Here is a 272,169-nt window from a genome sequence, read left to right on the forward strand (position 1 = left end):
AGCAGATACTGTGCATTAAAAACAAAAACATCGTCAGGGCACCTGAGTGGCTCTGTCGGTTGAGCTCAAACTCTTGATTTCTGCTGAGGTCATGATCACAGGGTGGTGAGATCGAGCCCCAAGTGGGGCTCCATGCTCAGCGGGGAGTCTGCTTGGGATCCTCTCTCTTCCTTTTCCTCTGCCTCCCACACTTGCTCTCTAAATAAACAAACATAACATCTTTAAGAAAAACGAAAAACATCGTCAAGGACACCTTCCTCCACCCCAGCCTCCCATTTCCCAGCTTGTAGCTTGAACCGTGCCACCATCAGAGGCTTCACCATCTCCAGAAATCTCCAATGCAGTCACTACCTCTCTTTTACCATAATCTTCAAATCTTAACAACCCATTTGCTCAAAAGACCCCCATCCCAGCACAATGCTTAACTTCATTATGATATCCAGTCCCTCATTCTTAAACCGTTTGCTCACAATCCCTTTCTAACTTCATCAGAGAGTTCATGGTCCCATCTTTGTAACAATGTTTTAGAAATTCCTTCTGTCCGTGCCTCAGTTTCCTCATCCATGAAATGGGATAATCATACCCACTTCCTACAGTTTTCCTAATAATTATAAAAGTTAATGCCTGTGAAAGAACTTAGAGATGTGCCTGCCCCATAGTAAATTCTCAATATGTTTTAGTTATTTTATTATTAGGCAAAGGTTTTCCAGAAGTGATATTTCATCTTAGGCCTGAAAGAGGAAAAGAATTTAGTCAAGGCGTAGGACAGTGGGGGAAGATTTTGCTTGGCAAAGGGAACAACTTGTGCAAACCCCAGGAAAGGGGGAAGAAAGAGCATGACAATCAGCTGGTTGTTAAGTAGATCATTATAGTTGGTGCAAAAATTTGGAGTGAAGAAGCTAAAAAGAAGAAGGTGGAAAAGAGGCCATATTATAAGCCACATTGGGCACTTCTAGTTTTTCCTCAGAAGTGGATTCACCTCAATAGGAAGTTAGGGTGACTTCCAACAGGGGGCACAATTCACATTCACATGAATGATGCTCCCCACCTGTCTCGCACTATTTATGCAACACAGAAGGAAGCCCTTGGAGTTGTAGAACAAGCCTAAATTCCTGAAAAGCTCCAGATTTTAAGTTTAAAAGGAAGATGTATCCATTTTTTATTGAAGTTAGATGATATTTGTTAGTTTGGAATGTGTACGTTACTGAAGTTCAGTTCTATCATTTTTTGTTTGTTTTGACATTCATTTCTTTCTCTCTTTTCCACCAAAGAATTGGATTTATTGTGTAACCTCAGTGCTATGCTTCACCGTCTATAATGATATTCAGGTGGGTTCCATTATCAAATCATGGTGTGCTGGTGTAGTTCATTATCAATGCTGCCAAATATAGACACAAAATATACAAAAATAATTCCAGCAAAAATATACACAAAATCCAGAGGATAATGCAAAACACTTTTCCTATGGGTAGTCCATATCCAGTTAACCTTGATGGGTACTCTCCAGTCCCTTATTGCCAAATTTTCCTCCTTCATCCAGATACAGTACCCTCTACTAGTGTCTAGCATGAGGGTGTTAGACCTCAGGCCTTAGAGATGTCAGAGAAGAAACCTTTCTCTAGGTAATTAGAATATTAACTGCATCTCTTTGCATGCTAAAAGAACGTCCCTCCCCAAAGCAAGAGTGAGACTAGGAAAGGAGCGAGGGTACCTCGTTCATTCCACACTAATTTGTCTTTAATTCAAAATATGAAGAAGTTGTTTCTCTTCTGTTGCATTTACAATACAAATATTAGCCATGGTAGAGTGGCTTAGCTGTCCCTCAGTTCTTTCCTAATGATAACAAAGTTATTTTGTTTGTTTAAACTTGCCTTGTTTTGAAACCCAGTTTAATGATTTTGCAAATTTGCTTTAGAGGAGAATCAGACTAGCTGGTCAGGCAGGGATGAAGCTTCTGCTACTGCCATTTCTTTCTGTGTCTTTAAAAGTTAACTAAATTACAGATGTCTTTTAACATAAATGCTATTATGTGCCAGGTTTGTGGGGGTGCAGTGGTGAATGAATAGACACAGTTTTTACCCTGAAAGAGTTTGCAATCTAGTGGGAAATACAGAAAAATAAGACACTCTGATAATGGAATAGAATTAGAGACTCGGTGGTGTTCCATGTGAATCCATGTATGGGTTGGGTCCAGATGGGAAGGACCTACAATATCCAGTGATTTATAACAACCCTATCCAGGTGAACCTTGGGCTGTTTCCAGTGCCAATGTTTGAAATGACACCAAGACTTGAAGAATTTGAGGCCTGCCCTGTGAGTTCAGATCTCAAGGCCAGGACAGGCCTTTTGTGCTCAGGCAAACCTTGAACCCCTCTGTCTCTGAACCATACCACCTGAATCGAGACTGTTAGTTATCTTTCACCTCTTTAGGGTTGGAGTGCCTCTCCCATGTGACCAGAGAATATGTAAGACCAGTCAGTACAGCCTCCAAATGCTATTGGCTTGTATCTAGCTTTGAAATATTTCAAGCTCTAAATTCCTGTAAGTTCCTTCCTAATTTTAAATATTTTGTAAGTTAATATTTTGAATTTCTACAAAAGGGAAACCCTTTCTTTCAGAAGCATTCCAGCTAATAAATACAGATGAAATGCCCAAGCTAGGAAATTGCCATTTTGCAACCCGTAACATATTTGATTCAGACACAGATCATCAAGAGATGTTGAAACCATTACATGAAATGGAGTTGGGGAATAAGATATTCACTTGGTCTCAAAATATCACCCTACAGATATCATCAAAAGGGAATAAATTCAGGATAACATCAGAAAGGGAAGTGAACTAGCGACAAATTTCTAGAAGAATGAAAATACCATTATTTATATTGACCGGTGAATCAGAGATGAGGAAGATTGACAGTCCGTATAAAACTTTACCAGATTCTTGGGGCACCTGGATGGCTCAGTTGTTAAGCATCTGCCTTCGACTCAGGTCATGATCCCAGAGTCCTGGAATCAGGCCTGTATCGGGCTCCCTGCTCCACGGGAAGCCTGCTTCTCCCTCCCCCACTGCCCCTGCTTGTTTTCCCTCTCTCGCTCTCTGTCAAATAAATAAATAAAATCTTAAAAAAAAGAAAAAAAAACTTTACTAGATTCTTTTTGACAGATTTATGGAATGTAAGAACTAGAGAGAATTTCAGGGTTTAGTCATATCATCTAGTTTACCTCCTTCAATTTACATTTAACATTATCATCATCTTTCAGTCTTAAAAGATAAAGTTATTTTCTTACATAGAAATGGCCAGGCTCTAGTGTTAAGTCATTGGCTCAGGGCTGCCTGGGAAGGGCACAGCCTCAGCTTGAAAGCTAATGTGGGTCTTGAAAGCATTAACAACTGGAAGCTATTAACTAATACACTCCTTGCAGCTGGATGGCAAGTTCTTTCTATAAGTGAAATCCAAGCAGCCCACTCTGTTGCCAAAGTGCAAAAGGTATGTGCTGAGGGTGTTGGTGTCTGATATTAAGGGTGCTTTGTATTGAGGGAGGAGTCTCCTGAACCAGAAGGTCCTGGCCTCTCGTCATTCTTTCTTTTTTTAAGATTTTATTTATTTATTTGAGAGAAAGAGAATGAGAGAGAGAGAGCACAAGAGGGGGAGGGTCAGAGGGAGAAACAGACTCCCCGCTCAGCAGGGAGCCCAAGGCGGACTCGATCCCGGGACTCCAGGATCATGACCTGAGCCGAAGGCAGTCACTTAACCAACTGAGCCACCCAGGCACCCTCTTTCTTTTCCTTTTATGTCCTGTCCAGATATAATTAACTCTTTGTTATTATTATTAATGCTAATCACCACTATAACCAATCAAAACCATACTACTGAGTTCTTGTCTTTTCAATGCCCCATGGAGACTTAAGCATTTTTAGCCATCCCGTTATTGGGGTTTCCTGGAGGCTCAAGCATAGCCTATTGAGGCTGAACCCAAGAAAAGTCAGAATGGCAATGTCTATTGTCAGAATTATCTTCCCATCTCCATGTAGCTTGATGCAGGAACTTGAACTCCTCTTAACTACCTCTTGTAATAATTTCTGAGGACCTCCCTAGTAATTATGCCTTAGGTGGCCTTCATTTGGGTAATGCTTAGGTTCCAGCTGGTACTCTAAAAAGGTGAAAGAAAAGAGATCAAACTGATCCTAGGAGATAGTGACATAGAAGAGAATCTACTTCTAGTACAGTGGTTTAGCCTTGGTTGTATATTTAATTATGAGAGGGGCTTAAAAAGACTCATGCCTGCCCACTCCACCCCATTCACACCTTGATTTAATCAGTCCAAAGCATGGCCTAGGACTCAAGATTTTTAAAAGTTCCCCAGATAACTTTAATGTGCAGACAAGACTCAGAACCACTACTCTAGTTGGTGGTGGAAACTAAAGAAAGAAGCATCATTTGACAAAATCAGCACGTGAGTTCTTTGATTTGTTCAGTTCCGTTGTTCAGTAAGTACAGCAAATTTGCCTCAGCCCTGCCTACCAGACATGACTACATTTCATTTCTGGAATCCAGACAAGTAGAATATAAAAAGAGATTGGTGGAATTGTATAGGAAGTATAAGTATTCAGTAAGAATAGGGTCTTCAAGGCACACACAGAAGGAGGCATTATTCTCTTCAGAGTCGATCAAGGAAGATACCTTATAAAAAAGCATTTGTAGGCTGAGACCTGAAGACAACCAATGGAAATTACTCACATGAGGAAGGTGGGAAGAGCATCTAAGGCAAAGGGAATAGGTAGCCTGTCAAACACCAAAGATACTTGAGAGAGCAACTTCAGGAAACCAGAAATTCATCAGCAGGGCTAGAGTACAGTTGGAACAATAAAAACCATAAATTAGGTGCCACAGCTGAAGGAGCTAGATGGTGTTAAATCTGTAGATCAGTTTGGGGCATATTGCAATATTAACAATATTAAGTCTTCTGACTCATAAACATGGGATGTCTTTCTATTTAAGTTTTCTTTAATTTCTTTCTACATGTTTTGTAGTTTTCAAAATACAACTTTTATACTTCGAGTTTTTTCCAAAGTACTTTATTTTCTTTGATGCTATTATAAATGGAAGTGTTTTCTTAATTTCATTTCAGTTTAATCATTGCTGCTGTATGGAAATACAATTGACTTTTGTATATAGATCCAGTATCCTGCAACCTGGCTGAACTTATTTCTTAAATTTAATTTTTTTAGTGGATTACTTTGGATTTTCTATATACCAGATCATGTCATTTGCAAATAGAGAGAGTGTCACTTCTTCCTTTCCTTCCTTTTATTTATTTTTCTCACCTAACTGTCCTGGTTAGAACTTCCAGTATAATGTTGAATGGAAGTGGGAAGAGTAGGCATCCTTGTTTTTTTTTTTTCTGATCTTGGAAGAAAGCATTCAATCTAAATGTATGATGTTGACTGTGGATTTTTCTTAGGTGCTGTTATCAGGTTGGAGAAGTTCTCTTCTACTTCTAGCATGTTGAGTGTTTGTTGTTTTGTTTTGTTTTAAATCATAAAAGAATCTTGAATTTTGTAAAATGCTTTTTCTGCAACTATTTAGATGACCATGTGGGTTTTGTTCTTCATTCTGTTGTTATGGTGTTTTACATTAATTAATTTTGGGATGTTAAACCAACCTTACATTCCCTGGATAAATCCCACTTCCTTGTGGTGTATAATCTTTTTATATGCTGGATTTGTTTTGCTATATTTTTGCAAATATAGAATTTTTGCATATATTCATAAGTGATATCGGTTTCTAATTTTCTTATGATGTCTTTGGTTTGGGTATCAGGGTAATACTGGTCTGATAGAATGAATTGGGAAGTGTTCCCTCCTCTTCTATTTTTTGAGAAGAATTGGCATTAATTCTTTATATGCTTGATTGAAATGCACTAGTGAAGCCTTTGGACTTGGGCTTCTTTTTGTGGGTAGTTTTTAAATTGCTAATTGAATTTCTTTACTCATTTGAGGTCTTTTCTGATTGTCTATCTCTTCTTCGGTCAATTTTAGTAGTTTATGTATTTCTAGGAACTTTTCTATTTCATCTGTTTTTTTAATTTCATCCGTTGGCATACAGTTGTTCATAGCATTCCCTTATAGTCCTTTCGAATATTGAGAATAATGTCTTCTCTTTCATTCCTTATTTTAGAAATTTGAGTCTTTTTTCTTAGAGAGCTTAGCTAAAGATTTGCTAATTTTGTCGATCTTTTTAAAGAAACAACTTTTGGTTAAGTTGATTTTCTCTATTGTTTCTCTATTCTCTAATTCCCACTCTAATCCTTATTATTTCCTTTCTTCTACTTGCTTTGCATTTAGTTTCCTCTTCTCTTCCTACTGTCTTAAGGTGGAGGTTAGGTTGTGATTTGAGATCTTTTTTTTTTTTTAAGACTTATTTGAGAGAGAGAGACAGTGCCTTCACAAGCAGGGGGAAGGGCAGAGGGAGAAGCAGGTTCCCTGCTGAGCAGGGAGCCTTACACGGTACTAGATCACAGAACCCTGGGATCATGACCTGAGCCCAAGGTAGACGCTTAACCGACCGAGCCAGGCGCCCCAAGATCTTTCTTCTTTTTTAATGTAGGTGTTTATAGCTACAGAATTTCCTCTAAGCACTGCTTTCATTGCATCCTATATATTTTGGTATGTTGTGTCTTCATTTTTATTGATCTCAAAGTATTTTCCAATTTCCTTTGTGATTTTTTTTTTCTTTGACCCATTGGTTATGTATTAAGTTTAAGATGCCAATTAGATATCCAAGTGGAAATATGAGTAAGGCAATTAGATATACAACTCTAGGGCTTAGAAAAGTGGTCCACCTGATGGGTGGACCATGGGACTGAGTACAAAACAAGTAACACAGATTGTTCTTTTGTGGTCTAAATATTGAAGCCCATGTGAAAAGAAGACATATGTTAAATATACCCTTGAAATAAAGTGTTGGGTTTTTTTTGTTTTTTGGATGGCTTCAGTTACTGAGACAGTTGGCCAAAAATAGAAACAGAGCTAAAATCATTCTCATCTCTGATGAGAGTGTTTCTAACACTGTTGGTCTGAAAATGTTCTGGACTGGATCAATGCAGCTGCAACCTTAAGGTCCTTTTACATTAAATCATTCTTTTCAGTACATTGTTGCTTCCTAATTTTCCTATCATTGCTCCTCCTTGACATGGTTCAAAATTCAGTCAATGGTTTAAATATTAGCTTACAGGTGACTGTTCAGAAGAATATGTTGCAATAGCACATATGTCAGCAACATTACTTCCATGAGAATGTTAACTACTCACACAAGTCCATCAGTCCCAACAGAATTATAAAGTTAAACATTGCCATTATAAAGTTCCTGCTTGACACACTATCAAAATCTAAAGCTTTTGTGGTATATCAGTTTTTAAAGTTGCTGTTGTGAATGAATGTTTGACATTTCAGGATTTCATGAATTTCTGCTTGCATTTTACCTGAGAGAACAATTTCTCTAATGCTTTGCATAAAGTGAACTACCTATCTATTCTTTTCACAGAACAAAGAACATTAGTAGGTCATAAAGAGATGGCCAACATCCCCAGGGTCAGAGCAGCAAGGTCAAAATATCCTTGTTTGTTTCCCATTGCATACAAAATGAAGTCCAGACTCAATAACATGGCATTCGGGGCCATATACAATCTGCCCTCAACTTACCTTTCAATATTATTTGTTAGACCCACTACCTGTCCTCATGGAACTTATAGCCTAGACAGAAGAACAGTCAAGTGAAGAGGCAATTACAAAACCCAATTACCTAACCCCTAGCCATCCCAACTATACCTAGAGACTTGCAGTTCAGGATAGGACCATGCATGCAACTGAATGCAGATTTGAGAAAGCCTAAGTTAACAACAGCTTCATAGCTCCCTTGGCCATGGCCTAGTCATCGACACTGATGGATCATTTCTAGCCCTAGAGTTCCTGGGAACGTAGCATTTGGGAAGCTGCCTTGGGATTTCAGGCCTGCTCTAAAGTGGATCAGTACAGGCCTCATGGGCCCCAGTTCAAACCAGACCCATTCCAGGGAAGCTTCAGAACCACTTCCATATCTGAGACATTCTACATGAGGTCGAGGATGATAGTCCTTTCCCATGCTCCGTAAATTTAGAACATAGAGCCTGAGACAGGGAGGCAGTCTCATGCAAGTAGGTTTATTGCAAGACTTCTCTAGAAAGAAACCTGTAATCTGTGAGGGAAACTGCATGGGGCAAGGCAGGATCTAAGCAAAGACGTGGTGTCAACTGAGGTCTAGCTTTAGCTTGATCCCAGGGCGGGGGGGCTCTCTAGCGTGCATGGTACCACAAAGTTGTCCCACCTTTAAGCAAGGGAGCTAGGCAGTTGTGCCCCCAGAATCAGTTATTGACTGTGGACCAATCCTAGAGAGAGGACGTAACTTCCCAAGCATTTCTGGGTAAGCTGTCTGACATGGCTGAGGCAAATTACCTGGAGAAGGGGGAAACTTTAGCAGCCAACACTCACAGTATCTATAGTGTGGGTGCACCAAGCCCAGGAAAGAGGATCTTGTCACGGCATCAACTGCATCTACTACACCCAGAAAATGTGCCAGAGCAGCTTCCAAGTGTTTGTCTGTGTCCAGGTTTGAAACACTCCCATTTGGGTGTCTTTTCTGCTTTATTCAATCAAAATCTGCTTTATACTTCAAATTCCAAAATTACCTATGCACATTAAAACGTTGTGATTTAGATTCTTAGGTTTCCTTCTTAGTGATCCCACTATCTAATGTTAATGATTAACCTGAAGACTAATTTAACCAAATTCTTCAAGCTGAGTTTACAAAAAGGAGGTCAGTTTCAAGAAAGTTTCTGTCAACTGTTTAATGCTACCCCAGCCGTGAACATTTTTAGTCTATATTTGTTTCTACTTGGGAAAAAGTTGGGTACAGGAGCAAACGTAAGTGAAAGATCCCATTTTCATTTGCAATGTATTTTGGTTATAATTTTATAGAAAACAGAGCTCAATCACTGCCACATGACATTTTCTACTTCTGAAAACTGAAATTTAATTTTCTTCTTTTATCTATTATGCTACGCGTTTACTGTTTTCTACACGAGTACTTTGTGAGCAATGTATGACCTGTATTCTCAAACTTTGTGTTTTTCCCAAGCTGTTACCCTTGCCCCAGGGAAGAGTAACTTACTGATTGATATTTTGGTTAAAAATGGATTCTTTGAAAGACTGACGCATAATCCCTATTTGCATTTCTTATGGAGGTCTCTATTAAACATACCCAGGCTGCAACTGATCAAAACCACCTCCATGTGCCCCCTTGAAAATCTCATCCTTGGGATGGTTTGAGGAAGCTATCCTGGCTTTATCACAGATAATAAAATTTTGAGAAATAAAAAATATGTTGTTAGGTGTAAGAAACAGTGCTGATTTCAATTGATTCTCCTAAGTGAAAAATGTTTTAAAATATGTTTTATTAACAGATTGACTATATTTTATTGTTTCAACAGGTATGTTGTCTCAGCTCCTATTGTATTCCATGTTTGGAACCTCTGAAAATGTAGTAATTCAAGTTCGTGGATACACAGACTCATTTGTTGTGACCACTGCTATTAAAAGTTATCCTGATAATAGTTTTACATATTCTTTTGGCCAAGGTAATTTATCTCCAGAAAATAAACTCCAAAGTTCTGCAAACTTAACTATATGTATTCTTATAATAGTTTCTTTTATATGCCAAATGTTTCTTTATAAAACACACATTGATCATTTTTACATATGTGGGTGTAAAAATGTGTTACATCATACTATTAAGTGAATCTACTAGTTAATAAGAAATAAATGCCGTATGTTTATAAAGGTAAGTAAGTGGGAAATGTTAAATAGAGAATCCACTTTTGATTTGGGGGCAATGTCAAGAAATGTATGAAGCAGATAAAGGTTCTTAAGGTGAAAAGATCTGATGACATGAGTTGAAAGTGAAGTCAACCAACACATAGACCTGTTTAAAAATTGCAAGATGAATACAGTAGTCTCTTCTTATCAGCTATTTCACTTTCCATGGTTTCAGTTAACCGTGGTCAACTGTGGTCCAGAAGCAGATGATCCTCCTCCTGATGTGTCATCAGAAGGTCAATCATAGCCTCACACTACGTCCCATGCCTGTATCATTCACCTCACTTCCTCTCATCACACAGGCATTTTACCATCTCACATCATCACAAGAAGAGTAAATACAGTTAAAGTAAGATATTTTGAGAGAGAAAAATAGACCACATGCACCTAACTTTTATTATGGCATATTGTTATAATTGTTCTATTTTATTATTAGTTACTGTTAATCTCTTGCTGTGCCTAATTTATAAATTAAACTTTATCATAGATATTATGTATAGAAAAAAACCTGTATTTATATATAGGGTTAGGTACTATCCACGGTTTCAGGCATCCACTGGGGGTCTTGGAATGTATCCCTCATGGATAAAGGGGGACTACTGTACTAGAAAGAGATAATTTATATACTTAAATTTTATATATTCAGAGGAAAAACAGAGGAAGAGAAAGACATAGACATAGGTTTGGTTTTTTGTAAAGATTTTATTTATTTATTTGACAGAGAGAGACACAGCGAGAGAGGGAACGCAAGCAGGGGGAGTGGGAGAGGGAGAAGCAGGCTTCCTGCACAGCAGGGAGCCCGATGCGGGGCTCGATACCAGGACGCTGGGATCATGACCTGAGCCGAAGGCAGATGCTTAACAACTGAGCCACCCAGGTGCCCCTAGACAGAGCTTTGACTTTGTTGATCTAAAAAATTCAAAGAGGTAAATGGAGAAAATTTTGAACATTTGTTTTCCTAAATTATGTACAACATTCTAACCTCTTTGTTTTCTACAAAAATTAGTTTTTTCCTAAAGTATGTACCTTTTATAGGCTTTTAGTACTTTCTCTTTGGACTTGAATCAAACAAATTTTCCTTCAAACGAATTTGTGAACAATATTCAAGGAAAATCAGAGACGTGTCTGCAATTACTATAAAACTTACTGACCATACGCAAAACATTTGAAGAGGGCTACATACTAAATATATAATGAACAATGGACATGAAAAACATTAGCAAAAGAAAGGTTTCAAAGTATAAGTCCATATAGAACTATAAATATAAGAGATATTTGTTCATTTATACTACCATGTGGTAAGTCATTTAATCCCCCCCAATCTCCCACCCCTCCATTGCTGATAAATTTTTGATCTTTTTAATGACTTGGTTATTTTGTCTATTAAAAATTGAATTTTTTCAGTGATTGTCATTTTTAATAGACATTAAATCCAGATCAGTTTTTTGAAGTAATTATTTCAAACTAAATTTGATAAGAAACCAAAATCTAGAGGTGTTCCTGGAAAGATATATTTACTGTTTTACTTTACAAACTTTTCATGTTTGTTGCATATAAACAATTCAAGTCACTTTCATAGCTAACTTAAAGACAATGCTTTTGCTATTTTAAGATTATTATATAATATTTCCTCCATTAACTTTTTTTTTAACAGATACAACCAAAAGATTTATCTGGAACACCAAATGCAGTTTCATACGTATATTTAGAAGTTGTATCTGATCATTTTTCAAAAGCAACAAAAATTCCACCATGCTATGACAATGGATTTCTCTTCATTCAGACAGACAGATGTGTTTACAATTCAGGTATAATGAAAACGGAATTTTAATTTCTGGAAAAAAAGTAGGATGACCGATTAATGGTATTGAAACCAGTGGCTTATCTTTGAGGGGAAAAATGATACTATTAAGTGAATCGACTAGTTAATAAGAAATAAATGCCATATGTTTATAAAGGTAAGTAAGTGGGAAATGTTAAATAGAGAATTCTCAGCTTTATACCATACACAAAAATAAAAGAGTTGACAAACTAAAGGTTAAATTGTACATTATAAAAACAAAGAATCAGCAAAATATGAGCATAATTTGGAGGTAGGAGGGAACTTTCTTAGAATGATGCCAAGTCTCCTTTCAAAATGTTCTTTAAAAAAAGTGAGGTGAGCTGAAAGTTAATACAAGAAAATGAATTTTAACTTGAAAAAAAATCTCATGTTTATTCTCAATGTCATCTTTTACAAATAATATTTCAATTTAATATTAACATAGAAAATTGTGAACCAGACTGCAAAATTCACCTAGCAATGTTTGTCTCCCTTGTTTCCATTGGGAATGGTTTCAGTCTTCTTCTAGTAAATTTCCTCTTACAAATTATCTCAAGGGAGGGAAGGCAGGTCAGGCTAATGGGTATACTGAATGCAGCAGCACTTTATGAATTGCCATTAAAGATGAGGGCAATGGTGATGATGCTAATCAGGTGACCAAAGATAGAGGTCACCTCCATAATTTTAGCAACAGGACAAACTCCCTGCCAGTATACATTAGCTGCTCCTTAGACACTCAGAACTCTTTGTGGATGCCTGATCAGAAAATCACTAGGTATCTAAGGAGAGATGTCCTGCCTGTGAGACTCTCACCCTTCTATGCACTCAAGTACTTAATATTTTGAGATATACAGATTCTTGCCTGCATCTTATGTGTTAGAGAATGCTTCATTGGGTCTGTTGACACAATGTACTGCTTACATTCCTCTCACTCTACTCTATAATAATTTCAGGTACCAGGGAGCTGCAGTCTTTCTTATCTATCAGTGGTTTGAAAATATAAAAGGTTTACTGGAGTTGAATCATATTTTAAATGCATAAAGGGAAATATTTAAAAGAACCCATTCAGGAAATTTTTGGTGAAAAGAACATTTTTTTCACTTTAATATAAAGTTCACATCTAATATTCTAATTCACCTTCTCCTTTTTTTTTTTTTTTTTTCTTTTTTAAAAGTAAGCTTTACTAGGGGATGGCCTGGGTGGCTCAGTAGGTTAAGTGGCTGCCTTTGGCTCAGGTCATGATCCCAGTGTCTGGGATCGAGCCCCACGTTGGGCTCCTTCCTCAACAGGGAGCCTGCTTCTCCCTCTTCCTCTGCCTGCCACTGCACCTGCTTGTGCTCCCCCTCTCTCTATCTCTATCAAATGAATAAATAAAATCTTAAAAAAAAAAGGTAAGCTTTACTATATTCAATGTGGGGCTTGAACTCATGAGCGTGCGATCAAGAGCCACATGTTCTAACAACTGAGCGAGCCAGGAGCCCCTAATTCATCTTTTCCTTTAAACTTGGATTTTATGTTTGGACTTTTAAATTTTTACTTTAAATTTCATGACCCTCATGTTATAGGGTTATTAATAATATTGTCAGATCATTTAGAGTTGAACAGAGTTTCTAATAATGACAATTTTTTTTCTTATAGTAAAAGTTAGAATTTATTCATTGGATGAAGACCTAAAACCATCACAAAGGGAAGTTACCTAAACTTTTATAGTGAGTATGCCTTTAATTTAAATCAAAATTTAACCTTGCATTTTCATTATATGAATAGTTTTCATCAATATAGCACAAGTCAAATGTGGCATTAATTTATTCAATATTAAATAGCAGCAGACATTTTTTGAGCACTTATTGTGGGAACAACCTGGTAATTTTATACTTCTTTTATCCCAATTGATAATTTTTGTGTGTAAATTAAATGTTAGTTGAAATACATTTTATATCGCTCCATTAAAGAACACCCTTTATTTTTTTAAATCAATATAAATCATTTATTTTTTATCAGTAATTATTTTTTTATTATTAACATATAATGTATTATTTGTTTCAGGGATACAGGTCTGTGATTCATCAGTCTTACACAATACACAGTGCTCCCCACAACACATACCCTCCCCAATGTCCATCACCCAGCCATCCCATCCCCCCACCTCGCTCCCCTCCAGCAATTTTTGTTTGTTTGTTTCCTGAGATTAAGAGTCTCTTATAGTTTGTCTCCCTCTCTGGTTTCATCTTGTTTCATTTTTTCCTCTCTTCCCCTATGATCCTCTGCCTTGTTTTTCAAATTCCACATATCAGTGAGATCATATGATAATTGTCTTTCTCTGATTGACTTATTTCACTTAGCATAATACCCTCTAGTTCCATTCATGTTGTTGCAAATGGCAAGATTTCATTTTTTGATGGCTGCATAAATATTCCATTGTATATATATACCACATCTTCTTTATCCATTCATCTGTCGATGGACATCTGGGCTCTTTCCATAGTTTGGCTATTATAGACATTGCTGCTATAAACTCTGTGATGTAGGTGCCCCTTCAGATCACTACATTTGTATCTTTGGGGTAAATACCCAGTAGTGCAATTGCTAGGTGGTAGGGTAGCTCTATTTCCAACTTTTAGAGGAACTTCCATACTGTTTTCCAGAGTGGCTGCCCCAGCTTACATTCCCACCAAGAGTGTAGGAGGGTTCCCCTTTCTCCACATCCTCACCAACATCTGTCGTTTCCTGACTTGTTAATTTTAGCCATTCTGACTGGTGTGAGGTGGTATCTCATTTTGGTTTTAAGTTGTATTTCCCTGATGCCGAGTGATGTTGAGCACCTTTTCATGTGTCTGTTGGCCATTTGGATGTCTTCTTTGCAGAAACGTCTGTTCATATCTTCTGCCCATTTCTTGATTGGATTATTTCCTTGGGTGTTGAATTTAATAAGTTCTTTATAGATCTTGAATACTAGCCCTTTATCTGATATGTCATTTGCAAATATCTTCTCCCATTCTGTCGGTTGTCTTTTGGGTTTGTTTACTGTTTCCTTTGCTGTGCAAAAGCTTTTTATCTTGATGAAGTCCCAATAGTTCAGTTTTGCCCTTGCTTCCTTGCCTTTGGCAAAGTGTCTAGGAAGAATTTGCTGTGGCTGAGGTCGAAGAGGTTGCTGCTTGTGTTCTCCTCAAGGATTTTGATGGATTCCTGTCTCACATTTAGGTCTTTCGTCCATTTTGAGTCTATTTTTGTGTATGGTATAAGGAAATGGTCCAGTTTTATTCTTCTGCATGTGGCTGTCCCATTTTCCCAACACCATTTGTTGAAGAGACTGTCTTTTATCCATTGGATATTCTTTCCTGCTTTGTCAAAGATTAGTTGATCATAGAGTTGAGAATCCATTTCAGAGTTCTCTATTCTGTTCTATTGATCTATATGTCTGTTTTTGTGCCAGTACCATACTGTCTTGATGATTACAGCTTTGTAATAGAGCTTGACGTCCGGAATTGTGATGCCACCAGCTTTGCTTTGCTTTTTCAACATTCCTCTGGCTATTCAGGGTCTTTTCCAGTTCCATACAAATTTTAGGATGATTTGTTCCATTTCTTTGAAAAAAAAGTGGATGGTATTTTGATAGGGATTGCATTGAATGTGTAGATTGCTCGAGGTAGCATAGACATTTTCACAATATTTGTTCTTCCAATCTGTGAGCATGGAACATTTGTCCATTTCTTTGTGTCTTCCTCAGTTTCTTTCATGAGTATTCTATAGTTTTCTGAGTACAGATCCTTTGCCTCTTTGGTTAGATTTATTCCTAGGTATCATGGTTTTGGGTGCAATTGTAAATGGGATTGACTCCTTAATTTCCCTTTCGTTGTTGGGGTATAGAAATGCAACTGATTTCTGTGCATTGATTTTATATCCTGCCACTTGACTGAATTCCTATATGAGTTCTAGCAGTTTTGGGGTGGAATCTTTTGGGTTTTCCACATAAAGTATCATATCATCTGCAAAGAGTGAGAGTTTGACTTCTTCTTTGCCAATTTGGATGCCTTTTATTTCTTCTTATTGTCTGATTGCTGAAGCTAGGACTTCTAGTACTATGTTGAACTGCAGTGGTGATAGTGGACATCCCTGCCATGTTCCTGACCTTTGGGGGAAAGCTCTCAGTTTTTCCCCATTGAGGATGATATTCGCTGTGGGTTTTTCATAGATGGCTTTTATGATACTGAGGTATGTACCCTCTATGCCTATACTCTGAAGAGTTTTGATCAAGAAAGGATGCTGTACTTTGTCAAATGTATTTTCTGCATCTATATTGAGAGGATCATATGGTTCTTGTTCTTTCTTTTATTAATGTATTGTATCACATTGCTTGATTTGCAGATGTTGAACCAATCTTGCAGCCCAGGAATAAATCCCACTTGGTCATGGTGAATAATCCTTTTAATCTACAGTTGCATCCTTTTGGCTAGTATTTTGGTGAGAATTTTGCATCCATGTTCATCATGGCTATTGGTCTGTAATTGTCCTTTTTGGTGGGGTCTTTGTCTGGTTTTGGGATCAAGGTAATGCTGGCCTCATAAAATGAGTTTGGAAGTTTTCCTTCCATTTCTATTTTTTGGAACAGTTTCAGAAGAATAGGTATTAATTCTTCTTTAAATGTTTGGTAGAATTCCTCTGGGAAGCCATCTGGCCCTGGGCTCTTGTTTGTTGGGAGATTTTTGATTACTGCTTCTATTTCCTTACTGGTAATGGGTCTGTTCAGGTTTTCTATTTCTTCCTGGTTTAGTTTTGGTAGTTGATACATCTCTAGGAATGCATCCATTTCTTCCAGATTGTCTAATTTGTTGGCATATAGTTGCTCATAATATGTTCTTATAATTGTTTGTATTTCTTTGGTGTTGGTTGTAATCTCTCCTCGTTCATTCATGACTTTATTTATTTGGGCCCTTTCTCTTTTCTTTTTGATAAGTCTGGCCAGGGGTTTATCAATCTTATTAATCCTTTCAAAGAACCAGCTCCTAGTTTTGTTGATCTGTTCTACTGTTCTTTTGGTTTCTATTTCATTGGTTTCTGCTCTGATCTTTATTATTTCTCTTCTCCTGCTCGATTTAGGCTTTATTTGCTGTTCTTTCTCCAGCTCCTTTAGTGTAGGGTTAGGTTGTGTATTTATGACTTTTCTTGTTTCTTGAGAAAGGCTTGTATTGCTATATACTTCCCTCTTAGGACCCTCTTTGCTGCATCCCAAAGATTTTGACAGTTGTGTTTTCATTTTTATTTGTTTCCATGAATTTTTTTAATTCTTCTTTAATTTCCTCATTGACCCATTCATTCTTTTTTTTAATTTAATTTAATTTTATTATGTTAGTCACCATACATCATTAGTTTTTGATGTAGTGATCCACGATTCATTGTTTTCATATAACACCTAGTGCTCCATGCAGTACATGCCCTCCTTAATACCCATCACCGGGCTAACCCATCCCCCCACTCTGCTCCCCTCTAAAACCCTCGGTTTATTTCTCAGAGTCCATAGTCTCTCATGGTTCATCTCTCCCTCCAATTTTTCCCTTCCTTCTCCTAATGTCCTCCCTGCTATTCCTTATGTTCCACAAATAAGTGAAACCATATGATAATTGACTTTCTCTGCTTGACTTATTTCACTTAGCATCATCTCCTCCAGTCCCATCCATGTTGATGTAAAAGTTGGGTATTCATCCTTTTTGCTGGCTGAGTAATATTCCATTGTATATATGGACCACATCTTCTCTATTCTATTCATTCTTTAGTAGGATGTTCTTTAGCTTCCATGTATTTGAGTTCTTTCCAACTTTCCTCTTGTGACTGAGTTTGAGTTTCAAAGCATTGTGGTCCAAAAATATGCAGGGAATAAACCTGATCTTTTGGTAACAGCTAAGACCTGATTTGTGACCCAGGATGTGATCTATTCTGGAGAATGTTCCATGGGCACTAGAGAAGAATGTGTATTCTGTAGCTTTGGTATGGAATGCTCTGAATACATCTGTGAAGTCCATCTGTCCAGTGTGTCATTTAAAGCCCTTATTTCCTTGTTGATCTTTTGCTTAGATGATCTGTCCATTTCAGTGAGGGGGGTGTTAAAGTCCCTTACTATTATTGTATTGTTGTAGATGTGTTTCTTTGCTTTGGTTATTAATTGGCTTGTATAATTGGCCGCTCCCATGTTAGGGTCATAAATATTTACAATTGTTAGGTCTTCTTATTGGATAGACCCTTTACGTAGGATATAGTGTCCTTCCTCATCTCTTATTATGGTCTTTGGTTTAAAATCTGATTTGTCTGATATAAGAATTGCCACCCCAGCTTTCTTTTGATGTCCATTAGCATGATAAATGGTTTTCCAACCCCTCACTTTAAATCTGGATGTGTTTTCATGTCTAAAATGTGTCTCTTGCAGACAGCATATCAACAGGTCTTTTTTTTTTCCAGGTCTTGTTTTTTATCCAATCTGATACCCTGTGTCTTCTGATTGGGGCATTTAGCCCATTTACATTCAGGGTAACTATTGAAAGGTATGAATTTAGTGCCATTGTATTTCCTGTAAAGTGACTATTACTGTATATTATCTTTGTTCCTTTCTGGTCTATGTTAGTTTTAGGCTCTCTCTTTGCTTAGAAGACCCCTTTCAATATTTTTTGTAGGGCTGATTTGGTGATCACAAATACTTTTAGTTTCTGTTTGTTCTGGAAGCTTTTTATCACTCCTTCTATTTTTAATGACAGCCTAGCTGGATAAAGTATTCTTGGCTGCATATTGACCCTGCATTTTACCCTTGAGAAGAGATCTTGTTTACTCTCCTAAGTCCTTTTCCCTGTCACTCTCTTAAGAAGTGACATTATTCACCACCATATCCATTCACAACCAGTATCTCTTATTAGCTTTTAAGAATTATTGCCACATCCCTCCCCACATTTTTCCTCTCCCCAAATTCCTAGTTCCTGCCAACCTGTAGCAGAAGGAAATGAATCAATAAGTTGGCATGTCATTTAAGAAAGAAAGCCAACATTTGATCCAAGATCTTTTCTTTTCTTTGACTTCACTGGACTCTTCTATAGTAGCCTAGATTTTTATAGTTAACTTTATTATTTTTTAAACTAATAGGCTTTCTGTTGTCACTTGATAATATCGCTTACCATGATGTTAAGGCAGTAGAATACTAATTTGCCTTTTCATAAGATGTCGTGAAGCTTGAGAGATGTATAAGGTAAATGGATACATTCACACATGTCAAACACTAGAGGCCAGACCTGGCACTAAGTGGGTACTAGAAAGGTGTTAACATTTACCAGCATCACCATTATCATCATTGTTGCAGGGTTAAGCATCAGTGTTTTACATTTTTTGACACTATCTTTTCTAGGTCAGAACTGATGACTCAGAACTTCCAAAAGAATATCAGGCCAGCAGTGGTGGCCTACTCATCACATAGCCAAAGTTTCCTTTCCCTTAGCTGGGCAGGCAGTTACAAGAGTTTGCTTGTGGGAGAACATCTGAGCATAACTGTTACTCCTCAAAGACCATACATTGACAAGATTATACCCTACAATTACTTGGTAAGCTCAATAATATCTTACTTGCATCTAGACCCTGCTTGCAACATTTTCTTTACTTATGCAAATAATCCTTCAAATTATTCCTTATGTGACACAAAGTGGTGCTCAATTGATATTTAGTGAATGAATGGATGAATTTACAAAGCACTTTATAATCTGTAAAGTACATTCACAAACATCCTCATAAGAGAGCCTCACAACACCTCTTTGAGCTCCACAGACAATGGAACCAGTTAGAGAGGTTGAATAACCTGCCATGTTCACACAGTTAGTGGTAGGTTTATTATTTTGTTTAAGGTATTCTGAATCTTACACTGATATTCTTTCCACAGCATGATGGCAAGTGTTGGGTCAGAGCCTTCATTCAGTTCCCAGACTAGTCAGTGACCTCAGCAACATTCCTTGGCCAATCAGAGCACTACCATGTTTTAGACCGCTAGTCCTTGCTAACAGTCCTTAAGCTGATGCCTTATTTACAAAGGGAAGAATTTAAGTCCTGTGCTCCAGAATAGATACAATGATTCCAGGCACTGTTCATTGCTGTTTAAAATACAAACTAGCTAGGAGGGCAGCATGATATATTAGAAAAGACATGGGTTTTGAGTCAGGAAGATCAGGGTTCACTTCCTGGATAAATCCATGTTCAAAACAAACCTTTGGATGCTAACAATTCCAATCTTCCTTTCAGCTGATAACATCATCTTGTTTACTAAGGTTTTGTTGGAATAAGCAATAACTTTATCAGTTCTGAGAGCGGAACCTTTTAAGCTAATGGTACAGTTTACATCTATAAGCTTCAATTTCTACAACTAAATGGACTTAAAACCACAATATACAATTGTAAGGATTGAATATGTTCATCTATATATGCCTAATGCATAGTAGATGCCCAGTGGATATTAATTCTCTTTTTCTTTATCACGGCCTAATTATTCCACTCCCAAGCTGGCTTTGGAGATCTGACCTTTCAATGTAGAAAAGATGAAGTATAAACTCTTGCAATTTGACTTGAAAAAAACAGAGTGGGCAGTGGTGCTAATACTAACTTGGATACCACTAGTCCCACTAAGCAGCTTCTCACTAACTCACTGTGTAGCACCTGCAGGTCATTATTTACCCTCCAGGAGCTAGTTTGTGAAATGAAAATATTTGACTGAATGATTCTATGATATTCATTTTGTGCATACGTCATTGACCACACATGATACCTAAGATCCTGCATAAAGATAAGAGTATACTTTGAAGAATCAAAATATCATTTTTGATTCTGCCACAAAGATAGTCAACAAGAAATACTAGAAGTAGAAGGAATCCCAATAAGCTCATACAGAAAAGAATTTCCTTTAGTTCAGTTTCACATGGTTTCATGGAAAATACTGATGAGTACAATTTGTTAAAATTTTGTTTAATTTTACTGACCTACTTTTCAACCTATTTTCCTTGGTTTCATCTAAATTCTACTTAACTACATTATTATGGAGATATGCAAGTTAAGGCAGAGAATAATTAAGAAAAATATTGCAGTGTTAGTTTAATCTGGTACTTTAAAAAGTCAGTAACTTTTAAATTTTATTGTTTAAAAAAATCTTGAGGCACCTGCGTGGCTAAGATAGTTAAGCCTCTGCCTTGGGCTCAGGTCATGATCTCTGGGTCCTGGGATGGAGCCCTGCAGGGAGTCTGCTTCTCCCCCTCCCCCTCGTCCTCCCCCACCCTCTGCCCATGCTCTCTCTCTCTCTCAAATGAATAAATAAAATCTTTTTAAAAAATCTTTTATTTTTAGTTTTTTTCCAGTTTTATTAAGACTTACGGGCATATAACATTGTGTAAGTTTAAGGTGTACAACATAATAACTTGAATTATGTATATATTGTGAAATGATTACCACAGTAAGTTTAGTTAACATCTATTACCTCTCATAGTTAGTTTTTTTCCTTGTTAAATAACTTTTTTTAAAAAGGATTTAATAACTTCCTTGTGCCTTTCCATGAACCTATAAAAGTATACAAACAAGCTCTGAAAAATATTTTAAAATATAAAACTTACCTTACATCTTCAATAATAGTGATATTGTTGGGAAATCCTCCTAAACTTATAAATGCATATGATGTATATATTTTCATTATTTAAAAAATATGAAAGTAATATAACCTACAGGCTTAAAAAAAAGCCAAAGAATAAAATTTAGAGGAAAATCAATAAAAAAAATTTAAGAATAACCGTTTAAAAACCTCGGGGTTTTTAACCAGAGATCATGACCTGAGCCCAGGGTTAGTTTCCTTACACTTCCGTGGCCCTTTAGTGTTAACTACTATGAACAGATTTCTGTATAAATAGGGTCATGCTACATAAATGGATCACATATTTCTACCATGCTTTTTAAAAATGTTAGCAAAATACCATAATATTATTTCCACATCAGTACAGAGAAAGCTGACTCATTCTTTTTTATTCTGCCTCATTCTTTTTAGTGATTATACAGTATTTGATAATACTGATATGCCTTAATTTATTTAAGTACTCACACATTAAAGAGTATATTAGTTTCTTAGGGCTGCTTGTAACAAATTGCCATGAACTTGGTAGCTTAAAACAACAAAAATTTATTCTCTCACAGTTCTGGAGGTCAGAATTCCTGAATCAAGGTGTCAGCAGGCCATGATCCCTCCATAGGCTTTAGGGAAGAATACTTCCTTGCTTCTTTGAACTTCTCTCAGCCCCTGGTGTTCCTTGGCGTTCCTTAGCTTATTATAGGTGAATCACTCCAATCTCTGCCTCTGTCTACACATAGCTGTCTCTCCTGTGCCTTTTTTTTTTTAAGATTTTATTTATTTATTTATTTATTTATTTATTTATTTAATTTATTTGAGAGAGTGAGAGCACAAGCCCAAGTGGGGGCGAAGCAGAGGGAGAGAAAGAAACAGGCTCCCCACTGAGCAGGGAGCCCTATGCGGGGCTGGATTCCAGGATGCTGAGATCATGACCTGAGATAGAGGCAGACTCTTAACCGACTGAGCCACCCAAGCGCCCCTCTTCTGTGCTTCTGTGTCTTCTACTTCTCTTTTGCTTGTAGGGACACCATATACCTTACATGTAATGAGGACACATTATAGGGATTTAGGGCTCACCCTAATCTAGGATGATCTCATTTCTTGATCCTTAATTGCATCTGCAAAGATCCTATTCCCAAAATAAGGTCATATTCACAGGTACCAAGAGCTATGGTTGTGTGGGCATATCTTTTTGGGGCCCCTATTCAACCAATTACAGAGGGTATCTAAATTGTTCTTGGATTTTCAGTCTTAGAAACAACCATGCAAAGGAAAACATCATTTTGCATCTCTCTTTGTGCATATGCATATTTTTTTCCTGTAAGATAGATGTCATTATTATAGACAGGATTGCTGAATCAAAGAATAGGCATATCTACAATTTGACATCTATTTAAAAATTGCCTTCTGAAAAGATAGTACTGATTTGCACTCCCACCAACTGTGTTAAAGACTACTGTTCAACCCCTTTGCCAAGATGGGTTATTATCCATCTATAATTTTTGCCAATCTGTTGAGTTGAAAGTGTTATTTTATTTAGCAAGTTGATTCCATGTAAAGTAACAGTTATTACATGTGCTTACGTATGTTTGTTGGCCAGTAATAATTCTTCCTATGATTAACCTTTTATACCTTTGTCAATTTTTGCATTGGCTTCTGTCTTTTGCTTATCATTTTATAGACATTGTTATACATCATAGAAACCAATTCTTGTCTATTACATGTAAGTTGCAAAAAAAAAGTATATGTTATATATACATACACATACACACACAAATAAAATATGATAAATACGCTGCAGCTAATTTTGCCTAATCCATTGGTCTTGTAACCTTTGTTTGTGGCATCAGGAGTATTTAATATTGAGGAGGTTAAAACTGCCTAGAGTTTCTGGGGTTGGTATTTTGATTGGAAAAGCTTTCCTCACTCCAAGGGTTACAGAAGTATTTCTCTCTATATATATTTTTTCTCTTTAAAACATTATTAATTGCCTATAATATAGCATAAATAAATATATAAGTATTTCTAATAATAGATATTATTATTAATATTTTAATTATGGTGGAAAAAATTAATTTTCTCACTATATATTGTATACATTGAGGGCAGAATCATTCTTTTTGTTTTAATTTGAGTATTAGTTAACATACAATGTTACATTAGTTTCCAGTGCACAACTTACTGATTTGACAAGTTTGTATATTCCGATATGTTCATCACAAATGTAGCTACCGTCTGTCCTGTTACATCGCTATTATAATATCCTTGACTGTATTCCTTATGCTCTGCCTTTTATTCCTGTGAATTATTAATTCCACATCTGCAGGCCCGTACCTGTCTCTCCCCTTCACCCATTTTCCCCAGCTTCCTACCTTCATCCCTCCGGCAACCATCAGTTTGTTCTCTCTATTTATAGGTCTGATTCTGCTTTTTGTTTATTCTTTTTTTTTTAAGATTCCATTTGAGTGGTATCATATGGAATTTTCTTTCTCAGCCTAACTTATTTTTTCTTTTTTTTAAATTTTTTATTGTTATGTTAATCACCATATATTACATCATTTGTTTTGGTGTACTGTTCCATGATTCATTGTTTGTTCATAACACCCAGTGCTCCACGCAGAATGTGCCCTCTTTAATACCCATCACCAGGCTAACCCATCCCCCTACCCCCCTCCCCTCTAGAACCCTCAGTTTGTTTTTCAGAGTCCATCATCTCTCCTGGTTCGTCTCCCCCTCTGACTTACTCCCCTTCATTCTTCCTCTCCTGCTATCTTCTTCTTTTTCTTTTTTCTTAAAATATGTTGCGTTATTTGTTTCAGAAGTACAGATCGGTGATTCAACAGTCTTGCACAATTCACAGCGCTCACCGTAGCACATACCCTCCCCAATGTCTATCACCCAGCCACCCCATCCCTCCCACCCCCAACCACTCCAGTAACACTCAGTTTGTTCCTGAGATTAAGAATTCCTCATATCAGTGAGGTCATATGATACATGTCTTTCTCTGATTGACTTATTTCACTCAGCATAACACCCTCCAGTTCCATCCGCGTCATTGCAAATGGCAAGATCTCATTCCTTTTGATGTCAGCCTAACTTATTTTGCTTAACATAATACCTTCCATGGTGTTAATTCGTGTCCTCTTTTCTTCTTGTTTAGATTTGCCAGAGCTTACTCTATTATATTGGTCTTTTCAAAAAAACGACTTTTAGTTTTGTTGATTACATCTATAATTGTTTTGTTTTATTGCTTTCTCCCTATATAGTCCATTAATCTCCTCCTTTAAATTTCTTTGTTTTATTGTTCTTTTTCTAGCTTTTTTAAGTTAATTACATTTCTTTTCAATATAAATTAAGATTTCTCCTTGTATTTCTTACAGTTTTGCTATATTTCAAAGCTATGTTCTTAAATACATAAAGGTTATGACTGTTTCTTCTTTTCGTAAACTTTATCCACATAAAATATTCCTTTTTACCCCATTTAAATGTTTTGAATTCTATTTTATCAGAAGTTATTATTTAACTACTAGCTTATCTTTTGTCAGTATTTGACTGGTATATGATTTTCCATTCCTTTAATTTCAACTTTTCTATCTCAGTGCTGGAGTATAACTTTTAAATCTATCTCTAGATAAGTTTTTTTGGTTCTTTACCTGTTTTGAGAATGTCTAACTTTTAATGAGATATTTTAAACCCATTCAAGTTTATTGAGTTTATACTTACTCATGTTCTCTTATATTTTCTATTGAATATACTTTCTTATTGTTTCTTTATAGCCTTTCTTGCCTTTTGCTGATTTGCTTTGGTACATCTTTCTTTACCCTTTTATTAAAGATTCACACTAGTTTTCATAATAAAAATAATACTGTATGGAAGAATGTGAAGTACAAGGTAAAGGAGGGCACGTGTGGTGATGAGCACTGGGTGTTATATGCAACTAATGAATCGTTGAACACTGCATCAAAAACTAATGATGTACTATATCCTGGCTAATTGAACATAATAATAAAGAAATTATTTATTTTTAAAAAGATTTTTATCTATTTATTTGACAAAGAGAGACACAGGGAGAGAGGGAACACAAGCAGAGGGAGTGGGAGAGGGAGAAGCAGGCTTCCCCCTGAGCAGGGAGTTCAATGCGGGGCTCAATCCCAGAACCCTGGGATCATGACCTCAGCCAAAGGCAGATGCTTAACGACTGAGCCACCCAGGCCCCCCAAGAAATTATTTAAAAAAATAAAATGTGGACAAGACATTAATAAAAAAAAATTCCTGACCCCACTACCTACCTGCTTTCTAAGACATTGCCATTGTTTATAATTTTTTATATACTTCCATAAATTTTCTCTACCTATATAAACATTTGTATCTACATCTGTATCTGTATCTCTATATATTTTGTTTTATACCTGTGGGATATTACTATTCTGTACTGTACTTTTTGCATATAATACATATTAGACACCGTAAATCAAGGATTTTATTTTCCTATTTTGATATCACAAATATTAAATGTTTGATCAAATTCCTTAAAATATTTAAAGGTTAACCATCATGATTTAACATGTAACTCTATTGTATGTATGCTACGTTTACCCTGTGTTTTTATATTTTTAATGTAGGTGTATTGAACATGAACACAATAGAAGTTGTAAGAAGCATTTATGGTTATGGAAATTATATTATGTTCCTAAAAGGTATTCTAAAATTTTATTTTTCTTTTCCTTAGGAGTTTTTAAGAATATCCAGATATGATAAATAAGTGGTCTGTCACTCTTCCAAGGGTTTCTTTGATAATTAAAGATAGCACTGACATTTGATGAAGGTTAATTTTGTTGGTTGTTGGGTTGGTTTTTCCCTCAGTGGCAGGATTAACTGCAGCACTGATGATCTTTGTAGAAGAACACCATTTCACTTACCTTGGACTTATAATGAGCGTGTAGTTTGGGGTGATATCTGGGCTTTATGCTTCTATATAATTATTTCAGTCTTTCTAAATAACTGCTTTGTAACAAACACACCAATGATGTACATCATCCATGTACGTATGTATTTCCAATGCTATTTATCTATATGACAAAAGTTGGCAATATTTTCTTCATATAATAAACACACAGTGCAAATAACTGATTATCCATAAGGTTTGAGAAATGATCAGTTTTTGTTCCATTATCATGACCTGCCTGATGCCCAACAGCCTCCTTTATTCTCCCTGACCCCAGCCTTATCCACTTCTCTAATTCACTCTCCAAGCTCAGCTGCTCATATGATTATGTTAAAATCCAAATCTGATCATGCTACTTCACCACCTAAAACCACTTCTCTATGACCTATCAGGCAAAATCTATGTAGATTAAGACACTCTCATCCACTGCTCTTGCTAACAGCTCCAGCTCATCTCCCAGCAACCCTCACCACTACCCATTATTGTGTCCCCTTGGCTCCAGCACTACCTGTTCTTTGCAGTTTTCTTTACCTTTTCCTGGAAATGCTCTTCTTTGAAATTTTTTTATTTGAATTCAATTTAGTCAACATATACTGTATTATTAGTTTCAGAGGTAGAATTTAGTGATTCATCAGTTGCATACAACACTCAGTGCTCACTACATCAAGTGCCTTCCTTAATGCTCATCACCCTTTCTTAACTCCCCACTCCTGACAAAAGGCATTTCACATTTGGCAACCCAACTCGGACCTTGGATTCTTCAAAAAGTGGTCTCCAAAGAATTAAATATTTACTTCTTTGCATTCTTACTGTAGTTTGTACATGCTTTTATTGAAGCACTTATTACCTTCTGTGATCATGTATTTATTTACATATTTCTCTCCTCTTCTAGAATGAATTCTTTGAAGGCAGACAATTTGTTATTTATCCCCATCTTTATTCTAGGACTGTGCGATGCACATGATAGACACTTAGGAAATAGACTGTTTGGACTCATGATCTTTAGTATTCTGAAAATTCCTTTTGTTTGAACTGTTTTTGATTACATAGTAGAGTTCACTGAGCATAATTTAATTTTAATTTGACAACTTATAACAGCCCTTTCAGTTTATGAAAGTAGGGCAATGAAAACAAAACATGGGAGTGTATATTAGATTGAACCATGTCCTAGTCTGTTCAGGCTGCTAAAACCGAATACCACAGACTGGGTGGCTCATAAACAACAGACATTTATTTCCCACAGTTCTGGAGGCTGAGAAGTCCAAGATCAAGGCACTGGCAGATTTAGTGTTTGGTGAGAGCTCATTTTCTGGTTCACAGATAGCTCTTTTACTGTAATCCCTCATGGCAGAAGGGATGAGGGAATTCCCTGGGGCCTCTTTGGTAAGGACACTAATTCCATTCATGAGGGCTTCACCCTATGACCTAAGCACCTCCCAAAGATCTCACCTCTAAATGCCATCGCATTGGGGATTAGATTTCAATGTATGAATTGTGGCAGGGGGGAGGGACACAAACATTCAATCTATAACAAACCGTACGGATATGCCTATATCCAAATATTCTTGACCTACACAAACAGCTATTTCATATTGTTCAACTTTATCGATGTTTAGCCAATTGTTCTGAGAATGTAGGAGTCCCTTGTTATCCTTTGCTCTTTTCTTAACCTTCTTCCCACCCAAGGCCACTGATTTAATTTTGTTTTCTTGCAATTTGCTTCAAGAGCGTATATGGGAAAACCATAAACACTTCTGATTAATAGATCATGTTAAATTGGTTCCAGGTTAATTAAGGCTCACCTGTGTGTGATAGCTATGAAATATTTTATTTTATTTTCCAGGTATCAGCTGGAGTTGATGCTAACTAAGTAACTACCTGGGAAATTCAAGGTGTTGGCATTTCAAATAAAGGTAAACAGCTAGTATGATACACTGAATTAGGGAACAGTTTGTTCATTGTAATATGTTTATCATTTTATTGACAGTTTACCCAGAACTTTGGCAATAGCGTATTTTAGACTCGAATTGCAACCTAGTATAAAAAAGAAACATCTATATCTTTGAACATATTTTGTTCACTTAATGTTTTTATAAGCCATCATTTTGTGAGGAACAATTTCATGTTCCTACTTTCCTAAAACCTTTCTGATTTGCTCGGAGGTTGAAGTGGGGGATAAAAACAGGATTCCTTACTGAGTTTTCCCTCAAATTATGGGTAACAGTGCAAATCAGTACCATTTGTAAATTATTTTTAAGACTATTTGATTTTTTACAGCTCAACATTTCATCCATTAAGTGGTTTCCATGATTAATGACCTTTCAGCTATACTGAAAAATAAGAGGGAGACAGACTGCTAAAAAAAATCTATGCAACGTTGTAACCAGAGCACTAACAACAGCAAGGAAAGAACAACAATCCGATGAAGTTACAAAGAGAGTAAGTTCTAACAAAAACCATCATAGTACACATAATACTTTATCTTAAAAATAACAACTTTGGGAGCGCCTGGGTGGCTCAGTTGGTTAAGCAACTGCCTTGCGCTCAGGTCATGATCCTAGAGTCCCAGGATCGAGTCCCTCATCGGGTTCCCTGCTCGGCGGGGAGTCTGCTTCTCCCTCTGACCCTCCCCGCTCTCATGTGCTCTCACTCTTTGAGAGAGAGACAGAGAGCACGAGAGGGAAGAGGGTCAGAGGGAGAAGCAGACTCCCCACCGAGCAGGGAGCCCGATGTGGGACTCGATCCCGGGACTCCAGGATCATGACCCGAGCCGAAGGCAGTCGCTTAACCAACTGAGCCACCCAGGCGCCCAATTAATAAAAATCTTTAAAAAAAAATAACAACTTTGGCAGAAAGTCGTGTGAGGGAGGGCTGTGGCAGCTGAGTTATGGAGACAGTGAAATGTGTAGACATCTGGGGAGGCTGATGGCCACATGGAGCCAAGATGTAAATAAGTGGGGTGAATGGACATTATGTCATAGTATTCTGTTTCTCATTTGCTGGCTACATTCAGCTGAGTAATGTACTTTGTGTTCAGCTCTTATTACATGGTGGCAAAAAATATTAAAGTGCTAGGGGAAAAAGAAGTATATATGAATCAATGGGATGTGTTGCTATTGTTCCCTTACTTAATAGTTATTATGAGTTAAGGGGCACCTGGGTGGCTCAGTCAGTTAAGCGGCTGACTTTGGCTCAGGTCATGATCCCAGGGTCCTGGGATCGAGCCCCGCATTGGGCTCCCTGCTCAGTGGGAAGCCTGCTTCTCCCTCTCCCACTCCCCCTGCTTGTGTTCCCTCTCTCACTGTCTCTCTCTCTGTCAAATAAATAAATAAAATCTTTAAAAAATAGTTATTATGAGCTAAGTAACATGCAGGCCTATAACTGTAGCAGAACAGGCGATAGCTAAAAAAAAGTTGTGTGTATGTCCTTAATACTTTTACCCAGTGCCCTAAATGGAATGATTCCAGGGCTAATGGAAGTTATTGATGTTTTGTGGTGGTGGTGGGGGTGGTGGTGGTGGTTGAAGTTCATGAATTGCTGGCAGTAATGTGAACACTGACTGGATAGTTGATGATGTTTATAAATTACTGTTTTTGAGGGTGAGGTTTAAAAAAAGGAAGTTACTGTCTTTGGGAGATACATACTGAAATGTTTACAGATAAAATAAAGATGCTGGGATTCGCATCAAAATATTCCAGGGAGTGCAGGAGAGATGGGCACAGAGGAAACAGACCTGGCCAGAAGCAGACCCTTCCCACTGCAGTAAGCCGATGGTGGACCTACAACTAGGACCTTGGCTTTTTGATTTCTAGGCCTGTGTTCTTTTCATTCTAGAAAAAACTGGTTCCATGTGTTTCAGATCAATAAAATTGGTCTTACGTAAATTGTGCTAAGAGTTGCAGTCCATTAAAAATGAGTATGTAATCCAGGAATTAAAACCCCAAATCCCAGTCTAGAGTGCCCAGATAGCTAATACCATTTTATCTTTTGGAGTTCTGGTTAGAGCAATTTTCTTGAGGAAACTTCCATTAGCCCCAAGCCCAAGCTCTGATAGAACTGTTACTTTCCTTTCTATTATTTACCTCAAGTCTATCGTTACACACTCATAAGCATGCTTATGTAGTTAATGTCTGTCTCTCCTACTAAAAATATCTAACATTTACTGAGGACTTACTCAAGGTCAAATTCTGTTCTAAGCTTTTTACAAGAATCAATGTGCCTAATTCTCACCACAACCCTACTGAAGTATGTATTTTACTTGTTCTCCTTTTACAAATAGGGAAACTGAGGTACTGAGCGATTAAGTAATATGCATAAGGTCCAACAGTGAGGAGCAGAGGCAGGACCCAAGCCCAGCAGTCTGATTCATGAGTCCACACACTGAAGCTCCCTGAGAGCAGCGACTGTCTCTGTTTGCGTCCTCAGTACTCATCTGCCAAGAGTGTGTGCACACTAAATAACTGTGAAATAAATGCACCATCTGAATGCCAGCTCAGGAATGGCTCATACTTGGCTGTGCAGCCCTGAGCATGTTACTTGACCTCTTTGAATTCAACATTTACCCTCACCGCCATGCTTAGAGTTGTAAAACCCAAACGAGATCATGGAGGTGAAAACCACTTGGACAAGCATGAATGGTTAAACAAATATACAAGTAAGAGATGACATAGTAAGGATGCTTCATAATTTGTTTTCTTCTAAGTACTTTAATTATATGAGAGAATCGTGGATTTGGATTCAGTTTTGATCAAAAAGCATTTTAAGGAAAGTTAAGACAGTTAGAGGTCTTTTTCCACGGCGCCTCAGTGGGGCACATTATTTGGTAACCATTCTCACTGGCTTGAGGAACTTGCCAGTGAGGATAGCTAGCTGCTTTTAGAGGCTTCACATAGATCTTAAATTCTTCCTTAATCTTTTAGAATATGCTCTAATTCATTTCCTTCAGGGTGCAGCTTTCACAAGATTTATGTATATTATTTATGCTTTTAATTAAGGCCTCAAGTAGAATAGAAGCACACTTAACATTACTTGGGAATTGATTTCCATTTTAAAAACAGTAGAGGGGTCACTCACTTTTGATTGGCTGTCCTAATTATAAACCCATTAAATAAATGGTTACCTAAAAAAAGAGTTTATGAAACAATCAGAAACAGTGAATTGCTCTTACTTCTGGTGCCCACGTGCTTTCATTAGAAGAGGGCCCTGGAGTAGATAGAGGTCCAGTCCTAGGCATCAGCCCCAAATTCTGCCATCGTAGCCAAACTTTCAGGTTTTTAATAAGCTCCTTGACTCCTCTGAAATACTACAGCAACTTGAAGTTATAGATTCCAAGTCATTCTATATTAAAAGCAAGTAAAAAGAGGAAATCTTTGAGAGACAAGTTCAATGGGGATGTTCGCTCTACCCACATTTATCAGCATTGACTCAGGTGACAGGCACTGAGATGGGGATATTCAGAAGTGACTCCTGAGGCATAAAAGCTACAGAAGAATTCCCAAACACCCTTTAACATTGTTATCAATATATAAATTTCCTTTTTGCTACAACTGGGATCATTTTGTAATAGCAAGATCTCTTGACCAAACTTGGCCTGATGCCCTGATTTGTGTTGGCTGGCTCCTGGTCCTTGCTCTTTTCTTGACTATCTTCATGGTGGTCTGTTCAGTCCTGGCTACTGATGGCCAGAGAGAAGTTCTCCTTAGTTGAACACATGGTGGCAGAAAAATTCACCTTTCCCCCCTCTAAGATCAAAGTCTTAAAATGAAATATTTAAATATATTTCCTTATGAATTCTGCTTTCTATTACAAGAGAATACTCTGTATTGCCAAAAACAATAATCTTTGGTAGTTCTACTAGAATTCAACATCATGTTTCAGTATTCATGAATATGGAACGCAAAAGATGAAACACTTGTGTCAGAGACTGCTAACTAACCCAGAATTAGTTCTTTCTTTCCTCTTTATTATCAAAACCTGAATTTTAGCTGGTCACATTGCTGCTCAATTTCCCTTGAAGTTGGGTACAGCCTATTCCCAAGTCTCCTGATGAAATGTACTTATGGGGCTTCGAGGAAGGCTGCTCAAAGAAAGTTGATTCAATAGGGAGGGGTCTCTTTTCTGCCTTCCTTTTTAAAAAATTTTTTATTGTTATGTTAATCACCATACATTACATCATTAGTTTTTGATGTAGTGTTCCATGATTCATTGTTTGTGCATAACACCCAGTGCTCCATGCAGAACGTGCCCTCTTTAATACCCATCACCAGGCTAACCCAACCTCCCGGCCCCCTCCCCTCTAGAACCCTCAGTTTGTTTTTCAGAGTCCATCATCTCTCATGGTTCGTCTCCCCCTCCGATTTCCCCCCCTTCATTCTTCCCCTCCTGTTATCTTCTTTTTTTTTCTTAATATATATTGCATTATTTGTTTCAGAGGTACAGATCTGTGATTCAACAGTCTTGCACAATTCACAGCGCTCACCATAGCACATACCCTCCCCAGTGTCTATCACCCAGCCACCCCATCCCTCCCACCCCCGACCACTCCAGCAACCCTCAGTTTGTTTCCTGAGATTAGGAATTCCTCATATCAGTGAGGTCATATGATACATGTCTTTCCCTGATTGACTTATTTCACTCATCTGCCTTCTTTTGGTAGCCCTCAACTCAGAAACAATGGTTGGAGCTCCAGCAGCCATCTCGGACCATAAGGTAACACTAAAGATGAAAGCTGGATGATAGCATGGTGGAACAAAAAGATAATGGCCCTTGCCTCTCATGACATTTAGAAATGCCATCGCAGCCTTGGACTTCTTTTATGCGAGAAAGAAATAAACATCTATCTCATTTAGCCAACAGTGATTTTGGTTGTCTGCTATATGCAGCCAGAACATAAGTCTAATTATTGTAAACTCATTTTGTTTCCCTGGCCCTATGTAGTTCCCCCAACATAATGCTCATCACAGTTTGGTTTAACTGTTTGTTTGGTAGTCTGTTTTCAACACTAGACCCCAAGCTCCTTGAGCATCCTGTCTAGTTCCCTGTTGCTGCCCCAGCCACTAGCTCAGTGTCTGGCACATTTTAGATGCCCAGTAAACATTTGTTGAATGAATGACTGCAGGTACACCTAAATCTCAATTCTCTCTCCTCTTTTCCTCTTCTCTATCCTTTATATATTATCCCAACTGTCCAACTTCTCCATCTGATTGCCATCCTTCATGTCTCTCCATCACTAATGACAACCCGGCCATCTCTCTATCTCATCCCAGCACCTCACACCCCCTCCCTCATCATTCCCAGCTCTCTCTACCACATCCTTCATTCCCAAGTCAGGGATGCCTGGGATGCACACCACCAATTTCACAAGGGTCAGGACCTGAGTCTTAAAAGGGGGAGCTAGGTTGCTAATATCGGCCTTCTCTCCAAGTTCACTTGAAGCTGGATCCCATGTGGCACCTGGGTCTGGGGTTCCAAGGACTCTGAGGGAATTCTGAGAGGCAATTCCAAACCGAAACCACGGTCTTAACAGTTCTCAAGGTTTCCCTTCGCCATGGCCTGGACCAGGGCTTGGTGCAAGCCTCCCCCCTTATGCGACAGAATTAGCGCTCCCCCTTTCCCAAATCCCTGTGGTCTCAGGCCCAGGTTCTGTCCCCAAGACCTGGTACAGTAGCTGCTCAGATGAGGAAACCTGCCCATGCAAGTGAAAGGCTGCCAGGGATGTCCCCATGGAGCTGCTTTGTTCACTCCCCTGACAGAGGAGGAGAAAAGCCTTTAAGAGACCCCACCCTCAGCCCAGCCAGATTGAATCCATCATCCCCCAAGATTTTATTTTCCTAAGGGAAAAATGCAGAACTCCCAGAAGTGATTCTATGTGGTCTAGAGGCAGTATGTTATTAAGATGCTAGGTACATGTGGTATGGGATTTAGCATCTATTTCTTCCTAATATCATATATGCCTTACTTCTAATCTTTGAATCTCTGCCTCCTCCCTAGTCCGGTAAACCTAATACCTAGTCTATTTCTTTCTTTCTTTTTTCTTTACAGCTTTAAAAAGATTATAGTAAGATATATGTAACATAATGTTTATTATTTTAACCATTCATAAGTGTACAACTCAGTGGCATTAAATACATTCCCAATGTCATGTAACCATCAACATCATTTATAGCCAAAACCTTTTCATCATCTGCAACAAAAACTCTGTACCCATTAAATGATGACTGCCCCTCCTGGTCTGTTTCTTGATCAGGGACCCTGCCTCCATCTCGGCCATCCCCTGGCCTCAGCCATATAGTTAGGTAGGTATTACCCTTTTGCCAACAATCCTCCTTAATGTGATATTCTGCCTGGCCTCTTGAGGAATACACCAGGATGACCTACTTGTTATGACATCTCTTTGCTGGACCGTGATACTGGCTGTCTCTCTGATCTTGTCCCATTTTGAAAGTGCCCTATAGTTGCTGGTTGCCAAAATGAATGCTCTCTAAGCATCTACAGGCTAAGACGCAGTCTGTCCCACCGTTGAGAACTGGCTTACTTTTAGGTCATAACTCCTAATTCATGCCAGTCTGTAAGTCTGCTGAAAGTAACTGGGCTGTTGTGTCCTTCTGACAACCGTCTCCTTCCGAAGCACTTCAACCTCCTTGTCATTCTCCTCCCAGACTGCAATCCCTTTGCCACTTCTCATTTTCCTAGTCCTCAGTCCTTCTATAGCTTCAGTAACTTCTGGAAGTATCCCAGAGCCAAGGCCAGCAATTTGATGTTGTCTATTATAGTCTCTTACAAGTTTCTCAACTCCTTGACATTCTTTGATCACTCTGCCAATGTCTTGCACTGAGTTATTTGAAGAGACTCCATGAGATGTGTTAAGAGACTTATCTTTGGAGTGAGACGTGGGTCCACTCCTGGCTTAGCTACTCCAGAGCTGGCTTCATGGGTGTGCAACTTGTGCAGTCACATGGGGCCCAGCACTCAGAAGGGCCCTACTTGCTTTTGAAATTATTATTTTTTAAAAGATTTTATTTATTCATTTGAGACACAGAGATACAGAGAGAGAGAGAGCTTGAATAGGGAGAGAGGCAGAGGGAGAGGGAGAACCAGGCTCCCCGCTGAGCCAGGAGCCCGATGTGGGGCTCGATCCGAGGACCCTGGGATCACGACCTGAGCCGAAGGCAAACACTTAACCATCTGAGCCACCCAGCCACCCCTGCTTTTGAAATTATTAATAACTTTATCTTTGAACTTGTGTCTTGTATGTCTGACAGGGAAATGGAGCAGGCATGTGAACAGAGGACATAGGTATGATACATGTGCCCAACATTCCTTGCTGCCCCATTCACACCAAGCATTCACGATACCCCACGAACACAGAATTCCAGTGGACCCACAGTGTGCAGAAGTTTAGTGAGACTCAAAGTGAGTACAAAATACGCATGTCACGTCTATGACTGAGCAAGCAGGGGTGCTGAAAGCCCCTGGAGGCCACATATTCCTTTGGGACCAGAACTTGGTTTGAATGCAGAAAAAAAGCAGTGGCATTCTGAGAAACACGAATGATGGGAACCTCATCCTATTCTTTCTTGTTCATGTTAATAGCCAACAACTTACCCTAAATAGATGACACAGAAGGAAGGAGAAGGACAGTGTAACCCATAGCTCCTTTTCCTTTCAGGCCTTCCCTAGTCTTCAATAAGCAAAGGTAGAGTGTGTTGGTAGAATACACACATGTAAAAAAATAAAACAACAGTTGAGTTTGTTTTGTGCTACATTTCCAATGTTGTGGTAAGAGGAAAGGATATATGCATGTATGAGCTATGAAAAACAAACTCTAATTTTGATGATTCTACATATGAATTAAGTGCATTTTAAGCTGGCATTGCACAAAATAAATATGAATGGTAAAATTCATGCCATTAATTTAAACCTCTAATTTTCCTTGACTTAGAATAAAATCAAATAGCAAATAAAAAAAAAAACGCCATGGCAACTTGAGGGAGAGACCACAGAAGAAAGGAAAAGACTTTTTATGTTTTAATACCTTTAACAGCACTTTTTCTTACTTTTTGAACAAGCAGGTTCACATTTTCATCTTGCAGTGGGACCCTCACATTGTACAGGTGGCCTTGACTACCTCTTTCTATGTGATTCTGGGCTTCCTTCCTTCCTTCCTTTAAGCCCTTTCTGATCATCAGTTTCTTTGTCTATAAAATGGGAATGATGCCAAATCATGCCAACCAACATCAAGCGGTCTCTGCTTCTAGGCAATCACTTTATTCATTTCCTATTTTTTTTTTCTATCTAACTTCCATGAAGATATCTATGAGGCATTCTGGTGAGGGGGAATTTATGGATAAATGGAGGAAAAGAAAATTATATAAAAGAGGGGGCAGACTAAGCCTTTAAGAGGGTTAGCAGTGATTTTTAGAGAAAAATCCATTGAAGGGGTCTGTGATACTCGGCTTCCCCCCCCCCCCCAGTTAATGGAGACTTTTGCATGTTTGCAGGCAGAAAGAAAGGAATTGATAAAGCAGGAGACATAAGATGCTTAAAAAATAATCGTAAGAACTCCTTACATGTTTATATGATGTTCAGTGCTCAGAGATTTCACATTTCAGCATTCTTATAAGAAGGCAAGGGAGGCATTGCCCTCTCCAAGAACTGAAGAAGCTAGTTCTCAGAAGAGACATGAAATGAGAAGCCAGGGTCTACCCTGGAAAGGCATTATGTGTTAGCACTGGCTGTCAATCTGAATTATTCCAGCCAGCTTTGGGATGCCGTTAAGTTACTACCAGCAGGCGGCGCTTTCGCGTAGGCCTCTGAGCCTGTTCTTAAGAACTTAAAGTACACGTGTAAAATTAAAGTATTGGCGATTGGTAGGCAAGTGCCCATTAGCGGTGGTACTGAGTGCAAGGAGCTTTCACCAGCGTTGCATCTTTAGAAAAACAGCTATTCTAGTGTACAAATTCAGTATTGCTAGGTAATAATTTACCTCCAAACTACGTGGCTTAATATAACAACAAACATGAACTGTCTTCAGTTTTTATGGGTGGGGGATTCAGGAATGGCTTAGCGGTGTCATTTTTGGCTTGGGTTCTCTCAAGGACCTAAATACAAGTTCATCCACTGTTGGATTTGAATCACCATATTCCCTAGGATGTGGGAGTTATTCTCTGGCCGGTTATTCTCTGGCTCTTGCCACCTGTAGCCTTGTCAGGTAATCTTCCGAATCTACCATCTGCCTGGTAGTCTCATTAGCTAGTCTTACCTCAGGTACCCCCTGAGGAAGGGGGAGCTGGACATAAGTCAGACTAGTCCTTCACTTAATGTCATACTTATTCCCATGGTGTACTTTTGAGCCTTTGCCTAGAATATACCATGGCATCTAAATAAGAATAAAAATGTATAGATTGGGCTCTATAAAGTATTATAGAGCTTATAACAAATAGCTGGAGAAGGTGTCAAAGAGAAGATAAGACCTCAGCCTGGTTTGGTATGTCTCTTTTGTTTTTCCTACTGGCCCCAACACAATCAAATCCCCATCTCTGCAAGTTATTAGATGTGTTCCCTGAAGCCTCAGTTTCTTCATCGGTAATCTGAGGGTTATAGCACTCTTCAGAGTGGTTGCTCATATTAGAGACAATTTATTTAAGTTCATCATTACAATAATTGATACATGTTAGGAGCTAGTAATTGGTAGCTATTGTGTTGTCGTTATTTGGATACTCTTTAAAAGTTGGGGACCTACCTTCTATGCCTGACTCTGATAAAGCACCTGTCAAGATGCACTGGAGTTTAATAGGTCTTGTTGAGATGGTGAATTAACATTTCTGGCCTTCCTTCTTAATTACTAGACCTACTCCTGGGAAGTAAGAAAATGCTTCAAACAGTATCTTTCATTAGGGTCAGAGTGAGGATGTTCTTTTTGAGGAAAGACCTCTTACAGCTGATGAGGTAAAGTGATAGGGTGCACATAATCTGCTAATGGAAATCAATGTCATAAACAAGAGAAAAATTTTTTTAAATACCTTCTGAAAAGTTTCTGGTCTGTGGGAACCTTGTTGTGCTCCTTTGCTCACTAAGTTAGAATATCAGACTCTCAGGATGTAGCAATTAGATGGACTCTTAAGAGATCAGTCATCTAATCCCAGACCTTTAACTGACAGTAAACAAACAAAAGAAGTAGGGGCAAAATTCTGCTGTGTGTTCAATGATAAAGATTCTTTCATCCTGAGATTCATGTTGCCATTGGTGTGGTGTTCTGTCTGGAAGCAGCCAGGAAAATAAAACTGTATCAAATACAGATTGCTACAGTGCTGTGCACATATTTCCAAAAAAGAATGGAAGGTCATAAATCTGTCTTAATCAATAATAATAATTTTCAGATGGTCCATTTTCGGATAACCATTTTCATGCTATGTGTCAAGAACTATATACATGTTTCATTTCATTCTCCCATAGGCTCTATGAGGCATTATCATTTGATCTTATAGACAATGCAAGTGAGGCTCTAAGGGTTCATTAATTTGCCCAAAGTCACATACCTAGTTAGGTTGAGTCAGGATTTGAATTCAAGCCTGCCTCACTTCAAACCGTCCTTTTTTTTTTCCCAATGAAATATTTCAAACTTTTAGGAAAGTACAGCAACTCATCTATCAAATGCCAGTATAACTGCCACTAAACATCACTGAATTATTTGTAAAATATTGCCATGCTGGCTTCAGATCTTCCTTTAAAACAAAAGATAATGGATACAATAGAAGCACTCTATATACCCTTTTCCTACCCCTTCCCCAATTCTCCTTCTCTTTCCAGATATAGCTATTATCCTGATGTAGTATTTCTCTTTCACAATCATATGTTTATGTTATTACTACTGATGTAAATGTCTAGAGACAATAGCATTGCTTTGCGTTTTTTAAACTTATATAAGTGTTACTATGCTCTTTGTGTCATTTTGCGGGTTGGTTTTATCAGCCAACATTGTTTTCCATTGCATGAAAATACAGTAATTTATTCTGTCTTGTTCTAGGTTGCTGCCAAATTTTGCTATTACAAATAATGCTACAAAGACCATTCCTGTACTGGTCTCTTTGGGCAAATGTGTGAAAGTTTTCTGGGGTAAACACCTAGAGTTTTCACTTTTCCATTATCCTCTCCCAGGCCTCTTGCCTTTTGTGGTGAATTTCTGAGCAATGTTGGGGTACCCGGGTCTGGGATGTTGGATACAAGTAAGGGAATGTGAAGAAACAAGGGACTCATAGAGGATTTGGTGTTGACAACCCAAGTCACTGGGGAGAGGGCTTGAATTTGCAGCTAAAGCAGTGGCTCTTGGGCATAAGGAGAAAAGAGATTGGCTTCTCCTTTGGTTTGATCAACTGAAAAACTAATCCTTTGGCTTGATCAGCTGAAAAACTGGAGACGTTGGTGGAAGTGTCAGACGTGGACCCAAGTGAAACAAGAACAATTGGAAGAGGTTGTTTGGTGCTTTAAGTCAATAGTTTTTAAACCACACGTCCGGGACCCCAGAGTTCCCATTGAGCCTCCTTGAGGGCTACCTGGGGGTGTACGTGGGGGAGACAGGCAGACAGCAGGGTCACCCCTTTCTGCTTCACCTGGAACACCTCTACTCTATTTTACACACTGGAATTTTTGGTAAGACTTTGTTTCAGTAAACTATTGTAGCTGAATGTTTTTGAAACCCATTTAAATATATAGGAAGTCAAGTGACTAATGAGAGATATTTATTTAGGAGGTTCCCAATTAGATGTAGCTTGTACCCCAATATTCCCTCTCACACTGGTGTTATGGTCGAGCACTTAAGTAGACGGAGTAGGCTGCGTTCTGCAGTACTAGTAACAGTAACCCATATATAGCCCATAATTCTCATGACATACCAAATTGAGGGTATAAATAGGTTAAGAATAATAATGATAGTATTTGACTGTTTATTCCCCTGGCAGGAACACCTTCATGCCATGGTGACTTCGGGGAATAATAAGTAATTAAGCTACTTGGCTGGAGAATCAAGTAGGACCCAGATCAGGAAGGGCCTAATGAACTAAGTGGAGTCATTTGGGCTCTGTCCTGAGGGCAGAATTGATGTGGCATTAGCAGGAAGATCAGGTGACCCCGAAAGTTTCTGCCAGACCTGGATTCTCTTCCTTTAGAGATTCATATTTGTATAAAAGCCGAAGACTCCCTCAAAAGGCAACATTTTAAAACGTGAAGAAGATCCACCCCTGAGTCATGTTTACAAGGCAGATAAAAAGTTTAAACACTTGAACGTGAATTGAATTTTGCTTATTGAGGACCTTTGAGATCCATTATTTTATTTTATTTTATTTTATTTTATTTTATTTTATTTTATTTTATTTTATTTTATTTTATTTTATTTGAGACAGAGCACATGGGGGGTGGACAGAGAGGCGGAGGGAGAGGGAGGGAGAGAAGCAGGCACCACACTCAGCGCAGAGCCCCATGCGGGGCTCCATCTCACGACCCTGAGATCATGACCTGAGCCAAAGTAAAGAGTTGGATGCTTAACCGACTGAGCCACCAAGGTGCCGCAAGATCCATTATTTTAAAAATATGTTTTCTACCAGGAAAACATGCCAATGGTTTGGAAATATCATTTGTCAATTTGACTCTATAATACAAACTTCCTTGCACTTAAAATACAAATATTATCCATGATGACTTGAGTATTCTTGCTCTCTCCAAAGTATCTTTTCCCGAAAATGATGGCAAAAGGACTTTGTTTGTTTTAACTTGATCCATCTTTCGCAACCCAGTTTAATCATTTTACAGATTCCATTTTGAAACAAATGGGCTAGATTGTCAGACAACTGTGGCAGATTTTTATCATTTCAGTAACACTTGCAAGAAATATCATTAGTGAAATTTGTTTATCAAATTTTCCTTTGTGTGACTTTTTTCTAATGAGTTTAATACTAACGTGTTGGTAAAGTAAAACCTCATTAATTCAAAGCAAGGAATGCCATGTGACCATAAAACATCTGAATTATAGAAAAATGTTTAGAGAAATCTGTTTTGTTACTTTAAAATAGAGTGCCTAATCATGATCTCAGGGTCCTGGGATTGAGCCCCGAGTCAGGCTCGTGCTCAGCTCAGAGTCTGCTTGAGATTCTCTCTCTCCCTCTTGCTCACTCTCAAATAAATAAATAAATCTTTAAAAATAGTAAAATAGGGGTGCCTGGGTGGCTCAGTTGTTAAGTGTCTGCCTTCGGCTCAGGTCATGGTCCCATCGTCCTGGGATCGAGCCTCACTTCGGGCCCCCTGCTTGGCGGGAAGCCTGCTTCTCCCTCCCCCACTCCCCTGCTTGTGTTCCCTCTCGCTGTGTCTCTCTCTGTCAAATAAATAAATAAAATCTTTAAAAAAATAAAATAAAATAAAATAGAGTACCTATTATATAGTAAGGTAGAAATGAGTACAAATAAAAGGAAGGTCATATGTAAAAATGTTTCCAGTGAACATAAAACATAAAAATCTCAAAGACAAAATTTTATTTCATCCTGTAGTTACTAGATTTATTTATTATAGGAAGCTTTGTTTTTCTTTGGTTCTCATATTAAAATTATTAAAATCTTCATTGAAAGGTATAAACACGAGTTTATTTTTTAAGAAAAAATATATTCTCCATCAGAATGAATGTAAATTTTGAATTTGTGTAGTCTGAATTAATAGATATTGGAGGATATCCACTCCCTACTAAATATGAAAGTATTCGCTTGGTTATCTCCTAGAGAATGATGCCAGGTCCTCAGCATGGCACTTTCATTGCCTTTTGCAACCTTTCCTCTACCTAATGTTCAGCTCCTCTAGACTGGGACGATGAAGGCACCATTCTAGAGAGCTTCTTTGCAGATCCATCTTATCCTTAGGCCATTTCCAGTGCCACTGACACTACTACTCAGGATTTCTCTAGAAAGACTACCTCATGAGCCCTGTCTAAACCAGACCCATCCTAAAATCACCTCATTTTGGAAACTGAATCTAAGTGGGTCTCTTGTCAGTATCAGAGTGGATCTACCAGAGGAGTGCTCACAGAGGATACATCAGAATGATTGTCCTGATAAGAGGGGAAAGGCCAAAGGCAATGAGACTTACTGGCTTCTAGCTTAGAGCCATTCATTGTAGTGCCAAATTCCCATGTTAGAATATCCTTATTTGTATTAATCAAAATAAATCTCTAGATGTAAATCCCTATAAAATATCTCCTACCTTTACATCTGGGTATTAAAGGGTGTTTCAGTTCTGATTTTAGTTTTCCTCCTTAGTAGTCCCTCTTTCTGACATTAATCATTAACCAGTAAACTAACTTACCCAAATTCTTCAAGCTCAGTTTACATAAAAGGAGAGTAATCTTCAAGAAGTTTATACCCATGGTTTACTGCTAACTCCAGCCATGGGCCTTTGGGGCATACTCTGTTTTTTAATCTTCCTGGGTACAAGTTGGGGACAGGAACAAACGTAAGTAAAAGAACCTATCCTCATTTTTCAATGTATCTTAGTTGAGAGGAGTGAAAAATTTAACAGACCGTGTTAATTTGAAAATAACTTTCTACTTCCTAGAACACCAAGTGAGTAGTCTCATCACTGAATGAGAAAGTCACGGAAGCATCTTGATGTGATGAGTGGCTAACAATATGGCAGCTTTATGGGATTATTATTTATAAAAAGTTTACAGAAGTGATTGTTTGAATTCCTCTTCCAAAAAGCACAAAATAAAGTCAAAATGATAAACTTTCTTGCCATTGATTGCTTATTTGTATTTGGTACATAGTTTTTTCTTTGTATGTTCCAAGTACTGCACATAGTAAAGCAAGTGTTACTTTGGGGTCATTTCTAATACTGTGATTTGAAAAAAAACGATTGTAATTATTTCTATATTTATGAATTCTTCACAAATTTCAGTGTTATTACTGGAATATTATGCATTTTAAGGTATGTCTTAAAAATACTGATTTTGTATCTAGAGATAACATTTCAGTACTGAGAACGAACTGGAGAGTATCTAACTGAATCTACTCATTTCACAAATAAGAATAAGTCCAGCCAGAGGGGAAAGTGGCTTGCCAAAGATCATGCTACTGGAGGGAGAGAGACAAAAGCAGGGCTTTTATTAAGGACTCTTTTTTACCACTTCAATTTTTTTCATTTGTCATAAATATATATATACAAATATGTAAAATATAAATGTATACTCAGGATATCATAAATTTATAACACTCTCCCACCCCTAATCTGATTTTCTCACATGGCCACAATCACCCCATTCCCCAAGCAGTTCTTGTATAACCCTTTTTAAAAGACAAGTGGCAGAAGTTCAAGAGAGATTGAGATTAGTGAGTTCCAATCAGTGGTAGAACTAGGACTAGAACCCTGGCCCCCTGATTCTGAATTCTTTCCACGGCACTGTGCTGGCCCTTAATAAGCATCTCCTCTCTTTCTCTGACAAAAAAGTGAGAGTGTACCGTTTACAGCATGGCAACCAATTTAATTGACTTGATTGACTGATTGATTCAACAAAAATTTATTGAGCACCTACGGCACTAGGGATACAGTAGATGGTATAAAGCTTGCATTCTGGTGGGAGAAGCAAATCATGGATGGGTGAATGAACCAATGAACGAAGGAATAAAGAAGGCCGGGTGGTGGGCGCCTGGGTCGCTCAGTTGGTTAAGCCACTGCCTTCGGCTCAGGTCATGATCCTGGAGTCCCGGGATCGAATCCCGCATCGGGCTCCCTGCTCAGCGGGGAGTCTGCTTCTCCCTCTGACCCTCTTCCCTCTCGTGCTATCTCTCATTCTCTCTCTCAAATAAATAAAATCTTAAAAAAAAAAAAAAAAAGAAGGCCGGGTGGTTATTATGCAAGGAGGAAAAAAGTGAAGGGGAATCAGAGAGTAAGGAAATGATGGGGGCATTACCCAAAGTATAGAGAGGAAATGTTCTTTAAGGAGGTGATGCTCAAACAGAACTTGAAGTGAGGCGGAAGCAAACTATGCAAATATCTGGGGAAAGAACATTCCAGGCAGGGGCGCCTGGGTGGCTCAGGCGTTAAGTTAAGCGTCTCGCTTTGGCTGAGGTCATGATCCCAGGGTCCTGGGATCGAGCCCCCATCGGGCTCCCTGCTCTGCGAGAGGCCTGCTTCCCCCTCTCCCGCTCCCCCTGCTTGTGTTCCTGCTCTCGGTGTCTCTCTCTCTGTCAAATAAATACACAAAATATTTTTTAAAAAAAAGAACATTCCAGGTAGAAGCCAAAATAATACTGTTGCCTCTCTGCAAGCTCAGTGGCCTGATCCTCTTAAACTATTGAAAGAAAATAAGAAAAGTGTGATATATTTTTTTAATTTTTATTGTTATGTTAATCACCATACATCACATCATTAGTTTTTGATGTAGTGTTCCATGATTCATTGTTTGTGCATAACACCCAGTGCTCCACGCAGAACGTGCTTCTTTAATACCCATCACCAGGCTAACCCATCCCCCCACTCCCCTCCCCTCTAGAACCCTCAGTTTGTTTTTCAGGGTCCATCATCTCTCATGGTTCGTCTCCCCCTCTGACTTACTCCCCTTCATTCTTCCCCTCCTGCTATCTTCTTCTTCTTCTTTTTTTCTTAACATATGTTACATTATTTGTTTCAGAAAGGAAAAGTGTGATATATTTTTTAAGTATGATTCTTTTATATGAATAGATTGTGGTCCTGATAAACCAGTAAGGACCAAAATCTGTATGAAGGGTGATTCCAAAGCCATCTTTTAGAGACTTCTAAATACTGAATATTTTATGTTTTATCACTGCCACCACCACATAGACAATTCAAAATTAAAACAATATGAAACTGACAAAGATAAAATATGCAAGAATGCCAAAACTAAAATAGCTTTTTTCCCCTAGATTTTTCAGATTGCAAAACTCTTGCTAAATCCAGTTTAGTATAGCAATTGAAATTGTTAATTCACGAAACAGGCTGCTTGGGTTCAGTTCCCAATTCTATAACTTAACTGTGTGACCTTGGGCAAGTTCATTATCAGTGAAATGGGAGTAATAACAATACCTTTCTCACAGAGTGGTTGTAGCAACACAGTGAGTTTATATATATAGTCCTTAAAACAGTGCCTAGCACAGGGTAAGATTTCAGGAAATGTGCCTTATTATCAGCAGAGCTTAATTTTTCTCATTTTCTACTGTTCCTGGGTAAGTGAGGAATTCAGATGATGGCTTGAAGTCTGGAGATTCTTTTCCCTCTTTTATAATTTGTCTATAAGTGATTCCAAGTTAGTTGTCATGTAGGAGACTGACAGATGTTTTAAAAGGACGTAATTGCTTCCAAATTAATTTTATGGTTACTAAAGACTTGTTGACTCAAAATGTTGTAATGTGGACAGGGGCCTGTAAGAATTCTGCCAGGTGCAGTGGCAGGTGGCCTCCAGGCCTGTTCGGCCACTTGAATTAGTCACTATGACCTTTTGTGTTGAAGCACACGTCTCTCTTCCTCTGTAATAGCACATGTAGCTCTCACTATTCAGATTAGATACTTTCATGATATTTAATTAATAACCCAGTTTATATTTTAAGTTTTCTTTTCATAAAACATTGAAAATACACAGTTTTAAAAATGTTACTTCAAAAACTTACATAGATTCACTTCCATTCTTGTATAAAGCACATGAAAAATAAAACTGGAAATAATAGCCTGTGGTCGTGAACATAGCTTGTAATCTTGACCTCAATTATACACGTTAATGACTGAGAGAAAGACCTGAATATAAAGTCCTGCCTCATTCACTTACAAGCCATGTGACCGTGGTCAAATTATCCTCTTTTCACTTGCAAAATAGGAATAGTATCAGTATCTGCACCATTGGCCTGTTGTAAAAATTAAAAGAGTTGTGTATAGAGTGCCAATGCAGCCTCTCCTGTGGTAACTATTCACGTAATATCATCATTATTGTACGATTGTTACTGTTCTTCAAAGACCTCCATCACTCCTTCCATTTCTAAATGCATTCCCCCAGCTCACTCTTATTGTATCCTTTTCTTTATCCACTCATGGTATAACGCAATACTTCTAAGATTTCTTCCTTTTAACTAATTTAGTGAAATTAATGACTCTTACCATTTATTGAGTACAAAGCATGCTAGGTGTTTTCATATACACATTCTCATTTCCTTCTCACTGTAAGCTGGTCAGGAAGGTGATATTTTCACAAGTAAATTATTTTGGTCTTAGAAAGTGTTAGTGACTTTACCATGGTCACTCAGCCAGTAGATGACAGAGCTGCAATTCAAGCACTGGTGTCTTTGTTGCCTTTTTTTTCATTGAGCAAAAATATTGACCCTATTTACATGTTCCAGCCAACAGCTTTTTTAAAGTCTTTCTCTGCCGCAGTAGCTCAGGAAAAGTGTTATTATTTCTAAATGTCAACTAAATCTCCAGTTCTATTTCTCAAGTCTTAATTCTAAACTACTTCTTTTTGAAAACTATGCTGAAATTATCACAGATCACTTATAAATTTTGATTTAAAATTAATCACTTTTAAGTTGAGAAAATGTACCTATTTGAGTCTCTCAAGTGAGACGAAAAAATTAAGAATATAACGAAATACGTCACCTCAAGATATCGGTCCTACTCTTTTCCTGTTTCAACAGGTATGTCATATCGGCACCAAAAGTATTCCGTGTTGGAGCATCTGAAAATATTGTAATTCAAGTTTATGGATATACCGAAGAATTTGATGCCACAATCTCTATTAAAAGTTATCCTGATAAAAAATTTAGTTACTCTTCAGGCCACGTTACTTTATCCTCAGAAAATAAATTCCAAAACTCTGCAATCTTAACAGTATGTATTTATTCTTCATTTTCTTTATACATACAGGATATTCTCAAATAAATGTGTACCAAGTTTTAATGTTGATAACGTATAGATTTGGCCATTTGTATCACTTACCACTGTGTGATTACTAAGTGATGTCAGTCACCAATGATCATATGGATGAAACAGAAGATTCTAAATTGGAGAGTTGTATCTGCTTTTTGTGCAATGCCTATAAATTATGATGTTTGTATTGGAAAATAAAATTGTACTAATGTACATATTTGGAAATGAATTGAAAATACTTGTTTACTGTGAAAACTATCATTACATAAATAGAAAAATATGAATATGCATCTTGATCTGTAATGCATTGCCTACAAAAACCCAACTAAACTCCAATATTTATCAATTATAGCTTCCAAAACTAATAAAATTATTGATTACTAAACTGAATAGCTCTCATTGAAAACCTGTAGTTAACACAAAGAACAATATGGATCAAATAACTTTTCCTTCTATTTAGATATTGTAGTGTACCTTGGTTAGAGAAGCATTTGCAACTCATTGCTTATTTCAAATTCTAACTAAAAATTACTTTCATACTCAAAATATTGTTTTAAAGTCTGATAAAAATTCAAAAATAAAAAACCAGAAAATTAAAGACTACTAGAATTGGAAGGGGTTCTGAGGTTCATTTAGACCAGTGTTTATTTTTATTTTGACATTTTATTTATTTATTTGACAGAGAGATAGGAGAGAGCACAAGTAGGCAGAGCACCAGGCAGAGGGAGAGGGAGAAGCAGGCTCTCTGCTGAGCAGGGAGCCCAGTGCAGGGCTCTATCTCAGGACCCTGGGATTATGACGTGAGCTGAAAGCAGCCGCTTAACTGACTGAGCCACCCAGGCACCCCTAGACCAGTGTTTCTTTAAAGTGAGCTCTTTAAAAAGAAATTTAAATTTTAAATTTTAAAACAGCTTAAGATTAGAATTATATTGATATTTAGTATTTTGAATTTATTTTGTATATTTGTTTGATTTTATAGTTATGTAAAACCCATAAGCGTAAGAAGATTACACCTAGTCTTAGGTTTTGTACATATTTAAGTACCATTGTAATAAAAATAAATTTTTATTATATTATAAATAATAAAAGTCAGCAGAGAGTCCTCCAGAACATTTTATCCTTTAAAAGAGGTCTGTGTATTACTCAAGTTTGAGAAACACTGATCTAAATACGTTCTAACCAAATGTAAGAATTTTTTCATCAATGTTCTTGATTGTAAATGCTTGAATTTCTTAAATACTTCCACTTACTAGATTTATTAAGAATTAAAATTAATTTCCCAATTAATTTCAGTGGACACTCTTATCTGATGTCACTAAGATGTTTAGTGTGGCTGTTACCTTTAAATTTAAATCAATCAAATTTAACTATAATAAAAAATTCAGTTCATGAGTCACAATAGTTCCATTCCAAGTGCTCAAATAGCCACATGTGACTGGCAAGTACCATGTTGACAACATAGATATAGAACGTTTTCATCATCATAGAAAGTTCTCGTGACTCGTGCAGACTCAGTTAATTGAAAGATTAAGTAGAGAATCATAAAACTGGATGCATATCCTCAGCATTTAATTTTATCTTAACATTATAATGTATCTTTGTTTGGCAATTGTTTGATGTCATGCCAAGGTCTTTAAGCATGGGTCCCCTGGTTGGAGTGTCAAATCTTATTTATTACATGTCGTGCCTTTAACAAATCATCTTTGCTTACAGTTTCTGTTCCTTTAAAGTGGAGAAGGAGCTTAAAGACACTTGCAAGGCAGTCTGAGTGCAGAATCTTTATAGGCTGTTACTGTCTGTCTTCCAAACTTTGACAGCACTCTCATGTTTGATTCCACAGCAGTTGGTTTTAGTGATTTACTTTTATCCCATGTGTCCAAAGCCTGAGTTTTCATAGAAACACTCTTCTTTCTTTTATTTACTCTTTATGTATTATATTTGCATATCATGCAATGTAGAGTGGATAATTACAATTACATATGCCAAATGAGAAAGCATGCAGCTCAAGGGGTGGGAGCAGAGGGATAGAGGTATAGTAAGGTAAGTACTATACAAGGTATAGTACCACGTGTCCTGAACATCAGTCAGGATGTTGACCTGAGGGAGCGGACAGCATGCTAATCCAGTGCTGACCAAGTGAAAGTTTGTTAAGAAGCTTCTGTGGTAGTAATTTTATTAAATACACATAAAATTTAGGGAACATGGAAGCCAAAAGACTTTTAATTGCTTAAACCTAAATTTTTACCATGATATTTGACACTGACAGGCTTCGGGTAAAATGTATTCACTATTCTGTCTCTACTACTTTTTAAATGGTTAAATACATATGCTCTTTTTGTGTGTGTTCTAATGAGGTGACATAACCTAAGTTATACTCTATTCTTTTTTTTTTTTTTTTTTTACAGATACAACCCAAACAATTGTCTGGAGGACAAAACCCAGTTTCACATGTATATTTGGAAGTTGTATCGAGGCATTTTTCAAGATCAAAAAAAGTGCCAATAACCTATGACAATGGATTTCTCTTCATTCATACAGACAAACCTGTTTACACTCCACAACAGTCAGGTAGGGTATAAGATGCTGCTTCCTCTGGTGGAGAGGGGGTGATTGACATATTGTAGAGATTTTCTTAACACTTGAAATTAAGTGCAGACAAGTTTCCAACTTGCTCAAAGAGTCTCAACTCCTAATCACTTTTACATTTATATCATTTTAATTTAAAATTTATATGGAAATCGCTAAATACATAATTTAAAGTTAAATATAAATTTTAAGTTCATATGGAAACTGCAAAATTAACAATCATATTATCTGCCTCGTTAGTTATTTCTGTGAAGAAAAAAGCTTTTTAAAAATTGTGAAATGTTGTGTTTTATCTTATTTATTAAACAAGTGTAAGATGTAATTGCAAATATAGTTTTGACAGTGGGAAAATAATCTATTATAGAGCCATGTTCATAAAAAAAGTTCCTTTGACTTTGGAGCTGTTCTTCAAATTCAGAAAATCCAACCCAATCCAATCAGATGTTTCAACAAAGAATAAACTAGATCACAGAAATATATGGATATTAATTTTCTAAGGGGAATCTACCTAAGAAAATTTCTAATAGAACATGGCTTCATAGTCATGGTCCCTCTGTTAGTGGGAAAAGGGTAGGATAGAGATAATAGAATTTACCCCACCAAATTGTTGTGAGAGGTAGGTGAATTCATAAGGGTAAAGCACTTAAAACAGTGCCCAGAACAGAGTAAGCACTAGGAAAGTGTTTTCCAACCCTGTTTGATCTGTGGAATAGCACACAGCCTTATTTACACAGAAGAAAAAAAAATTACTTAAAAGTAGTTCTCTTAGAAATTGATTAAATCTTGCTATTTATAGCTCTAATATCCTAATCCACACACTTAATCTGCAGATCCTTGAGGGATTTTTAGTATAAGTATCTTTAGGATAAAGGTTTAAATCTTTAAGGCTTTGTAGGATAAGGACTTTAGCATATTGACCAAAATCCTTCAATGCCATGCAGCCTGTGTCCTGCCTTCCCCTCCAGCTTTCTCAGTCACCATGCTCCCCCTCATCTGTGGAAATCAGCCCAAATGACCTCTTTCTATTTGCTTTCTCGCACTCTTCCCCCCACCCCCATATGAAGACCTGTATATCTCTGTCAGGTGCATTCATTCCCCGCCCCCCCAACCCCCCCACTTTGCCTTATTAATACCTACGCAACCCTAACATGTCATCCCTAGAGGGCAGCCTTCTCTGACCTCTCTGATAGCTTCAAATCTCCCTCTTCTATGCTCTCAGGAAGCCGGGCAGTGCTCTTTGTAATGCTCCCCACCCTGGAATTGTACATACACTTGTGTGATCATGTGTTCACTCTCTCCTCCACTCCATTGGAAGACTTCCATGCCTGATCTGTCTCACCGCCATATCTCCAAGTGCAGCATAGTGCCTGTACATAGAAGACATTAATAAGTTTTTTTAAAACCTAATAAGCCATATCTTTGGTACTAAAGAATTGGATTGATCTTGCCTCTGATACACTGTTGCTATGAAGACAAGATTAATTTTCTAGTCTAAACACAAACTGGGTTAGAAAGTAGATAAGAAGTGGGCATAGAAATAATACTACTAAAATAAAAATAATAAGCATTTATTGAGTAGTTATTATGTGCCAGGCTATATAAAAGCTTTGTCTCATTTAGTTCTCATAACACTATAAAGCAGATGCTAGCGTTTCTGTTTTAAGATGAGAGAACTAAGATTTAGAGGGATTTAGTATCCCATTCCAGGGCCACTAGGAAGTGGTAGTCATGGGAGTGAAACCAAAATTTTGAACTCCAGGGCATGAGCTCTTACTTTTTTGTGACATACTGCCTCTGGCAGTATCCCAGTGATGCTCAGGGATGAACTGGGTATGTCCATAATATAGGAGGGAGCACACAAGGTGGGAGAAGGGGGGGGACAGCAGAGTGTGTATGTGTGTGTGGGGGGATTTACTGAACATTTTGCTTTGACCTTATGGTCTTAGTGAAACCAATTTTGGAGAGTTTAATGTGACTTCTTATGTAGAGCTTTACATAGTACTGACCCTTTAAAGGGCTTATGGCTCCAGTTCAGTTTTATTTTGTGAGTAAAGTTTTGGCCATGAAATGATTTGAGCATCAGTAAATGAACATCAGAGAAATTACGATATGTCATATTGGAAGGAACTAGAACAGCATGTCTCAAGCAGCTAAGAGTTCAATTCTAGCAGATGCAATTGTTTAAAAGGCAGGGATCTCTTAATGGGCAGAAACAAATGAAAAGAACTAATTGTTCTTGAGCTCTTGCCATTACTCATTTAACAATGATGGAACAATTATAGGATCTGGCTCAATGAATCTAACAAAACCATGCAATTCAAAGCTGCCTTTAGCTACAATAAGGGATACTTTGGGGCCTTTTTGGTTTTTATATGTGCAAGAGTGTATAATGTCAAAATCAAACTATCTAATTTTCCATTAAAATCTACAACTCTAATATGAGACAATATAGTATGCTCCCATATAACCATATGGGAGAGATCACTATTTTGCTACTATGAAATTCTCAATAAACAATGGTCTAATGTGTGTTCCCAAAAAGTTGTATGGAAATATATTTTAATAAAGTGGACTGTGCTTTAATTTCACCAGGAAAAGTAGCTCTTTAAAGGAATCCAAGAGGGTTCTCTTTAAAGGAAAATAATCTTTAGTAATATTCTGTAGACTAACTTTTTCTTTCCTTTAAGTACGAATTTTTGTGATATGATTTTTTAAAAATTATACTCATCAAAAAAATTATACTCATCTCCTTTAAGGATGATTATTGTAAAAAATCAAAATACCCTGTGTTTAGCAGAGGTTTTGATGATATCAATTGTTCTTACAGTAAAGGTTAGAGTTTACTCACTGAATGATGACTTGAAGCCAGCCAAAAGAGAAACTGTCTTAACTTACATAGTAAGTATGTTATTTATTTATGTAATAATTTAATTCATCCTTAGGATAAGATACATTGTTCCATAACCCTGCCCTAACACCACACGAACTCATTCAATGTTGGGTAAATGGTTACTGAACATCTTCTGTAAGTATAACATTGTAAAACTACACCTCTGCAATAGATATATGTAAAATGCTCATGAAAATTCACTTTCATCAAGTTATGATTTTGAACTAAATCCTTTAAATATATCCTTCATGCTTTCTTTCTTAAAGAGCATCAATCAATCACTATGAATTAATTGAATATTAATTTAATTGACTATTACATATGAGATTTTTTATTTGTACAATTCAAGATAAAGAATTACAATCTGGGCACTTACACTTAAGAAACTGAGTTTAGTAACATACTAGCACATGTGAAAAATAGTGTTAAACCATGAGATAAGGATCAGCAGTTATCAACACTTTACCAGTGATGACACGATGACATGTGTAACAGATGACATGCCTACGTGCAACAAGCTCCCATGGTCTTACCCAGTTTGTGTCACAACCCTACAAAATTATTGTGGGGAAATAACTGCCCACCTATTAACAGTAGGTATATTACCCACGGCCCTTCCCTGTAGGCTGCAGCACCTGTTTTCCTTCTAACAAACCCTAGAAGATAAAAACCCTTACCAGAACACAAGTAAAAAAGAGGAACGTATAGGGATAACTTTGAATGCTTTATAGCCTACACAAATCATAAACCTTTCACAAACTTTAACGTCTGACTATTTTATAATGAATTACTTGTGAAACATCAGAGTGTGCCAAGACTGTGGTTGATAACTATTGATATAGACCGTAAACTCCCGTAATCCAGAAAAGAGATCAGGGAGGCCAAGGGACCCGTCAAGGTAGAGGTGAAATTTGAACTGGGCCTGGAACAATGAGTAGAATTGAGAGCAGTGGAGAAGACATGGGCGGGTTGCTGGAAAGGAGCGACAGACAGCAGTCCGAGGTGAAAGGGATCGGACATGAAGAAAGCAACCTGATTCCAGGGCAGAGGCGTCCCTGGGAACAGAGAGGTAAGATCTGAAAGTTGGACTAGGGCCATAGACTTGAATCAGCAGACCTGGAAGTGAAGACTTCACGCGGCAGGTGGTAGGGAGTCCCTGCAGATTTACTGAAGGGACAGGACCAAGGATGGAAGGGAAATGTGTAACTGTGAACTCCACTGCGGAAGAAGCTGGGCTGCTCCTGAAGCCCTGATGCAGGGAGAGAGAGGCGTGCTATCAGCAGCAGGAGAAAAGCAGAGAATGGTCTCCCAGACAGCCCGAATGAGGGCCGGGAGAGAGTCACATGGAATGCCGCAGGGAAGTGGATGGGAAGCTGACTTGTCCTAAAGCTGTGAGTCTTTTCCTCTGGAACCCAAAATGTGAGTGTAGGAACAGATGTACACACTGAGTAGATACTATAGGACAAAACCACACTTAGAGTACAAACCAAACAAATGATACAGTGGGGCAAATGACACATGGGCTCAGAGGGCAGACCAAATGGAGGTAAGAGTCACGGCTGACAGTGATCCTTTTCTGGAATAGAATAGGTTTCAGTTAAAGGAATAGACACAGATTTTTACAAAATAGTGAAGAACTTCCTATTAAGAAATAGCACGAGCTTTCCAATGGCAGCAGGAAGGACTAAGAAGTGAGATAGCAAATAAACTGGCCGAGTAGTATAGGGAGTCTGGAAGGGAATGAAGGAGAGTGTCCAGATCAAATGCCCTTTTTCTGTCAGAAAATACTAGAGGATGTGGACAGATGCTTTTTATTTTATTTCTCCTGGTTGAACTTGAGTGATGAAAAATCATGGCACCACACAAGGAAGAGTAGATGCCAGTTGTCTCATGTAGGAGCTGCCCCAGGAAGAGAGGATTGAGGAATCTGATCCCAGAGCGGCAGAGAATCAGTATACAAGAAGTGTCCTGAAAACTGTGCTCAAGAGAGATCACCTTAGAAGCACTGTACGTGATCAACTGCAGGGATAAAGAGCAGCCCAGATGATATTTAGCTGCGATCCTTATCCTTGTTCAGAATAGATCTTTGTAACTCCGGGGGAAAATACCTTAAAATCCTGGCCATGAATTCCACAGTCATGACACATGGTGGTAAATTTGTGTTAAGGTCAAAAGGAACCACTACATGTAGTCCAAAGAAAGTAAAATACCTTGTTTTGATAATTTTCAAACCCACAAAGGGGAGTTTATGGGGAAGCTTTATGAAAACTTTCAAGTTTGTTTAACCATTTTGAGTGTTTTATCAAGTTCAAAATGTCCATAGTGCACAGTTATAAAATGTCTAGCTAGTTAAAGCATTTTATAGTATATTTGCTTTGGAAAACTTCAAATGAACAGTTACGAAATTTAGATTCTGGTATCTATAAAGCCTGTAAGTTCACATTTGGTTAGTTGTAACATCAATTATTGCTACATTTCTTTTTTTAGTTATGCAATAGAAAGTTGAGTCTTTTCTGGATAATTGAGGCTAGGATATCCTGGATACCAATATAAACCTTCTTTCCCTCCCTTCCTCTCTCTCTCTCTCTTTGTGTGTGTGTGTGTGTGTGTGTGTGTGTGTGTGTGTGTGTGTAGCAGGAGATGGAGGAGAGTTTCAAAAAAGGAGGGAAGTAGCTTAAATGAACCCTATTTGCCTTCCACAACATTTAAGTGATCTTCCTCTCTCATATTTAATTTGAAGATGTAGATACTTGTTAGTAAATACTTCTGTAGGTCAAAGATATTATAATCAGCTGATTTTTTTAATGTGGCTTAAGTGCTTTGAGGTTGTTTGTTTTTATTCAAAGGATCCCGAAGGATCAGAAGTGGACATTGTAGAAGAAAATGATTATACTGGAATCATCTCTTTTCCTGACTTCAAGATTCCATCAAATCCTAAGTATTTTAAAGCATTTGTTAATAAAGTTTTCTCTAGAAAGCACATCTGGATCTTTGAGTTGTGAGGCAGATAACCAGTCAAATGGAGCTACCTGGTGTTAACAAAGGGTGTAAGCGTTAAAGAAATGAGGGTGTGCAAAGGAGTGTACTTGGGATGCGCACGGGGTGGTGTACAGAATTGTTGCATCACTATGTCGTATGCTGAAGCTAATATAGCACTGTATGTTAACTCACTGGAACTAAGATAAAATAAAACAGATAAAAAGTAGAAATACCCTAAAATTTTTTAAATAAAAAATGAAAAGGACATAATGTAAGTTTGAAGATTAAAAAGAAAATTTAAGTCTAATGAGAAGTGAGGCTCAGTTTCTGGCAAACAAAAATCTCCCAGTACTTCCCACCAATCCTCTTTATATATAGAAGTAAAAATTTGGAAGAGGCAAAAATAGTCCCTGGGCTTTTTTTCATTAAAACCATCAACCCTCTACCCTTCAAGGAATCTAATAGACTATTAGTCTAAAAGGCTGGAGTGGTCCCATGCCTTGCTCTGAGAGTTATAAAAATATTGATCCTCCATAGTCTTTGTCTGCATAGATTACCAGGCAGATTTCAAGAGGGAGAGTGTTCTCAGAGCCATTTCCTTTTTTGACCTCATATTAAAGGATTTAAGAACACGTTTTAACAGAATGCAATATAGTAAATATTTGGTGAACACGTTCCTGGTATGTGCAAAGCACATAGGGAGTGAGATATACAAACTAGAAATGAATAATCCACAGTCCCTGCCTTCCAGGAACTTTATAATAGAGTAGGAAAATAAGTGTATTTATAAATGGTTAAATATAACTTTAAAGCAAAATCTCCTTGTGGTCATTTTTCTGCCCTCTGGAAGGGAGTTCACAATTAATTTGTTGTTTGTAGTTAATTCACTGAATATTTTCTAGAAATGTGAGTGAAATTGGGGATTTAATTTTTGAATTGTATACTTCCTTCAAAATACTACATGCACGATAGTACAGAATTGATCTTATTATTTTATAATTATTATCATTTATCCAGCTATTATTCAACTTTATCTTGTGCCATTTGCCCCTTAACAGATGACGCGTCAGACACAGTGGTCTCTCTTCATCACTACTCTTCTATCCCAGTAACTTTGCACATGTTGTCCCCTCTCCTTAGAATGTGCTTCAGCTTGCTCTTCACAAGGCTGCCTTCTCATTCTTTAGGACACAGAGTACCTGCTCCCTTTTCAAAGAGGCTATTCCTGGATGCATAGTTTAGTGTAGTCCCTCTCTCTTTCTAACTCTCTTATTTATTTACTTCATGGCACTTATCTCAATGTTACACTTATTTATTTGTTTGTTTGCCTTTTTGTTTTGTCTGTGTTGTTCACTGTTGTATCTTCAGCACTTTAACATAACGGGCACTTGATACATATTCATTGAATTAATGATGATGATGACAGTCATAATATTAAGTGTATTGATTGCATAACCAATGTGCAAGATAAATATTTTTTTCATTGCACAAATGAGGTTAAGCAATTTGCCCAAATCCAATCTGCCAGTAAATGGAGAAATGGGAATTGGAAATCCCATGGACTGTTAGCTCTATGAAGGCAGAAATTCTTCTATTTTGTTCATTTTTATCTCCCGTTCTTACTCCAGTGCTCAGTAAATATTTTTAAATGAAGATTGTTAATTAAATTCAAGTCATTTTCCTCTTTAAACGAACCATACTTTATCTCTAACTATAACTTCTTTTATGTGAGGTGTGAGTTTTATCATCTGGATCAGCTTGACCTGTTATATGTTTCTAGAGACGTTAGTATGGATGTCCTACTATAGTGTGGATTTTAGTATTATGTTAGTATAATTATGGTCCAGGATTAAGTTAATCCTCAAGTTTCATAAGCTCTTCAAATCAAAGCTATTGACTATATTAGGACAAAATACCTGGAAAAAATAACACAATATGTGAAAGACATTAATGAACAGTTTTTATTATCCTGGAAACACTCAATTATTTCTGTTTATTACTTAAAGTTCTACACAGAATGGCTAAATACATCTCCACTTTCTTTTTCCTCTTTAAAACAGGAATCGATTAGATTTCCTCTGGGCAAATTGAAAACATTTGGTGACTTCTATAAATTTAAGTATTTTTTCTCCACAGATATGGTGTGTGGACAATCCGAGCTAAATATAAAGAGGACTTTTCAACAACTGGAACCACATATTTTGAAATTAAAGAATATGGTAATTTGTGACAATTAAAAGTTTACCTGTAAAAAGTTAGTGTTTTTATAGTTACGCATTTCATTAGTGAACTTAATGCCGAATCATTCCCAGATGAAGATGAGGCAGCCTGGCTGGGATGGTTAGAAGTACTGGTTGAGGAGGTTGGGGGAGTGGTCATTGTTGGAATGCCTAGACTCTAGTTCCAGCATGCCCCTGTTACCCTTTGAACAAGCTCATCAACCTCTCTGGACTTGTGTTCCTCATCATAGAGCCAGAAGAGACCTAGTGCCCCATGGAGCTTGACAAGTTAAGGTAAAAAATTATGATTTTAGGAGAAACTTAAATAGGCAGAGATGAGGTGAGCAGAACCCAGTAAGACTAATGATTTACTCAAGTCATTACAACCAATTAGTGACAGTACAAGAACAACTGGATTTCCATCCCCTGTTCAGTACTATTTTCCTTCTGGCTCACAAATCCCTAATATATTTATCTGAAAATTTAAGATATTCTTATTTTGAAATCAATCATATTAATGGACTAATAATTAACATATAAATAGCTTATCTTTCCATTTCTTTTTCTTTTTAAAGATTTTATTTATTCATTTGACAGAGAGAGAGAGAGAGAGAGAGCACAAGGGGAGTGGCAGGCAGAGGGAGGGAGAGGGGGAAGCAGGCCCCGCCCTGAGTAAGGAGCCCAATGCAGGGCTCCATCCCAGGACCCTGCGATCATGACCTGAGCCAAAGGCAGATGCCCAACCGACTGAGCCAATCAGGCGCCCCTAACTTTCCATCTCTTATAGTTGTTTACTAGAGCACTTAGGTGTTGTGATACCAAATTTAGATTTCTTTTGCTTGAAGTCATTTTTTATTCCTCCAGGAGACTTATAATATGAAGAATAAATACATAAATTTTAACAATTAGCAAACAAAACAGTGACCAAAAAAAAAAAATTGTTACATTGAAACAACTTTAAAGATTATGGACTCTCAATAACCTATAATCCTAACTGATCTTCCTTCCTCCAAGTATTTTCACTGCTTCCTGTGTATATCTAGAATTCACCCACCTCTTACTATCTGAGGCCACCCTCATCAATTCATCACCAGGCTCCCTCCTGGACTACTACAAAAGCCTCCTAATTGCTATCTCTTCTTCCAAACTATTTTAACTTGGTATTGGCCAAAATCTTGAAATGCAAATCTCATCATGTTATTTCACTTTTGGGAGAAGTCCCCAATAGCTTCTCATTCCTTTGCTAATGAAAATCAAAATCCTTATTTTGAGCTGACCCCCACCTTCCTCCTCTCGAGCCTCATTTTATGCCATTCATCCCCTTCCCTCCAGCAATGGTGACTTTGGATATGATGTTCCATCTGCCTAGAATACTTTTCCCCTCGCTGATTACCTAGCCAGCTCCTACTCATCTTTCAAGTCTCCGCTGAAAAGCCATTTATTCAGCCAATCTCTTCCTAACTTCTCTTTCCTGAGAAGGATTCCCTGTACTTATATATTGGTTTTCATAACTGTGGTGTAGGTGTTTATCTGGGTAATTATTTGCTTATCACTATCTTCATGGCTTGACTGTGAGTTCAGTAAGGACAGGATTTGTGCCTTTCTGTTCACTGGGATATCCCCATTAATAGGAGCATGCCTGCTGTATAGTAAGTACTAGATGAAAGGATGAAATGTTTTCCTCCACCTCATACCATAGAGAGAACACACCTGCCTTCATCTTTGGCAACATAGGAATGCAGCCTAGAGCAACAAAGGGCATTCCTCTTTTAGACTTTTCTATCTAGAAAATATGAGTCATATCTGAAGCCAACTATCTCACTTATACTTATGTGTCGATCTTTGTCCAGAATATCAGGGCCACTCAGTTACCCAATTTTCTATTAATGGTTGTGCTGGTTAATAGAATTAGAGTTCATAAGCCCTGGTACATGGTCTTAGTTAGTCTAAAGAGAAGGCAGTGCCATTTTGACAGGTGAAATGATTTTCTCTTGGGCAATCAATGAGAGAGAGGGAGAACGTCTTCCTTTCTGCCCTAATTTTAAATTTTGCATAGGTGGTCTTTCTTTTAGCTAATTGTAGGCTTTCTCTTCTTGACTCAAGTCAGAGTTTTATGTCGGAATTTGGAGACCAGATGGGTTTTATCTATGAGAAATAAGAGGGAACTCTTAAATGAGCAAGAGTTTTCATTTTCTATTTTCAATTTAATAAACCTTCATTGAGTGTATACTATGTTTAAGACTCATGAAAAGGGTGGGAGGGGGAGAGATACAAAGATACATAGAATATAGTCTTTTCTGTTTTCAAGGAGCCCATACTCTAGTGAAGGAAATAACCAATCGCCTATGATAAATGCTGTAGTCAAAGTAGAAGCAAAGTGCTTCTGGTACATAAAGCTGGAGAGACCTCTGATTGGTAGAGTGAGAGGTGCCCCACGGATATTGTTAACAATGATGACGATGATCTTGACAATGACAAGATGGATGTTGTGTTGATGTTACAGCTTGTCCAACTATACCAGGAAGAAGGCTACTCTAACTTAAATGGTAAAACGCCTCTTTGTTTTTATTTTCAGTGATGCCACATTTTTCTGTCTCAATAGAACCAGAAAAGAATTTCATTGGCTATAAGGACTTCAATGATTTTGAAATTACTATAAAAGCAAGGTAAAAAGTTTCTTTTCTTTCTTTCTTTCTTTCTTTTTTTTTTTTTTTTCAGATTATCCAGCTAAATTGAGTGCCAAGTCTGGTTGGTGATAGTTGCTCAAGTGAGAAGTGTGATTTCCCCCCACTTTATTGAGATATCACTGACATGTAACATTGTGCAAGTTTAAAGTGTACAATGTGTTGACCTAATGCACACATATATTGTTGTAATCTGTGATTTAATGGCAGTGTTTTCTATGACTTTGGGATTGACTGATTGAGGAGACATAAGGCCTATAGTTTATTTACTCATTCCAATTTTCACTGATTCTGATTTTAGCTTTTTTGGTTACTCAACAGCAAAAAAATCCTAAAGTTTTAAGTTCAATGTGTATGTTTAGGAACCAGCATGACTTAGGATGTTGGGACTGAGATATGAAGCCTTTACTTGTCATATTTTAAAAAAACATTATTTATTTATTTATTTGACAGAGAGACAAAGGGAGAGAGAGTACACAAGCAGGGGGAGTGGCAGAGGGAGAAGCAGGCTTCCTGTGCAGCAGGGAGCCCGATGTAGGGCTTGATCCCAGGACCCTGGGACCACGACCTGAGGCGAAGGCAGATGCTCAACCAACTGAGCCACCCAGGCGCCCCACTTCTTGTCATTTTTTTAATGGCTTAATCAACCAGCTAATGCTACATGACGACTTCAAGACCCAATGCTTTAAAACCACAACCATTTACAAGACAGCTGGGCAGATCTGCTGATCTGGGCCAGGCTGAATGTCAGCAGAGCTCACCTGTGTGCCTGTAATCAGTTGGCAGGTCACCTGGGGGCTGACTGGTCTAGGGAGGTCTTACTCACATGTCTGGCAGTTGACTAAAGCAACAAAGACTGTTGGACTTTGTGTATCTCTCGTCATCCACCAGATTAGCCTGTAGTAGCAACAATGCCCACAGAAAGAATGTGGAAGAATGGAAGTCCTCTTGAGACCTGAGCTTAGGACTGGCTCACCATGACTTCTACCACATTCTTTTGTCCAAAGCAAGTTATAAGACAAGCCCAAAGGAAATAGATTCCCTTCATACCTTTCATCTGCAAGGAGCTACAAAAGCGGTGGATTTACAGGGTGGTAGAGAATTGCAGATAGTTTTGCAAGAAAACTCAGGTCATTTAAAAATGACAATATAGGGCACCTGGGTGGCTCAGTCAGTTAAGTGAATGCCTTCAGCTCAGGTCATGATCCTGGAGTCCCAGGATTGAGTCCCTGCTTCGGGCTCCCAGCTCAGTGGGGAGTCTGGTTCTCCCTCTGACCCTCCCCCCTCTCGTGCTCTCTCTCTCTCTCACTCTCCTTCTCTCGAATAAATGAAATCTTAAAAAAAAAAAATTACAACACAATGTAGTAATTCGTAACAGTAACCAATTTATATAACTATGTGTTGGGCATTTCTCTAAGTACTCTGTATATATTAGCTCACTTAATCTTTATGAAATCTCTGTGAGGCCGATACTATTTCTATCTCCATATGACAAATACAAAAACAGAGGTACATAAACATTAAGTTATTTGCCCAAGATCACACAGCTAGTAAGTTGCATGGCCTGTCTTGTTTCAGAATTCAAGCCCTCAATACTACCCTATACTGCCTTTCTTATTAGCATTTATTCCTAAAATGGAGTGTTACATAGTCTAAACCAACACAGGGGCTCATTTGACAGAGAATTCTAGAAACTGACTTCTTTTAATGGGAGACACTTTATTTGTCCAGACTATGGATAAGGAAGGTTAGCTCTTGCTATAGTGTTATTTGCTATGCAGCAAATTTCCTTTAGCCTCATTTTAATTCCAAACTAAAAAGGAAATATGCAGTTAGAATGTTAAAAAAGAACTTATATTACAATGAGATTGGGCATGCTGCTTTTAAAGATGTAAAAGAAAATAGGGAACTGAGCCCACTGTTATCAAAATCATCAAGGAAGCAGTATATCCTGGTCCTGGACCTGAGACCTTTTGATCTCCTCAAGATCCATTTTTTCATCTCACACAGAGTAATAAAAATCTGCACTTTGGTTTTATTTTTATAACTTTATGAGGATGAAATGTAATAGTGGATGGAAGACACATGGAAGTGTATCAAGTGCTTTATGTAATTTTAAATTGTTACATTGGATCTGAATTTTATTGTAACCATGTTAGCAAAACAATTTTATGGTATTATTGTTTGGCAGATATTTTTATAATAAAGTTGTCACCGAGGCTGAAGTTTATATCACTTTTGGAATAAGAGATGACTTAAAAGATGATCAAAAAGAAATGATGCAAAAAGCATTGCAAAACAAAAGGGTAAGATGTTAAGATGGGTTCACTTGTACCTAAAGACACATCAGGAAGGCTGGAGAAAATTCACTTCTGAATCATCTAGTCCAACCCCTCATTTTACATAGGTGTGGGAATCAAAGCTAAAATGCTCTCTTGGCTTCTCCTGGTCCTCAGGATAAAGTCCACTGTCCATGACATCAGCTTCCCTCACCAGCCTATCTTGCGCCCCATTTCCTCTCCCTGGTGCTGGTCACTACAGTTCCTGGAACTAATATCTCTTGCCTCCAGGTGTTTGCAATGCCTCCCCTTCTACCTGGGAATGCTCTTTCCCTTTGTCCCTTCTGCCTCTTTGTTGCCTGGCTAATTCCTTCTTTTTTTTTTTTTTTTTTTTTCTGGCTAATTCCTTCTTAATGTCTCAGTGTTAACTCCCTTTCTCTGGGAAGTCTCCCTGACTCCTGTAAACTAGGTTGGCTGCCCCTGCCAGGTACTCCCTTAGGCCTTGAGCTTCCCTTAGTGGAGTATGTTTCATACTTTATTACAGTGGTTCTCAACCAGAAACATTGTTTACACCCAAGGGGACATTTAGCAATGTCCAGGAACATTTGTGGTTGTCACAACGGGGAAGGAGGGTGCCACTGGCATTTAGTAAATAGAGGCCAGGATGCTGCCAAACTCCTGCAATGCACTGAGCAGCTCCCAGCAGCAAAAAATTCCCCTGTCCAAAATGTCAATAGTGCTGACACTGAGAGACCCTTCTTTATTGCTGTGGTTTATTTACTTATCATTCTCTACACCAAACTCTCTGTGGGTCTGAATTGTTCCCGTTATATGCCCAGAGCCATCCTGAGTCCTGGCAAAGAGTAGGTGCTCTATAAATATCTGTGAGTGAATGAATTCATTGGGAATTTATTTGTCCATAGTTAAGGGCTAGTGGTTGCCGGAGCTCAGATTTGAGCCCTGATCCCCTTTTCCTTGTTCAGTGTTCTTGACATTATACCTCAGATGATAAGGGCTCCTGTCATTCTGCTCACTCTTGCATATCCATGTGGTTTGTATCATCAGTTAATTAGCTTATGCTTTTCCAAAGAGTTTGATTTATTCAAGATATAAAGCAGACACCTCTTTTTAATGTAAGAGTCTAGGCTAGGCACTGAGATTTGAAGGTAAATAAGACAAAAATCTCTGGCCTCAAGCTACTCAATTTTAGAAGAAAAAATAAGGCAAAAATCTATTTTACTGTTGTGGTTAATAATTAAATAATATGACTTAACTCCATCTCCCTCTATCCATTGTGTGTTTTTAAATTAGTGTTTCAATATGTAAGCAGTGAGGTACAAATTAAATAGCATAAAACCCAACAAACTCTCTGGAGCAAAAGTAAGCTGGAAAGCAGGCCCAGAAAATGGATGATGACTCAAAGATCAGGAGAAGGAATCTTTGTCAGCTAGTGCAACAAAGACCTGTTGAACCACGTAATGTTTACGACTCTTCCTATACATCTATATTCATAAGGTAGAAAATAACATTCCGGGCTAATTTGTAGACTTAATCATTCACCCTACTGATGACAATAAACCATTCCTCTAATAGTTGCCTTCTATTCAGAAGCTAGTAGAGGCAGATTTTGTTAATTTTTGTCTGTTAAGTTCTTCTCTGAAATGCTTCTTTCATTTTCTGCTTTTAAAAAGTTGATAAATGGAATTGCTCAAATCACATTTAACTCTGAAACGGCAATTAAAGAACTGTCCTATAACAGTCTGGAAGATTTAAACAAGAAGTACCTTTACATTGGTGTAACAGTCATAGAATCTACAGGTAAGTTTTTTTTTAACTTTCTCTTGAATAATATTTAGACAGCATATTAAAAGTTTAAATAATTTCTGTAATTCTTTTGTATTTTATTTTCTTTCTTAGTTAAATTTTACTTTTCATATCATTAGAAACTGAGATTAGAGTAGAGCTCTCCCACACTCTAGTCATTTGTTCTCTTACCACCCCAAGTGCAAAAATGGGTTAGCATCTGCCTAATTGATATTGATATCCTGATATCTGGCTTGAACATCTAGCACCCCAGTGTTCTTACCTGGTAAGAATAAAAATCAAAATGAGATTATATATGTAAAAATGTTTGATAAAGTACTATGCAAATGAAAGATACTGCATTTAGTCTCCTTATCTGTACAATGATGGAGTTGAATAAATACCTCCTAAAGCCCCTTTCAGCTGTAATATTCAGGGATTCTCTGTAAAATTGGAGGTAATGTTTCTGAAATGGGTACAATAATAGCATATACCTCATAGGGCTGTGGTGAGGATTGAAGAGTCAATATATGCAAAGTACTTAAAACAGTACATGTCCCATAGTGAGAACCATGTAAGTGTTAGCCCCCCTCCTCCCCCTCCTCCTCCTCCTTCTTCTTCCTCTTCTTCTTCCTCCTCTCCTCCTACCTACCTACTACTTTCTTAGCATCCTTAAAATCTTATCTAATGCTCTCAACCCATTCCAGTGGTTTTTAATAGTCATTAATTATCACTCCAAATTAGGTCAATTTGTCTTACTTCTGGTATCTTGATTACTGATGTTCTTTATATTTTCAGGTTTATATCAAACCCTTAAACTAACTTGAACAAATAATTTAACCACACTAGTCCTTTTTTTTTTTAAATAAAATGAGAATTAGACCAGATGATCCCTAATGCCCCTTCCACCTCTTTAAATTTGTCCTTCAAGGGTAGTAGAATGAAGTATTGAGATAATTATTCAGTTGTTGAGTACCTTGTATATATCAGATGATCAATAGATATTAGAGAATGATACTCCATGCCCAGGATATTATTTTTGACATGATTTTAATGTTTCTTTTTTACTTTTACTTTTTCTCAATTTATTTCAAATATATACCATTTAAGCAATATTTATGAGATTTTCAAAGAGTGTTGCTAAACATACAGGCTTACAAATATGAATGATGTATAATCCCAACGCTCAAGTGGCTTACAAACCAGCATCAGCTGTAAGACCGGTAAACAAAGAATTTTGTTGTAAGCAGGAATTCTATTTGTGCTCTAATAAGCAAAGTACTTAATGCTACTGATCTCCAAAGGAAGGTAAGCTCCTAGGTGACTATTGAGCAACCACATACAATATCCTGAAGATGATCAATCTTGAATGATAAGTAGGGTTTTGAGGCAGGGATGGTAGATGGGGGTGAAATGGGACACCCTCCATAGAGGGGATGTACCAAGGGTAGAAGGTAAGACTTGATCTTTGAGATTACCCAGTTGGTTATCCAGTTGGCTGAAGTGTAGGATATGTATAGGTGTGTTAGGGATGAATATTGGAAAGGAGTTTAGGGATACTGGAGCTTTGTATGTTATTGGGCTCCTACCAGTGGACTCTCAGGGCTCCTTTTACCTCAAGCACTCGTTCTATGTCTTCTCCATTTCTCTCCATATCCCTGTGCTCTACAGGTGAACCCCTATAAACTTAGTGTCTAGTCCTTTCCTTCTTTCCATAATCCCTTGTACATATTCAACTGAAACTCAGGTCACTGACAAAGAGTGGTGTCCCTTCCTCACACTCCTCCTCAGTCTAACCCTATAGTTTCCTTCTACAAGGGGCGACTCTACACACAAGCCTTGGATGTAAGGCTTTGGAAACACCTGAGGTGTAAACTTTTCTCTGCACTGTCCCTTGGAATCAAGACCCATGCCCAACTTACTCCTGATGAATGAATGCAGGAATGGAGCCAGTGAGTGAATGAGTCTGTGGAGACGTACACAGGTAAACTAGATCCCCATACCGAGCGGTATAGCCCTCAATATGATGCATGTCATTTCTTTAGGTGGATTTTCTGAAGAGGCGGAAATTCCTGGCATCAGATATGTCCTCTCTCCCTACAAACTGAATTTGGTTGCTACTCCTCTTTTCTTGAAGCCTGGGATTCCATATTCTGTCAAGGTAGATGAAAGAGAGAAAATTGATAAATATGGTTGTCTTTTTCTGTTTACAGAAAGCATGAGGGAGGCAAACAGGGGAGGGATGCTGGAGAAGGGAATCACAGAGAAAACTCATCTGCAAAACCTGCCCCTCCTAGAGATGAGGAGGGGGGTAGGAAACTGCAGGCCAGCTTCAGCCTCGGGAGCGATTTCAACCCTTAGAACAAGTGTCAGTATTTAGGAAGGTAGACTGTGTTAGGCATTCCCTTAAAAAGCATTGCATTTAATTATATGTAAATAAAACACTCTAAGTCCGTAGTTTAAAAAAATGCTCAACATTTAAAATTATTTGGTGGCATGTTCTCCAAAAGCTTTAAAATAGGAATATCATTCCTTGAAAGTGAAACCCCATTCTCTCACTATTTTTTACTTCCTGTGTCATCTCTCTTTGCATTTCTGTGCTTTTCAGTCTGCCCCTGTGGTCCTTGCCATAACTCTGTCTCATGTTCTCTCTCTGTACCATTCTCCATTCTTTCCATTTTGGCTCTTTTGGTCCTTGCCTCTCTATTCTCTCTGTTCTCTGTTTTTTGTTTTTTTCTTCTTCTTCTTCCTTCCCTTTTAATATTTTCTCTCCTCCCTCCACTTTTCCTTTTTAAAATGCTGATAGTACAGTGTTAATACTTTCATTTGACTTTCTAGTTCTATTTTATTTAGTGTTATATATTTCATTATATGTAATACATATTATATTGTATTTTTAAGATGCAAATTTTTGTTCCCTGTCTTTAACTTAGAAAGCTAGAACATAGTGTTTTATTTTTTTATTCTTAAAATGTGTTGCTTTTAAAAATCAACTTTGGTATAGTTAAAATGTACTTAATACTCACTGTCTTAAGAGAGTGGCTTAAGTGATCACTGGCTTTTAAGAGAAAAAGATTTGCCAAGCTAAAGTAACCTTTGGACGGGTGCCTGGGTGGCTCAGTCGGTTAAGCAACTGCCTTCAGCTCAGGTCATGATCCCGGAGTCCCGGGATCGAGTCCTACATTGGGCTTCCTGCTCAGCAGGGAGTCTGCGTCTCCCTCCGACCCTCTTCCCTCTCGTGTTCTCTATCTCTCATTCTCTCTCAAATAAATAAATAAAATCTTTAAAAAAAAATAAAGTAACCTTTGGACATGCTTGTAGCTTCTTTCATACATATAAATATATTATAATATATGTTATAGGATCTGTATGATAATTTATGGTATATTATAGATAATATATAATAATATATAACAAAATACCATAAATATAATATTATTATATTGAATATATCTATATTATTTTAAAATCTTTTATATATTTTCTATCACATATAAAAATAAAATAACATAAAGCATATCTTTGTGGAAATTATGTATGGCCACATGCCTGGCAGTGAGAGGTAAAGGTTAAGAGAAAAAAATATGAATGTATTATTTGTCATGTCTAAGCGAGTTACTCCCAGAAGTGATTGCCTCGTTTTCTCCTTTATCCAGTTCTAAAAGCACTGAAGAATCACAGAAGTTAGGTAGCAGAAGACCTTATCACATCTACTCGATGGACTTAGTAGAATGATATTTATGTCCTGAGTCTGCCTGATGTACAGGGAATGCATTCGAAAATGACATAACTAAACAGAACCAAACCTTCCTATAATCTAAGAACATGCTTCTCTTTACTGAAGTAAACATGAATAATTTATATTTTTGTGGGGAGGAAGAAAAATTATTTCAGAATTGTTCTGCTTTTTAAAAAGTAGTGACGAGCTACTTCGGACTATTCTGACAAACAGGTGCAGGTTAAGGATTCGCTGGACCAATTGGTAGGAGGGGTCCCGGTGACCCTGAGTGCACACACGGTCGATGTAAACCAAGAGATGTCTGACTTGGAGTCAAAGAAAAGTGCAACACGTCCCAGTGATGGAGTAGCTTCATTTGTGATTAATCTTCCATCTGGAGCAACGGTGCTGGAGTTTAACGTGAGCTGAATTCTCCTGTTGAATTTTCTAGGACAGTGTGTGCTTTTGACTGTGTGTTTTGGCTAGTGTGCAGAACAGATGCGGCAGATTTTAAACACGAGTCCAGAGAACAGATCCACAACTTCACATCCAAAGGGGAAAAAAAACCCATAAGAACCAGAGGCAATATGCTAATCCATTGAATGGTCCTTGAGGAAGATAAATCTATCATTTTTTATTTGGGAATTAATTATTTTATATTAGTAAGACTATAGTAGAATCTAGAAGCTTCAGAAGAGCTTCTTTCGGCAGTGGAAGTCAGTGGCAGAAATATTCTCTCCTTCACTCCCACCTTTTATCTTTTTTCAGGGACACAAAAAGGTCAAACATGGAAGCCTCCCTTTTTCCTAGCTGCATAAACCACTTCAGCCTTCGAGCTCAGTTAATAGGCTTCTCTCCCAGCAAATAATGCTTAAGTTCCCAATCCCAAATAAAAAATGAATAAGTTGATAATGCACATCAATGACTGCAGCATGTACGCATTCACTGTCATCTACTGAGCACTCACGAAATGCTAAGAGCTTTGTGTAGAACACATTGAATACCCAGTTAGTCAGCTCCATGAATTAGAGAATATTCTCTTTGCCATTTTGCAGCTGAGGAAAGGGGGGCTTCTAACCTCTCTTGTGATTAAATAACTTATCCAGAGTTAATAAACGGCAGCCCTGGGATGCAAACCAATACCCATCTCACTCCAGAGCATGAGCTAATAGCCCCTTTGCTGTCAAAAGTGGATATTGCGGCAATGATATCATCTCTGCCCCATTCTGTATTTATAAGTGCATCTCTTGTGCTACCAGTTCACACTGAAACTGGACCAGAGAGTCTGTGTGCTGTTCATTTACAACTCTTGTCCCTATCCTCAAGACCTCCCCACTGGTACCCTTCTCTTACCCTGCCAACCCATGGGAAGAATAGTCCCCAGATTGCCATGACATTTCAGGAAGAGGGCTAATATTTGTTCCAGGAGCATCTTTCCCTCTTTACTTCACCAGATTTTCCCACCATAGCTCATAATTCCATATTATTCCAATTATTGTCCATAGTCTTTGTTACTTGATACCACAGCTGTACAAACATTGGAGTAATGGAGTCTGTTTTTTCCTTTAGCACTTGGTCTTGTGAAATTTAGAAACTTATAAAGCAAAGAAAGAAATTTAAAACGTATTTTTTCACAGAAAATATTTCATCTCAGTCCACATGTGTCTTTTGAAATTTTTCTTTTCAGGTCAGGACTGATGACCCAGATCTTCCAGAAGAAAATCAGGCCAGCAAAGATTACCAAGCAATAGCATATTCATCTCTCAGCAAAAGTTACCTTTATATTGACTGGATTGAAAACTATAAACCTTTGCTTGTGGGAGAATATCTGAATATTATTGTTACCCCCAGAAGTCCATATATTGACAAAATAACTCACTATAATTACTTGGTAAGTACAGTAATGATAGATTTACATCTGTCTATTCCCCTACCTGGACATCTCTCTTTATTAACAGAGGAACCTGAGAATGATCCCTTACATTTGTTTTTACAAAGCACTTTCAAGAACATAATCAAATTTGGTAATCAGTTTTTCAAAAACCTTTGAGATGGGCCATGATGTTCATGACCATTTCCTAGATGATGAAACTGAGGAACAGAGAGGTTAAGAGGCTTGCCGTGGTCACTTAGCTTGGAAGGGGAAGATTTCTATTTGAACTGGGAACAGCTGACTCCTTGTCTGATATGCCTTTCACCAAAGAGAGCCTGATTATTCCAGAGAAAGAGCCTGATTAAGTTCTCACATTACCTCTGCCCTTGTTCATGGCCAAAGATACATGCCTAGACCTATTTCAAATATGTGCATTTCATTGGCATAAAAGGGGGCCCCATATCCTACTCTTAAGAGTTGAGTCATACAATACCTACTCCAATTCTATAGTTTAGCAGCATTCCTATTATGTTACTTATATTAAACAAAGGTGGCCAATCAAGCCTGTGGGTAGAACCTTAGGACAGAAGGTGGGAAAAATCCTGACAATTTTCAAAGAAATGGGTTGTGTTATTCTGATGGCTAGGCCAAACGGGTGGTGATGGCTTTTTCAACATTTTTGAGAAAGAAATTAAAAAATAAATGAGGAACACAGATCATAGTGACTGATGAAGAGTTATGGGACCTGTGTTGGGACTGTGTACCAAAACCATGTATGTAGTCCTGCTCTCTAAGGACAATTTAAGGGATCTTTGAAGACATTTTGGCTTCATATGATTTGTAACCTTTTTTTTTTTTTTAACCATGTGCCTCCAGTTTAGAACCTGGCTTTAAAACTTAATTCCCAAATAAGATGCACTCCACTTACTCATCTTTTTTTTTTTAATCAATAAAATGGAAGAGATTTTAGTGACAGTGTGATGACTTAAGCAGATTTAGGGTGAAATCTTAGCTCTCTGATTTCCTAGTTATGTGATTTTGAGCTAAAATCAGTATGACATTTAGTTAATTCCTGAGCCCCAGTCCCTTTATCTATCTGCACAATGGTGGTAATATTCCTATCCTGGTTCTTGTGAGAAAGAAAGGAATTAAGTGAACGTAAAAGTTTCTGACATATAGTGGGCCCATGCTTGTTAACTTTCTTTAACTTTCATACAATTTCTACTCCAGCTCTAAGCTCCATCCTGAGGCAAAGAGTTTGTTGGGTTTTTTTTTTTTTTTTTGATTTTATTTTATTTTTTTTATGTTATGTTAGTCACCATACAGTACATCATTAGTTTTTGATGTAGTGATCCACAATTCATTGTTTTTGTATAACACCCAGTGCTCCATGCAGTACATGCCCTCCTTAACACCCATCACCGGGCTCACCCATCCCCCCACTGCCCTCCCCTCTGAAACCCTCAGTTTGTTTCTCAGAGTCCATAGTCTCTCCTGGTTCATCTCCCCCTCTGATTTCCCCCCCTTCATTTTTCCCTTCCTTCTCCTAATGTCCTCCATGTTATTCCTTATGTTCCACAAATAAGTGAAACCATATGATAATTGACTTTCTCTGCTTGACTTATTTCACTTAGCATAATCTCCTCCAGTCCCATCCATGTTGATGCAAAAGTTGGGTATTCATCCTTTCTGGTGGCTGAGTAATAGTCCATTGTATATAGGGACCACATCTTCTTTATCCAGTCATCTGTTGAAGGGCATCTCGGCTCTTTCCAGTTTGGCTATTGTGGACATTGCTGCTATGAACATTGGAGTGTATATGGCCCTTCTTTTCACTACAGAGGATTTTGTTTTTAATGGCTACTACTGCTGTTTATTTTTAGATTTTATCCAAGGGCAAAATTGTTCACTTTGGCACAAGGGAGAAACTTCCAGATTCATCCTACCAAAGCATAAACATTCCAGTGACACAAAACATGGTTCCTTCAGCCCGTCTCCTGGTCTATTACATCGTCACAGGAGAGCAGACAGCAGAGTTAGTGTCTGACTCAGTCTGGTTGAGTATCGAAGAAAAGTGTGGCAACCAACTCCAGGTGAGCCACAAATTATGAGTCACAATCGAATTTTCTTCCGAGTAAAGGAGACTGTAAATTTAACTACTTGTGAAGGTTTGTCTCACACAAATGACCTATTCTTTTCTTTTTCAAATATCTTTTAGGTCCATCTGTCTTCAAGAGAAGTTGCATATTCTCCAGGCCAACATGTAGCTCTTGATATGGAAACTGAGTCAAAATCCTGGGTGGCTCTGTCAGCAGTGGACAGTGCTATATATGGAGTCCAAAGGAGAGCCAAGAAGCCCTTGGAAAGAGTTAAGTAGTGCATGGCCTTGGTTGCTGGTGCATGGGGTGACTCTGTGCAATGCTTCACAAAGTATGGCTTTAGGATAGGTTGTGGGGAAGAATTAGGGGAAGACCAGGCCTGCTTTTCTGTAATATACTCAAAACAATGGTTCTTAGGAAGGCAAGGCAACGCCATGTTAGTCCCTAAAGCATAGATTTATCCTTTTTTGTTTTTCCAAGTGTAGAGTTAAGCACTTTAAAAACATCTGACCATGATGGCAATTATATTCATGGGGCAAAATTGCCATCAATTGGGAGGGTTTTGATATTGAAGAGTTGGGGGCTTTATAGTGGCAGCACAATAGAAGCCTGGAAGGCAGCCTCTGGAAGGTTTTTGGTTTTGTTTTCTTTTTTTTCACTCTCTTTAAAATCTGTGGCATAAAAGAATGTGAAAATTATTCAATTCACCTAAATTCCCATTTATCACCCCTAGGCCCTGCTACTGTTATCTATGTTTGAATTTCTTTGAACAAGAAAGAAAAAAAAACTATACAGTTAAAAACGTTCAGAAAAGAAAAAAAAAAAAAACAACATTTGGGATCAAAATTAAAACTGGAATAAGCTTCCCCAAACAAGTTCTCACCCACTCAGAACCTAGAGTCTTCTTCCCCAAAACACAAGAGGTTGTGTTCCTTTTTTTTTTCTTTAGCAACTTAAAAATTAATTTGTCTGGTAATTCACTAATTCGTGTGTTTGTTTATTTATTATTTATATGTTATATTGATCACAGCATGCGTTTTATGTACAAAACAGCATGGGTTGGTTCCTGAGAATCTTCTCACCAAACTTAAAACTTAGTTCTTGTTTTAATTTTCAATAGGTATGTGTTTGTAAATATAAAAGGTCAAACTAAAAAAATGAAGTTGGGAAACTTGGTCTTTGACTGTTTGACAAATGTGTGATCTCATTTGTTATAACCATGTGACAACTTGTACCTTTAGTTCTTCAGGGGAATGATTTATACATCTAAATAGACTCAACATGTTGCCTTCAGTTAACTCCTAAGAATTATTTAATTAGCTAATTACCTTTGGACAGGTGTTTCAAGCCTTAGAGACGAGCGACCTGGGCTGTGGGGCAGGTGGTGGCCACAACAACGCAGATGTATTCTATTTGGCTGGACTCACCTTCCTCACCAATGCAAATGCAGATGACACCCAAGAAAATGGTAAAATGTTAAGCATTTTTTGTTTATTCTTCAAATTGATTACTGAAATTTACATTGATCATTTTCCTCCTGGACATCCTTTTCATAATTCTCTTCCACAGTATTCTCTACACTGATCTTAGAGAGACATGACTACATAACTCCCCAGTACAAAATGTTTTACTGGCCATCAAGATAAAGTACAGTTTTTAGTGTAGTCCTCAGAGTCTTCCATGATCTTCTCCCCATCTCTCTCCAACTATCTTTTGTCTTGCTCTACCTTACCTTATGTTTAAGCTGTACAGAACCAAGGGTAGTGGCAGTATGTGTGGTGGCCATTTGGGTGGCACTGTACTATTGAACACCTTTAGGCTTTTCCCCATCAGGACTGCTTTCCCTTATATTAGCCTGAAGAAGCTGGTGAAAGAATCACCTCCTCTATCAGGCCTCTTCCCCATATAGAACTGATCATTCCCTCCTTTCATAAGGAGAATACTGTAGGAACTAGCTCTGTTTATAAGCAACACAGCAGCAGTGCATCACGGCACATTCTTGCATTTAGTTATGTATTTTGTCTCAGCCACTGCACTGTGAGCTCTTTAAGGACAAGGGCCACATCTTAATTATATTCTTTCTGTGGCTTTAAAATTGTTCATAATTATATTTGACCTATTACTCATAATAATATAGCACAAAGAACAAATAATAAAAGTAGCATACCCAACAAAAACTTTGCTTACTTTATTTTTTATTTTATTGTGTTAATCACCATATATTACATCATTAGTTTTTGATGTAGTGTTCCATGATTCATTGTTTGCATATAACACCCAGTGCTCCATGCAGAACGTGCCCTCTTTAATACCCATCACCAGGCTAACCCATCCCTCTACCCCCGTCCCCTCTAGAACCCTCAGTTTGTTTCTCAGAGTCCATAATCTCTCATGGTTCGTCTCCCCCTCTGATTTCCCCCCATTCATTTTTCCCTTCCTACTATCTTCTTTTTTTAACATATAATGTATGATTTATTTCAGAGGTACAGGTCTGTGATTCAACAGTCTTATACAATTCACAGTGCTCCCCATAGCACATACTCTCCCCAGTGTCCATCACCCAGCCACCCCATCCCCCCAACCCCCACCACTTCAGCAACCCTCAGTTTGTTTCCTGAGATTAAGAATTCCTCATATCAGTGAGGTCATATGATACATGTCTTTCTCTGATTGACTTATTTCACTCAGCATAATACCCTCCAGTTCCATCCACGTCGATGTAAATGGCAAGATTTCATTCTTTTTGATGGTTGCGTAATATTCTATTGTATATAAATACCACATCTTCTTTATACATTCATCTGTTGATGGACATCTTGGCTCTTTCCATAGTTTGGCTATTGTGGACATTGCTGCTATAAACATCAGGGTGCACGTACCCCTTAGGATCATTACATTTGTATCTTTGGGGTAAATACCCAGTAGTGCAATTACTGGGTCATATGGTAGCTCTATATTCAACTTTTTGAGGAACCTCCATACTGTTTTCCAGAGTGGCTGCACCAGCTTGCATTCTCACCAACAGTGTAGGAGGGTTCCCCTTTCTCCACATCCCTGCCAACATCTGTTGTTTCCTGATTTGTTAATTTTAGCCATTCTGACTGGTGTGGGGTGATATCTCATTGAGGTTTTGATTTGGATTTCCCTGATGCTGAGCGATGTTGAGCACTTTTTCATGTGTCTGTTGGCCATTTGGATGTTTTCTTTGGAAAAATGTCTGTTCATGTCTTCTGCCCATTTCTTGATTGGATCCTTTGTTCTTTGGGTGTTGAGTTTGATAAGTTCTTTATAGATTTTGGATACTAGCCCTTTATCTCATATGTCATTTGCAAATATTTTCTTCCATTCTGTTGGTTGTCTTTTGGTTTTGTTTACTGTTTCTGCATGTGGCTGTCCAATTTTCCCAACACCATTTGTTGAAGAAACTGTCTTTTTCCATTGGACATTCTTTCCTGCTTTGTTGAAGATTAGTTGACCATAGAGTTGAGGGTCCACTTCTGGGCCCTCTATTCTGCTCCATTGATCTATGTGTCTGTTGTTGTGCCAGTACCATACTGTCTTGATGATGACAGCTTTGTAATAGAGTTGGAAGTCCGGGATTGTGATGCCACCAGCTTTGCTTTTCTTTTTCAACATTCCTCTGGCTATTCGGCATCTCTTCTGGTTCCATACAAATTTTAGGATTATTTGTTCCATTTCTTTGAAAAAAGTGGATGGTATTTTGATAGGGATTGCATTGAATGTGTAGATTGCTCTAGGTAGCATTGACATCTTCACAATATTTGTTCTTCCAATCCATAAGCATGGAACATTTTTCCATTTCTTTGTGTCTTCCTCAATTTCTTTCATGAGTATTTTATAGTTTATAGCATGAGTTGCTATAAACCCAAAGGTTTCTTTTTCTCAGCTTCTTTATTTTCCATCATTTGGTCTTCTATATCACTAAATCTCTCTTCTGCCTCATTTATCCTAGCAGTTAGAGCCTCCATTTTTGATTGCACCTCATTAATAGCCTTTTTGATTTCGACTTGGTTAGATTTTAGTTCTTTTATTTAATTATTTATTTATTTATTTTATTTCTCCAGAAAGGATTTCTCTAATATCTTCCAAGCTTTTTTCAAGCCCAGCTAGTATCTTTAAAATTGTCATTCTGAACTCTAGTTCCGACTTACTAATGTCCATATTGATTAGGTCCCTGGCAGTCATTACTGCCTCTTGTTCTTTTTTTTTTGAGGTGATTTTTTTTCCGTCTTGTCATTTGTCCAGAGGACAATAGATGAATGAGAGAACAAAATGCTAACAAGGTAACAACGACCCCAGAAAAATATACACTAAACAAATCAGAAGAGACCTGAAACCGGGGGGAAAGAAAGAAAAAAGAAAAAAAAGAGAAAAAGAAAAAAGATTTAAAAAAAGAATATGATTAAATATGATCAGGCTGGTGCATAGATCAGTGCCACACACTAGATTTTGGGTGTATTTTGGTCTGTTAGAAGAAAGTGCCTCCCAAAGTTTTAATGAAAAAGGGTAAATACGATGAAGGGATGGAATATGACTATAAAGATGAAAAATATAAAAGAATTTAAAAAAGGAGTTAATAAGAAAAGAAGTTGGTTGAAAAAAGAAAGAAGAGGAATTAAAAAGGGGGGAGAGAATGTGATCAGGCAGGAGACTAGAACAAAGCCATGCACTAGAGATTTAGGGTATATTTTGGTCTGTTAGAAGAAACTGTATCCCAAAATTTTAAAGAGAGAACAACTTTATATATATATATATATATATATATATATATATATATACCAAAAATAAGGTTAACTACTATGAAGGGATAGAATATGACTCTAAAAATGAAAAATAAAAAAGATTTTTTAAAAAGGGATTGATAAGATGTTGGTTGAAAAAGGGGAAAAGAACAATTCAAAAAAGAAAAAGAAAACAAAGAAAATTTTAAAAATTAACTTTGGAAAGACTAAAGAATCAGGGGGAAAAAAAGCCATGAATTCTATGTGCTGTATGCCCCTCGTGCTGGAGTTCTGCCATTCTCATTGATCGGTAAACTTGGTCTTGGCTGGCTATTCTTGCTGATCTTCTGGGGCAGGGGCCTGTTGCCATGGGTCTCAAATGTCTTTGCCAAAGGCGGAATTGCCCTGCCCTTGCTGGGGGTGGGCTAAGTAATCTGCTTGAGTTTGGTCTGGGAGCTTTTGTTCCCTGCAAGCTTTTGTATGGGTTTGCAGAAGGAGAGTAAAAATGGCGGCCTCCCAATCTCTGCCCCGGAGGAGCCAAGAACTTGGGGCCCCACTCCTCAGTACACCCCCAGAGAAAAGCAGTCAATCACTCCTGTCTCCCCAGTCTCCAGCCGCACTCTGTGCTCACCTGGCCTGTGACCGAGCGTTTCTATCTCTGGCATCCGACCCCGTGTGGAGTCTCCAAACCCAGCAGATCCCTGCGGTGCACTCCCGCACCGCTCCTCCCAGAGGAGGAAGGGGAGTCTCCCCAGATCTGCTGCTTGTTGGGTCCCTGCTGGAAGAGCAGTGGCCCAACTGCGGTGGATCATGGTTTATGGCAACCCCAAGCTGAGAGCCCACTCCTTGGCTCTGTCTTTGCAGCCGGCTTCCCTGTTCCAGTACCTGGGAGGGAGCTCTGCCGCACTCAGGCACCCCCAGTCTTTCTGTGACCCCGAGGGTCCTCAGACCACACTGTCCCGCAAGGGTTCCACCCCCCGCTTAGCCACTGGAGCGACGTCCCTCAGTGAAGCCGACTTCTAAAAGTTCCAATTTTGTGCTCCATGGCTCTATCACTTGCCAGAAGCGGCCGACAGAGGCCCCCTCCCCTGCCATCTATCCTCCCGAATAACGCTTCAGATTCCCTTCTCTGCACGTCCTACCTTCCAGAAAGTGGTCGCTTTTCTGTTCAGAGAGTTGCTGCTATTCTTTTCTTCCATCTCCTGTTGAGTTCATAGGTGTTCAGAATGGTTTGATCCCTATCCAGCTGAATTCCTGGGACCAGACGAAATTTAGGTCTCCTACTCCTCCATCATCTTGCTCCTCCCCCAAACTTTGCTTACTTTAAATGCTTAGATATTTCTCTGTAATCAGTGGATCAAAAACATTGTAGGATTTAGAATCGAACTCAAATCAAACAAGTCAAACTGTATAGATGACACTAGATCGTGAGCTCCTCTAAGCTAAAACAAGTCGTATTAAGATGTGTGGTGCACCATGCCTAATTGAAAACAGGATCTCAGGATTTTTTGAACAAAATGAATGACTTGTGAATGTTTTAAATACTTGAATAATTTCATGGAATTGTCCTTCTTGATATTTTATCTCCTTTTTCCCTTCTTTGTTTTGTTTTTTAACAGATAAGCCTTGTAAAGAAATTCTCAGGCCAAAACGAATGCTGCAAAAGAAAATTGAAGAGGAAGGTACTCTAAAATTTCATGTGGTTGTGAAAAGGTTATGATCTTATTATTCAAAAGCTGGAGAGAACTAATCATTGTCTAATTTTCCCTAATCCAAATAGAATGGATGAAAAGAAAAATATGTACAGATGTCTAGCTCACCTCTTTCAGAAAGATTAATCCAAATAAATCCAATACTTCATTTGCTATAACCTCAATCTGAAGAAAATAAGTATTATTTCTATCTCTTAAAATCTAAAAGATTAACTTTTATTTGTTACAAATACTTCCTCTCTATAGACTTCATTTGGCAACTAAAATTATATTCTTCCATTTTATTCTTACAAAATCCGTGATTTGATTAACTTTGAAATGTACCTGGAAACCTATTTCTTCTATTTTATATATTTAACAGCAAATAGTATTTTGGATTATTCTTTGGGAAGTCAGTCTAATAGAAATTATTTTTAAACAATTATTTAAATAGAAATATGATCATTGACAATGTTAAAATAGGAAGAACGTTGAAATGGAAGTCAGTCACCTGAGTTCAACTAATAATCATGCTTCAAGTAGTAATAATTCCTTCCCCATCCATATATGAGTTATTTTAACTTTAACCTTTGTTCTAAGTTCTAATGAGATGAAAAAGGAAGACACTGAGTAATTTGAGCCCTTCTCATGAAGGATGATGCCACTAGTGATGGTCTACAAACCATGTCACATAAGAAAAGTTTTTAAAAACAGGATCTGTAGCTTCAAGAAGGAAACACTTGTATAGTGGTGGTACCTATCTTCAAATATTTGAAGGCTTCTCAGTTAACTTATTTCACTCAAAGGGTGCTGAACCCAAGGTGCCCGTTTCAAAAGTTAGTATTTAGCTTAGTCGCAAGAAGCTCTTTAACCATTTTAGTGTGAATGAGAATGATCTACCTGGTGGGGCCACATTCTCCCCATTCCTAGAACAGCCAGCCTAGAGTGGCTGGTCATTTACCTGGCAGTGGCTGTTGTGGGGCAGGGAATCATGTGGCAGTAGAAACCAGGTACCCCTCGAGGTCCCTCCTGAGCCAGAGGGGGTGTCATGACTCTGTGCATAATCAGGGACACTTGCATCATTACCATTTCAGTGGCTAAATACAAATATGCCATACTGAAGAAATGTTGTTATGATGGAGCCTTTCTTAACTATGATGAGACCTGTGAGCAGCGTGCTGCCCGGATTAAGATAGGACCCAGATGCGTCAAGATTTTCAAGGACTGTTGTAACATCGCCAGCCAGCTCCGTTCTGAAGTGTCTTATAAAAACATCCAGTTGGGAAGGCTGCGTAAGTTTGACATTTTCTATCAGAATTCTGCCCCATTTGGGGAATCTTGTGTAATTCTGCGCTGCTAAAAAAGGGCAGTTTTCATGGTTTATTTACAGCTGAAATTAGAAAAGATGACTTGTAAATGCCCATCAGAAGGAAATCAGTTATCATTGTTGGCAATCAAAAGAGGTACATATAGTATAGAGCAGAGCACACAAGCCCGTAGTCAAGACCCCAGGGTAAGTTTAAAGCCAGCTCATTCTATAAACTTGAATGACTATATATCCTCTCTGAGCCTCAGTCTCCTCATTTTTCAAGCAAGAAGCTTGGGCTACATGATCTCCAGTATGCCTTTGAATTCTAGAATTCTATGGTTCTGTGATATTACAATCATTAAAAATTTTGTTTATGCCTATACTGATCAAATATAGCCAAAGATTTCTTTTTTTAATTATTTTTTTTCAAGATTTTATTTATTTATTTGAGAGAGCGAGAATGAGAGAGAGAGAGCACATGAGAGGGGGGAGGGTCAGAGGGAGAAGCAGACTCACCGCTGAGCAGGGAGCCCGATGCGGGACTCGAGCCCGGGACTCCAGGACCATGACCTGAGCCAAAGGCAGTCGCTTAACCAACTGAGCCACCCAGGCATCCACAAAGATTTCTAAACTTAGCACAAGGTTAAGTGTACTTACACAGAAGATGAAATCTTATTTCCATTGCAACCATAAAATATGTTTTCAGAATTTATAGACCTCTCAATAGGTTTTCAGAATTTTTAGGACTTTCATTCATTTATGTACAGTCAAAACAAACTGAACAAAAGCAGAATGACGGCTCCTGTTTCAGAATCTGATCATTTAACAGCATGTCTTTAAATATTGTCCATCTAAGTGGATATATTTCTGTAAACATAAATTTTTGTGGCCATTTATCCAAACTGTGTTATTATATATATTTAGGTTGTTTTCAGTTTTTTACTTATTACAAGAAGCACTTTCACAAACATTCTAGTACATATATTTTTCATTGTCCTATTTTTCATCTGATTTGGCTTCCGCTGCACGGAACTGAGTCTGCTATTCCCTCCCTCCTCTCTGGTACTCTGCTCTGCCCCTCATTCTAGAAAGCCTGGCCTCCCAAAACTCCCATAGGTGTTGCAATTCTGCAGAGGTCTGCATGGGTTTCTCTCCCTGCTCTGCAGCCTGCAAACTGCCTCCAGACAGTAAACCTGGACAATTCCAGGATTCACCTAACCTGTCTCGTTCTCTCAGGAATCATAGCCCTGGGTCACTTATGCTGTAATGTCTGAAAACTGTTGTTTTATATAATGTGACTGTTTTTTAAGGTGTTTCTTTTTTTAATTTTTGTTTGTTTGTGTGTGTGTGTGTGTGTGTGTGTGTGTGTTTAAGACAGAAGAGTAACCCCTATCAGTGCCTCTTGGACAGAAGCAGAAATTCTGAAATTCTGTCCATTTTTATTAAGGGAATTATAAATAAATTTCCTTTAGGTAAACCTCCCTTATTTTATAACATAAATGCAATTACTGTAATCATAAGAATGCAAATAACTTTATAGATTGGTCAGAATCTTTTATAATCTCAGGAACACTAAGCATTTAGCAATTTAAGAAACAAGTCATTAAAGATATTTTTATGCTTTATTTGCTTTGTCAGTACCAAGGCCTTGAAAGTTCTATTTTGAAATCACTAAACAAAATGTTCCATTGACCTTTTAGAAACTACTCAAGTTATAGATTAATGTCCATGCTTTAAAATTTGGCTCTAAGTAAAATTTGTGTTGTTTTTTCATAATCACACATACTCCACCCCCCTCCCCCCAGATATAAAGACCCTGTTACCAGTAACCAAGCCAGAAATAAGGAGCTATTTTCCAGAAAGTTGGTTATGGGAAGTTCATCATGTCTCCAGAAGGTATTATACTTACTCAACATTCCTCTGAAAAATGTGGGAAAATGCAAATATTATAGCCAAAAGTCTGGAAACTACCCATTTCCCAATAGTTTATTTAAGAGTTAAGACAGTATTAGCATTTGATCAAATTTTGTTTTATTTGCTTCACTTTTTTTTTTTTTTAATGTGTGCTTGCTCTAGTAACTAGTTCTAGGGCAAGATTAACTAACTCTTGGTGAGGAAAGGTGCTATTGCATTTAATTTCATTCTACCTCAATAAGTCTATACTGAACACAAATGTGTGCTATATGCTATAGTAAGCAGCCATTTTCATCCTGAAATAGCTATACTGTAAAATAAATATTGATTAATAAGAAGAAAGGTTCTTTTCTTGTTATTCAACACATTTTTATGGAATGACTGCTCTGTCCCAGGCACTGAAAACAGTGATAACAGTGCTGAGTCCCTGAGCATCACCCTTCCCTGGGGACTCAAAACATTGACTTCAAGGCGCAGTGTAAGCCCTGAGGCCCAAGCCCGCCGTCAGTCTTAAAATGGGTCTCCTCGTCTCTGCTCTTGTCGCCTCTAGTCCTTCCTCCACAGTGTTGTCCATTTCAGCTGGCATTGCCCCTTGGCTAGCACTTCCTCCGGTAAGCCCTCCCACCGCTCTCCCCAACCCCACCAGCAACTGGATTCATTACCCCTCCCAACTAGCCCTGTTGTGTGTAACACACGCCTTTATAATGGCCTGTTTACCTGCCTGTCTTCCACATTAAAATGATACTTCCAGGACAAAGACTAAATTCAGATTACTGTTTTATATTCAGGACCTGGCATAGAGTCCAGCTGTAGAGGCACCCAAATAAATGTGTTGAATCAATGCACACTGCCTCTGAACTTTTTTTTAATTTTTTTTTTTTAAGATTTTATTTATTTATTTGACAGAGAGAGACAGCGAGAGCAGGAACACAAGCAGGGGGAGTGGGAGAGGGAGAAGCAGGCTTCCCGCTGAGCAGGGAGCCCGATGTGGGACTCGATCCCAGGACCCTGGGATCATGACCTGAGCCGAAGGCAGACGCTTAACGACTGAGCCACCCAGGCGCCCGCCTCTGAACTTTTTTAAATGCTTTATTGGTACAGCTATTATAGTGAATTGCAGTTTATTTATTAACTTCTTCTAGTAGACTATAAACTACTTGAGAACAGCACTGTATCTTTAAGTGCTGTGTCCTCAGTGTCAGTGCTATGCCTGACACAAAGTTGGTGGACAACAGCTATTTGTTGAATGAAATAAATAGATAGATAAGCTTAATCTTAATCAGAAATTTTTAGTTATGTTGACTTTGTTATGAGCAATGTTAAGATGCATGACTTTGCTGCCCTATTTTAGAACATACCGCACAATAAGTACCTTTTTGTATGCTTTGAATTTGTGGTGTTTCAAAGGCATCTTTCTGAATTTGAATTCTCTTCATACGAGTGAAATATTTAAAAACATGCAACACGTAGGAGAGTTAATGAATATATTTTTCTTGCTTGATTTTTCCTTAATACCTGATGTACTTTTGTTTTGTTGTGATTTTTTTCTTCTAAAGTAGTATGAAGCAAAAATTCTGTTAGTGAATGCTGGCAAGTTGGGCTAATCACTGTATTTGAATATTAACATTTTAACTTTCAGAAGCCAATTGGAATTTGTGCTACCTGATTCTCTAACTACCTGGGAAATTCAAGGTGTTGGCATTTCAGATAGTGGTAAGCAAACTTAAGCTATATACTCATTTAAGGAGTGATTTGATTAGCAAAATGTAGTTTTTTTTGTTATAATCTATATAGTTCACCCAGGACTTAAGTGGTGTCATTTGTTAAATATCCTTTTTAATGTATTACAAAAAGACTTGGATATGCCCATATCATTGACCATATTAATTTGTTCTTCTGCTCTTCTATTAGCCATCATTTTATCAATGCTGATGTCAAGTCCCCATTTTCCTTTATTTTTCTCAGCGACTGGGAGCTTGAGTAGAGTTAGAAACAAATGTATGACTTCTCTCCTGGGCGAATGCCCTTCTGTGGCTATTTAGTACAGATACTTTATTAATGACATCAGAATTGGTTTTGTTTGTTTGCTAATTTTTATTTAAAATCTTGGTTTCCACAGTCAAAATTTTATACCCATTAAATAGAGTCAATAATGAATATCTAAAAAGAGATTTGGTACTTCTACATTCTCATGCCTTAGGTAGAATTAAATCTCTGTTAGACAAATGAAGCTTTCTATTAATACCAATAATTATGGAAATACAGATCAATGAGTAGAAAATTCAAGGACATGACAGTGCAGAGAAGAACATAATGTAACATGCCTTTTTCCTTCAAGCAAAGCAAATCTGAGACACAGTAGTACTAATAAGGCATTGTAGAATTCCCTAATATGCCTCTATTTGCTTTCACTTTGGACTGAAGGTATATGTGTTGCTGATACTCTCAAGGCACAGGTGTTCAAAGATGTCTTCCTGGAAATGAATATACCATATTCTGTTGTACGAGGGGAACAGATCCAGTTGAAAGGAACTGTTTACAACTATAGGACGTTTGATATACGGGTAAGTAGGTATTTATTATATGTTCAAATAAATGGAAAAAAGGAAGAATTCTCTGATTTTATAAGAATTCTATTAATGGAATTATCACATACACAAAAAACAAAAATTCAACTCAATGAAGGGATGAAGAAAGGAGGAAGACTTACGACAAATTTTCTTATAATTCCAATTTAAAGAAGAATACAAGGGGCACCTGGGTGGCTCAGTTAGTTAAGCATCAAAACTCCAACCATGGCTGGACAACTTGTCTTCTTTTTGTCAGCACACGACTAAAGCGAATTATACAATAGGGTGACGGATTTCACCTGAAAACAATAGTCACAAAACTTTGTATGAGAACTCAATGTGGTCCAAAAATCTAACTATATTTTTTAAAAAGCTCTAATTTCATGCTTAGAGATGAGTATTTCAGTGGTTTCCAAAAATTTTGCTTACATACTCTAAATTTTGGGGGGGGAAACTATGTACCCCATTGGCACATTTTTAATTAGCATCTAAAATTTTTCATCATAACTATAACTTTGGGAATATTTAAATATTAACATTTTTTCAATGAAATGGTTATAACAAACTTTAAATGTATACAGCAGAATCTAAACACCATAACATTCCATTTAAAAATACCCAAAGAAACTGTTATTAACAACAGATTAGATATCAATTCCTTTTTCTCTGTGAACACATATTCCCATTTCACTCTCCTAATGTTATATATTTTATGCTTGAATGTTTTCTATTGAACACCCTCATACTTTGATGCAACAAAAATATGTAGATATACTGAAATTGAAATGTTTTTGAATTCCATAAGACTTTCAGTGTCAAGTAATTGCTTGTGGATTTAGTTAAAATTTTGTAAGGATTTTGATACGTATTGTCCTCAAGTTATAAATTAATGTAGGGGAAACTGACCCGCCTACAATGCTGAATCTTTTACATCTCTTTGTCCTTTTCTTTATTCATTAGGTCAGTGGCCAACTATTGCCCATGGGCCCAAACTGACCTGCTGCCTCTTGTGGCCTGTACTCTAAGAATGGTTTTTACATTTTTTTTTAAAGATTGAAGGAAAGAAGAAATTTTCATGGTGCATGAAAATTATATGAAATTCAAATTTCAGTGTCCGTAAATAAAGTGTACTGCCACATTTACCTGTGTAGGTATCGTCCATGGCAAATTGAGTAGTTGTGACACAAACCACTAAAGGGATGCTTTCATTGCTCAGAGTGCTGCCAGTTGCAATGACACAATTGTAACTCAACAGGCTCTTAAGTGACATGCATCTCACTGCACTGCCATATTTTGTTTAACTTTTAAATTATCAGTGCATTTTCATCGTATCAAAATAAGAAACAAGAACATCTGTGATATCTCAGGGTTAGTCCCTATTAATTATCTTTCCTCAAGTATAGGCCACATTTTCTTATTTCTTCTTATCTAGTAATTTTGGACTGGACCTTGGACCTTATTAATGAAATGTTACAGTGACTCTGGAGTCGCTCAAGTTCCTCTGAAGATCTTCCATTTTGGTTTGTGTGTTTTAGCAGGCAGATGGCTGAGTTCAGTCCCAAACTCTGAAATCTCAGTTCTGTTCTATTAGCCTTGGTCTGGATGCATGGAATCTGTGCTGTGTGTTGTTCAAGGGTTGGCCAGATTTAAGCAAAGTTTATACGCTGAACGTGGAACACCTTCACGTTTCGGCTCTCGTGGCTTTCGTATTCTGTCCCCTGGCTCTTCAAGCCAATACGATGACAGGTTCTGCCAGGGGTTTAGCCACTCATCAAGGCACCACTGGGGCCTTCCCTCAGGTGAAACCTGTAATCAACAGGAATCTCACCCAGGATCATTCTTTCCTTCCAGCTGCTGCCTTCTCTTCCACTCTCTAGTGCCTTTAGGCTGTGTGTGTGTGTGTGTGTGTGTGTGTGTGTGTGTGTGTGTGTGTGTGTAGTCGAGAGTTTATAGTTGTGTTTGCAGAATGGTTGTCCAACAGGACCTACTTGGCCATCACTAAAAGCAGAACTCCTGCTGTAGGCTTTTTAAATTGATATTCTATGTCTGAAAACTGAAGATATCCAGTTTTAAGCATTCTTTTCTATTCCCAACTTACTAAGAATTTTTATAATGAATTTATGCGGAATTCTGTCAAACCACTCTTCTCCTTCCCCATGCTACCCCTGCTATCCTGGGGGACTGAATCATTGACCTTGGGCAACCCAGTAGGCTTCTTTAATTCCTGCCCCACCCATGCAGGTTGTTGTGTTTCCCAAAAAGATAATTAAGAGTGAAAAAGAACATTCCACTTTTGAGAAATTCTTCAGATTAGTTGTTGAATGTTGGCATTCTTTCTTGTTTACCTGCTTTATTTATTCTGTATCTTACGATTTTATGCTTTGGGATATAGTTCTTAATTCTATCAGTTCACTAGATTTTGGAGTGAAGATGAAAAATATTCCCTGTTTCAACCAGAAGTAGATAGGTACTATTATTATTGTCCCCATTACAAAGATGAGGAAATGAACAGTTAAAGAGGTCATGTGAACTGATATTGTCCTACAGTAAGAGGCAGAGCCAAGATTAGAACCTAGATCTTTCTGGAGCCCACGTTTGGTTGTAAAACGGGTCCAAGTGGAGAATTAATAAGCAACAAGGTTAGAATATAAGGTGGGGACATATCTGGCAGGGCCTTGAATGCCAAGAGATGGCGTTCTCAGTCTTTCCTAAAATCATCATGTGTTGAATACCAAAGGCTGAGCTAAAAGATACAAAGAGGAGTAAGACACGTAAAGTGCCTCAGCCTGGGGTTCGCACTGCCTGAGGTACAGGCATGTAAAGAGACCATGCAACAAATGGTATCATGACAACGTGAACAAAGAACCTGAGCAGCTTCACACCTGATTTAGAAGGTTATAATCTAAGGAAGGTAAGGCATTTCAGAGCCGGGGCTGAACTTGCCAGACATCCCTTCACATTGCTAAATTCTACAGCAACTTGTGTATGTATGTTCAAAAATCTGAAATGAGCTTTCTCCTCTGCCTTATAATCTGAGGAATTCTTTATCACTGTAAAAATCTCAGGGAGAGTTTGTATCCAGACGAACAAGATCAGGGCATACTTTCCTTATCATAAAGTGTTGTTTTTTTTTTAAAGATTTGATTTATTTATTTATTCATGAGAGAGAGAGAGAGAGAGAGAGAGAGAGAGAGAGACAGAGGGAGAAGCAGGCTCCCAAGGAGCAGGGAGCCCGATGTGGGACCCGATCCCAGGACTCTGGGATCATGACCTGAGCTGAAGGCAGACGCTTAACCATCTGAGCCACTGAGGCGCCCTATCATAAAGTGTTTTAATATAACTGTTCACTGGTAATATTTCAGTTCTGTGTTAAAATGTCTGCTGTGGAGGGAATCTGTACATCAGGAAGCCCAGCCATTGACCACCAGGGCAGCAGTCCCTCCAGATGTCTGTCCCAGAGAGTAGAAGCTTCCTCCAGTCATCTGGTGACCTTCACTGTGCTTCCCCTGGAAATTGGCCTCCACAACATCAACTTTTCACTGGAGACTTCACTTGGAAAAGAAATCTTAGTAAAAACATTACGAGTGGTGGTAAGAAAAATATGCTTTTTTTCTGATTCTTTTTAAAAACACCTTTTTCATAGGTGAAGGTGAAGAGTATACTTAGCATGGTAACTAGTGTATGGAAGTGTCAAGTCACTATATTGTACACCTGAAACTAATATAACACTGTGTATTGATTATAATGGAATTAAAATTTAAAAAAAGAAAGAAAGAGAAAGAACAATAACACTTTTTTCATTCTGAAAAACAAGATGTCAGCAGCTTATCATTAAGTAGATCAGAAAAAGAACACAGAGAAAAATAATATAAATGTCAATGTAACAAAATGCTAACATTTGAAGGAAACTGGGTAGAGGTTATCTCAGATTTTTTTTTGTACTATTCTTACAACTTTTCTTTCAGTCTGACATTATGTTTTAAAAATTTAAATAAAACAATGGTACTTACTTACTGTATATGTATATTGTATATGGAATAATGAAAAACCACAGAGAAGAAAATTAAAATCACTGATAACTCCCACACCCAAAGATATCCAACTGTGACAATTTGGTGTATATATATACATATATACAGCCTTCCAAGATTTTCCCCCTAACACATTCAAAAGACATGTCTTGAAATCGATGTGCCAGACATTAGGCAGGTACTGGATTTCCAACAAAAAATAAGACACTGCCCATGCATTTACAGTTTAGAATTTATAGTCTAAAAAAATGTCCCATTTACAAATGAGTAAACAGACTAAAAAGGGAAGAAAACTATCATTTATTAAGTACTATTTACCCACATAGGCCATTGAGTGTTTTCTTGTTATCTTACTAAGGTTGAGATTCTTGCCAAGAGGCACATGGCTAATTAATGACAGAACTGGGCCTTCTTAGGTCTTCATTCTCTGACCTCTGTTTTCAGCCATGAAATCACTTCAGTAGACATGTACTGACTTACTTTGTGTAAGGCATGTCCTATGCATCCTTGCATGGTGGTTCCATGCACAGACTCTGGAGACAGGCTGCCTGGGTTTGAATCCTGGCTCCACCACTTCCTAGCAGTGTGACATTGGATACGTTTCTTGATTTCTCTATGTGTTCTTTTCCTCATCTATCAAATGGGAGTAATAATAGTTTCTACTTCATAGAGTATTTTTTTAGGTTAAACGAGCTAATACATACAAAGCACTTAGATCAATTACCTGGCTTATAATAACTTCTATTTAAATATTTGCTCTGGTTATTATGCAAGTAGCCAGAGAATCTTATTCTTCCATGTAGGGATATAAATATTTACACATATTTTGCCTTTTAAAAAAAGAATTTTTCAATTAGAAAGTCTTTAAGTTGATCCAAGAATTCAGGTCACATAAATTTAATTATATTCTTTCGTCATTTGAATGGGGCAGCTGAAATCCAGTGAACAAATTAAGGCTCCACTGAGGGAGTTAAATTTAATTATATTCTTGACAATGTTTTCTCCCTTTTTAGCCGGAAGGTGTCAAAAAGGAAAGTTATGCTGGTGTTACTCTGGACCCAAGGGGTATTTATGGTAGGCAAAATGATTTTGTATTTGTATGTCTTCTTTTGCTCTAGAAATTAAAGTGTCTAAGTAACCTGAAATACTGTTTTTCAAAATGTCAATTGTCTGGAATAAGAAATATCCACTTCTTAGTTCATTGACAGTCTTAATAGCATATGTTGTATTGTAACCTGCATGGGTTTAGAATAAAGAAAAAGAATTCCATTAATTTTAAGTGCAAAGCATTGAGATAGTAATAATTGCATGACTTCTCTTCAATAGTAGTCATTTTTTATCCATCACAATAATAATTTATAATATTTTCTTATAGAACCATCAATCCCAAAGAACACTTAAGAAAAAGTCATTTCCATACTTCTTTAAGACGCAGTGTTTGAAAACACAATAATGCTGATTAGTCACTTAACTAACCCATTCCTCATTGTTCCTACTCCCCTGCTTTTACCCTTCAATAAAGATATTCTGAATCTTCTCACAGTTAGAATTTTGTGAAAATCCAAGCATTTAATCAAGGCCCATACATATATATATATATATATATATATATATGCGAAATTTAGAATGTGTTCAACTAACAATTCTTTTCAACAACAAAAAAAGGTAGCCTGCCACAGTTCTTATTAAATGGTTAAAATTTACCTTATTATTGCATTGAATAATTTTTCTTTGTTTTCAGTGACAGAGCAGTGAGGAAAAAAGTTTACTTATAAATCAAGACCCTATACTCAGAGAGCCATTTCCTCTGGGCAAGCAAAGAATTCAGACCTTTACCTTTACATCAGCTGAGTACCCTCAGCTAAGGATGACTTCAACAGGGTAACAGAAAGAAAAATCCATCCTAGATGCATATATCCAGATGCTTCCTTTTTTTAAAATTTTATCTTCACACATATCTTCTTCCAGCCTGTCTGTTGTGAAGGATCTGTGGGGAGAGATATTACAAATTCTGAGGTTTGGGGCCTCATACAGTTACATCAGGCCTCAGAGCCACTGTGTCCTTTTTTTCTTCCCGTTTACCCTTGTGCCTCCTATCCTGACATTACTTCAAACTGATTTCCAAAGTGGTCCTGTCTTGTACATCCCAGGGGTAGACATCAGGGCCACACGATGGGAATGATCTTTCATCTGGGAATAAGTCGCTCGATCAAAGATCTTGGTGAAAAAAATAGTAATATTAAATTCTATGCCTCTTTCCAATCTTGCCGTATGACTTTTCTCCTTATCCTTTTAGACAACTTAGATTTAGGTACTTTGTTACTTTCTAGAGGGTACTTAGGTACTTTGTTACTTTCTAGAGGGCTAAATAGGGTAAAGATGACAATTAATTCTGTCCAGTGAGTTTGGAGAGTTTATGAAATACTTCCAATATTTATATGTTGGAATTGCTATACCAATATGATACTTTATAGAATTCCATTTTTTTTATGTTTTGTGTCTATTTTTTTTAAATTGTGATATATAAAAATATTTTATTTATTTATTTTTATTTTTTTTGTGTGTGTGTGGATATGTTTTTGTTTTTTTTTAGATTTTTTTATTGTTATGTTAATCACCATATCTTACATAATTTGTTTTGGTGTACTGTTCCATGATTCATTGTTTGTTCATAATACCCAGTGCTCCATGCAGAATGTGCCCTCCTCAATACCCATCACCAGGCTAACCCATCCCCCCACCCTCCTCCCCTCCAGAAACCTCAGTTTGTTTTTCAGAGTCCATCATCTCTCCTGGTTCGTCTCCCCCTCTGACTTACTCCCCTTCATTCTTCCTCTCCTGCTATCTTCTTTTTCTTTTTTCTTAAAATATGTTGCGTTATTTGTTTCAGAAGTACAGATCTGTGATTCAACAGTCTTACACAATTCACAGCGCTCACCGTAGCACATATCTTCCCCAATGTCCATCACCCAGCCACCCCATCCCTCCCACCCCCGACCACTCCAGCAACCCTCAGTTTGTTCCTGAGATTAAGAATTCCTCATATCAGTGAGGTCATATGATACATGTCTTTCTCTGATTGACTTATTTCACTCAGCATAACACCCTCCAGTTCCATCCACGTCTTTGCAAATGGCAAGATCTCATTTCTTTTGATGGCTACATAATATTCCATTGTGTATATATACCACATCTTCTTTATCCATTCATCTGTCGATGGACATCTTGGCTCTTTCCACAGTTTGGCTATTGTGGACATTGCTGCTATAAACATTGGGGTGCACGTACCCCTTCGGGTCCCTACATTTGTATCTTTGGGGTAAATACCCAGAAGTGCAATTGCTGGATCGAATGGTAGCTCTAATTTCAACTGTTTGAGGAACCTCCATACTGTTTTCCAGAGGGGTTGCACCAGCTTGCATTCCCACCAACAGTGTAGGAGGGTTCCCCTTTCTCCACATCCCCGCCAACATCTGTCGTTCCCTGACTTGTTCATTTTAGCCATTCTGATGGGTGTGAGGTGGTATCTCATTGAGGTTTTGATTTGGATTTCCCTGATGCCGAGCGATGTTGAGCACTTTTTCATGTGCCTGTTGGCCATTTGGATGTCTTCTTTGGAAAAATGTCTGTTCATGTCTTCTGCCCATTTCTTGATTGGATTATTTGTTCTTTGGGTGTTGAGTTTGATAAGTTCTTTATAGATTTTGGATACTAGCCCTTTCTCTGATATGTCATTTGCAAATATTTTCTCCCATTCTGTCGGTTGTCTTTTGGTTTTGTGGACTGTTTCTTTTGCTGTGCAAAAGCTTTTTATCTTGATGAAATCCCAATAGTTCATTTTTGCCCTGGCTTCCTGTGCCTTTGGTGATGTTTCTAGGAAGAAGTTGCTGCGACTGAGGTCGAAGAGGTTGCTACCTGTGTTCTCTTTTAGGATTTGGATGAACTCCTGTCTCACGTTTAGGTCTTTCAACCATTTGGAGTCTATTTTTGTGTGTGGTGTAAGGAAATGGTCCAGTTTCATTCTTCTGCATGTGGCTGTCCAATTTTCCCAACACCATTTGTTGAAGAGACTGTCTTTTTTCCACTGGACATTCTTTCCTGCTTTGTCAAAGATAAGTTGACCATAGAGTTGAGGGTCCATTTCTGGGCTCTCAATTCTGTTCCATTGATCTATGTGTCTGTTTTTGTGCCAGTACCATACTGTCTTGATGATGACAGCTTTGTAATAGAGCTGGAAGTCCGGAATTGTGATGCCGCCGGCTTTGCTTTTCTTTTTCAATATTCCTCTGGCTATTCGGGGTCTCTTCTGGTTCCATACAAATTTTAGGATTATTTGTTCCATTTCTTTGAAAAAAGTGGATGGTATTTTGAGGGGGATTGCATTGAATGTGTAGATTGCTCTAGGTAGCATTGACATCTTCACAATGTTGGTTCTCCCAATCCATGAGCATGGAACGTTTTTCCATTTCTTTGTGTCTTCTTCAATTTCTTTCCTGAGTATTTTATAGTTTTCTGAGTACAGATCCTTTGCCTCTTTGGTTAAATTTATTCCTAGATATCTTATGGTTTTGGGTGCAATTGTGAATGGGATCGACTCCTTGATTTGTCTCTCTTCTGTCTTGTTGTTGGTGTATAGGAATGCCACTGATTTCTGTGCATTGATTTTATAGCCTGCTACTTGGCTGAATTCTTGTATGAGTTCTAGCAGTTTTGGGGTGGAGTCTTTTGGGTTTTCCACATAAAGTATCATATAATCTGCAAAGAGTGAGAGTTTGACTTCCTCTTTGCCGATTTGGATGCCTTTGATTTCTTTTTGTTGTCTGATTGCTGTGGCTAGGACTTCTAATACTATGTTGAATAGCGCAGTGGTGAGACTGGACATCCCTGCCTCGTTCCTGACCTTAGGGGAAAAGCTCTCAGATTTTCCCCATTGAGAATGATATTCGCTGTAGGTTTTTCGTAGATGGCTTTTATGATATTGAGGTATGTACCCTCTATCCCTATACTCTGAAGAGTTTTGATCAAGAAAGGATGCTGTACTTTGTCAAATGCTTTTTCTGCATCTATTGAGAGGATCATATGATTCTTGTTCTTTCTTTTGTTAATGTATTGTATCACGTTGATTGATTTGCGGATGTTGAACCATCCTTGCAGCCCAGGGATAAATCCCACTTGGTCGTGGTGAATAATCCTTTTAATGTACTGTTGGATCTTATTGGCTAGTATTTTGGTGAGAATTTTTGCATCCATGTTCATCAAGGATATTGGTCTGTAATTCTCCTTTTTGATGGGATCTTTGTCTGGTTTTGGGATCAAGGTAATGGTGGCCTCATAAAATGAATTTGGAAGTTTTCCTTCCATTTCTATTTTTTGGAACAGTTTCAGGAGAATAGGTATTAATTCTTCTTTAAATGTTTGATAGAATTCCCCTGGGAAGCCATCTGGCCCTGGGCTTTTGTTTCTTGGGAGATTTTTGATGACTGCTTCAATTTCCTTAGTGGTTATAGGTCTGTTCAGGTTTTCTATTTCTTCCTGGTTCAGTTTTGGTAGTTGATACATCTCTAGGAATGCACCCATTTCTTCCAGGTTATCTAATTTGCTGGCATAGAGTTGCTCATAATATGTTCTTATAATTGTTTGTATTTCTTTGGTGTTGGTTGTGATCTCTCCTCTTTCATTCATGATTTTGTTGATTTGGGTCATTTCTCTTTTCTTTTTGATGAGTCTGGTCAGGGGTTTATCAATCTTGTTAATTCTTTCAAAGAACCAGCTCCTAGTTTCGTTGATCTGTTCTACTGTTCTTTTGGTTTCTAGTTCATTGATTTCTGCTCTGATCTTTATGATTTCTCTTCTCCTGCTGGGTTTAGGCTTTATTTGCTGTTCTTTCTCCAGCTCCTTTAGGTGTAGGGTTAGATTGTGTATTTGAGACCTTTCTTGTTTCTTGAGAAAGGCTTGTATTGCTATATACTTTCGTCTCAGGACTGCCTTTGCTGTATCCCAAAGATTTTGGACAGTTGTGTTTTCATTTTCATTGGTTTCCATGAATTTTTTTTAATTCTTCTTTAATTTCCTGGTTGACCCATTCATTCTTTAGTAGGATGCTCTTTAGCCTCCATGTATTTGAGTTCTTTCCGACTTTCCTCTTGTGATTGAGTTCTAGTTTCAAAGCATTGTGGTATGAAAATATGCAGGGAATGATCCCAATCTTTTGGTACCGGTTGAGACCTGATTTGTGACCTAGGATGTGATCAATTCTGGAGAATGTTCCATGGGCACTAGAGAAGAATGTGTATTCCGTTGCTTTGGGATGGAATGTTCTGAATATGTCTGTGAAGTCCATTTGGTCCAGTGTGTCATTGAAAGTCTTTATTTCCTTGTTGATCTTTTGCTTAGATGATCTGTCCATTTCAGTCAGGGGGGTGTTAAAGTCCCCCACTATTATTGTATTGTTGTCAATGTGTTTCTTTGCTTTTGTTATTAATTGCCTTATATAATTGGCTGCTCCCATGTTCGGGGCATAGATATTTACAATTGTTAGATCTTCTTGTTGGACAGAACCTTTAAGTAGGATATAGTGTCCTTCCTCATCTCTTATTACAGTCTTTGTTTTAAAATCTAGTTTGTCTGATATAAGGATTGCCACCCCAGCTTTCTTTTGGTGTCCATTAGCATGATAAATGGTTTTCCACCCCCTCACTTTCAATCTGGGGGTGTCTTTGGGTCTAAAATGAGTCTCTTGCAGACAGCATATCGATGGGTCTTGTTTTTTAATCCAATCTGATAGCCTGTGTCTTTTGATTGGGGCATTGAGCCCATTTACATTCAGGGTAACTATTGAAAGGTATGAATTTAGTGCCATTGTATTGCCTGTAAGGTGACTGTTACTGTATGTTGTCTGTGTTCCTTTCTGATCTTTGCTGCTTTTAGGCTCTCTCTTTGCTTAGAGGACCCCTTTCAATATTTCTTGGAGGGCTGGTTTCATGTTTGCAAATTCCTTTAGTTTTTGTTTGTTCTGGAAGCTTTTTATCTCTCCTTCTATTTTCAATGACAGCCTAGCTGGATATAGTATTCTTGGCTGCATATTTTTCTCGTTTAGTGCTCTGAAGATATCTTGCCAGTCCTTTCTGGCCTGCCAGGTCTCTGTGGATAGGTCTGTTGCCAATCTAATATTTTTACCATTGTAGGTTACATATCTCTTCTCCCGAGCTGCTTTCAGGATTTTCTCTTTGTCTCTGAGACTCGTAAGTTTTACTATTAGATGTCGGGGTGTTGACCTATTTTTATTGATTTTGAGAGGGGTTCTCTGTGCCTCCTGGATTTTGATGCCTGTTTCCTTCCTCACATTAGGGAAGTTCTCTGCTATTATTTGCTCCAATATACCTTCTGCCCCTCTCTCTCTTTCTTCTTCTTCTGGGATCCCAATTATTCTAATGTTGTTTCGTCTTATCGAATCACTTATCTCTCGAATTCTGCCCTCGTGATCCTGTAGTTGTTTCTCCCTCTTTTTCTCAGCCTCTTTATTTTCCATCATTTGGTCTTCTATATCACTGATTCTCTCTTCTGCCTCATTTATCCTAGCAGTTAGTGCCCCCATTTTTGATTGCACCTCATCAATAGCCTTTTTGATTTCGACTTGGTTAGATTTTAGTTCTTTTATTTCTCCAGAAAGGGTTTCTCTAATACTTCCACGCTTTTTTCAAGCCCAGCTAGTATCTTTAAAGTCATGATTCTGAACTCTAGGTCCGACATCGTACTAATGTCCGTATTGAGTAGGTCCCTGGCTGACGGTACTACCTCTTGTTCTTTTTGCTGAGGTGATTTTTTTCGTCTTGTCATTTTGTCCAGAGGAGAATAGATGAATGAGAGAACAAAATGCTAACAGGTTTACAACGTCCCCAGCAAATATACTGTATACAAATCCAAATTGACCTGAAACCAGGGGAAAAGAGAGAGAAAGAAAGAAAAAAGAAAGAGAAAAGAAAAAAAAAGAAAAAAAAAAGATAAAAACAAAAACAGAACAATACAAAAAAAGCAGAATGTGATCAAATATGATCAGGCTAGTGCATAGATCAATGCCACACACTAGATTTTGGGCGTATTTTGGTCTGTTAGAAAAAAGTGCCTCCTAAAATTTTAAAGGAAGAAAGACATATATGTACAAAATAAGGGTTGATACAATGAAGGGATAGAAGATGACTGTAAAGATGAAAATTATAAAAGATTTTATAAAAGGACTTGATAAGATAAGAAGTTGTTTGAAAAAGGAAAGAAGATTTAAAAAAAAAAAAGAAAAAAGGGAGAGAATGTGATCAGGCAGGAGACTAGAACAGAGCCATACACTAGTGATTTAGGGTATATTTTGATCTGTTAGAAGAAACTGTATCTCAAAATTTTAAAGAGAGAACAACTTTTATATATATGCCAAAAATAAGGGTAACTACTATGAAGGGATAAAATATGACTCTAAAAATGAAAAAAAAAATAAAAAATGTTTTTTTTTTTTAAAGAGATTGATAAGATGTTGGTTGAAAAAGGGAAAAAGAAAAAGAAAAAAAAAACAGTTAACAAAAATTAACTTTGATGAACTAATGAATCATGGTAAAAAAAAAGCCATGAATTCTATGTGCATTATTCCCCTAGCGCTGGAGTTCTCCCGTTCCCCTTGATCGGTAAACTTGGTCTGGGCTTGCTGGCTGTTCGTGCTGATCTTCTGGGGGAGGGGCCTGTTGCTGTGGTTTCCAAATGTCTTTGCCGGAGGCTGAATTGCCCCACCCTTGTCAGTCTGGGCTAAGCAAGCTGCTCAGGTTTGCTCTCAGGAGCTTTTGTTCCCTGCAAGCTCTCCGTACAGCCTTGGAGGACCAGGGCAAAAATGGTGGCCTCCCAATCTCCACCCGGTGGAGCTGAGAACTCGGGGCCCCGCTCCTCAGTGCGCCCCCAGAGAAAAGCAGTCACTCCCTTGTCCCTGGTCTCCGGCCGCACTCCATGCTCACCGGGCTGTGACCGAGTGTTTGTATCTGTGGCACCCTACCCCGTGTGGAGTCTCCAAACCCAGCAGATCCCTGCGGTGCGTTCCCGCGCTGCTCCTCCCCGGGAAGGAAGGGGAGTCTCCCCAGATCTGCCGCCTGTTGGGTCCCTGCTGCAGGAGCAGTGGCCCGACTGGGCCGCGGATCACAGTTTATGGCAACCCCGAGCTGAGAGCCCGCGCCTCAGCTGGTCTCTGCAGCCGGCTTCCCCGCTCTGATACCTGGGAGCTCTGGCGCACTCAGGCTCCCCCGGTCTTTCTGTGACCCCAAGGGTCCTGAGACCCCACTGTCCTGCGAGGGTTCCACCCCCGCTTAGCCACTGGAGCGACGTCCCTCAGTGGAGCCGACTTCTAAAAGGTCCGATTTTGTGCTCCGCGGCTCTAGCACTTGCCAGAAGCGGCCGACAGAGGCCCCTCCCCCGCCGTCTATCCTCCCGAATATCGCCTCGGATTCACTTCTCTGCACGTCCTACCTTCCAGAAAGTGGTCGCTTTTCTGTTCAGATAGTTGTTGCTACTCTCCTCTTTGATCTCCTGTTGAGTTCGTAGGTGTTCAGAATGGTTTGATCCCTATTCGGCTGAATTCCTGAGACCAGACGAAATCTAGGTCTCCTACTCCTCCGCCATCTTGCTCCGCCGAATTCCATTTTTTTTTTTTAAACATTTTATTTATCTGACAGAGACAGTGAGAGCAGGAACACAAGCAGGGGGAGTGGGAGAGGGAGAAGCAGGCTCCCCGCTGAGCAGGGAGCCCGATGCGGGGCTCGATCCCAGGACCCCGGGATCATGACCTGAGCCGAAGGTAGACACTTAACAACTGAGCCACCCGGGCGCCCCTAAATTCCATTTTTTTTAAAAAGGCCAAAATATATTTGGAAAAGTAAATGGACAATAACCTCACTGGAAATTTGAAAAACAATATCAGTGAGGGAGAAGGAGGTATCAGAACAAATTGTAAAATAATAGGAATTAACATAGTGTGGCATCAGCTTAAAATGAGGACTAAATGTGGAAACTCAATCCAAGGAGCGCTCATCCTTGGTTCCTGCTTTCTCCCCCCCACAAGCCCTTTACCTCCAAATCTTTTCTTCTCTGGGCTGCAGGGAGTTCAGCTCCCCACCCCCCCCCCACTTCCTGGCACACCGAAGGGTCTGGGCAGGCCCCTCATGTTTTCTTCCCTCCCTTCATTCCTGAACCCTGCTCCTATTTCCCTTCCTTCAAATGCACCCACTCAGATCCCACTCTACCTCCTCCTCTCTTTCTTCAGTTTTTATCTCAACGTTCTGTTTTAAAGATACACTCACTGCTTCTCACATAGTGTTTCAGAGTACAGTCCACCACACTTTTACTTATCCATCCTCTAGTGACAGATTCCCCACCACTGTGAGCAATGCTGCAGCGAACATCCTTATACATCTCCCTTTACAAATCTTTGCAGCATTTATCTGGACCATATATCTGGGAGTGCGACCGCGGTGGCAAAGGGCATACATACAATGAATATTATTTACTGCTGTCACACCGGTCTTCAGGATGGCTGTGCTAGTTACACATCCACCAGCACTGTGTGAGGGTTGTCATCTCTCTACATCCTCACTAGCACTTGGTATTATTACTGGCCTTTCTAAAATGTGCCATTTATGAGAGGCATAGGATGCCATCTCATTGTTTTAATTTGGATCCTTCTGATTACAAATGATTTTAAACATTTCTCCATATGAGCTTTCCGCTTGGCGGGAGGCCTGCTTCTCCCTCTCCCACTCCCCCTGCTTGTGTTCCTGCTCGTGCTCTCTCTCTCTCTGTCAAATAAATAAATAAAACCTTAAAAAAAATTTCTCCATATGCTTATTGGCCATTTGGGCTTCTCATCTGTGAATTGCCTATTCCTATCTTTTGCACTTTGTTCTATTTTTCCGTTTGGGTTTTCTTGTCTATTTCTTATTGATTTTTGTCTCTGGTGTACTCTCTTAAAAATATATTTATTTATTTGAGAATGAGAGAGTGCACGCGAATGAGAGGAAAAAGGGGCAGCGGGAGAGGGAGAGAATGTCCAGCAGACTCCCTGCTGAGCACAGAGTCCGGCGGCGGCAAGGCTCAATCTCATGACCCTGAGATCATGACCTGAGCAGAAATCAAGAGTCAGACTCTTAACTGACTGAGCCACCAAGGTGCCCCTCTGGTGTACTTTTTTTGAGCAATAATGAACCCTAGGGGGTTCTGAACAGGAGTCCTTTATTCTGATATAGTCAAATTCATTATAACTTTACTTTATAGCTATTATATATTTTGGGGGTAATCTTTAAGAAGTGTTTCCCTGCTCTTAGTTCACAGAGATATTGTATATTTTATCCTATTGGTTTTACAGATTTGACTTCTAAATGCTTTAATCTCTCTGGCATCTACCTCTATATGTGATGTATTAATGAGTCTTTTATTTTTTATTTTTTTAAGATTTTATTTATTTACTTGTCGGAGAGAGAGTGAGCACAAGCAGGGGGAGCAGCAGGAAGCAAGAGAAGCGGGCTCCCCGCTGAGCAGGGAGCCTGATGAGGGGCTCAATCCCAGGACCCTGGGATCATGACCTGAGCTGAAGGCAGACACTTAACCAACTGAGCCACCCAAGCATTCCTTGATGTATCTTTTATCATGATTTCTGACAAGGAATAATATTGACTTCTCTTAGTTTTAGTTTTCTCTTCTGGACCTTTTCAATCTGATAGCAGAGTTGCTAATAAGAATTGAAATAGTCAAGGGCAGGTATCAATGGAAAAACTAGTGGAGGATCAAATTTAGATAATTTCAGACAACTGACTATTATTAAGTACAGTGTACTGAGCACGAACTGTTTGCCAGGCTCTTTGTCTATATTATTTTCACCCTTATAAAAATCCTTTGAGGAAAATATTATTACCTCTATTGAACGGATGAGCACATCAAGGCATAGAAAGGTGAAGCGTCTTGCCCAGTGTCACATATAGAGTGAGCTCCTTCTGAACTCCATGCTCTTTCACCCACACCACAAACCTCTTATATGTCTTCGCGAATTTTATTTTAATATTATATCCTCAGCATTTATTAAAAGTTAATGAAGAAAGAAGTCACCTGAGGAACACTCTGTCTCTTCTGCAAAGCCATGTGGCTTGCCCATTAAATGGCAAAACGTCACTATTTTCTTTTAGCATCTGCCCTATGCCAAGGACCATGCTAAATGCTGGGACTACAGCTTCCAATAAGAGATGGTTCCTGCCCTCGGAGCTTTCCTGGAAGGACAATGGGTGGTGGGGTCTCTTTGTGGTGACTGCTGTGGGTCTGCAGTAAAACTTCTGAGCTCAGATCCAAGCTTCATCTGTGCCCGCTCTGTGACCTAGAGCAGTTTGCTCTCTAAACCTCAGTTTTCTCATCTATAAAATAAAAATAATAACAATAGACCTAGCAAACAGAGTTGTTTTAAGATCCAATACAACAACGCATTTAAAAGCTTAGCAGAGTGCTTAGTGTTCTATCAGTAGAATGATAAATACCATTTTTATGAAATAAACCAATGATTAAAGCAGAAAAATGCTCTGATACAAGTACACTAAACTCTGTTATTGCACATAGAAAAAACGGGTCTAAGTTACATTGAGAGAAAGTGGAAAGAATTTCAGGGCATGCTTCCCAATGGAGCTAATCTTCATATATCCTTGACTAAGGAATTGTGTTAGTTATTTTTAGCTTTCAGTTCCGAGAATAATTTTCTCTCTTTGGACAAAACGGCATGCTCCCTTTTTCTGGTAGATAAAATATATATAACCTATTTATTTCCTATCTTGTAATGACCAGGAAGCTTACAGTTAAATTTAATGCTCTAAAGAGATTATATAGCCCTAGGGTTTGATAAAAATCCTTGATTATTTTTAACTTCCTTTTTAAATTTTAATATAGTTATTATAAGAGGACCTTTTATTTTAAAACAATTCTTTGGAAGCTAGTATATTATAAATAACCTGCAACTGGTGTTCCTTCAAGAATTCTGTATAAATCTATGAGATACTACCTCATACTAGTCAGAATGGCTAAAATTAATAAGGCAGGAAATGACAGATGGTGGCGAGGATGCAGAGAAAGGGGAACCCTCCTACACTGTTGGTGGGAATGCAAGCTGGTGCAGCCACTCTGGAAAACAGTATGGAGGTTCCTCAAACAGTTGAAAATAGAACTACTCTATGACCCAGCAATTGCACTACTAGGGATTTACCCCAGAGATATAAATGTAGTCATCTGAAGGGGCACCTGCACCTTAATATTTAGAGCAGCAAAGTCCCCAATAGCCAAACTGTGGAAAGAGCCCAGATGTCCATCGACAGATGAGTGAATAAAGAAGATGTGGTGTATATACACAATGGACTATCACTCAGCCATCAAGAAAATGAAATCTTGCCATTTGCAACAACATGGTTGGAACTGGAGGGTATTATGATAAGCGAAATAAGTCAATCAGAGAAAGATAATTATCATAAGATCTCACTCATATGTGGAATTTAAGAAACAAAACAGGAGCACAGGGAAAGTGATAGAAAAATAAAACAAGACGAAACCAGAGAGGGAGACAAACCATAAGAGACTCTTAATCATAGGAAACAAACTGAGGGTTGCTGGAGGGGAAGGAGTGGGGTGATGGGGTAACGGGGTGATGGGCATTAAGGAGGGCACGGGATGTAATGAGCATTGGGTGTTATATAAGACTGATGAATCACTGACCTCTACCTCTGAAACTAATAATACACTATGTGTTAATTAATAAAATTTAAATTTAAAAAAAGAATTCTGTGTAAATCTAATATTTTTTTTTAAATTTCAGGTGTCATTAGTAGACGAAAGGAGTTCCCATACCGGGTACCATTAGATTTGGTCCCCAAAACAAAAGTCAAAAGGATTGTGAGTGTAAAAGGTAAAGTGACAAATGCCATTTTTATTTTTCATTTCACTTTATGCTTCAAAGAGCAATCAAATATCCTCATGATTATCCTGTTTCTCCTCTTCTCTACTCAGCAGCATATACAAATCCGCCTCTGGGAGAACCCTGCTCCTTCTTCCACCTTCAAATCCCCAACCGCTTTTCTGACTGTTTTCTTCCATTGGCCTGATTTAAATGGAGATTCATTCTCCCACGATGAAGGATGGGGGCTATCACTGACGCAAAGACTTCTCCAAAACTTTCCATGATCTTAGTGACCACTCTTGCTCCAGAGAAGGCTTTGTGACCCACCAGAGTTGCACTGTTCTGCGGAAATATCAGTCCCAGAGGGGTTCTCTCCCCTCTGGCACATTTGCAGAAGTGGCAGCTTTGGTGGGTTTCCTCTGGTCTCCAGCTTTTATAATTCAGTATTAAGTCATCAAAACAACAGAATGTCCTGACTACATTTTGTCTCAGTGAAAGCCCTGGACTCACAGAATGTTAGTACCGGGAGAAACTTTTTTAAACATGCGCAATCCTGGTGTTGGTTGTGTGAAAATTGGTTTGCCTCGTATCGCACAGTGAGTTTTAGACAGAGCCCCCACAGCACTCCCAGAACACTCACAGCCCAGGCTTTTTGCTTTGCTTTGTGGGAGCGATTGATTAATAGGGTTTATGACATCTAAAGCTGTCAGATTGAACGACAACAAATTTGCCATGTCCTCTATGCGTTAATTTGCCTGCTACATTATACCATCTTACCACAATATTCCAGTGGCATTTTTAAGCCTGGTCTTGGTGTTTCTTTTAAATCCATATTCCTAACTAGATCTTTTTTGTCTCTCCCCAGCTAAGAAGTAATTCAACTGCCTAGATAAAAAGAAAAGAACAAGAGGGTGCCTGGGTGGCTCAGTTGGTTAAGTGTCCGACTCTTGATTTCAGCTCAGGTCATGATCTCGGGTCGTGAGATCGAGCCCTGAGTCAGGCTCTGCACTGGGTGTAGAACCTGTTAAGATTCTCTCTCTTCCTCTCCCTCTGCCCCTTCTCCTCACTGCCCCTATGCTCGCTCTCACTTTCTCTCTCAAAAAAAAAAAAAAAAAAAGAGGAAAGAACAGGGACAGTTGCTCTTCTCTCTAAAATATACTGTTACTCAGAAGTTGATAGAAATTGTGTCTACCTTGATTTTTTTGTTTGTTTGTTACAGGACTGCTTATAGGTGAGGTCATGTCTGCAGTTCTGAGTCAGAAAGGCATTGATATTCTTACCCACCTCCCCAAGGGGAATGCAGAGGCAGAACTGATGAGCATTGTCCCAGTATTCTATGCTTTTCACTACCTGGAAGCAGGAAATAATTGGGACATTTTTTCTACTAATTCATTAACTGAAAAACAGAACCTGAAGAAAAAACTAAAAGAAGGTAAAAGAAAATCTATTTTACATATTGTACATAAAAGTGTTGTGATTTTTAAACTATTGGTGCAATTAAACTAATATTTAAGTTCTTATAAATTATACAAAAGCATAATTGTAAAAGCATTTCTGCAAAAAGAAAATCGTGAGATAGACACAACTATATAAATAAATACTATTTTCTGTAGCATTTTGGCTTAATTTACCAAAATGCCTGGATGAGAGACAAGACACCTGCATTCCAACCCCGACAGAGCACTTCCTTCCCTCTTGAATGAGCTCAGAGTGTTCTGCTTGATAATTCCCAATTCAAGTGATTCGTGATTCATATACTTCTTTTGAGAAGTGTAACGTTGGCCACAGAGCACATGCTTGCTGCCCAACACCAAAGGAAGTTTACCGTTCCCAGAAGCTAATAAAGCATTCTTTGTGTAGAAATGAAGGTCAGTGAAGCACTATGTTCTTTTTCTGGTGCCTCTTAGGGTTGGTGAGCATCATGTCCTACAGAAATGCTGACTATTCTTACAGCATGTGGAAGGGTGGAAGTGCTAGCACCTGGTAAGTAGAAGGTTTGATTTGCATTTTCATAAAATAGTTGATTAATTAAGGAATCTTAATGGAAATTCCATTCATCCAGTTGCTCAGGATAAAAGTCTAGTTATCCTTCATTGCCCTCTTTCTCTTACAAGTCACATCGGATCCAGCGAATACTTCTGGCTGTACCTTCAAAATGTGTCCTAAACTTAACTACTTCTTACCAACCCCACCACGCCATCCTGGCCCAAGCCACTCCCATGTCTTATCTGGATTATTGTACTAGCCTTCTCTGCTCTTTCGTCTTCAGCCCTTCCCCCTCTTTGTCTATACCGAACGTAGCAGCTGGAGTGACCCTGTTAAAACATAAGTTAGGTCACGTCACTCAGAACCATTTGGGAGCTTCCCATCGTGCCCAGGGTAAAAACCAAACTTACTGTGAACTACAAGGCCCTTCATGGTCTGGCTTCAACTCACCTCTCCAACTGCATCCCCTACTATTCTCTTTCCTTCCACTCAAGCCCTACGGACCCCTTCAATGTTCCTTGAACAGACCAGGCATGCTTCCACCTGAGGGCCTTTGCACTCATGTTCCTCTGTCCGAAATGCTCTTCAGGTATCAGTGGCTAGCTCCCTTACCTCCCTCAGGTCTTTACCAAAAATCACCTTCTCAATGAGGCCTCTACTTATCATTCTATCTAAAATTGCATCCCATTCCCATCCCAACATTTCATATCCTGTTCCCCAACTTTCCTTCCTCCTTAAAATTTATCATTAACATTCTTACTTATCTCACTTATTATCTGTCTTGCCACCAGAATGTGAGCTCCACGTGGGCACTCCCAAGTATTCCTAGTGTCTGGTACATACCTGACACATAGCAGGTGCTCAGTAAGTACTTATTCAGTGAAGCATAATAACTTCCTTATTTTTGATGCTTTGAGGGCAAGACTGTCTGAATTAACTGAAAGTCCACGTGGCAATCTATTTTCAAAAAAAATACTCTCATGCACTGACAAAATATTCAATGAAAACATAGTGTTCCAAGTGCCTTATAAATTTTACTATATAAAACACTTTTAAGAATTGTACAATCTGGAATAATTGACTTTTAGATTATGCCCTGTAACTATGGAGAGTCCCTGGGATTTCATCTTTGACCCTCTTATTTTCTGTAGTCTCTCCTTGTGCAATCTCATCTTTGCCCATGATTTCCATAATTTCTACATAGATGATTCCCCAATTGATGTCTCAAGGCCTAACTTCTTTCCTAAGCTCCAAATCCACATTTCTAGGGGTCTGGGAGCCAAAGGCCCTTCAAACATAATTCATGCCAAATTCAGTCTTTTGTTTTGTTTTGTTTGGGTTTTCTTAATCTGTAGGCAGCAATACTCTGTACAAGTTTGAACCATCCCTTTCCTTTTGGCTCTATATCCAATCACTTATCAAGTCCACAGATTGTACCTCAGAAGTGGGTCTAACCATGTGTGGGTGGCACATTTTAAAAGACATGTAGACTCCTGGAGCATGCCTACCGGAGGATACCAACCAGGATGCGAGGGGTAGGGGTTAGAAACCAGCACAGCAACAGCTAGGGACTAAATGCTTAGAGGACGAAATGCCCCCTCTCCCCAAGAAGATGCAGTAGCCTCTCAGTAAACACCTAGGGCCTCTCGAGCATTCTGGGCAAGACTGAGTGGACGGTGTTCAGCCAGAAATACAGAAATATTTGGATACTGTCCTAGAACCCAACTCCACAAGTTCCTTGAGAGAAACATACACAGAAGAAAATGGCCAGTACCTGAATACTTTCAAAATATTTTTTTTGAGAAATACAAGGGAAGTACAAAGAAAAAGTACAAAAAATAATATATCATTTATTTTATTTTATTTTTAAAGATTTTATTTATTTATTTCAGAAAGAGCACACGAGCAAGCATGAGCAGGGGGGCGGGGCAGAAAGAAAGGGAGAAACAGGCTCTCCACTGAGCTGGGAGCCTGATGTGGGTCTCAGTCCCGGGACCCTGGGATCATGACCTGAGCCGAAGGCAGACGCTTAACTGACTGAGCCACCCAGGTGCCCCAATATATCGTTCATTTTAGAAAGAAAAATGAAAATAAAATATTTTAAGTGAGAGGGAGAGTCAAGTGGTCTTACTCTGAGAAGTGAGGGGCTGAAGAGTGGGTAGCTCTGGGCACTCAGAGAGTGAGGTAATGGGACCGGAGGAGTTGGGGGGCGGGCGGATAAGAGGCATTGTGGGGTTATGAATTAGATACTCTTGGATATTCCTTGAGAGATATTAGTAGAGACTGAAATTGCTTCAAAAAGCAAAAAACAAAAACAAGAAAGCCTCCATAATCATGATAGTTAAAGCTTCCTTGTGAGGTAGTGAGTTCTGCATCAATGGCCTGGCTCAAGAGGAAGTGAGGTAAACACTCTGGTGAAAGTCGGGGAAGGAAATTCAGGCCTCAGACAAGACTTTAGATTAGACAGCTTGTGCACCTTTTACAATCTAGAATTTTAAGATTTTACTCTTCCAGGTCTCCTGTTCATATGTCAGTGCCCTGACTCAAAACTATTTGCTTCACCACTGTTGTCTTTAACTTGAGCGTAATTTTGTTTTTAATCATCAGGCACCGGTTTTAGTTTGTGTGCTTGTTAGCAATCCTGCAATCACAAAAGATGTGTTGTTCACGTTTGTTGACTAAACGTTTTGGAGATCTTCCTAAAATCTTTTCTTCCTTTGTAAAATGGTGACAACATACTTTGAATTGTATGATTTAAAATATTATTTTCTTTTAAAGAATAAATATCATATTAACTAAAACACACATAAATTGAAAGCCAAAGGGATTGAACATCTAAATATTAGTTATTTGATTTTGTCTTAAAGGTTAACAGCTTTTGTTTTAAGAGTACTTGGACAAGTAAATAAATACATAAATCAGAACCAAAATTCAATTTGTAATGCTTTATTGTGGCTGATAGAGAATAGTCAACTAGAAAATGGATCTTTCAAGGAAAACTCCCATTATCAACCAATAAAATTACAGGTAAGGAAACCAAATATATAGATTAGCAACAGTTTTATTTACAAGTCTGAGTTTTGTTCTCATCCTATTTTAGAAGTTTGAAGAAAAGAAAATATATGTATCCCTTTAAGAAAGTCCTGTTGTGTACAGGCAAAGAATATGAAGGTTCTTCTTGCACTGCTCTTCACACAATTCAGTATAGGTCAGACGAGTGATGTCTTTGACATCTCTTGTGTAACAGGCACCGGTTGTCCACAGGCTGTAAGTGCTAGAGATCTCAGAACAGGTAAAATGTATCATCTGTCCACATACCCTTGGTATAGATGCCATACCTGAAATTCAGAGCCTTCTTACAGGTCAAGGCTGCAAGGTGTTGTCATGAAAGATGGGACCCTATTTATATCCTGTCAGTAAGAGAGATTGGGGTCAGTTTTATTAAACTGTACAACAAAGTGTTGTTTGAGATTAGAATCTACTTATAAACTTGAATTACAAAGTGATTATAGTATCTCTCCAAGATACCATTACAGTATCTCCTACTCCCTTCTACTCCTTAGAAGGTTTCTTTAAGATGCAACAGTGTTTTTCGTTCCTTTGTTTGTTTGTTTTGGTTTGTTTTGGTTTTTTGCCTGCCCTAATCCAATCCCTTTCTGGCATGATATCAGGCATAAATGGCTCCCTGGTAACAGGGAACTCATATGGTCCTCTGCTGCACCAATAGCAGATTAGGACTCCCACAAGAAACAGAGGGCAACTGACATTATCCAGGTGCTATTTGAAGAATAAAATACTACATTTTTTTTTCTTAAGATGCCCACATATCCATCCATCCATCTATCTGTCTGTATTATTCAACAACCTTTTGCTGAGCACCTAATACGTGGTCTATTCTGAGCGCAATCAGGGAGGAAGTGTGGGAAGGATAGACTACCACAAAGCTCACACACCGGTAGGGAAAGTGGGCTATCCATGCTACCAACTCTAATCTACATATAACTGTATGTGTTCATTCACGTATATAAGAAATACTTACTGAATGTGTACTAAGTGCTACATGGTAGAGACACAAGGGTGAACAAAACAAGTGTGGTCACGGAGGCCTTAGAGCTTATGATCTCGCAGAGAAGTCAGACGTCAGTAAGTAATTTCAAGTGTGCGATACATGTTAAGAAAAGGGAAATATAATTTCACCAAAAGCGGGGGATCTAACCTAGTATGGGGGAATTGAAAACAATGAGTTAGCCAGGATCCTGGGAGCTAGTCAGGAGGAAGGCAGGCAGAGTGTTCCAAGTGACGGCAAACAGCGTGCCTGGCCTTTTGAAGTGGAGAGAGAGGGTGGTTCATGCACGTAACTGGGACCAAGAGAGCTAGGGGGTGAGTGACATGAAATAAAGCTGGAGAGGTAAATAGAGGACGCTTTGGAAGATCATATAAGCATTGCATTGGAATGTGACTGCCCTAAGAGGAAATAATACGGGAGAACAGAGTCTGAATAGAGCTTCAGAGAGGAGGTGGTATTTTAACAGGATCTTGAAGGAGGGGGAGAACCTGTGGTGAAGAGGTATGAAGTGGAACTTCAGGGTGGGGAGGTGAGGGAGAGAAAGGCATGGAAGGTATGCAAGTGAGGAAGACCAAGATCTTACTGAGAAATGGCAAGCAGTCCAACTGGAATGCATGAAGGGAGAGGAGGAGATTAGAACCAGGTCATTTCACTTTAAGGACACCGTTTCACTCTCCTTTTAAAACATGGCTTATTTTTAGGGTACCTTGCCTATTGAAGCCCAAGAGAATGCCTTATATCTTACAGCCTTTACAGTGATTGGAATTAGAAGGGCTTTTGATATATGCCCCATAGTGGTAAGTAAGAGTTTCCTTCCTCTAACACTGCTCATCTGTTTCTGTACCATTTAGTGGGAGGGACCGCCTTGAAAATAAATTTAGCTCCCAAATCAAAAGATTTCGGAATTATGATAGATATTAGAGATGCTCTGGTCCAACCTACTTGTTGACAGTTGCAAAAACTGAGACCTGTGGGTAAGGCAGGTTTAATCGTCCAGTGTCACAGGCTACTAAACTATGGAGCTGACAGAACCAGTAAGTTGTGACTGAGGAGAAAATGACGTGGTGTCCCTAGCTTCCTTCCAGTGTCTCTGGTAATGTTATGATGTGTATGTGACTGTTAGCCTACAGTGGAGGCATTTTATATCATGGAACTACTAAACACACGATAGCGTGTTTGCTTCTTTGGGCTGTGCCGTCTCACTTGCTTGGAAGCTGAGGGGAGTAAGGAGAAGATTCACCTGAGTGCGTCAACGTGGTAGACTCCAAGGGGTAGCAGGGATGCTTCCCCGATCTGGGAAGAGACACTTCCCCGCATTGAGGTCAAACACGCCTGCCTACAAATCAGAAGTCAATTAGACATGTCCTTCAAACCAGCCTACAGAAGAGACATGGAAAAACCCACAGGGGTTTGCAGGACTTCAACCACAAAACAAAATACTGTTTTTAGTTTGTTTCAAGAGAATTGTTATTTATACTTAACAAGACAAAATAATCAACAAGGGACAAGTTCCCAGGGCCCTAGAGGACCAGTCGACACCTAGTGGTACATGAGCAAGAGACAGTGGAGCCGGGAGAGAAGGGGCTGGGCAAGTTGACTGCAGCAGTGCACCAGACTTTGTCCTCATGCACTTATCCAAAATAAATACTTCAGTTGTCTCAGGACAAAATAATAGAGACAATTTTCCCAGGAATTCTTAGGATCAAGAAGCACTCTGGCAGCTTGGTTCTTTTCCTGCTATTTATGGTTTTATTTAGCAAAATTCCTTTTGAAAATGTGAGTCTGTCCCTGCTGTGCCGGGTTGGGGGGGGGGGCGGCGGGACGTGATTAAAGCTGTGTCTAGGCTTCTTCTTCCCAGAGACTACATCTGATACGGGAAACAGAAACTAAAGGGAAAAACTTTGACAGATGAGAATTGAGGGGCAAAAAGGTTGACCCAGTTTGGACAAGCACATTTTCCCTTCTGAGATTGTACTCTGCTCCTTCTCCCAGAGGGATTTGCTTCAGGGAGACCCCATCCACTTCCATTAGGTCATTTCTCTCTACGCTCCATCTTGCCTGCCCCAGGATGGTGCCACCCGGGGGTAGTTCTCATCGGTTGTTAGGTTGAGGCTTGACAAACCTAGATGTCTTTTGCTCTTGTTTCCAGAAAATCAGCATGGCTCTCACTAAAGCTGACAACTTTCTGCTTGAAAATACCCTCTCAGCCCAGAGCACCTTTACACTGGCCATTTCTGCTTATGCTCTTTCCCTGGGAGATAAAAGTCACCCACAGTTTCATTCAATTGTCTCAGCCCTGAAGAAAAAGGCTTTGGTTAAAGGTATGACTTGTTTCGTACATTTATTTGGCAAGTGTTTACTAAGCATATAAAGTCTGCTAATTCTGGGAAGGAGATTAGGGCATGCAAAGTTGAGTAAGACACAATCCCTGCCCTAAAGGAACAAATCATCATAATACAATATAATAAGTGCTGTTATTCATTCATTCAGCATATGTATTGAGTACCTCCTATATATCAGACACTGCTGTAGGTTCTAGAGATAAAGCAACAGACCAAAAGAAAAAAAATCCAGGTCCTCATAGAACTTACATTCCAGTTACGGGGAGACAAACATGGTAAGTAAAATATTGCATATAGTGACTAGGTTGGCGATGAATGATATGAAGAAAAATGAAGCAGGGGAGGGAGACAAGGCGAAGGAGGAGGTTGTGATTTAAGCCTCCCTGAGAAGCTAGTACTTGAATCGAGACCCAATGAAGGTGAGGAAGCAAGCTGTGGCTTCTCCAAAGGATGTTCCTGGTGGAGAAGCAGCGTGTGCGTATGCCTGAGGCAGGAGGGTGCCTGGAGCTCCAAGAATGGCAAGGAGGCCAGTGTGACTGGAGAGGAGTGAGATGATGGGGAGGCAAGGGAAGGAGAGGGGGCAGGAGGGAGGGAGGGTCATATGCAGCCTTGGAGGTCATCACAGGAGCTCCACAAGACTCCTGTATACAGTCGTGCAATGTGCACAGCTCCCAACCCAGCCAGTGAACTGAGGCTGAAATCCAGCCTGTGAATTCCCCCAGCCAGGCACCCTGGATTGGGTCTGCCTCTGCCCAGACCAAGAGGTGCCTGTGTCTCATTCACATCCGGGCGCTGTGGGGGCCAGGGGAAGCCCAAACCTTTAACTTCCAGTTCAAGTGAAAAGGGAAGGTTTTGAGGATTTTTAGCAGAGAGAGATGTACTCATTGCCAGTTTATTGCACTTTCCCTTCTGGCTTATCCTGTATTGCGTTGGCTATATATGTATTTCATTTTGAAAAATAAAGAAACCACTTCCTATGGGTCAGGAGTAAAGAAATAGAAAGAGGATAGCAGTGATCACTGGCCAGTGTTCCTTTTTTTTTTTATGTTATGTTAATCACCATGTGTTCCTATACCAGCACGGCATGGTTGGACACTTCCGAGCCCTCTCCTGGCTGAGGTTTTCTAAAAGCTTAATAAATGTAACATGAAGTGTACCACTATCTACAAGATTTGATTTCCGTCATCATTTAAAAATGACTGAATCTTTTCTTTTTAAGTAAGAAGAGTAAGGATCAATTTTAATTGTAAATATCAGTGAACTTACAGTGGTTTTTTTTTCTTTTTGGTTTTTTTTTTTGATGTAGTGTTCCATGATTCATTGTTTGTTCATAACACCCAGTGCTCCACGCAGAACGTGCCCTCTTTAATACCCATCACCAGGCTAACCCATCCCCCCACCCCCCTCCCCTCTAGAACCCTCAGTTTGTTTTTCAGAGTCCATCATCTCTCATGGTTCATCTCCCCCTCCGATTTCCCCCTCTTCATTCTTCCCCTCCTGCTATCTTCTTTTTTTTTTCTTAACATATATTGCATTATTTGTTTCAGAGGTACAGATCTGTGATTCAACAGTCTTGCACAATTCACAGCGCTCACCATAGCACATACCCTCCCCAATGTCTATCACCCAGCCACCCCAACCCTCCCACCCCCCACCACTCCAGCAACCCTCAGTTTGTTTCCTGAGATTAAGAATTCCTCATATCAGTGAGGAAAATGACTGAATCTTAAAAAATAAATAAATAAATAAAAGTGACTGAACCTCAAAACCACTTGTACAGTGCTTTTAAAATAACATAAAAGAAATGCTTGGGTCTTAGAAGATAGGGATCATAAAATCATAGAATTGAAGAAGAGGTCTTAATGATTCAGATAATGTTTGAGCTGCAAGTATCTTCAAAAACCAAATTTTTCATTCTAAATACAGCAAATCTGAGTCTCTGAGAGGGAGGGGAAACATTGTCCAAAGTCATGTAAATAACATAATTATGAATTGTAAACAGATACATTAAAATCTTGACTAATCTTCCAAAATGATTTCCAAATACACCTTACTGTTTTTTTAAAGATACTCTATTTAAAAAAGCATGTAAAGTGACAAGTTTAAATTACTAGAGCAATAACAAATATAATTTAGAACCTAGTTTATGAAAAATATTGCATATATGAAATTATCTTTAGTGCTTTACACTGGGAAGAGATCATAAAAGACTGAACTAAGGTTTTGGGCATGATCTCATAATTTCTAGGACATAGATTTTTTTTTTCTGTCAGGGAGAAAAGTTCTCCAATTTATCTCATAGTGTCGATAATAACAGTAAGCCTTTCTCTGTGTATGGTGCTTTCTGGTGGATTAAAATTTACATTTAGTATCTCATCTGAGTTTCATTGCAAGGAAAAAAGTACTACATACACTTTAGGTTTTAGAAAATTAGGCCCACAGGACTAAAAGAATTTATCCAAATTGACATGGTCAGTTCCTAGTGGAGTAGAGAGCAGAACCTGGGTGTACTAGTTACAAGTTTATTGCATTTCTCACTCTGCTATACTGCTCTTCCCAAGTACACATGGACTCTCCATGATGACCCTTTCAAGTCAAGACAAACAGCACTGTATTAAAGATCTTATTTTGTATTGGTCCCCTTGAAGTTCTTCTTACAAACGAGTAAGAAACTTCTAGACCTCAAAAGGCCACTACCAGAAGAAACTTCTAGAAACCTGCTAGAATTATGTGAGATTCACATTTTTAATTATAGCAATGAATGTGATTTGTTGATGTTCAGGTGACCCAGTCATTTATCGTTTTTGGAAAGACAATCTTCAACAGCAAGACAGATCTGCACCTAACTCTGGTACAGCACATATGGTAGAAACTACTGCCTATGCTTTGCTCACCACTCTGAACTTGAAAGACATAAATTATGTTAACCCAATCATCAAATGGCTATCTGAAGAGCAGAGGTATGGAGGTGGCTTTTATTCAACCCAGGTAACATTTCTTTGTCTTGTTTTATCCTCATGAAATTGATCCTCTCCCCCCGCACCCCCTGCCACTACATGGTCCCACTCATTCTGACCTCCATGGTTTTGTCCACCAAATGAGCATACCATAGATATGAATCAATGACTAGAATCAAAGGACCCTTAGAGATTATCTGCATTGATAGCCTTCTTAAAGAAGGAAGTCAGGCCCAGGAGGTTCATTCATGGAGTTAGTGGCAGAGCCAAAATCAAAACTCACATCTCCTAACTCTAAATCCAGTACTTACTTTATGATTCTTAATGATCATGAAGGGCTAGCAAGGTTATCAGCAATTCCATGACATCTTATGTAATAACCATGTGGACAAAAGTACTGATATTCCCTCCCCCCAAAATAAATAAAAAGTGAGAGAAATACTGATTGTTATAGTTTATCTAGCTACCATTGTAAACTCATTCTATGTTAGAACTATTTTAGTTGAAGAATATACCTCTGCATTCAAAGTTTAGCTCAAATATTGGCATCTTCTCTGCTCCTTGGATGTTTGGATGATGACAAAATTTAGAGTTAGAGGGGTCCTTCAGGATTACTTCAGAGATTATCTAATCTGGGGAGGCAAATGGGTTTCATCTTGGAGACAGGTGTAGGCTTAGCAAGGAAGAATGTCCCATTGATGAGCACGCCATGGACACAGGCAGACGGGGTAGCCACATATTTGACATCTCTGAGCTAGTCATACTTCCCAATTTTATAGATGAGGAAGATGAGACCTAGAAAAATAAAGTTCATCCATTTATTCCTAGAAAAATAAAGTTCATCAATTTATTCCTTCAACAAATACTTGTTCAACAGCTACCATGTGTACCTACAAAATGTAATGGATGCCAAGAAAGACTTGCATCCAGAAATCTTACATTACAGTGGGCAGAAGGAGAAAATTAAAACAGAATTATGGAGAGGGAGAGCTTATTGATGGCCTCACTGTGGAGTTATTTAAAGTGAGACTTAGGATAAAAAGGAGAGAGTCATGCAAGGAGTTGGAGGCATTCTGTAGAGTGACCTGCCTGTGGTCACGCACTCGGGATGCATGGAGCACCTGGCCCTGAGGACACACTTCCTTCCTCTTCCTGCCAACAGCAGCATCCTTGCTGGGGAGGAAGAGACCTTCCTCTCATCTCCACCTGGGGGCCCTTCACCAATTTCCCTCACTCAGCTGGAGTTTCAGCCTGCATCCCCATCCTCTCATAAAAAAGGGTATTTGTAAACACAGGGAATATATAAATGAGCTAAACCTATTTTTGTGCCTTGCTGATCTTTGATAGGATACAATTAATGCCATCGAGGGCCTGACAGAATATTCACTCATGATTAGACAACTCCAGTTGAACATGGATATCAGTGTTTCTTATAAGCATAAAGGTGACTTCTACCATTATAAGATGACAGAGAAGAATTTCCTTGGGAGACCAATAGAGGTAAATGAAGGACTTTTGATAATATTTTATAATGGGATGGGACCTTTGAAATCATGTGTTTCACTCTTATTTTACAAATGTATCTATTTACTACTAAAAAATACACTAAGAGTACCTGCTATGTCCTGGGCAGGGGTGCCTGCTATGTCCTGGATACTGGGGATTCAAAAGCAAAGTATATGAAGAAACTGTGTGTTCGGGGGGACAGTTGTTTTAACAGTGAAAAATAAGAGCCTTGACAGGGACATGGAAGGACAGAGCAGGGCCTCCTGACCCAAGGTGAGAGGTAGGAATTTGTCAAATGCATCCAGGTGCGCAGGTTGAATCTCGAAGAATCAGAATGACCTAGCCAGGTGAAGAAAAGGGAAGAACATTCCAGAGAGACAGAACAGTATGCACAATGGTGCAGTGGTAGAGTGAGAGAAAACACATTTGGGCATCCACCAATGGTTCCACCTGGTCCTGTCATACATACAAACTGTGGCCTAGCTGGAATTGGCTTTTAGGTCCTCCAACAGCTTACCCCGTGTGCCCTGCTGGATTTTTTTTTTAAGTGGGCTCCATGCCCAGTGCGGAGCCCAATGTGGGGTTTGAACTCATGACCCTGAGATCAAAACCTGAATTGAGATCAAAAGTTGGACGCTTAGCCAACTGAGCCACCCAGGCTCCCCTGGATTTTTTTTTTTTTTTTTATGAAAACCTTGATGGCCTATAAAAATTTCCCAAAGAAAAGAAATGTTGGAAAAACTAGTTTCTGTGTCAATTAGAGTAGCTGCCAGTAAACAGCTGCTAAGACACATTTTTCTAATTACCACATTTTTAGATGCTTTTAGGTCATATTTAAATATACAAATAACTGGAAATAGTTTTTAACTGTCTTGTATCCTCTACAAATCCATGTTTGGGAAAAGTAAATAGGCATGAGAAATAAAATTTAATGCAAAAATCACAAACTATTGGCGCATAGTAAAAAAAAATAGGTATGGATATATAGACAGAGATATAGACATATTCCAACACTTAAAAATCCATAGACTTCAAATAGAAATCTGTTTCCAGACTCCTTTGAAAAACCGTAGGATCTGGCAACAAGATGCTGGCAGCAGCAAGCATTCTTCAATCTGTCCCAGTTCCCACAGTCACGTGACACGCGTGTAGGCACTTTGTCCGTACTTTGTGCTTAGGCCTCTGCAGGCACGTGTACTTGTGGTCCCTGGGTTGGTAATGTATCTCCTTTCTCTCGGAGCCTGTAGAGTTCACTAGAGATTCACATTCTGAGCCAGTGGTCTAAGCTCTCATGAGGAGCTCTTGACCTGAACAGCACGGTAGGCCCGCTGGAGATAGCTGGAGTTACTTCTTCTCTGCAGGGGTAATGCTGTAAGGGGCCCCTTGCCATTTCTAAATAACTTAAACCTCAGCCCATGATACTGTCTTTGTATAAAACCCAGGCTAGTAGTATCGAGTTTGGAATTCTCTATGTCAGCATTTCCTGAAATGTGTTATATAAAAAAGGTTTGGTGGTCAAGTAAGTGTGGGAAACTGTAGTTTAAATGAAGTTAAACAAGTTCTTTCTTAGAGGATAGCCCATCTTTAATACGTATGTAACTAAGTGTGGTGACTCTGGGGAAGAAAGGGCAATGGAGGGGCATGGGGACATGGCAACAGTGTTCATTTCCCAAACTTACAGGTCACTTGTGTTCATAGAACCCATTTCTCATGCAGCATCTTGATGCACTGGCTTTTCAATCAATGCTGTTATATTCCATCAGGGAGAACAAGAAAGTTGGCCTTTTTACGTACATTTACTAAAATTTAGAGGAAGGGCTGATGACTTTTCATGCACACCAAACCCCTTTTGCTCTAGTGTGCTAAGTAAGGGGAGGGCAGGCTGCAGACTTGGAGAAAGCAAAGAACCAACTCTTCGGGCCTCTTGCACAAAATGATCTCTCCCATGCTTTCCACAGATCAGGGGACATTTGTATAATAGAGTTCTTCTGGAGAGGAGAATTCCTTAACCCAGTTCATACCTTCACTCTCCTCTTAGAAGGATGGGCAAAAGACCATCAGCACCTAAGGATTTGGCAGGCTTAAGTGAGGTGCTAGGGGTTTGGGTGGGGTGCCAAGGGTTTTGGTAAACAGAGACCAGTGGGATGTGGAGGAGACAAGCCATCATGAGGCACTGAAAGGAATTTACTCAGTTGGCAAAAGGAGACGAAGATCCAGTTTTATCATAACCATATATAAATGAAGATGTAACCAAAAATGGCTTCTGATATGTTGGTTTCTCTGGCTCACTCGGGAGATCTCAGACATCGTAGTTACATGTAGAAGGGAAAGGGGAATTTCCAGCACTTTTCGTGTCTGTGTGCACAGGATTTTCACTGTTGTATCCATTTAATCTCACGAAAGCTCTGAGAGAGGAAGCTGGCAGGTATCTGCCAGCCCTTTTCATTGTTCTGTCCTCCCTTCCTGTTGAATAAGAAAAGAAAGCATGGTTTCTTATCCCCTTTCCAGGTGCCTCTCAATGATGACCTCGTGGTCAGTACTGGATACAGCAATGGCTTGGCCACAGTGCATGTAAGTATTTCATTGAAAGCCAATTTCAATGATGTGTCCGCTTGAACTAAGTAACATAAAAGAAAGTTAGGGACTTTGCCACAAAGTTACAGAAATCTGGGCTTGGGTAACCATGACTAAAGTAGGATTCATTTATTTAATTCTTTTTAGCTGTCCTCACAATTGCTTTTTGCAAATGGTTATGTTAATCCTTGTATGCATATAGTCTTTGTGTTTGTGGAAATTATACATATAATTATACTTATAGATACATAATTTTATGGTTCTATATGTGTATATATATACATATGATGCATGTGTGTGGATATATATGGTTCATAACATAGTCACACCTCGTTTATCCAGCATCATTGCAGATTGATGTATATACATACGGGCTTAAGTTTCTTTTATTTTAGCCATAGACTGCATGCACATACACAGACAGCTTAGAAAAACTTGCTACTGCCAAATGGCTAACATAAGATAAATTACATATTCTAAGCATAATTTAACATTCTCCTGATGATTTTAATTATGCTCTTATCTTTAGCACATTTATTCCTTCAAAGACTTCATAATATTGCATGGTTGGGTTGGTGGGGAGATGGATTGTCCACTTCTCTGTCATTTCTTGTTGCTCTCAATATACCTACCTCTGGTAAGCACTCCTCCCTTTCCATGCACACCTATAATTTGTTCTTTACCACGGTGGTGTGGGAGCTAGGAGAAAACCATATATCCTAGCCTTGTAGTGTTATCCATAAAGTTAGAGCATACAGGTTCAAGGGTGAGAGGCTTAAGAACTTCCCTACAGTGAGGTGCTCAGGTTTGACTGCATGGGATTTGGCAAGATTCTGCCTGGCTAGATGTCATTTTTTTTTCCCTACTTGGGCTTCTCAGCTATGTTTCAAATTGTGGGGTTTGCTGAAAGTCCATCTATTGTGAAATGAGTCTTAATTTCACCCAATTTGCACTGGATTATGGAAATGATACTTCAGGCATCCCATTTGCAGCAACAGTACTGCCATAATGCCTTTCCCACTGTCCTATTTTACATAGAATATTTTTGTTCACTCATCCCAATGTAGGTAACAACTGTGGTTCAAAAAACCAGCACCTCTGAGGAAATTTGCAGCTTTCATTTGAAAATTGAAACCCAAGACATAGAAGGTAAAACAGCATGATTTACACTGTAATTTTGTACCTTCTTCTTTTACCTGGGGACTTCACCTCCCTCTTCTGGTGGGTTGGTTCTCCCCTGCACTTCAAAAGCAAGTCCCGGTGCACACTGTAGTCCTCCTCTAACCATGGCCCTGGGCTCAGGGCATATGCTCTCTTCTGCCCTGAGAGCTTCCATGTGTGGCTCAAAGACCTATCCCTACAGGCAAATTTCTAGCTACCAGTGAATCCAGGCATCAGCTCTTTCTCCCTGCAACCTTCCCCAAACATGTTACCTTAAATAACTCCTTCCTTAAATTATAAGCTCATACAGGAATTCAGTAAAGTGGCAGGATATAAAATCAATGCACAGAAATCAGTGGCATTCCTATAGACCAACAAGACAGAAGAAAGAGAAATTAAGGAGTTGATCCCATTTACAATTGCACCCAAAACCATAAGATACCTAGGAATAAATCTAACCAAAGAGGCAAAGGATCTGTACTCAAAAAACTATAAAATACTCATGAAAGAAATTGAGGAAGACACAAAGAATGGAAAAACGTTCCATGCTCATGGATTGGAAGAACAAATATTATGAAGATGTCAATGTTACCTAGAGCAATCTACACATTCAATGCAATCCCCCTCAAAATACCATCCACTTTTTTCAAAGAAATAGAACAAATAATCCTAACATTTGTATGGAACCAGGAAAGACCCTGAATAGCCAGAGGAATGTTGAAAAAGAAAAGCAAAGCTGGCGGCATCACAATCCCGGACTTCCAGCTCTATTACAAAGCTGTCATCATCAAGACAGTATGGTACTGGCACAAAAACAGACACATAGATCAATGTAACAGAATAGAGAGCCCGGAAATGGACCCTCAACTCTATGGTCAACTAATCTTTGACAAATCAGGAAAGAATGTCCAATGGAAAAAAGACAGTCTCTTCAACAAATGGTGTTGGGAAAATGGGACAGCCACATGCAGAAGAATGAAACTTCCTTAGCCCACACACAAAAATAGACTCAAAATGGTTGAAAGACTTCAATGTGAGACAGGAGTCCATCAACATCCTAAAGGAGAACAGAGGCAGCAACCTCTTCGACCTCAGCCGCAGCACCTTCTTCCTAGAAACATCGCCAAAGGCAAGGGAAGCAAGGGCAAAATGAACTATTGGGACTTCATCAAGATAAAAAGATTTTGCACAGCAAAAGAAACAGTAAACAAAACCAAAAGACAGCCGACAGAATGGGAGAAAATATTTGCCAGTGACATATGAGATAAAGGGCTAGTTTCCAAAATCTATAAAGAACTTATCAAACTCAACACCCAAAGAACAAAGGATCCAATCAAGAAATGGGCAGAAGACATGAACGGACATTTTTCCAAAGAAGACAAAGAAATAGCCAACAGACACATGAAAAAGTGCTCAACATCGCTCAGCATCAGGAAAATCCAAATCAAAACCTCAACAAGATATCACCCCACACCAGTCAGAATGGCTAAAATTAACAAATCAGGAAACAACAGATGTTGGCAGGGATGTGGAGAAAGGGGAACCCTCCTACACTGTTGGTGAGAATGCAAGCTGGTGCAGCCACTCTGGAAAACAGTATGGAGGTTCCTCAAAAAGTTGAAAATAGAGCTACCATACGATCCAGCAATTGCACTACTGGGTATTTACCCCAAAGATATGTAGGGATATAGGGATCCGAAGGGGTACGTGCACCCCGATGTTTATAGCAGCAATGTCCACAATAGCCAAACTGTGGAAAGAGCCAAGATGTCCATCGACAGAAGAATGGATAAAGAAGATGTGGTATATATATATATACAATGGCATATTTATGCAGCCATCAAAAGGAATGAAATCTTGCCATTTGCAACGACGTGGATGGAACTAGAGGGTATTATGCTGAGTGAAATAAGTCAACCAGAGAAAGACAAGTAATATGACCTCACTGATATGAGGAATTCTTAATCTAAGGAAACAAACTGAAGGTTTCTGGAGTGGTGGGGGGTGGGAGGGATGGGGTGGCTGGGTGATAGACACTGGGGAGGGTATGTGCTATGGTGAGCGCTGTGAATTGTGTAAGATTGTTGAATCACAGACCTGTACCTCTGAAACAAATAATACATTATATTAAAGAAGAAGAAGAAGAAGAAGAAGAAGAAGAAGAAGAAGATGATAGCAGGAGGGGAAGAATGAAGGGGGGGAAGAATGAAGGGGGGGAGATCGGAGGGGGAGATGAACCATGAGAGACTATGGACTCTGAAAAACAAACTGAGGGTTCTAGAGGGGAGGGGGATAGAGGGATGGGTTAGCCTGGTGATGACTATTAAAGAGGGTACGTTCTGCATGGAGCACTGGGTGTTATACGCAAACAATGAATCATGGAACACTACATCAAAAACTAATGATGTAATATATGGTGATTAACATAACATAATAAAAAATTATAAGTTCTTTGAGAGCAGAGAACTCATAATTATTGGTATTGTCAGTAGCCATGAATTTCCATTAAAATCACTAGAAGTGTCCACTTCCAAATCATAAATTATTTTTAAGTGTGTTCAGAGACCTTTTCATTAATTATTCTGTTCTAACAGGTGCAAAACAGCTAAAAATGGTTTACTGTCATTTTTGTTTGTTTGTCGTGTGTGCTAGCATCCAGCTATGGAGGCTATGGTGACTCGGATTACAAGCGCATCATAGCCTGTGCCAGGTGAGCCTGTTTCCACAAAGGGGAGTGCAGACTTCAAGGTCTGAGGTCTATCTCTTTACATCTTTTTGAATTTTAAGATGGCTGGAAGATGCAAAATTGTACATTTTTTAAAATGCAGGACATAATGGGTGTTCTTAGATAGCTACTCTATAGAACCACTTTGTTTTTGCTCATAGTTTTCCCTCCCACTTTTAACCTTCTTCTAATTCAAACACTGTTTTTTTTTTTCTATCTTCCAGAAAGGTAGACGGGAGAGAGAAGTATTAGGAAAAGAAAAAGAAAAAGATTTTCTTATAAGCAGCTCCTACTCTCCTACTTAGAAAAATCATATTCACCCAGCAAAATCCCCAGCCCTTATCAGCCAGTGGTTCTCAACTCAGGCTGCACATGGAAGTCAGCTGGAGCACTTTTAGAATTACCCAAAACTCTGGCCTTACGCCTAGAGGTTATTCTGATGGTAGCCAGCCTTGAGAACCACTGGTGCTGAATCCTCTGCAGACTAACTCCAGGGCCTAAATTGGCCACTGTGGCAATTTCCTATTGCTGCTAAGTAACAATTTATCAGAAACTTAATGGTGAAAAAACCCAAATTGATTCTCTTACAATTCTGGAGGCCAGAAGTCCTAAAATCAATGGGCTGCATTCCTCCTAGAGGCTCTAGGGGAGAACCCACTTCCTTGCCTTTTCCAGATGCTACAGGCTGCAGGCATTCCTTGGCTTGTGGCCCCTTCCTCCATCTGCAGAGCACACAGCACAGCATCTTCCAATCTCTCTCTGACTCAACCCCTGTTTCTATCATCACATCTCCTGTGGCTTTCCTGCTTCTTTCCCTTATAAAGATGCTAATGATTATATTGAGCCCACCTAGATAATCCAGAATAATCTCTTTATTGCAAGATCCTTAATTTAATCACATCTGCAAGTCCCTTATTCAAGGTTCAGGGGATTAGGACATGGACATCTTTGGGGGCCATTATTCTGCTTACCACAGCCACCATCCTAAAATGCTTATAGAAGTGTAGGTTTTTGGGGGGCACCTGGGTGGCTCAGTCAGTTAAGCATCTGCCTTCGGCTCAGGTCATGATCCCAGGGTCCTGGGATCAAACCCCACATCGGGCTCCCTGCTCAGTGAGGAGGCTGCTTCTCCCTCTGCCCCTCTCTCTCCCCACTCCCCTCTCCTCCCCCTTCCCTCCCTTTCGACCCCTTCTGCTCCCCCTCCTCTGCTCCTGATCTCCCTCTCTCTCTCAAATAAATAAATAAAATCTTTTTTTAAAAAAAGCATAGGTTTTTGAAATTATGTACACATACCTTAGTGATCACACAGAGTGGTGGAGCCATGATTAGAATACAGGCTTCTTACCTCTTCCTTTCGTTACCCCTCAGTACCTCCTGTTGTGCTGTTTCCTTCACTCTTCATATTCTCAACAACTGATTTCTGTTGTTGGTATTCTGCTGACTTTACTTATAATCACACATGATGTCAAAGCACTTAGAAATTCCATAGAGTTGTATAATAGATTCGAGTGGAAAAGGCTTTGGGGGATGATATCGTGATCCCAGAAGCTGACACACACAGAGGTGAGGTGACCTGCTGAGTTCTCACAGAGTTGGTGGCAGAGCCAGGGCCTCAAGCCCCAGACCCTGATACTCAGTCCAGGATCTAAACCACCTCCTTCAGTCAGTATAACCCGAGACCAGTGACCTCAAGGAACAGCATGCTTCTTCTCACTGCCTCCTTCCCAGCCATTTCCCATCGTTGGTCCAGTCTCTCTCTTTTCAGGATTCCTGCACTGGGCAGCCTGCTCACAATACGTCCTTCAGTCCATGGTCAGTCTCTGCCCCTCTGTTCCCTCTCAAACACCCTTCCTCGTTCCCTCATGTCTTCCTGCTAAAGTTCCCCTTTCCCATCCTCCTAGCTGCCATTTCTGCTCTTGGGTACCTCTCTTCTGGGGGAGGAGGCGTGATCACAGTTGTGTTTAAATTCCTAACACTGGTCACAGGAAGATGTGAGCAGACTTGTTGAGGGCAGAGCCAGAATCGCTGCGTGGGACCCTACAGTGGGCACAAAAGAGGGCTCTGGTGGGGCAGTGGGACACCTGTGGAGTAACCTCTGCCATGAAGTACTCAAGGGATCTGTAGCAAATCAGCTTGCTTCTCTGGGCCTCTTCTGTAATGCAGGGATACTAAACTGTCTGATATCCAAGTGTCTTCCAGTTCTCATGTCCCACACTCTGCTATACATAAAAAGGTTCTTATCAAAAACTCATTCATTTAAATTCATTGACAGGAGGCCTCATTTCAGATTGTTAATACACAAAAGAAAGCAAATGGAGATGTAATATTAAATTTTCTATTTTGGGGGGGCTTTTACAAATTGGGAACAGAATGTTCAAAAAAGCCAGGTGGAATATGGTTTGGCTCTGTGAAGCTGAAGGTATGTTGGATAAAGTCCAAAGTAACTGTGTAGTACTTATTCAGGTGAAAAAATCTTTGCCTTCAAATATTCTCTCTCCTGAATAAAAAAATGCCAGCATACAGTTTCTGTATTCAGGGGGTCTCTTTCCTGTATTTAGCTTTTTACAACCTCCCTGTTGTATCCATAAGAAAAGAAAAAAGGATTTCATTTCTCTCCTTCTCTCTGAACAAAATGCCTTTGGGGGAGATGGCTGTCTTTGGCAGCAGGCAAAGGGCTTCTTGAAAGGAAGGTTTCTGTTCTACGGTTGAAACAGTCACCATGACAACCAGTCATCAGGCTCCAGCAACTTTTCATAGACATTCTCCACTCCGGAGGCCCTTTTCCATTCTGTTGACAGAGTATTTGCATCTGTGAAGAGTTCTCTGCTTCTGGTGATACTCACCCATCCAATTAGGGAGATGTCCAAATGTCATTTTACAGTTCCACGTTGTCTTATAGTCTGTTGTTAACTTTTAATTTGGTGAAGAATGGAGTTAAATTTTTGTAAACCAGAGATTTTATAATATCTTTAATTGTCACAGTAAATATTACATCCAAAACATCTAATAGGGTCTGCCCTCATAAGGTGTGATTGGGGAAAAGAGATCCCTTGCCGCCTCACTAACTCACATAAAACCTTCCATTTCACTAATACTAATTCCTTCAGGTGAGATCAATTTATCTTCCCCCTATGAAGCCGTCTCCCCAGTGTCTTCCTTTAGTTCCGACTGATCTTCCAGGCTCCACTCTCAAATGTCCAGCTACCTCTCAAGCATCTTGAGCTGAAGCTGGAACCTGAAGCTCAAACTTTGCAGAACCACCCTCACTCTGCCCCCATCCCTGGTCTTCAGTCCCTGACCTGCCAACTTGCCCCCTTTAAATCTTCTAATTCTGCTTAATGGTAACATCAACCTCTGCCACTTAAAATGAAGCCTTGGAATTATAAAGGTAAACTTGAAACACAAGTTTATACTTCTTCACTGTTTATTTTACAAATACAAAAATGAGCTCCAGAAAGGGAAAACAATTTGTAGAAATCCCTCAGCAGAACTGGGGTAAAACCCAAGTTTCCTGATTCCCCAGTTCAATGGGTTTTTTTTTTTCTCTCTCTTAACAGAAAAAAACAAAAACAAAAACAAAAAAACACCAAATCTCCCACTTTACCCCCTTTGCCTTTTTCCTTAGCTTCGTCCCAAACACAATTCCTAGACGGAGGATAGTCCTTAAAACGTTTTTTTAAAAAATAAAGTATCTATTGTGGAAAATTTAGAAAATAAAGAAAAAGCATGGAAAAGAAAAGAGACAATCACTTATAATTTCACCACCCAGAGAGAGTAGCTGCTAACATTTTAGGGTATTTCCTTCAAGCCTTTTCCTGAACATGCTTATTGAGTCTCTTTCAAATATAGAACACATTTTCTATAGAACTAGAATGAGAATCAAGAGATTTATATAGCTTTGGGGTGAACTAGTCATGTGATCTTGAACAAGTACCTTACTCTCGTCCTCAGTTTCCTCGACTAGTTAATTAAGAGCTTGGACTGGATGACCTCTACAGGTCCATTTAAAGTATCGGTCAAGGGGCGCCTGGGTGGTGCAGTCGGTTAAGCGTCCGACTCTCAGTTTCGACTCAGGTCATGATCTCAGGATCATGACCTTAGGGTCATGAGAGAGGGCCCCTCGTTGGGCTCCACCCTCAGTGCAGCGTCTTGCTTGGGGTTCTCTCACTGCCTCTCCCTCTGCCCCTCCCACTCATGCTTGCTCTCCCAATAAAGTGTTGGTCAAGTGAGCAAAGAGTTAGAATCAATGACTCAAAGATCTCTTGCAACACATTTAGAGATTGCAAGGCATGTATTATAGAGAGGCAAGTAAGTGGAGACCCAAATTAAAAATTAAAGCCTACTAAGAAGTAAGGCCTTTTCTTAAAGAATCTTGTCCACTTATTTATTCCAATTTCCTATCTCTCATTTATTTTAGCTACAAGCCCAGCAAAGAAGAATCATCATCTGGGTCTTCCCATGCAGTGATGGATATCTCTTTGCCCACCGGAATCAGTGCAAACCCAGAAGATTTAAGAGCTGTAAATGTTCTCTTTTACATATTGTTATGGATGCTCGGTTTTCTTTACTGCATTCTTTCACAGATAAAGCTATTTCCTTTCATTTTAATATATCACCTTCATAGAATCACCTAGAATATTCTTTCCAAACCAACAATCTACCTAAGTTTTAATTTTTCAAAGTAAAGTGGGGGCATAGACTCACATGGTCTGAACAAAATGTGAATGCATATGATTACATGTTCAGACTTTTTCAAGAGGATGAGCTGCTCTTCAACCTTTTTGAATAGTGGATTACATCCCCATGTCTAACATCCCAATATCAGGTGAATGCATTTAAACAAAAAGATCAACTTAAAAAAAAAAAAAGATCATGAAATTAAATCCAAGCTTTCTCTTTCTTCTCTTAGCTTGTGGAAGGGGTAGATCAGCTACTAACTGATTACCAAATCAAAGATGGACATATTATTCTGCAACTGAATTCGGTAAGTTCCACCTTGCACCAGTCCCCATTTCCAATCACTGTTCAAAATTTACAGGCTGAAATGCTGAGTCTCTTCTCTCCCACAATTTCCTCAAACCTTGCCTTTGTCAGATTCCTTCCGATGAGTTCCTTTGTGTTCGATTCCGGATATTTGAACTTTTTCAAGTTGGGTTTCAGAGTCCTGCCACTTTCATGGTGTATGAATACCACAGACCAGGTAATCAACTTTACTCCAAAATTTCTTCAGAGGACTACTTTGCCTTCATTACAGTATTCATTGCATCTCTCCTTTTTGGAGAAGCTCACAATACCCCCCCAGTTTCTTTAATCCTCCCAGAATCAACTTCTCTATCTCTATTCTCATCACATTTTGCAGAGAGCTCCATTGTAGCAGTTGTTACATTGCACTGTAGTTATTAGTTTGCATGTCTTTCTCACCAAACCCAGACAGAATGTTTTCATCCTTGTGCCCTGAGTATCTAACACAATGTTCAGTATATAACCTGTACTGATAAATGTTGAATCAATGACCCCACATTTGATCACTCAGCTTTTTCTGGGAATACTAAGTGATTGGAGAGCTCTTTGGTTCACAAGACAGACAACTCCACTTTAGGCAGTTCTACTTGTTTAAAAAAATTCTTAAAATGAACCAAACTCTCACACCCATTCATTCTAGTTTTATCTTCCAAAATCACATGGAACATATTTGCCCCCCCTTCCCCTGTTCTTCTCCAGCCTAAACAATTACAGCTCTTTCAGTAGACTCTCATGTAACATAATTTATTTCCTCTCATTCATGGAAGCATCAACTATTTTAATTCTAAGAAATATTGAACAGTAAAATTTCAAGCACAGAAGGGGAAATCATTTTGAAGGAGGGTAGAGGGACCCATGCCGGGAGAGACAATTCACAATTTAACCTCCCTGCATCTAAGTTACAAAAAGAAATTTTGGAATAAGTCATCTCCAAGGCCCCATGGGAGAGACTCACTGATCCATAAATGTATTGTGTGTTAATCAAGCCACCTCTCCTAACTATGTTTTCATTGCCACAGAGAAACGATGCACCATGTTTTATAGCCCATCCGACACCAAACTTCAGAAAGTCTGTGAAGGAGTAACATGCAAATGCGTAGAAGGTAAACTTCATGTAACATGTTCAGGCTGCATGCTTGTTTAAAGCAGCCACTTGTAATCCAGGGCTAATCTGGCAGAAGCTGTTTGACAAACTCGTTCCTCAGAAGTAGACATCTCAGCTGACTGAAAGCTGATTCCTTGAATACTGCAAAGTTACTTCTCGACAACCCTGATAGGTTCTACTGTACAAAGACAGAGAAACCCCAGCTAGATGATTGTTGGATATCAGAGGGATAACAGGATGTGAAATTCTTACTTTTCACCTGGTCTTTTTTAATGTAATAAAACCACAGGTTAAGAGAACAGAGGCTCAGGACTGAGCCATTAGCCCCATTCTTTTTCCTTTTCCTTAACACTTAGTGACATCTCTGTTTATTGCCCAGTTCCCTTCAGTCTTCTGTAAATCCAAGGCAGAGTTCTTGGTCAAGGAAAAGATCCAGAACTCAACAATCATTAACAACTGACTCCATGAGGGTCTGGGTTGGTTTGGGGTTTATTTTGTTTTTCCAAAAACCTTAATATCTATACATTTCTTAGGTACTTATTGTACCATTTTATAGCTGTAAATCAGTCCAGTTATCATTTCGGCTCCTTCAAGGGACTTTTAATTATACTCAAAATGGGAAATTTTCCTCCTTTCTTTAATGAAAGCATATACATTTCTAAAGAACTGAATGTGGAGTGACAACCCATTCTAAACCTCATGTCCAAGATTTTGTTTTTGTTTATTTTGTTTTGTTTTTGCTTTATATAATGTTTCACTTTATGGAAGAGGAGAAAATGGTATTTGTAAGATTATACTGGATTGCCAGGGCTTATGAAAACTGTGTTTACTGCCAAAGGGAGTGTCTGCCTCTTTATGTTAACCCAACTTTTGCCATTTTTCACAAAATCCAGCTGACTGCGGACAAATGCAGACAGAACTGGATCTGACAATCTCTGCAGATACTAGAAAAGAAACAGCATGTAAACCAGACATTGCCTATGGTAAGTTCAAAGTTTCTATATAGAGTTCCATTAAACATAAAATTTTATGAAAACATCATCTGTCAGAGAGATCAACAACTTTTCATAGTGACTATTTGGATACTACATTCCATGTGTTCCCTTGAAGGAAAATGCCATCGATTTTTAACATTCACATGCAAAATTATTTATCCTTCAGCAAAGAAATGTGACTTTCATTTAAAATGACAGGAGTGATGTACACACCCAGCCAAGACACTTTGCTCCAATAGAGCCCACCAAATTAAACATACTGAACTAAAATACATTCAAAGAGAACTTATGAGAAACCACAAAGGTGTAAGATTTCACTATTCTTCCAGTCAGTTGAGCAGAGGCAGAGACAAAGGTGGTTTGGGGGCTTAGAATTTTTCAAACTCCCTTCAAAAACAAGGTAAAAATATCAATACTAACTCATTTAAATATATGCAGAATTGCAATCTTCCACTTCAAAAGGAGCATCTCCTTCTGGTTGTCCAGGGCTCAGAGCTATATCAGATGCCCAAGTATGGTTGTAGTCGTGTCTTAAATTCAGAGAATTCGCTCCTTTGTTTTCTTTTTTTTTTCGTGTGTGTGTGTGTGTGTGTGTGTGTGTGTGTGTGTGTGTAAGTTCCTTATATATTTTGGATATTAAACTTTTTTTGTCTTTCTTTTTTTAATTTAAATTCAATTAGCCAACTTATAGTACATCATTAGTTTCAGATATAGTGTTCAATAATTTATCAGTTTTGTATATAACACCCAGTGCTCATCACATCAGGTGCCCTCCTTAATGCCCATCACCCAGCCACCCCATCCCCCACCCACCTCCCCTTCTGCAACCCTCCGTTTGTTTCCTGTAGTTAAGAGTCTCTCACAGTTTTTCTCCCTCTCTGATGACTTCCCATTCTGTTTTCCCTCCCTTCCCCTATGGTCCTCTGCCCTGTTTCTTATATTCTACATAAGAGTGAAACCATATCATAATTATTTCTGGCTTCTTTTTTTTTTTAAGAGAGAGAGAGAAAGAGAGTATATTGTACACAATCTCAAACCTTTTGTGTGTGTGTATGTGAAAGTAGGGTATTATTTATAAACGAAAGGTAAGTAAAGTTAATTCAGCACTTTCTGTTTACTGACTGCTTTTATATATGGTTTCTCATTGGGGTCTCATAAGACCTCTTTGAGGTAACAGAGGATTATCTGTATTTTGCCAGTGAAGAAACTGAGGCTCAGGGAGAGTATATAATTTGTTCAAAGTCATGCAGGAATTAAGTAGTAAAACTAGGATGCATCCTGGTCTCCGATATTATTTCCGTTATATTACACCGATCTCACTTACTGGAAATATAGCCATCAGAATAAATTGGGTATGGTTTATAGTCTTTCTTTCCATAGAATTCATCTTGATTTTTTTTTAAAGATTTTACTTATTCATTTGAGAGAGAGAGTGAGCAGAAGAGAGAGCATGGGTGAGGGTAGGGGGCGGTTGTGGCGTGACCTGAGCCAAAGGCAGACACTTAACTGACTGGGCCACCCAGGCTCCCCTATTCAGGACATGTTAAAATCTGTTTTAGGCTACTAATTCACTTGACCTTTGGTTCTGGCACAGTGAGTTCATTCATTCATCTAGCTAGCTGGAATCTCAAAAATGGACAAACCTTTTAGGTCATTCACTTCAACCCCATCAAAAACAAAAATAAGAGAATCTTTTCTTGGGCTACATAGAAGGGATAGGTCCCTTCAAGCTGCTCATCCCAAAACTGAGATCAAATACCATGGATTAAAAATCGATGCCTGAATGAAGAGAAAACAGGAGAGAGAATGTCTCCTGTCAGATAGCTTCCAATCCCAGCAAAGATGCGTCAGAAGACCAAATCCTATCAAAATCCAAAGATCAGAGCCATTGGAGGTATCCAAGGAATCAAGGCAAGGGAACAGAAGGCCCATAGCACAGGGCTGAATGATAGATAAAGGCCCCTCTGTGGGCAAATGGAAAAGGAAGGGGCTCTTCCACGTTCCCCATGGGCATGACCCCACTAATCTTAAAGGATCAGAATCTGAACTTTACGTCTAACAAAGGCATATTTTGTTTGTTTCGTGTGCTTCTGTCTTTTAATTTAATGCTGCTATTATCCTAATCAGCCTGTTCTGTAACAGTGGCTAGGGCTAATGATTCTTAGAATGAATCATTAGTCCATGATCAGTAGAGTCAGATTGAGAGTATTTAGGAAGCCTTTCTGGAAGAAATGAGATTTACCTCAGGGTGCCCGTAAGAGCTTGCTATGCTTCATTTCTCATTTGTTTGACAAACTCTGGCTTCTATTGGACATGGCATTAGCGATATTAAGCATCAATTCTTATGTTGTTTCTTCTACCAGCTTATAAAGTTCATATCACATCTATCACTGAAGAAAATGTCTTTATTAAGTACACTGCAACCCTCCTGGATATCTACAAAGCTGGTGAGAATTCATTCATTCATTCTTTCACTCAACAAATATTTAGTATTTACTATGTGCCATTAATGAGACATTATGTTGGTAGACTAGGCATTATATTAGACACAGAGAATGCAACTTGAATAACACAGCCAGAGTTCTTGCCTTCATAACGTCTATATTCTGTTTGAGGAGATACATTTTTAAAAAAGAAGAAAGAAAATGAACAAACAAATTAAACAATTACAAATCATAACAAGTACTATATTTGAGACACGTAATTAATGTGGGACACTCCTTCACTGTGATAAACAGATGGCGTGTTTTGGGGTGGTATCAGGAGTTAGCCATTCTTAAAGGGGTGGGGTAGAGAGGGAGCCGAATATGCAAAGGTCCTGAGATGGCAAGTAACCTGGCACCACCAGGGAGCTGAAGAACCTAGTATGAGATGAAGCCGAGAGGTAGGCAGGAGCTGGGTCATACAGGGATTTATAAGGCATGGCAAGAAATTTGGATTTTATTCTAGAAGTCCAAAGGGAAGCTAATAAAAGGTCTGAGGTAGGCAAACAACATGATCTGACTTATGGTTTTAAAAGATCATTCTGGTTTCTTTTGTGGGGGGGATCAGGAGTAGAAACAGGGAAACTAGTTAAAAGCATCCATGAAGTACAAAGCTGTAGGTTGGAGGCCATGTGAGGATGAGACTTTTATTAACTAACCAGCATGATAAAATGAATTCACATGTAAAATAACATACAAAACATTTTAAAATATGTTCCCTTGTATTCTCTAATTAAACTAAGCTGTAAATATTATAAAACTGCTTGTCAAATTATGTAAATTGTCACACAAATGATTCATTAGATCATTCTAATAACTCCAAATAAGTTTTTTATTTTTAGAAATTGTCAGTCTTATTTTGCTCGACTCACTACAGGACTGCCCCTGTCTGAGCTTGAATCTGACAATAAGGAACCACGTCAAACTTTTCCGATTACATCTTTATTGAATTGATAGTCTTTACACAACCTATAATCTCAATGAGTAATTTCTCCTAATAGCAATAGTATCATTCATGGTCCTGAAGTCTCTATCAGCTTCTGCTAAATTGGTAGTAATTACATTCAAAATGTTTCTAGTCCTTCGGACACTGTCTGACATTTTTATGTATTCGGTGTATCTTTATTATCAGCTGAATCATGACAACAATTTATTGAATTTTTTGAAATTTGAAAATTTATTGAATATTTAGTTTTCCTAATTTTCTTAATTTTTATTCCCCTTCAACCCTGAGAGTTTTACAAACACCACAGACAAAGTTTTAGGATTCACAATTTTTTGAAAAACTTAAAAGTTCATCAATTTTTTTTACTTTTGCCATTAAAACAAAAACATTTTCATATAATTATCTTTTCCCTTAAATTGATTTTATTTTGTTTTATATCAAATTTATAATCATTCTTGATTTTGTTAAAAGCTCTTGCTCTGCTTTCATAGTTTCCTTTATTTTTATACAATTTCATTATTCATTCCCTAAACTGTGAACTTATTAAAGTTGAAATATATTTTCTTGAACATCTGAAGATAATATTGACATAATTGCTAGACTATCATGAGCAAATCACCAAAAAGCGTATCTAAAATAAGCATATCCACTTTCTAAATATTTGCTCTTATACCGCAGTATCTATCAAAGTGAACCAAGCAGGCTTGATATGATTTTCAAACTGCCTTTGTGATCCTAGCACTACCAGCTGCCTGTCAAAATCCCAATATTTTTCCTGTTTTCATTATTGTAATTTTTTTCATTATTGAAGTTTTTAAAGCTTTTCCTATTATTACTTACTTCTGCCTAGATATGCAGTAGTAAACACTGAATTTATGAAGACAATATTTTAAGTGAGATTTTGCTTGGTTCCTATCTTTGTAGTATACAGAGACACTTGATACCTGCTTGACAGGTAATTCAGTCAACACCAAATTGAACAGCTGGGAACTTCAGAATTTTTGCTGAAGCCTGACTCTTCCCTGGCAATCTATTTGTACCAATAAGGTGTTCACATAAATATTCCTCATTGACTCCTTTTCTCTCACAAACAGTTTGATATGTTGTTCAGTTGTTCCTTCCAGTACCTTGAAATCAACAAAACCCATTAAGGAGTCTTCAAAGTCCCCAATTTTTTATTTCACGTTATTTTAAAGATTTTTTTAGTTGATTTTCTCAATGATTGAAATTTTATCACCTTATTTATATTTTCCAAAAAGCTGTGTTCTCCTTTCAGTAGGTTTAAATTTTGCAATAAGTAGGACCGTAAATCTAAATTGCAACTTTATGTTTTTACTGATTTTCTTCTCTTTTGAAATTCTATCAGGTGTTTCAAGTATGAAAATTCTTCATCATTTTTAGCCATAGACTAGAGTTAGATTCTAATAATATTTTCTAAATCTTTATTTGCTTGATGGATACTCTGATAAAAATGTTTTTCTGGTTTTTATTATTTCAAATGTTTTACTGTATGAAATTGATTTGTGATGTTATTCTTTTTTTTTCTCATTGATGATCACAGATTTTCTTTATCTGAATCATGATTGTTATTCTGACCAAAATAGGTGTTTAGCACTCTGATCTTTTCACAGTCTAACTTTTGAGCACCATTTGCATCCAGCTTTCACATTGTAAGGAAGAATAAACCATTCCTAATTTTACTGAAATAATCAAGTGCTCTCCATTCCAGAAATACAAATTATTTGTCTTATATTGTACCAATTCTTGCATAGTATCAGAAGACAACCTAGGCTGTTCTGAATGTTGTGAGGTATCAGATGATTCCCAAGCTGTAGTTCTTTATCAATATCATCTCTTCTTTGTTCTCCTGTCCATTCAGAAGATTCATATTTATGACATTTAAAAGGAAATGTTAAGAAATGTTTGCATATTTTATTATCTCTTCATTCTGGGTGTCCATTTTTTAATATATACAAATTTGAAATTTATATAAATATCAGAACACCACACATTTACCACTTACCCCAAGAACTGCTGCACACAAATAATAAGCCAAACTAAAAACTAAACTATTTAGAACAGAGGACAACCACGCAGTCCAAGGATAATGATAATTGTGTTTCCCCTAAAACATGGGGTGCTTGGAGTAAAGGTATAAATGGAAAAAAGATCAGTGATTGTGGAAGCTGAGGTTAATTGACTATTCCCTCTTCTGAATATGCTTGAGATTTCCTATAACAAAAGGTTTTTAAAAATAATGATAAGGCTCCAGCAGCCACACTGCTTACCATGACAGGGGCTGAACTGGTAAACAGTGCTGGGGATGCTGCTTAGATATTGCTGCCCGGGGCAGTCATGTCTTAATGGTCATCGGGAGAGCATAAGAAAATCAGCTCGAACTGATGTGTGCACCCTCGTTAAATATTACTAATTAAAATTTACCATATATGCAGTTACTATAAAGTATACGTTCAGAAGGTTTTCAGGATTTAACAATTAGGATCACTGTCAGAGTTAAATAACTGATCATCAGTCCCGAATCTATAGCAATGAGTCAGACCCAGTCCCTGCCTCAAGAAGTTTCCAGCCTAGCTGAAGACAGATATATGGAATGAAACATTGTGATAGAAATTCAAGTATAATGCGAGTAAGGGGGAGACAGAGAGATATTTATGACAAAGAACATCCAGGAGTGTTTACTGGATACCTCGAGAATTGAAGATGTGTTTCAAGATGGGTAGAAATGCAACAGGACGACACAGGAAGAATGCATTCTAGGAAAGGGAGCCAGTTTCTTGACGACTCCTGAGTTCTTTGGGAATCCCAAAGTAACCCTCTTTCAAATCCTCCCAAGTCTTTCACATATCCTGCACTTCTCTACAAGGTCATCCATTGCCTGCTACCAAATTCTTTTTTATTTTACTATATAACATTTGGGGATTAATGTTGTTCAACTGTAGAGAAGTTCTTTTAATTCCTGGTTCTACAGAGTAATGATAAGCAGCATGTATATAGTGCTTGCTGGGTTGTAAGCACTTCTCATATGTTCACAACAGTTCTACAAGGTGGGTTTTATTGTCATTCCCAATTTTCCAGATGATGGGTCTGAGCCTTATTTGTCCAGGGCCACATAGCCAACAAATGGCAGTCTTAACCATATGGACATTGTCACTCTCCAATAGCCACTCAATATAAGTTTATACTCATTAATAACTAGCCATGAGGAACTGGAATTGTTAAGAGTTTATACTTGTAATATCATAACATGAATGTGATAATCTTACTTGTGTGCCTCTCAGGCGAAGCTGTTGTCGAGAAAGACTCTGAAATCACCTTCATTAAAAAGGCGACATGTGCTAACGCTGACCTGGAAAAAGGAAGACAGTATTTAATTATGGGTAAAGAAGCCCTCCAGATAAAATACAATTTCAGTTTCAGGTAAGTCATTTTGGAGTCTCTGATCTTTCCTTCAAAACTAAGTGTCATTTATCCTTAATTACATGTGTTTATGTGTCCTGCTGTTAACCAACAAAACATTAGGAGCATAAATGCAATAATGTGAATTTACACTTGATCTTAGCCATAAGGCCAAGAAGCAATGAAACAATATGAATTTAAAACGAAGAACCACTTAAAACCATGAGGGCGGCTAAGCACTCACTGATGGATAAACCGACTGAGGACCTGGGTCTGAGGATGCTTCTGAAGGCACTCATCCATCCCCCTCTATACAACATCTGCCCCCCTCAATAAGTTCTCGGACTGTTGTTTGTAAAGAGGGAAATGTTTAAATATGCATCTTATTGTCTCCTTTTAAAAAATAGATCTTGAAACAGATACCGTTCCTGCCTTTAATCATGGGAGCCCCAAGCAGCTTCCTGAGATTTGGGGGTTTGTGGTCCTTCCCAGGGGGAGGCCCGTGAGGCAGAGCCTGGCTGACAGTGTGGCCTCACGGGGCTTAAGCAGGCTGAGCAGCCTGAGCTCCGGGGAATTCAGCTCTTCGCTCTCTGTGGCCATCACCACAACAGTTTCATTATCCTTTTTTCTTGGCAGGTACATCTATCCTTTAGATTCCTCGACCTGGATTGAATATTGGCCTACAGATACAACGTGCCCATCGTGCTCAGCATTCTTGGAGAATTTGAATGAGTTTGCTGATGACATCTTTTTAAATGGCTGTGAAAACCCCTGAAGTAGTTCAACTATGCACAGTTTTCACTGTGGACTCCTGTTGTTGAAGTGTTTTCCTTTTCTTTTTTTTTTAAACATTCTCACTTGGTCTTATTTGGAAAGCTCACTTTACTTAGAATTAGTGTCACTTGCTTTTATTAAAGAACACTTTTAAGAGCTGTAACTTTCTGAAATAACATGGCCTTGGGGGGCATGGAGACAGACAATCATTCCAAGGTTATCGGACACCAGAAGCAATAAAAATTGGAACGTCTCCTAAAACCTGCCACTCAGGAATGTTTGTTGGGGACGAAAGAATAGCTCCATTGAAATGTAGTATCTTACAATAACATGGCCTTTGCTTGAAAGCAAATACCAGGGAACAGAATACTGATCATTAAAACCTGACTTGGCTTTCAAAATGTTCGAAAAAGCAAAAAAGCCTGTTATTTTATGCTAGGGACTCTTCAACCACACAGATGGGCAAATTGAAAGGTGGACAGAGGCGGTGACGGAGACCTGAGAAGGCCTAATGTCAGAGCCTCAGCAAACTGAGAAGGTAGGAGCGTCTGCCCTGGCCCCTCCCCTCCCAGTGCCCTCTCCTCACCCTCACGGGGATCCCCCTCCTCCTTGCCCCTCCTTCGCAGCCCCTAGTCATTTCCCCCAGGGACTTGCTCTTGCCAAGACTTTCTAGCCTGAAAGGGAAGCCGCAGTGCAGCAACCTGGGGAAGAGAAACCAAGCAGGAATCAGGAGACCTTTGCTCTGGTCTCTGAGCCCGTTTGAACTTTACAAAAGAGGATTTGTAATAGGACGTTCATTTTTAAGTGACATTTTGTAAGCACTTTAGATCTCATGAAAGAATTTTCACCTAGATGCCCATTTACTATCTCAAGAACCTCACAAGGTGCAGGGATTTTTATTAACCCCACTTTATGGTTGAGGACACTGAAGCTCAGAAGAGTTAAGCCATTTTTCCAGCCTAGTAAAGGGCAGAGATGGAGACCAAAGCCCACTTGCTCTCAGTCCACACACGTCCCTCTTCCACATCATTACACCATCACATTGCTTGTCAGGTTTAATTTTCTAAGACCAATGTAGGATGCGGCTGGAGTTTCTTAGGTAGAGTTTAACCAGCTTCACTGAAATCTCACAAGGAGACATGAAGATAAACTCTGGATATAATAGTGACAGTGACTGAAATGCATTCCCTTCTTGAAAAATCTGCATTTTACCACTTAGGTGAAACGACATAAGGTTTACAGTGTGCCTTGTAAGTAATACTAAGATTTTCCACTTCCAGGGGCTAAGAATTTATTTTTGTTAATGTCAAAGCTCACATTGTAGGCACTCCCTTGGCAAAAACAACCCATGTGTCCAGTATGTGTCCAATAGGCCCAAACTCTGCCAGCAAGGAGTGAGGGCCAGCACCCCCCACCCCCAGAGTACACCTGAAGCATCTCCTGTCACCTTCTTGCTGAAGGCAGTGCTCAGGGGCACCAGAGTCTCTGAGCTGCTGGGTAGCCCTCTCCGTGAGCTCAGTGGCAAGTAGATTGGGCCACAGTGGTCTGATTAACCCTGAAGCACTGCAGGTTTCAAACATCAAATCAAACCTTTCTGAGTTCGCATGGTACCATTTTGAAATCCACCAGCTCCTCTTCAGCTGTGTCTTATGCATTTAAACCTACTTCTTTAGTGAGGCTTTCACAATCCTCCAAACAGGCTGGGGTCCCTACTGAGCCTTGCATTTCTCTTCCAAGGCACTTGCAACTACTTATCCAAGCACGTATAATTGTTTATTTAGTGTGCAGCTTCCTAGCACCACTGTAAGCTCTGTGTGGTCAAGTCTGGATCTGTTCTGTTCACCACTCTCTCTGGTGCCAGGGACAATGCTGGACACATTATAGGAGCTCATTGCTTGTGGATTCCCACTGAGGATGGGTCCAAGTTCTAGTCTTGACTTTGCCCCCGCAGGGACTTAGGGCAAGCCTCTTCATCTCTTTGGTGCCTGTAAAACAAGGGAGTTGAATATTCAAATGTCTTTCTATAGCTCTAAGAAGATATTTTATAATTTTAGGTTGTGAAACAAGACAGAACCACATGGCATGTAAGCATGACATGTTTTTTTTCTGTGAGTATGGCGGGGGAGCTCAGTGAAGTGAGTGAGTGCGAGAGCTGGGGGCGCTTCCTGAGGCCTGAAGAAGGGCACACAGGATTTGCGTAGGTAGAGGGAGGCAGAAGGATCTTTGCGGTTGAAGGCAGGTTTCTACTGGGGTAATAAGATTTAGGTGCTACAAATGAACACTATTCATTTAATAGCCATATGTTTAATTTTTTTAAGTTTTTATTTTAATTCCAGTTTCAGGTATATGATATAGTGATTCAGCTATATGTTTATTTTAACATGTATTAGAAAAAATACAACTATCACCTCAAACTGTGATATACAATTTTCTTCAAAAATAAATGTATTTGTCAAAAAGTAAGTCTGTTTAAGGAAAAGTTTTAAGTAAACAAAAGCATAGGTTGTTCTTAGGGCAAAAATCAGGAAGTTGGCATGTACAAGATTGACGTTTAGGAAACTGTCTTAAGAAAATATGTGGAATTGACAATGAGCCAAGCTTAAGGCAGGCAGCTTCACTCCATATTTCTCAGTGAGCGATCCTGAGCCAAAGTCATGTTCAGTCTTACTTTCCAGCCCCCGTGATGCTAGTTTATTCAGCAACATCCAACAAATACGTCTTGATTAGTAATTGTAGGCCAAGCCCCATTCTAGGCACTTGGTACCTAGATCCCCACCCTTGTGGGACTTAGATTCCAGCTGGGGAGACACAACATGGACAATAAAGACAGTAGTTAGGCGCCTGATGCCCTCTGTTTGAAGGGGATAGAGCTATGGGGAAAAGGAGAGGAGAGCAGAGTAAGGGAGCTGGGGAGCGGTCGAGGATGTGGTTGCAGTTTTAAATAGAGGGATCTGGTCCGAGTAGGCTTCAAAGTGAGACCTGAGCAGAGACTTGGAGGTGGCGAAAGAGGGAGCCATGTGGCCACCTATGGGACGAGTGTTCCGGGCAGAGGGAGCACCAAGTTCCTGCACCTGAAGCAGGAGCGTGCCCAGTGTCTTACAAGAAGAGGCAGGAGGCTGGTGTAACAGATGTAGAGTGAGCCACTTGGGAGGGAGGTGGAGAGGAGGCCAGCGAGGGCACAGGGACCAGATCACGCAGGTCATGGAAGGCTGGTAGCTGTACTCAGAGGGAAAGGGGAGCCATGGCAAGGTTTTGAGCAGAGGGATGACAGTAGGAGGTTATTGTAGTATATCAGGCAAGAGATGGGCAAGTGAACAAAGCAGAGCTGACTGCCTCTGCAGCGAAAGAGAATGCACACCATGGGAACCATGGAGCTCCTCAGAAAAGGATGTTAGGATTTCTTACAGGATTTGGGCTTGTGATGGATTATTTTAGGGAAGGTTTAAGGAAGCAAGGCTTTGCTCTGTACTGGACACAGTCAGGAAGCAGGAGTAATCCTGTGATTGCGTATCTGAATTATCTAACTAGAAGGAAAAGAAGTAGCAGTCACTCACATTAGCCAGCAAAGGGGGGATGTTTGGTCATTTTTGTGGTTTGGATAATGTCCTTGTCTTATTTTCTACTCAAACATGATTATGGAAAAGTCTCTTTTTCTCCCCCCTCATCTGGATCCATTTTGTCTGATGTGATGTCTTTGTGTTCTGTGATGTCAGCACAGCCTGACTCTGAATACCAACAAGGTCAGCTCCTAGGGTCACCAAGCCCAGCTCCCAGTCTAGCACCCAGCTGTCTTCTCTCTCACAGGCCCTTTTTTCCTAGAAAATGCACACACACAAATGATGCACAGATTTGCATCCAATTTCAGAAACCCCTGTGAAAGTCCAGCGCGTGGGCCTGAGGACCGCCTTGGGAGCCGCGCCTCCAGCAGCCGGATTGGAGAGACTCCCACAGACACAAGGCAGCTCCGCATCCTGTTTCCATAGGTTTCCCGATTCCTGAAAACAAACTGATTGTGCTTACTCAATGCGATGTGAGAAACATGTCACCAGGGACGTGACATGATCTTTAACTTTGACTGGGAGGTTGAAATATTCCTTTATGCTTCTGAATCAGAAAGGAATTGGGGAGGAAGAAAGAAGTGGAGGAGAGAGGGTAGAGGAGAAGAGAGGGAAGGGAAGGAGGGAGGGAGGGTTTGTTTTAAGACAAGATGAGAACTCCATTTCTAAGAACCTTCTGGATTCTTCTCAGCTGGCAGGGTCCACACCCTGACAGACATGTTGGCAGAGGCAGATCTGTTCCTTGGAACACAGGGTCTGCTCCTTCACTGTTTCCATCATTATAATCAGATATGTGTGCATTACACACACAGTCATGAATTATATGATCCTGAAATGTCCAAACCAGGAAGGACCTAGAGCTCCTCTCATCCAATTCCTTCATTTTCACCTGGGAAAACTGACCCAGAGGAGCAGCTAGCTGGTGATCAGAACCCTGTTAAGGGGAAGGTTTGGGACACGAGCCCGAGGCATCTCTTAGCCCGGCGTTCTTTCCACCGCGTAAATGAGAGGAGGTTACAGAGAAATCGATTTTGGCTCCCTCCAAAGAAGCATTTTCTTATAGCCAGAGCAGTTCCAAGACAGAGGAGCCTCTCTGGGAGGGCCCAAGTGCCCGATCACTAGCCCCTTCCAGGAGTGGTACGGGAGACATTCAGTGTGGCAGGTTTGCCCCAGTGACGTCCAACGTGCCTTCAGCTCTGAGAGGTCATTAAGAGAAACAAAAACATCAGCTTCACTTCCTAAAGCCTCCATTTTCACATTTGAAAAATGGGGAGTACTAATAATTCCCACTTTAGAGGATTTCTGTGAGACTTCAGTGAGATAATACAGACCATGCAAATAAAGTGATGGACACAGTGCCTGGCACGGCAAATGTAACTTGGGGTAGTTAGTAATACACCCCTGGCGCAAGATGGATGATGAATTCAACACATTTCTTGCCTGGCATCATGCAGATTGCATTACGTGGAGCATCTATCGACATTTCACAACTCTGTGGTGATTGTCATCATTCTTACTTTTAGGAAGAAAATAGCTGAGGATCTGGGAGGTTAACTTGCCCTAGGTCACACACCCTCACAGGTGGTAGGGCATCTTTTGGACCTGGGGGCCCAGGCTTTTAGCCTCTGAGCTGGATGGCCTTCTCACATACCGGAGGGGCAGTATTACCTCAGGACACAGGTGGGGCAGAGTGTGGCCAATGAGAGCTCTGGGTACAGGGCATGGGGGCAGTGGGAACATAGGGTGTACAAAAATGAAGGGAGGCAGCACCGGAGATCAACTCTGCAAAATGTTACCTGAGGTCATTTTCCACATGGATACAACACAATTTGAAGAACTCTCAATGGACAGGTCTCTCCACGTCCCCTCAAAGGACTCGAATTTGCCAATAGAGTTGATGTTTCCTCCCTTGTGAACCTCCTATGTAGAATCCTAACATATGGAAGTTTAAAGGTCTCCTGGGGGGGCATCAAGGTGGCTCGGCTCAATCTTGATCTGATTTCCTAGAGATCCATCCAATCAACCTCTCCCCATTTCATAGATGAAGAAACAGGCCAGGAAGGAGCAGGGACTCGTCAGGTCTCCCACAGGGGAATCAGGGCCAGAACCTCATATTAGCACCTGGTGTCTCCTCCTACCAGTGGGGCCTAACAGGCAAGCAGAGACCAGAGCCCCAGGTGGGGTCCAGGGCTAACATTTTCAACAGATGAGATACAAGAAGTCAGAACTATCCTAGAAAGAGGGTTTTCTGTTCGTCTGAAGCTTGGGTTGTTGGGTGTGTGTGTGTGTGTTTTATGCGGTTTGTGTTGGTGTTTTGGGGGGTAGATGGAAAGGGGGTGGTGGCTGAAACTGACTAAGGCAAGAGAAATCAGGACTGAGGAAAGAATTACTTGGCTTCATAAATTTTTTTCCGAACAGAGAATCTTTCAGAAATTAGAGCCAGGACTGAACTCGAATTCTCTGAGAACAGAGAAAGAGAAAGGAGATATGCCCAGAGTAGGAGGAGAAATTAGAAAGGAGGGTTCCTGGGTCTGCTGGGGCCTTGGGGCAGGGTTGGTCAGCATCCAACTCTCCTCCTGCCATCTCCTTCACTGCTAAAGGCAAAAGGCCAACGTGTGACCTGCTCATTAATTAAATGCTGAGTGTGGAAATGAAAAACAGCCCTTTGGTTTGGCTGCTCTGTGTGTGTGTGTGTGTGTGTGTGTGTGTGTGTGTGTGTGTGTGTGTGTAAGAGACAGAGACAGGACTTGTTACTATGGGGAAGTAATATGGTGAAGAAGTAAGAACTGCCACTGCTTGTGACCTTGGGAATGTTCTTGAACCTCACCAAGTCTCTCAGTTTGCCCCTCTGTGAAGACAGAGTAGCATTATCAGCCTTGGAGGGTGGCAAGGATTAGAAATAGTACCCAAGTGCCAGCCCAGGGGGCACAGTCTGTGGGGGCCAACGGCAGCCAGCTGGCTGTGGGATTTCTTTCTTTTTTTTTTTTTAAAGATTTTATTTATTTATTTGACAGAGAGACAGCGAGAGAGGGAACACAAGCAGGGGGAGTGGGAGAGGGAGAAGCGGGCTCCCCGCCAAGCAGGGAGCCCAATGTGGGGCTCGATACCAGGACCCTGGGATCGTGACCTGAGCCAAAGGCAGACGCTTAACCGACTGAGCCACCCAGGTGCCCCTGGCTGTGAGATTTCTTCCTCTTGGAGCTCTCTGTGCCTCAGTTCTGTTTTGGAAATGAGGTGAGATTCTCCCAGCTCAATTTACAGGGTTGTTGCAGGATGAAATAAGATCAAACACATGAAAGAACTTTTAAGCCGTAGAATTTTGGACAAATATGGAAAATAGCATTGATAACCAAAAGCATTTTTGTGCTAAGATACCACAGGCGGAGACTGCCTGATACGTTTTTAAAAGACTGGCAAGGGTCAAAAGGAATGAGATCTTGCCATTTGCAACGACATGGATGGAACTGGAGGGTATTATGCTGAGTGAAATAAGTCAATCAGAGAAAGACATGTATCATATGACCTCACTGATATGAGGAATTCTTAATCTCAGGAAACAAACTGAGGGTTGCTGGAGTGGTGGGGGGGTGGGAGGGATGGGGTGGCTGGGTGATAGACATTGGGGAGGGTATGTGCTATGGTGAGCGCTGTGAATTGTGCAAGACTGTTGAATCACAGATCTGTACTTCTGAAACAAACAATGCAACATATGTTAAGAAAAAAGAAAAAGAAGAAGATAGCAGGAGGGGAAGAATGAAGGGGGGGAAATCGGAGGGGGAGACGAACCATGAGAGACGATGGACTCTAAAAAACAAACGGAGGGTTCTAGAGGGGAGGGGGGTGGGGGGATGGGTTAGCCTGGTGATGGGTATTAAAGAGGGCACAGTCTGTGTGGAGCACTGGGTGTTATGCACAAACAATGAATCATGGAACACTACATCAAAAACTAATGATGTAATATATGGTGATTAACATAACAATAAAAAAATTAAAAAAATAAGAGACTGGCAAGGGGTCCACTATCTTAAAAAGTGATCTCCCCCAGTGCCTCAGATTTTCCCATCTTCCTATGAGGCTTCTTTCCTTTGATCCTGGAGGCTGGCCGTCTTAGGGCAATGTTTCACCAAGTGCCGTCCCCTGACCAGCAGTATCCCCATCACCCGTTAGAAATGCAAATTCTCAGGCCTCACCTTGGACCTACTGAACAGAAACTCTGAGTGGAGCCTAGAAATCTACATTTTGAAAAGATCTCCAGGAAAAGCATACACACATCAAAGTTTAAGAAGTATTGTTTTGGAGCTTGTGGGAGTGCAGATTCTGATTCTTTAGGTCTGAAGTTGCCTGAGATTCCGCATCTCCCGGGTGATGCCTGTGGTGCAGGTTCTCAGACATAACAAGGTTCGAGAGTGTCCTACAAAGTCAGGATTTTTGCATGAACGGAAGTAACACCCTAATAACCAAGACTTCAGTTAAGAGCAGTTGTGCACAGGCCTTTCAGGAATGGATAGCAGGAAAGCCTGAGGGATTCTGGGAGCAAGGGAAACACAGGGAAGCCATGAGAAAGAGGTCTTAAGAAAAAAAGAGAAGGTAGGAGATCACTGAAGGTAAAGTAGGCCGCCCTTGCAGAATATGCTCAGGGCAGATCCAGGCGTTTATTAAATCCATTCACCCACTAAGTGCTGTCTATATGTTAGGCACTGTTCTGTATTTTTTTACACTCATCAACTCACTGAGTCCACTAACAACCCAGTGAGGCTGGTACTATTTCCATTTTACAGAGGAGTAAACTGAGGACCAGAGAGGTTAAGTAATTTGCCCAAGATCATTCAGCTAGTAAGTGCTGGAGCTGGGATTTAGAACTCAGGCACCCTGACTCATTAGCAGTAGACTATTTTGCCTCAGATATAGTTTTTTTTTTTTTTAAGATTTTATTTATTTGACAGAGAGAGACACAGCGAGAGCAGGAACACAAGCAGGGGGAGTGGGAGAGGGAGAAGCAGGCTTCCCGCTGAGCAGGGAGCCCGATGCTGGGCTTGATCCCAGGACCCTGGGCTCATGACCCGAGCCGAAGGCAGACACTTAACGACTGAGCCACCCAGGCGCCCCTGTCTCAGATATAGTTTCTGCCATCAGGAAGCTTACAGTACCATGAGGAATGCAGGCTAGGACTAAGAATGACCAACACTTGGATGATGCCTGTTATGTGCCAGGCACTATTCTGAGCCCCTTACACATATCTACTGTTTTAGCTCTTATAGCAATTCTAGGAGATGGGGCAGGGCACTGCTAAATGGGTCTGGCTATGCGCACAACTGCATAAAACGGGTCTCTCTGTTCCTGGAGGTTTATGCATAGAGGTCTCAAACACCTAAAGTCCCAGACTCCCTGTGCTAAGCAGAAAAGCTCCAGTCCAGAAGTAACCTTTGCAGCGGGGTCTCCAATACCTGGTCCAAGCCCCACTTTGTGTCCTCAGCCTCCACACACCCTTTGCTTCCCAACGTGGCCTCCAGAATTAGGCCTCACTGTGCAGAAGAGCAGGTGTACTTGCCAGCCCTTCGGCTCACCCTGGCTCCCACAGCTACACCCAAGTTCATGCAGCAGATGCGTCCCCCTGTGTGTGCTGCCCCAGGCAGGCCTGCGGGGCCAGGCTGTGGACCCTCCTGACAGGCACCAGAATGAGGGGCCTGCTGATGGTTGGTCCCTGCTGCTGCTGCCTCAGCCCACCAGGGGCAGCAGCTCTAACCTGCCCTCCCTCCCTCCCCGACACACCAGACATCACTACCTCGGCACTTGGGAGTCAAGAAGTTGCCCAACAAATGAAAACTGACCTCACGTCTTTGCAAACCATTTTGACAATACATTTCAAGAGCCAAAATATGTGTCTATCCCTTGATCCAGTAATCCTCCTCCTGGTTGGATTATTTATAATAAATTTCCAAAAGTAGGGGGGAGGGTTCCTACACAAAGATTGTCTGTACAGGATTAATTATTCATTTAATAAATATTTATTGAGTTCCTCCTATGTGCCAGACACAGTTCCAGATGGCGTAACCAAGATAAACAAGGTCCCCGCTCTCCTGGGAATTACATTATAGCTGTAGGAAAAGACAACAAATACCTACATAAATGAGGAAAAATAATCTATTTACAAAATTATCTGCAGAGAATTAAAATAAGGGTCTGTGGTGGAGAACAACTGGGTGGTTGCTCTTGATTATGGGGTCAGGGAAGGTCTCTTCAATGTTGGTAAATAAGATGACCTCTAAAGCTGAGATTCTCATGACGAGAAGGAGCAGTCGTATAAGGTTCTAGAACAGGAGGCTGGTGGTCCAGGGAGCTTCAAGAAGGCTGATCAAAGAAAACAAGTGATCCGAAATGAATTCAGAGGTGGGGGAGGGGCCAGATCACTCGTATTTTATAAGCACGGGTGGGATGTTTGAACTTAATCCAATAGCTAGTGCTAAGCAAGGGCATTGCACCAGATTATAGATGAGAAAGGAGCAGGGAGACCAGTTAGAGCTATTGCAGCTATTTTGGTGAAAAGTGATAGTAGCTTGAACTAGAGAGGTAGAAATGGAGATGAAGAGAAATGCTAGATTCAGGATATTTTTAGAGGCATGGCTAAGAGAAATGCTAGATTCAGGATATTTTTAGAGGCATGGCTAAATGGGTTTGCTGAAGGAATTGGGATGGGGGTGATGAAGGCAGAGAAATCAAGGATTATTCACGGATTCTTGACTTGAGCTACTACAGGTGCCAATTACACAGCGAGGGAAGACAGGAGAAGATAAAAATTTGGAAAATGAGAAGGGAAGATGTTATGGGTTGAACTGTGTCCCCCTGAAAAAGATAAGTTGAAATCCTAACCCCTGGCACTGCAGAATGTGACCTTGGAAATAGGGTCTAATCGATATAATCGGTCAAGGCCCTTACTCCCAACATGACTGGTGTCCTTATGAGAAGAGAGAAATTTGGACACAGAGACAGAGACACACACACATGGAGGAGAACAGCACGTGAAGACATGGACACTTGAGGAACGCCAGCCACATGAGGATGGGACAGAGGTTGCAACTGCCAGCTCGTCATCAGAAGCTAGGGAGAGGCAGAGCAAAGGTTCTCCAGCAGAGCCCTCAGAAGGCACCAATCCCGCCGACACCTTGAGTTCAGACTTCTACTCTCCCAAACTGTGCGAGAATAAATTTTTGTTGTTTTAAGCCATCCAGTGTGTGATACTCTGTTCCGGCAGCCCTGGGAAGCCATCTAGAAGACAATAGGGGTTTCCGCAGGGAGCTTGTTACGTGTCCATGAGAAGTCCTGTAGATACCCATGTAGAGCTATCAAGCAGCGATCGGATACATGAGTCTAAGCTTGTGGTAAATAAAGCAATGCACCATATGCTATGACGTGCTTTAGACAATACATTAAGTACGACATATGAAGTGATGGCCTGAAGAGGTAAAAATGATTACACACATTCTGTGAAATGTTATGACGCCTCTGAAGGGAGTCATTATAAAGACTAGGTAGGAACCTGGAAAAATGCTTATGATAGTGTTACACACACAGGGCCCCATGATTGCCATTCTGCAATGACTGTCTGTGGGTGAGAAGCAGGTGTCAAACCATCTGATTCAGATCCCAGCTCCAAATCTTTGGAACGGCCTAGGATAAGTTGCCTGTCACTACATCTTGCAGGTTATATTTGTTCAATATATTTACAGCTACAGGGTAAGTGAATGCAAGGCTGAATTGCAAAGTGCTGAGATGGCAGAGTAAAGAAGCAATCGGTGTGGAAGTAGAACTAAGCCAGGAAGTCTTTCTGGAAGAGCTGGCCTTTGCAAAATAAGTGCATGGCCCAGGGCAGAATGCCTACCATAGGCCAAGCATTGTGGCAGCATCAGGGGATAGACTCGGTAAAATCTCCAATAAGTCATTCTCTGTGAACACACTTGTGCCGGAATTCTTACCATACACTGAGTGTTCTGATGGCTTATCCATGTCCCTTCATTCCTATGTGAGTGAGAACTTTGAGGACTGGGGCTGTGTCTTGTTCCTCTCCGTATTCTTAAGCACAAGACCTGGCACAGCGGAGATATAAATTAAGGTCTATTACATTTAATAGAACATCGGAATCAGAATTTGATTTTCATACAGGAATGTGCAACAAAGGACCACTGATAACCGAGTCCATTGACCTGTGGACATGAGGCTCCTTAAAATCCATTCAAGGTAGGGATCTGAAGCTTGAAGCACAGCTGAACTCTCAGTGCCTGTTAAGCGACTTTACCTAAGGGGGCGCCTGGGTGGCTCAGTTGGTTAAGCGACTGCCTTCGGCTCAGGTCATGATCCTGGAGTCCCGGGATCGAGTCCCGCATCGGGCTCCCTGCTCAGCGGGGAGTCTGCTTCTCCTTCTGACCCTCCCCCCCCATGCTCTATCTCATTCTCTCTCTCTCAAATAAATAAATAAAATATTTAAAAAAAAAAAAGCGACTTTACCTAAGGTGAGCACAGGGACTTAATTGCTTTGAAAGATAGAAGCAAACACCGCCAATTAGAAAAATATAACCAAAGAAGCCAACCCATTTTATAATAGCAAAGAGGATCAACACATTGAGTAGATGAGACTCACAGTGTGTAATCATAAATCAACTTAATTTCATTTCCCAACCCCCCCGACGGAGAGATGCCCTTTCTCTGCACCTTAATGAGAACTCAAGCATCCTACAACTTTTCTGATCACTCTCAGGAAATAAAAAGTCCTGTGATTGCTTCAGTCACCAAACAAACTTTATTTTTAAATAACTCAGTCCCATACAAAAGCAAAATTCCAAATTTGATTTAAAATTCAATCTTTTCTTCCAGCTGGGGCTTGCTGCCCGTGGGACCCCTACAGATAGGGGCATGGACAGCTGCCTCTTTATTTTCCCCAGATTTCCCTCCCCAGTTTCCTAAACGTGACTTCTGACTTCTCCAGGGCTAGAGGGGTGGGGGGTTGGGGAGGTGAGGAGAGGCAGAAGAAAGGAGAGCAGGAGAGGTCTTACCTGACCAATGTTATCATACAGTGGCTTTAAAGCTGACTCTTGTGTAGACACATCCATGGATTTTTCAGACGTTCCCCCCATAAACCCTGAGGACCTCCCCATTATGTGGGCATGGCACTGCCTTGTATCCCATTGTTCAGTCCTTCTGCAGTCCTAAAAATCCAGCAATACCTTCAGCTAGCCCACCCCAACCCCGTTAGACACACCTGAGAGGCCTTCACACCAGTTCTTCAAGTGCATGGCTAACTTCTAGTCCATGGGAACAACATCCTTTGCACAAACTGTCTTGAAGCATTCAGGTTGATCTGAGCAGTGCCACCTCTCCTTTGTCTTGTTTGCCCAGGATGGCACTCATCTCTCATCCTTTAGACTCTCTGGTGGCTGTCAGAAGCCAGGCCACCTATCTCCCCATCTCAAGGTGAGCACACATTAAGCTCTCTGAGTAGACTCCATGGAGCATCTCTCTCTCTCTCTCAGTGTAATTAACAATGTGATATTAGTTCCAAGTGTAAAGAGCCCCCCTTTCTTGACTCAAGAAAGGGAGACACGCAATTGCTCACTCCAACACAATCTTTGTTCAACTCTAATCTATTGGCAGCACTGAGGGCCTCAAGTTTCTTTCTATGGCACCATACGGCTAAGCAGTAATGAAGGGTACATGTGTGTGTCTATGTGTGTGTGTTTCTCAAGAGTTTCAGTCTATTAGGAGAACTAGAACATGTATCCGTAAGGCTAGCACAAGGGAGCAGAGTTCCTGTTGGACACCATAGGGAAGGCTCCATGGAGAAAGCAGCTCTGAGCTGGGTCTCAAAGAAAGACTAAGATACCCACCCCTAAGCTGAAATGAAAGAGAGAGGGAATTATATGATTAAATGTCCAGTGGTGGAATCAAGGACGTGTGTACAGACGCCACTAGGTGGTTTGTTTAAACAAGACGAGTGAGAGATAAAGCCAAGCCAGACCCAAAATGAACAAGATAAGGGGTTTGGATTTTTGCCTACAGGAAATGAGTTTTGAAGGTTTTGAACAGGGCAGTAAGATGGACGATGGGTTTAGAAGGGCAGTGACTAATTCTTGGTGAAATGTGCTCATTTCCTTAAGTCATTAACCCGGGTCCCATTAACAAGAAAAATAAAACAAAAACCTTCCAGGACTTGCTTTCTTTTCCAGGAAAACCCTTGCCCTTTGGAACTTCTCATGAGTTCAGTTTGTAAAGCCATCCAATCCTGTTTTTACTCTTAGTTAAGGGCACTTGGCACAGCTGCCAGTCCCAGCACCCTCCTTTCAGCCCTGAGGCCCTCAGCTTCAAGCCTGATGGGGCTGCTCAACCCATCTCCCCACGGCCCCCAAACTGCCCTCTGGAAGAGGCCAAGGAGAGGGGTGTCCCTTTCTGAGCAGGAGGGCCATGGAAACCTTGCCTCGATGAGCCCGCCTACAAAGTCTTCACCCTGGGCCTTTTGAAGCCAAATGAAAAAAATCCAGGAGGCTGCAAAGCCAAGAAAACAGCAGGTTTTGATTCAAATCCCAGCTTTCCCCTTACCCTTACCTGATCTTGAGACCTCCCTCAGCCTCTATGTGTTAATCTGTAAAATGGAAACAAAACCACTTACCTCGGCAACAATGTTGCCGTGAAGAGTAAGCAAGAGGGAATTTGTAAGCATAGCGAGCACATAGCAGATGCTCAAAGAATATTCCTCCTTCTCCTTCCCCCCAACATCTCTGTGTCTTGGTTTCCTTGCCAATTAAATGTGATAGGGATTCAAGGATAAAGTCGAATCTGATGAATTTCCTAAACCCCTCACACTTACCCACACAGAGGCCAGTGAGAGCAGAGGGCCTTTCTCTGCTATGTCTGAGCTCTGGAAGCTATTTCTTCTGTTATTATTTTCAACAATTTAAAAAGAAAACTACAAAGTAGTTAGTAGTAGTACGCATTGGCACATACTTAGAATGAGCCTACCTTCCCCAACCTCTCCCCATTAGCGCCGTCGGACTCAGTTTCCCCATCTGTAAAGTGATTGTACCTGAGTCAGGTCCCCTCTTTTGCTCTCTGCAACTGCCCACTAGGTTGGGAGGATGGAGCCCGGCAGAGGGCATGCTGAGTGTAACCTCTTGGCCAAGGCCCTGGCGAAAGGCACCCAGCCAAGGAAAATTCTAGTGGAAAAAAAACCAAGAAAGGATTCCAGGTTTATGAGTCCCAGACTTTGAAAAACAAAACTGCTGAGTTGTCTCCTGAGTTAGAGGAAAAGAACACCACAGCCGCCTTGAGATTTCCAGGAAACAATTTGTGAAGGCTTTGGGCAAGGCTGGCAGGGGGACTCAGGGAGGCCCAGCTGGGTTGGATACCCTGGGAGGTAGGGGATGGGGGTGGGTGGTGTTCCTGTGGGACTCTGAGTGTTCAGGTGCTCCCGGGCACAGTGGAGCTACGTGACTGTATGCGGGTTATATGTGCCTCTATGTGCACACTTGTTTGTTTGCCTGTGGGCAACCCCCCAGGTACTTATTGAGCACTTTCTATGTTCCAGTGGGCACAGTGCTAGGGGGTAGGAATGCAACAACAAAGAAAACACAGTCCCTGAGCACAAGGAGCTGAGTTTAGCAAGGGATGCAGATTAGCAGGCATTTCAGTTGGGAGTACAAGCATCTGGGAGGCAGTTTGTATCACCGGCCGTTCAGAACACCACCTTTGCTGTCAGGCAGCCTGGGATGCAAGTCCAACCACCCATGAGCTCCACGACTTTGGAGATCTCCGACTCTCAGTCTCCTCAGCTGGAAAGTGACCATATTAAAATAACATCCTGGAGATAGCATGCATATGTGAATGTTTGATGACCCATCTCCGTCATGTGCTTGCAAGGTCTGCACCTGGATAAGCACAGACAATGTGCAAAGTCTGGGTGAGCTGTGTGCGGGACGTTAGCGCATCTGCTGGGGTCATGCATTTGGTGTGCCAGGCTCTAATCGGAGGTCACAAATAGTGGCCCACAGACATAGTTTGTGGGGACACTCACCCAGTTTGCGTCTGGTTTCTCGCTCATGGTGTATTCTAAAACTCAAGATATTCTACATCCAAATCCCGATTTCCAGTTTCTCTTCAAACCCTGGACAATCTGGCCATCCTGCGAGCATTTGCATGTGTGTGCCTGCATGCCGTGGTCTCTGCTTCCCATAGATGTGTCCTTCCCAGGAGCACTTTCCCTCCTGGCCGGTCTCCAGGTCTGTCCTTGGAGGGGTTCCAAGGTTGTTCAGGGGGGCTCTTGTGCAGACATGTTCTCTACAAAAGGAGAAGCAGGCCTGGGCAGAAGCTGGTGCCGGGGCCCCAGCCTTCCCAGGCAGCTCCAGTTTCGGTCATCAGAGGGTCAGAGAGAACTGTGGACCCTATCCCAGGCTCCAGCTGTGTGGCTGGACACTGGTTACCAAAGATTGTAACCAAGGATGGCAGCTGGACAAAATGGCTTTTCTTATCTATTTGGTTTTGCATTTCAAAAGTGCCTCAAGTATAGCTCCAAAATGATTAAGACAGTGATCTTCTCAGAAGGTGTTGTGGAATCTATATACTATGGTTCTTTTTAGAATGAGCAAATAGGGGGCACCTGTCTGGCTTAGTTGGTAGACCATGCAATCCTTGATCTAGGGGTTGTGAGTTCAATCCCCATGTTGTGTGTAGAACCTACTTTAAAAAATAAATTAATGAGGGGCGCCTGGGTGGCTCAGTTGGTTAAGCGACTGCCTTCGGCTCAGGTCATGATCCTGGAGTCCCGGGATCGAGTCCCGCATCGGGCTCCCTGCTCGGCAGGGAGTCTGCTTCTCCCTCTGACCCTCCCCCCCTCTCATGCTCTCTCTCTCTCATTCTCTCTCTCAAATAAATAAATAAAATCTTAAAAAAATAAATTAATGATAAAATAAAATGAGCAAATGGGCTCCTGGTCTAAGCTAAAAATGTGTTTGTTAAAATACATTTTGGGAACCTAGAGGTGCGAAAGGTAGGACTGACATTTTCCTACTATCCCTGGATCCTCTTAAGATGGCAAATCAGTCCCTCATAATAGATATTTACTAGGCCTCCTTTGTGTATAGCATGTAGGCTGGGCAAAAGGGAGCTACACAGATGAATATGTCCTGCTTCCAGGCCTTCGGGAAACTCAGTCTTATGGAGAGACACCCAAGGAGAAATGAATGCAGAAACAAGAAAGGACGGGTATTATTGAGACATCTTGGGACCAGAGAACACCAGAACATAGAGGAAGACCTGTGACTTACTGTGCAAGCTCGTCCCCCTCTCTGGACCCCATTTTCCCTTTTGTAAGATAAGGTCAGAAGAGATGGGTGAATACCAAGCCCACATTCACAGCCCTGCCCAGCCACCAGCTTCGGCATTTTTTTGAGGGAGTACAGGTGTAGCCCCAGTTCTTCGCCTCTTACTCCCCGCCCCACATTCTTGTTTCCAAGCCTTGGCTTGTGCCGGGCATTCATCTGACTTGAGCTCTGAAAGAAATTCATCAGAGGAGGTTTTTCACATTGCTTTCTCTTAAAAAAAAAAAAAAAAAAAAAAAAGTCTGGAGTCCAAAGAGACGAGACATCTGGTGGAATCTTCCAGCATCCATTACCGTGGTTCCTGGTCCAGGTGGGGAGAGCAGCCCCCAGACAGGTGGGAGAGTTTACCCCTTCTCTAGCACCAGGGCTTGCTGTGAAGGATTCCTCTGAGGTAATTCTCCCACTTTGCAGATGGGAAAAATGAGAGCCAAGGATAGGAGGGACTTTCCTCACAGTTCTAATTCCTTAGCAAAAACTCTCCCCACTATTTTTCTCTCTCAGGCCGAGTCCTCAGGACAGAGCGAGCTGAAGACCCTCAGGCCATGTCCCTTCTCAGCCTGATGTTGACTGCTGTTGAGCTCAAACATTGAGTTATTCTTGCTCTGTACCGGCCAAAGGCCCGAGAAACCCAATCTCACACAAGTATGTGTAAAGGAAGAGCAGTAATTCGGTAGCCCAGAAAAAGGCCTTGGAGGCCTGGGGTATCCACCTTTAGGAGAGTCTTTGTTGCCAGAGTCCACAAAAGAAGGAATTTAACATGGATAAAACCAATCTCTTAGAGCAGCATACACAGGTGACCAGAGATAGCAGAGAAGGAGTAGGTTGACTAGTATTTATTCCAAAGATGTTTGCCTTCCTCATTATTGGCATCTTGGGAGCTTGTCAAAGGGATCAAAGGGTCCGTCAGCCAAGCTCTTTGCCTCAACCACATCACTATTCCCATGAGTGTCATTGGCACTTTTATCATAAGTAGAAATTCCCATCTCGGTTTCAAAGTGGCCAGTCCCACAAATAATTGGAAAAACCCTAGGGACACCTCTGATGCCTACAGTTCAAAGAACTTCAGAGGCACTCTGTTGCTCGCCTTAAAATCTGGAAATCGGTTGAGAAAGTGAAAATCACCCGACGTAGAAACTCCCTTCAACAAACAACCCCAGATTTCTTTTCAGATTTTTGTTAGAATGCTCTCTCTCTCTTCACAACACCCTAAAAACGGCCAAGTCGAAGATACTTAAATGTTTTTTGATGATGGTAAAATCATCATCAATGGTGTTCCCCTCAACTAAAAATGTTTATGGAGAGTGTCTTGCATGTTAGTCACCCACTGAACAAATGTTTATTGAATGCCTCCTCTGTGCTAAGCCAGGGGAAACAATAATGAAGAAACCAAATACAGCTCTACTTTAATGGATTTAATTCATTTCATTGCCTATATTCTTTATAACTCATATATTCTAGTGGAGCAGAAAGAAAAAAAAACTTGATAAACAGGCACATTTTGTAAATTGCCAGTCATTATAAGTGTATTAAGAACCACGATGGAGATTAACAGAAGGAAACGTGGGACATTTTTAATCATCACACCAAGGCAGAGGGGGTATTCTATAGGCTGTAGATTTCACAAGATCATTTGGTGTATATATATCTTTATTTTGTTGTTGATATCACTTGTATGTAAGTTACCCTCGGGAAGTATTGAATCTGGATTGAGGAACCCAGTATAATTTGGTCTCCTACTTTCCTAGGTGACTAACCTGAAATCATCCATTTAATTAAATTTCGCGGCTCAGGAATCCGCAGTTATCAGAGGAGATTAAGATAATGCTAACAGGAAAGCTGGTCACTGTTGGTTTTTTTGAAAGATTTATTTATTTGAGAGAGAGAGAAGGTGAGCAGGGGGAGGGGGAGAAGGAGAGCGAATCCTCAAGCAGACTCCCTGCTGAGCAGGGAGCCTGACACGGGGCTCAATCCCAGGACCCCAAGATCAAGACCTGAGCAGAAATCAAGAGTCGGATGGACAGAGCCACCCAGGCGTCCCACTAACTGTTTTTACTGAACACAAGCTGTAACAGACAAAGCGTGTTGCTGGCAATGAGAAGGAAGCGTAGAAGGGCAAAACTGGGAGTACTCAGTGTCTATGAGGAGAGGGAGTAGAGCCCATTTGGGGCTCCACATTTTAAGGGTTGATGGCAAATAGAGGCATGCCCAAATGGCTGTCAGTAGCTGACTGTATTCTCGGAACTAGCTCATGCACATCTAGGAGGTAGCCGTGGTGGGGCCAGAAGCCACGTCTGCCTCACTCACAGCTACAGCGCAGGGCCTGGCTTATGGCCTAACACAGTGCGAGTCTTCAAGTGAAATCGATGAAAATGTCTGCAGCAACTGTGACCCCTTCTCCATCCCTCTCCCCACGGCCTCCCCCCAGGATAGACTCTCTGATTTCCTTCTCCTCTCCCAACCTGCCCTTAGGAAGACTCCTCCTGACCCCTAAATGGAGCCAGTGACTAAGCTCCTTTCCTCTCACTAAAGAAGACCTGAACCTGTCTCTTGTGGAAGCAATGTCAAGAGTTAAGGGGCTGGAAAGGGGGCCGGCATACTGAACGGGAGCGAAGAGTCAGGTAGCCCCACTTCACCTACCTGTGCTCAGATCACAGAACGTGTATTTGTAAACTGGAGGTGATGGTGTGCAAAGGATCTGAGGGCATCTGTTCCACTCTTGTCATCATTTTGACCGGGGCCACAGACCCCAATCCTCCAGGGGCTTACTTAGGCTGCAGTCTGATCCTGCCTTCGCCCAGAAGGCCAATGACCCAGGCCAGGGTAGTGTCTCCCTCCCCTCACGCCCTGGCTCACCAGCAGCCTGAACCACGCATGTGCAAAGGCACAGTTGTCAGAGCGTAGGGTGAACGGGCTGGAACAGCAGAGGCAGGTCAGACCAGGAGAGAATCCCAGTTTCCACATTTGGGAACCTGAGCACATCTCATTAGGTCCATGATTTTTAAACCATGTTCCTGGAGCCCAGAGTCAGGATAGGGAGGAGAGAAGCCCCGTGCACAGGCTCTGGGCCACCTGCTCTGCTTAACAGATCATCTCTGCCTCTAGCAGGTTTATATATTTGGGTTCCATGACAGAAAGCATTCAAAGACACAGTCCTACAGCTAATACAAAGTTTGAAAAACCCAACACATTCTATGATCTTTAAGGTCATTTTCCTCTATCAAAAAAAAAAAAATCTATGAACTGTTATTTTTGAACTATTACTTAAGCATTCGTTTAGTCATCTTCCAACTCCCCCTTCCCCCAAACAACTGGTTTAGAGGCAAGGAAAAAACAAACAGAACATACATCTGACTCCTAGTCCAGTGCTCATTCCAATACATCAATATATACTCCAATATCACTACAGATTTTCAGGTAGGGGCAGAGAGAGGGAAGGTACAGCTCCTCTTCCTCCCAGCACCAAATTGTCAGAGCTTTGTCAGTTTTCGCCAGTTTTCTATTCTCCGGCTTAGAAGGGATTAAAGATCTCTGCTCTTGGAAATAGGGCAGGCCAGGAGGGGGAAGACACTTAGGGGCTTGTGACTTGTGCTCTACCAGCCCAACACAACTCACAAAACTGTAACTATCCAGAGTCCTCCTGACCATTCAGTACACAGTACCTTTCAGGAGCCACAGGCCCACAAGGCTGTGAGGCCAGGCAGGCAGCTTCAACATCAAGAGCCCGGTGGCTGAAGGATGGGGACAAAACCCCCATCCTTTTGGAGCCTTTTGGTGCTTCCTAGGACAAACATAGCAGATAGGGATGTGAAAGGGGCCACGGAGGCTCAGACATTCCCCACTTCCCCCATTTGCTTTCTTGTTCCTCAGTCATGGCCTCACTCTCAGACCACCAGATCTTAGGGCTTAGCCAGATGGACTACATTTCTTTTTAAACTTCTTTTCAGGAAAAAAAAAAAAAAATTCTCTACTGGGTAGAGATGAGTGGTCTCCAAAAGGTCTCATTTCCTTTCTGAGTCAGGTTCAGCCTCCCGGGGCTTGGCTTTCAATTTCTTCAGCCATGCTGTTCCCTGAGCCCTCAGAGGTCCTCTAGTGATGCCCCCTCAATTTTAAGAGCCCCCCAAAATAAGCCAAATGACTACAGATAAGTTTTTGGTACTTTCCAAAATTAAACTATTTCCCTTGGTAAATTTCCACCAAATGAGCTCATTAATTTGAAAACAGGAAGTGACACATGAAGGGAGTGAGGTCAGGTTGCTTGTGCACTTACCCTGCTTTATTTTGGGGGCAGAGAGGAGAGGATGGTTGGGACCGAGGTGGGGCCGGAGAATGGTTTTTACAGACCCCCACATCCTTCAAGGATTGGACCAAGAATCAGTGGATTTTTAAACCAGAAATCAATCCATTTCTCTTAGAATGCAAAGACCCTATAGAGACCACCGCTGGTCAACTTCCCCCAGATGGCCTCTGTTGGAGGCCCCGGAGAGCCTCTGCTTGTTTGTAAGCAGGTGTCTCCCTCCAGGTTGGACCCGAAGCTCTTCTTTCACCAGCAGGGTTCCCTGTCCTGCAGCATTAGCTGCTCCCTCAGAAGCCGGCAGAAGCTCTGCTCTGGATGGATCAGAGGCTTAAATACGTCTCACCCAAAAAAAACAAAACCAGGGGCACCTGTGTGGCTCAGCTGGTTAAGTGTCAGATGAGGTCATGATCCCAGACCGATCCCAGGGTCCTAGCATCCAGTCTCACATGGGGCTTGCTCATCGGAGAGTCTGCTTCTCCCTCTGCCTGGCGCTGCCCCCCCCCCCCCCCCCCCCCCGCTGCTTGTGGTCAGTCTCTCTGTCTCTCTGACAAATACATAAAATCTTAAAAAACAAAAACAAAACAAACCAAGAAACAAAACCAAAGAAATAAAGCACAGTTCCCATAACCAGTTGGGTATCAACACACACACACACACAAATGAGACCCTGATACATAAAGAGAATTTAATGGATGCCTCTGAGTAACTAAAACAAAACAAAACCAACAAAGTGGGCAGCCTCACTCTTCCCTCTGCTACCAATCCTGCAGATATCAGAGGTCTGATGGAGGAGTCTTTGACAAACTCGTAAAAATAAAGGTTGTTTGTATCTTTTAAACAAAAATTCCTTCCCAACACTAAGTTCCATAACTATTTTGACTGCTATCCACAAATTCATAAAGAATATGTGTTCCTGTGTGTGTGTTTAGATGAAATCAGAAACGGTTCCTTAAAACATCTAGTTTTGTAAAGGCAGAGCGCCTTTGGAACAGCTTTGTACCGTTTCTTTGCCGACCGCCCCAAACCAGTAAGCTTGCGCGAGCCCGGCACTGCGCTAGGCTCTTTGCAGGAATCCGAAAGGGCTAAGACTGGGGACCCCAACCCCACGCGGGATTTCAGACAAGCGGGAGACCCGGTGGGGTTCAAGTCCCAGGTCTGTTTTCGTTTACTCTGCGAACGCTTCCCGAGTCTCCCAGAGTGCTGCCTTTGCGCTGGGGCCACGGCGCGGGGCGAAGGGCAACGGCAGCGTGTCAGCCCCCACGCTGCACGCGCCGCCCCGAGCCTCAGTTTCCCCCCCGCGGGAGAGGCGCTCGCCCCGCCCTCGGGGCGGCCCCGGGAGCCGGCGGGGGCTGCGAGGACCCGCCCCGCCCTCTCCAGCTTCCGCCTCCCGGGCCACGTCCCCGGCGCCCCACCGGAAGCTCCCGGCGGGCCGCGGGGAGCCGGCGGTGGTGGCGGCGGCGGCGCCGAGGTTGGTTGCACTGTACCCCGCCCCACCCCGCCCCACCCCACCCCGGGTCCGCTCGAGGCTCCGCGGCCCCCGCCCCCGCGCTCCCCGGCCCGGGACGCCCCAGCTCCCGCTCGCTCGGGCGGGGGCTCCCCCAGTGCAGGCCTCCCCTCGCGGCCCGTGACCTGGACTCCACCGCTGCAGAGCCCGCCCCCGCACTCCCTACCCCGGCGCTTCCTGCGGGCAGCCGGGGCAGCCCAGGGGCTCGCCCATCCTTGACTAGTCGCCCGCGCTGCACTGCTCTCGGCACGGGGCACGCACCTGGAGCACGGGGGGTGGCGAGGGGACAGTCACCCGCCCTGGGGGCCCACAGACAGGCGACCCGGCATCATCGAGCCGGGCGACAGAGGGGAGAGGGGGCTCTGCTTGGGTTGGGGTCGCGATGGGCGCGTGGTGGCAGACCACCGAGACTCCAGGGGTCTAGTCCAGGCGCACCCCAAAGGTCAAGGGGATGGCTGGCGAGGGAGGCGGGGGTACGCGGCGCAGAGAGACTCCAACCTTGTGGATCCCCGCGGTGGAGTCACGGAGATGGGACCAGTGGAGGTTCAGAGGAGAAGATAAAGAGCAGCCAGAGAAGTGGGGGGGTGGGGGTACACGGAGTGGATGCAGAAGCCAAGGGAAGGAAGGGAATTTGAAAGGAGGGCCAAGAATGGGGTCAAGTGCTGGTCAGAGGGCTGGTTAGATAGAAACTGGGACAGGCCCTGGGCACTGGTGACCCCAACATTGAGAACCTTGGGGAGATGGTTCTGGAGATTCCAGTGAGGAATTCTCTGCGTAGACAGTCTTTTCTACAAGTTCTATTAAAGTGTGCAGAGAGTGTAGATGTGGGAGAGGCCTTTGGGATATGGGTGGATTGTGTGGTTAGAGTACAGGCTCTGGGTTCAGGAGTCCCCACACACTATCTGTGAGGCCTTGGGCAAGTCACCTAACCGGTTTGTGCCTGATCTGTAAAATGGGATGATGAAGACACTCCCTGCCACAAAGGGGTCCTGTGAAGATTAGATGAGGTGGTTAAAAGTACTTAACATGGCACTAAAGTGCTGTGCCTATTATTCTTAACTTTTATTATTGAACAGGGCATACCTTGATGCTGATAGGGAAGATCTGGTAGAGAGGGAGGCATTGAAGACAGAGGGGAGAGGAAAGGGACCCAGAACTTGGATGGGGAGACAGGGGTCAGCCTATGCCAAATGAAGGGAAAGAGGGAATCGGTGGGGATGCAGGGAAGTTTGCAGGCTTGGGGTATGTGGTTAAGGGAGTGCCTTTCTGATAGGCCTTCTCCACAGTAGGCCTCAAGGTCATTTGCTGAGAGGGCCAGGCCACAGCTGACCCGGGTGAGGGTGGAGGTCCCGATTTACACCTGCAGCGGTAGGGGGCCATGTCCTCTTTGCCAGCAGCCCCAATATCGCTCCAGGGAAGGGGGACGGTTGAATTTTTCTAGGGTCAGAGGACATCAGACCTGCCTTGCCCACTTACAAGGCTCAAGTAACGTTGATGGATGTGGAAACACTGTAGAAGCATAATTTTTACCATCTTAATTCTTTCCCTTGATCTTGAGGAGCTGGAAGGGCTGTGGCCGTCCCTGGGATACAGTGTCAGAGCCTTCCAAGCACTTCGCTTGGGCCATGTACCATGCGAGGCTTCTGCCCACCCCCTCACTTGGTCACCACAACAGTCAGGTAAAGTAGACGTTATTATTCTGCCCCACTTGACAGATGCCAAGACTGAGTTTCAGAGAAGTTAAAGACCATGTCCCAGGACCCACAGCTAGCACATGGAAGACCTGGGATCCCAGCTCAGATCTGTCAGACCTCAAGGCCCGGGATTTGAAACCACTGTGAAAAGTTTGCAAAATCCAGCAGGATGGGAAGAGGTAGAGGGATCATCTCCTGCATTTGGTAGATGAGAAAACAGGCTGGATGCTCTGACTTCCAACCCCAGCTCTGTAAGCACCACCAGGTCGCCTTGCTTTCATCTCTCTTCTAAGGGTAGGAAACATAGAGGCTGGAGTTCCTCAGACTGGTACTAATGCTACTCCCCCACCTGGGGCTTGTGACTTCGGACCATGCACCTCCTTTCTCTGTGCCTGTGTGTTCAATTCCTGCTGTCAAATCCCCAGCAGGTCACTTGCACCAGCTCCCTGTGACCTAGTATTTATTTAGAGCTTTGTTCTCAGGGCCGGGGAAATTGCGGCGCCTGACCCAAGTGTGTGGCCACCTATGACTTCCTGAGTGGGGAAATGTGGGGAGGGCCCTGAGCAGTTCATGGTCCCGAGGCCTTGCTTCAAAGGAGTGGGGAGGGCCCAGTGTTGTCACCATGACTGATGAGGAACACCACGGGCAAGGTTGGGACATCAGAAGCCTCCCAGCTGCCTCGGGTTGCCTTGGCCATTGGGGTCCCAGCATCTTAGAGCCCAGAGGGGCCTTGGAGACAGCCTGTTACAAGTCCTTTTCTTTTCTTTTTTTTTTTAACAGATGGGGTTATCCAGACCCACTGTGAGGAAGTGACTTTTACCTGGGGGAGACTTTGGCCAGGGTAGAGCTAAAGTGCCTGGAACTTGCATTTTTGGACCTGCCTCCAGAACCCTGGGGATTTCCACCAGGGCAGCAAGCACCCCCACCGAGAATTCTGGGCTCCCTCGAGGTCCCGGGGAACACAGAGCAGCCCCCAGCTGTGACTCTCTGCCGATGTCCCCAGGGAGGAGGAGGAGGAAGCCAGCAGCCACCCAAGGTGCTCAGACAGGGAAACTTTGATTGCAGTTCCTGAAAATCTGGGGCCCAGTTCTTTTTTCTCTCTGACTTGTTTTCTTTTTCTCTCTCACTTTAAAGAATGACTGGACACTCCTAAAGCGTTTTGTCACCATCCAGGGGGTTTTTTGCACCACGAAGGGTAATTCCTGCCCCATCCCTGCTGTGACTCAGCTGTGACGTTGAACCACACAAGCCGGCGAAAAGATAAAGTCGTCAGACTCCTGCTCACCAGACAGAACTCACCTCTTCTCTCAGCACAGATTCCACAGGGCTGGTCTCCTCCCCACAGTTGCTTAGACTGGGAGCCCCTGGCCAACCTGGGACCCCAGGATGGCGTCTGGCCCAGCCAGCAGCCCCCACCCGGCCCCTGATGAGAACGAGTTTCCCTTTGGGTGCCCCCCCACCGTCTGCCAGGACCCAACAGAGCCCAGGGCTCTCTGCTGTGCAGCCTGTCTCTCTGAGACCGTGAGGTGAGGGGTCGGAGGAGCCAGGGGGCGGGGGGGGGGGGGGGAGGTGTCAGGGAGGGGCCCCTGACGGGAGGCAGGGGTGAGAGGAGCTGGTGGCTTTAGGCAGGTGACTTCACCCCCCGGGGCCTGTTTCCACGCCCTTCCCTTGTCGTCCCTGGCACAGGCCCCTCTAGGGATGGAGGGAGAAGTAGCCATGGGAAGATGTTAGCTCCCGCAGCAGAGGCCGGCCAGGGTGGAGGGAGGGAGAGGGTTTGTACCCAGCGGTGCTGCTTGCTTACTGTGTGCCTGGTGCAGAGTGCCCAGCATCCTGAAGCCTCGGCTTCTTTGTCTGTAAGATGCCTCCACAGCTCTTTTCTACCTCCCGGGATTGGGACAAGGCCCAACCAACAGTATGTGGAAAAGTTCTTATAAGAATGAGTATAAACTCCCTTGGTAAATGACAAACTGCTATAAAATCCATCTCCTTCCACAATACCACCCATCACCTTGTACTGTTGCCTGGCAACCCTTTTAAAGGGGACACACAGATATCTATATTTATATATTTCTATAGAATATATTAAATTGTATATGTCTCTATATAAATACCTATTTATATTTATATAGAATACACATTTTACATATGTATAGAATTATATACATCACACGTATTGTGTAGAATATGTAAAAATATGTGTATATTTATATTTACAACATAAATAACTCAGGTGTGACATTAATATGATCATCAGCATCCCCATCTTAAGCAACTATTATATGCCTACTATAGGCTAAGCGCTCTTTCCTTGGATCCTCAGAGGAGCCTGGAAAGGTGGATACTGTTATTAGCCTATTGTACAGATGGGGACAGTGAGGCCTAATGGAGAGATTAGGTCAGCTTGCCCCAGGTCAGATTCCTGGCAGATGTGCTCCCATTTTCTGCCATGCGCCCCCAGTGTGACCTTTGTTTGGGGCTTTACAGCGTCAGAAGGTGAGAAGACTGAATCAGGCAAGCTTGCGAAGTTCAAAGGCTCTGACAGAGGGGCGGCCGGGCGGAGGGGAGAGGATGTGGCTGTGGAAAAGCCAGGTGGGCAGTTGGGGGGCGGGGAACAAAGCTTGACTGCTTGTACCATCGAGCTGATGTTTCTGGGTTCATCTCAGGCTTTTGCCATGGGTCTCTTGGCTTCCCTCCCCATTCCTCCAAAACGTGGCAGAGCAGGGGACGGAGCTGACAGGGTGTCGGAGGGACCCGGGCCTGAAGAGCTATGCCCGGCTCCTGACTCAGTCTACTCTTGGCTAACGCATGAGTCCTCAGGGCCTTGTTTTCCTGCCGTGTCGGATGGGCCTGACAGTGGCTGTCGCTGTGGGTCAGCGTCACGTGGGAGCTTTCTGAAAGCATGCAGGTGCTTTTCGCTCTGCTCAGAGTCTGACACCCACTCCTGGTTAAGAAGCTCGAGTTCTTTGAGGCCCCTTCTCGTTCTAATTGACTGTGGTCGTCTGTCATTCCCGAAAATCAGAGACCCAAAGCCAAACAGAGGGAGCCAAGAAGCCTGTATATAGCCACATATCTGCAATCCCTTACCTGAGCCCCTGGGGTCAGATGTATTTTGGAATTCAGACTCTTTCCAATTTTAGAAAAGCGAGGCAGTGCATTACTACGTCATTCTTCCAGCGGGGATTGGGGCAGTCCCTTATAATCCAGCATATCAGTGTTTCTGCAGTGAAACAGAAATAGTCACACTCAGTGGGGTAAGTAAGGGTGATGGTAGCCTCCGGTCACCCCAGGTCAGGTTTGGCTGCCAACTAAGCTCACAGCAAACTACCGGAAGACATCCGGGGTGCCCAGTACTTTTGAGGTTTGCGAATGGTGGGTCTGGGATGGTGGCGAGCCGGCTAGCCTATTGACATTAGCCGCCACACCGGGCAAGGCCTAGGCTTTTGGAGCTATCAGGATGGAGGTTGGTGCCAGGAAGTCATGAATGCTTCACTCAGCAGGATTTGTTCATGTATCCCCAGGACAAGCGAGGACCAGATCTGTCCAAAATGCAGAGGGGACGACCCCCAGTCTGTAAGCCCGGCAAGCCTTGTGTCTCAGGAGAAGGTATGTGGCACCACCAGGAAAGGGTATTTGACCGCTTTTTTTCTCCTTCGGTCGAGGTTGAAGCCATTAGGCAGCTGGCCACAAAGTCCCAGGCAGGAACCTGCCCCTTGTCTAGAGTCTGGACTGAATTCAGTTTGTAAGCAGTGAGGAGCCTGACATTCACCGTGGCAAAGTGACTTGCCCAAAGACACCTCGCTGATGTGTGACAGAGTCAGGGTGAGAACACCAGTCTAGACCGGGGGTCTGCAAGCTACGGCCTGCAGGCCAAAACCAGCTTGCCACCTGGTTTTGTCTGGCCCACAAGCTAAGAATGCTTTTGATGTTTTAAATGGTTTGAAAAAGTCAAAAGAATGGCATTTTGTGACACATGAAAATTTTTATGAAATTCAAACTTCTGTGTCCGTAAATGAGGTTTTATTGGTACACAGCCACAAGCCACTCATTCATGCATGGTGTGTAGCTACTTTTGCCCTACAACGGTGGCAGTGAGTAGTTGCAATAGAGGATTCAAAGTGCAAAATATTTGCTATCTGGTCTTTTATGGAGAAGTTTGTCACCTCTTGATCTAGACAGTTCTTTCTGCCCTGGTGTGCCCTCAGACAGGGAGAAGTCCTTCTCAGCTTACCTCTCAAGCTCTGCCACGCTGTGCTTCTAGGAATAAGAAACAGCTTTGGAAGTGTGAGGGGCCACAGAGACATTTTCAGGCACCACAGTTTAGAACTCTAGCCCTTCCAAGTTGGGAGAACCCTCACAGGTCCGTCTGTCCAGGGAAGAGGCTCCCACAAGCCAACCAGACCTGGTCCATTCCCGCTAGCGCGTGATAAAGTGATAAAAGTAAGGAAATCATAGTGAGTTTTTTATAAAACTAAAACCTTTCCGTTCGTAGAATCAACCTTTGCTCTGGGGTTATATCCTCCCCATACGTGTCTTTGTACAAATGAAATGATGGTGATAGTCGATGATAGGATTTTTGATAACGCCTTTACTTGGTAAAATAAAAAAAAAAAAATGACCATCTTCATGTTCATCTTCCAATTAAAAAAACAAACAAACTTGTATTTGCCCAAATCTATAAGAACCACTGCTCCAAATCTAGCCCCCGGTCTTACACGTCGGGCCCCAACACCCACTGGGGAGTCTCAGCACAAAACTCCGTGGCACCCAGGGTCTCGCCATTTGGCCACCCTCCCTCTCGGTGAGGTTCCTGGCTGCTTTCAGCCAGAGCTCCCTCCTTGCCCTGAAACCACGGCCCAGCGCTTGGGAGCCTGGTGTCCAGGGATGGTGTTGTAGATTGTGTGCACGGCCGAGGTCACGTTCATGCCTGTTTCTCCATGAAGAAGCCAGATTGGCTCTGCAAGGCCAGCCCAGGGCCTGTGATGTCCAGCTTACCTGTCCGTGGCTGGCTGTAAGGAAGCCAGAGGCAGACAAGCCTTCACACCTTCTTCTCCCTTTTCTCTTCTGGCCCCTCAGCTTCAGAGAGCTGGAGGAATTTCCTGCTCCCACCAGGGCTGGCCTTGAGGGCTCTCCCGTCCTCTTCTCAGCAGCCACTCCCCTGCAGGCCCTCAAGGGAATCATAGTAAGGACCCCATGCGTTTTCCCAGAACGTTCCACTCTGCAACAGTGGTAAGAGCTAGTTGGATAAACTGACCCGTGGAACGGCTTCCCAAGTCTCCCTGTCTGGACGTCTTAGTGAGCTAACCATGAGACACCAGCAGACCCGGATGTAGCTCTCTGTATGGGCCGCCGGGCTCCGCCTGCAAAAGAGAGGCTGTGTGCTCCCTGCCTTCTAAGGCTCCTGCCTGCTTGAGTGCTCCAGGGAGGTTGTTTCCGATTTGTCTGGTTTTTTCCCCTCTTCACAATATTAATACACATTCGTTGTACAGATCTCAGAGGTAAGAGAGATTTTCAATCTCATAATCCAGTGGTGTTAACTTTTTCATCTTTGTGAACCTGAAATCCAGTGAGAGTATAAGTGCTCCAATTAAGGGGGAGCCTGGCACCCCATCCTTTTTAGTTATCCCATCTCTTTCTCCTGTCCCGGGCCCTGAGGGACTCTGGGGGCTCCCGGAGTCCTGCAGAGCACAGTGGGAAGCTTGCTGCCCTAAATCAAATGAAGTGATCTGATGGTAGAATTATAGGTACTCTGACCGCCTTCGGGGTAGGAGTGGGTGCTGTCTCCAGGGGGCCAGGGCAGCAGCAGGCCTCCCGCCCCGGCTTCCCCGCCTGATGGGGAAAAGCCAGGGGTGGGGAGGGGGAGGGTATCGCGTGAGCCCGTGGTCCCAGACCCGCACAAAGCCACAGACCGGAAAGGCTAGAGAGGCTCCTCTGGCTCCTGACCCCAGTGGGAACTTTGGGGGACTTTTGACCAAAGGAAAGCAGCTGATTAGAAGTCAGTACTTTGCATATGTGGTCACTCTGAAGTTTGTGCATGCAGGTAAACCTGGGGACTGGGGTGTGGGGTGGCCAGAGCCCAGCTGGGTGAACCCCAGGGGCGCCCATGCCATCTGCTGATCAACGAGTCCTGATCCTCTGGCTTCTGTAGATTAGTTGTCTCAGAAGCGCTCACAGCCGTGGACGCAGGAGCTAATAGAAGACCCAGATATTAAAGGATCACTGTTGACCTAGTTAGAGGCTTGGTTCTTGCCTGGAATGACCTTCTTCTAGAAGTGACAGTGAAATAAGGAACAGCCCGGTGTCTGGAAAATAACGTTCAGTTCTGTCTGCCGTGACCCTGTGAGGAGGATTGTTCCTTTCACTCTCCTGCCTCGGAGACCACCCGCAGAGGCCAAAAGCAAGCTGGCCTCGGACGCCAGTGGCTTACGACAGGCCGCGGGCTTGTGACCCCACGAGACAACCCCTTCGATCCGGGGGCACCCTGACGCTCGCGCCGTGTTCCCCTTTGTACTGAGCTGGACTCTGTTTCCCTCCCTGGGGGCCACGAGAGGCAAGTCAGTCAGCCTTCGGCCCCCCGAAGTGCGCCCGCATCTGTGGGAAGACACTGACCATGTCCCTCTGGAGTCCGTCCCCAGTCTCTGTGCACTTGGGGTAACTATTTCTCCCCTTTATCGGTGTCCCTTGAAGTGTGTCGACCCTGTGACATCCTGTGTCATGGTGGCAGTAATATCCCCGTTTTACCGAGATTTTAGGTAAGATACTGAGGCTCAGTGAGAAGGTGCACCTGGACCCAAGTCCTACCGTAAGGGGGAAGCAAGCCCAGGTTCTAAGCCCTGCCCTCCTTGGCTGGTGGCACCTTCTCTCAGTGGATCACCCCAAGTGTTTTATGCAGATTTAAATAACACCATCAGCCCTGAGTACTGGAGTCCACCAGGTGCTACGGGAAAACAGGAATGGGCAAGAGTGCTTTCAACTAGGACACTCAGGCAGGGCTTCCTGGAGGGAGGTGGTCGTTGAGCTGAGCAGAAGTTGCCAAAGAGGGGGCGCCTGGGTGGCTCAGTTGGTTAAGCAACTGCCTTCGGCTCAGGTCATGATCCTGGAGTCCCTGGATCGAGTCCCACATCGGGCTCCCTGCTCAGCAGGGAGTCTGCTTCACCCTCTGCCCCTCCCCCCCCTCATGTACTCGCTCTCATTCTCTCTCTCTCAAATAAATAAATGAATAAAATGTTTAAAAAAAAAAAAAAAAAAAAGAAGTTGCCAAAGAGGAAACAGGCTCTGGTACAGAGGCAGGCTGACCAGGTCCCCCCATCCCGGTGAAAGATCTCCCCCTCAGCACCAGCTGACCCCCGAGCAGGACCCGAGCCAGCCTCTGTGCCCGGTGTGGCAGTGGGGGCCGTGCCTGGCACCCTCTTCATACTCACATTCTCAGAAGCCCACAGGTCCCCTAGTGGTGGGGAGGGGGCCTGGATGGGACCCCCTGCTGACCCCATCACAAAGGGCCTGGGTGAGCACGGTGGCCGGGAATAACACACACCCCCAGACTTCTCGGACACAGACAGAAGGACAAGTGTTCCCTCGGGGCTGGGATTTTGTTTTCTGTTTCTGTTTCCTCCTTGGAGAAAATTCCACTGTGGATTTTATTTTTAGCTATTTGCAAGCACTGGGGCCACTCACAGGGGCCGCTTGAGGCTCCAGGCATACCAGGCTGGGCCCAGGACAGATGCCCTATTCTTCCTCTGCAGCCCTGGCCTGATTCCCACTCCCGGCCCCTCCGGCCCCACCCTTTAGGGGAGGCCACCCTCTGGGTCAGGCGAAGACTCCCCGGTTGGGAGGAAGGACCCTGGTCGTGGACTGTAGGTCCCTGGCCTCTACTTTGCCTTTGCCCTGAACTGGCATCACCGCCTGCAAACCACTGGCCGTCCCTGAGCTTCGGATTCCCCACTTACACGAGAAGCGGAGCCTCAGAGCTCCAGCCTCCTCCTTGAGATCCTCCGGGGCCGTGCTCGCTCGGCTGCCGAGAAAGCCACAAACCCTTGCAAGGTCTTGTAACTGTGGGCCAGAAGACCCAGGTCCAGGCGGCTCCTCAGTGTTCGAGTTTGCTGTGACCTCAGGCCAGCCCTTAACTCAGAGTTTTCCATCTGTCTTGAGAGGAAGCTAATCCCACCCTACCTGCTCCTGCCCTGTCGCTGCAGGGATCCTATGAAAAAACATGCAAGAATGCTTTGGTCCAGTATAAATACAAACACGTTTAGGATGTTCTCATCTCCCTGAGGAAATCCAATGGCAAAATAGGGTTTTATAGGATTAGTTATTAAGAGTTGAAGATGTGAAATGGGTGCCTGGATGGTTCAGTCGGTCAAGCGTCCCCCAACTCTTGATTTCGGCTCGGGTCATGAGCTTGGGGTCCTGGGATCAAGTCCTGCATCGGGCTCTATGCTCAGCAGGGAGTCTGCTGGAAGATTCTCTCCCTTTCCCTCTTCTTCTGCCCCTCCCCCTGCTCATGCTTTCTCTCTCTCTCTCTCTCTCTGTCTCAAATTGATAAATAAGTCTTTAAAAAAAAAAAAAGAGTTCAAGATGGGAGAATTAAATGAGAAGCATATATATAACAGCCATGGAAGAAAAAAAAAGATACCCCAAGGGCAGTGCTTAATCCATGGAATGAAACTACGAATAATACACTGCTTATAGCTACTACTTATGGCTAACATTTATGGAGTGCTGTGGTAGGCAGAACAGTGTTCCCCAAAGAGCTCCACGTCCTAACCCCCAGAACCTGTGAATATGTTACCTTACGTGGCTGGATTCATCTGCTCCAGCCACCATCACATAGACTGGGTGGTGTGAACAACAGAGACGTCTTTTCTCACAGTTCTGGAGGCAAGAAGCCGAAGGCAGAGTGGGATTCGTCCGAGGCCTCTCTCCCAGCTTGTAGACGGTGCCTTCTTCCAGTGTCATCCTGTCATCCTCCCGTGGTGTCCAAATGTTCTCGTCATAAGGACACCAGTCATGTCGGAGAAGGGCCATCCTGCTGCCCTCATTTTAACTTCATTACCTTTATAAAGACCCTGTCCCCAAATGCAGTCATGTTCTGGAGGGTGGGATTCCCAGCAGATGAGTCAAGGGACACAACTCTGCCCATAACAATGGCCACAGGGACTTTGCAGATGTGATTAAATCAAGGATTAAATTGAGATGGAGAGATGACCCTGGATTAATTAGATGGGTCCAGGGTCATCACAAAGGTTCTCATAAGAGGGAGACGAGAGAGGGCTGGAGACATTGGAAGATGCTGTGCTGCAGGCTTTGCAGATGGAGGAAGGGGCCATGAGCTAAGGGATGCAGGCAGCCTCTAGCTGGAAAAAGCAAGGAAACGGAGTCTCCCCTAGAGCCTACAGAAGGAGCACAATCCTGTTGACACCTGATGTGAAGGCTTCTGCCCTCCAGAACTGTGAGATAATAAATTGGTGGTGTTTGAAGCCATTAAGTTTGTGGTATTTTGTAACAGCCGCCATAAGTAACTAATGCTAGCGCTTACCAGTATTGTCGCCTCTGATCCCCACAACTCCATGGGGGGGTGGTCCAATTTTTTTTTTTTAAGATTTTATTTATTTATTTGACAGAGAGAGACACAGCGAGAGAGGGAACACAAGCAGTGGGAGTGGGAGAGGGAGAAGCAGGCTTCCCACGGAGCAGGGAGCCCGATGCGGGGCTCGATCCCAGGACCCTGGGATCATGACCTGAGCCAAAGGCAGACGCTTAAGGACTGAGCCACCCAGGTGCCCCGGAGGTGTCCTATTATTATCCTCATTTTGCAGATAAGGAAACTGAGGCAGGGAGAGGTTAACAAGTCTCCTAGGACCAAATAGCTAGCATGTGAAGAGACTGAAATGGGCTTTGCACCCCGGCAGGCCGACTCCAGAGCCCACCCCCTTAGCCCCTGTGGCACTCCAAGGAGCCCACCTTGGAGTAGTGGACTAGTGGTGGGACTGGGGGCCGCCTGGCTGGCCACCTAGGCATCTGAAGTCCTCCCGAGTCACCCTGCCCATCCTCTGTCAGCCACCGGAGGCCGGCCATGGCCCGCACCCATCCATGCGTCGTAATGCATCCAGACCACGCCTTCCAGGCTGCAGTGGGCTTTCCACACACCAGCCCCTCCACCTGTGGGTGATCTCTCCAGTCCCATCCTTAGTTTTCTCCCTCCTATGACTCACTTCAAGCTTAGGGCCCAGGAACCATGTCCACAGCCAAGCCTCAGGCCCTCCGTTGGCCCCCCCAGCCCCCGCCCTGCACTCCCACCTGCTGGAAGAGGCTGTGTCACCGCCCGCTCCCTGAAGCCAGTGCTTGTGCCCTCGCCCCAGTGAAACATCTGTGCCCTATTCCTTTTTGGGAACAAGTTGTGCTCAAAGGCCCAGGACAGGGGCTGAAGGGAAGGCTGGCCATTTGCTGAGCTGTGCTGTGTACCCCAGACCAACGGTACTCATTAAACCCACAGCTCTTGCTTATTTCACTTTTAAAGAATAATAACTAGGGTGGCTTTGTATTTGCTCAGCCCCAAAGACCTCTCCACCCACCCTTGCATCCAAATCTGCCTTCGTTTTGCCCCATGAGAGCATTCTTTTTAAAAAAAAAAAACAACAGAGCCCTTGGAAAATCAAGATGCAATAAAATCCACTCCTCTTAAGTGTACCGTTTGATGAATGCCAGGAAATGTGTACAGTCGTGTGACCACTACAGCAGAGAGGGTGAATGTTTCTACACTGGAAAAGGCTTCCTTGGGCCCCTGGCTAGGCAGTCCCCCGAGCTGCAGCTCCAGGCAGCCACTGATCTACTTTCTCTCACTCGAGTTTCTTTTCTAGAATCTCTAAGAATGGAGTCCTAGCATGCAGTCTTTGACTTCTTGTAGCGTTTGACTTCTTTCATTTAGCGTAATGCTTTTGAGGTTCCTCCATGTTATTGCATTTATTCATATTTTATTTTTGTAAAGATTTTACTTATTTATTTAACAGAGAGAGACACAGCAAGAGAGGGAACACAAGCAGGGGGAGTGGGAGATGGAGGAGAAGCAGGCTTCCCGAGGAGCAGGGAGCCCGACATGGGGCTCGATCCCAGGACCCTGGGACCATGACCAACGACTGAGCCCCCCAGGTGCCCCTATTCATATTTTAGTCCATCTGATTGCCAGGGAGCTTTCCAGAGCATGGATAGAGCACACTGCGTATCCATTCACCATTTGGTAGATATTTGGACTGCTTCCAGTTTGGGACTATTATGAGTAAAGCTACCCTGAACATCACATACACACAGAGATGTGTGTTTCAGGTTCTCTTGGTAAATTCCTAGGGATAGAATGTGTGGGTTGTACGCTTACTGTATAGGCATGGTTTGTAAGAAAGTTGCTTTTTAAGTATGATTTAACTTTACAATATACTTGCATAAATTTTTCCAAAGTGGCTGTACCATTTTGTGTTCTCAAGTTCCTCCACATCCTCACCAAAACTTGGTATTATCATTTTTTTTTTTTTTTGCATTTTTGCCCATCTTGTGAGTCGATAGTATATTTCACTGTGGTATTTTGTTATAATTTGCATTTCCGGGATGACTGGTGATGTTGAGCATCTTTTCATAGGCTTACTTGTCATTTATATAGCTCCTTTTGTGAAGTATCTGTTCATTATTTTACCCATTTTATTAGGAGGCTTGTCTTATTTATTGAATTGTAACAGTTCTTTATATATTCTGGATACAAGCCCTTTCTAAATAATGCGTTTTGGGAAAAATTTCCTGCCAATTTCCCATGGGCTTATTCTTGATAAGAGTTGGTGATCTGGTGTGGGAAGAGCCCTGTGGCCATGCTTCTCCCTCGCCGTTCCTTCTTGGGCAGATTCCTTCCCCTCTGTGAGCCTCATTTCTTCATCAGTAAAATGGAACAAAAATCCTCTTCTGCCTTCCTTGTGGTGTTGTTAGGGGCCTGGGAAGAACTGTGATCATGAAAGCATTTTGTAAACTCCTCAGACCTATAAGCAGGTTAACAGTATTGTCCAGTTGCTGTTGAATACTCAGTCCTGTTGGTGTTGCTGCCCTCGGGCTGTCCATTATCTGGAAGGGACGGCAGGTGCAGGGCAGCCGAGCCTCGGTCAGTCACGGGTGGGTGGCTGAGGAGGGAGGCAGTTGGGAATTGTGAGGAGAGGCCCTCTTGGGCTTCAGGAGGCAGAAGGTGCTGAGTCCTGCCACCAGCATGTCCCGAGTGTCCCCTCTGTAATAGACACTGCCCCACCCTGGGAATGCAACTGGGACCCTCAGAGACCCCCCCCAGCCCACTGGGGGCAACCAAACAGGGAATGATGGTTGGAAAGCCGGGTGAGACCCAGCCTGACAGGAGAGAGAGCAGCTCTGCCCAGATCTCAGCAGAGGCCTTGATCCTGTTTTGAAGGAGGGTCCCGGAAGGGCTGATGCTTGCAAGGTGGAAAGCAGTCAGCTAGGCAGAAGGAACAGCATGTGCCAAGTCATGTGGGCCAGCCCAGCTTCTGCCCTGGTGGATCCTCGTGCTTTGCAGAGCCCCATTGGTGGCCACTGGGACCCCCGTAACATCTGGTGACATGGTTATTGTTTCCAGGATCACCCTGAGGAGGCTGAGGCTGAAGTTGGGTGCCCCTTTGCTGGTGTTGGCTGCTCCTACAAGGTAAGCATCTGCATGTGAGAAAGAAGGGTCCACTACAGCCCCAGAGCTCCGGATCTCCTCACTACAGGCCCTCCCAGATTTTCCCATAACACCAAGCTACTCCTCCTGATGTCCCTTACATTAATGACTCTTTGGAGCAACAAATCCCACTAGTAAATCATCTCCATACTGGGGGAAGTTCTTCTGAATGTCTCCCCTGAGCACTGTAGTATCGCTAAAATATGCCCCCCTCACCGCCCCTGCCCCTCTCCGTGGTCCTGAATTAGCACTGCTTTCACAGGCAGGGCAGAATTGTTGCTCCAGAGACTGGGATGCTCCCGGCTCACCCTGGGCATGTCTGATGCCCGGGTCCTCATCCAGATCCCTCTTGCAGCACACAAAGCATCTTCCCTTTTGCTGGGTGAATGGACCTGACTTCCCTTGGCAGCCTTTGGGTAGCCAGACTCTCCCCCACTCCCTGGTTCTCCTCAATTTCCTCCGTTTTCACTGACCAGCCCTGCTCTCTTGGCAGGGGAGCCGAAAGCTCCTGCAGGAGCATGAGGTCACCTCCCAGACCACCCACCTAAACCTGCTTTTGGGGTTCCTGAATCAGCGGAAGGCCCAGCAGGCCTCAGGCCTGGGGTCTAGGCCCATGGCCCTGGAGCAGAATCTGTCAGACCTGCAGCTGCAGGCAGCCGTGGAGGTGGCAGGGGACCTGGAGGTGGACTGCTACCGGGCGCCACGCTCCGAGAGCCAGGACGAGCTGGCCCTGCAGCACTTCATGAAGGAGAAGCTCCTGGCTGAGCTGGAGGGGAAGCTGCGCGTGTTTGAGAACATCGTCGCTGTCCTCAACAAGGAGGTGGAAGCCTCCCACCTGGCTTTAGCAGCCTCCATCCACCAGAGCCAGCTTGACCGGGAGCATATCCTGAGCTTGGAACAACGGGTGAGCATGGGAGGCTAGCTCCCCTTCGAGGTGGGCTCAGGGTGGGGGGTGGGGGGGAGGGGGCGGGCCTTGGGTCTTGTCTCCAGGGCAGTGGACCAGCAGCCTTCCTTCTGAGCATTCTCCCTGCTCCCTCCCCTCCCCTCCCCTCCCCTCCCCCACCACCATCAAAAAGTATCTGTCCTGTGTTCTAGGACCCTCTAGGAAGAGCACTGAATCCCAGTTATAGTCAAGGTCAAACTCCCCCATCCAGTGTGCTTCATTTCCTTTGCTTGAAGTTCTCCTGTGATAGGATACTCCCTTCCCAAGCATTTCATTCCACTGGGGGACATTTTTCACAATGAGAAAGTGCTTCCTTATACAAAACTAAAATCAGCCTCTCTGTGTCTTCCCAGCATTGTCCCTGGCCCTGCGTTTCTGGGCCCCCTGAACAAATCTACCTTCCAGGCCCTGTGACAGCCCTTCCGGGAGAAGCAGTCACTGAGTATTTCCTTCTGGAAGGAAGACACCTGCAGTGTCTTCACCCCTTCCTCAGAGCACCTGGCTTCACGCTGCCTTCATAGGCTCTGGCTCAGTCTCTGAAGGATAGGATTCTACACACTCGGAGTGGGGGTCCCGGACCAACTCCAGATAATCCGGCTGTCTGACAGCTCTTAGTTGAGCAGGACCATGCCCTCCCTTGTTCCAGAGTTTATACTTTTCCTAATATAACCAGTCACCATGCTAATATTGCTGTTTTTTTTTTTTTTTTCTGTCCAGCAACATTCTGTCACTGCCTCATGTTGTGTTGGGCCTGGATTTTAGGTCCAGCTCCGCTGTTAACTTGCTGTGTGGGTCTGGGCAAGTCACTTGCCCTCTCAGAACTTCAGCTTTCCCATCAGGAATATTAGGGACTCAATTTCCTCTAAGGACACCCACTTCCATGCCTTCCTTCCTGACCTGAGCACACCCAAGAATAAGTCTGTGTTTTTTCAGATGTCAATGGGGGGAGCGTACCAGAAGAGCAAGGCAGTGGGTTTGAGTGACCGAGTAAAGCCTTTATTCATGTAACTCTTGCCTCAGTGAGAAGGTGGGCTCCTGAGGCCAGCAGCCGTGTCTCCAGTGCGTCAAGAACCTTCCTGGCTCTAGTCCCTCACGCGTCGTGCAAGGCCTGAAGACAGAGAAAATGAGCATGGGCCCAGGCTTCCTTAGGGGAAACCGTCTCCCTGGTAGGAAGGGCAGAAAGACGTATCTTAAACTGCTGGAAGTGCCCTGCAGAACAGCGCTGAGAGAGACCAGTGGAGCTGGGGCGGTAGTGGGAGGCTTCCCAGAAAAGGGCTGTGTGAGCCAGGCTCCTGATGGCTAAGGAGGAGTTGGCCAGGGAAGAAGAAAGGCCAAGGAGGTCCAGGCAGGAGGGACAGCAGGGACAGAGGCAGATACGCGTGCCCGAGGGAGGCGTGGTCAGGAAGCCAAATTGGGGGCAGTTCTATCTCGGTACCCTACCATCCCCACCCTGTCCCCAAGCTGTGCTCTGGGTGTCCCTGGCTGAATGGGCTTCCCTGCAGGTGGTGGAGCTGCAGCAGACCCTGACTCAGAAAGACCAGGCCCTGGGCAAGCTGGAGCAGAGCCTCCGCCTCATGGAGGAGGCCTCCTTCGATGGCACCTTTCTCTGGAAGATCACCAATGTCACCAGGCGCTGCCACGAGTCAGCCTGTGGCAGGACCCTCAGCCTCTTCTCCCCAGGTACCATCTCCCCAGGGGCGCAGGCCAGCAGGGGGCGGCAGGCTTCCCTGGGCCCGGGAAACCAGCAGGGACAGCGGCCACGCTGGGGTCGTGGAGGTGGAGGTGGCAGGCTCCCTGCTCAGCCACGCGGAGCATGGGCTGTTTGAACTGGGCACGCCTTCTGCCTCCCTGACATCAGTCAGTCGTATTCTGCAAATAGGAATAAGATTGTTATCTGCTTCCTGTGGGTCTCGGATGTGACAGAGAGAGTGCTCTGAGCCAGAGCTTGTGGAAATGAGAGGCGTGCAGAGGATGCTCCCCACAGGTGCTTACCGTAGGAACCCTGCCCTCAGAGCGCCGGTGGTCCGAAATAAGGCCAGTGGAGAATGAAGTGAAATGTGTGGTTGTAGATCGTGAGTGGCATGGGAGTGAGTGCTGTGCAAATCCGAGAAGTTCTCGTTCATTTCTGGGGCCCCCAGGCCTGGTGCAGTATCATGCAAGGCATAGTTACTCAGGAGGTGTTTCTCTTGGTTTTTGGTTCTTTAAAAGATTTTACTTATTTATTTGAGAGAGGGAGTGAGCGAAAGCGAGAGCACATGAGTGGGGGCAGAAGGAGAAGCAGGCTCCCCGCTGAGCAAGAAGCCCGACGACGCAGGGCTGGATCCCAGGACCCCGGGATCATGACCTGAGCGCAAAGGACTGAGCCACCCAGGTGCCCCAGTAGATGTTTCTCTTTATTAATTGGTCTCCATTGATGTAACGACATGTATATTTGTGCGTAAAATGCTCAGACCTGTATGCTTTTCCTCTCTCACACGTGCGCATCTAAGTAAGCGGGTAGACCGTTAAGAGGATTTCTGCGGATGACGATTTTAATAGCCTCGCACATTTGCCCGGGCTTCATACCCTTCCTGTCCATCAGCTCCTCTCTTCCACCCACCACCAACAGGGCTGGGATCCACATAGGCACTGGCGTTTGCCCCAAGCCACAGAGCAGGGCTGGCTCCCGCAGCCGGGCCCCTGTCCTTGGGAGCAGCCCCCTTCATGGGGTGGCCTCACCTCCTCCACAGAGCCCTCCCCCCCACCCCACCCTTCTTTCCAAAGAGGAAAAAAAGAAGCAGTGTCTCTGACTTCCTGTCAGAGACTCTACCAAGATGTAAGGGGACAGATGAGTCAGACTGTCAGCCCGTTCTTCCTCCACCTCTTCCTGCCTGCTTCCCTGGCCTGTCCCCCCACCCCAGCCCCTCCGAGAGGGGCCCTCACTCTGACAGCCACTGGCCCCCACACTTGGTTGGCCCTTTCAGCTGCCCACATGCGTAATCAGCAGGGGATGATTCATCCCCCGGGGGCCTTCGCCAAGGTGGCTCCCCCAGCTTCCATGCTTGGGGCCACTTGGCCTAGGGCCGCAGAAAGAGGTCAGTGTTGTGAGGCAGGAGACTGGGCCCAGCCACTTCCCCTCGCTGGGCTTGGTTTCCCCACTGCAAAGTGCAGGTTGGTTAAGTCAAAAGTGGGGTGCCAGGGCCAGCAGCATCACTGTCCCCTGTTAGAGATGCACATCCTCAGGCCTCGCCCGGCACTCGGGAGTCAAACTACGGGCCCGGCAATCTGTGGTGCAGACGGCTGGTTGACAGCCACTGGGCCAGATGATCTCCAGGAGCCCGGTTGGTCCTCCTTAACGCTCTAGAATTGAGACGAGTGCTGCGCTCCAGCCCCAGATTGCTTAGTTCTGAGCCACCGACCTTGGGCATGCCAGTTACCTGGTCGGAGCGGTGGACACGGTCCAGCTCCCCCGGTGCTGACTCCGCCTTCCACACTTCAGCTTTCTACACTGCCAAGTACGGCTACAAACTCTGCCTGCGTCTCTACCTGAACGGAGACGGGACGGGAAAGAGGACCCACCTGTCGCTCTTCATCGTGATCATGAGAGGGGAGTACGATGCTCTGCTGCCCTGGCCTTTTCGGAACAAGGTATGGGCCGGGCGGGGGAGGGGGCGAGCCTGGGGCCTGGTCCTCTCTGCTTTTTCACTTTCACCTTTTATAAAACAAGAGCCTGAGTCCACATCTAGTGCCCATGGGTATCATGAGTCCAGGGGCTAAAATGCCTGGAGCAGCGCCCCAGGAAGGCAGGTAGCAATGAAATTCACGTGATGGGGTAAATAAGGAGAACTGCCTGGAGGAGGTGCTGTGGGGCCAGTGTGAATTGGAGAAAGGGAAGGAGGCAGCTACCACAACACCCCTTTGAGAATGGCCAAAACACCGACAACGCCAGATGTTGGCGAGGGTGTGGAACAGTCAGAACTCTCGTTCACAGCTGGCTGGAATGCAAGACAGAAGAGAGTTTGGCAGTTTCTGACAAAGCGAAACATACTCTCACCCTGTGACCCAGAAGCCACCCTCCTTGGTATTTACCCACATGAGCTGAAAACTTTGGTTCTCAAGAACCTGCACACAGATGTTTATAGTAGCTTCGTTGAGAATTGCCAAAGCTTGGAAGGAGCCAGGGTGCCCCTCCCTGGGTGAGTGGATGCATGAACTGCGGGGCGTTGAGACAGCGGGATATTGTGACTGCTAAAATGACACGAGCCAGCAGGCCATGGAAAGACCTAGAGGACCCATAGAGGCCTATCCCTGAGTGAAAGAAACCATTGTGAAAGGGCATGCACAGCACCATCCCAGCTCTGGGACGTCCTGGGAACGGCACCACTGTGGAGACCGGGAGAGATCAGTCGTTGCCAGGGGTCGAGTGGAGGCAGAGCACAGTGTATTTTTAGGGCAGTGAAACTCTTCTGGGTGCTCTAATTCTGGATACGTGTCATCACACATTTGTCCAAACCCAGAGAATGAGCGCACAGCACCGAGGGTGAACCCAGAGGTAAACCGTGGACTGCGCTTGTAGCAAATGCACCACTGTGGTGCAGGATGCCGGCCAGGGGAGGGTAGGCTGCGTGGGAAATCTCTACAGTGAGATTTGCTTGTGCTGCGCACCAAAAACTGCTCGAAAAAACACAATCTGTTAAAAATATTTAGAAGGACGACAGGAGCGGGGAGGTGAGGCCTTCCCTGCAGGTGAACCGGCAAGGGGGGAGGGGAAGGAAGGGGTGGAGGGAGAGAGGGCAAACAGGTGGGGCAGGGTGGGGATACCACAGTGGTCTGGATATGAGTCACTAGGTCAGTGGTTCCCAGGCCTGCCAGGGAGGGTTTGAAAATACCCAACGGCTAGGTCTCACTCCAGTACGTGGTGAGGCCCGAGCGTCAGGGTTTTTAAAACCTTCCCAGGGCCTTCTAAACTGCAGCCCAATCTGAAAACTACTGTGGCTGGCTGTGAGTGTCTCAGGGACATGTGCCAGAGAAGGGGGTCTGTGTCACTCGGCGTCTTGGGGCACGCGTTCGTGTTTCGGGACACGGATTGACAGCCCCTCCAGGGAAGGCCTGTCTGTTCTTGTCCCTCTGCCTTGCTCCAGGAGATCCCAGCTGTAGTTGATGGATGAAACATTCCAGAGCAGGAAGGGGCATCGTAGGTTACGGAGTCTGGCCTCCTCGTCAGTGCCTGGTCCCACCTTTAGCCCCCACCATCCACCTAGAGTTGACCGTGGCTCTGAATTCCCGGTGGAAAGAACATCTGATCCCTACTCGCAGGGCAACCCTTGAAGACTTCCAATCCCGGGGGCCTTGCCACATGCCAAACGCGGTCCTTACGTTGTTTCTTTGACTCTTCATCAGCCTGAGCTGGGGTCAGAGGGGCCGTACGGGGGTCCCTCGGTGCTGCTGCCCAGGGCCTGACCCCCCCCCCACCTGCCCCCTACCATGCAGGTCACCTTCATGCTGCTCGACCAGAACAACCGCGAGCATGCCATCGACGCCTTCCGGCCTGACCTGAGCTCAGCATCCTTCCAGCGGCCCCAGGGTGAGACCAACGTGGCCAGTGGCTGCCCGCTCTTCTTCCCCCTCAACAGGCTACAGTCGCCCAAGCACGCCTACGTGAAGGATGACACCATGTTCCTCAAGTGCATCGTGGAGACAAGCGCTTAGGGCGGGGAGGGCCGCGCCGGCCGCACCTGACTCCCGAGGGAGCACCAGAGTACGCTGGGGTGGGGGGGGCTTAGTACGATGACCGAGGTCCTGTCCGTGGTGCCCAGGATCCTGGGGCACCGCGATGGCCCGGGCCGGCATGATCTGAGCAGGACTGACTGACTGTGGCTGGCTGTCAGCTTCGGCGGCGGCGACGGGGCCCAGGGTTGGGCCCACAAAGGTCCGGAAGGAGGCGGTAGCAGGACTGTTGTCCTCTGCGCTGACCACAGGACACTGGAGTCACTCCAGCCCTGCATGTTGAGGCAGCCTGTGACCAAGATGGGGCGGGAAGAGGGACCGGGCCTGGGGCATGGAGGGTGAGCAGGGGGAGGAGGAAAGAAGCTCTCTGAGCAAAGCAGCTCTCTGGACAGGAAGGCCTCTGTACTGGGGTGGGGAGGGCAGGGTGGCATCAAGTTGGGACTTGGGTTTGAAGACCTTGAGGCTCCTTCCAGCCCAGAAAGCCTCCAGGTCTGGGCCTCCTGGTGCAGGAGAGTCCTAGGGCTGCAGGGGTGCTAGAAACATTCAGGAGCCTTGTGGCCTCCAGTTTCCTCTGTCACCTTCAGTGCCACCATGTGGCCGAGCTGGCCCGCGCAGCACCTGCCACCCCGGGTCTGGCAGCCCCATTTCCCAGCATGCAGGGGCCCACGCAGGCCCGTGTCCTGTGCCTCCGCTAGCAGGGCTCCCCTTCACCACCTCCAGGTGAAAACAGGTCCCTCAGCTCCCAGGAGCAGCGAGAAGAAAGGTGGAGGAGGGGGCCATAAACCCTCCGCTCCCCCTCCCTCAGAGGCCCCACCTTCGGCACTTTCCAGAATCTCATGTCACCTAATTAACCGAGGTGTTTCCTTCTTTCAGTTGACTGATCGGGGCCTCTGAGCCACTGAGCAGAGGTTGTCCTTTTAAATACGTATAAAACCAAAGAAAGAGATGGTTTTCATTTCTGTTGTGGTTTTCATGCAGTGCTTGATGGTGGGAGTTGGTTTGAACTGTGCCAAATTTGAAAAGCCCATTGCCAAGTCCTGGGTGGTGCTGTGAGTCTCGCAGAGGATGCCCCTTAGCCCGCAGGAGCATCTCCTCCAGGCACCGGGCTCCTCCTCTCTCTGCTGGGGAGAGCCTCCCCAGCCTGCCTCCCATGCTGGGTCCTGAGAACCGCAAAGGGGATGCCACACATAAGAGGCTGCTTAGAGCCCCAACATTGCTGTCACCTGGCCTGGCCTGGCCGTGGCCCACACCTGTCTTCCCGCCATGCAGGCCTCACACAACCAGTTCCTGCAGGGACCTTCCCCCGGCTTCCCAGAGACTGAGCCTTCATGTGGCCGCCCGGGGCTCCAGCTCGGGACCTCACTCCTCTGCCCACCAGCCTTCCTACAGCTTACTCGCCCTCTGCTTGCAAGGCTGCAGCAGACTTCACTCCTCACACCTTCAGGGTTCTCATCTGTAAAATGGGCCAGCAGCCCTGCCCGTTCTCCCTAGCACAGCGCCTGTCATGTACCAGAAAACCCAGATCCAACCTGGGCCCAAACCTGGTATCCCGTTGTGCCTGAGCCTCTTTATTTGAACACAGGGGGGCAGCCCCCTCCCCGGCCCTGCCCAGCTCACGGGGTTTTTACGAGGCCCAAATACAAGAAGGGGACATACTAGTGCTTTGTGCTGAGGCACCTTGCCGTGTGTGACGGGCTGCAGACGTGTCAGGGCTTTTCCTCGCCCCTGGTGCCGACAGGCAAGCCGGCAATGGAGACAGACCTGCTTCCCCTCGACAAGTGGGAATAACAAGCAAAGGTCTGGCCCAGCAAGTTCTGGGAGCTTCTGCCTCAGCACTGGTGTCCTGGCAAATCCATCTTCATCCCTGCCTGCTGAGTGCTGAGCTAATGGGATTGAGGACAAGCTGCTTCTGAAGACAACCATTACTCTTGCCTTTGCTCGCTGGTTTCGGGCGGGAAGAGTACTTCTAACTGTGAGTCACAGCCACCGTTCCAACAAAGCCTTACTGAGACCCACCTGTCACCCACTGGCTAGACACTAGGGGGGAAAGGTAAGACATGCACCCCACCCTCAATAACTCTTAGTTCAGGGCAGGAAGCAGGTCCATAAGTAGATCGTTGAGACTGATACAGAAGAGTAGCTCGGAGAGAGCACCAGATCCCAGGTCCACTGGGTGAAGCAGGGAGGGAGGGCTTCATGGAAGAGGTGACATTTAAACTCAGCCTCAAAATATTTTGAGATGCAGAGGATCGGGGTGTGGGGGAGAGGAAAGACCCCAAGGTGGGGAGCAGTCTCGGCTTCGGGTGGGGTGTGTGAGGCAGAAGCATGGAGGGGGAGGGGAAAGCATATCGAAGGCATCAGGGGGGGTCCAAGCTGCCTGAAAACAGGGGACATGGGGGGCTGGGAGGGCTCAGATCACCTGCAGGTGGTCCTTTGGGCTGTTCGCAGCAGGATGAGACAATAAGTTCGAACATTTACCGACGCATCTTGCAGCAAAGCCCTGAGTTTAGTGCACAGAGCGCTTGACTCCTCACAGCGTTCTGGTGATTCCAGGGGAGGGAAGGCAAGACAGAGGCCAAGCCACCGTTTCATTGGATCCTCACTACTCCCCTGTGATGCGGGCGGCACGGAATCCCATCTTAAGGCCCGGGAAGCTAAGGCCAAAGAAGCCAGGTGCCTTGCCCACGGTCAGGTGGGAGCAGGGGAGACAGCTGGAGTTAGAAGTTTATTTTCCTTCTAACGTGAGTTGAGGTCACGTCCTCACGGAGACCTCCGGAGGCAGCGGGTCCCTCTGCCGCCCACAGAGGGCCAGCCCGGCAGCCACCACCACCGCCCCCCAGGCCAACCCCGACCGCCCCTGGGAGGAGAGGGTGAGCATGGTCAGCACCCAGCACATCTGTCCACAGGCGCCTCATTGTGATTCTCTGACAGCCCTGAACAATACCCACAGCCACTTTTTATGCCTCTCATTGCTGATTGCTTACTGTAAGAGACACACATTGTAGAAAAATTAGGGGGAAGAAAAGTACAAAAGTACAATATAGGAAGAAGTAAGTCACCCATGAGCCCAGTGTCAAGAGGGACTAGGGACATCTTAGCAAATTTTCTTTGTCTTTTTGAAACAGTGGATACAAACATACACATAGACTTTTTTTTTTTTTTTTGAGAGAGAGAGTGAGCACATGAGTGGGGAGGTGCAGAGGGAGAAGGAGAGAGAACCGTAAGGGTACACGCCCAGCGCAGAGCCCAACACGGGGCTCCGTCCCACGGCCCTGAGATCATGACCTGAGCCGAAATCAAGAGTTGGCTGCTTAACCGACTGTGCCACCAAGGCGCCCCCACACGCATAGACTTTTTAAAATGCAATGAGGGGCGCCTGGGTGGCTCAATTGTTGGGCATCTGCCTTCAGCTCAGGTCGTGATCCCAGGGTCCTGGGATCGAGCCCCCCCATCGGGCTCCCTGCTCCGCGGGAAGCCTGCTTCTCCCTCCCCCGCTCCCCCTGCTTGTGTTCCCTCTCTCGCTGTGTCTCTGTCAAATAAATCTTTAAAAAAAATAAAAAATAAAATGCAATGAAAATCGTACCAATTACAGCTTTACGCTCTCCTGTTTTCATGAACATCCCATCATAACATTTTGCCTCTTTTTGTAGACAAAGGCACAGAAACTAAGCGAAGGCAAGCAGCTCACCCAAGGCCACTCCAGACCCGTGGTGAGATAGGGACTCACACTCCTGATGTGATTCGCACTCAGATGGAGAAACTGAGGCACAGACAAGGGGAGTGGCCCACATGAGACTGCATTCCTCCTGAGGGGTAAGCCCCCAGCAAAGGTCTAGACTCTTCTCTGTCCTGCATCCGGTGCCCAGCAGGGCTCGGGGAGATCCAGGAGAGGATTTTCTTTGTGGGTCTAGAAGAGACAACAGGCCCCGAAGCTGGTGGACAGGACACCATGCCCACCGCCTGGGCCATGGGAGAGTGAACCGTCCTCTGCCTTCAACCGCTGAACCCCAGCAGAGCAAACAGGGCATGCTCTCCCCTACTTCCCCCTGCTTCCCTGCTGACCTCGAGAGCAGAGACTGGCTAAGCCTCGGTTTCCACTTCCACCCCGTGGGTGAACATTCTAACACCCCAGTGTTGTGGCAAGGGTGCCTGGGTCACAGAAACCACTGGCTTTGGGCACTGGGGGGTCCCTGGTCGAATAATAATAGAAGCAAGGATCCCCAACAGCCATGAAGTGCCTGGCTGCATGTAGCCCTTCAGGACCTCGCGGAAACCCCACGAGGAAGCATGGTGATGATCTTCCCGGGGTGATGGACAAGGAAACCCAAGCTCTGAGGAGTAAAAACTACACCCCCAAGGTCACACAAGGGCCAAGAGCCAGAACTTGAACCCAGATCAGTCTATGCGAGCTCCAAACCCTTCAGTCCAGTGACTTGATCTGCATAATGTGGAGATGGCACCGCAAGGTGAGACCCAGTTTTAGTTCTGCACAGACTGCAAATTGATTTTTTAAAACAGCCCTGACAAAATGATGACAGCTATCACTTACTGAGCACCTGCTTGCTTTACTTGCAAGCACCACGCTTAATACTCATAACTGGCCTGGGAGGAAGTATCCTTTTCTTCACTTTACAGATGGAGATATAAGTTCAGAGGGGCCAGGCAACTTCCTGAAGGTCACACAGCTAATAGGCAGATCTCTGCCCCCACAGCCAGAGGCTTTGCCCGTTGTCGCGTCCTCTCCAGTGCTTTGGGGAAGTGGGAGAGGGTCAGACAAATGAGAAGTGATGGGTCTTCTGGACCGGCTGTCAGCCCTTCTTCTCCAGGGGCACCCCACCCTGCAGCACCACAAGGGTGGAATTGTCAGGCCATGGGAAGGAGAAAGATGGAGTCAGGGGCCAGGGGGGCCGCTGGTGTGCCAGTGACCCTTTGCCAGGAGCTGGATCTCACTTGCCACCTCCATAGCAGGGACATGTTTGTGTTAAGCAACACAAATTCATGTGGTCCAGAGTCTGGGAGGCCATTCCAGAGGTGGAGCTGGGCCCGGACTTTCTTCCTTCTCGGGTCCTTTCCTCAATCCCCACCCATCTCATGGCATTTTCCTCCTCAGAAAACCTGCCGTGTATGGTGCTGATGTTGTTGTGGCTCTTAGGGCTGATGGCCGAGCAAGCAGGAGGTCAAGGTCACTCAGCAGGTTGGTGGCTCAGGGTGGCGGCCAGTGGTTCCTCTCTTGTGGAGGAGGTCAGCTGGGCCCTCGTCCCTCCCCGCCTGCCCTGCGGACCCTGTCCCCACGCCCTGGGGCAGTGGGCTCCCTTCTAGCCACGAACTCTCCGTTCTCTTTGTACAAGTGAAAAGGAGCTCAGAGGAGAAAAGTGACTCACGCGGGGGCACCCAGCTGCCAAGAGGCAGAGCCTGCCTGGGACCTGGGTCTTCTGCCACAACGCCCAGCCCTTCCTCCTGCACCCACTAACTTGTAGGTATCGATCCTGAAGATTCTCTTTATGGAAACAACTGATCTCTGTCCCCACTCCCACCCCCAAGCACAGCTCCAACTGTCAAGAAATCCCAGGGCCAGCAGTGGGGCGGCATCTGCCTGGGACTCAAGCATCTGGGACAGTGGTTGAGAAAGCTTTCTGCAGCTGCTGTCCTCCCACGGATGTCTGGTGGGGGCCGGGTGGGTGTAATGAAGTCTCTCGGAACCCCCAAGACCAGCGGAATGTCCAGTGTCCAGCCTCCCCAGGACTCCACACTCTTGCTGCGGGATCTTGAGCCAGGCATCTGCCATCTCTGAGCCCATTTTCCCATCTGCACAGTGGACAGGTAGGTGGTGATGGATACAGGCCTCCAGCTCTGATCAGGTTGGATTCTGGGCACAAAGAGTCTGACTAAGAGAGGCCCCCTTCCCATGGGAATCTTCGGTGATATCTTTTCGAGGCCCTGGCCCCTGCTTCTTGAGGACCTAAGGATCTGGCCCTGTCTGCCCTCACAGGGCCATGGTCAGGGCATCCCCACAGCACATGAGCTGGATTCCCTCAGTGAGGGGTCAAGGAGTGCAGACCACTTAAGACTCACACCCCAAGCCTCACACTCGCATTTGGTCAGGAGTACATGTGTTGGAGTCCAACAGTCCTGTTGAAGTCCTGGCTCTGTCATCTCGTAGCTGGGTATCCTTGGGCAAGTTATTTAACAGCTCTGTGCCTCAGTTTCCCTACGTGTGAAATGGTGATAATAAATCCCTACCTCGTGGGGGTGTTGTGGGATGATGGAAGCCCTACCCCCAGCATGGAAGCTGCTGAGCTAGCGGGTCAGATTAATACCAGGAGCATGCCTGTTTTCAGAGCCTTACCACCGATGCTGGCCGCCACTCCTTCCGGCCCAGGGGTCTCCCTGCAGCTCCGAAGGACAGCCCTGCCCGGCCCAGGGTTCGAGATGGAACCGGAATGCTGGGAGGGAGGGGAGAAGCTGACACAGACCACAGCCACCCTGGGGTTCCTCTTCCATCCCTGCCTCTCACGCTGGCTCCCACAAGCTGGCTGGCCCTGCCTCCTGGTGGAGGGGAGAGTTTGGCTCAGGAACAGGCTATCTCTTGGCCCCTGTAACGACAGGGAAGGGTGCCCCAGAAGGCGAGCACCTCTGGTCTGAGCCCCAGCCAGCAGCAGGAGGGGTCAGAACAGGAGCCCCAGGCTCAGTCTCCTCCACCCCCTCGGCCTCAAAGAGCACTTGACTGGTCCCCTCCCCGCAACCAAAACACAGCCCCCACAGGAGGGGCTGAGCTAGGTGAGGGCCAAGCCTTGGGGAGGTCACATTCCAGGAAAGGGCTGCAGGCCCCTTGTCAACAAGGAGAAAGCCAGCTTCCTGCTGCTCCTGAGACTTGGTTCTAGAAGGGGGGAGAAAGGATAGACAGGAAGACAGGAAGAGCTTGTGAGGACGCTCAGCAGGCCCCCTGAGGTCCTCTGAGGTATCTTTCCAGTGCACTGCAAGCTAGGGAGACAGGGGGTTCAGCTGCCTTTGCCCTGGATAAATACTTAATGCCTGCGCCCAGGTGTCATTGAGACCTTCCTTCACACAACCCTCTGTTCCCGAGCACGTTCAAACCTGAGACATCCTTTGATCTTCGCAACAGCCCTGAAAATATGCCATTACTGTTTGCATTTTATTTATTTTTATTTTTTTAAGTAGGCGCCACACCCAGCGTGGAGCCTAACTCGGGACTTGAACTCACGACCCTGAGATCAAGACCAGAGCTGAGATCAAGAGTCAGATTCTTAACCAACTGAGCCACCCAGGTGCCCCACTATTTGCATGTTATAGGCGAGGAGACTGGGGCTCATAGGGGATGGGCAGTGTGACATGGATGGGAAGTTCCCACTGGATCCCCTCCCTGGCTCAGCTACCAACTCACTGGGAACCTTTAGCAAGCCTCTTCCAGCTCTGGGCCTCAGTTTACCCATGTGTAAAAGGAGGCTGCTGAACCAATGGCCTCTGAGGACCCTCCCAGCAGTGAGGTCTCCCACCACGGGGCAGCAACAACCTCCAGCCTGCCCCTCTTACATTTAAATAAGCACTTACATGCCCACTAGTTCGTTGCATTTTGTCAAGCATGGATTATTATCCACCCCATTTCATGCACAAGGAAAGTACAGTCAAGCAGGGATGTGAAACGACTTGCCCAAGATCCCACCACGTGTTGGTGGCAGGGCTGCCCTGTGAAGCTAGGAGATCTCACCAGACTTTTCACCTTGATTCCCTGGAGCTGCGCTGTCCGGTCCGTTAGTCACCACATCCACATCCTGATCGCCAAACCTCTGCAGATGCCACCTTTCATGGCAGAGGGACTTCGCTGATGTGGTGAAGGATCTTGGGACAGGGAGGTTCTCCTGGATCGTCTGGCTGGGCTGAGTATCATCGCAAGGGCTCTCATAACTGGGGAGTCAAGAGGGTCCGAGTCGGGGAAAGCAAAGTGACAGCCAAAGTAGGGGGAGAGATGTACCCATGGAAGCAGGGGTTGGAATGATGCACTTTGAAGATGGGGGATGGGACGGATGGATGGAATGCAGGTGGAAAAGCCAAGGAAGGAATTCTCCCCTGGAGTCTCCAGGACGAACACAGCCCTGCCGACACCTTGATTTTAGCCCCGTAAGGCTCATTTCAAAACTTCAAGCGTCCAGAATGGTAAGATGGTAAATGTGTGCTGTTCTGAGCCACTGACACTGTGAAAATGTGTTACACCTGCAGTCAGAGCTAATACAGGGCTTGAAATGTGGCCGCTCCAAATTGAGATGAGCCTCAAGTCTAAAACACACAGCACTTCCCAGACTTAGTAGAAAAAGGAGAATTTATTTCATTACTATTTTTTATATTGAGAACATGTTGAAATGATCAATATGTCATCCTATTAGATTAAATCTATTATTACAATTCATTTTTCCTGTTTTTTTTTTTTAATGTCAGTATTAGAAACTTTGGGATTACATATGTAGCTCACATTGCATCACTGTGGGTCAGCACTAGAGGACTTTGCTCATTGCCTTGGCTGGAAGGAGCAGCCCCCCCGCTTGGTGGGGATGGGGACCTTGTGCTGGGTGAAAAGATTAGCCCCCCCCACACACACTGCGGGCGAGGGTGCTGGTGGTGGGTGGGTGTCCCGGCGCCCTCCTCCCCCACTCCGATCTGCCTGGGGTGAGCCCTGCCTCTGGGCCAGCCCACGGCCCTGCTAGACGTGACTTTTATTTTTAGCAGCTGTACTTGCTGCCTCAGCACAGCAAGCTCTCAAGCTTGCTGGGTGTGGGCCAGCCCCTCGACTGCCATCTCCCTGCCAGCGGGGGTCCCGGACAACACGACTCCATGGTTTGGGGCCTTTCAGGGCTTGTAAGCAAACCTCTCAACATCCCGTGGCAAGTAAATATTATCATCATCTGCACATTTTTTATGGCAAGGCCAAGGCTAAGAGGTCTCTACAAGCGAGGAGGGGGCTGAGCAGACGCCGAGCCTTCCTCCCCAAGGCCTGACCCCTGTCCACCGAGTGTGGGGCGCTTGCCAGGTCTCAGGCAGCCTTTCTCCGGGGGCATCTTATACCTTGGAAAGCATTCTAAGCAAGAGAAAAAGACAGAAGCAATTTGGAAGGAGGTGGTAGGTGGATGAAGCTTAGCCTCAGGCTGTGCAGGCAAAGCAGATCAGAGTAATCAAAAAAAATCCATACAAACATAAAGGCAAAACAACACGGAAGACAGAATTGCCTTATAGTTCAGAACCCAAACTCCGGCCTCAGGACTACCTGGCTTCCAGGCCCTGCCCATCCCTTAGCAGGCTCTGGCTTGGCCTTCGCTGTGCCCCATCTCCTCCACTCCATGGCATACTAGTGCTTGGAGGACCACCAACGTCATGGAGGAGCACGCTAGTCCGCCAACCTCGGCGAATGTTCCATGTTGTTAGTATTCACCAAGGGCTCCATGTGTATCAAGCACTGTGCTCACCAGTTACATAATTCCCCTCATTGATACACAACAAGCTCATGAGATCCCTGCTATCACAATCACCATTAAACTTATGGAAACTGAGGCAGAGGCAGGTGGGGTCCCTCTTCCAGGTCACACAACTTGTGAGGGTCAGAGTCAGGAAATTTTTGGTATTACGATACAATTCAGGGGCACCTGGGTGGCTCAGTCGGTTAAGCGTCTGACTCTTGATCTCAGTTCAGGTCTTGATCTCAGGGTCATGAGTTCAAGCTCTGCATTGGGCTCCACGCTAGGCATGGAGGCTACTTAAAAATTTGTTTTTTAATTTAAAAAAAGATACAATTAAGATGCAATTCACATACCATACAATTCACCCATGTGAAGTGTAAAATTCAAAGGTGTGCATACATACACATAAAATGTACATATATACACATACACACTGGTGTATTTTTTTCTGTCTCTTTGGTAGAATCCTAACTGATACAGTCCAGACTTGTTTTTTGTTTTAAATAATGTTCAATTTTCAAAGTACACATTTGTTTTAAGTGGACAAATATATAATCATGTAAAATAATATAAAGGTAGGGTGTATTTTGTGGTTAAGTAATTATACTTCAATAAAGCCATTGAAAAATAATAATATAAAAGTGATAGGTGCTCATTATTTTTAAAAAGGGATCGGGAAAATAGAGAAAAGCATTCCACTGCTCAGAGATCACTGTTATTAACATGGTGGTTTATTTCCTTCCAGAGATGTGGGTATCAGTACAGAAATTACACACACACACACACTTTAATATTGGGATATGTGTACATCATTCATTATCTTGCATCTCCGGTTTCCCATTAACAGTTTTCTGTACCATTAAAAAAAAACTATGAAAAATGTTTACTTGTGGCAATGTTGTATTCCATTATATGGAGGAGACAGAGTCATTTTACCATCCTCTTACTGCTGGCCAGTTCAGCTTCACCCCACTTTGATACACTGTCTTATACTTAAGTCTTCCATGATGCCTCTGATCACTGCCTGGGGAGAGATGCTCGGAAGAGCTACAAAATATCAACAGATGTAAACACTCTTAGGGCTCTTGATACACATTGAAATTAGTTTTCCAGAAATTACATACACAATTTAAGCTTCTCAAGCAATGTATCAGAGTATATATCTTACCTAAGTGTGATTATATTTTTAAAATATGTGCTAATTTGCTGCATGAGAAATGGCATTTTAAGATGTTAACACAGGTTCCTTTGGTATCTGGGGAAGATAAACCTGTTTCATGTGGTTATTAAGCATCTACATTTTGTTTTATGTGAATTGTCTACACATTCCCTTTGTCCAAATTTCTAGGTAAAGGTTAGTATTTTTCTTATTAATTTGGAGCAATCATCACAAAGTGTGGTAATTAACTATCCATCCGCCCTACTTGTTACAAGACTTTTCTCACTTTGTTATTTGCCTTTCTATTTTTTATGACTTTTTGAATATACAAAAAATTTTCATTCTTTTTAAGTAAGCTCTGTGTCCAATGTGGGGCTTGAACTCATGACCCCAAGATCAAGAGTTTGCATGCACCACCAACTGAGCCAGCCAGGTGCCCCAAAATATCTTAATTTTTTAAATGGAGCTGTATTTCTTATTAATATGTCTTCATCCAAGTTAAGTTGTGTAGTTGGTTAATAGTATTGTACCAATTTCAATATCCTGGTTTTGAAAATGCACTATGTTACATAAGAGGCTATCATCAGGGAGAGCTAGGTGCTGGGGGCCACAAGGATTCTGGACTCTTTTTGCAACGTCACTTGAGTCCTAAATTTTTACTTCAAAATCAAAGGGTAAAATGTAAAAACAAAACAAAAAAAAAGTCATCATTTAGATTTTCTCTTAATTTTTATGGACTCTTTCCTCCATCAGAAATTTATTTTATATGTAGTGAGAGGCAAAGGCTCTGACTTCATTTTTCTCCAGATGACTGGCCAATTGTCCTCGCCCTCCCCTTGAACCATCCTTTCTAAAAATCTGGTAATCTGGGATGCCATCTTTATTATCATACACTGAAACCTATAGGTGATAAGGACTGTTTCTGGTCTTGTGTTTTTCTGATCCTTTTGCCATTTCTTACATCCTTACTGCTCTATTTTGATTTCTATAACTTTATAGTATGTTCTCAAATGTGCCATAACAGGTGGTATTTCCCATCGCCCATCAAATTATTCTCTTTTTAAAATTATTCTTATGTTTCAACATATTTTGATTTTTTATTCTTCTAGATACAATAAACGTGATTAAATATTTCAAAGATTTCTTGCGGGAATCTCATTAAACTTGCAACATCACTTGAGAAAAGCTGACGTCTGTACAATATCAGTTTTCCCACCCAAGACCATCATATGAAGGGACCTCCATTTATTTATCTTTGTGTTTCTCAATAAGGATTTGTAGTTTTCTTCTTATAGGTTTTTAGATTTCTTGTTAAGTTCCATCATAGGTATTTCATAACTGAGATCTTTTAAAATTATATTTTCTAGTTGGTTTTGTGGGTATGTAGGTGGTACACATGTACAGGACTGTGATCACCTTCCATATCCAGTTACTTGACTGAATCTCTTCTTAATTCAAGTAGCTTTTTCAGTGAATTCTCTTGGATTTCAAGAGGGACAAATAGATCCTCCTGAACCCAGCATAATTTTGTCTCCTTTCCAACAGCAATAATACTCTGGAGCCAAGAGGATCATTTGGTGCATAAACATAAACAAGTGACTTATGATCTGTGAATTTTAATTCCCTTATAAGTAAAAAACAAAAATAATACTAATACATAAAATCATCACCTAGCTTGTTGAGGTGCAACAAGAATCAGATAAAATATTTGATATAAACTCCAATTTCAGAGTCCTTAAGAAATGGTGGTGACTATCTCTCACCATCTTCTTGCTCCACATCTTATTGTGGTGGCTTAAATTTGCAGAACAATGTTGAGTAACAGTAGTAACAGATGTCTCTTTTGGATTCCTAATTTTCAGTGAAAGACTTCTACCCAAAGAGCCTGTTAATCAAGCCATCATGCTCTTATAGCCATAACATAAACACAACACGAAAATCACAGACTCCTCTTTAAGCCAATCATGCTCCCTTAAATTTGAAAGCTCAAAATCCTCCGATAATTTCATGTGTCAACTGTACATCAGTGAAGCTGGGGGGAAAAAAAGATGTTTTTGAAAAGCTTGCTGGAAGTTTCTATGCTTTGTTTTCTTAAGGAGTCCAGTTCCTTTATGAGTTTCAGTAAGTCTGGAATCCAAGTGAGAAAAGACCCAGGAGGTCAGGGTAAAGCTTCTGCAGGGCTTGTCTCCCCTGGGGGCTCAGACAGAAAGAGCACTGGACCTGGAGTCCTCTGACCTGGCTTCAGGCCCTGCGGGGTCCTTGTCCAAAGTCACATTACCAGCTCTGAGCCCCACTGCCATCAAGGGTGGATCCGAATCACCAAGTCCCTGATCGGTGGGGATATGAGGGGTGGCTGGGATCACTCATATAAGGTCCCGACACAGGGCATGTTGGGTGGGAGGGAAATGAGCGCTCTGCTTATTTAAGGGGGCCGGGGGGGGGGGGGGGAGGGGGCGGAATTCCTAAAGCCTTCTCCCAATACATTGTTTATTAAGTGTTCGCCCATCAAATCCTCCTGACAGCCACTATGTTCCTGGCACTGTGCTAGTCTCAGTAATAATCAGTGGTCAACGTCTGGCTACACGGGGCGGTTAGGGAGACAGACAGCAAATGAGCACAAGTAAATGTGCCTTCCTGCAGGGAGGGCCGGGCATGGGCCGAACCGGGAAGCGCGGGGCAGCCGGCCAGAGTCGGCCCCTCCTCCGGTCCCCTCGGGTCGCCCGGCACCGCCCAGCACCCGTGGCCATAAGGAACGCATTGAGCGGCGCCTGCATTCCAAACACGCGGTTCTGCTCCCCCCCCCCGCCCCCCCCCCCGCCCCGGAGCCTGTTCCAGGACCGCGCCAGGCCCTCCCCAGGCAGCCAGAGCCTCTCCAGGCAGCCCGGCCTCAGGGTCTGATAAGGGCCTTCTCCCCTCCCCCTCCCCGTCCCCCGCCCCGCCCTGCCCCGCCCGGGGGGAGGGAGCGTGGTGGCAGACCTAGGCTGCCCTTGCGCGGGGGCGGGGGACGCTGGGCCCGGGAAGGCCACGTGGTCTATAGGGAAGGGGCCAGGTGGCCCCAGGGCTTCTGGAATCACAAGGATCCTGTTGCTCTGTTGTAGAAAAGTAACAGAAACATTTCAAATAAAAAATCCTAAGGTTGGCATTTAGAGCCCAACCAACCTTTCTAATCCGGTGTCCGGGAACTTCCCTGATGGAGCCCTTGTCTCAGGGTCTGTGGCTGATTCCCAGCCCATCACAGAACAGCGGCAGGGGGTAGGCAACCCCCCACATTGAGGGGATTGCTCAGCACCAACCCTGTGCCAGGCACGATTCCCACATTCATCTCATTTCCCTGCAGGGCCCGCTGTGGAAGCATCGGTCCTCTTTACAGGTGAGGTGACAAGCTCAGAGAGAGAACCCAGGCTTTGCCCTCCCCGCTACTCGCTACTCCGCAGGTCTACCAGCTGGCTGAGCATCCAAGGCACCCTGAGGGCTATTTAGAACACAGAGTGCTGGGCCCACACCCAGATTTGTGACTCAGTAGTGCTGGGGTGGGGCTGAATAATTTGTATTTATCACACATTCCCAGCTGATGCTGATGCTTTCCATCGATCCGATCCGGGGACCACACTCCAGGAACCTCTGGATCAATTTTCAGCTTTTAGGCCGACCTTACATTCCCCACAGACCACTTCCCATGGCAAGGATCTATAAGGAATTGCCTTACCCGTAATGATATCACAGGGTTACACTCCTGACTGTCCACCTGATGTCCCATCCTCAGAGGGATGCCCCTCAGGAGGCCTTCAGTCCTCTGTAAGTGCTCCCCCTGAACACCCCAGGACACAAACTTCCTATAGTGGGGGTGTAGCCATCAAGCGATGAGAGCAAATCGTTCGTGACTGTTCATGATGAATTTGCTCCTACGTGATCACCAGGAGAGAGGCCGGTCAGTCAGGGCCAGGAAAAGAGCTAGAAAGCTTGGGGGGAACTGTGAAAAGCTTCCAGAAAGGGGGTGTTCAGGACTAGGGCTGCCGAGCTGAGTGACGGAAGGGGCAGGACAGAGTCTTCTGCACCAGAGCATGCTAGAAAGAGAGTATTGGGGCAGCGGTAGACTCTAGACTCAGACAGGAAGCCACCTGCCATCAGCACTGTAACCAGGGGGTCCCTGGGCGTGGTACGCAGAGACCTGGGACACAGAGCTGAGGAAATGGAGGGCTTCCCAGAACTCATTTCCATTTTATTCCTCAGTGGGTATATGTGACTTCTTCGTCAGACTCTAGCTGGCTTGAGCAGAGCGAGAGTATTCTCACTCATGCTGCACCTTATTAATTAGGCTCCTCAGTACTGACCTCACAGACGAGGGCACTCTTAGTATTAATAGTCACAGCAGCCATTTATTAAGCACCTGTTGTATACCAGGCACTTTACATGCATGAGCTCGTTCAGTCCTCCAACAACGCTGATGAGGTGAGTGCCAAGATTGTCCCCATTGTACAGGTGGGGAAATGGAGGCTAAGAGAAGTTAAATACTTTGGCAGAGGTCCCAGTGGCTAGGAAATGACAGGCCTATTGTCCCCACTCTCTCTAAACTGTCGCTTTCCACCCCATCCTCCTGCCCTCGTTTCCTGAACACCTGCTCTGGGCAGGGCTCTGGGTGGGACTGCAAGATGAATCATTCAAGTAGTCACCTATTCACCAAGCCTTTTCTTTGAACACTTACTACTTCGTATGGGCTTATGTATTTATAGCATGCCTTATGCCAGAAAACAGAAACTAAACGGTACAGCTGTGGTCATGTGACGAGTGACAACTAGAAAACCGAAGCTGAGCAGGTCCGAGGAACCCGGGAATGAAGCAGGCGCACGGAGTGCGGCCTTTGAGGTCCTGCATGTTACGGGGACAAGCCCCAGATTGTCCCCTGAGCTTTCTTAGCTGCCAAACCCCGATCCCACGCGGTTCAGGGTTCATGAACCAGTTGCAGAGGAGAAACATGACTCTCCTAGGCCCCAAGGCCAGAGAGGCCTTCTCCTGATGAGCTGGGGAGAAGAGAGGGAGCGCTGTAGAATGTAAGGAGCACTGTCCCCAACCATGCACTTTGGTGCAGGTCTCAGGGGCTCTTTCCTGGATGCCCCTCTGTGTTGGCCGAAGTCCCACAGCTTCCGTTCAGAGGGGAGAGGGTGACAACACAGGGCAAGCATGCCTCCCCCAGCTTAATCTGTATGCAGCATTTATAGGAAACTTTTGCAACAAACTGGCAGTCTACTAGCTAAATGCAGGCCTCAGGGGAACTTTGTTTGGCCTGAGAAGTGTATTTAAATTGACTGAATTACAGGGGATACATGCATGCACCCCAATGTTTATAGCAGGATTATCAACAAGAGCCAAATTATGGAAACAGCCCAAGTGTCCACCAACTGATGAATGGATAAAGAAGCAGTGGTATGTACGCACATACACACACACACACACACACACACACACACACACACACACACACACACACACAGGAATATTACTCAGTCGTCAAAAGGAATGAAATCCTGCCATTTGCATTGACATGGATGGAGCTAGAGAGTATTATGGTAAGCAAAATAAATCAGCCAGAGAAAGACAAATGCCGTACCATTTCACTCCTATGTGGAATTTAAGAAACAAAATAAATAAAGGGAGAAAAAAAAGGAGAGAGACAAACCAAGAAACAGACTCTTAGCTATAGATGATACTGAGGGTCACCAGAGGGGAGGCAGCTGGGGGGAATGGGGGAAACAGGTGATGGAGATGGAGGAGCGCACGTGTTGTGAGGAGCACCGGGTGAGTGGATGGAAGTGTTACCTCACCGAAGTGTATGCCTGAAACTAGTATCCAGTTAACTAACTGGAATTTAAATAAAAACTTTAAATAAAGTTGTATTGAATTAGTTGTCAAGTTTAAATAGTTAGATTTCACAGAAAAATCCAGATTTGTTATTTAAAAAAGGAGGGGGGATTTGACAACACGGGGCCCACATTTCCAAAGGGCAAGGATTGACTAGTTTTCCAATCCCCGAACCGCCCCCCCGCTGCCCCACCACCACCCATGGTTCCCTCAAGGCCTTTATGTTTTTAACTTCCATGCCTGGCTATGCAAGCCCTGGGGAGCTGACAGCCCTGAGTCGTGGCACACAGGTGTGCCTCAGATTCACTGGTAACTTCTTTCCACGGCGGGTCCCAGATGGGCTCCTTGGATTTGGGGTGGGGCTTGGACCAGAATCCTTCTCACAGGTATTGTGATGCAGGGGCTCCCTCCTCATCATCCTGGAGGGCTGGGGGGGCTGCAGGGCGGGGGTCTATAGCTGCTCAGCCCCGCCGATCCAGGTAAGAGGACTAATGGTCCTCAACACAACTTGCGGCAAGTACAGTGGGGCTGGGAGTTCAAGGTTATGCCTGCGAGAGGCGCCCTGAGTGCAACTCCTCTGAGTTGCTGGGGAAGTCCTGAGCTGTTCAACCTTGGCTGCACCCTAGAACCACTTGGGGAAATTTTCAACCCGTGCACCCCAATCCCATGCCCCACTGCTGGACCAATTAGAACCGGTGAGGATGAGAACACAGGTGTCTGCGTTTTAAAGCTCCCCAGGTGATCCCAGTGGGCTCCGAGGGGTGAGGAGCAGGACGTAAAACCCAGCGCCTTCTCTGAGCCAGATCTGGTATGGACTGTAGAGACGCAGAGGTGAGTGAGCAGAGTTCCCAGATAGGGAGCTGACTTTACAGTAAGTGTGGTGAGTACTCTGCGGGAAGCCACGCAGGGGCACCTAACCCAGCCTGGGAGACTGAAACCATCTCCCCCCATGCTCTGGAGGAGAGGCCTGGGCTAAGTCTGGGGAGTAAATACCATCCAGCCACATAAAGAAGGGGAAGGAAAATCCCAGCCAAAGCAAGGGTACAGTCCAAGACTCTGAGGCCCGAGTGGAGGGGGAGGAGGTGGAGCTGAAGGTTGTCTGGCATAGCTGGATCAAGGCTGGGGTAGGGAGCAGAAGAGGCCACAGACGCAGGAAAGGGCCAAATCGCAAGGCGATTGAACTTGACCCTGAAGCTAACAGGCACCTCTGGAGGGTTTAAAGGCAAGGAGTCATAGGGCTAAGAAAAAAAAAAAAAAAGAGCTCATGATGAGCTGGAGTTACCAAGGAGGGCTTCCTGGAGGAGGTCAGACTTGAGTTGTGGGGGAGGCGTAGAATCTGGAAAGCTGGCAGAGAGGGAGAGGTGGGGGCATTTTGAAAAGCTCTTAAAAACCCTTCCCTCCCCCACACCCTTGGAAAACCTTTGAATCACACAGCCTGCCTGTGTTAAAGATGTGTTTGTTATTTGAAAGCTGTGGTTTCTCTTTAAGAGATTCTGGGCCCCATCCTTTGACTGGGAACCAGGAAGGAATGAAGAATGCATCCTCTTGTCCCGGGAGCTAATTATTGAAACTCTGTGGGCCTCACTAGGTCCTATGGCGTCACTGACCTCTATCCCCCCAACAGCCCCTCATTTCTAACCGGTCAGTTTTCAGTACGTTTTTATGGGCTGCCCCACAGCCAGCTGGGAGCTTTCTTCCCATAAACTCTCCTTGAGACAAATAGCCAGGTCTCACATATTGAAATGAAAATGTCAAAGGGGTTGTTTAAAAAATATAAATATATATTTATACACATAAATACATATATAACCTCATTTGTGAAGCCTCAGCTCATAAAACCCATGTCAGAGTCCAATAACATCTGTCCTTTTTTTCTGCAAAGCTGAGGGTCAAGTTAGGATGTGGATAAAAATCACTTGATGGCTTGTTTATCCATTCACTCAACACTTACTGGGCATTTACTAGGTGCCAGGCTGTGAACTGGGCACCAAGATGAAAAGATGCCTCAGGCCTGATTGCTCCATTCCCCATAGCCCTCTAGGGCTCAAAATATTTTACAGAATGTTTACACATGCAATTTTGTGAGCTGTTTGTGCTGTTGTTCTCCCCATTTTTCAGAGGAGGAAATCGAGCCTCTTGAAGGTTAGATAACTTGCCCAGCATCATGATGTTAGTCGGTGGTCGAACTTGCTCTTAGGTCATCCAAGTTCACATCTAAGTTCTGTCTACTCTACCTTGCTGATTTTTAAGCAACACCATCTAACTGTTACTGGCTTACATAAGACGATAGCTCCAAGTTGATCTGTTACTTGTAATCTGCCCAGTATCTCTCCCCACCTAGAACCCTGGTTCCCTTTTTGGGGGAATTTCCCATTGTGAGGAAGGAAAAAAACTAGCCTTCATTTCCCATGGCCACCATTACTGTGAAAGCATAGTGAAGCCAGATTCTTTGCCAGGGTCATCTCCTGCCTGGATAGAGATTAGGCATGTGTGAAATACAGCCTCAGCCAATCAGGGACTTGTTCCTTAAGCTGACTCTTGAGTGAGTGGTGAGGGGACCGTTGCAGCTAAAATTCACTCTCAGTAGAGGCCCCTGGATCAGACTGTGCCTGCAGCGTTCCATTGGCTGGGGTTTCCTTGACTCCCTTGGCTCTGCCCTTTGTTCAAGCCTGTTCTCCAGCCTCTTGTTGGTTCTGTGAGCCCTCACTGTCTTCCCACAAGTCCCTCCTTGCTGAAGATGGCCAGAGACGGTCCTGGTGACTTGTAACCAAGAATCCCAACTGATACAAGGCCATAGGTCCTCATCCTGTTTGCTGAGCTAGCAGGAAATAGCCACCTTTCATGGTGCTGTGGGCACTGACCCAGGAGATTCTTACCAGGAAAGCCATTTTTGAAATGAAAATGTTGACACAGCCTCTGTTGCCAACGCCATAGAAATATCCCAGCCGATAGACCCAGCTGCTGCATCCTGAACAGCCAGGCATAATCTCCTGTTCTGTCTCACCACAGGAAGTTCCAGGCCTCTCCGCTTTTCCAGTGGCCACCAAGTTTGATCTTCTACAACCCCATTCCTGTCTGGGTCCTTCTGGCCCCTTTCCTGTCCTGAGTGTGGAGAAGCAGGCTGAAGAAAACCCCAGGGGGATGGGCTGGGGGATACAGACAGAGTGCAGAAGGGTAAGGAATGGGGGAGAGACCTGCGTATGTATCATCAGGTGCTCAGGAGATGAGCCCATCAGGGCCTGATCAGTAATCTGTAATCATATATATATATATATATATATATCACAAAAAATATATATATCATTCATTCATTCACTCATTCATTTAGAGATAGCTTTATTTTAAGAAATTGGCTCTCAGGGTTGTGGGACTGCCACGCCTAAAGTCCACGGGCCAGGCTGACGACAGGCAGGAGTCAGTGCCAAAGTCCTGAGAAAGCGTTTCTTCCTCCGCGGGAAACCCCAGGTTTTGCTCTTAAGGCCTTTAACTGATCAGATAAGGCCCACCCACGCTACCAGGGGTAATCTTCACTTAGATCAACTTACTGCAGATGGTAACCACATCTACCGCATACCTTCACAGGCACACCTAAATCAGTGTTGGATCAAGTACCTGCGCGCTACGGCCCAGCCAAATGGATGCATAAAATTAACCATCGCAGATGGGCCATCCCAGAGGGCTGCCTCCTGGTAAGCCCCATAAGCTCCTCCTTCCCGGGTGCCCACTGCTCTGGACCTCCTCTCAGCCTCTCTTCTAACCACCCCCCCCCCATACCCTGAGCCTGTCCAAGCCTCCCAGGTGAGATCCAGACACTAACGATCTGAGCCACATCTGGAATGAAGAGCTCTTGAGCTCACAGCCTCCTACCCAGGGCGTCTCCCACACAAGCTGGGCGGCCTCCACGCAGCTCTGGCCCAGATGTTTCCTCTCCTCCGTGGCGGGAGGCCTATGGGATTTTGAGTTATAATCTTGGAAAAAGCTGCTATAAGACACAGAGCTGAGTGGTCCTAGCTAAACTTCTTGGAACTACTGTCCCACTTTAGGCCCAAAGATCAGGGAGCAGGACAGACCAAAGACAGAGACCAGACTTGAGAGTTTTCTTCTGAGGGCAGCAAAAGAGTGAGGATTATCTTGAAATAGCTGTAGAATTCTGGTGGCGGGATCCAGGCTCTCCAAGCTGAAAGGTCACGTAGGTGTTCCCCCCCATCCAGGCAGAGACTCCCTCTGAAATTCATGAGAATGTCACGTATCACAGAACACTCAACCAGAAGGGTTTTTAAACAAGTTCTGGCAATAGAGAAACCTGAGAGGACTGCTGGAGATCCAACAAAAGCAACGTGACGTAAATCTCTGGGCAAGGAGGCAGAAGCTTCCATCACAGGATGGCTCATCTGCTGATTTACCACTTGACCTTGAACAAATTGTTCCTGGATGACCTTGAGCAAGCCTTACCTGCTCTTCAGGCACCAGCTACAAATGAGGAGCGGGTGGCCTGACTTGGAAGGTCTTCTCCAGTTGTTCTGACGTCCTGCTCCCCGAGGCCGGTATCTAACATGTTCTAGCTACGTGGCCTTGGGCACATCACTTAACCTCAACCTCAGATTCATCACCTGCAAAATGGGGGACTCATAATCCCCGCCTTGCTCATCTTGTAGAGTGACTTTGGGGATGGAGTGAGAGACGTGAGGGTCCCCTGGGTAAACTACAAAGCGCTATTCATATATAAACTATTATCGTAAGATGAAATATTGTGCGATGTATCGAGGGTGTCTTAAACTGCACAAGCCCCTACGGGAGATCCAATAGCAATGTTCATAGGGGATAAAGGGCATGGGGGTTAAAGGCTCCGGAGCCAGACTGCCTGGGTTCCTGGCTCACCTCTGCCAAGTTTACTGTTTCTTCATGAGTGAAATGGAGTAATAATAGCTCGTGTGAAACCCAGGGCAATGCCTGGCGTGTGGCATATGTTCCATCCACCTTGGTGATCGTCATGAATATACTACCATAAAGCAAAGGAGGGAGAGTGGCTTGAAAGATGTCTGTAACCCTCCCTGGAAGCATCTACCATAGAATGGCATAGATGGGCTAAATACCCAGTGCCCTTGCTTTGGGCATGAATCCTGTGTGTCTGTTGTCTGTCTAGCTATCAATTCTATATTTTATAATCACGCTATCTGTATCATATCAAAGTTCTGATTGAATGTAATATGTGGACCTAATTCATACGAGAGAGAAGACAAAATAACTATCCTATAATAAAAGCGGTGTTTGGTAGTCAAATCTTTTTTTTTTTAATGTTTTATTTATTCATGAGAGTCAGAGAGAGAGAGAGAGAGGGGCAGAGGCAGAGGGAGAAGCAGACTCCCCGCCTAGCAGGGAGCCCGATGCGGGACTCGATCCCGGGACCCTGGGATCATGACCTGAGCCGAAGACAGACGCTTAACCATCTGAGCCACCCAGGTGCCTCGGTAGTCAAATCTTGATACAAGAGCCTTTGTGGAGAAAGACTAGGAACTACTCGTTCTAAATGTTATGCTTTGACCAGTGAGTAAGTCCGAAGCCCAAATTAGGAAGTGACTTACTTGAGGCCACCCAGAGAGGGAGAAACCAAGCTTAGATTCAGTTCATAGAATAACATAATGTTGTCAGAGGGGCCTTAGAGACCCCCGGTATTTGCTCAAGGCCACCCGCTCCTTGTCTTGACCCCTCTCTTAATGCACGATCACAATAACCTGTTGATGGGTCCATCCCTCCAGGCCCACCCACCAGCTCCGTCCTGTCCGGGGTTCTTCCTGAGGCCAGAGGCTGTGTCTTTCTCTCTATGACACATCTCCCTCGACCATCACCCCCTCTTCCTCACACAGCGCCCGCCCACAATACGTTTCCCTAAAAGGCTCCTGAACGTGGACATGTGAGTAAAGCACCACTTTAACAGATGGGGAGACTACATTTCAGAGGAGGGGAGGGACCCACCTAGGGTCCTGCAGCAAGGCTCAGGGGGAGGGCCCGTCGTAGAATCTCCTGTGTCTCAGTGAAGTCTTCTTTCCTCCCCTCCCGGGCTGGCAGGGGGGGGCAGACATTTGCCTTCTCTCATTTCCCCCAAAAGCCACAGGTAAAGGTGTTTATGGCTTGGCAGCTAACCAAGACCACAAGTACTTCAATAGGTCAGAGTCTGACCTTGTCAAATGTCGTTGTCATTGTTTTTCATGTTTAAATGGTGTTAACAATCCTGCTTTCTACTATAATTTGAAAACTCTCGGCACCTCCATGCCAAGGACATTATAAACTGACCCCCAAATTCGGGCAATGAAACACAGACCCACCTAGCTGGCCACCTGGCTTCAAGGGTAAAACTAACTTTACCATAGCTATTTCCCAAAATTGTATTACAACAATAATTATTCATATCTGTGAAAAGCATTTCTTCTTTGTAGAGCACTCGGAAAATATTTCCGAAACAAAATTATGCTCTCTCAAAATAAGTTAGTGCTGTACTTTGAAAGCAGGTGGATTTATGGTGTAGGAACTACCTAGACCTCAATAAAGCTTAAAAGACCGTGAAAATCACAAGTGACTTTTATCTTCTTCCTGTGCTTTTCCCTATTTTCCAAGTTGTCCTTCATCGGAAGAAAAAACTAGAGCAGTGCAGCGCATGGGGAAGGATGAATTAGCGCAAGGAGGGTGACCTCCCCTGGAGGTTCTGTGGCCTTTCGTAGTCTCCCGTGACGGGCAGGTGCTGAGGGGAAGGGGACCCCGCTCCTCCCTCCCTATCGTGCGTGACTCTGGACAAATCATGTCACCCGACCTCCATTCTCTCCCCCGCAACTGGATCTGGAGGCTGCCTTGCCAAGCTCCCCAAGCTCTGGCAGGCCTCTGTGACAGATGTGTTAGGACACCGTAACCGCGATGGCCCCACATACGTGACAGGTCGTGCTATTACCAACCTCCTCTGCCGCACTCTCATCAAGGTCTCTACCAGATATTTCAAGGGTGCCTGGCTGGCTCAGTTGGAAGAGTCTGCAATGATCTCGGGGTCCTGAGTTTGAGCCCCATGTTGGGTATAGATTACTAAAAACAAATAAATGAAATTTCCAAATATTTTAAACATACAGAAAATAGAGAAAAAGTTTCAGGCTTGAGAAGGAGAAGGATTGCAGAGAACAGCTATGGACTGGCCACCCAGCTCTGTCAAATCTTGACCCTCTGCCGTCTTTGCTTCAGATATTTTTAATTTCCTAAGAAATAAATCACCACAGATAGAATTAAATCTCCTGTGGGTCTCTTTCTGATCTCATTCCCAACTCTCCCTCCCAGAGGTAACCGCTAGTGTAAATTCAGTGACTTTGATTTCCCGCACACATTTTGACACTCTGTACCTGACTGTGTCTCTCTCTCTCTCTCTCTCTCTCTATATATATATATATATATATACTTGAATGTTTTGAGTGTTTCTAAAAACCTTTTTATATCACACTGCACCTATTCCACAACTAACTTGATGCTGGTTTTTTCTTTTTTTTATTCTAGAAAATATCTGTGTTGAAGCTTATAGCCTTGGTTTATTTTTACACCCCATATATCATTCCATTGTATGAACAGATCACGATTTATCTATCTGGACGGCTGTGGATGGACAATTAATTAAGGTCTAAGTTTTCAGCATTATAGGCAGAGTGAGTGGAGTAGGGTCACTGCATGGCAGATATGGGGCATCTTGGACTTTATTAGAGGTAATCAACACCTGTCCCATGTAGCGGGAGACACTTACATCCCCATCAGTGGTGTATTAGGGTTCCACCCGTGCCAGGTGCTTAACACCCCACCACTCACCCCACGATGACAGACTTCTCACTCTGCCTGTCCGGTGGATATGAAATGGTGTAGCCTGGCTCTTTTCGTTTGCATGTCTCACATGACTGGTCAGGCTGAACTTTTCATATTTTTGGCCATTTAGATTCCCTCTTTTGTGAATGGCCCATTGATATCCTTAACCATTTATTTTTATTTTTATTTTTTTTAGCAACTGGATTGTCTTTGTCTTGTTTGTCCCCACTTTCAAGCCACTCCTGCCAGATCCCAAAGGAAATTCAGATCATGGCACTTCCCACAGCTCTCTCTAGAAGATGTACGGCTTAGCTTATCACCTCGCTCAGTCGCCCTGGTTTGCCTGTGGGCTGCAAATCGAGTTCAGCCCCAAAGTCAGCTCACCTTCTCTTCCAACCTCACCTTCCATTGCTTCCCTCCACACTCCTAACTCCAGCCCCATAAACACAGCCTGCTCCATCCCAGGCTTCCTGCACATACCATTCCCTCCCCCTGGAAGGCTCACCTCCCTATTTCCAGATTCTACCTACGTGCCACCTTTCCCATGATATTTATACTCTATTCTCAATTCAAAGTTAGAGCTGCCTGTAAACAATCACTGGTGATGCTCTCTTTCTGGTGGCATTTCTTACTTCCTAGTGTGTAGGGCTTTAACAACTCACTTTGCATACCTTTTTTTCCTTTACAAAAGTATCTCCTCCTTCATTATGCTATTTTAATCTTCATTCATAATCTGATTTTAACCTCATCTATGCAACCGCCTGTGAAATGGGGTAGTGTTCATAAGTCCTTTGAACAGATGAGGAAACGGGGCCTAAAGGGGGACCAGCTCACCCAGATCCCATAGGGATCCCAAGGCGGAGCTGGACCCGAGGCAGGACTCTCCCAGCTCCACAGTCTAGATCACTGCACCATGCCCCTCGTATGTGTATGTGTGTGTTGTAGCTGCTTGTGTCCACACCTGATTCCCCCTGGAGACTGTGGGCCTCCTAGCTCCCCCTCTAGTCCCCCGCCCAAGGGTGCCCTCAATGAGTATGTAATTTCTTGAAACTACAACAAATCACAACACACCCACTGGGTGTCAGGGGCTGTGAATATATTAACTCTGATCTTCACAGCAACTCTATTTCGATAAGGAAACTCAGGGTCCCACAGCCAGTAATTAGTGGAGCTGGCCTTTCAGACCCAGAAGTAAGCCCTTCCTCCCATCGGCTCCGCCCCTCGCATCCTAAAGGCAGAACCAGCCAGCTGGGAAATCATACCCCCAGGCTGGGAGGCAAAGGGCCAAGAGTGGGCAACTTGACAGTGAGCAAGGAAGGCTGGGATGGGGATGTCCACTGACCACACCCATGATGCACACACTGTCCAGCCTCGCGGGGGTGTCTGCAGAATGGGATGGTAGCAGGTCAGAGGAGGACTGAGGGATGGGGTGGGCGGTTGTTTGCCAAGTGTTCTCCACCCCATCCGCACAGAGAGTGAGTCTGGGTAGGGACAAGTCTGCCCTTTCTCCCCTGGGAAAGGACGCCATCTGACTGGGGCCATGACCGTTGCCTCCGTCTGCTATTCCTAGGACCCTGCATGTTGTCTTTCACCGTGTGCCAATTACTTATACGTTGTGTTTGTATATGTGGCATGTATTTGCGATTGCATCTTTGTGTTGTGTTGTGTGCGATATGTCGTTGGTGCACTTTCTCTCCTGTGTCTGTGTTGTTACTGAGTTGTGGGTCTATGCCTGTTGGTCGTCTACCTTTCGCGCATGTTCTGTTGTGTGTCTATGCTGTGCACACTGTCTCCGCTTGTATCTATGCCTATATTCTGTAAATGTCTCTGTTGTGTGTCGTGTGTTGGGACCTTGTGTCCGTGCTGGGTGCGCTGTGTACGTTTCCACCTTCGGCTGGTGCTGTGCCGCAGTCCACGCGGCGAGCGCGGGAGGCCGTGTGTTTACGCATGTGAGTCCCGTCCGCCGCCCCGGCTCCGCGGCCCCGCGGGCAGTCAGTGCGCGTCCGCACCTCCCCGCTGCGCGTCTCGGCCAGCGGGAGGTCTGCGCCCCAGCCTACTGTATTTCCTCCGGCGGCGCGGGGCGGTGCTTCCGCGTGTGCCCGCGGCGTGGCCGGGTCGCGGCGGGCTCCGCGTCCCCGTGCTGTCGCGCCGCGTGCCTGCGCGCGGCGCGCGGGGCGGCGGGGATGCGCGCGCGCGGGGGGCGGGGGCCGGGGGCGCGCGGGGGCGGGCGCGGGCGGGCGCGGGCGGGCGCGGGCGGGCGGCGCTGCGGGGCCCCGCGGCCGCGGGCTCCAATGGCGAGGCCGGCGCGGCCTCCGCTAATTACATAAGCGGGACGTCAATAATTCGCGGGAAAACGCGAAAAAGATGGCGCCCCGCGCCCGGGGGGCCCCTTCCTGAGCGCCCCGGCCCCTCCCTCCCCCGCCTCCCCCCCTCCTCCCCGCGGCGCCCCCGCCCCGCCCCGCCCCCGCCGAGACCCCGACCCCGGCCCCACGGGCGGACACTCGGCCGGGCAGCCGCGGGCCGCGCGCAGCCGCCTCCGCCGCCGATGCGCCTGGTGGCCAGACTCCAAGTGGGACCGGCCGACACGCAGGCTCGCGGTAAGCTCAGCGGGGACTCCCCGCCGCACGCTTCGCTCCCGACACACATCCGTCTTTGCGAAATCTCCCCGGACTTCGGCGAACCGGGCGCCTCGGGGGCGGCGGGTGGGTGGGTGGTCGGGGTCCCGGGGAGCTGCGCGCCTGAGGCTGGAACGCGGGTGAGCGGCGTCTGCGGGGCGTGGGAGCCTCACCCGGGTCCCCGAGCCCTGGGGGGGGCGTGGGTGACAGGTCGCTGCTCCCTGGCCCCAAATCTTGACTTTTCCCGTTCGGGGGCGGGGGGGTGGTGGCGGGGGTGGAGACCGACCGGGGCATTTGGGATTTTGCTCACGTCCGAAGTCAGGCTGCGGCAGGACTGGGACGGGGGGGGGCGGGGGGGATGCTTGGCGTCGGAGCGACAGAATAGAGGAGCGCTTGAACCCGCTGGGGGTACCTCTGCAAGTTTTTTTTTTTTCCCCTCCCTAACACCCTTTTTTAAAAAGCCAACGGCCGCCCTGGGAGAGGCCCCGGCGCATGAATCATCCTCGCTTCCTGCCCCCGCCCGGCCCCGCGCTCCGGGTGCCGCGGATTTGAACTGGACGCCGACGGGAACCCGCAAACAGGCATTTCTTTGCAGATGGGTTTGAATCAGCCAATCACAGCCCGCGGGGGCCCGCTCCGGGAGGATGGAGGCGCGGGGAGGGGGCCGCCACCCGGGGGCCCCCGCCCGGCCAGTGGGGGCGCGGCGATCGGGCCGGCTCCCAACGGCGCGGCAGGGGGAGGAAGTGTCAGTTTGTGAACCTGCCGCGGCCCGGGGCCCAGGCCCGGCGGGCGGGGACTTCGCAGCGCCCGGGAGCCAGGTGGCAGGGAGAAGGCTGGGATTCGGAGCGCATACCCTGCCCCAAGCCTGCGCTGCTCTGCCGTCCAGAAAAGGGCAGAATGGGGGTGTGGGGTGGAGGGGAACGTGGCCCCAGTGTCGTCTGGGGAGCCAAGACCCCAAACAGTGCCCTGCCTGCCCCAGGGCCCCTGAACAGGCACACACATGTATTTAATTTCAAATACCCATTGACACACTGCCGCAGACATCACGAAACACAATCTCACAAAGGTACATGCGCGCTGACACAGCAAAACACACGGGACTCTCCCCGTCTACACCAGGTGCCCCGTGCCATGGCAGAGAAGGAGGGGACCAGAGTAGGGGGTGCAGGGCTGTGTTTGGCTGGAAGAGCAGAGCAAGGCTGTGTTTAGCTGGAAGAGTGTATGGAGGGGCATAGATAGAGCCAGGTTGAGCCCAGAGAGGGGAGGAGGGGGCCTTGGGGAAGGCTTCCAATGCCTGCGAAGACACTGGAGAGCCACAGAAAGGGATAATAAGAAAGGGAGAAATAAGAAAGAATTGGTGGCCCTGTGGAGAGTCTGGTGGGGAGACAGGAAAGCCGGGAGTGACCTGCACTGGGTGCTGGTAGTCTCATTCCCCATCCCAGCACCCGGCATAAGTGAGCACAAGGCTCGGGAAACAGTTATTGAATGAATGAATGGCCCAAGCAAAAGAGAGGCCTGAACTCAGACCAGGGCAGGGACATGGAAAAGAGGGGCCAGATGCCAGAAATCCACTGGGCTTGAAGTTGGCCAACTGTGGCAACTCACTGGTTGGAGAAGTCTAAAGATGCCCAGGGGTTCTGGGGACCATTAGTGGTCCCATTAGCAGGAAGAAGAGAGCAGTAGGGCGGTAGCATGTTTTATAGGATGGTGAGAGAGACAGGTGCCGAGAGGGTGGCTTGTGTTGACTTACCTGCTTGCAGCACATTCACATCTGAGTGGAAGCATAGAGTGAGTTTAAATGTCCCAGAAATGTGGTTTCCATTAAATCACCCCATAACTGAGAGCAGAAAGGGGGATTATGGAAGACATAGGTGGACCATCTATACCTGGTTGCAAACCACCTAGGAGTTTTCCTTCCTAGGTGAGTTTCCTCTGGCCAGATCTCAGGGCAGGGGTTGGGTGGGGGGAGGAGGGGATTAGCGAGGACCTCCCCGCTGCTCCCCTGGAGAAGACCCTCTACTCAGAGAACATGTTTGCTTAAGGGATAAAGCTTCAGGCTCCTAAGCTTGGGAGTTCAGGCCTCTTGGGCAGGGAGACTGCTCTGTGGTTGGTTGAGAGATTCGTTCTCTTTAGAAGGCAGCATGGTATGGGTGGGAAGAGAGGCAGGATTAGAGTTAGCCTACCTGATTATGAGCCTTGCCTTGGCCTCCGCCCCACTGGCCACTTTCCCTTGCCAAACCTCAGTTTCTCTGTCCATAGAATGGGAATAATAATGTCTCCCTCGCAGGGTTGTCACAAGGATCCCATGAGATAATCGAAGTGCCTGGCCCATAGTACCATAGGTTGTGTAAGTGGTAGTCTCCTTCCTTTCCCAGATGGACTGCTGGAGCAGGGGAGCGAGGAGTAAAAACCCTCTTCTCTTTCTCTTCCAGTGTCAGGGGAAGCTGATGGAGAATCGCGCTCTGGATCCAGGGACTCGGGACTCCTATGGTGCCACCAGCCACCTCCCCAACAAGGGGGCCCTGGCAAAAGCCAAGAACAACTTCAAAGACCTGATGTCCAAGCTGACGGAGGGCCAGTATGTGCTGTGCCGCTGGACCGATGGACTGTATTACCTTGGGAAGATCAAGAGGGTAAACCTTTCCTCCCTGGCCCTAGTTCCCAGGTGCAGCCTCTGGCCTGGGCCTCCCTTCATGCCCCTCCTGCTCAAAAGATGACCGTGGAAGGAACCAGAACCTGCTTTTGCAGGTGCCATCCTTAGGGCCAATACCATCCAACCAGGTCTTTAGAATAGAGCTCTGCGAGCCTACAGAACAAAACAAAATCAGGCTGGAGGTTATTTCAGAGGACCACCTGGCCTGTTCTGTCCTCCACATTCCCACCAAGTTGTGGTCCCCTGGCCCCGGACTGTGGCCCCAGGAACTGGGTGCACGTTACCTCCGGAACTGCTGTCGTCCTTCCCCTTCCAGCCTAGCTCTGCCTTCCAGGCCACAAGGAGCGGGTATAATCCCTCTGTCCTGTGGGGACAAAAATAGGAGAGGAAGACCATGTCCCAGTGTCCCAGTGGCTTTTCCCAGCCACTTTCTCACATTGCCCCTCCCTCTCCGTGCCCCAGGTCAGCAGTTCTAAGCAGAGCTGCCTTGTGACTTTTGAAGATAATTCCAAATACTGGGTCCTGTGGAAGGACATACAACATGGTGAGTACTCCTGAGAGCTCGGGGCTCCCCCGCCCCATCCCTGGCCCTCTCTCCTCCTCCACTTCCATGCTTTTTCCTTCTCTCCTTCTCTCTTGTACTCTTGGCATCTGGTCTCGTCCATGGAACCCCGTCCCCCCACAAGCCCACTTGAGGGGATAAGATGACTAGTTGTGCGTTTACATGGAGAGGCACTCCCGACATCCGCCATGCCCTTGATCACTCCCGCGTCATGAGGGAGGCAGTCAGGTGGAGGAAGTGTCTTGGGAAGGTGCTAGGAGAGCTGGGATGGCATGTCATCCCCTGCTGCACAAAGCTGGGGATCAGTCTGGGGCTAGGAACGGGGCTGGAGGGGAGGGGCCCAGGCCATCAAAACTGGCGCCTCTAGATGTGAGCACAGTGTACCCTATCCATGTGTGAAGAAAACTAGTGGAGGCAGCCCTAGTCTTGGTGGGAAAGCCAAGAAAGCAGAGACGGACCAGGCAGGGTGAAGATGGACATGCCCGGACGGAGCTTCCCTTTCGAAGCCGGGTTGAGGGCCATCCCTGCACGCAGAGAGCTGACATTTCCCCACTCTGGCCACCATTCTCCCCTCCCACAGACGCGACAGACACCACTCAGCAGTCCCAGCATGCATACATTTCCAACATGGAGCTCCAAGTTTAGGTTCAGTAGATCTTGCACCAGATTTCAGCTCTGCAGCTTGCTAGCTGCATGTCCTTGGGCAAGTGACACCACTTCTCTGAGCCTCAGTTTCTTCATCTGAAGAAAGGAGGTGATGACATTAGTGGCCTCGCAGGGTGGTGACATGAGACCCCAAGTATAGCACTTAGCCCAGTGCTACTCAGTTACGGGGAGGCACTTCCTAAAGAATTTGTTACTGTAAGAAAGGATTTCAAGGAGCCTGCCAAGTAGAGGCCACAGAACCCAGTCAGTTTGTAGAGGTTCCAAACCACCCCTGTCTCCAAGGTGTGGTGGCTGATGCAGACGTGGAGACTCTTCTCCAAACCCCCCTCCCTCCGCACTCTCAATTTCTTCTACAAAGGTCCAAAGCGATGAGGAGCTCTTCTCTTGAGTTGAAGGCATAGGGAGCCAGCAGGTGAAGAAAGATGCCTTAGCAGACATTTGAGTAGAGGCCCATGGTGTGCTGGGGACCCCGGATGTGCTACAGTGCTCACCTGGGGAACAGCTTGTCTCCCCAGCCAGATAACTGTGCCTCACAGGCAGGATGGTGCCCCTGTGGCATCACCCAACTTATGAAAGCACAAGGCTGAGTAAGCTGGAGTTATTGATTACTTAATTAAGCTTACTACTTTACTGGCCGACATCAGTGACTTACTTCCTTAAGCCAGTGAGGGCTTACTGCGACCCACGGTTGCATATTCAGGAATAAGAGGCAAGAGACCACGTATTCAACAGATGTGTCTTGAACACATTATGTGCTACCCAATGTATAAGGTCCTGGGGACATAGTGATGAGCAGATACCATTTCTGCTCTTATAAAACTTTCAGCCCACTAGGGGGAACAAGACAGAAACATGTATCAGAATGTGTTAATTTATTCACTCAAACCTTTCACACATAAACACACATATTCTTTAACGATAACCAAAAAAAAAAAGCAAAAAAAAGAGATGAGAAAAAACTTGTAGATTAAAAGCAGTTGAGCATACTTAAAATTGTTATGACATTTTTATTTAAGAAACAGTTGGAAATGTGAACACTAATTGAATTTGTTGGTGATATTAAGAAATTGTTTTTAGTTTTTAGGTGCAAGAAAGGCACTGTAGTTATGTTGGGGTTTTTTTTTAAAGGGATCCTAATCTTTCAGAATTACATACTGAAATATTTTCAGAAAATGGTTAGGTATCTGGGAATTGATTCAAAATAATACAAGAGGGGGAAGTGGGTAGGAATGTAGTCAAAACAAGATTGGCTATGAGTTCTTCATTGTCGATAAGAACATGGAGTTTCATTATAACATCCTATTATTGTTAACATAAAAAATGTTTAAGAGGGGCGCCTGGGTGGCTCAGTTGTTAAGCATCTGCCTTCAGCTCAGGTCATGATCCCAGGTTCCAGGATCGAGCCCCGTATCGGGCTCCCTGCTCGGCGGGAAGCCTGCTTCTCCCTCTCCACTCCCCCTGCTTGTGTTCCTGCTCTCGCTGTCTCTCTCTCTGTGTCAAATAAATAAATAAAATCTTAAAAAAAAAAAAAGAAAACAAAATTAAAAAAACATGTTTAAGAAACAAACTAAATTAGGCGAAGAGGCAGCATGATATGGTCAGAAAGAACAAAGGATTTGATGTCAAACAGCCATGGGTTCAAATCCGTCTCCTATTTAACTTCTGGGACTTAACCGCTCTGAGCCTCAGTTTTCCCATCTTTAGAATGGGCTAATGATACTAGGTACCTCAGAGTGGTTGGGGAGACTCAGTGAGTGGGCCCGTGGGGCCCAGTGCTAGTCTCTGCACTGAGTAGAGGCTCAGTACCTGGAAGGTGAATTTTAAACTCTTCTAATTCCTGTGAGCCAGAACTGACCCTGGAGGACCTCTTTCCCTTTCAGCTGGTGTTCCAGGGGAGGAGCCCAAGTGCAACATCTGTCTGGGGAAGACGTCAGGGCCGTTGAATGAGATCCTCATCTGTGGAAAGTGTGGCCTGGGTGAGTGTGGTGAGCAGGGCACAGAGGAGGCCCCGATCTGCCCCACCCCCACTGGCCCAATGGGCAGGCCTCACTGTTGGGATCTCAGCTGGCTTCCTGTTTCTGTTGGAGCTCCAGAGTGACAGGGAGCCAGTCTCTGGGAATGAGGGCCCAGGGAGGTGACCCCTGGGGAGAGCTGGGGCTTCTGGAAAGTGAGACAAGGTGTGCAGGTTGGAGCTCCCCCTGATCCAGTAGAGAGGAAGGGTGGAGAGATGGGGCACAGAGGCTGAAGCCCGACTGCGGTGCCTCCCCCCGCTGGGGCCCAGGCTGTCTTTGAGTCACCTGCTTGGACACGAGCGTGGCTGCCTTGGTGAGCATTGCCCGCCCGTTCCCAGGCAGCCGGCAGGCCTAAGGCTCCTCCGACTTGCGGCCGCCCTCCCCAGCCCTGTGGCCTTTGGGCTGACTGGCCCAGGGCCACTGCTTCCCCGCGGGCACTCACCAGCCCCCCTCTGCTGTAGGGTACCACCAGCAGTGCCACATCCCTAGAGCGGGCAGTGCGGACCGGCCCCTGCTCACACCTTGGTTCTGCCGACGCTGCATCTTCGCGCTGGCTGTGCGGGTGAGCCCTCCATCTTTGCAGTCCCTGCCTTCCCCCACTTCACCGGGAAGCCTAGACTCCCTGGGCTCAGGCCGGACTGCAGGTCGCAGAGCCTGGGCTTTGGAGGCAGACAGTGCTGCTGCCATTGATCACAAGTGGTATGTCCTTAGCCAGGTTCCTTACGCCCCCTGAGCCTGTTTCCTCAACAAATGGCAAAATGGATATGGGTTTGGTGCCAGGGGTAGGCGCTTTGCTATCAACAGACAAAACCCATGTGAGCACCCCCACTCAATACATACTGGTTATTATCGTTACCTATATTGTTGCTCCTCAAGAGAGAGCCTTCTGGGATGGAGAGAGGATAGATTCAGGATCGATGAGAAAAAGCTTCTTGCGCTTCCGACTACACTGGAATATCTGCGGGTCCGCGGGGTCAGCATGTCCCTTGCTAGCCACCCCGCCCTCCCGCCAGCCACCAACCCCTGCCGGGACCCCGCGGCTTGAGCCGGACCCACATCTCCCCGCAGAAAGGCGGCGCGCTGAAGAAGGGCGCCATCGCCAGGACGCTGCAGGCCGTGAAGATGGTGCTGTCCTACCAGCCCGAGGAGCTCGAGTGGGACTCGCCCCACCGCACCAACCAGCAGCAGTGCTACTGCTACTGCGGCGGGCCGGGAGAGTAAGGCCGCGGGGCGGGGCCTTCCCCGGGGGGCGGGGCGCGGGGTGGAGTCCTGGGCAGGGGGCGGGGCCTCCAGGGGGTGGGGCCGGGGCTCGAGGTGGCGAGGCTCGCGCTCTCAGACCCAGGCTCCCGGGAAGGGAAGGAAGTACGGAAGAGAGTGTCCAGATCCTCCCAGCTCCTTGGAGCTGTGCGCAGCCCCTGAACGCAGTTCTCATCGTAGTGTCCCCGTATATGGTGTTGTGAGCAGAGTAGCGATTAGATAATTCACAGAAAGTCTCACCCAGGGCCTGGCACTTGGTCAGCACTCAATAAATGTGAGCTGTTACTGTTGGTGCGTGGAATTGAAGATAAACCTTTCCGTTGTCAGAGTCAATGAGATAGGCTGCTGATGAGATATTAAGGTACATTCCTCTGGAGGTGTGCAAGTAGGGGCTGGGGGTCATGTGTAGGGATGCTGTGGAGGGGATTCTTACCCTGACTATAGGACAAGAGTCTTTGGTTGATTCTTCCTTACCAGGTTGGGTGTCCATGTAGCCATGGGGGATTGAGCCTGCTCCCTTGGGCTGACTGCACCAGACATGGTGGCAGGAACCACAGAAGTGAGAGATAGGGTCTCTGCCCTCAGGACACAGCCTGCAGGATGCCCTGAAGTCCTGAATCTTGGCCCCAAGATCTGTTGACAAGTAGTAGGGGTCTGGAGACTGGGCTTACCCAGCCTAACTGGGTAATTTGGGCAAATCCCTTGAAGTATTTCATCTCTCAAGTGGGATCAACTTCCCTGAGTGTGGGAAGGGGTGTGGGATAACGGGGAGAAATGCTTAACGAGACCTTTACAGAATTGAGACAGTAGCTCTCAGTGCTTACTGGGCAGAGCTGCTCAGGGTGACTGTTAAAAATGCATCTCCCAGGGGCTCCCCCAAAGATTGAGTAGGTCTCGAGTGGACCAAGGGATCTTCATAGTTTAACGTAGACCCCAGGTGATTCTGACGCACACAGTCTAGGGACCTCACCCAGCAAGTTGTGGACAAAGCATCGATTGTCATTAAGGAAGTACCACTTTGCCCTTCATTCACACGAGAGGGTAGATACAGTACCGGGTAAGAAAAACCAGACGCGGTGCTGCCCCATGGAGCTTGCAGGAGCCATTAGTCTCCTGCGTGTCTCCTGGGCAAACCTTTGCATTTCGGTCGTGTCTGAGAAACAGTGTGTGGGGCGCAGTCCAGAGATGGGGGCTCCAGGGCGGCATGAAGAGCACAGGCTTTGAAGTGAGGGAGCCCAGGATTTGAGTCACCATCCACCACTTGCTTCCTGAGTGACCTTGAGCAAGCCATTTAAGCTCAGAGTCACCCGTAAAATTAGGACAGTGGCCCGTCTTTTACCAGATGGTGAGATGAAACGGTAGAGCACACGCCTGCTCCCCCGACCGCCCCTGGCGCAGCCTGGGTGCTCGGTAACTGTGAGTCCCGTCCCCCCGCCCCCTGCCGCGGAGCGCGAGTTGGTGTAGGGAGCGGTGGCTGAGGCTGGTGGTTGGCTGGGAGCGTGGCCTGCCTGACCTTGGCTCCTCTGGCTCCAGATGGTACCTGCGGATGCTGCAATGTTACCGGTGCCGGCAGTGGTTCCACGAGGCCTGCACCCAGTGCCTCAACGAGCCCATGATGTTCGGAGACCGGTAGGTGCTCACCTGGCCCGGCTAAGCCTCGCGGGGGAGGTGGGCGGGTGGGGGGAGGGGCCTCAGCAGGGGCAGCGGCTCCTGCAGACCGTCTGCCGGGCCCTACGCAGGCGGGTGGGGGTCTCTGGTGGTGGACACCTCTCCTGGGGAGTCTGCTCAGGGCGAGGGGGGCCTTCTCAGTCAAGGAGCGTGCCAGGCCGCGGCCCCAGTTGCCACTGACTCAGGGGGGAGACCTTAGACAAAGTCCCACCTTCCGTAAGCCCTGGTCTCCTCCAGTGTACCCGATACTGTGTGTCTCGGTTGGTGTGTCGTGTTTGTGATTGTGTGCGTGCGCGCGCGTGTCTCAGGGGAAGAGGGTGCCGGCTCCGGCCCATCCTCGCTCAGCTCACTCTGAACTCAGCCACACTCCAGGATACCAACATAGGGGAAGGAGGGGCAGGGAAGTATTTCATGGTGTTTGGTGTTTGTCCTGCCCCATGCTAACCCCCACCCCCTGTAGGGCCCCTAGCCCTCAGGAGGAGGACGACACTTACTGTGGGAAGGCAGGTGGGGAGTGCGGGGTGAGGGGCTGGGCTAGGGTGGGATGTCAGCTCTCCCCACCACAGGCCCCTCTCCACCCGCCCCCAGGTTCTACCTGTTCTTCTGCTCCGTGTGTAACCAGGGCCCGGAGTACATCGAGCGGCTGCCCCTGCGATGGTGAGAGGGTGGGGCTTGACCCAGGCCCACCCCCGTCCCCTCCCAGCGGCTCCGCTCCCACCGCCCTCCGGGAACAATTCCATTTCCAGCCACCAGCTCCCAGCCTTGCCCCTGCCCTTCAGCCTGGACCCAGGAGGTTCCAGCCCTGGTTGGGCAGGCTGCCACCTCACCAGCCCCACCTACTCGCCCCCTTGCCCAGGGTGGATGTGGTTCACCTGGCCCTCTACAACCTGGGGGTGCAGAGCAAGAAGAAGTACTTTGACTTTGAGGAGATTCTGGCCTTTGTCAACCACCACTGGGAGCTCCTGCAGCTTGGCAAGGTACGCAGGCCCATGGGACGGCAGAATGGCAGGAGTCCGTTCCCCAGTGGGCTTACCGAGGTCAGGAGAGGGGAGAGGTTTGCCCAGGGCCACACGGTGCATGCAGGACTGGGATCTCGGTGTCTGAGGGCTCACTCTCCCGCAGCACTGCCTGTCTGTGAGGGCTGTTGGCTGGGGGAAAGACCCAGAGCCTCTTAGCTGCCACGTCCCTGAGTCCAAGCCTCTAGGCCAGTGCCCTGCAAGGGGCTTCCTGACCCAGGCTTTGGCAGTGGGCGGGTTGGGGTCTCACTGACTCAGCAGCAGGGAGCTAGGGGTGCATCTGGCTGGAACAGGGCTCTCTGCAGAGAAGCTTGACGTCCTCCGGACCACCTGGCTACAGTGGAAAGTGAAGTGGGCCTGCCCCCTGCTGGTCTTACTCTGAATAGCAGAAGTCGTCCCCGGGGGCCCTGGGACCCAGGGAGTAAAGTAACAAACCAGAGACTTTCAGGATGTCAGAGGTGGAGAGTGACTCGCTGGCGGCCAGCACAGCTTTGGAGCTGAGCCAGGACTGGAACCAACCTCTCCCATGGTGGCGCCATGCCCCCTTTTCCCTAACGACAACCTTAGAGTCCTCTCCACCAATCCAGAGTGAAGTATCTTCTCTACTGACTGCCCCAAATCTCTCTTTGATGAGACAGGAATTTACAAAAAAGAAAAAGACTCTTATGCTTTGTAGAAGCTTTTCATATAATAACATCTTCGTGTATAGTGTTTGATAATTTATAAGACATAAATACTGTTGTGACACCTGGGTTGACATGGTCAGTTGAGCTGCTGATTCTTGGTTTCGGCTCTGGTCATGGGATCCAGCCTGCATCGAGCTCTGTGCTCAGCAGGGATTCTGCTTCAGACTCCCCCTCCTTCCGTGTGTGTGCTCATGTGCCTGTCTCTCCTCTCTCTCTCTCTAAAATAGATCAGTAAATCTAAAAAAAAAAAAAAAAGATATACATATTGCAAAGCCTTAAAAGATAGAGCTGGTATTTTTAATATCTTTTTTCCTGATTTATGAAAAGAACATACATGTTCCTGGTAGAAAAATTTAAGCACTAAAAAGTATAAGGAAGTATACTTAAGAAAAAAATCATCCGGGAGCACCTGGTGGGTCCGTCAGTTAAGTGTCTGACTCTTGATCTCAGCTCAGGTCTTGATCTCAGGGTCTTGAGTTTGGGCCCCGTGTTGGGCTCCACGCTAGGTGTGGAGCCTACTTAAAAAAAAAAGTCATCCATATTCCCCCATCACACCACTCAGAAACAGTTGCTACTAATATATTCCATCCTTTCTTCTGTTTTTCCTTGGCTTATGTTATATAGTATATAAAATTTTAAATCATTTATTTTTTTCAGCTTACATTATATCATAAATACTTTTCCATATTCCGAAAGAGTTTTCATCAACATTTTTAATGACTCCATTGGTGTCCACCATGGCTTACTTACTGTGTTCCTTCCTATTGGGCAGGGAGTCTCTTCCCCGCTCTGCACACTTGCCGGTCATTAGGGCTGATGCTGCAGGGAAGCTTTGTTAAAGCTTTGTTCGAATTTCACGTTCTATTTCTATGATAGAGCCCATGGAGTGGCATGACTGGGTCAAGGGCATGGACATTCTTAAACCTTTTTTTTTTTTTTTTTAGATTTTATTTATTTGAGAGAGAGAGCGCATGCATGCGCCAGAGAGAGAACGAGTTGGGGGGGGGAGAGAGAGAAGAAGCAGACTCCTTGCTGAGCAGGGAGCCTGATGTGGGGCTCGATTCCAGAACCCTGGGATCATGTCCTGAGCTGAAGGCAGACGCTTAACCGACTGAGCCACCCAGGCGTCCCATTAAACCTCTTGATCCATCTAGGACAGGAGTTAACTGTCCCATTTCCAGATGGAGAAGTGAGCTCAGAGAGGTGAAAAGATTTAGAATCTTAGCCGAAGTCAGGGCCCTCACTCAGAGATCGAGGGGAGGGAGGGGGCAGGGGTCATGTGCCTAGGTCTGATTCTCCTGCTGGCTGCTCCCCTCAGCTCACCAGCACCCCCGTGACTGACCGAGGACCACATCTCCTCAATGCGCTGAACAGTTACAAAAGCCGGTGCGTGCAGGGAAGGGAGGGAGCGCATGGGGCCCCCAACAGGTGGGATTGGGTGTAAAGCATCTTCCTGCCTCATGGCCTTTGCTCAAACTGTGCTCCAGCCTGGGTCTCTCTCCCCTTCTCTTTGACTAAATAAGTCCTACCCATTCTTCAAGATTCAGGGGGCACCCCACCTCCTTTGTGACGCCTCCCCGACCACTCCAGCAGCTTGATGCATTTGAGTCCTGGGTTCGGCTCCATAGAGGGTGCACCCCTGAGCTTTGAGGGCCCCTCCTGCTCTCGCCATCTGTGGTTCTGGGCCAGGCACTGAAGGATCAATTCATCATCTACTGGGTGGGCTGCAGCCTCCTAACTCGTCTTGCCTCCAGACTTCCGAGTCCTTCTCAGAACACACAGCTGACACATCCCGTGCTGCTGCTGCAGGGAATGCCCAGGCTCCTGAGCACGGCATTTGAGGCCTCTCGTGAGCAGACCCTGCCCGTGCCTTCTGCCATGGAGCCATTGCTTTGTTTATTCTGGGTGTTGGCCATTCTGAACCCACTGCTCTCCCACTCAGTGCTTTTGCTCAGCCCCCTCTGTTGACTAGAATGCTCTTCTATCCCTTCCACTCCTTTGTTCTACGAACGACTCTTGAACTGCTACTGTGTCAGCCCTGTGTAGGTCCCGACGACACAGTGAGGAATAGGCATGGTCGCTGCTCCTGTGACACCTCTCGCACCTCTAGACAGCATTATCCACTCTCTCTTCCACCTTCGCAGGGTCTGGGGCCCAGACACAGTCCTGCTCTTGAACAGTGGGGCCTCCCGCACTCCCTGTGGACAGTGCTCTGAGGGTAGGACTGTCTGAGTCACGTCCTCACCTCATGGCAGCTCAGCCAGTGCTGGAAGGAGGAGGGAAGCAGCTGGGGGTGTTTTCAGTCTCCTTGGGGAGACCAGAAAACGGGACGCTGTAGAATCCAGTGTCAGCCATAGCTGTTCCACTGGGAGCTAGAGGAGGCCTTCCTGGAGGTGGTGACCTTGGGGCCAGTTGAGGCAGAGAAGAAAAGGGAGAGGAGCAGCAAGAATCATATACATGCAAGAGGGAGGACAGGGAGGAACCATCAGCCACACCCCCAGCCACCACCCCGGACCCTTGGTCCCACGGGCCTTGAGGAATCAGCGTCTCCACAGGCAACCCTGGATTTTAGCTCTAGGTCCAGGGAGGCAGAGAGGGTAATGTTAATGCTTGACCCGCCTGACCAGGAGGAGGGACCGACAGACTCCAGAGCTTTCTCCTCCCCCTGCCCATCCCCCAGGTTCCTCTGTGGCAAGGAGATCAAGAAGAAGAAGTGCATCTTCCGTCTGCGTATCCGTGTCCCCCCCAACCCCCCAGGGAAGCTGCTGCCTGACAAGGGCCTGGCGCCCACTGAGAGCGGCGCCTCCTCTGAGCTGCGTAAGAGAGGAAGGAACAAGCCTGGGTCAGTGCCCGGGGAGCAAGCTCGGGGTCTCTGCTACTCCCGGCTACAGCCCCAGCCGATGGGCTGTGCAGTGGGCCCAGACAGGGGGCCCAAGTGAGCAGGGAAGACCTCCACCCCGCTAGGCCCAGCTGGAGGCACCAGAGAGGGTCAGTTAGCAACCGAGCTGGGCCCCGGTCCCACACCCTGGGCTCCTTCCACCGTCGCCCCTGTTGCCTTGCTTGGAGGGCAAGCCAGCTCATGGGGCCCAGTCTTGCTGGGTTAGGGCTTAGGCAGAGAGGGAAGGGGAAGTGAGAGTGTGTAAGGGGTCCCTGGTTCTGGCTGAGCTGAGCCCCTCGTCCTGGGCATCGGGGACAGACCAGCCTTCTCTCTCTCTCCTGCCCACCATACCCCCCCCCACGCCCTCCCACACCCACTGCCTGGAAGGAGCGCCTGCCCCCCCCAACCCTGCACTGCTGTGTCCCCAGGCCTGCCTCTCCTCCCCCTGGGCCTTCAGGCTCTGACCCAGCCCCCCTCTCCCCTTTCTGTCTCCACAGTTTGTTGCCTCACGAATTCCAGCAGCAGAAAAGGCGAGTTTATAGAAGAAAAAGATCAAAGTTTTTGCTGGAAGATGCTATTCCCAGTGTTAGTTTCTTGTTTTCTTGCTCTCCACATTCACACACAGGGTCAGCACACAGTAGGGATTCCTGTGCAGGGAACTGAGCACCCCAGGCCTAGGGGGAAACTCTCCCACGTCCCTTAAAGGAGAAGCCAGTTCCTCCTCTAGCTAAACAAGCAAAGGCTAGGGCACTGCAAGACCACTCCCTTATCTCCTCAAGTTCTCCCCAGAAGCCGAGGGGGCAGGGCAGGAGAGGTGATGTCCTTGCCCCCACGGTCCCGTGGGGTCACTGCGGACCAGGAAGGGCCAGCGACTCTCCTGAGGTCACACGTCAGCCAGTGGCCGAGCCCAGCCTAGAACAGGTCCCCAGAACACTCCTTCCTTAGTGGCCGGGCCTCGGCGCAGCAACCCTCCGTGTGGACAGTGACGCCAGTGGTCCTCACACCTGCCCCGCACCTGACGCTGGGCAAGCTGCTCGTAGTCAGCATCTCACTCCGCTCTGCGTCCCGGCCCCGTGCGCAGGGAAGCCCAGCAGCTGTCCCTGTCCGCCTTCTGCAGTTCGGGTGACTGAGGCCCAGAGATGGGAAGGGGGTGCAGTCGGCTAGAGAGGGAGTCAGGGCTAGGCCCGCTGTGATCCGGCTCCAGCCTGGGACGAAAAAGCGAGTGACCAGTCTTACCGTCCGGAGGCCCAGTCCTCGGAGAGCCTGTGTGGCCCTCGGCAGAGAGAGGCTGCTGTGAGGCGGGTCTGATGCTCACTGACCCTCCTTCCCCTCTTTCCTGTGTCCACAGAGCGACTTTACCTCAGCCTGGAGCACCAACCACCACCTAGCCAGCATATTCGACTTCTCGCTGGATGAAATTCAGAGCTTAAAAAGGTAACAGTGAGGGACCCGGCCAGAGAGGGCTGCTCTGAAGTGTGGGGTGGAAGCAGGTAGTGAGACCTCCATTCCCCAGCAACGAAGGCAGGCTCTGGAAGGGACAAAGCAGAGAGCCTTTCAAGGAGTGGAAGCTCCCTCGGGGTCATTCCAGTTAAAGGGGTCCACGCTGCATTAGGCTGCCTGCCTCGGCTGCCTGACCGGTCTTCCCACATTAGAGCTGTCTTGGCACGCCATGCCCCTGCTGGAAGGTGGCCAGGACAGCCCCCCAGAGCACGGTCACAGGCCACCTTGCCTGGGCCCTCCCGACCTCTCCAGCCCCTCTTCTGCTGCTGCCGGCCCTCCCGCCGTGCACCAGAATTGCTTTGGTTACCCCGCATTCCCATTCCTCCAGGGCGCCTTCCCTGACGCGCCCCAGACTGTGTCAGTGCACCTCAGGGGAGGGCCTGCACAGTCCCGTTTCGGTTCTGAAATGATGAAAGGTCATTTAGTGCTTCCTGGAGCAGGGCAAGGGCTTCGGTCACACAGGCCTGGGCTCCAGCCCCTACTGAGCAGCTACTAAACTGTGCAGCCCCAGCAGAGTCCTTCAGCCTCTCTGAACCTCATCACCTGTGTCTGCATGGCTGGTAGGAGGTTGAAACAGGTGCTAGAAATGAAGGCCGTTCGGGTCTAGAGAGTAGCCGAGTGTCGGGGGGCCAGGCTCACGCTCTGCTCCCTCTCAGCGCCAGCTCAGGCCAGACCTTCTTCTCAGACGTGGACTCCACTGACGCCGCCAGCACCTCTGGCTCGGCCTCCACCAGCCTCTCCTACGACTCCAGGTGAGGTCCCCCCCACCCCGTGCCTTCCTCAAGCTCGGGGACCTGGCCCTCTCCGCTCGTGAGTCTGGGTCTGGGACCCTCTGCTTCGGAGTCCTGGGGTTCAGACGGGGCTGCGTACGGCCATTCACGGTGCTCTGCCCCGACTGCAGGTGATGTGACACTTGTCCCTGGGGAGTTTCTGCGCTAGGATTCTTGGCCTCCGTGGGCCATGGCTTCGCATGTCTCTGCCTCTGAGCGCAGGGTGCCCTGCTCCTTGGCTGTCTAAATCTGGGGTCTGTCTTCTGGGTCCCTAAGGAAAAGAGCCATTGATTTGGAAGCCTGATGGAGGGGGAAATGGCGTCATGCAGGGGGTGGGGCCTGGGAGAGGGGACAGAAATGCCTGGGGACCTAGGCAAGGCTACCGTCTGTTTGGCAGTAGCCAGTCCTCAGCGGCGCAGGAGGCTCCTGCAACTGCGTTCTAGGACACTCGTGTCCTGGCGCCTGTCCGCCCGCAGGCCTCTCTGGGTGTCTCTCTCTGCCATCACCTTTGTCTTTGTATTTGGGTCCTCCTGTTTCTTTGGTTCTCACAAGCTCTTCGGGGCTTGCTTCCTGTTTCTAAGCACCTGTGGACACGCACCTCTTGTTTTGTGTGTGTCTGTCTCTCCCCCAGCTCTTTCTGTCCCTGTGTATGTGTTGCACACGCACATCTGCCTTTCTCCAGTCCAGGCTCTGGGGACAAGGTCCGTTAGTGGGTCGCTCCCATCCCCCCACCCCACTGGACTCCTAGCTGCGAGTCCAGGGACAGTCCAGGGAAGGGACAAGGCAGCGCAGGCAGGGCCTCGGCAAGTGGCCTTTAGCGCTGGGCACACACAGCACACACTGTCACTCCCCCCGCGGGCCGTTCCCCCCCCCCCCCCCCGCCTCCCCGAGCCGCCTCGGGACTGTGGTGAGGACCCAGAGAGGTGCTCCATCCCAGCGCCAGGTGCCCAGGGGGTGCTCGGGGAGAGGGGCCTGTCAGTATGACTCCATCCCATTCCCATCGTCTTCCTCTCCCCATCCTGACGCAGACGGACAGTGGGCAGCCGCAAGAGGAAGCTGGCAGCCAAAGCGTATATGCCGCTGCGGGCAAAGCGGCGGGCAGCCGAGCTGGGTGGGCGCTGCCCCTCGGACAGCAGTGCCGAGGGGGCTTCGGGCCCCGAGCGGCCGGACGAAGGCATCGACAGCCACACCTTCGAGAGCATCAGTGAGGATGACTCGTCCTTGTCCCACCTCAAGTCATCCATCACCAACTACTTTGGCGCGGCCGGGCGGCTAGCCTGTGGGGAGAAGTACCAGGTGCTGGCCAGGAGGGTCACGCCCGAGGGCAAGGTTCAGTACCTGGTGGAGTGGGAAGGGACCACCCCTTACTGACTCGCTCCAGGAGATGCCAGGAGCCTGGAAACCAATGGAGAGACACTCCTCTCCAGGCGGGGATGGGGGAGGAAAGCAAGAGACAGCTCCCAGTGCCTGGCAAAAGGCCCTTCGCGCCCGCCTGCCAGGTCGAGGCCTGCGCCGCTCTGCGTGCCCATTCTGCTCTTGGGCCTCCTCCGGCTCCTCACCCCTTTGCCTGTGTCTCTAAGGTCCCACTGGCTATGCCTCAGTGTCTCCACACACCCCTGCAAAAACTGTTTACCTGTAACTCTGAATTGGCCTTCCCCTGGCTCTCCGACCCTTTCTCCTGAGGCCCGAGTCTTTCTCTTTGTCTGTGTCCCTCCCTCCCACCCCTTCTGGGTGTGTGCGTGTACACACTCACGCACGCACGGCTGTCCCTCTCCCGGATGCCCTTCGCCCCTGACCCATGCGCAGCCAGTCGACCCCCGGATCACATTGTAAGAACAGGAACCGTGAAGCACTGCTGAAGGTAGAGAAGAGGACACGCCTCTCAGAGCTTTTCCCCTCCCGCCTTCCTGCCATTCCCTGCTGCCCTTGGCCAGGGGTGGTGAGGGTGGGAGACCACCTCTGTGAAAGCCTGGGAGGCAGAGAGCCTGGGACTCGGGATCTGATGCCCGAAGAGGCTGGGTCTCTGCCTCCGACGGCACCAACGCCAGAGCCCAGTGACTAAGGCTAAGCGTAAAGGCTGTGGGTGTCAGCTTCCCAGGTCCCAGGAGTCGTCCTCTCCCTGGCCACAGCCCCTCACAGTTGCCAAGGAGCTGCGCCTGGCCTTGCTGGAATGAAGTGGCCTGGAAAACCTGCAGGAGAGGAAGTGGGAGGAAAGGAAGCGCTGTCATGCTAACCTTCAGATGTCTCCTGTGCCTCCCAGCCCCCGACCCACCACACCCGCGGCCAGACAATACACTTTCACACAGAAGCCCCCATCACCCGTGTGCTTTCACCCTCTGGAGTACACACCACACACACCCACACCACACACCCCCACTCCCTCTGGTACCAGCCTGGTCCCTGCCCCTGGCTCTCCCTCGGCCCTCTTCAGGGCCACGTGCTGCAACCACACGTGGAAGTCCAGCCCCTCCCCCCTTCTTTCAGCCATGAACCAGCTGTGACCCCGCGGGGAGGCACAGAGGACGCCTACCCTCTTCCTTAGCCCCTGCTGTGCCCTGAGATTGACAATCACTTTTTGGGACAGGTTGGGATTTTCAAAGGGCTTGTGTTATTCAGTCCCCTCAAAGGAAAGTCTTTGTCAGTGGGGTTAAGAATAGAATTCTTAGAACTGACATTACAACTCCTACCCATCTGGAGGATAACCAAAAGTGAGACGGGGAGGGGGACCCCTCATTTTTGCTGCTTCCAGAGATATTAGAAACTGACATGATTGGAAAGTAGAAAGAAGTGCCTTCACTAGGGCAGGGGCTGGGCCAGATGGGCACCAGCCTTGCCAACCGCTGCTGCGGCCCCCAGCTTGGCTGGGTTTTGCAGGCCGCCAGCTGCGAGGCAAAGGTGGATGACCAGAGGGGTGGCGTGGGAGCAGCGGGCCTGGGGAGCTGGGTTTTCTATTGCTAGGCTCAGCCCCTCCCCATCTGTGAGCATCAGGGAGTCCCTGAGATCATCCAGATGCCCCTTGCCTCAAACTTAGCTCCTATAGTGCCTTTCACACAGGACCTCACCTCCTGCACACGGCCCACCCACTTCCCTCTGCTACCCTAGCGTGAGCCAGGCAGGGAACAGCTGGGGGTGGGCCCCGTTCTCTCCCTTCTCAGCCCCACAGCTGCTGCCACTGAAGCCCCCAACTGGGGCCAGATGGAAGGGGAGCTGAGAAGCCAGCCCCCGCCTGGCAGGGGTGTGGGACCTGGGATCCGATCTGTGGCTTCCGAGGGTACAGCAACCCCCCCCCCCAAGGCCTGCTTTCTAGGGTTCTGAGAAAGCACAGGTTGAGCAAGGCCTGCCACAGTGCACCTGTACCTTCTCTACTCAAGCTCCGGAGAGGCTCTGGGCCTGAAGAAGGGGAAGGGGGGAAGGGGGTGTCTTCCTCATTTGGAAAGTCAGCATAAGGCCTAGTAAGGCCACCTTGACTCCACATCCCAGCATTTCATTACCAGTTAACAGCTGCATTACTGCCAACTTACCTTATAATAACCCTATGCACCTTTGAAAAGATTTATGGTTTTGAATTTGCTGCTTTTAATAACATTTGTTATATTAAAGTTATAATTAATGTGTCTGGTTTATAATTTAAAAGCTCCCTTTGAAAAATTAACTATCTTCCCTCTCGCGAACGAACTATCAGCTGTTGGGCACCAGGAGGAATTATTTGGTTTCCTGGAAACTGAGGAGGAATGGCAGGACCCCATCTGGCCACCTGCCAGTCCTTCAACTGCCTCCCACATTCTCCCCCACAATACTCTCACCCTTACCACCAATAGGATGTGGAACTTCTTATCTGTGAGTACCTGACCCATCAGAGCAAAAAGCATTAGCTGACGGCCGTGGAGAAGTAAAAGATGGGAAATGGCCTTAGAAACGGACCTTGTTAAAATACGTACAGCCACTGTAAAACTACTTAATGCACACAGGCACACAATCCTAGAAATGTGCAGTCGTCAGTTCTAGGCCTGTCTCTGCTAGTTATAACTACAGCACTTTGGGCAGGTTCCTTTGCATTCCTCACCCTTTCAATGCCAGCAATAATCCCTGCTGAAGTCAGCCCCCAGGTGAAAGAGGAAACCATTTCACATATGTGATGGGTTAGGACCTTAAACTTGTCTGAATTTGAAAAAAAAAAAAAAATTGGCATGAAGGGATAGGAAAAAGTCAGAAATAGGGAGGTACAGGCCATGGTTCAAGTGGATTTGTAATTTCAGGGGTAGAGTGTAGCCTATTAATGTCTGCACTTAGAACTTCATTAACTGTGGCTCCCACTTTTTGCTACCATGCTTTCTGCTTTGGCCTTTTAACTGCCCTTAGAACAAAATTACAGTTGGAGCCAGGGTGGGAGAAGGGAGTGGGATTATTCCTTGGGCTGAAATCAATTTAATGGAATGAAAAGTGAATGGTCTGTGGTGTCAAGAGACTTGGGTTTCAGTCCAAGTTCCAAAGTGAACAGCTGTATAGACCTCCTCAGATCAGTGGTCCTTCCCAGGCTGAAGAGTGCCTGGTTCTTTGTGGTCTAGATTAGTGATTCAGATTTACAATAAATATTTACCTTTGGAGCTTAGGAACAAGAAATCAGAATTCTCAAAAATTCCCCAAATCATAAGTTATTCTTAAAATACTTAAAACATTTTTCGTATTTTCCCCATTATCATTGATACCTGAAAAAATTTTAATAGGAATTTTACTTAGTAGTATTTACAAAGAACTGTAGCCTATAGGGAATATTTAAACACTGGAAAATGCCAGGGAACATTATTGGATAGCATTCAAAGAACATTCAAATATCCTAGCAAGGTTAAGAATACTACATGAAATCACATGTCAAAATTGCTCAATTAAAATTTATTTTGCTACCAAAGCTTATTTCTTCAAACAAAGCTCATAGAATTTAATGTATACTATGTGTATAAACTCATCTGCAAAAATAACACACAGTTTGCAGCAGACAGGGCTAGACAGACACACTTGGGAGTCAGCAACAATTGCAAGCAAGACTGATTCCATGGTAATCATTTCTCTCCTGCACACTCCTGTCCTGGTTCCCTTCAACCCTCAACTCCGCATGTTGGTGTTTCTTGCTCTTTTTTTATCTGATGATTTCTCCAAACCTGTTGACATCTCTATGCTTTTAAGCTTCAGTATTCACAGATAATTTTAATATTTTTTTCTCATTTCCTCAAGTGATTTTTCTGGAGACTTTGGATTCAAAAAACACCTTTCCTGAGAAACGCTGGGAAGGCATTCCTGCATGGAGCCGCTAGTCTAGGTCCTAGCCCAGCCCCACAGTGGCATTCTGGGGGGACAGTGTGGTCCTAGGGTAAGTAAGCTGGGAATCACGCAGACCTGAAAAATCACTGAACTCCTCTAGATCTGTTCCCTCATCTGCAGAATAAAGATCCTGTCACCAGCCTCCAGATCTGCGGGGAGAAGTAAACAATACAATATATTTTTAAGCATCAGACCAACTTACTGCACAGTTTTTTGGAACCAATAACCCTTCTTTTAGAATTGGCTACAGTAGGCTCTCTAGGTGTTTGGCCTACCAAGGGTATGTCCAACCTCTCTGAAGGAGGCAGTAAGAGCATCAGATCTAGAATTGGACACGTGGGTTCACAGCCTAGCTCAGCCAAGTATTTTAAGTGTCATGCTCTCTGATCTAAGGAGTCAGCTTCCAGCTGAGGAGAACAATGAGTCAGAAGGATAAAATAACGTGGAGAACCTAGGAGAGCACCAGGCAGAGAGCTGGCGTTTGTCCTCTCCTCTCCCATTTCCTGTAGTCAGCTGGGACACTGAGGCAAAGGAAGTCCTCCAAGGAACAGTTTTCTGTGCACAGTCAGCACAGAAAATGCCCCAATGAAGGTCAGAAACAGAAAAATCTCCTTTGGAATTAGTCCCACTTTAAGAAAGTTCCAAGAAAAAAGGCTGGATTTTGCCAATTCCATAGATGAGTAACTGTGGGCTACAGAGAACTCTTTATTCAAATCCTTGAAACATCAATTTGGGAATACTTGCCCAATCCTGTGTAAGAGCTCAAACAGATTCAGACATGCCCTTGAGCTCGAGCAGCTCACGATCTAGAAACAGGAGGATGACTGTGATACACAAGGATGACAGGGACACCGAGGCCGGAGAGCTTCCCTCCCAGCAGAGCTGGTCTCGCAGAGGGGCAGCCAGATTTCCCAGGCATCCGTGCGGGCGGCACTCCAGGCCGAGGGGAGGCCCAAACACAGGAAGAGCTTCACACAGCCTACTGGAAACATCTCCTTGCCAGCGTGGGCAAGGACAGGTGGAAGGTGAAGATGGAAAAAGTGAGGTGAGGCAAGGCTATGAAGGGCCTTGAAGGCCAGACCAAGAAAATGGGCTCTAGGGCGCCTGGGTGGCTCAGTTGGTTAAGCATCTGCCTTCGGCTCAGGTCACGATCCCAGTGTCCTGGGATCGGGTCCTGCATCAGGCTCCCCCTGCTCTGCAGGGAGTCTGCTTCTCCCTCTGCCTCTGCCTGCCACTCCCCCCGCTTGTGCGCTCTCTCTGTCAAATAAATAAATAAAATCTTAAAAAAAAGAAAAAAAGAAACTGGGCTCTATCCCGAAAGCAACAGAGGTAGTCCTTCTGGGGTCCCCAAAGCACTTTCCCTAGGGTTTTTATCCAAGATTTTCACGTGTATCAGAAACATCTGTTGTAAAAAGGGACATCACCATTATCATTCTCTTTGTCCTTCTCCTGAGGCAACCCTCCAAAATCCCCACTGGCTATCAAAACAGGATCCTCTGGACCTTTGGAAGAGCCTCAGCCTTAAGTCCCTACAGGAGCTTCAGAGAAGGGCCCTGGGAGGGCCTCCATTTTATATTTGGAGGAACTAAGGTTTAAGAAGCACAGCTCGTGTCAGAACTAGAGCCTGGCAGTAAAAACCCATCCCACATACCCTTCCGTCTGGGAAGACCCAGGATTCCACAGAGGTCTGTGGACCCCCACGCAAACTGCCCACAAGTCTCCCCAGAGCGAGGTTAACTTGTGACAGGGAGGGGGCCTAGCTCAAGTCTTTCTTCTCACCCCAAAGGGGCTCTGCCTTCCCTGCTCTCTTCCACCTGAGACCCAGGGAGCAGGTAGAGGAGCACCAGACACAGGGTGAACAGGCTTGGCCTTACCATCCTTAATGCAACACACCACCCCCTTGCTGGACCTCAGTGCAGTTCAGTTTCCTTAGGTAATCTATAAAATGGGAGACCGGCTTAGACCACTGGTTTACTAGCTTTTAACCAAAAAAATTAACAAAACAAAACCAAACCCAAAATCTTACAAGTGAGCTTAATATATAAAAATGATAAAAGGTAGCTATACTGGTTGAGGTATGGGTGGGGAGCCTCATAGCCTTACCCCCACCCAGGAAGCACCCAGGGTACCATCTGTCACAACTTCTGAGACCCAAGGGAACAAGTCTGGAAAACACTGGTCTGGCAGTTCCCAGGGGTCTTTCCACTTTAGGATGCTCAGTTTCAATGCTCAACTGACAAGGTTAGTACCACGGGCTCAGAACCTATGTCTCCAATGAGCAAGGCACCAGAACCTTCTGATACCTGTCACATTCAGGCTACGGAAGAGTCTAGACCTGCTTCTAAGCCATGAGGCTGTGTCTAATACCTAATGTTCCCCCAGTCCTACCCACACTCATGAAGCCCATTCCTACTTCCTCAGGACTCAGGAATAACAAATAGCATCTTTAGTTACAAGAAATAATCCTGCTTGTCCCTAAATTTCTACCATTAGCAATTCATCCTTTTGGGTAAAGGGCTTGCCAGTTCCCCTAGAAGGCGACATTCAGCCCACACACTTCGGGTAAACAGGTCACCAGGTCCATTCCTCCTCATGAGAAGCAGAAGAGTAATTACATCCTGGGCACTCGAGGGAGGCCCAGTGACTGAAGGAGATGACAAACCTCACCCTCACTGCCACCTCCCCTTGGCCTCCCCACATAACCATCCTTGCCCTCCCACGCCCTAGCCACCTTTAAGTCTGAAGCACTCGAGACGAATTCCACCGGGTTCTTGCTTGGCCCGACCCACCCAGCCTCTTCTTCCAGCCTCAGGGGCTCAGACCTTCAGCCTCTCAAGTTCCTTGGTTCTTCCATGATGTAATGACACAGAATCCCCAGAGTGCAGCTGCTGCAGGCTAGAGGCAGCCATCAGGAGACACAAAAGCCTCCCCCCGCCCCCAACTCAGTCCTCCTCCACGCCCTCCTCCAGCCACTTGAAATAGTGGACATCTCCTTGGTCCATGGGAAGACTGAAGACTTCTGGGATTTCAAAAGGATGCACCAACCTTTGGAAAGAAAGCAGAGCCCTGTAAGTAGAATCAGCCTATGCAATTAGACCCAACTGGAAAGTGTCACCTGAGCTGCCCTGCGATCTGCCATAGCCCACCTTGTCCAGCGCAGTGGCCCACCACTTCCGAGCCTGTTTCCCACCTGTCAACAAGTGGGGAGTTGGGCCAGATGGCTTTAGAGTCTCACAGTCATGGGTTCAAATTCTAAGTCTGCCCCTCCTCATAGCTATGGAACTATGGACAGGTCACTTAGTTTCTCCAAAGGCCCTACAAAAGAGGGGATAAAAATAGTCTCTCCGTGATTAAATGCGATGGGGCACATGAAGCGCTCACCTGGTATACTGACCAGCCTTGCGTGCCCTGTTAAATGTCACTTACTATCTTCATTACTATCCCACACTCATCACTGTGCCTTCCCCAAACAAGCTCAACCCTAACCCCCCCTCCCCTATACCTCCGGATTCTCTTCTCCATCTAAAAAGTTCTCTGTTGATCACTTAAAAGCTTATCTATCCCTCAAGTCCCTACTCAACCACTGACCTTCTCCAAGGGATCTTCCTCGACTATCCAAACCCACAGGGATCTCTCCCTTCTCTCCATTTCTTTCACCTGGCCTTCAGCACACAATACAAGTTCTCTTCACTTCTCAGACCAAAGATATATGAGGCCTTGGGCCTCAGTCCCCCATCTGTCAAATGGGGGTGATAATCCCCTGCTTCCTTTCCAATAAAAGAGGCAATGTCAAGTTCTCATGAGATAGCACACTTAGTAATCACGACACACGCACAGGCGCTTAAACATCTGGGAGTTGGGGTAATTTTATCCAGTGACTTGAGATAATGAATTTTCTTATTTCAGGGACACACATCAGTGTACGTATTTGTTTGTTTTATTTTGGGGGGGTGAGGGGCAGAGAGGGAGGGAGAGAGAAAATCTTAAGCAGGCTCTGTGCCCAGCGCAGAGCCTGACATGGAGCTCAATCCCAGGATCCTGAGATCATGACCTGAGTGGAAATCAAGAGCTGGATGCTTAACCGACCGAGCCACCAGGTACCCCTATTATTTTAAAAGAACTAAAATATTTTTTTAATTTAAATTAAAAAAATATTTTTTAATTTAATTAATTTTTAATTTCTTAATATTTATTAAAAATATTAATTTTTAATATTGTTTTAATTTCTAATATAATAAACTTTAATATAACCCATGCAAACAAAGCTCCTCTGGCCCCTCGATAATTTTTAAACATGTAAAGGGATCCTGAGACCAAAATTTTGAGAACCATTGTCTCAACAAACTCATTCTAGCCTCTCATTTTACAGATGAAGAATCTGAGGGGCAGGGATGTGCCCAGGGTCATGTGGGAGGTTGGTGACTAGGCGCTAGTCTCCTGATTTTCAAGCTCATTCACTTAGTCCCCAGTACGTCCCTGGCTGAGAAGAGATGCCAACATTACCTGATATAGCTGGATAGCACGTGGACCTTGGAAGTCTTTGTCTTTATTAGCTGTAAAAGAAAAAAAAAAAAATCCCCGCTTTAGGGAGGACCTCAGGCCCAGCTGGGTAGCTACTGATTCATCTGGCCACTCAGGAAACAGCATTCCTCCAGGTGACCAGGCACTGATGCATTTGCAAATTAGCCTAGGGCATCTGATGTGGGGCAAGAACCTCAATCGGTTGATCTTTGCTCAATTTTCCCTGGAACCTGGGAAAAGGCCTTGGTCTCACTCTTCCCCTATCAAGGCCCCAACGCCCCCATCCTCACTCACCAACAGGATTTCAGTGGCTTCTTCGATTTCTCCATTCCAAAAGTACCTAGAGAAGAGAACAAAAGCAAATTATGATGCTCGGAAGATGAGCCCAGTGAGATGCCTGACCTGACCCGGTCAGGTGACTTACCAAGGTAGAAACTTTTAAAATCTTTCCAAGCCCACATAAAAATGTCTGGAATTGGCCAAGTCCCCAAAGGTCATCTAGTCCAACCATTCTAATGAATGCTTCTAGCAGCTGCCTAAACATTCCTGGGGGTGAGAGGTTCACCATCTCTTGAAGAAGTCCATCGATCTACCTTACAGGCTAGAAAACATGAGATGGTTTTCTTTATGGCATGCCAACATCTGCCACCCAGTCGTTTTCTCCAACTTCCATATGAAGAGCCACCTCAGGGTAGCCCTGCAGAAACTCCTATGTTTTCTCTCCTCCAAACTGGGCATCTCCAGCTCTTTCGGATTTTATTTATTTATCTTAATAAGAGAGAGTCTCAAACACACTCTGCGCTAAGCATGGAACCTGATGTAGGGTAGGGCTCGATCTCACGACCCTGAGATGACGACCTGAGCCGAAACCAAGAGCCGGACACTTACCCAACTGTGCCACCCAGGCGCCCCTGCAGCTCCTTCTATGCTCATCCTATACTCCTGGCTTCTAGGCCCCTCCCATCCTTTGGACTAGTGCTACTTTTATTATTGACTCTCAAAGTGGAGTGCCCACAAATGGATAATTAAAAAAGCACAGGAGACTTCAGGGAAAAAGTGAGCCTTATAACATATGAAAACAGGTCCAAAACTTAAAAAACAAAGTCAGTAATGAAGTTCAGAAAAGAGTCCAAAAACAGTATCAATGGAAGGGAAAGAAAGTTGGCCTGAAAATACCTACACTGACTCAGGGCAAGTCTAAGATAGCCTACTCCACTGGTGCTATGGTGAAGGGGTCAATTATAAAAAGGATGGACATATGAAGGGAATGTGAGGCTGAAATTCTGTTCTAGTTCCCAAGCACTGGTTCCCAGACTGGCTTTATGTGAATCACCTACACAATTTTTTAAAAATTCAGCGACTCAAGCCCCACTCTCAGGGAGAATGATAGAGCAGATCTAGAATGGTGCTCAGGAATCTAAAGCACAGCCAAATTTGGGAGCTATAGAGCTATAGATGATGTGAGCCCTGAGGGGATGACATCACTGGGGGAGGGGTGTGGAGGGAGCTTCCCTTATAGAGCACTTTTCTGTTTTGACCTTCACAGGAGATATTCTCTCTCCTCACCCACCCTCCCTCCCCCCACCCAACCAGGGGAAGAAGGAGATGAGAAACAGGCTAGGATGGGCGAGATTACGGCACAAGACAAATCCTGCACAGCTAGTACTGGGATGCTGACATATTTCGATGAGGGAAATGGAACAGACCAGAATTAACTCAAGTGAGGGTGTTAAAGAAATGAAAGGCAAACAACACAAAAACAGCTTGTCACATAAGCCAACCCCTCAAAGTTTTCCAGAGAATTCAAAAGCAGTGGGAATTAGCTTCTTTGATATCCCTAATAGGCTTACTCAGGGATGGAACGCCCAGTCGGACTTCTTTGCTAACAGCAAGCTAACTAATTTAAACAAAGAATGTGCAAACAAGATTCGCTTTTCCTAAACTATAGGTCTTTTTCCTCCCTTCTCCTATTTTTGCTTTTGTTGGTTGACAGAAATCCACTAGGTGACTTCCTCCGAATGCAAATTAACAATGAACTGTTCCTTAAACAAATACCCAGCAGCTGAGTGTTCTTTCCACCAGCCAGGACCTGACCTAGCACCCCCACACCGTTCTACAGGCCATAGCAAAACTCACAGTGAGGATGCCTTGGGCAGGATGTTCACAGAGGCAGCCAGCTTCTTATCCAGGCTAGCCCTAAAGCAAACAGACAGAGTCACCGTCACCAGGGTAAGTACCCAACATCTTAAGAAAAGGGACAAGGCACAGGAGTTCTTGGGAATTACTCTGGTTTCCTGAGAACCATTTAGAGCACCCCTTCCCCCTCAAGGTAACACATTCCATAACCAGCACGCACAACACAGAACTTCTAAAGACAGCGCAGTTTATAAATCCTTCCCTGGGTGGGGAGGAAAGGAAGGAAGCAGCTATGGCAAGGCAGTTTTAAGGACAGGCCCAGTCTGTTTGGGGAAGGGAAACTGATTAACACTGGACACAAGACGTGGATTCCATTCCCGACCCTGCATGTGACTTTAACCATGTTCTTTCTTTCATTCTAAGAATAAGTATTTGAGCCCCTATCCAAGATAGGCATGTCCCCCTCACTCAAGCTGACTCTCCTGCTGTACAATAACAGGATCAGTTTAGTCAGTGGTTTCCAACCCTTCCACCGTCATTTTAGTCTATCACCATCTTCTGCTTTTATCTCTCGGGTATGTGTCGGGCTGACACTCACTGCTTCTGATCTCTACCCACATGACCACACAGAACAGCTATAAGTCCAAGTAAGAGAAAAAAAAAATCATACCTTGTGTTTGGCAAATATAGGCTCTTTTCACCTTTTTTATGTAAAGGTTTCCACCATAGCCCTAAGAGCAGAGCCATCACTTTGCAGACCTCTAAGATTTTTTGGGCAGACCACAGCTTGGAGCTCCTGGTCTGATGTTCTGATTCCTGTGCAGAGCCCCAGGGAACGCAGTCAGATGTGCCCGAATTAGTGTAGGTGTCACAGAAACAGGGGCACCACCAAATCATCGATGCAAAGAAGCATTCCCAAGCAACAAAACCAGAAGCCCTCAGAATCAGGCCGGCCCTGACAAACCTTTCTCAGGTCTCAGGCCGCCAAGGGGGGGGCCAGTCTCTGTGCTCTGAAGTGCCCGGACCCTGCCAGATAAACCTCATCTGAGCCCTGCACACCGATCCCTCCTGCCCTCAGCTGCTGCCAAGAGAACTGACCTACTTTCTCTTCTATGAGTTCCAGGTTCAACAGTGCTCTTTTTAAGGCTCCACATTAATGTGGCACTCCCTTGGAAAATTCCAGAGCTAAATAAGTCCCTGACTGTAAGGAGAAGCACATAGCACAAATCTGTTTAAGCAAACATGGCAAGTCTTACTCACTCAATTGTCCACTGAGAAATGACATTTTATTGCTCCTGAAGGTGGCAAGAAAACACAGGGAGTGAGTTAAACCTTTAAAAAAAATAATCCCACTGTCTCAAAGGCCCAGAATATAAACTCCTCAGTGACTGATCACAGCAACCTGTCCACAGGTAAAAGACTGTAGAAATATGGAGGGCTGTGTTCTTCAAAAAGACCCTATAGCCAAAGGAAAAAACCCAAAACAAAAACAAAAACACAACCAGAGAGTGTGAGAGCAAAAGAGAGCACATCAGCTGACTGACACACAGGCTCAGCTGAGGAGAGCAGAAGATAGAGACACGTAGAGCTCTTAGGGCCTGGAGAAACTGCCAAGTTCACAGACTAGTGAATCACAGACCACAGACATGGTTCAGCTCATACAGAATTTTTAAAAATTTTGACTTTGTTACTAATATTTATTATTAGGATATTTCACACTCAAAAAATACAGATTATCTATCTTCTCACCAGAAAGTAAGTCTGGTAACATTAGAACTACAGTCCAGCAAGGTCACGTTTAGCTAGAGCTGAGCAGTGGCTACTCCCTGGAGGCGTGACATCCGTTCCCACCGCTCTTCTCCCTCCCAGCACACAGGGAGAGTCAGGGCTGCTATCCATCATCACCTGCCCTCATGACACTCCAGCCCACTTTGCTCAATTAGGGGCCTACCTGTAGGTATTTGTGTTTGCGCCCCGATCTAATCCATTTCCCTCTAATATACAGGAGATGGAAGCCCAGGGAAGGAAGACTTGCCTAAGGTCCTACGTGGAGTTGGCAGCAAAGAGGACACTAGAATCCAGGTCTTCTGATTCAACACTCAGGATTTTCACCCCGGCCCCAACAAGAAATGTTTCTAGGTAATTTTTCTAGCTAAGAATGTGTCTTTCAATGAAGAGATCTAAGAACCTGCCAGGAACCAGAACTGAACTGACCCAGAACTGAGAGGCAGCAGACTAATCTCTAAAGAACACTACAGAAGACAGACCACTAGCCCAGAGCTAAGGGACCTGGCGTCAGTGCTGGTTCTGTAGCTAAGCTGGGGTTCCTGCCTGCTCCTGTTCATGGGGCCCTCCCCATCATGTACCATTTACTCTCCTATAAATCCTGGCAACTAAACCTGTCTGCCTCTTTTCTATCGAAACGATTAATAAAAAATATAAAACAAATTCGGTTGAGTGAGAGCCCCACAGCCATATTCCCTAAAGGCTCCACTTCAGACCTGCAGGTCAAGCGGGTGGACTAACAAACCGTAGACAATAGGAAATACTCATTACTCAGCCCTGCCAGCACCTAGTAAGAACGCGTTATGTACCAGCGACTACAAGGAAGCCCCAAAGGAGAAAAGGCCACCCTGAGACATGAGTGGGAGAAGGCAGGGGAACTGCCACAGAAGATGAGAGCAACAGTCCCCGTCTGGAGGCCACGGGAACCAGAGCAGGCAGGAACATGAAGGCAACCATCCAGGTGAGTAGCTGGGATGCCATGGCAGGAGCAGTTGGACCCCTGGAATCTCCCAGGGCCCAGGCAGCAGTGATGGAGTGCTTGTCGCCAGGCAAGAGAGCTAAATGTGCCAGCAGAGCCGTTACAAGGGCCCCCCAGCCCCCACTCACTGAAAATAGTGCTGCATAATGCCAATTCCTGGCAGCCCTTCTGCACCTCCCCACAAACATGACTAAAAAGATGAGAGAGGTCCCAGTTAATCCCAAGTAACTGAGGAAGGTCAATAACCAAGAGACAAAACTGAACAAACAGAAGAATTTACACAAGAGAATCAGTTAATAGAACATTCAAAACCAAGCTTTTTTAAAATAAGTATAATTATATATACTTGGAAGTTGCTGAGAGCAAATCTTCAAAGTTTTCACCACACACACATATAAATGGTAACTATGTGAGGTCAGGGATGTGGTAACTAACCTTACTGTGGTAATCATTTAGCAATATGTATTTATATAAAGTATCAAGTTTACACAATGTTATATGTCAATAATTGGTCAATAAAACTGGAAAAAAATTTAAAATATATTAAGTGTAATTAATATCCACAGAGAGATAAGGCAAAGTTATTGCATCCATAAAATATGATCAGACAATTATGAAATAAGAGCAGTTGGTTATTAAAAAAATAGAAATCTTGAAAAGGAAAACTATTAAAAAAATTATAATTTTTTAAACAAACAAAAAACAACAGGAGGGCTGAATAGCAAAAGAGCTGAGAAACAAAGAAGAGAGACGACTGCTCCAAATTCTCCCAGCATGTAGAATAAAGAAACAGAAAAATATAAAAGTTCAGTCCCAGAGAACAAATTCAACATCTATCTAATTAGGAGTTCCAGGAAACGGACACAGAAAGAATAGAGAAAGAATATTTACCAAATGAATAGTTGAACATTAAGACAGAGAGAAACTCCTAAAATCTATCAGAGACCAAAAGCATTACCTACAAAGAACGAGACTCAACAAACACCCGACTTCTCAACAGAACCTTGGATGCAAGAAGTCAGCAGAGACCTCTCCCCAAGCATACTTGGATCCATTTACTGAACTGGCCTTTCGACTAGTTAGGATCCAGGCGTTAGAGTCCTTGTCCTCCCAATACCCCACCTCACAGATGTCAACTGACACTATTCCCTGACAGGACCCAGAGTGGCTGATTCAAACAGTTCAGCACATACCCTAGGTATACCAGAAGCATCAAAGGGATTTCAATTCCTAGCTGCTAAATATTACGGTCATATTTCTGGAGTAATCATGGGTTCTTTCAGGCAAGTGCTAGTCTCCAAATATAACATTGTGTAATGGGGCAAACACAGACATTCTGGTTGGGGGAAGAAAAATGGAATAAATTCCAAGGTTAATCTGTGACCAAGAATTTGGAAGCTGTTGTGTCCCCAAAGACCAGATTCAACGTTTTAAAACACTGTAACTTAGTCTATCAATTTCAAGATGGCTGAGTTTATAGAGCTAGCCAGTCCATCACCCTCCAGACCCACTAACCCTCTTCAAAGTCACAGCTATAAGAAGGAGTGAAGGGGGACATTCAGATAGAACAGTTAGTGAGCATCTACTATGTCCACTTTACGGGGTAAGAACTGTACATATTTCCTATCGTTTAACCCTCACAATGGTCCTGTGAGGTAAGTGGCATTACCCTATGTTATAAATCAGAAAACTGATGCTTTGAGAAAGAAAGCGACTTGCCCAGGGTCACAGTTACTGACGTGGCACAGCCAAGATTCAAACCCTGGTCTGATTGTAAGTCCAGGGCTCTTTGTACCACACCATAGGTGCTTTTAGAAATTTGCCAAATACTGGGGTGCCCGGGTGGCTCAGTCGTTAAGCGTCTGCCAGGGTCCTGGGATCAAGTCCCACATCGGGCTCCCTGCTCAGCAGGAAACCTGCTTCTCCCTCTCCCACTCCCCCTGCTTATGTTCCCTCTCTTGCTCTCTCTCTCTAATAAATAAATAAAATCTTTAAAAAAAAAAAAAAAAAAGGAAGAAATTTGCCAAATACTGGGGCGCCTGGGTGGCTCAGTCAGTTGATCGTCCAACTCTTGATTTCGGCTCAGGTTATGATCTTGGGGATGTGGGATCAAGCCCCACCATTTGGCTCCATGTTGAGTGGGGAGTCTGCCTGGGATTCTTTCTCTCTCCCTGTCCCTCCCCCTGCTCACACACTGTCTTTCTCAGTCTCTAAAATAAACAAATCTTGAAGGAAGGAAGGAAGGAAGGAAAGAAGGGAGGGAGGGGGAGGGGGGAGAGAGAGAGAGAGAAAGGAAGGAAGGAAAGAAGGAAGGAAGGAAGGAAGGAAGGAAGGAAGGAAGGAAGGAAGGAAGAAAAAAAGAAAGAAAGAAATTTGCTAAATACGTGGAATAGCCTCCTCCTCCTCACTTGCCATGGTGAGCACCTCTAGGAGTAAGCTAAGAGAATATCTCTAAGAAGAAAGAGAGCTGAGCCAAGTATTAGAAGACAAATTCTCAGCCTGCAGAGTTCTGTTGTCCTCTGACCTTAACACCTTGGGCAGCCACCTAGCTCTCTGGGCCTCATATCCCTTAAACGCTCCCATGCACCACTCAACATTTTCAGGCCCAGCAGCAGGATCTGTCGGGGGATCATTCAGCCGTGCTCCTCTTATCACCTCAAGCAGATAGCTGTGTAGTGGACAGAGTGGAGCATCCCAATAGCTCCCCCAGCCTCCTGGGGCAGCACCTAAGCCCCTTCACTGTACCTGGCAATATCTCTGGCAATTTGCTCATTGGGACAGTTGACAAAGACGATGGAGTAAGTGCCGGAGACATAGCTGCCGGTGACAGCTGAATGGAGCCGCAGGCTAAGGGTCCTGAACATGGGGTATGACAGGAAAGAAGCTGTCAGGATCTACATGGTAGGGAGAAAAAAGCACAGGTCAGCAGTGACATGGCCAATTCACGATATGCCAGCTCAAGCAAATTGTAACCAAGGCTAAGTGTCATTTTTTCATCCCCATTCCCCATCCACAAAATAATTCCCGGTATCTGTATTGAGCTTTAGCGCTTAAGTTTTTGTGCCTAAATATTTTCCTCTGTATTTTGCAGGTGATAAAGAAATGGAGGCTCAGAAATCAAGATCACATAGCTTGTAATTGGGGAAGCCAAGATTGGGAATCGTCGTCTGGATGAGCAGAAATCCATTCTTATTGTATAAAACCGCTATTAGAAGTAATGCCAACTGGAATCCACTGAACTACTATCATCCTATGGGGATTATTTATGAATGATCTACTGATGTCGTAGAGTTAATTTCACCTCCATTCATTTGTGTCTGTGCAGGCGCTGTGGGTAGTCCAGTGGAAAAGGTAGCCTAGTTCAAAGTAATATGACCTGTGCTGTTGTAACTGAGAGGTGGTAGGACCTAGAGGAAGGTTGTACCCGAGGGAGAAGAGGCTTCAAAGGTAAGGTACCGTCTAAGTTGGATCTGAAATCATAAGTAAGTTTACAAGAGGAGAGGGAGGTACTCCTAGTAAACATTAATATGTACAAACTCAAGAGGTATTAAGGGATGGATGAGATCTCCAATCTGCAGGTATGATATCAGGAGGAAATGAGACTGGCTAGCCTTATAAAGAGAAGGGTCAGTCAGAGGAGTTTGGGGTTTGTACTCATGGGATAGGGTGCTTTCGGAGGTTTTTTAGGTAGGAGAGTAATAAACGTGGCCAAGTGGGGCAGAGTAACTTTAGAGAGAGGAGTGACCAGAAGGCCGGCTACTTAAAAGGCCATTACAATGATCTAGGAAACAGACTTTAAGCTCTTGAGCAAAGAAGATGACAGTGACAATGTGAGCAAAAGACACTCAAGATACAATTGTTCTTACTATTTTAATGACAAACATTTAAAATAAGAGGAACTGGAAACAATTGGAAAATGGCTTCCATTCCAGGGCTCTCTGCTTAGGGGAGATCATGGAGCCATTAACAGGATAGAGGTGACTTGCAAGGAGGCCCGCAGTGACTCAGGCAAGGCTGAACAGAAGTGTGCTTCTCCTGCCTCCCAGCCTAGGGCTCAGGCCTCACTCAAATAAGCCTCTGTCCTCCCACTCCTTCCACATTATTGCCTGGGGCCTGGCTCCTACTTCTTGGCAGGGCCTGAGCAGCCTTTTTAATGTTTGGAGTTTCAGTTTGACTAGAGGCCTGTCTGGGCTGGGTTCCTCAATCCCTCCTACCACCTCCACCAACACCTCCAAATCAAAATACCAGTCCTCTGAACTAAACCAGTGACCACGCAAGAACAAAAGAACCAGGCTTTTCAATGAAGCTTTTATTGCATGTGTGTGTTTTTTAATGACAACTCAACTTGACTATAAGAAAAAAGTAAAAGCACTAGAGAGCAGGATTTAAATCCTAGTGCCGGTACTGCTAACTGCCTGTGGCCTTCAACAAATACCTCCCCTCCCTTCTGTAACTGTTACTTAGAGAATGCAGATTCTGACACTTCCGCTGCCTATCTCAGAGTTGTCATGGGTTCAAACCGGATAGCAAAAAGACTTTGTAATCACTGATTCGATAAAGAAAGGCACCGTGCTTTGCTCATCACTGTACCTCCCGCACAGTTCATGGCATGCAGAAGGTTCACAATAAATACTTGGAAACTAGTGAATTAATAATACACCAGCAATATGTGGTTATTAAGACTAAATAGTGGGGACATCTGGGTGGCTCAATCGGTTAAGTGTCCACCTTTGGCTCAGGTCATGATCCCAGGGTCCTGGGATCAAGTCCCACATCGGGCTCTCTGCTCAGTGGGGAGCCTAGAGCCACTTGCCAACAAAAACAAGCGAAGCACACATACATACACCCTTCTCCTTCTGCCTGCCGCTCTGTCTACTTGTGTGCTCTCTGTCAAATAAATAAATAAAATCTTAAAAAAAAAAAAAAAAAGACTAAATAGTGAAGTAGATAGGGCTTTCGAGTCACCGGCTTTGGCTCTGACCAGAGAACTGAATATACTAAAACACTGTAAGGCTCCAATGACTCTAAAGTGGCTTCCAGGCACAGAATCTAGACAAAAGGCCCTTTTGACCAAAAAAGCCATTCCTAGGGAAGATCTGGAACATTTCAGCCAGTAGGTTATCAGTGGAAAACTGCACTTACTGGATTAACTATAAACTCACCTAAAATGTATCGAAACTCTCATATGAATTCATAGTCAAAATGCTAAGAGGTAAGTGGGCCCTCAGGTATCTAAGATAACCCATCATTTCACAAACAAGGTAACTGAGACAGAACATACAGAAACTCTGTGATAGAACCAAGACTAATCCAAGACTCCTGCATCCCACTGTGGGTTCTTTGAACTGCAGTGAGCATGCCTAGGAATGGGTTTAGTGGGGTCATTTCAGCTTCACATACGCCAGTGGTTCTCAACTCGGAGGAATTTTGCCCCCTGGGGGATAACTGACAATGTCTGGAGACAATTCGGACTGTCATGACTGAGGAGGAGGTGCTCTTGGCATCTAGTAGGTAGGTAGAGGCCAGAGTTGCCGCTCACATCCTTCTGTTGTTCCACACAACACACAGTGAAGGACAGACAGACAGCTGTTTACACATGTCTCCCCCAGGGTCTCATTCATTTTCACACGTGCAGGACTTTACCACCCTTGACAGGGAGATTTGAGAAATGTTTGTGGATCTAGCAACAATGTGTTGGAAGCATGAGAGGCCAGTTTGGAACCAAGGGTGGACTACAATATATTCATTCTGTGACATTCTATGAATGCAAAATTGACAGAAAATACACACATCAGAATATTCCCCAATAGCAATATTATAATGGAAAAAGATTCACTATAATTTTTAAAGTCTTTATAACATTTTCATACTTAGCTTTTACTAAACACTTTTTGGTTCATATTTCATTCTGCCATTTTTTTTGTCCTGGAATATTTACATAGCTTTGAAGAGGTTATGACTGACTTTACAACCTGTGTTAAGACAGAAGGGGCCTCAGCAGCCACCCAGTGATTCTAACCTTGTAATCAACCTAATTTTAAGGAACCTGTGATACTCTGGAATTGAGTGCTACATTGTGTTTAGCCATACATTTTCCTTGTACAAATCCAGAATTTTCACACGCACGCACACACACACACACACAAATCAAGAAAATCTACAGTTCCAAAAAGGTTAAGAGCCACTGATTTGTGCCAATTTTTCAGATGAGCAATGTAACGGCCAGAGAGAAGAAATCACCCAAAAAGTGAGCAAGACTTCTGACCCTCTTCTACAGTTCTTTCCACATCCCTGCTCAACCACCACCACCACAACACATTTGAAGATATTTCAGAGATGAGAAAACCAAACGCTTCTTCAAATGCAAAACAAAAACAACAACAAAAACAAAAAACGAGATAGTGACCGCAAGAGAAAGATTAAAAGAATCTATCATGTGACCCCTAGATCAGAACTCGCCAGCAGACAGCCCATCATCTCCCCGGACAACCCCGGCAATGAAATGCAGCCCAGTCACTCCTCCTCACAAAGTGGGGAGTGAAGGGTTGCTGGTAATCTTCAGAAGTATGCTATACACTCTCCAGGACACCAGGGTCGGGGGGAGGGCTGGGGGGGGCAGTGGTCGTGTGTCTCAGGGGATTCCCCCTTCCACCTCCTACCTGCCTGCTCCCAGCTCAAAATCCCAGAAGTAGAAAAAAGAAACACACCTTCTCCCCTCAATTCCCCAGGTTGGAGGTTTAGGGGTGAGAGAGTTCACAGAGCCGTAGCATGGGACACTCACCAGGAAGCCTATGAGGACAGAGGGCCGCAAGCAGCCTGGCAGAGGGCACCGAGGGCCCAGCCTGTCCATGGCGTCGCTGGTAATTCAGTAGCACAGCCGTGGCAAACTGCAGCCTCGGGCTGAGCTGCAACCTGATGGGCGGGCACGGAGGGCCTACACTGCCCTATCCCCTCACCACCTGCTGCCTGCCCCACCGCCCAGTCAGGCCCCAGCCAGGCTGGCGGGGAGGGCAGAGTGAAGTGGGACGGGGCAGGGAAGAGGGAGTAATTCTCACTAGGCAATTCTCTTCCCAGAAACAAAAAACCCAGACACCATATGCTGACCTACAACCCCGGAAAAAATTAAAATACTAATTTTCCCTTCCCATTCTAACAACAACAACAAAATGATAAAATTCCCATATGTACAGATAAGGAGATCTACGTTTCTTAGATACATAAAACTTCCAGAAACCACGGCACACAAACACTAATACACATACACAAAACGCTTCCACTTTATAGGGGCCCATCCTGCCAACAAAAACAAGTGAAGCACACATACATACAGGCGTGCGCACACCCACACACACACCTGCCTTCCTGTCCCCCACAGCACCTCCTCCTCCCAGGATCTCCCATCTAATTCTCCCTGGCTTAAAATACTCTTGTTCCCACCTGCTCTCCCTATGAACTCACTCATCTTTCTAGGCCAGCTGCTCCGTGCAGCTTTTTGCAGGGTTAGTCCCACAGTCCTCTATTTCCCCTAAGGCACTTCGTACACACTTTTGTTGCAGCATCCGACATCATCAACTATGGAGAGCTGCAAACAAGTAAGAGGAGCAGCAAGCTAATGACTGACTGCTGCCCTTCGGGGATGCAGAGTCCACTGATGCCACGGTGTGCAATTTTTTAATCCAGCTTTTTATGTGAAATATCTTAATTTTTAAATGATATGTCTGGGGCAGGGGAAAGGACTGAGTACACAAGGCCACCAGTAAACTTTCTCAAGGAAACTGTTCTATATCTGGATTGTGGTAGTGGTTACACAAGCGTTTAAAAAAATTCAACAAAATTCAACATACACTTACGTTGGTGAATTCTATATTGTATGTAAACAGTACCTTAACAAGCCGGGGAAATGCTGGAAACCAATTCAAAATTGTTGTATGCTGGGTAAACCAAACAAAACAGATCTGTTAGCCAAATCTGGCTTGCAGGCTGCAAGTTCACAGTCTTTGTGTTTAATTATCTGTTTACTGTCTGTCTCATTCCTTGGGACTCTTAAGTTCTTAAAGGCCCACACTTCTCACCAGTGTCTGACAAAGTAGTTAATAAACCAGTTATAGCCCTGGTCTTATCATTTACATAGTTAGCTGTGAAGACTCAGGCCAATTACATAAACTCTCTGAGCTCTGGGCCGGGGCGGGGATTAACAAAGAATACTCATGTAAGAATGTTGTAGAAAATGTAAGACCATGTCAGCTTTTCAAAAGCAAGTGGTCTCAGGACTCCCGGCCGGCTCAGCGGCAGAGAATGTGACTCTTGATCTCAGGGTTGTGAGTTTGAGTCCCACATTGGGTGTAGAGATTACTTAAAAAATAAAACCTTTAAACAAACAAAAACCAAAAGCAAGTAATCTCATACTGACTACCATGGTTAACTCAGAAAATCTCCATTTGTGATTGAAGAACTTAGTATCTGTGGAAAAACTGGGTTAGAGAAAATGAAGCTGTGGTCCTAAGAAAACCTTTTTATATCCAAAGTCCAGTAAAATAAGTCAAGACTGTGATCTTTTATACCTATTACATTAATAAGAAATATAGCCACTGTTAATGACCATTTACCTTAGATCCCGAGATGACTTCCTGAGATGATGTCCCCAATTTTAGCACAGGACCCCACACAGCTTATGCTCAATAACTGTTTGTTGAATGACTAAATGACATGGATGTGTGGCTGGTGATGATAAGGATGGTCATGATGAAGGGAGATGTTGGGGCAACAGGGGAAAAATGGCAAGAGATGAACTGTCATTTGGAAGGCACTGCCTCTGAATTCTCTTCTTCCTTTAACTCAGGCACATCTACTCTCTCCAGATTCAATTCCAAGGTTAGATTCCAAAAGTCCAATTCTGCATTTATGGCTTTGGCAGATTCTTCAGATAGAGTGAGAGTCTCAGTGCTACTGCTTGAGGGTCCAGGATCTTCTTCTGGAGGCTTCTTGTCCTCTTTCCTTCTCTCTACCTGCTTCTCCTCATGGGATTCAGATTCAGACTCCCCTTCAGACTCCGATTCTGCATCCATCTTCTTCATCCACACTACTTCCTCTTTGCTTGTGTCTTTTTCTTTCTTCAGCTCCTTTGCTTTATTTTGAAGGTTCTTTTGCACCTCTTTATAGGTATATAACAATTTATTGAAGTCTTTTTTAAAGGCCAAACTTCGGTCCAGGAAAGGATCCATATCAATTGCAGCATCAATGAGGTCTGAGGCCTGGCGTAAGACAGCATTCAATTTCCTTAAATTCATCTTTACCTCTGGTTCCGGGGACTTGTCTTCTTCCGTATTTACTGATACAGACTCTCTCTCAGTTATGGCCAAAGCCTGAAACTTGAGCAGCTCATTAATTTCACCCTCTTCGATGTCAAGGAATTTAAAGTCCATCCGTTTTGCAGACTCTACGATTTTTGCAACTTCTTCATTAGCTCTAGGGAAACATGCATAATCATTCACAACATCATCCCAAAGTTTCCACCAGGCTTTATTAAGGGCAGCCGGTTTTATATCATCCATTGCCTCTTTTATCACTACCAAAGCATCAGCAATGTTGTATTGTTGCCATGTTTCTTTCAAAGTAAGGCAAGGGTTTTTTTCAATACAGTCAGCAAAGTGGTCAAACATATGCTTGGTGTAATACCTCCTGAATGCTTCAATTACACCCTGGTCCAAGGGCTGAAGATAGCTAGCGCCTTCCAGAGGGAGGAACACAATATCAACATTAGGATGAGCAAAGAATAATGAGTCTGGGTGATTGGGACCTCTGTCCAGAATTAGCAACACTCTGAACTCAAGATTTTTTTCTATTAAATAACTCCGGGCCTGATGGATAAAACAATTATGAAACCAATCCAAGAAGAGGGCAGCGGTTAATGATACTTTAGGGTGTGATCGCCAGAACACGGGAAGGCGGTTTTTATCTTTTTCCAAAAGACAAGTGGGGTTGGGGTCTTTATAAAGCAGCAAGGGTTTTATCATTTTGTCACCGGCGGCGTTGGCACAAAAAATGAGGGCTATCCTGTCTTTAGCTTCCTCTAAGCGTTCGGGGTTTTTGTCTTTTTCCCTAAAAGTACGTGAAGGCATGCACTTCCAAAACAGGCTCACCTCCTCGGCGTTGAAGACCTGCTGGGGCACGTAGCCTCTGGCTCTGATGAGTCTCTGGACTTGTTTGGAATACTTGGGTGCCGACTGGGCATTCAGGGGTTCTTCCTCCCCCATCAGCCTCGAATTTCGCAGACTGTAGCGGTTCCTAAACTTCTCAAACCATCCCTTGCTCGCATGGAACTTATCCGGGTTGCCGTTCCCAGTGGTTTCGACCAGCTGCTTGTAAATGCGCTTGGCCTGGCTGCAGATGGCTTTCAGCGTCAGAGGCCGCCCTCCTATGGTCTGGTCCTCCACCCAAAAGGTTAACTCGGTCTCCATCTTCTCGATGTTTACATCACGGGGAACGCACAGCACCTTGGAGCACACCGGCGAAACACTCTCCATGCTGGCCCTGATGGCCTTCTCGTTTTTCTTAATGGTGCGCACGGTTGACTCGTGGACGCCAAACAGGCGCCCCACGTCGGTGTTACTCACGCCTTCTTCCAGCTTCTCGAGAATTTTCATCTTGTCCTCCAGAGGCATGACCCTCCGCCTCCTCTTGACTCGTGTCTGGCCCGGAAGCAGGATGCCCATAGCCTCCGCGCCGCCTGGGGTGGCCTCGGCCGCTGCCCAAGCCGCGGCGGCCTCCACCACCGCCGCCCTCGCCGCAGCCGACAGCCTGGCTTTGGGCCCGGGCGGCCGCCCGCGAGGCCGTTTAACCTTCTGTGGGTCCTCATTGTCACCACTCCGCTTGCCGGGCATCTGACGCGCCTTCGCTCTCTGAGGGAAATACGCAAGCCGACCGGAAAGTCGGCCTCCGCGACCCCCCGAGCGGCGCCCGCGATGACGCCCGGCCGCGACCCCGCAAACACCGGCGACAGTTGGCCCAGCTCCTTGACGGCCCCGGTCTCGCGAGGCTTGGCGGCCCCCGAGCGCGCGCGCGGCCCGCCGGCCCCCACATTGCTATTGGTGCGGCCGGGGCAGCTCGCAGTCCCGGCCGAAACCCCGGGCAGGGAGGCCTCGCCCCGCAGATCTCGCGAGGCTCGGAGCGGCTCGCCCGGAGCCGGGAGCCGGGAGCCCGCGGAGCCGCCAGCCGGGGCGGGAGGAGCGCGATGGCGGCCCAGGCGCTGGCGCTGCTGAGAGAAGTGTCGCGACTGGAAGCGCCGCTGGAGGAGCTGCGCGCGCTTCACTCGGTGCTGCAGACCGTGCCGCTCAACGAGCTCCGCGAGTTAGCGGCCGAACTGCGCCTCGGCCCGCTCTTCTCCCTGCTCAACGAGAACCATCGGTGAGACGACCCCAAGCATGGAGACGAGGGTGGCTGGGAGGAGGGGAAGGGTTCTCCCCAGTCGCAGGGAGGGTGAAGAAGTCGCTGACACTTTAGCGGGAGGGACCCTGGGTCGCGGGGCCAGACGCGGCGCTCAGTCCAGCCTCCGAGTTGTGTGACCCTGGCCGTCGCCCGGCCTCACTGCCTTCATCCTTGAAATAGGAATTGGAGAGGGAAGGCGAGGTTGCCCACCTAGGAGGCTCCGCAATCATGTGTACGGGTTCGTGCCTTTCTTTCCTCTTAAGAAGGGGTCCTATCCTGGTAATTTGACAAGGTCCACCCACATTTTAAAATTCACGTATCTTTTGATCCGTAGGCATGGAACAGGCAGGTATGCGCGCACTCAAAATGTCCTGTATAGAGAGAAGGCTGCATGACAGAAGGTGACAGCAAAAAACTAGAAACAACCTAAATATCCGTTAAAAGGGGTTGGAAATAAATTATGATACATTACTGTGTAACCCTGTGCAGCTAGCAGAAGAATTGAGGTAGATCTGTATATGTGGACATGGAAAAATCTCTAATATATGTTGTTGAATGAAAAAGGGAAATTGTAGGAGTTTATGATTCCATTATGTGTAATGTTTTTAAGGATTCAATCGCCGTCCCCCCTCCCCACTACACAGACTAGTAGAACACTGAGAATATCTGAAAGGTACAGCAGAAACTGTTAATACAGAAGTGGGACTTAGGATGGCAACTTTTTTCATTTTATGCACATCTGTACTGTTTGATTAAAAAGCACTTTGTATAAGTACTGCGCGCTAACCGATTGCGCCACTGGAGCTCCTAATTGTACACGTTTGTGATCCAGAAATGTAAAAGTGATCCTTCTACTTGAAACGGTAAAAAAAAATCACTGGATCAACACTGGGTGATTTCAGGGGGCTTTCTTGGCTCTATCCTTCCGAGATTCCTCCCTTTTTTATACATGTTCTGCTTCATTAAATCCATTAGTTAACATTATCAGGTTCTGCCTATGAAATATCTCTTTTCTGTCCTCTTTAATTCAGGCCCTCATTTTCTCCCTCTTGCTGGGTAACTTGCTATTAGTCTGACTCACTACTTTTAAGCTTCTTTGTCCAGCACGTTCTTCCCACAGAGCAACCAGTTAACTTCTTGGGTCATTTGTCTCAGATCTTTGCCATGGTTTCCCATTGTCTACACTATGAAATCATGACTTCTTTTTCTGGCATTTGGGCCCTTACAGTATATTTCCATCCTACTTTTCCAGCCTCATCTTTTCCCTCCACTCCTCCACAAATACTTCATCTGCTTCAGCTACCACGTGGCACATTTACTTTCCCTTGAGCATGACTTGGCACTTTCGTAACTTTGTTCATGCCGGCCCTTCTAACTGAAATGCCCTCCCTCTCTCCAAATTCTTTCCATTCTTGAAAGCCCAGGTAAAGTGCTGTCACCTCCAGAAAGTCTCACTTGGCCACTCCAGTTTCAAGGGACTGATCCTCAGATCTCCTAAGAGACATTATCATTATTTCTGTTAATGATACTTGACACTGTTGCATTATATTATAGTTCTTTATGTGTTTGCTTCTGGTTTGAAAATCCTTTGAACGCAGGGGACATATTTTGTTCATCTCTGCATCCCTCTTAGGGTGTAGCACATAGTACAATATATGCCAAATAGAAGATTAGACTCATAAATTTTAAAGAGGCCACCTAGTCCAACCACTTTATATCAGGGATGAAGAAAATTTCAAAAGTCATAACCTAAATTAACACCAGAGATACAGTAGGAACTGAAATGAATGGGAGTTTGAAGAATAAGGTGCATCGGGGATGTGTTTTGCCTAATGAAGGAGCAGTGCTCTAGGAAACAGTTTTAATGGAAATTTAAAAACAGGGTAATTCAGAACTGGGTACATAAGAGATACCAGTTGCAATTTGTGAGAATAATTCTTCTGCAGATAGTAGACTGGCAGTCTCTAGATATTTCTATTATCCCGGCAAAACCAGGTTGCTATATATTGGTTCAGAATCTGATCTAATAGATGAAAATCTAGAATCTTGACAGCAGTTTTTGTGATAGAAAGTGAGTCCTAAGATTATTGCTTTACAATATGGAGATTGATTGTAAATTATTAACTCTTTGGCTTTTTACTATAAAGGGCCACATGTGATCTGAAATTTATGCAGTATACAGTTTAACCTATGGCTGCTTTTTAAAAAAAAATAGCCTTATTGAAATGTGGTTTGCATAAAATAAACTGCACATAATAAAATAAACAATTTGAGGGGCGCCTGGGTGGCTCAGTTGGTTGAGCGTCTGCCTTCAGCACAGGTCATGATCTCAGGACCTGGGATTGAGCCCTGCATCTGGCTCCTTGCTCAGCAGGGAGCCTGCTTCTCACTCTGCCACTCCTCCTGCTTGTGCTCTCTTGCTCTCTCTCTGTGTCAAGTAAATAAATAAAATCTTTAAAAAAAACTACACAATTTGACAGGTATTGACATATTGACATATGTATACACCCATGGAACCATCACCACAGTCAAGATAGCAAAGATATCTCTTACCCCCAGAAGTTTCCTTGTGCTTCTTTGTAATCCCTTTCCACCTCAGCCAGGCAACCACTGATCACTACAGATAAGTTTGCCTTTTTTTTTAAAAGAGTTTTATATAAATGGAATCCCACAATATGTACTCTAGTTTCTTTCACTCATCATAATTATTTTAAATTTTTCCATGTGGTGTAGATGAATACTTCATTCCTTTTTGTTGCTAAGTAGTAGTCCCTTGTATAGATGTACCACATTTGTTTTCGGTTTACCTGCTGGTGAACATTTGAGCTGTCTTCAGTTTGACTCTATTACAAATAATACTGCTATGAACATTTGTGTACAAGTCTTTACATAGACATATTCTTTTCTCTTTGAGTTAATACCTAGGAGTGAAATGGCTAGATCATATGTCAGGTGTGTATTTAACTTTTTAAGAAACCGTCTAACCGTTTTCCAAAGTAATTGTACCATTTTACATTCCCACCAACAGTGTATGAGAGATTATAGGCCTAAATATAAAACCTAAAACTATAAAACTTCTAGAAGAAAACCTGGGAGAGAATTTTTATGACCTTGGGTTGAACAAAGATTTCTTTGGTGTGACACCAAAAGCGTGATCCATAGAAGGAAAATTGATAAATTGGACTTCATCAAAATTAAATACTCTGCTCTTCAAAGGCCACAGTTAAGAGAATAAAAAGGCAAGTCACAAATGGAGAAAAATCTTTGCAAAGAGTATATCTGATAAAGGACTTGTATTCAGAATATATAAAGAGCTTTCAAAATTCAGAAACAAGAGAAGTATCTAATTTAAAAATGGGCAAAATATTTGAACAAGAAGACACAAGGTTGGCAAATAAGCACATGAAAAGATACTCAACATCATTAGTCATTAGGGAAATGCAAATTGAAATTACAATAACAAAGCAATTCAAGTATCTACCAGCAGATGAATAGATAAAGTGTGGTATATACATCCAATGGAGTATTATTCAGCCTTAAAAAGAAAGGAACTTCTAACACATGCTACAACATGGAGGAAACTTGGAGACAACATTCTAAGTGAACTAAGCCAGTCACAAAGGACAATATTGTATGATTCCAATTAGATGAGGCACCAAGGGTAGTCACATTTAGAGAGAGAAAGTAGAATGGTGGTTGCTAGGGGTTCAGGGGAGGGGAGAATAGGAAGTTACTGTTTAACAGATACAGAGTTTGGGGCGCCTGGGTGGCTCAGTTGGGTAAGTGTCTGCCTTCAGCTCAGGTCATGATCCTGGTGTCCTAGGATCCAGCCCCGTGCTGGGCTCCTTGCTCAGCGGGGAGTCTGCTTCTCCCTCTGCCCTTACCCCCTGCCCATGCTCTCTCGTACTCTCTCTCTCTAGCAAATAAATAAATGAATCTTTAAAAAATAGATACAGAGTTTTCCATTTGAGAAGATGAAAAAGTTCTAGAGATGGTTGATGGTGATGGCTGCACAGCAATGTGAATGAACTTTAATGCAAAGAACTGTACATTTAAAAAATGGTTAAAATGGTAAATTCCATGGTATATCCAGTCACAATTTTTTTAAAAAGGAAAAGAAATCCATATCCATTAACAGTCCTTCCTCCGCCTTCCTCCTATCTGTCCCTCCCCTAGCCCCTGACAACCAGGAATTTGCTTTCTGTCTCTATAGATTTGTCTGTTCTGGACATTCATATAAATGGAATCATCATCAAAAGGAAGCTTTTTATGTCTGGCTTCTTTCACTTAGCATATTTCCACATTTCATCCATGTTGTATAATATTCCATTGGGTGGATAAAACTGGTTTGTGTTTATCCATTCATTAATTGATGGACATTTGGGTTGTTTCTATTGCTATGAACATCCACGTACAAATTCTGTGTGGACATATGGTTTCAGTTATCTTGGGTATAATAAACATTCTTAATCATTCCCTTAGGTGCAGTTATACAAAGTGGAATCCCTAAGTTAAAAAAGTTACGTTCATTTTTAAGGCTTTTGCTATGTATTGCTTAATCAACTTTTAGAAAAGTTGTATCAGTTTAATTGTATGCTCCTATTAACAGTATATGAGTGCCTGGGCTGTTTACTTGTACTGCCCAAAAGAGAAAAGGAAATTATTCTTAAAACATCTTCTGTATCCACAACAACTGTATCCAGTTCTGATTAATTTACCTCTTTAATTGCTCCTGAATCTTTTCCCTCTTCTCCATCCCTCCTTACTACTCCCCCGTTTTACTCCCTCATCACCGGCCTTCTAACTGAAAAATGCTTTCTCTAACTGATGCAGAGTGACTTCCTCAAGTCAGATCTCATCATGTTACTTTCTGCTTAAAACCACTTCATGGCTTGCCATTGCCTTCTGGAAAAAGTCTGAATTCTGTAGCATGACAAAAAAGACCCATCAGAATCTGGCTTCTGTGCATCTTTCCTTTTTTATTGCTCCCCATTCATACCCCCCTTTTACCTTCTCCCCAGTTCTCTCCCATTCTTACCCCAGTGAAATGGAGCTCCTTGTATTTCCTTGAATGTATAACACTGCCTCATTCCTCTGTTCCCCTTCATGTGTCCTACCTGGAACACCTTTGTCCTCCTAGATAATCCCCACTTTTTCTTAAAATTTAGCTGAGCTATTACCCCCTCTGGGAGGGCTTCCTGATCCCTGTGTTCTTTTTTGAGCTCCCATAGCTTCATAATCCTAACCTCTAACATTTATCCACCTGATTATAGTTGCCTTTCTGTCGTTCCATATTTTCCTTTAGACTGAGCTCATTGAGGCTAGAGAATTAGCCTTCTTTGTAGCCCCAGCACAGGCATGGCACATAATGGGTACTTAGTAAATGTTTAGTAAATTAGTAGAAGTTAGTATTTTTTTTAAGATTTTATTTATTTTTTGAGAGAGAGGGAGAGAGATAGCAAGAGAGAGCACGAGCAGCGGGGAGAGGGAGAAGCAGGCTCCCCCCAGCAGGGAGCCCGCCATGGGGACGGGGCTTGATCCCAGGACCCAGGGATCATGACCTGAGCCAAAAGCAGATACTTAACCAACGGAGCCGCCCAGGCGCCCCCAAAGTTAGTATTTTAAAGGGAATTCTGTGTGGAGAAGATCCTCATTGAGCCAGGCTTCAGATATTAATAGGTTGTTACTACGTACCTGGCAGGACACAAACTAATGAGATCTATGACGTCTCCTGTAGGGAACAGATCACTTTGTGTGTATCAATTCTGGAGAGATTGCTCCAAGCTGTGGAGCCAGTTCACATGGCCCGGAACCTTGGGGCTGACCTTCAGAGGGGACTGACTCACCCTGATGATTCCGTAAAAATTCTCACTCTATCCCAGGTATGAAATTTTACTAGCACATAATAAGGGAACTGACATTTAGTGACCACCTGCTCTGGACCAGGCTCTGGGTTGGGTGCCAAAGATAGAGAGATAAAGAAAACAGAATCTCTCTCTGTGCCTAGGAAGTATCTAGTCTATTCTAGTGTGCATAGCTAACTATAACCAGGAGGATCCAAGCTAAAGTAAGGAGTTCTAATAAGTATTGTCTGAAATATTCATTCATCAAATACTGACTGAATTCCTTTTACATGCCAGGCATTATATACTGTTAGAGCTACCAAGATAAATAAAGCCTATTTCTTTCCTTCAAGGAGCTCCTTGTCTAGAGAAAGTAATTGCCATATTAGTTCTTATTATAGTGGCATGAAAAAAGTACTATTGTAAAGGTCACTAAACCAAGAAATTGAGACAGTAACTCTTATAACCCTAGTAACCAAAATACTCTACTATTTGGGTGAAGAGCTGCTGCTGAGGATTATTTTGTTAAGCTGTTTGTTAAGCAGTTAGTTACTTAGTAGGCATTCAAGTACTGTTTTTCCTTCTCTCCTCTGGAAGTATTAATTCAACAGAAAAGGAGAAAGTATTGATTGATTCTCTGACCATTTATGTGCTAGACACCATAGTAGGTACTTGTCCTGTTTAGTCTCCTTCAATCATCATAACTATCCTGCAGTTAAGTATAGTATTCTCATTTAACAGATAAGAAATTAGGTTCAAAGAAGTTAGTTAATTTGCCCAAGGTCAGTGTAGCTAAAAATTGATAGAACTAGAATTTGTTTTGTCTTCTCTCACTGAAGTGTCAATTCTTTACTGTTAATTTTTTTCTTTCTTTTCAATAATGTGACTATACCATGAGTGTTTCAGCTTTAATGAATTTGGGTCATTTGGAATTTTTAATGGCTTGTCTTATAGCTGTAATCAGTAACTCCTAAGATAAATGCACACTAAGGGAGTTTCTGATTGCTTTTTTATTTCAGGTCGGAAGAATTGTTGAAAATTCTGATGCTGTTACTGAGATTCTAAATAATGCTGAATTACTAAAACAGATTGTTTATTGTATTGGTGGAGACAATCTGTCTGTAGCTAAAGCGGTGAGTCACCTAGAACCATCAGCTTAAATACACAGAGTATCCTAAAAAACAAAAGAAGGCCTTCTGGATTGAGAGGTGCAAGTTTAGGATGGATGATTTGTATAGTTGAATTGGTAACCTCATATAGATGATATCAGATAAATAAATGGTGTCAAATAAATACCAGTAAACCCTTCCTGTTTTCTAGAATACACATATGTAAATTATCCATCATGGAGCTTATATTAGGTTGCTTGATAAGAAACAAAATTTACATCATGTGTTTTCTAGTGGCAATACTATGTATCTTTTTCAGTTTTAAATAATGATACCTAAAACACAGTGAATGCTCATTGTGCAAGATGCATTCCACATACTGATTTCACATCAATCTCATGAAGTAAATATTAATATTTTGCATTTTTATGATTTAAGAGATATTTTCTTTCCTTATAAGGCCATTAAGTCCCTGTCAAGAATATCACTAACCCAAGCTGGACTGGAGGCTTTATTTGAAAGCAATCTGCTGGATGATTTGAAAAGGGTAATGAAAACAAATGACATTGTTCGATACAGAGTGTATGAGGTAAGACTAAAAGCATGCATTTTTTTTTTTTTTTTGAGAGAGAAAGTGCAGGAGTGCAGGGGGAAGGGCAGAGGGAGAGGAAAAGAAGATCTTAAGCAGTCTCCATGCTCAGCATGGAGCCCAATGCAGGGCTCGATCTCATGACCCTGAGATCATGACTTGAGCCAAAATCAAGAGTCGGACACTCCCCAACTGAGCCAGCCAGGTGTCCCTAAAAGCACACTTTTTTTTTTTTTTGAAAGATTTTATTTATTTATTTGACAGAGAGAGACACAGTGAGAGAGGGAACACAAGCAGGGGGAGTGGGAGAGGGAGAAGCAGGCTTCCCGCAGAGCAGGGAGCAGGATGTGAGGCTCGATCCCAGGACCCTGGGATCACGACCTGAGCTGAAGGCAGACGCTTAATGACTGAGCCACCCAGGCACCCCGCACACTTTCTGATGCCTACAATTCAGAATGCAGTGGAGCTTACACTGGAAGGCAAGATGGCTTGTTTACCATGTATTCATTGAGTGTGTTAGGCCCTGTGTTAGGCCCTATATTAGATGCTGGGGATATGGGGGTGAACTCCCAGCCTAGTATGTGGGACAGTCATTTAAAAAATATTTACAGTGCACTACATAAAGTACTATAATAAAGGAGATAATGTTAAAACTAGACTTTGAAATAATTATAGTAGTAAGATGAAGAAATGACTCTCATTTGCACCCACTTTGTACTTACCATTGTGCTAAATCTCCACATATATTGTCTTCAGTTTTTATGGTAAACCCTATACATGATCATCATTAACCTCACTATTGATGGAGTAGCTGACCCAGGCCATACAGTTAATAGGCTGCATATACAAAATGGAACCGTTGACAGTCTAATTCCCTGTTCACAACACTTTCTTACTTTGCATGTCTTAATACCATGCTATCCTGGTTTCCCTTCCACCTCTCTAGCTATTTCTTCTCAGTGTCCTGGCTCATTATCTTCTATTGAACTTTTAATTGTTGGAGTTCATGAAGGTGAATTCCCAAACCCTGTTCGCACTGTATATTCATTTCTAGGCAATTTTATTCATCTTATGATTTCTGTTCCCGTCTATATGGGATGACTCCATATACCTCCAACCCAGACCTCTCTTCTGAGCTCAGACCCTCATGTCCAACAGCTTACTCACTGTTCCCCCTTTAGACCTATGTATTCTAGGCCCCTCACACTCATGCTCAAACCAAACTCCTAAGCTTCCTTACCCAGCCCATGCTCCAGTCAAAAATAGCAACACACTGGCCCTGTATCATAGTCAGCATGGTTGCGTATTAGACCTTGAGCTCATTCTCTGTGAGGCCTTGTTCTCCCTGCCACATATCCATTAGGTCCATATGGTGTCAGTTTTACTTAAACCATGCATTTCTCTTCCTTGATATAGCCACCACTACCCTAGTCTAAGCTACCAGTATCTCTCACCTGGACTGTTCTATTTGCATCCAGACTGGTCTCTGCTCATCCATTTTTGATACCACTAGTCTATTTTTGGATGCAGTCAGGATGATCTTTTAAATATTCAAATCTGGTTCTGTCATTCCTGTGCTTAAAATCCTTCAATGTCCTATATCTCCGTAAGCCCTCAGGACAGCTTTGTGGAGTGACTAAGTGAATGACTGACTGATAGAATGTATGAATGAATGAATGATTTTTAACCATTTTTTTGCTGATTTAGACTTTTGTACCCTGATTGATGATTTCTTAAAAAAAAAAAAAATGGCACAAGTACAATCAGATATAATGGAGTATTTCCGTGCCAAAGTAATTCTTACATGTTCAATGAAGTTTTTCTACTTATGGAGACAAATAATGGATTTTTTTAAAAATTCAGTTATATTAAGTGCCTAGTCCTGTGTTTAATTTAAACTGAGATCTAACACATGAAAAAATGCTCAACATCACTAGCCATCAGGGAAATACAAATCAAAACTACAATGAGATACCACCTTACACCAGTTAGAATGGCAAAAATTAACAAGACGGGAAACAAGTGTTGGCGAGGATGTTGAGAAAGGGGAACCCTCTTACACTGTTGGTGGGAATGCAAGCTGGTACAGCCACTCTGGAAAGCAGTATGGAGATTCCTCAAGATGTAAAAAATAGAGCTTCCCTACAACCCAGCAAATGTACTACTAGGTATTTACCCCAAAGATACAGATGTAGTGAAAAGAAGGGGCACCTGCACCCAGTGTTCATAGCAGCAGTGTCCACGATAGCCAAACTGTGGAGGGAGCCGAGATGCCCTTCAACAAATGAATGGGTAAAGAAGATGTGGTTCATACATACAATGGAATATTACTCAGCCATCAGAAAGGATAAATACCCACCATTTGCATCGACATGGATGGAACTAGAGGGGTGCTAAGTGAAGTAAGTCAAGCAGAGAAAGACAATTGTATGGTTTCACTCATATGTGGACCATAAGCAAATAGCACTGAGGACCATAGGGGAAGGGAGGGAAATCTGAAGGGGGAGAAATCAGAGAGGGAGATGAACCATGAGAGACTATGGACCCCGAGAAACAAACTGAGGGTTTCAGAAGGGAGGGGGGTGGGGGAATGGGGTAACAGGGTGATGGGTACTAAGGAGGGCACGTGTTGTGATGAGCACGGGGTGTTATATGCAACTAATGAATCATTGAACACTACATCAAAAACTAATGATGTACTATACAGCAGCTAACTGAACATAATAAAAAACATTAATTAAAAAAAAGAAGTAGTATTAAAAGCCTTGGGCCAGGGAACTTTAAAGAGTATTCTTCCTTATGTTAGAAGAGGTTTCATTTCATCTTGTCATTGAAAGAATTGAGAAAGGACGAAAGAACCTGTTTGGTTATAAAAATCTAAATAACTATTAAAAAAATGAGATTTAACAGATTTGGGGCTGTTTTGACCTTTTTGTTTTTTCTGTTTTTTTCTTTCAGTTAATTGTGGAGATTTCTTCTGTGTCACCAGAATCTTTAACCTACTGTACCACCAGTGGATTGGTAACCCAGCTCCTCAGAGAGTTGACTGGGGAGGATGTGCTGGTCAGGTATGTTGGCTGAGAGAGCTCTTAAAACAAAACGTCTTTTTTTGGAGGTCCAGGAAACAGCTTTGGGACTTAGTAACCAGGATGCTGAGATCATGACCTGAGCTGGAATCAAGTCAGCTGCTTAACTGACTGAGCCACCCAGTCGCCCTGATACCAAGAAATTTTTTTTTAAGTGGTTATTTTATTTATTTGTACTTAAACCTATAAACCAATCAGCCAAACTGGTACTATTATCATGATACATTAAAATACAAAACATCTTTCTACAAATACTAGAATAATGAACAAATTAACAGTTCTAGTAAAACATCACAAGGGACAGAGGAAATCAATGAAGCACATTATAGCTTAACCCTTCACCGTTAACAGTTGAGGTTATTAACAAGAAAAGCCTCACAATCTCAGAAAATACAAATTATCCTTCATCACACGTCTTTGTGTCTTCACTTCCTATTCTTGAGGTGAGATTCTAGAGCCTAAAGATATCCACATTAGGATTGTATCTAGTTATCTATAGCCAGAAACACCTTTTATCATGTTGTCCATAGCAGCCAATGCTACTGAAGCCTCTTTGACTCCAGTGGTACCCCCTCAGTGGACACAATAAGAATAATGGGAAAGAGAATATTGAGGCAGAGATATATAGGACCCTAAAAGACAAAGCCTAGGAGAAGTAATACAGCCACCGCCCAAATTGAGATCGAATAATATACTCATCGTCACACATCTTCAGGCTGTATGTTCACAGAGTAATTTGGGAACAAATCCATTATTTGCTGGGTACTAAAATACTTAGCAGATTGTTGTATTACACTATGGCTTTCCCCAGAAGTTTCTAAGATGAACTCCAAATCGCTGATGGAATTTTGCTGGAATTGGATCTGCGCTGCAGGGATTCCTCTCCACAGTTCTGGAGCTGATTGTTCCAGGCTTGGGGGCACCAGGTCTGACTGGTCCAGGAATGGTTGCTCCAAGACTGGCCGTTCCAGGAGTTGCTCCAAGACTGGCTGTTTCCAGATCTGGTTGCTCCAATTCGGGTTATTCCAGGTCTGGTTGCTCCATATTGGAAGGTTTCCAGAAGTGTTCCTCAGGTATCTCTGGTGGTAGGAATAGAAGCCTGGGTATTCTGTGGTTGCTGTGCTGTTCTGAGTCACACTCTTGCTCTCCTTTGGCCAATGGTTTTTCTGCCACCTCTTACATTTCCTTCTCTGGTTCTGGAACCAGGTCTTCACCTGCTTATAGCTAAAGTTCAGAATGTTGAAAAGTTCTTGCATCTGCTGGAGACTGAGGTATTTCTGTCTCTGAAATCAATCGTTGAGGACATAGAGTTGGGTCTGAGAGAACACGGTCCTGATCTTCTGTTTCTTGCCCTGGGCCATATCTTCCTTCCTCACTGTTCTCTCCTCTCCAGAAGTGGGTGGTAGTTTTACCCTGGGACTGGTGGAGGAGTTGGGGCTGTCCTGAACAAGCAGATCCATGGATGAAGGAAGAAGAGAGATGGTCTCTGCGTGGGGTGTCTCAGCAGATGACATTTGCAGGGACGCATAATTTTCTTCAGGCCCATAAATCTCAGGCATTGGAGAAGAGTTCCTAGAACTGGGTGCTTTGGGGCCAGGCAGGCATTGGGGCAGAGCTGGATCTGCGCTCATGTTGGTGAGTTGAGGGTAGACGGGAAAAAAAAAAAAAAGAGCGAGATTGTAAGAAAGGCCCAGGCTTATGGATCTAGATGGAAGAGCTGAGAGGAGTAAGAAGACCTCCAGATGTTAAGAGTCTGAGAAAGACAGGATAAAGGCGTCACCACTGCAATAGTAAAAGCCAACCAGCCCAGTGGAGCCAAAGGTCCCTGATGCCAAGAATTTTTATCAATTTTTAAAATATGTGGAAATGACATTATAGTTGTGTGAGGAAATATTCATGTTTTTTAGAGATGCATACTGAAGTATGCAGGGATAAATGGCTAGACTAGAATTTGCTTTAAAATAATTCGGCAAAAATGGAGGAAAAAAGATGAAAAGCAAAATCTTGTCAAAAATCTTATGTAAGGCAAAATCATGATGGCTATGCAATTAGGATTATGGGTACATGGGGACATATGCACTGATCTCTTACACTCTTGTATATGTGTGACATTTCAAAATAAAAATTAAAAAAAACTCTTTAGGAAGCAGCCCTGTCATGGTGGAAATAGTAATGCGCCTCAAGTCAGAAGGTCAGAATTTAAGTCTAAACTCTACCTTGTAATAACAATGTGATTCTGAACAAATCACTGCAATTTTCTCATCCTTGTGTCCTCATCTGAAAAGTAGAGCCGGGGTTACTGAACTTTCAGATTAAAAGAATTAAGTAAGATAGCCTATGAAAGCAGTTTATAAACTATGTTAACCACATGCAAAATCTTGGCATTTCAGAGCCACCTGTATAGAAATGGTGACATCACTGGCATATACTCATCATGGAAGACAGTACCTTGCTCAAGAAGGAGTAATTGATCAGATTTCTAATATAATTGTTGGGGCAGATTCAGACCCTTTCTCTAGCTTCTATTTGCCAGGTAAATACTGATTTCTGTGAAAATGATGGTATATGTTTTTTCTGCGTTCTTTCTGATGGGAGAGGCCAGGGATTATTTTCTTTCTTTTTTTTTTTTTTTTAAGATTTTATTTATTTATTTGACAGAGACAACAGCGAGAGCAGGAACACAAGCAGGGGGAGTGGGAGAGGGAGAAGCAGGCTTCCGCCCAAGGAGGGAGCCCGATGCAGGGCTCGATCCCAGGACCCTGGAATCATGACCTGAGCCGAAGGCAGACGCTTAATGACTGAGCCACCCAAGTGCCCCAGGGATTATTTTCTGTAGAGCAGATTCTCTTTAGATGATACCCACAGCCCCTTAATGAGGTGGACTGTATTGCCATGGGAGCCACGCCTTACTAATTCTGATTTTCTGGAAATACCATTGCTGTTTAGAGCATTAGGATAGTTTCCTTGAAACCTTAGTCAAAGCAACATAAGTAAAAATACTACTAATGATATTTACAGTATATTTCACAGATTCAACAAATCTCTCTTGGAATCTTTAATACAGGATCTACTCCAGCCATGCTGTTCTAGGACATGGCTAATTACTTTTTCTTGAGCACTTGCAGAAATTGGAAATGTATTCCTTCCTTAGGTAGCCTAGTTTACTTCATCGATGAACATCTCTGTTTAAAAATTTCTTGGGGCACCTGGCTGGCTCAGTCTGTATTGAACATGTGACTCTTGATCTCAGGATCATGAGTTCAAGCCCCACATTAGGCATAGAGCTTACTTTAAAAAAAAAAAATTTTCTTCCTTACAATCACTCCAGACTTGCTTTCCTATAATTTGTATCCAGTGGTCCTTGTTCTTTACTCTTCCTCTTGCATATGACAATGCTTCAGTATTTGAATCCACCTCCATTGATACCCTGGGGTTTCTGTTCTCAGGACCACACATCGCAGGTCCTTCGGTATCTCCTTATGGGCTGTCTGAATGCCAGGCAACTGAGTGTAGTACTATAACCATTCTCCCCTTCCTGGCCGGTAGTTTATTACCATCCCTATGAAAACATAGGGCCCACAATTTATGTGGCCTTCCTCCTCTATTAATGTATGTTTTTGTAAATATCTTTAGGATTTGTGAAGTTTTTTGGAAACCTGGCTATCATGGATAGTCCTCAACAAATCTGTGAGCGTTATCCTGTCTTTGTGGAAAAAGTCTTTGAAATGACAGAAAGTCAGGACCCCACCATGATTGGTGTAGCAGTGGACACAATTGGAATCCTGGGATCCAATGTTGAAGGAAAACAAGTTTTACAAAAAACAGGTTGGTATGACTTATTTTGGCTTTCTTTAGGGATATCTTCATTTTTGACAAGGATTCAATATATAAGCTCATTTGTTGGTGCATTAACTACATTATAGAAACTACTCTTACAGACGGCTGTCTTTCTACTGTGACCTTGGACTCATCCCTAGAAAGTCTCATAATTATTACTGAATTTTTGTTTATTTATGTTTTTACTTGGCTAGACCAAGGACTGTGTCCCCTCTACACCTTCCTTAATAGTATTCATGGTCCAGAGACCATGGACTAGAGTCAGAAAGACCTGGATTCATGTCCCAGTTCCAACACTGACTTAGCTTTTTGAACTTCATATCCTTACTTCACTACTGTAGGCCCTGTTTCCCTCATATATTCATAAAAAGGATAAACAACTGTTTCTTGGGATAGTGAATATTTAATGAAAACACACATTTGTTTTATGTTTGTAATGTCCTGGAAGAAAACAAAAATTTGTTACAAATTTATGTTAAGAATGATGCTTTTACAGCACATCCATGAGTATCTTAAAGCGCTCTGAATTCTATACAAAAACTAATATGGGCACTATTAAAACCTTTATGAAGTATATCTTGAATTGAAAATTAGTATGCTATTGTGTATCACAACTGGTATCCTACTTATATATACTTTTCTAAGTGCTTTTACCTATGACATGTAATCCTTTTATGGTCCAGCAAAGAACATACTATGGCATTCTCATTTTATAGATAAGGTAGCTGAAACTCAGAGAAGTTAAGAGAATTTTTAAGATCACACAGATGGTGGGGCATCTTGTACTCAGATCCAGGTCCTTTGATTCCAAATCCTCTGCAGTTTGTCTTATATATATGCTGTATTACATACAAATGTGTGTTTTAGGCCTGTCACTTGGTCTCCAACTACATGTTTCATTTTTGTGTTGGTTTAGGTTGGTAGAGGTCATAGTATATAAAAGCATAATTTTAAAAAAATCTCATTGTTCACTTCATACCCATTAGGATGGCTATTATGACAAAAAAAGACAACAAAAACAGAAAATAACAAATGTTGACAAGGATGTAGGGAAATTGAGATCCTGGCACATATTTAGTGGGAATGTAAAATGGTACAGCTGCTGTGGAAAACATTATGGTGGTTGGTTCCTCAAAAAATCGTACATAGAGGGGTGACTGGGTGGCTCAGTTGGTTGAGTGACTGACTCTTGATTTCAGCTCGGATCATGATCTCAAGATCCTGAGATTGAGTCCCACGTTGGGCTCCACACTCAGCATGGAGTCTGCTTGAGATTCTTTTGCCCTCCGCCTCCGCTGCTCTTTCCCCTGGCTTGTATGTGCACTCTCTGTCTAAAATAAATAAATAAAATATTTTTAAAAAAATTATACAGAGAATTACTGTATGATCCAGCAAATACACTTCTAGATACACACCCGAGGGAATTGAAAGAAGGGACTCAAAAGGTATTTGTACACCTATATTCATAACAGCATTATTCATAATAGCCAAGAAGATAGAAACAATCCAAAATGTTCATTGATGGACAAATGGATAAACAAAATGTGGTATATACAATACAATGAAATATCCAATCTTAAAAAGGAATGAGGGGCGCCTGGGTGGCTCAGTTGGTTAAGTGTCCAGCTCTTGATCTCAGCTCAGGTCTTGATCTCAGGGTCATAAGTTCAAGCTCCACATTGGGCTCCACACTGGGCATGGTCCAGTCAGAACAAAAAAAGGAATGAAATTCTCATACATGCTATAACATGTAGGGACCTTGAAGACATTATGCTAAGTGCAATAAGCCAGACTCAAAAGGCAAGTATTACATGATTCCACTTATGTGAGGTACTTAGTCAAATACATAGAGACAGAAAGTAAAATACTGGTTATTAGGGGATGAGGGTGGGGAAAATGGGGAGTTACTGTTTAATGAATACAGAGCTTTGGTTTGAGATGATGAAGACGTTCTGGAGATGGATAGTGATGATGGTTGCACAACAAAATGGATGTACTAAGCTCTATACTTAAAAATGGTTAAAATGTTAAATTTTACACTAATTTTACCACAATAAAAAATATTTTGTTATCCTTCAAAGGAACTCGCTTTGAACGCTTGCTCATGAAAATAGGATATCAAGCAAAGAATGCCTCGACAGAGCTCAAAATTAGGTGTTTGGATTCTATTTCATCTATTTTTTATATACTGGTAAGTAAATTGGGAAATTAATGAAGGACAGTGGGATATGTTTGGGAGAATAAATCTGTATAAGTCAACATAATACTGGTTAACTTAATATAAATGTTACTCAACTTTTAGTAAAAGAAGATAACCCTTACTCTATAACTAGTGACATTTTTTAAGTTAAAGTGGAGTCATCCAGGTTAGAACTGGAGAGAGAGGACCCTAGCACTTCCCTAATCAACCCCATCAGGAAAACAGAAAACAACTGGGGAAGTTTGAGCTGGGTTTGGGAAAGTGTGCTCCAGACTTAGCAGAGATCATAGCAAACTAAAGACAGCATGCCATCAGACCCAGGATTCCTGACTTCCAAAGGCTTGAGATTTTTCCTCTCTGCCCTGTAGCCTGAGCAGCAGACTGATGACCTCCTGCGGATGACAGAATCCTGGTTTTCTTCTTTATCTCGGGATCCTCTGGAGCTCTTCCGTGGTATCAGTAATCAACCCTTCCCTGAACTGCACTGCGCTGCCTTAAAAGTGTTCACGGTAGGAATCTTCTTCGTTTTCTCAGGTCCTTCTGGGATGAAGCTAGTTCAGCATGTGACTATGTAGAATGAGCACGTACCTCTCCCATGCCCTGGGAAATACCAGTGCGTAGTGCACTTCTGCCCTGTGCTATTAGTGTATACTAATGAGGGAGACAGATGTGTAAACAGATTGTTTCAGTTAAAGGCATTAGGTATTGTGGCAGAGGTTTGGACAGGATTCTGTGGGATCACAGAATTAATTCCAGATTACTTATCTGCCATCAAGCAAGTCCTCTATTGACCCAGCCCGAGACTTCTTCCTGAGCCCTATTTCCTGCCATTCCCCTTCTGGCACTCAGTGCTCTAGTAATACCAAACTGCTTGCTTCACATCTCTGGACCTTTATGTGCCCTCTACATTCAACACTGTTCCCCAACTTTGCTTGTTAACCTCTTACTCATTCTTAAAGGACTAGCTCAGGTGTGTCTTCAGCAAGCTTTGCCTAAATCCACAAGGTTGAGTTAAGCTGTGTCAGCTCTCGTAAAAGCTGCTTATTCATTATTTTAAAATTTGGGAAACATTGCGAAGTAGAAATTTTTGAAATCACTTAAAGTCAGACCTGTTTTGTGTATTTCCTTTTAGTGTTAGCGTTAGTATTTATTTACCTTTTTTTTAGTGAATTATTTTTTTTTTTAAGATTTTATTTATTTGAGAGCGAGAGAGTGCACAAGCAGGGGGAGGGGCAGAGGGAGAGGGAGAAGCACACTCCCCCCTGAGCAAGGAGTCCGATGCGGGGCTCAATCCCAGGACCCTGAGATCATGACCTGACCCAAAGGCAGACGCTTAACCAACTGAGCCACCCAGGCGCCCTTTAGTGAAAATTTCAGACATCAGTAATACTTTCCATTCTCTGCCAACCCCCACCTTCCTCCCTCTCTGGATGTAATCACTGTCATGAATTCGGGGTTTATAAGCCCGATTACTTTTTATATACAGAGCCATATATATGTGTGTATCTTTAAACAAATTAACAGTATTTTGTATATACTTAAACTTTGTGAATGGTATCATGCTGTTCATATCATTCTTTTCTCTTCAGTATTATGTTTCTAAGGTTTGTGTATGTTAAAAGTGGCAATTAGAGAGTCTTTATTTCAGGGGTGCCTGGGTGGCTCAGTCAGTTAAGCATCTGACTCTTGATTTCAGCTCAGGTCATGATCTTAGGGTCCTGAGTTTGAGCCCTGATTGAGCTCTGTAGTCAGTGTGGAGTCTGCTTGAGATTCTCTCTCTCCCTCTGCCCCACCCCCACTTGCACTCTCTAAATAAATAAATAAATAAGATCTTAAAAAAAAAAAGGGGGTCATTATTTCATTGTATAGCCACAGTTGAATCACTCCTATCAATGAAGATTTCAGTAGTTCTCTATTACAAATGGTACTGCAATGAACATTCTCAAAAATACTATCTTGTGTACATGTATGAGAGTTTCTTCAGGGTAGTCTTTTCTTCTCTAGTTTTTATTTTTCCACTGTTGTGATTATGCCATTTGGATCTACTTTTTTAATATCATAGATTTGCCTATTTATAAAAATTATTTTTTTTAGGATTTTATTTATTTGAGAGAGAGAGAATGAGAGGGAGAGAGAGAGAGCACATGAGAGGGGGAAGGGTCAGAGGGAGAAGCAGACTCCCTGCTGAGCAGGGAGCCCGATGCGGGACTCGATCCCGGGACTCCAGGATCATGACCTGAGCCGAAGGCAGTCGCTTAACCACCTGAGCCACCCAGGCGCCCCTATAAACATTATTCTTAATGTTTATTTAATTTTTTCTTCCTATATACCATTATTTACTTACCTATCCCCCCCACTATTAGACATTTATGTTATAACTTTCACACTATGATAAGCATCTTTGTAAACAAAGCTTTTTAATATTCAGATTCTTTTTTTTTAGATTTTATTTATTTATTTGCAAGAGAGAGGGAAAGAGAGAGCAAGTGGGGGGAGTAGTAGAGGGAGAGGGACAAGCAGACTCCACTCTGAGCACAGAAACCAGCCCTGGGCTCGATTTCATGACCCTGAGGTCATGACCTGAGCCAAAATCAAGAGTCAGATGCTTAACTGACTGAGCCATCCAGGCACCCCTAGATTATTTTCTTAGGTTAGATTTTCAGGAGGGAATTTATTTAGGCAAAAGTAGCATTTTTTTAAAGATTTATTTTTATTTATTTTAGAGACAGTGTGAGTGGGGAAAGGGCAGAGGGAGAGAGAGAATCTCAAGTAAACTCCCTGCTGAGTGTGTAGCCTGACATAGGGCTCAGTCCCAGGTCCCTGAGATCATGACCTGAGCTGAAATCAAGAGTCAGACGCTTAATTGACTAAGCTACCCAGGTGGCCCAAAAAGTAACATTTTTAACGTTCATGTTGCCCAATTTTTTCTAAGGATTGTGCTATCCGAGTAACACATTTAACTTCTTAAGGGTCAGAGGAGTTGTAATCTTTCTGCTTTCCATTTCAGGCCATCGCAAATCAACCCTGGGCTCAGAAACTTATGTTTAATAGTCCAGGGTTTGTGGAATATGTGATGGACCGGTCTGTGGAGCATGATAAAGCTTCAAAGGATGCTAAATATGAACTGGTGAAAGCACTTGCCAATTCCAAGACAATTGCAGAAATCTTTGGGAACCCAAATTATTTGAGGCTCAGAACTTACCTGAGTGAAGGTCCATACTATGTGAAACCTATTTCCACAACAGCCGTGGAAGGAGCTGAATGATTTCTTCTAGAGTCGAGACCACTTTTGACCAAAACTTAGGCTAAGGCATTTGACTTCACCTGTATTTTACAAAAGAGAAGCTTCCCTTCCCCCAGCATTATCATGGATTGTCTAATGTAATTATATCACTACATCTGTGGTGTTTCTACATGGAAACACAGTGTGGAACCAGGAAAGCAGGCAAACTTAGTCTTAATTGCACCAGTGTTTTTCAGATTCCTTTGACTGCCTTAATCTTTCCAAGAAGATGGTGTTTTTGTTCCCCCAGTAATTTTCATGGACTTACTGTCTTATTTAAAATTCTGCTTCAAACAGATTGGAAACAAATTGTTTCTGAATTCTCTTTACCACCTTTTTTTTTTTCCCGTTTTGGTCCTTTTCACCTTTCTGATTCCACTTTCAAAGTCTTGGGTATAAATATTCTTTGAAAAACAATATGGAATCTTGAAATTATGTTCTCCATACTAAGAATAAATACTTTTAATAAGGTGTCTTTGGGTTTTTTGTTACCATTATATTCCTTTGGAAAATGGACAATAAATCTTTTAAAAATGTTTCTAGTGTTCTTTGCTTTTTTTGTTGTTTATCATTGAATTTTACTCTGTGGTGGTTTGGAAGGAGTGCTAACATGCTAGAGCAGAAAGATTCCCCAAACTCTTGTTTTACTTACTGGTGGATCATCATTGTTGAGGGTTTCGCTTTTAATCTTTCAGAGCCATCGAATCAGAATTGAATTGACCAGAGAGAGACACTGACTCCTAATAACCAGAGTTGGATGGCAGGACACTATATATAAACCAGGATGCCATCGCATTGATTTAACAAAGGATGCAGTTTCTTTTCATTAACAAAAAAAAAAAAATGTTCCCACCTGTTTCCAGTGCCCTGCTTTGTAACTGGAAAAGCACTCTGCACGCCAATCACCAATCAGAGGTTTTGGCATGAGAGTGTTATCAGAGTGTGATTCAGAATCCAGAGGTAGATCTCTTTTAAGCCATGGTGATGTTGATAAACCTTTCCCACTCTGTAACAGAATGGTTCTCAAGCGCCTGAATTCTCTTGTCCCAGATTAATCATCTCGTTTCTAACATCTGTGATAATGCTCTGTGGGTGTTTTTGTTTGTTTGTTTCCATACTGATCATTTCTCTACAGCTAATACCACTAATAAGTTATAGCCAAGTCTTTCCTGGCCTGAGAAACGTTCTATCTCTAAGATGACTTTTTTAATCTCATTCATGATGTTGATTTTATTCATTTAACATTCGAGTTCAGAGAGTTGCCCTCTCTCCTATGTGTGGCCTACATACTCATTCTGATTTTGCACCCGTGACTTTTTTCTGAGATTAAATAAAATTTGCAAATTATCTTATTTTGCATTTAATCAGTAAACACTATTGACTGCTCATTGTGTGCTTGGCATTGGGAAAAGTGTTAGACATTGTCCTAAGTGCTAAGTTCATCTCGTTTACATTTTTACATCTGTATTTCACTGATGAAGAAACCCAGGCTCAGAGAAATTAAGTAGCTTATCTCAAAATCACACAGGTAGCAAGCAACTAATAGTGGAGGAAAAGAGAAACAAATTTCTATTAGAACTAGAAATAGAACATTAGTGTATAGTAAGTACAATAATAGAGAAAAACAGGAAACACCTACCCTAGACTTGAAGGAAGTCTTCCCAGAGAAGGAAACACCTGAAACTTGAAGAACCAGTAGGAGAGAGTCAAGTGAAAAATAACGGAAAGTAGCAGGGAAAGCAGAGGTTCAGATATGAAAACAAGACACATTTGGGGAACTACAAGGCATTATGACCAAACCCTGGAAATCAAGAGGGGAAAATTATGAAATTCTTTATCATTATTACTAATAGTAGCTACTATTTCTGCCAGATTGCACACTCCAGAGCTAGAATGTTAACCTGGCTTCCTGGTGGCTAGTCAGATGTGTTACTTGATTATATTTTGAAGATAATAGCAAACAAATGTTTGTGAAGCATTGTTCTAAAAGCTTTGCAGGGGCACGTGGGTGGCTCCAGCGGTTAAGCATCCAACTCTTGATTTTGGCTCAGCTCATGATCTCAGGGCTGTGAGATTGAGCCCCTGGTCAGGCTCTTTGCTCAGCGGGGAATCTGCTTGTCCCTCTCCATCTGCTTCTCCCCTACCCCAATAAATAAGTAAATAGCTTTTCATCTATTAACTTATGTTGCTATCCTTCCTCTCCCAGGAATAAAATACTGTTATTACCCTGTTTACACATGAGGCCAAGGTACAGCGAAATTAAGGAACTTGCACAAGATCACACAGCAAGTGGAGCCGAGATTTGAACCTAAACTGTTTAACTCAAAACATAAATGCTGCCTCTTCCTCTTATTGGACATTTACTGTGGGCCAAATCCAATGCAAAATGCTTGACATATCTCATTTAGTCCATAAGTCCTACAAGGTTGATTTTGTACATAAACTGAGGCTCAGTATATTTTAGTAATATATCAAAAAATATCTAATAAGTGTCATGGTGGAGATTTTCAAAGTGTATTACTTTGGGAACACCTAAAATCCCGAGAACCCCAGGATGGGAGCTATTGATCTAGTGCCTAGTCTTTATACAAGAGAAATCAGAAAGTGTGTTGTAAGTTGAATTGTGTCCCCAAGAAAAGATAATGTTGGATTCCTAACCCCTGATTCCTAATGTGACCTTATTTTGAAATAGTTTTTGCTGATGTAATCAAAGTAGGATGGGGTCATTTGGGTACCAGACCAGTGACTGGTATCCTTAGAACAGGGAAATTTGGACACAGCACAGAGGGAAAATTATGTGAAGTCACAGACACACAGGAGAAGGCCATGTATGAAGATGGAGGTAGAGATTAAAGTGATCTGTCTGCAAGCCAAAGAATGCTAAGGAATGTTGTCCACCACCAGAAGCTAGAAAAGACAAGGAAGGATTCTCCCTTCTATAGGCTTCAGGGAGAGCAGGGTCCTGCCAATACCTTACTTTCAGACATTTAGTCTTCAGAACTTTGGGCAAATACATTTCTGTTCTTTTAATTCACCCAAATTGTGGTACTTTCTTACAGCATTCCTAGGAAACTAATAGTATACATATAACACAAAATGTGAATTTGTTGCATCCTATTTGTAAAGCAGTGTCTAACT

At 43.8% G+C, this 272,169-nt stretch overlaps 5 protein-coding genes, 1 long non-coding RNA gene and 1 pseudogene across 29 annotated transcripts; 4 read left to right on the top strand and 3 right to left on the bottom strand.

Moving 5' to 3' along the window:
• Positions 1 to 42,621: 42,621 nt before the first annotated feature.
• Positions 42,622 to 137,099, top strand: C5 (complement C5). The gene is made up of 41 exons (XM_027616596.2): positions 42,622 to 42,783; positions 46,968 to 47,160; positions 49,605 to 49,767; positions 52,613 to 52,683; positions 55,522 to 55,613; positions 57,791 to 57,873; positions 60,449 to 60,539; positions 62,749 to 62,863; positions 64,528 to 64,654; positions 66,685 to 66,800; positions 68,592 to 68,777; positions 70,045 to 70,248; positions 72,114 to 72,323; positions 72,449 to 72,598; positions 73,668 to 73,797; positions 78,691 to 78,753; positions 79,857 to 80,054; positions 81,877 to 81,967; positions 83,625 to 83,698; positions 84,410 to 84,549; positions 87,918 to 88,145; positions 89,600 to 89,660; positions 102,448 to 102,537; positions 103,748 to 103,960; positions 104,436 to 104,511; positions 107,382 to 107,541; positions 109,282 to 109,377; positions 110,730 to 110,901; positions 113,705 to 113,910; positions 115,227 to 115,379; positions 117,894 to 117,956; positions 119,027 to 119,108; positions 121,773 to 121,830; positions 126,263 to 126,365; positions 126,755 to 126,829; positions 126,940 to 127,045; positions 127,887 to 127,970; positions 128,866 to 128,955; positions 131,331 to 131,414; positions 135,696 to 135,834; positions 136,450 to 137,099. Exons 1-41 carry the CDS (start codon positions 42,719 to 42,721, stop codon positions 136,586 to 136,588), a joined length of 5,040 nt encoding a protein of 1,679 aa, XP_027472397.2. The 5' UTR covers positions 42,622 to 42,718; the 3' UTR covers positions 136,589 to 137,099.
• Positions 137,100 to 148,181: 11,082 nt separating this feature from the next.
• LOC113934948 lies at positions 148,182 to 151,368 on the bottom strand. The gene is made up of 3 exons (XR_003523843.1): positions 151,213 to 151,368; positions 150,735 to 150,771; positions 148,182 to 148,225 (listed from the first exon to the last, which is right to left on the bottom strand). It is a non-coding gene; the product is annotated as an uncharacterized LOC113934948 (long non-coding RNA).
• A 7,768-nt stretch (positions 151,369 to 159,136) lies between these two features.
• TRAF1 (TNF receptor associated factor 1) lies at positions 159,137 to 188,755 on the top strand. Of its 7 annotated transcripts, XR_003523833.2 has the most exons (12): positions 159,137 to 159,264; positions 161,016 to 161,245; positions 161,775 to 162,030; positions 162,129 to 162,520; positions 164,513 to 164,597; positions 173,605 to 173,670; positions 174,182 to 174,592; positions 176,134 to 176,311; positions 178,110 to 178,258; positions 180,101 to 182,387; positions 183,988 to 184,803; positions 185,448 to 188,755. XR_003523833.2 is itself a non-coding variant. In XM_027616523.1 (10 exons), the coding sequence occupies exons 4-10, from the start codon at positions 162,381 to 162,383 to the stop codon at positions 180,317 to 180,319; spliced, it is 1,248 nt and encodes a 415-aa protein (XP_027472324.1). In that variant the 5' UTR covers positions 159,137 to 159,264; positions 161,016 to 161,288; positions 161,775 to 162,030; positions 162,129 to 162,380; the 3' UTR covers positions 180,320 to 181,292. The 7 variants fall into 7 exon arrangements, 5 of the variants coding, with proteins under 5 accessions (XP_027472324.1, XP_027472325.1, XP_027472328.1 ...); XR_003523832.2 differs by having other exon boundaries at positions 183,988 to 188,755; XM_027616523.1 differs by lacking the exons at positions 183,988 to 184,803; positions 185,448 to 188,755 and having other exon boundaries at positions 161,016 to 161,288; positions 180,101 to 181,292.
• An 18,148-nt stretch (positions 188,756 to 206,903) lies between these two features.
• PHF19 (PHD finger protein 19) lies at positions 206,904 to 226,535 on the top strand. Of its 7 annotated transcripts, XM_035723728.1 has the most exons (16): positions 207,066 to 207,237; positions 207,717 to 207,836; positions 209,688 to 209,888; positions 210,371 to 210,452; positions 213,017 to 213,112; positions 213,610 to 213,710; positions 214,217 to 214,365; positions 215,939 to 216,034; positions 216,662 to 216,730; positions 216,930 to 217,050; positions 219,094 to 219,161; positions 220,456 to 220,617; positions 221,151 to 221,238; positions 222,002 to 222,087; positions 222,810 to 222,905; positions 223,952 to 226,535. In XM_035723728.1, exons 3-16 carry the CDS (start codon positions 209,703 to 209,705, stop codon positions 224,292 to 224,294), a joined length of 1,743 nt encoding a protein of 580 aa, XP_035579621.1. In that variant the 5' UTR covers positions 207,066 to 207,237; positions 207,717 to 207,836; positions 209,688 to 209,702; the 3' UTR covers positions 224,295 to 226,535. The 7 variants fall into 7 exon arrangements, with proteins under 7 accessions (XP_035579619.1, XP_035579621.1, XP_035579620.1 ...); XM_035723726.1 differs by lacking the exon at positions 207,717 to 207,836 and having other exon boundaries at positions 206,904 to 207,237; XM_035723727.1 differs by lacking the exons at positions 207,066 to 207,237; positions 207,717 to 207,836 and adding an exon at positions 209,205 to 209,602.
• Positions 226,536 to 227,639: 1,104 nt separating this feature from the next.
• On the bottom strand, positions 227,640 to 248,713 carry LOC113934299 (protein CutA homolog). 10 transcript variants are annotated; one of them, XR_003523626.2, is made up of 7 exons: positions 244,442 to 244,710; positions 240,406 to 240,554; positions 234,897 to 234,956; positions 233,055 to 233,100; positions 232,743 to 232,792; positions 230,971 to 231,284; positions 227,640 to 228,388 (listed from the first exon to the last, which is right to left on the bottom strand). XR_003523626.2 is itself a non-coding variant. In XM_027615006.2 (7 exons), the coding sequence occupies exons 3-7, from the start codon at positions 240,522 to 240,524 to the stop codon at positions 231,182 to 231,184; spliced, it is 378 nt and encodes a 125-aa protein (XP_027470807.1). In that variant the 5' UTR covers positions 240,525 to 240,554; positions 245,544 to 245,591; positions 246,267 to 246,456; the 3' UTR covers positions 227,641 to 231,181. The 10 variants fall into 10 exon arrangements, 4 of the variants coding, with proteins under 4 accessions (XP_027470804.1, XP_027470805.1, XP_027470807.1 ...); XM_027615006.2 differs by lacking the exon at positions 244,442 to 244,710 and adding exons at positions 245,544 to 245,591; positions 246,267 to 246,456 and having other exon boundaries at positions 227,641 to 231,284; XM_027615003.2 differs by having other exon boundaries at positions 227,640 to 231,284.
• A 44-nt stretch (positions 248,714 to 248,757) lies between these two features.
• Positions 248,758 to 269,568, top strand: PSMD5 (proteasome 26S subunit, non-ATPase 5). 3 transcript variants are annotated; one of them, XM_027615010.2, is made up of 11 exons: positions 248,926 to 249,063; positions 252,113 to 252,323; positions 254,822 to 254,966; positions 255,947 to 256,060; positions 256,497 to 256,625; positions 259,584 to 259,693; positions 262,102 to 262,244; positions 263,345 to 263,536; positions 265,630 to 265,739; positions 266,117 to 266,257; positions 268,756 to 269,568. In XM_027615010.2, the coding sequence occupies exons 3-11, from the start codon at positions 254,886 to 254,888 to the stop codon at positions 269,011 to 269,013; spliced, it is 1,278 nt and encodes a 425-aa protein (XP_027470811.1). In that variant the 5' UTR covers positions 248,926 to 249,063; positions 252,113 to 252,323; positions 254,822 to 254,885; the 3' UTR covers positions 269,014 to 269,568. The 3 variants fall into 3 exon arrangements, with proteins under 3 accessions (XP_027470809.1, XP_027470808.1, XP_027470811.1); XM_027615007.2 differs by lacking the exon at positions 252,113 to 252,323 and having other exon boundaries at positions 248,759 to 249,063; XM_027615008.2 differs by lacking the exons at positions 252,113 to 252,323; positions 255,947 to 256,060 and having other exon boundaries at positions 248,758 to 249,063.
• On the bottom strand, positions 259,700 to 262,095 carry LOC113934302 (annotated as a pseudogene).
• Positions 269,569 to 272,169: the final 2,601 nt, after the last annotated feature.

The sequence above is a fragment of the Zalophus californianus genome, chromosome 13 (genome assembly GCF_009762305.2).
Source record: "Zalophus californianus isolate mZalCal1 chromosome 13, mZalCal1.pri.v2, whole genome shotgun sequence".
NCBI lineage: Eukaryota > Metazoa > Chordata > Mammalia > Carnivora > Otariidae > Zalophus > Zalophus californianus.

Bases quoted from the DNA above. Each gene is read 5' to 3' on its own strand.
- LOC113934299 (XM_027615003.2), bottom strand. From the start codon at position 244,510: ATGGACAGGCTGGGCCCTCGGTGCCCTCTGCCAGGCTGCTTGCGGCCC. The intron at 234,957-240,405 runs GTACAGTGAAGG...TGTTTGCTTTAG, and splicing joins ATTGCCAGAGATATTGCCAG to GGCTAGCCTGGATAAGAAGC. The intron at 231,285-232,742 runs GTAATGTTGGCA...TTCTTTCCAAAG, and splicing joins GTGCTATCCAGCTATATCAG to GTTGGTGCATCCTTTTGAAA.
- TRAF1 (XM_027616523.1), top strand. From the start codon at position 162,381: ATGGCGTCTGGCCCAGCCAGCAGCCCCCACCCGGCCCCTGATGAGAAC. The intron at 162,521-164,512 runs GTGAGGGGTCGG...ATGTATCCCCAG, and splicing joins TGTCTCTCTGAGACCGTGAG to GACAAGCGAGGACCAGATCT. The intron at 176,312-178,109 runs GTACCATCTCCC...TCCACACTTCAG, and splicing joins CCTCAGCCTCTTCTCCCCAG to CTTTCTACACTGCCAAGTAC.
- C5 (XM_027616596.2), top strand. From the start codon at position 42,719: ATGGGCCTTTGGGGCATACTCTGTTTTTTAATCTTCCTGGGTACAAGT. The intron at 72,599-73,667 runs GTTAAGTAGTGC...ACCTTTGGACAG, and splicing joins CCAAGAAGCCCTTGGAAAGA to GTGTTTCAAGCCTTAGAGAC. The intron at 117,957-119,026 runs GTAAGTATTTCA...ATCCCAATGTAG, and splicing joins ATGGCTTGGCCACAGTGCAT to GTAACAACTGTGGTTCAAAA.
- PHF19 (XM_035723725.1), top strand. From the start codon at position 209,631: ATGGACTGCTGGAGCAGGGGAGCGAGGAGTAAAAACCCTCTTCTCTTT. The intron at 209,889-210,370 runs GTAAACCTTTCC...TCCGTGCCCCAG, and splicing joins ACCTTGGGAAGATCAAGAGG to GTCAGCAGTTCTAAGCAGAG. The intron at 220,618-221,150 runs GTCAGTGCCCGG...CTGTCTCCACAG, and splicing joins AGAGGAAGGAACAAGCCTGG to TTTGTTGCCTCACGAATTCC.
- PSMD5 (XM_027615007.2), top strand. From the start codon at position 248,891: ATGGCGGCCCAGGCGCTGGCGCTGCTGAGAGAAGTGTCGCGACTGGAA. The intron at 249,064-254,821 runs GTGAGACGACCC...CGTCTCCTGTAG, and splicing joins CTGCTCAACGAGAACCATCG to GGAACAGATCACTTTGTGTG. The intron at 265,740-266,116 runs GTAAGTAAATTG...TCTGCCCTGTAG, and splicing joins CATCTATTTTTTATATACTG to CCTGAGCAGCAGACTGATGA.